The sequence below is a fragment of the Serinus canaria genome, chromosome 1A, assembly GCF_022539315.1.
Source record: "Serinus canaria isolate serCan28SL12 chromosome 1A, serCan2020, whole genome shotgun sequence".
Classification (NCBI taxonomy): Eukaryota; Metazoa; Chordata; class Aves; order Passeriformes; family Fringillidae; genus Serinus; species Serinus canaria.
In genome coordinates this window covers 65330049-65618406 of record NC_066314.1, presented here as the reverse complement: position 1 = coordinate 65618406, position 288358 = coordinate 65330049, and the positions used below count along the sequence as shown (strand labels likewise).

The 288358-nt window shown below is 42.1% G+C and overlaps 3 protein-coding genes across 9 annotated transcripts; 1 reads left to right on the top strand and 2 right to left on the bottom strand.

Annotated features, from left to right (window-relative positions):
- Positions 1-1496: 1496 nt before the first annotated feature.
- Positions 1497-39745, top strand: WASHC1 (WASH complex subunit 1). Of its 5 annotated transcripts, none has more exons than XM_030238383.2 (12): positions 1497-1554; positions 7219-7278; positions 12505-12658; positions 28488-28599; positions 29304-29450; positions 33938-34074; positions 34977-35112; positions 36171-36375; positions 36844-37008; positions 37201-37359; positions 37945-38013; positions 38574-39745. In XM_030238383.2, the coding sequence occupies exons 3-12, from the start codon at positions 12510-12512 to the stop codon at positions 38723-38725; spliced, it is 1431 nt and encodes a 476-aa protein (XP_030094243.2). In that variant the 5' UTR covers positions 1497-1554; positions 7219-7278; positions 12505-12509; the 3' UTR covers positions 38726-39745. The 5 variants fall into 5 exon arrangements, with proteins under 5 accessions (XP_030094243.2, XP_030094240.2, XP_030094242.2 ...); XM_030238384.2 differs by lacking the exon at positions 1497-1554 and adding an exon at positions 1561-1677; XM_030238380.2 differs by lacking the exon at positions 7219-7278 and having other exon boundaries at positions 1498-1554.
- DDX11 (DEAD/H-box helicase 11) lies at positions 39676-56242 on the bottom strand. Of its 2 annotated transcripts, none has more exons than XM_018919748.3 (26): positions 56068-56242; positions 55753-55977; positions 55211-55297; positions 53724-53881; positions 52585-52630; positions 51953-52060; positions 51341-51428; positions 50708-50910; positions 49982-50134; positions 49833-49879; positions 48981-49060; positions 47777-47821; positions 47585-47652; positions 47164-47202; positions 46583-46706; positions 45925-46062; positions 45342-45454; positions 44923-44995; positions 44464-44567; positions 43760-43909; positions 41815-41883; positions 41544-41644; positions 41050-41134; positions 40430-40505; positions 40142-40296; positions 39676-40017 (listed from the first exon to the last, which is right to left on the bottom strand). In XM_018919748.3, the coding sequence occupies exons 1-26, from the start codon at positions 56212-56214 to the stop codon at positions 39988-39990; spliced, it is 2712 nt and encodes a 903-aa protein (XP_018775293.1). In that variant the 5' UTR covers positions 56215-56242; the 3' UTR covers positions 39676-39987. The 2 variants fall into 2 exon arrangements, with proteins under 2 accessions (XP_018775293.1, XP_009093443.2); XM_009095195.4 differs by having other exon boundaries at positions 45925-46059.
- Positions 56243-121697: 65455 nt separating this feature from the next.
- PHF21B (PHD finger protein 21B) lies at positions 121698-263758 on the bottom strand. 2 transcript variants are annotated; one of them, XM_030238637.2, is made up of 14 exons: positions 263502-263758; positions 262987-263019; positions 262635-262700; positions 157725-157817; positions 146093-146443; positions 144216-144338; positions 139399-139450; positions 137508-137584; positions 134740-134794; positions 130227-130249; positions 128146-128304; positions 127386-127461; positions 126183-126286; positions 121698-123963 (listed from the first exon to the last, which is right to left on the bottom strand). In XM_030238637.2, exons 1-14 carry the CDS (start codon positions 263553-263555, stop codon positions 123739-123741), a joined length of 1491 nt encoding a protein of 496 aa, XP_030094497.1. In that variant the 5' UTR covers positions 263556-263758; the 3' UTR covers positions 121698-123738. The 2 variants fall into 2 exon arrangements, with proteins under 2 accessions (XP_030094497.1, XP_050826065.1); XM_050970108.1 differs by lacking the exon at positions 262987-263019.
- Between the last annotated feature and the right edge of the window lie 24600 nt (positions 263759-288358).

The window sequence follows — 288358 nt, the reverse complement described above, 5'->3', positions numbered from 1 at the left end:
AATAAAAATGGATAAGAATAGATTGGATTGTTGCTCCTTACATCCGCTTCCCCATTTTATTTCTGACAGGTCCCGACACCCACACACACGCTCCTTGCTCAGACTCAGATAGAGCTGATTTTTTATCTGCTTTGAGTTTTTGGCAGCATTTTCCATTCCTCGTGGAGAGTTTCAGTAGCTCCTATCCTGGTCCTTAGTGCTCAGGCCTTTTGCCCTTATGCTTTCCATACTTATGGGTCTTACCAGGCCCATCATTAAAACATCACTAAGGCAAGGATTGTACCTCCTGTAGGGTCTGAAACACAGAAGCTGCTGCTGGCTACCGATCTCCTTTGCAACTCCACTGGGTCCAACATCACTGCCCCCCTTCAGTCTGAGCTTCCCACTGCAGAGGAGGTGGAACCGAGCAAACAATCTGCAACAGGTAATTTATGTAATGAATTTACCCTTTTCCCTGAGCTAATATGCATGAGTGGGTGCTGATGTCTTCAAGAGCATTCCCTGTTTGAAGAGGCTTGCCTTATTTTTTCCCCTGTGCACCGCTTTTAATGCTACATATCAATCACGAGTGTTCCCTGGTGCATCCAAAAGCTGGTGTTTGCTATTCAAATGGCGTGAAGTTGCAACTGTTTACATAAGTTTGGAGAAATTGTTTCTGATCCTGAAGTGGAAAAGCATTCAAATACCTCTGTGATGTGCCTCACGCAGCCCTTTAAAGTGTGGGTTTAATGTTTACAGATGTGCTCTCACAATTCATTTTTCATGAGACCTTGGCTGCTGGAATGCATGCACAAAGGGAAGCGTGAAAGCAACACGGTAACAAACTAGTGCCACATTCTTGAAAATTCTGTATTTGTAAAATCAGTTTTTAAATTGCCCAACTCTAAACATGAGCAGTGGAGAGGAGTGTGAGACAGAGATGCCCCCTTTTGCTCGCCATACTCTATACCAGGTGACATGGAAGCAAAGCAGCCAGGCGTAGATGTCGGGCTGGACTATTAGAGGGTGTCCCAAGGAGGGCCAAGAGGACGGTGAAGGGTGTGGAGAGGAAGCCTGTGAGGAGCAGCTCAGGGCGCTTGGTCTGTTCAGCTGGAGGAGACCGAGGGGAGAGCTCACAGTGACGTTCAGCTTTCCTAGGAGGGGAGGAGGGGGCAGGCACTCATCTCTCCTCTGTGGTGACAGTGACAGGACACTAGGAAATGGCCGGGAGCTGCGCCAGGATAGGTGAAGGTTGAGTATCAGGAAAAGGTTTTTCCCACAGAGGGTGGCTGGGCACTGGAACGGCTCCCCAGGGCAGTGGGCACAGCACCAGCCTGGCAGAGCTCACGGAGCATTCGGACACGCTCTCGGGCACACGGTGCAATTGCGGGAAGGTCCCACACAGGGCCGGGAGCTGCACTGGGTGATCGCGGGTCGCTCCGGCCAAGGCCCTCCCGGCCTTCCCTCACTTCCTCCCGGACCGCGGCTCCGCACGGCCACACCGACCGGCCGGAAGTGACGCGCCCGTGAGGGCGGAAGCGGCGCGGGGCGTGGGGGCGCGGCCGCGGGCGGCAGGTGAGGAGCGCGCGCGGGGGCGGGGCCGAGCCCGGACCCCTCAGAGCCCCGGGAGGGCCGCGGGACCCGGGCGGGGCCGGGGAAAAGCTCCGGGAACGGCTTCGGAGAGCGGCTACAGCGCCGGTGGGTGCCCTCCCACCGGGCTCGAGCGGGGCCTCCGCGAAGGGCTGTGCTGGGGCTGCGGCCTGTCACGTCTGGGGGACGCAGGCGCTGCCCTGCGGGAGCCCCGGGAGCTCTTGGGCAGGAGAGCTTGGCAGCGCCTGATAGGGAGGGACAGCAGGGCTGGAAAATGGTTCTTTGCACTTCATGTCCTGGGTGCGTTAGGAAGAGCATTGCCTGCAGGTCGAGGGAGGTGATCCTGCCCCTCTGCTCGGTGTTGGTGAGGGAGTGCTGAGTCCAGTTCTGGACTCTCAGGCCGTGTGACACATGGAGCTCCAGCAGGGAGCGACAAAGCTGGTTAAGGGACTGGAGCATCTCTCTTGTGAGGGCAGGCTGAGGCAGCTGGGTCTGTTCAGCCTAGAAAAAAGATTTTCCAGACAGGTTGTGGAGTCTCCCTCACTGGATATTCAAGGACCATTTAGGTGCAATCCTGTGTCAGGTGCTCTAGGATGGTTGCTAGAGCAAGGGGTTGGACCAGATGACCCACGGAGGTCCCTTCCAGCCTGAGCCATTCTGTGTTTGTTACGTGGTGCTTCGGTGCTGAGCCATGGGTTGGGAGATCTGCCAGGCAGGCATGGAGCATGGAATTCTCAAGTTGGCAGTGACATAACAGGACTCCTGAGCTCCACAGTGTTTCAGGGAATGGTGAGGGCAATGCCTCTTTTCAGTGTAGGTCAGGTACCCTGTAGGGACAGATGGGAGATGCTGCAGCCTGAAGGGAGGAACAAAAAAAGAGAAGGAAGCGTCTGAGACAGAATGGGATTCTGTGTTGTTTTTATGTGATTTTTCCCTCAGAAAGTCAACTGATGGCTTGTGATAGGGTTTGGATGTTTTGTACTATTTGTAGTACAAATATTATTTGTGCTATTCCCAGGCCAGTACTTGTGCTGGTTGTAATGATTTGTCAAATAAAACCATGTTGTCAGTGTTTCACCAAAATTGCTAATGCAATTATTGGAATCATCTTTTTCTATGTTCAAAGTAAAGAATGAGTTGGCCAGCAATAAGGAGACCATAGGACTGCTAGACCTAGCTGTATACATGAAGAAAGGATGCTGATGGATTTCGGGAATGTTGTGAATTCACATCTAGTCGTGATGGTCATTGATAATATTTATTTAAGCAATCAACAGGAAATCCTGTGATAAGTTTCCCCCCTCCTTTTTATTTTGTTTGTTTGTTTGTGGGGGTTTTGGGTTAGGGTTAGGGTTTTGTTTTCTTTTCTTTTTTTGGTTATTAAATGTTATTCAGCTATTGAATGGTTGAATAGCACCTGGATTTTCCCAAAGACCTCTTTCCAAAGAGGAGGCTCTTGATCCCTTTGCAGAGCAGGCTAATTCTTGACTCAGTGCAAGTCACAGTGCGGCTTCCAACAAGCAGTGTGGGGTAGTGCTGGATGTGGTTGTGGCATTTCACAGGGAATGGTGAGTGCATCAATCACGTGGTTGAGGCAAATGTCAGCTGGCAGTTTGCTTGGAATGACCTCTTTATTTCATGGAGGTTGCATGGGGGGTGTTGCTGGCCATGTTGTGCAGACTGGGCTCACTTATCCTGGAGGCAGAAGTTAGAGCTGCCCCCGTTCCTTGGCAGCTCTCTGCAATACAGAGCCTTCCTGGAGCAGTGAAAGGAAGCAGAGCAAAGAGTGCTGCTCTTGCCAGAGGCAAGGCCTGGAAGCAAAGTGGCTTTGGCATGTCCTTGTAGAGACTTTTCTGCATGACAGTTTTCTGGGAACCAGAGGTGCTCCAGTCAACTTGCCCTTGCTTAGATTTTATTTTAGGAAGGTTGGCTGATAAGTTCTCCTGATATTTCATGATGGTTGTCTTGTCTGAATAGTAAAGCTAGGATGTAGAGGCTGTGTGATAGATCTCTGTATTCCTGGGATGCTTTGGATGGGGGGGAAACAGCCACACCTCCAGAGCCTGAGGCAGAAGGGTGCCTGAGGAATCCCTAGAGCAGCGCAGGCTGCTATTCTTAGCATCTGTCCTTCTTCTATCACTCCAGATATTTAAACTGAGTTTTAAATCTTCATTCCTTCAGATGCAAAGTGCTATTCTCTCGGCTCAGGGGTTCTTGTGCTAGAAAACTGAAAGCAGATAATTCCTGGGAACTACTCTGCAATCTGGCTTCTGGGAATACCAGGTGACTGTGGTCACATCAAGCTCAGCTTGGGGAGTGAAAGAGAAGGGTAGAAATTAAGGGCTGGGGAAAAATAGTATTGAGGTAATCCTGAAAGCAAGGCAGATTTTTTTTATAACTTTTTTTTAGATTAAAGGTAATGTGCAGACGAAGAAGAGGATTATGTCTGAAATTGTTGTTTCCCATGGCTGTGGTGTAAGAGATTGAAGGGAATCATTTTTATCACTCAGAAAAGCAATTTCTGTAGCTAATCAGCTCTGCTTAGACTCCCTCACAAGATAACCTTTCCCAGAAAACAGTTTATCCAGGTGTCATTTTTTTGACCCAGCTTTTCATCAGCTCCTGTCAATCAGGCCACTCTGTAGGGATATTCCTTTTAGCAAATGTGAACAGATTTGAAGACATTCCCTCTTTAGTGAGTTCTCCTCTTGTCATCTTCTAGAAATGCAAATTGCTTTTGCTTTTGAATGCATTAAACAGGAACTGATCTGGTCACTGGTTTGATTTAGTTGTTTCCTTAACTGTGTAAGGTTTTGTTGTAAAGCTGCACATGGAGCCTGGGGGCTGTAAAACCCCAGAACTCTGGAGCAGAGGAGAATGTGGAGGTGAAAACCAGGACACTGCAAGTTATGGTTTGTGGCAGTGGTTGGATATGCAGCTGAGGTCCCTCTGCAGGAGGGTGGAGCTGATTTTGCATCACAAAATTAGAGGACAAAACTAGCTGGATTTTTTTTTTCTTTTTTCTTTTTTTTTTCTTTTTTTTTTTCTTTTTTTTTTTCTTTTTTTTGGACATGGTGTGTTTCTGGAAGTGAATATTGCTGTCGTCTGATAGTGAGGATGAGAAGCTCCAGACATTCTGCAGGAGGCTCTACAGCAGCATTCTGGTTAGCCTGGTTTTGGAATCCCATTGTTTAAAATACCTTATTGCAGAGAAATGCCTCTCCAGAGGACTTTGCATAGCCAGTGGCTTCTGTGTACTTCAGGCATACAAAACCAAAGTGCCCCCATTTAGGACATCAAAGAAGGAGCTGTGGCTGGATTTTTGGGCTGGGATTCTCAACTTTAGTTATGGTGTTTGTAGAGTAGGTGTAGCTAAGCTGTTTGTTTAGGCTTCCTTTGTAATAACTAGTGATAGGAAGGGAAGGCAGGCAATTAGCAGAGCGTTTGTGGTCAGTTGTATATGCTGCCCTGGAATCAGATCAATCGTTCATTACAGCATCTGTCTGTCTCCATTACTGCTGAGAGCCAAAGGTGGCAGTTGCAGAGGGGATTATCTGATTAACTTTAGATATCAACATCTGTCTGTCAAAATGAGCTTTATGTATTCAGCTGGATGAAATAAATTTCAGGCTGTGCATAGAGGACAGGGCTTTCTCAGCAAGGTGATGCAGTGAGGGAGGCTGCCTGTGCTTCACAAACAGAGCTCTGTGTTGAGGGGAAAGATTGTCCTGAAGACAGTAGTGGCTTAGAGGGAGTCTTAGCTTGTGGAGCTGGCAGGATTGAAGTGCACCTCTAAATTCTTTTAAGTCTCTACTTTTCAGATTCTCTTTAAAAAAAGAAATAATGTAATAGCATTCTCTTTCTGGAGAGACAGTGTAATTTGTTGTATCTAATCCATCTTTAAATGGATGGATTTTAGGATAATTACCTGGATAAATTCAGGTATTTTGCCAAGGAGTTGCCACATGCTATTGTAAAGCTGGGCTCTGAGATCTCGAATTTTGGTTCTTTCTCGTAAGCTTAAGTGGAATATGCCAGTAGTGGCAACCTAACAGATCTAAGTGGCTCTGGGTAGTTTTTTTGGATAAGGGGGAGTCTCCAGATTTCACCTATAGCTGCTGCCACAGGTCTTTCTTTCAAAGCAAAGTGTCTGAGCCAGAGTGTTTTTAACAGGCTCTGACTTCTTGAGAAGGAGGTGCCTTAAATGCTGGGCTCGTGTTTTCAGAAGCAGATTTTTGACAGGCCAGTGCTTTTCTCCACGTAGTCCTGCTGACAGTCAGGTGCCTCAGTGCTCTGCTGCTTCTGCAGGGCCATGGTGAGATGTGAGGCTGTCTCCTTTTGAAAAGGGTTTGGCTTTTCAGATTGTCCCATATCAATGAGCAGTTGTGGGAGCAGGAGATGCCCTGTAGGATTTGTTTTCTACATGGAATTTTTGATGCTGGTGTTGTTCTGAGGTAATGCTGTATTGTAAGGATAGGCTCAAAGGCTGAGGTTGAGCAAGTATCCTCTAAAGCTGGAGGGGAGGAGCAGAAATGGCTTTTACAGCTGTGGGTAAAGTAACCTTGTGATGTAGATTGGGCTGTTGTGTGCTCCTGCTGTTGAGAGGGAAGGAGAATGATGGCTTCTCAAGTTTTTCACTTTTCCTGCACCTATTTCCAGTTTCTGTGTCTGGGGAACTCCAGCTCCTCTGTTTAATTCACTCCTTGATAGTGGGCAGGGTGGGACAGCTGGAATGGACAGAGTCATTTAGTTCCAGAAATAGCACTGGGAGGCAAAATCACAGCTGATGCCAAGCACTCCAAAGAGGAAGAAGCCCCTTTCTTGTCTAAAATAGCTACTAGAGGTCTTAAGACCAAAGCAGTAACATCTGCAAAGGAGATTGAGGGTGCTACTATGAGAGACATCTAGTAACATGAGCACCCTGGTGGAGTACAGCCTGCTACGGGGCCTAATTAGGGTCTTATTAATGCTTTCTTTCATCACTGCCTTCCAGCCTTCAGATGGTGATTAGACCTATTTATAGGGGCAGAGTTCCTTAATATACAGCACGGTGTACTTCTTGCCAATCAAATCAGTAGCATCTGCATCTTTGATTGCTGCTTAATAACATTGTAGAAGATTGTTAATTAAAAAATATAAATAGACCTTTCATCCTCTTAACTTACCAAAGTGCTTCTCTCCTGCTCCCACCTTGCTTCCCCAAAAAAAAGGGTAAAGTTGGATTAGCACAGGGACTGTGGTGAGTGAGTCTCTCATCTCACTGCTGGAAATGCATCCTGCTATCCTATCCAGGAGAGTTACCTCTTGTGTGCTCTGCTGCAGGACTAAATTTCATCACCTTCCATGAATGTAAGCACAGGGCAGAATGATTGTATGCTGCATGATAATAGACTTGTATGTAGGCTCCTGTGCTGCATTTGAGCAATTTCTAGCTTTTGTTTCAGTGTCTACATTTGTGTGTGTTTGTGCACACACTACCTGAACAGCATTCCATATGCAATGGTATATTTTGCTTTTCTAGCTTTTCAAGTCTCTTTTTAAATTACTGTTCTCTGTTTTTGCAGCTGGTAAAATCACAGGAGTGTGCTTTATCTGTGGAGGGCAAGGTGTTATGATTAACTTTTTATGTTGTTCTTATTTTTTCCTTAGAGGATTTAATTCTGATATTTTGATGGGACAGCCTCTAGGCCAGCCTCCAGAACAATCAAGGTATGACTTGAATATGCTAGCAGATTTGACCATGGGAAAATGTTTGTGCAGGTAAACATGGCAGAAAGTATTACATGTAAGAAATTATTCTCAGAGAGGAATTTGGGATGACTTCTCATGGTTAACCAAGTTATGGATGTGACTTTACTCTGTCGGAGGAAACAGCACTTTCTGATAAGCTATGCCCAGAGTATGTCTGCTCCATCTATTGAGTGTGTTTGATCTTAAACTGTAGTTCATTTGTGGTTTGGTCTGTTCCCACTTTGGAATCATACTGATGGTAGTGGAGTAGTGGGGTGTGGTGAGGGATATGCAGATGTGTTTTATTGCATATTGCTGATCCCTGTGTCCTCACAGGTGACTACAAGGCATTGATCTTTTATTGGGATCCTACAAAAGAGAGACGTAGGGTGACAGATAGCCTGATGCTTCTTTTTGAAGATATTACTGCCTGTGGGAATTAAAGGCCTCTAGTTCTTGCTGCCTTTCCAGTGCAGTGACAGAAGTAGCAACACAGTAATTGCTAAAGCAGCCATTGTAGCTTTGAAGTATACACACAGATTTTTTTCAAAGTATTTAATCCCTCTTCTCCCCTGAGCCTGCTCTTTTTAGCTTCTTGAAACATGTTAAGGAAGCAGGTATTGTTGATGGCTTGCCTTATTCTCCCTTTATTTTCACAGCAAAGTACTCATCTGGTAAGTGCTTGTATTCAGCTTTACACTCTGTCTGTGTTAAGGGCAGCCATGCTATTTAATATTGCCTTTGTTTATGTTTGTTCCTTTGAAAAACTAAAATATTTTAAAGTTACAGGGTTGATTTATTTTTAGATAATTGTCCCTGTAGTCAATTCTCCATAGAGCAGTATTTTCTAAAGAATTTAGGGAAGTGTGCTTCTTTTACAAACTCTGTTTGGTCTGTAACAAGTTCTTTTTGGCTTGCCTTAACATGAGAAGTTTTACTCTTATGGAGAGAGGTGAGGAAAGCAGGTGGAGTTTCTCTGCCTATCGAGAGCAGTGAGTGATATACTTTCTTTTCCAGGGGCAGAGCTCCACATGTCCCTCCAGTATTAGACTTGGCTGTGGTGAGTGAAGAGTAAGCCCAGTTGTTGGTTCCAAATGCCTGGAAACCCTGGAGTGCTCAGCCTGGTTTAGGTCTTCTGGAGAGGCAAGACAGTCTGGTGGAGACTGATTCTGTTTCCCACTCCTGCTGTTTCTCTCAGCTTTTGCCAGTGTGAGTGTTGGAACTGAGAGGGAGAGAGCAGCTTTGAGTGTTGTGGAGGAATAGCCACTAGCCCTGAGGAGCTTTGGGCCAGCTTGCCTGAGGTGAAAGGCGCAGACAGCTTAAGGCAGAAGTGCAAATCTAAGCAGTCAGGAGCTTTAGTCAGAAATTCCAAATCAGAACATAGCACTTGGAAGCAGGTGGTGCTGTGAGAAAACAACCTTCTTCACTTTGTTTTCACTTTAATAAGGTAAATGAGGTTATTATATAACACCAGCACATATTTGTCTTGATCATGAAAGCTGACATAGAAAAAATAATTGAATAAAAAATGGTTGGAGCCCCCAGATGCTGCAGCTCTTTTCCAAAGCCTCTTTGATCACAAAATTAAAAAAAAAAAAAAGAAAAAAAGAAAAGCTCTGCATTGCTGTTTCCTCTGCTTTGTGTGACCCACTGGTGGTCAGACCACTAATGATTAAATCTCTTGGATGATCTGACATCTGGCTTTGTGAGTCACACTTTCTTTGGGCACACGTGTCCATTTCTCACTGTAGCATCAGAGTATTTCATGTCAGCTGCCATAATTCCAGCATTGCTGTACTTCCTGCAGGAACACACCCCCTGTGAGATTCTGGAGTGATACTGGAACCAGTTTGTTGCTTTGTTGGAAGTCCCTTCTGTATGTGAGATATGAGCAGTTTATTTGAACCCTTCTTGTTTGTGTTACATAAAGGCTTGGCACCCAATGGATAGGGTAGAAGAGTTGACATATTTTAACACCCAGCACTCACTTTTTTATTTTTTATGTACTAATTCTGACAGTGGAGCATGGCAAGAAAATGTGCTGCTTCCTTCTCAGTGCACTGGAGTTTGAGATAAAGGAAGAGCCAGTCTTACTGAGTGATGTTCAGTCTTTGCTTTCCTTCCTGACTTCTTCTGGGAATATTTTGAATTTCCCTTTTAAAATATTCTTTATTCCTGCAGTGTCTCTCTGTTAAGTGAAGCAATTCTCCTTTTATTCTAACCATGTGTGGCCCTAACTCAAATTGTTTGTAAAACTGGCTTATTGCTCCAATTCATTTGGTCCTGGGAGGTAACAAATAGCAGCTGTAGCATGGGATTGTGCCCAAGTCTAGTCATTTAGTTGTTGCTGTTTTCCCTCCTCCTTGCTATACCTCTCCAACTTGTTCTCTTGCACAGAAACAATTGTCTCTTGTATCTGCCTCTGGCAGTAGTTTCCAGAGTCTGCCATATTTCTCCACTGTTTGTTTTAGGAAAGATGAGAATCTGAAGCTCCTTTGAGAGTCTTCATGGAGAACCCGTGAAGGTGATGTTGACCAGCAGACAAACTGTGACAGTGGGACCCAGGGATTTTCCTGCTTTGCCCAGTACTGGGTGCTCCTGTCTTTGCAAGGGAGCAGAGGGACCTGAAGGAGAGTCTGCAGCTTCTGAGTGTAGGGAAAGAAATGTTTTGGGAGTAGCTAGAGGAGCACTGCTCCCAAGTGGGAGCATCTGGCAGTCAGCAGCTGAACTGAGCTTGGTTTTAGGGAGGACACTAGGAGAATTAGGATTGGTGAGAGTCTGAGAGATCATATTAGGGCTGCATAATCTTATCTGGCCTCAAGAGGTGAAAATCTTGGCTTTCTTAGGATTACCTTTACACAGGAATGATTTTGATAATGAAACAAGTTTCAGAAGTTTCCTTCTTACCCCTGCTTCGCCCTTTGTTTCATGACTGGACAATTACAGCTGTTTATCTGGCTGTGGTAAATTGGGTCATTGAGCTGATTTGAGTTAAAAATAGGAATCCCAAACATCAGGAGCACTGATGCAATGGCAGGGTTTTGACCAGTGGCAGGGAGGATTATAAACTCCTTTTGCTGCTGGGGCCAGAGTAACTCATAACCATATCCTTGCTGTGTTATCTGGTCCCTTTACTCCATGGTGACAGTCAAATAGTAACTTTGAAAGGAAAAGTATTGAAGCTTGATTGTCAGCAGATCAAAAACTGCTGTCTCAAAATTAGCTGTACTCATCTCAGATTAACTTGTATGCTTTACAGCTCTAAATAATAATTTCCTGTCTGCAGAGCAGGCCCAGTCAAGAAGACTAATCAGTGTGCAAACATTGCTGCTAAAGAGTGCAGATACAGAGTCTTGCTGCCAGTGATGCATGAAATGAAACAGAGTAGGTCTAGGCTTCCTAGACTGGCAGCAGAGCCAGCCTTGTAATGGCTGGGCTTGATCTTGCAAATTTGTTAACTGTGGAAAGGCTTCTACATGCCCTTATATCTCATATGATTCATTACTAAACAGCCCCACAAAAAAACCCCAAAACAACTCGGCAAACTCCACATCCCAAAAGAATACCCTTAAATAACAGTCACATCACATTTACAGAAAGCTTTTCCTACCTTACTGTTGTATCATCTTGAAGGAAAAATTTGGAGAGGGTGGTGTTTCCTAAATATACAGGAATGGCTGCAGGGAATTCTAATCTGTTATCTCTTTGTTTTGTGAAGCAAGATAGGGAATTGAAAAAATGTGTGAAGACCCCTCTAATTTTCACATATTAAACTGTTTTTTTATGTTGTGACTGTCACTCTTCAGGCTCCTGATTTGTGAATTTCTCCTATATGGGCTGTGTTTCTATGTCATTCTCAGCCTGCTCTGCTATGGAGCCAGGAATGCAGGTTGCACACAGCACTTGTCTCTGAACTAGCTCCTGCAGGCTTCCAAGTACCACACAGGGAATGTGGTGCATCCTGAGATATCCTTGGCTGTTTCTGATACCTTGGTTTTTCATCCTCCTTTGTTTTGCTTCTCCTCAGCTTAATGAATATTTTCTTATACAGATGTACAGAGCTCTGTGTGGTGAACCCCTGTAATGAGCACCTGTATACTGTCAGGTTTTTACAGCCTGAATGAGAAGAGACACAGAGAAAACAAGTTTGGAGGGAGTTGTGTAGACCTAGCAGTAGAGTTTGGGTTAGAAAACTGTATGGATACTCTACTCTGTTCATTCTTTAGAATGTCCTTAATAGAAATGTATTTGTGAGTTTGCAATTTCTAATGTGCTCAGAGAAATGGATTTTTTCTCTTTATGCTCTTCCAAGTCCCAGGAGCTTTTTTGTTATTTTTGTGAATAAAGACATGGGAGGCCAACTTTTTGGGAATTGCTGAGGGAAAGGTGAGCAAAGCTCAGGATGGAAACATGGGTGGTGGGTGACCTTCTCCTGGCTGAGCTGTAGAGCAGTGGTACTGGCCCAGCTGCTTCCAAAAGTGTGCATACAGCTCTGGAGTGTGGCACACAACTGAAACATTTTGGTGACTGGTTAGGCTAGAGATGTGAAAGGATTCTAAAATAAGGAGACTTCTTTCAAGATAGTTACTAGTTACTAGGGAAAAATCCAGTCTAGAAGTAACAAAGAGCTCCTGGGAGTGTCAGAATGGAAGAACTCTCATTAAGCTACTTGAAATAAGGGGTGTGTGCCCATGCATGCCTTGTAATTTCATGGCTTCTGTTCTTGGAAGGCCCTGATGGTGTGTTTCTTGGAGCAGAAGTGTGAGATGAAATACTGCCTTTTGCTAATAGGGTTGGATGACCTGAAATATATCCACATGGAATATGAGGAAAGGGAGGAGGGGACAGGGTGATTTGTGATGAGTTTTATTGCTACTCTGAACTGACTTTGCTTCTAACTCTGGTCTTTGTTTTCAGCACAATACTGAGCAGAGATTTGTTTACTTTAGCATGCTAAAGTAAATTATGGCTTCCAAAAACTTTCAGATAAGCAAGAGAGTCTCAGCTCACTGTAGCTGCCTTGAATGTATTAAAAATCCAATATGTCAGCCTTACTTCTTGTGCCTTTTTCCTCAGCTTACCAATTCTGTTGCAAATGCTTTCCTAAAATAATTAGTGGAGCAGAAAGTAGAAGTCCCTGAATAACTGCTGTGATAAAATGGCAGTGTGTTTAATGTGTAATGACCTATTTGTTCTTTCCCTTAGGTACAATGGCCACAGTAGCTCAGAAGCACTTTTTGGAAGGGCAGACATACTCAGTGCCCCTGATCCAGCCAGACCTACGCAGGGAGGAGGCTGTGCAGCAGGTGGCAGATGCACTTCAGTATCTGCAGAAGGTGTCAGGTGATATCTTCAACAGGTAAAGTGCTCTCCTGGGGGTTGGGTGCTTAGCATTCAAAACAGAGTGCTGGAATTAGGTTGCAGCAGTGAAGGGGAAAGGGCATTCTGTTAGTAAGCAATGAAAGTTCAGAAAAGAGATGAAAAAGGACCAGATGCACTTCAATATGAGTTTATTAGATTTGAGTCTGTCAAAGTTAACCATAATGAAATGGCTGCAGTTAGCCAGAGATTGTTGGTTATTAATTTTATATTTATTTTTATTAATGACTAAAAATTCTTAATTTTTTTATTCCACAAATTGCATTACTGCTTCTGCTGCATTTATCCCTTATTCCTTCTTGCTCATGTTTTGAAGGGGAGGCATTGTAATTTAGAGTATCCTGAAGATGTGTCTTTTTGAATCATTGAACTTGAAGCGGTGAAGTAGAAAATGTCTCTGTTCTGAGCTCTGCAATGTACAAACTGTTCTCTTTTGGCTTCTGGTGTTTCACACTTCCCTTTTTGCGTGTTGGAAGGGCTGAGTGCCCTGAGTAAGACTGGGTTTCTTACCACAGTATCATAATCCATCAAAGTCTATCTCTTCAAGGATTTGGTCCAGACTTGGCACCTCTTGCATAGGATTGGATCTTTAAGACTGTCTAAATAGCAGATCAGAGAGATTCTCGTGTTTGCTTGCAAATGATGGTAGATAATGTGGTGCCTTTTTCTGTCCAGTGCCATCTTTGATATCTCAGTGCTCTGAGATGGTGTGGACTATCATTGGGAAGGAAACAGATCAGCATTTACCTTCTCATAGTCTAATCAGTAAAGCACATGCTTTGGTTTCAGCAGGTCCCATGACTGTCTAGTTTAATTTCTTATGATGTGAGCAGGATCATGATGTTCTGTCTTTCTTTGAGTTTTGGAAGGTTTTTTAAGGATAGATTGAAGTTCTGTGATTTCTGATAATGATATTTTGAAGGGTAGCCTCTGGAGAAAGAGCTGTCTCTAAGGCTGAGCTCAGGTTATTGAGGTTAAAAGGGTTTTCCACTGGAATAGTCTTTGTTTGGGCAAGGGCTGTGTGTGGGCTGGATTAGGCTGAACACAAGGTCTACTTCATTTGTGCTCTTCAAAGTAGAGGAATAGTTCATGATCTAAGGCTGGGAGAAGGCTTTCTAGAGCTGCCATAAGCATGTGGAAAGCACTTCTCAGACTTGGGCCTGGTTGACAGTGCTGTCCCTCTCTGTGGGGTAAATTAAGCTCTTGATAAATACAGGAGTTGCTCTTTCTCTGTCTCTATTTTTCCCTGGTTTTCCTCTCCAAATTGCTGTCTAACACAGTGCCCTGTAATTTCCCTAGGGAGATAAGCCTGCTGCTTTGTATGCAAGTCACTCCTGAGTACTGAGCAGTAACACTGAGCAGTGACTGTGATGCTGTTCTCTCACTCTTTGGTGCACTCATGACTTTTAATTACCAATTTTCTCCAACAACAGAGGAGGCTTCATTGGCTTCTTTGTTTGCTCTCCCTTTCCAGAGAGGTCTTGGCTCTCTGGTATAATTAAGAGCGATTTAGTAATTATGCAGGCATCTGATTGGAAGTTCTATGACCTTGGTTGTTCCATGTCAATCAAGGGGCAAAACTTTCAAGGTGAGAACTTTGCTACTTAGTGACCTTTTATCTTCCCTTTCCTGAGATAAGGCAGCTCTGTCTTCCATTTCCAGGGAGGAGCTGTCTTACCTGGAGAAGCTGGCTGTTTTGATCTGCAGAGCAGCAGCTTGCAGTGTTGATGGGGAGGAAACTTGTTCACTGTGGGAGACTTGGCTGAGTGTGTCCAACCCATTACTTCAGTACTACAGAGATGCAGATGTTCTGAGGTTGTTTTGTGGGAACAGGTGGATTGGTACAGTGCTTTTGAGAGTGGCAAGCCAATCTGTACTTTGTTGAAGGTGGAGTGAAAGTGTCTTCTACTATGAAAAAAGGAATATTCCCACAACCAGATCTTTGTTTCCATTTTAGCTAATCAAAGTTTCTGCTCAGAATTGTTGCTGACATGACAAATGAGTATGAAATCTTCAAATGAACATGTTGAGATGACCCAAGAAAGATACCTTTCCATTCTGGGAATTGGAAGAAAATAAAGGGAGCTTTCCTCCACTTCCCCCCTTTTTGGGCAGTTTGAGAAATAACCCATGTGACAAGTCTCTGCCAACTCTTCTTTCCAATCATTCTCAAAGAAGCTTACTGGCTGTCAACTATGGCAAGGTCCTTGGTGAATGAGACTGCAGAGTTCATTAGCTCATAGACAGTCAAGGGTTGTGTGGGTGCAAAACCACAGGTAAGCTATGGCTGAGACCTAGAGCATCCCCAGTGGGCCCAGCCTTGGAGAACAGGCCTGGACTGCAATTTGGAATCATTTAGAGCAGGATATATCAGCTCAGCATCCCTCTCCATCATATCCCTAACTCTCAGGAGCAGAAACCCACCTGACTTTTTTCACATGGGGAGCATCAAAGCTCTTGGTTGCTGGGCAGTAGAGATTGATGTCTTAGGCCAGTGCTGTCCATCAGTGCCTTCCTCTGAGGAAGTCCTGTCCTCTTGGGGCTGATATGGGTGGGAGATTGTGTTGGAATCATGTGCTTTAGAGTATTTTACAGGAATGTTGTTGGGATAAGTGCTTAAAATAAATGTTGAGTTTAGATTTCCTGATATTCCATCCTAGTTAGGTAGTCTTGTCCTTCCAGATTTCTCAGTTTCTGAGGAGTTTGTGTTGGCAGGAAATGCTAATAATTTCTAATATTGTCCATTTGCTATTCAAAGTGTTCACTTTTGAGTAATAGATGTGTGGAAAGTTGTTTTTGCAAGTTATCTCATGGAGTGTTACAGCAGTAGAAAGAAATCAAATGCTTGGGCTTGGAAGGTTGTTATCAAGGTCCAGGATTTTCCTCTAATCCAACCCCAAGTTCTCCTGTATTCAAAATTTCCCATCCTTATACTTCTTTTTTTTTTCAGTTTATGGAAAATTTTCTGGTTGTTATTTTTTAAAATCTTTATTCAGTGTCTTTTGCTTGTCTGGAATAATACTTTGCTAAACCAATGTATCCTGTTTCCTCCCCAGCTGAATTCAAACTAATTTCATATTACATATTTGAAAATGGCTTTAATATTAAGCAGAAGTTTAACTGAAAGCTGCACTCTGAAAAGCGTAGCTGGAAAACAGAAGCACTGTGGAAATGCTCTTTGGGGTGGGGAAGAAATCTGGTAAGGCTGTGATAAGGAAGGTAAGGAGTAGCTGGCTGGGCAGCAGAGCCTTCAGGGATGTTTATGACAGGAGCAGAGCTGAGATGTGAGTAGTTCTGAAATTGAAAATACCAACAAAATCTTAATCATGAGGTACATTTGTATGTTTTAAAGACCTCCTTGCTTTAAACTTACTACTTTGATTAGTCATGATCATCATTAATGAAACTGGGGACTAGTACATCAGTGTAAATGTGTTTAATTTAGGAGGTCTGTGGAATGGAAACTTGCCAAGAAGGCTCTTGCTGCAAGCTGCACTGTGCTCTTTGTTGTGCACTGGGGGTCTGGGATGCAGCTTGGAGCTTGGACACTGCATTGTGTGTGTTCCTCTGCTGGCTGCAAGGGTGGATCTTTCTCGGAAGAGAGCTGTCCCCTGGGATGGCTCACCATGCAGTGAGTTTTCACCAAGAGACACACTGTAGCACAGGGAATCAATTTTTCTCCAGTTAATTTGAGAGTGTTATGACTCTTGTTTAAAAACAAGGTGCCTCATGGTACTTTGAAGTTGTCCCAGAGGTCATCTGAAAGAGGATGCTAGGTCTAGTTTTGTTTCAGGTACCTCTCTTGAGAGGCTGTAGGAGCAGTTGTTTGCTGCCAGGAAGATAAAGCAGAAGCAGTGAGGTAAAGAGTGAATGGGGTCTCAGACATGAGGAAATGGAGAACGGCGACATTTTGCCTGCAGCTAGTTGTTATTCTTGTAGATATATGTCCAAGTAACGTGGATTTATTTTCCTTCTAAGTGTAGCACACACTTTGTAAGGCACCTTTCATTTGTTATGGCTGCCATGATCCTCTGGAAGATAACTTTGACAGCTTGTGAGGATGTACCTTCAGAAAGCTTCCTAGACTGTAGAAAGAAGACTTTAGGAGGTGACACAAGGGTGTGATCAGCATGCTTGGGAGGCTGGGAACACCTGGCGCTAGCAGGCATCCTACACCCCCATAAAGAGGCAAAGGGAGTGTGACTGTTCTGCAAGAGACCAGGTCACAACTCTTTCTGGATGCTGCTAAAATCCTTAAGCTTAAGTTCTTCTGGAATCTGACCTGTGCAAAATTACAGGAGAGATGTTCTCCTACTTCTGGAATTAGTCTCAAACCTGCTAAGCAAAAGGAGGCATACAACAATTTCAGACTTTAAGGAGCTCTTGTGAACATTCTTTCTACTCTTACAGCAGTAGTGGGATATCTTGTGGAAATATGAGACAGTTTGCTTTAAAACAGATGGCATGGGCTATAGGAAAGGCAAACAGTAAGGAGAAACTAAGGTGATTTCAGTACATACGCATTACTGATTTATTTTAGTTTGTGGGGTTTTTTTTAATGCTGACAGGGAAGTCGCTTGTCTGTACTCTGTTCCTTGTTGGGGAAAATTCAATATTGAGTAGCAGCCTTCAAGTTCTTGTGAGCTAATTTTGTCCAGCAGTAAATCTCTGTTAATTAAAAGGGTTTTGGCAAAGATCTTATGAACTTCTCCATGCAGAGGGTAATTCCTTTACCCCTCAGTCCCTGACTGCAAGTGGCTGTGGCTCTTACTCTCTGGAAACAGGCAAGGAGAGGCATGTCATAACAGCAGTGTGAGGCAGTGTGTGCCAAACAGCAGAAGTGTTCTCTTATTTCTTAGCCCATGGTTTTGGCAATATTGTTGGATTCTCCCACTCCCACTATTCTTGATACAGTAACATCTGCCATGTTATTCCTTTATTACACAAAGTGATAGCTCTACCTTCTCAACCAGCTTCAGACACTGGAGATTCACATATGTTGGAGTAATTTTCTGTTCCTATGGATGACTTTTGTGTACTCAGTCAGCCCTGGAGGAAGAGATTCAAACAAGTATTTTTTTTACAGGGATGACTTCCATTAGGGAAGGAGAAAACTGTCTGGAAAATAACACTGAGAGGCTTGAAATGTGTATTACAGGCTCATTCCTATGGGGGTGTGCACACTGAGGGGGGGAGAGTTGGGGGAGGAACAGCAGTGCCAAAGGTCTGTTCTTCACACATGACTGCTGCATTAGATTCCCTTTCCATGGTGCTTCTTTCTGTGTTGCTGTGGTGCTGTCAGGTTGTGCAGATGGGGAAGTTTCTAAGGGTTTAGGTGTAAATGCAATTGACAGCAGAGACAGAGCAGTGCTTTTGGAGACAGGAGACCTATTTGTAGGTGCTAATGAAGGAGTTTGTGATTTTCTTCCATCTAAATCTTCCAGAACCTAAATTACTCACCTGGGGTTTCTCTTTAATACATTATACCATCCAAATTCTTTAATTCAGGCTCCAGGAACTTTCATCCCCTCCTCTAAATCCACCAGACAAACATTTTATTGAAGGAATATACCATGCTGTGCCATTAATAATTTTTATCCCCTACTCTCCCTGGCACAGCATGGTGAATTGGATTCCTTTCTTAATTTATCCAAGAATATGATCCTTATTCCAGATTAATGTGCATTATAAAACCAGGTATTTGCATTTTAATTTACTTCTAGGACTCTTGTTTTAGATTGACCAGCAAAGCTGAATCTGAAAACATGCTTGATGGGCCTAAGAGGCATAACAAGACATTCCTTTTAGAAGAGGGGGTAAAGCTGTTGCATTTCTGCTCTGTGTGAGTGCAGTAGGAATAGCCTTCTGGTTGTCTGTGACATATATATGACATTCCAATATATACACACTCACACACATATAAATATATATATAACAGTCCAGTAGCTCAGTACCAAAAGGCAAGGAAGTTCATGGTCTCCACAGTGCAGTTCTCTCTGTTGTTTTGTCCCAGTGACTGGGTAGTTTTGTTTTGCTTCAACAATACTTTTGAGAGTGACATCCTGGATTTTGTTAATTCTGGAGTGAATTCAGACTCTGTGTGGTTTATTTTTTTTTATTATTTTGAGGAAAGGAGGGTGAAAAGCTCCCAGCTGGGCACCAGGCAGGGTTTTCTTTCATTTTTCTAGCACCCAGGCAATTAAGGGAATGAGGAACAAACAACCACACAGCCAAAACCATGCCCTTCATTACACTTCATGCTTACTTTTAGCTGGCATGAGGGGTTAGCTGCTCTCAAAGCATTTGTCATAAGAACATTTCATGTGTATGTCACAGGGATAGTGGTTAAGCTATTAAAGTGTATGAATTTACAGTTCTGGCAGTTTTGGGGTGGGGAAGGGGGTTTTGAAGGTACACTGTACAAATGTGTTCTGGTATTACTGTGAAGATAGTGTTTCCATTCTTAATGACTAATTGTGAGTTAGTGCCTGGGAAATGATTTTTAAAAAATTATCTCTAAAATGACAATGGGGGAAATGAAATCATGTGTCTAGACCAATTCTAAAGGTGTCTGATCACTGATGAGCCTCAGACTGTTTCATTGAAATGACAGAGCAGCTGTCAGTGCAAGCAGAGATATCTGCTTTTTTGATGCTCTTAGGAGCATCTCTGCCTGTGGCCCAAAGTTTTTGGTGGAAGAGTAACTAGCAATCCCTCAAGAAAGTAAGAAGGTGCTGTAATCACTCAGGAAAGTGTTAGATGGATAAGGTGTCATAAAGAGTTGTTCTGATTTGTTAAAGAAGCACACTCAAATTAGCTTGTTGAAGCGCATATCATAGAAGGTGACTTTTGAGATTTGAGTGTGACTGCAACTGATTGTAGGAAAATGAAAAAGTAACACTAAACAACCTCTGCTTCTGAAGAATAAATATTATTAAATAAAAAACTTCATTTGCAAAAAATAAGTGAAGAAATCTTTCCTTTAAAAGAAGGAGGCCTGTTTGGAAAGAAGTTCTGTTAAGTTCACTTGGAAAGAAAAGGGTGAGAAAGGGAAAAGCTAAGTTAGCAAGGAAGTTTTGTAATTGGCAAAGGGCTGGTAACTGTTTCTGAGAAACTCTAAATTATGTAGTTGTAACAAAATTTTGGGTGGATCTTGGGAATCCACACTAGTTCTCTCAGGATGCTGAAGAGGATCATTGCTGACCAGAAGCAGTGAGTGCAATGAAATAGAATTTTCACTGACATGTAAGCTGTTGAAAAGTACAGGCATCACTGCATGATCCCTGAGAATATGAGAAGCAGAAACATAGTGCTGAGTGCAAAACAAAATAATGGTCTGGGTACTCCAAGTCATACTTCAAAGGCCAGTTTGGTCATTTACCAATCTGATTACAACTTCAACAGGTCAGCACAGTGAGGGAAGACCACAGAGGCAGACCCTTATTATGTGATCAAAATCAGAAAGGAAGTAAGAGTTCTGAGAAGACATGAAGTGTAGTTGTCTTTAAACAGACATTTTGTGGTACCAAGTCCTTTTTCTGGGTTGGGCTTTCCTTTTCCAATTGTGCAGGACAGCAGTTTTTCTAGAGTAAGCACTAGCTTGTAAATGACAGCTTTTAGATATATTTTATTTAAAAGGAGACTGAAGGGTTCAACTTGTGACCTGCAAGTAAAATTTCATGTGATTGCCATCAGCTACTTGGAGGTGGAGAAAATTTCAAGTCAATGCAAAAACCTTTACTTGTAATCATGTATCCTAAACGTGAGTAAAGGCTACATTTTGGATCACAAGAAAGAACTGGTGGTGGTGTGAGAATTGTCAGTGTTTTGTGTCAGTTCTTGCTGGCTGTAGTTTATTCTGGTGAGCAACAGTGGGATGGATTTGGCAATGGCAGGACATTGAAAAGGGCAGATGAACTTGCACAGGTGGCCTTAAACTCAGTAAAATGGAAAATTAAGCAGCTACTGAAAAATATGTGGTAAGTCCTGTGAATTAATGCAAAATTGTTCAAGTTAGTGAATAATGGACTGAAAATCTGATCTGCTGAAACTGTACTGTGAATTTGCCTAGGTTTTCTTTGTTCCAGGGAACAAATGACTCCACTCTTGGTTTCACAAGCTACCAGGACTTAATTAACACTTGGAAATTGCTTGGAGATCTTTGGGTGAAAAGCTATGAAGTTCTGAGGATATTTGATTAAATGCAAAGAAAAGCAGTGCTTTTCTTGGAGAATGATGAGAATGTGAACTGCTATCACCAGGAATCATTTTCTGCTCTGGAGGCAGGCGTGTTTTGCTCAGCATTCATATTCTTGATGACAATGGCTTGTTTTGGTGAGATCAGCAGACTAAAAGCAGTGTTTGTGCTGTGTGCTGTCACAGTATGAAAAACCTCCATCCCAATAAAGGAGTGGGAGCTCAGCTTTCCTGATATTTTCAGCCTCACCTCAGGGCAAGACCTTTAGAGATGATCACTTCATTGTGTTTTGTTACACATGTGTAACTGAGTATTACTTACCTTGGTTAAGAAAACTGATTTAAAACCATTTGGAAGGTATGAGGGAAAGCTAGGAATAAATAGAAACTTCCTGACTGCCTGGCCAGGGAGGAGGAAGGCTCTGCAAATGTCATTCCTCCCACATGATCATGGCAACGTATCTTTGGTCAAGTGAGGCACAGCCTAAAAGGGCTGGGGTGGCTGCTTGTCAGTGCTCCTCTCCTGCTGTTGCTACCTTCAGGTAAAGCTCAGAAGAAACAGTATTTCTGGCTGGTGGCTTCTGAATTTCTATTGCAGCCCCACCTGAGAGAGGGCACAGATCAGACATTCCAGTCCAGCCTGGTCTGCCTCCTGTAACTATTGCTGGTAGAGAAACGAGCATAATGTCAAATAAGAGTGAACTGTGTAACAGAAATATTGTCTGTGTACAATCAGACATGGCACCCTCAATGATCCAGAGGAATCTCAGACACTCTTTTTAAAGACATTATCTCTCCCTACCCCAGATATAGTTCACAACAGCGTCCCCTGGGCATTTCTGCACTGCTAGTGTTTCCTGTGACTCTGTAGTGATACACATTTTCTTTTCAATGGGAACAGGGAGAAGATCTTTGGCTAGCCTGAGAATGGAGCTTTGATGGGGGAATGAGAAACCTAATCTTTGTGTACACACAGTTGATTAATTTAAGGTTACAAGGTGCCAAAACACCTTCTCAAGTGATCTGCCAAGTAAGATCTATTACTTCAAGGAACATGGAAACAAAATTTATTTTTGACAGCCTTGTAAAATTCTGTCCAAACAGGATTAGCCCTCCTTTGACAAGTAATTAAAAAAAAAGAAGAACAAAACTGAAAACACTTAAGGCTATTACTACAAAAGATTAAGCTTCAGTGAGTAAATACTTAATAAATTTTTTCAAGGATGAGTGGAAACTCTAAAGATAACAAACTATAATTCACTAGTTTTACTGGTTACAGTACTAGTATCAGTTACTACAACTCATCTCCTCAGAGGAAGGGCTGAAAGAGCTGGGGTTGTTCAGCCTGGAGAAGAGATGACTTGGAGAAGACCTCATTGCAGCCTGTCAGTACCTAAGGGGCTCATAAGAAAGATGAGGACAAACTTCTTAGCCTGTACTGGTTTTAAATTAAGAGAGTGGATTCAGACTGAATATAATGAAGACATGTTCTGTGATGAGGCTGGTGAAACACCAGAACAGGTTGCTCAGAGTATTCAAGGCTAGGTTGGCCAAGGCTCTGACCAGCTTGATCATCTGAAGATGTCCCTGCTCTCTGCAGGGGCTTGGACTAGATGGCCTTTAAGGATCGCTTCCAAGCCAAGCTATTCTATGATTCTGTGATTCTATACTGCCTGTCATCAGCTGCCTAATATCTCAAGACTCTTCCTGTGGCTGCTGCTTTGGGAAGCAATTCCACTGCCAGTGAAGGAACTCAAAGGTCACTTGAGGAAACTCCAGCAGTACTGGTAAAAAGCCATTTTCTCCATGGCTTCTTTTAGAAGTAATTGAGTTCCTTATGTCATTTTTCCCCAAAGGTTGTCGCTGTGATGGTAGGACCTGTGTTGTAGATGTGTATTAACACTGTTAATGGAGATTGACCAAAAGTAGCCTGTGTAGTTTAAAGATCTAATGGTGTACTTTATTTGCAAACACAGACTTTCTGTGTAGCATACACTGACTTCCTATTTAGTATCTATTTCTTCTAAAGAAACAAAAGCCCATCTGCTCTCAGACTAGTCAGTGGTATGAGACAAGTAAAAAGCTTGGAAGGTTAAAGAGGAACTTGTTTGTGACCTTTTTCTACAAAGAAAAAAAGAGAAGCTGCTTTTCTGGAGAGGAGAGCAAGCTGCAGGGGAAGAGGGAGAAAGGTGCTGTGAGGATAGGTCAAAATTCTAAGTTTCCAGTTTTTACATAAACTTAATTCACAGTAGTGGGAGTGCCTTCTGAAATGAGAGATTAAAAATCAAAATGAAATGGTTTTTGTGTGAGAACATGACCTGTGGAGAGTGATATATGCTGGATCCTGCTGAGGATAACCTGGCAACCTTGATCACTCTCAAATCTGCAAGACCATTCAGCTTCACAGGAACAGGGCAATATGCAAATGCTGAAACACCTGCAAATCAGGCTTGAGGAGCAATCAGAGTGAGATAAAGATTAATTAGTATAATACCCAAACCCTTAATGGAGGAAGGAACGTTGATTACACAGCCTCACTTGGGAGTTCTTTCTGTCAGAGATGGTGTATGATGACAGTTTCTGATTACACTTACTCAGATAAGAAGTAAGACTTCAAAAACTGCTTAAATATGGAGAGAGAAGAGCAGAAAGCAAACAAGTTGATCATTTGACGAGTGGTTGAATGTGCTTGGCTCTTCATAGGAGTATGTATTTTTCCTTTTTGCCTTTCAAACTTCTGAGGTGAATTGGCTTTGTGAGCTGATTTTGAATGCTTCCCTGGATCACTGTAAACCATAAGTGTCTTAGCAGACTTTCCTTCCCTCTCTCCATCTTGATCCTGAGATGTTGCCAGCTGCAGGGGCAGAAGCACTGAGTTGGAGTGGGGAGTGGGCTTCTCACAGTGTTCATTTTGATACTTTTTTTCCTTGTTACCCTGCTCCAGTACCAGCTGCTTGGAGCGTCTGAGAACAGAATTAAATACAACAACCATAAACTCAATCCCTTCTTATTTATGCCTCCTGCAGTAAGGGAAAAATTTAATAAAAGCATACATCATTTAGCCCCCCCCCAAAAAAAAAAAGGTAGCTTGACTTTTAGGCAAGAAGCCAAGGTTTTATAGAATAAATTTACTATATGTACCCTGAAGTTTAGAACAAAAATGCCAAGCATCCCCCTGCTATCTCTAAGGCTTGGAGCTTGGTCTGGGAGGTGATGAGAAGCCTGATTTTCTGTGATGTGTACAGTCCTCATTTAAGGAAAAAGTAATTTAATACTTCGTCTGCCTTATCCTCCTGTGCAACTTCATTTCTCATTCTGCTCTGTAATGTTCTTTCTCCTTGGTTGATCACTTACTTTTATACTTCAGACATGAAAATGAAGTTCTTTGGTATTCCAGAGAGGTTTGCTCCAGCCTCTGTTGCCTAACCTTTCTCGTTCACCTTGGTGTGCAGCTTGCCTATCCTCTCTCCCATTTCAGAAGTTTTGTCATCCCTGTCACTTCTGGGTGACATGGACGTTCAGCATAGAGAGCAAAGAGTCTTTGGCTGCTGTGATGCTTCCTTGCAGCTGAATTCTGTCCTTCTCAGGCACCAGTCTTGGAATCTGTCGGCCTATCTTTAAACCTCCTCTGATTTTAAACTTTTTTTCTGTTGCTGCCTGATTCTTAGCAGATATAGATGATAAAAATCACCAGTTTTTTGGTTGGCACTGTGAAGTGCAAGGACACTCCCATACTAATGTAGCATTATTGCCATTGCTGACAGAACCATCAGGCAGTATCCAGTGTCCTGGATGCCAGATTCCTAATGCCTCAAATCTTTTTCCTGTGGGAGTAAGGAAACAGTGAATTTTCCACCATGAATAGACACAGCCTCAGCAGAGGAAGTCTTTCAGTAGCCACCTGAATGTGAGATTTATCAGAGGAGTTATAACAGAGTAAGAGGAAATTATCTGCTCTGTGGTTGCAGATGGAACAAAGGATAGGGGGCCAGCAAGAGAGGCCCCCAAGAGGTTCCCAAGAATTGGGAGGAAGTATTCCTGGAACTTGCTGTGGGTGTTGGAGAAAATTGCCTGTAAAATGGAGAGTGGCTTAAACACAGCAGGATAAGGATTTTAGGACAAAGGAGAAACAAGGGCTAAGTTGGGGGTGAAGTGCAGAGGGCTTGAGGGCAAAAATATTTCAGAGGGACAAGAGAAAGTGAAAGCTTGAATCAAAGCAGCTGAAAGGTTGGCTTTAATATCTGCTTAGATCAAAAAATAAAAGTCTGTATGGATTAAGAGATAATCCACTAGATAGATTTAATCTGCCATGTGTATTGCTTCCCCAAAGAAAAACACTGGGAGGGGAAGGTTGATTTAGCTCAGTGCCCAGCATTTGAAGGTAGGTGATGTATTCTCCTTTTTTTCACAGACCCCCCCCCCACCCTTTCACTTGTCCTGAATGAAGCACATCCTGCTGAAAGGGAGGAGCTTTAGCCTCCTGCTCCTTTGCAACTCCAAAGTCATATTGAATTTAACTAAAGGTGTTTCTCAAGCAGAAAAGACTACTGAGAGCAAAATGACACAGCAATGACTAAGGAAATAGGCATGGGGTAGGTTCAGGTGCTCATGGTGATTTTGGCTGCCTGAGCAATTGGTTCTGAGAGGCAGTATTGGGCCATTTTATTAACACTTAATCCCTCTTGTCCTAATTGTTCTTGTCATCCCTTTAAGGGAAGTTAAGGTCTGAATGCTACCTTTCCTCCAGCACTGCCCCTGAAATCCTCAGCCATATCCCTCCATCCCTTCCTTCCTGTTCCCTTTCTCTACAAAAACTGGTTGAGTCCTTTGAGTAAGTTCAGTTTCCACAGCAGTAGAAATAGTTGATCAAACATGAGGAGGTTTTCTCCATTTTTTTTTTTTCTGGTAAGGTATATGGTGTATTATCTCTTCTAAGTAACACATACAGCTGTATCTTGAACTGTTCATGCTAACAGTCATGAACTTCTAGGAGCCTGTACACATGGAATTTGGATTGGTTGGATTGAGGGGGTTTAATTTTTATTTCAAAGTTATCTTCTTCAGCCACAAATAAATTAATCTGTAGACTGATATGTATGCCTTCTGTGTTGTGGGCTTGCCTCTGTACCACCTCAGGTGAAGGTTTTTTGTAGATCCTGTAAGGTCAGTGGGATTTGGCCTGTCAAATCCTTGAGCAGGAGATCACAGGAGAATGTACAGAGTGCCTCAGAGAGGATCCATCATAGTTTGAAACACCTGAGCTGGCACTGGACAAGTTAACTTCCCCAGCTTGTGCTGGGAACAGGTTGTCTGCCTGAGATGGTCTCATTTCACTGATGATATTTGGTGGGCAGTGGGGTTGGATGTCTCCCCTCTTTTTTCTTCCTTTTTCTTTGAGTGAGGGAAGGGAGGGGAAGAGGTTGGTACCTGGTGAAGCCCTGGGGATAATGTGGGCCAGGAAAGGGAGTGAGGGAGGTGTTTGCCTCACTGGACCCACTTACATTCATGAAGTGAAAAGGAGAAGAACTTACTGGTTTCCAGGCCTGAGCTTGCATAACTATTTGCTTAGCACTTCCTTCTGGGAGAAAAACATGTGCCTTGTCAGATTCTGAAAATTGTGTCTGGAAGTCAGCAGGGTACTGGCTAAAAGGCAATTGATACCTTGCTTTTATTTGGAGCTTCAGGAAAGCTTTGTGGAGTTCTTCTAGGAGAGAGGTCTACTTTCAGGTGAGAGAGAAAATTGCATCATTGATTTGAGGGAGAACAGCAAAGCAGAAATAAATGACTGGGTTTTTTCAGCTTTGAAGGAAGCAAAAATAGTCAGATGCCCCTAGAGAGCAGTACTGGAAATAGTGTCAATCAATACAATTATGAAACCTCTAGAAAAGAGGTGAACTGTGAGGTGGGAAAATCTGCTGGCGAGAGCAGTTAGGAAAGATTTAGGTCCTTCAGAGGCATCTCACACTTGAACAAAACAAAGGCAATGGGACAGCCCTGTGACACATGAAATTTGCTGCAGACAGGTGCTAGGAAATGCAGCCTGAAAGGAACAACAAAAACTACTCTGAGAACCTATCAAGTGTAAAAGTGATGTGAACTTACTCCACTGAGGCAGAGGGAGGGTGTGGGAAGGAAATCATGAACAGATTTGTACTCAGTGTTGGTACAAAATACAAGCTGTTAGACTGTGTTTAAAATAAAATGGGGTAATGGAGAATAATTCTGAGAGGGAGAATCTCATGAGGTTCAATTTTGCTCATCTCCCACTCCAAGCAGAATAAGGTAGAAACAGGCTGTGTGCTATCATGCCATATGCATAAGGAAGAATTTTTCATGCCTCCAGGAAGAGGAGAGCATGGCTATAAACAAACAGAAATACTTCAAGTTTAGAGAAAGTAAGGTGTTTTTTTTTTCAGAATGGTACAAGGAGAACAGACTGCTTGTTTTTGCTGTTTTTTCACTATCTGCATTGAGAGGGGGGGGTTATATTTCTATACTGTAATAGAGAATCTGCTGCCCAAAGTGAAAATACAGGAAAAGATGGATTTGGTTCAATTTGGAATTGGGAATCATGGATCACTGCTGATCTCAAATTCATTACTGAAGGGAATTAGAGCAGAAAAAGAGCATGAGAGCTCTCTCCTCAAAAACAAAGAGAGACTCTTGGTGAAATTTAAAGACAATACTTGAGATTGCTTTTTACAGGCACAGAATGATCCAGTGGAACTGGGGTGGAAGTTCAGAAGACGGTTCAGCTTTTGCCTTTGCAGCTGGGGAGAATCTGTTGGTTATGTATGGGGAAGGAGGCCTCTTTGAGAAGGTGACTCCATCATTAGCTGTGGCTGATGCCTGCTCCCAGCATCCCAAAGCAGTGTGATGCTGATCTAGTGGTATGGTTTATCTGCAGCTGGCAACTAAGCACCCCACAGCCCTTTGCTCACCTCACTCCCTGCAGGGTGGGGGAAGGAGAACTAAAAGGATAAAAGTGAGAAAATTAATGGGTTGAGACAAAACCAGTTAAATTATTGAAATATAATAATAGTAATGTAATGTAAAGAAAAATAACAAAAAAGAGAGAGAAATACAACACAAGAAAGACAAGTGATGCAAATAAAAACAACTGCTCACCACCAACTCGATGAAGCTTGTCCAGTCCCCGAGCATTGGACTCCAGCCAACTTTCTCCCTAGTTTATATGCTGAGCATGATGCCATATGGTGTGGAACATCCCTTGGGTCACTTGGGATCAGGTGTCCTGGCTGTGTCCCCTCCCAACTCCTTGTGATGGGGTGAGAGGGAGAAAAGGCCTTGACTCTGTCTAAGCTGAGCAATAATTAAATCATCCCTGTGTTATCAACTCTGTGTCTGTTGATAGTTTTCCATCTTTCTGTGCCTCAAACAGCCACAGAAACATCATGCTCTGAGTCATGGATTAATCCTACTTCATGTTGGAGTACCTAAAGCTCTCAATAGAATGGATACAAGCATGGCTCAACCATCACTGTTTTTCACTGTGAAACAACCTGCTCCTCTGAGATTCACATCCTTCTCTGAGGGGCTGTTTTGAAAAGAACCACTGATTGTTCAGCTCAAGAAGTGTTCTTGCCTCCTAGGATCTCTCAGCGGGTGGAGGCCAGCCGGGCACAGCTCCAGGCAATTGGGGAGAGAGTCACACTCGCCCAGGCCAAGATTGAGAAGATAAAGGGCAGCAAGAAAGCTATTAAGGTAGTGACTTCCTTGAAGGCTGCATGGCCTCTTTTCTTCCTTCTTTCTTTGCTCCTGACATAAGCTCTGGAGAAGAAAAGGTGCTCAGCTGCTACAGCTGCTGTCCACTCACCTCTCCATGCCTTACTGCTGAGCAGGATTGTGGTGATAATCCCATTCCTGACTTGGCCAATGGGTGAATTTTAGACCATGAGCCACAGAGCTCCAGGCTTTATGTAGCCTTTATAGGTTTCTGTCCCAGCTGCTTCCTGAGAAAGAGAAAAGACATGTGCTGAGCTAAGCCTAACTAACACCTTCACTTCAGGCTCATAGACACTTACTTGAATGAAAGCTGCTGTCAGAGAGATTCCCTTTAGTGCATCTTAATCCCGTTGAGCCATGTAAAACTGGTGAAAATCCTTCTTTCCCCATTCTTGCTCAATTTTATACAGTATTTCCAACTCCTTTCCTGCCAGTGGAAGCCTTTTTGCCAGAGACCTCCTAGTCCTTTTAGAGAAAGAGAAAAGCTCTGGCAATTCCAATTTCAGAAGTGGCAGCCCATGTATTTTGGGGTCTGTGCACATAGCCCTTAGGAGCCTGTTGACTCCAAGGCTGTCCATTCCCACTGGCAGCACAGATTGCATGTTTGCTCCTCTCCATGTGTTTCTGCATTGTAGGATTGCCTAGTTGTTGGGGTCTTTTAGTCCCTCCTTGTTTCTCCATAGGTATTTTCCAGTGCCAAGTATCCAGCCCCTGAACGGCTGCAGGAGTACCATTCAATTTTTGCTGGTGCAGAAGACCCAGCTAAACAGAAATGGCCAAGACATAAGATTCAGAGCAAGCACCAAATGCTGGATGAAAAAGCTCTGCAGGTAAGGAGGAGAACAGACCTTGGGAAGGACAAGCAAGGAGAACCTGAAGGCTGTTAATCTCTTCGAAGTGGGCCAGGGCTTTGGGACATAGGCTAGGAGTAGAACATATTTTCATTTGGCCTGTCAGTGGGGAGGGTGTGAGGTCAGACTGGGAAGGTTATGGAGGTGCCAGTTGGAGAGGGCCATGTCAGTACAAGGGTTTGTCTGGGTGGCTGTGAACTGCCAAGTCTCTGGAGCAGTTCCATTTCCTGAAATGCTGCTGTTTCCTGCAGCAGTGTTGGTGGGTGCTGCTGCCTGGGCTTAAGGCTTTGGCTGTGCATAGTGAGGCAGCTGGGATCAAGCTCATAATTGTTTCACAAATAGTTTCTGAAGGCTCTGATATAACTTCTGGTGAGAGGGGAAGGTAAGGAGGCTTGTGAGTGTGTCAGGAGAAAAAGGAGTCATTCATTAGAGCATTTTTCTGCCCCAGAAAATCATTGCACTTGGGCATTGTCCCTGGGTTGGAAGGACAGGAGGAAGAGCTGCCATGCTTAAAGTTTAAAAGTTGCTGTGTATGTGCTGTGTCAGGAGTAGCAGATGTGCTGTTCCTAGCAGGTTAAGGATCAGTTTGACAACTTCCCTGCTCTCCGCCCCTAAAGACATTTCCTTCCTCATCCTTGTGTGACTTGGCCAAAAATAAAGCTGCCACTGAATAATTTATCATGCTAAACTTCCCTAAGTGTTAATGGAGTTGAGACTTCACACAGAGAGGTAGTTATGAATATTTCAGCCAGGCCAAGGGAGCAGGATTGCTGGCCAAATGGAGAGCTGGCAAACTTGAGCAGGGTTCCTGCTTCCTTCCAGTCCTGGCAGCAGCACAGGCAGAGCTGCATGGGACGTGCTGGTGTCTGGCAGGGAGGCCAGTGAGTGCTGTCTGGCTGGTGGCCCCATTGCTCTGGACTGGAGGGGGGAGTAGAGGCAGGCAGGGAGCAGACCAGGAGATGGGCTCTCACCCTGAAGGGCTGGTGCTGAAGTACAGCCCCTTGCACAGGAAAAGGATTGAGAAGAACATCAGCTGTTAAAAAGTAGTATCCCACAAAGAGCAAATGGTGTGTCTGTTCCTCTGGCCTGCTGGCTCCAGTAGGCTCCATGTGCCATTCCCCACAGCCATGTGCCTGGGATGCCATCACTTCCAGTCCCAGTCAGTCTCTGTACCATTGCCATGTTCTGTCCTTTGTGACTAAAGCTGCCATCACCACAGAGGCTTTGTTTGAAGCCCTGGGGCATGTTTGTTGCTCCCTTCCTGTGACCCGTCTTTTGATCCTCTTTTGGGACTGTTGATCTTTCTCTGGCTTTGCTGAGTCTGCCTCATGCAGCAGTTGTCACTCTTACCAATCTCACACACACGAGCTCCTCTGTGGGGTGTGGGATGCTGCTGTCAGCTGGTGAAGGATGGAGGGGCTGATGTGCTGAATGGGGCTCAGCATGGCCAAGCTCTGACCACATTCCAGGGGGACAGGCCCTTCTCAGCCAGAGCTGAGCACGGAGCTGGATGTGCCTTGCAATAATGAAATGTGACAGGGAGAAGTCTAATGTTTGCATTTATGCTTTCCTCAATTATTCAGGGCTTTCAGCAGAGGCTCACTTCCTGTTTTCACTTCTGATGAGAGCCTCTTTGCGGTGAGCAGTCACAGTGGCCTTTGCTAAACTCCACTTGCACACCTGCACTCAACACCTCATCAGGAAAGCAAACTCTGCTTATGTCAGTCTGAGGGGAAGTGGTGGCAGCCTGTGCTCAGCCTTTAGGGTTTCTGTCTGGGGGGTAAGCAACTGAATTGGAAATGTGTGTGGTTCTGCAGTTGATTTTAAATGCTTCCCCCTTGGAATTTCTTCTTGCCCCCTCAACCCCAAGCAAGTGAAAACTCAGCTGTTGAGAGGAAGCTGTTTAGGTTGGTAAGGTAAGCACTGATGGGTAAGAGTGCCAGAAACACAGTGCTTGTGGCGAGCCTGGAAAGCCTGTTGCTTTGCACAGTGCAGTGGTAGCAGCAGGGCAGGGCCCAGCAGGGAGCTGGCTGCAGCCCTGTGGGATTTCCCAGGCACTGGGCACTGCCTTTGTGGTGGGAGCTGTGTCTGGGTGCTGCACATTCCACTCAGGAAACTGACAAACAGGGTGGGAGATGTGGTCTGCCTAGGCTTTGGAAGAAGTCCGAGCAAAAGTTACCATCAGTAACTTGGCATGTCCTTGTGGATTCTGCCTCTCCCAGAGCCCACCATAGGCATGTGGAGGCTAAGCCAGGCTTTTATCTCTTGCTCATCTTGGAATACTTTCCCAGCTGGCCTCAGCACTCCATTGGCGTGGGGGTATTGGGATTTCTGGTACATCACACCAATTCCATTTGTAATAGTGTATGTTTAATTAAACTAAAAAACCAGAGTGACTTTATATATTTCTAACTGTAGGTTCTTTGGAAGAAAAATGCCTGAAAATGCAGTGTCCTTGGGGGTGTGATCCTGCCAGGTGCCAGACCCCAGGTTGGGGTGTTTGAGTATTCAAGCAACCCCCAAGACTTCAGTATGTCAAAGTTGCCAAACTTTCGCTTAAGAACTTAATGTTCCTCTAAGAAAACTAATTCTTAAATGGCACCTTAACTTGTGGAATTCACAGTTGCAGGATATTTTTGACAGTGTGTGGAAGTTCCAAATTTCAGAGCATATCTAGGTACTTGAGTAAGACTAGCACTTTGATGGCATTTAAATTAAAAGGATTATATTTCACATTTCAGAATACTCATGCTTAGTGCTTTTATAAATTCCTTAGATGAGGTTTGTAAGTAAATGTAGGCAATGGTTGTTTTCTCACTAACCCTTAAAGTGATGCACAATCTTCCAGTGCTAACTGAAATATACAAAGAGAGAATTAAAAAAGCTATATAAATTACTTGAGGGCTTAGTGTGTCTGAACAGTTCTAGCAAAAAAAGTCAGTACTCCCTCATGCTTAAAAAATTAAACATTGGGAAATGAATATTAATGAACAAAAGAACTTTTATTTTTAAGTCTCTGCTTCTGCAATCTCAAAATAAGAATTTATATATTTTTGCCTATTTGCTTACATAAAAAAATAGAAGGTGTTAAACTTCAATGTATTTTTCACAGGTAGGAACCTTAATTAAATCAAAACGTTACAAGTCCTTTCTTATAGCATTTTATAGTCTCAGAGCATCATATAAACTCTTAGTGGATTAACTGAACTGTGACTAAGCCATTTCCTTGGATTTCTGGCTACCAGATTCAAGACTGAAATTTCAATCAGCAGGAACTGCTTGTGTCCCTGAGATGTGGTCTTAAAACTGAACCACCAGTGGTCTCCATTTCTCCCATACAAGTACAAGGAGGGAAAAGAGACTCAGAGAGTGGGGTGGTGCAGGGATGCTGGAAGTAGTGAGGCAGTAGGAAGCTGTGGACAGTATTTGGAGTGGTCATCCTCTGGTGGCAGAAGAAAACCGCAGGTGTGGCGAGTTACTTAGCCTGACAAAGTGCTCTGGTTTCTCCTTGTATAACACTTACTGCTGTTTTCCTTAGTTGTGAAGAAAGAATTGTGAAGGGGCTGAGGAGGGGTCTACAAAGGGGTCTGAGGTGGAGGTTTCTTCATCCCAAAGTGTCTCTGTTCAGGAACTGATGCCTTTCCTCCCTCTAGAGCAGAGTGCTGTGGATGCTGAGCTTCATCCCCCAGAGCATGTGGCAGCGGGCACTGTCAGCCAGCTGAAACACTGGTCTGATGTGGGATGGCAACTCCTGTGCTCTATAAAAGTCAGGCAGCTCAGATGTAATAAGTCCTTTTCGAAAGGGAGCTCTATATATTATGCATGAAGTTTTAGAACTGAGAGAGAGAAGATTTCAGTTCATTAGAGTTGAAAACTCCTGCAAATCCCTCAGGCTTTGCAAAACCATCTGGCACACGTTCCACCCTGTGCACTCCTTTCTGCCTGATCTCCTGCCTAGTGCAGGCACTCTGTTCTTTCCTAACCTCTTTTTCCTTTGCCTTCCTGCCTACCCCATCAGTGCAATCACAGCTCTTAAAGCATCAAGTGAAGGCAACAGAGGGGAGGTAACAGAGATGTGTGGGGAACTCTGCCTGCATGAAAATGTGTCATAATTGGAGACACTGTAACAAAAGCCTTTTAGGCTGTGGTGCTTGATCCCTGCCTCTGACTATAGAGCCAGAGTGGTGGTTTTACTCTGGTGGATACTTGCCAGAGTAACAGGGTTCAGTATGACCCATCCACGGCACCAAAAGCACTTGCTGCCACTCTGAACTGCCAACACTTGTCATGATTGTGGAGTTGCAATGTTGTCCACGTACTTCCTAGCTCAAAAGGAAATAGAGAGGGAGCAGCAGGGTTCCCAGACCATACAGTGCATCCAGCAGTGAGGGGTGTGGTGGCTAGTGAGAGCTGCCTCAGCAGCCATGGTTCTAGTGTCTTACCACCTTTTATCTGTCTTCTTGCAGGAAAAGCTCAAGTATTTCCCTGTGTGTGTGAGCACCAAAATTCACCAGGAGGATGATGCAGAAGAAGGCCTTGGCAGCCTTCCCAGGAACATCAGCTCCCTCAGCTCCCTGCTACTCTTCAATACCACCGAGAACCTGTGAGAGCTGGAGCAGTGCTGTGCTGCTCACCTGCCCCTGCTTGTCCTCAGAGGAGCTTTCCCTTCCTCAGGCATTTCAGTGACTGCTTGCTTTCCTGGGATGTTACCTATCAGGCTCTTGATAGGACAGAGTTTGATACCTCTGTGCTGGCTTCCAGCTGGGAACCTTCCCTGCTCTTTGCCTTGGGTGGAAGCAGTTTGTCCACTCCTGATCCTCTACTCACCTGATTCAACCCAATTTTGCACTTTCTTTTGCTTAGTTCTTCCTGCATCTAATTTCTTCCAGCCTTGAGATAATGCAGTCACTCCTGCCCTTCACTGCCCTGTGTGCCAGCTTAGGTACTGCTTCTTCTCCTGACAATTCCTCACAGCATTACTTTACTGCTTTTGCTGCTTCAATGACTCCACCACCTCCCTCACTGCAGTTTCCTTTCCCACTGGGCTCACATCATGGTTCTTCTTTCTGCTCTTATTGAAGAGCTACTTTAAGCTGATCTTGAGCTTTCAGCTGCTGGACCTTGTCTTTCTTCTTCTGAGCCATGGATCATTTCTCCTTTTTGTCTGTCTTCCTGGACCTTGAGTGATAAGTCACTGGTGTCCTACTGCAGACTGTAGGATGTTTTCAGGCCAGGTGGTGGAAAGGGGAGAGCTTGCTCATGGTGGCACTACAGTGGGGCTTTGCTTTCAAATTAGTCTGGAGGCTGCACTGGCAGGGTGGGGAGCTGCTTGCCTCCTGGTTGTGGAGGGGAAAGGCAGGAAAATGAAGCTAAAAGAAGGAACCTGGAAGGCCCAACATGTTCCATCTTTATGAGTGAAGTCAGGTCTCTGTCTCCAAGGCCCTCTTGTGTACACTGTTTCTTCTGGCCTTGGCTCTCACTAAAATACTTGTTGTCTGCTCTAAGGTACAAGAAGTATGTGTTCCTGGATCCCCTGGCTGGAGCAGTGACCAAGACCCATGTGGCTCTAGAAACAGAGACAGAAGAGAAGCTCTTTGATGCACCTCTCTCCATCACCAAAAGGGGACAGCTAGACCGACAGGTGAGATGCAGCCACTCACATTTCAGAGGGTTGTGCTCAGCTCTCTAAAAAGAAAGGACTTTGATAGGCTGGTGAACAGGTAGGACAATAGCCCCTTACAGGGCTGCAGAGTACTTCATTTATCAGAAGGACCTTGCCTGGTTTTGTGCTTGAGGTCCTGGTGTGAGCTTGATGAGTGAGACAAAACCCTCACACTTGGCAGGTGTTTCTCTCTGCTCAAGCCTTTGTTGAGTGGTGAAAGGAGAGTAATGGCATGGGATATCAACTCACCTTGCTGCTTGACCTTAGGGCTGTAGGGAAGTTTGGAGGATCTGTCACTTGATCAGCTCCCTTGTGCCAACTCCTGAGCCTTGAAGTCTGAGTGTGAGGTGCCCCTGCTAGAAGGTCCCTGGGGTGAAGTGTGATCCCCATCATTCCTGCTGGGAAGGGGTGCCTACTGGTGCAAACAGAAGGGCCAGCCAGACTGAGCAAAGGGCTGTGCTTGGTGTACACATGGGGTGGGCAGTGCACCAACCCAGTTGCCCCAACATGTGACTGGTACCTGACACCTTATAAGGACCATAACTGGGGTGTACCAGCTTTGCTGGAGTAGCATTTGGGACTGGGAAAAGGAGCCTGGGAATCATTTCCTTATCATGAACTCTTTATTCACAGTGCACCATCACTACTGTGTTGCCTGTGTGTTAAACACAAAAGCAAACCCCTGTAACTACTGGATTGTGCTTCTGCATTTTAATCTTTGAAATGGTTCAGACACTATCCTCTTCTGGAGGAGAAGGGACTGGTTTATTTAGGCTGCAGTAGTTAGGGCATGAACCCTTCAGAGTTCACTTGCTAGTGTGAAACTAAGAAGAGTCCAGCACTTCCTCCTCCTGCAGTCTACCTTTTCCAAGCCTGGTCTGCAGGAGGTATCTTCTAAGCACAGAGGTGTAGGGGTAGTTGATAAACCAAGGTACACTAGCCCAGCTCTGACTGCTGCCCAGATTGTTCCCTGCAGTGCCCCTGTTTGCAGGAAGCACGTGGTCACTGCCTTACCTTATTGGTTTGGGTTTCTTTAGGTCGCTGAAAATTACTTCTATGTGCCAGATCTGGGCCAGGTCCCTGAGATTGATGTGCCCTCCTACCTGCCAGACCTGCCTGGCATTGCTGCAGACCTCATGTACAGCGCTGACCTGGGCCCTGGCATTGCACCCTCTGCCCCCAGCAGTGCTATTCCAGAGCTGCCCACTTTCAACACTGAGTCGGTGGAGCCTTTGCAACCAGGTATTTTCAATCTCTGATCCTGGGACTCTATGAAAGAGCAGGGATTGCTAAAAAGTGGAGATGAGGCAGAAAGTCCCTTGGTAGAAATTTTCAGATGGATGATGGATGTGGCACCTCTGGCTTAGGCCTGAGGGAAAGCTGCAACCTGCTCAAGTTCCAGCCTGACTTTACCTCCCCTTTACCTCCCTCCCCCTCTCTTTGCATAGCTAGGGACGAGAGAGTACAGTGTGCAAGGACTGGGTGTGTGTCAGCCTGGTGGGATGCCCTTGTGCAAGTGGGATGCAGCTGGGGAGGGAGCGTAGGGGAATCTCAGACTCTTGCCTTGGCCTTGCCTGCTGTTAAGAGATAGTGCACAGGGCAGGAGTGCTCCACTGCAGGTGCTGAGGACTCTGATCTGTTGCTGCTGAGGTGTGTGAAGCTCTGAGCTGAAACTGGGACTCTTCAAATACAACTTCTTTCATATTTCAGATCTTCAAGATGCTAAGCTATTGCCACCTCCTCCCCCTCCACCTCCCCCACCGCCTCCTGTTATGCCAGCTCCGGTGCCTCCTCCACCGCCCTTGCCCCAGCCCACGGCACCCTTGGAACCAGCTCAGGCAGTCAACGAGGAGAGCAGCAGCACAGTGCCTGCAGGTAAGGGCTGGGCTCCTCCACAGCTGCAGCATCCTCCTTGCCTTCAGCCTGTGTCCTTGGGGGCCTTCCCAGCCTTCAACAGGGGAGGAGGTGCAGTCAAGGTATTGGAGTAGCCCCTGCCATGGGAGTTTGGCTGGGCCTGTAGCTGATGTGCTGACCCATGTCTGCTGCCTCTTCTTCCTGTCCCTGCAGCTTCAGTCCAAGGAGCCCCAAAGGAGGTGGTAAACCCCTCTACTGGGCGTGCCAGTCTCTTGGAGTCCATCCGCCAGGCCGGGGGCATTGGGAAGGCCAACCTTCGCAGTGTCAAGGAGAGGAAGCTGGAGAAAAAGAAGCAGAAGGAACAAGAACAAGGTGCTGAGACTCTTTGGCAGAACTTCTTTTCCTTGCCCAGGCTGGGGAGATGTTGGGTCTGGGGGCAGGCAGGCAAGTCAGGAGCACAGTGAACTCACAGAGCAGAAAGGAGTTGTCTTCTCAGAGTCTGATGGAGGTCTCAGGTGTTCACCACTCAGCCAGAGTGAACTTTCTACACCCCACTGGCCCAAAGGGCATCTCTCTCAGGCTTGTGTGGAAGTTTATATGTGATGCACAGGACCAGGCACACAAATGAAACCCTGAAGGACAGGGCTGATCCATTTTAAGCACCTTGGTTGAGGTAGTTGGGGAGGGGATTGATGGAGCTGCTTTGGCAGAATGAGACTGCAAATGCACAGCCCCTCAGTGAATTCCACTCTTGGCTTTCCCCAGGAGATGCCATTAACCCTGCTGTGACTAATGTTTTCCTGACCTGAAAATGGACTGTAGTGTTGGGGTGTCATACAAAATTAGAGGTTTGGAGTTTTTTCTTTAATCTGAAGGCAGTATTGCAGGGAAATGCTTTTGCCATAGTGCTTAGCTCAGACTAATCTCTCTTCACTGACTTCTTGTGCTCTGTTTCAGTGAGAGCTACAGGACAAGGTGGAGATTTGATGTCAGACCTCTTCAACAAGCTGGTGCTGAGGCGCAAAGGTACTGAACTGCAATGTGGGCTGCTCCTTTCCCCTAGCAAAGAGGGAGAGCACTCCCTGGTACCCAGGTTGTGTCAGCCACAGCCTTGGAAACAGGAACAGAAATTTTCCTGGGCAGTGTACCACAGTTCAGCTGGGAGTGTCTTTACAGAGAATGAGCAGAGGAATCTCCACCTCAAGTCCAGCTGGAGGCACTGGAGGGGTTTGTATGTTTCAGAGGATAGACCCTGAAAGCTGCCTGTGCAGAAGGGACAGCAGTGTCTTTTCTAATCCAGTGCTTGGGCAGCTGGGCCCAGTGCCTATAGGGGCACTTGAGATGCCATGGCAGGTTTCTGGGGCATTTAGATAGAAGGTCACACCTCAGTGCTGGGCAGACAACAGCAGGGACTTGCTCAGGGGAAGCTGTAGTTAAACCTTGGCAAAAGTCTATGGCAGCATTAAACATGTTGGCTGTTCTGCTTACCTGGGTGGTGAGAGCATGGCTTTCCCCCTCCCCTTTGCTGAATCTCTTCAGTCTCTAGTCCCCAGGTGTCACTCACTGGTGATTTCCTTCCCTCACAGGTATTTCAGGGAAAGGCCCAGGAGCCTCTGGGAACACGGATGCTCCTGGCAGTCCTGTCGGTGCCTTCGCTCGTATGTCGGACTCAATACCACCCCTCCCACCCCCACAGCAGCCCGTGGGTGAGGAGGATGAGGATGACTGGGAGTCATAGATGGGATCCATTGAGTATTAGTGTGAAACTATTGCTGTCTGAAAAATTTCCATGAAGTTGAAGATAGCGGGTCCTTACTGCCTTCACTTTGGTAAAAGTGGGAAGTGTCATAATTAAGAGTGTGTAAAGGGAAAGCCCAGCTGTCCAGCCTTACAGCCCACCAGCACAGGCTGAAGGGCACCAGCTGCTAGAAGCAGGTGCTCCCCTCCCTGAAGACAGAGCTTGTGCAGACCACAGGCTTTGGACCTACTTAAGGGGCAGTGACTCACAATGGAAGTTTCTCAGAGGCTGTTTCTTAGAGCTGTTTCTTTCCCTGTGGGGCTAATTAACACACAAGGAGTGGGTAACAGCTCTGTGCCATAAATACTTTCTTCCTTGTGAAGAGCCTGGAGAGGCAGCATCAAGCTGCTGAAACTGGAAAAGAAACAAACAGGGCTCCTGGGATGAGACTTGCTCAGGATGACAGAGGTAGCTGGGAAAAGCTGAGAGGATTATATGGCTGTCCCTGGTGTTATTGCTGGCCTCCAGCACTGACTCATAACCCTGGAAAGAACCCCAGAAAAGTTAAATTTAAGAGTAACTTTGAATTTAGAAACTTACGGGTTAAAAAGAGCAGAGCAATCCTGTGCTTAAATGTGATCAAAGGAGAAGTGCTGTATTGTGGCCATATCTTTATTGCCCTTGTAAGAATGAACTGCTTCAGTCTATTGGCTGCTTGAAGCAAGGTAGAAAGAGGGTGAGAAAAAAATGTTACCCACAGCTGCTCCATTACCACTCTGTGTTATTCCAATATGACATAAATTAGTAACCTGCTAGTTTGTAATTCCTGTGAAAAGCTCAATGATGGCATTGGTCAGTCAGGCCTCCTACATTTGGTGGTTGATGGGAAAAAACCATATGTGTTCAGTCAAAATAATTACTCCCCATACTTAAGTGTACTTAAATAATACTCGCCATACTTGAGTGTTTTTATTGAAATTATTTAATCAATTTAAATAAAACCTTAACAGCTGTAAAGAAGTAGGTGCCTGCTGCTACTCTCTTCACCTGCCTCAGACCTACAACCAGTTTCCTTCCTGACTGTGGTGCTGAAGACTGTCTCACCATCAGAGTACTCAGATAATGAACAGTAAATATCCACAAAGGAGGCAGAAGGCAGAGATTTTATGAAGTCCATGGTACAGAAAAGCAGCAACTTGTGTTACTTTACCTAGTCTTCAGAGGTGTAAGTCATAATGATACCATCTGTTCTCTGCTCCACATCACAAAGCATCCAACTTGCCTCGATGGAACTGGGAATACACAAAACCAGACAGTTTGTCCTCGGCCTTACTCTAAAGAGAAATCTCTGAAAAGGTCCAGATGAGGACAATGGGGACAGTGTTGGTAGCAGGACAAGATACAAGGAGTTCTGACCTTTCTTAACTCAGCAAATGCTGATCCAAAGGCAGGTTTCACCTGGGTTCTCTCCCTGATCCACTGGGGCAGTTTGTTAAAGATGGCAGGGCGTGCGTACCTGTGGTCCAGGAGCAGGATGCTTGCAAAGTCCTTCTGGTGGCGAATGGCTCTGCCTGTTCAGAGGATAAAAACAAAGAATGGCCCAGTCAATTGTTTGTTCTCAACATCTGTAATGCCCCCTTTTTCCTACCCTCCTCCTTCAGTGTATTTGGTATCCCCCAGCCTGTCCAAGGTAGGATGAATTACCTATCGACTGGTTTACTGCCTTCATGCACAGGTTTTCAATCAGCACTCTGCTCGGTGCCTGGCCACCAGCTCTGGGCTGGAAAGAAGAAATAAGCAAGTCTGAACAACTTGGGCAATCTTACTGACAAAATGAGGTAAATACTTTTACCCAGTAAGTAGCCAGGCAGACCCCAAGTGAAGAGTAAGGAGGAACAGAAGAAAGGCTGCAGTCAGAAAACAGTGTTGAGCATTCACAAAGAGCCAACCCAAGGTGCCCTTGAAGGCAGAAATCTTGTCCCCAGGAACAGCACCTCCAGTGAGCAATGAGAAAGGACAAATGATCCTGGCAAGCAGCTTCTACCACCCTGCCACCCCCTCTGGGTTGAAAAGTCCTTGCTCCCCTTGGAGCTCAGAGCTGCCAGCAAGTCCTGGTGCCATTTCCCTCCACCAAACTTCTCTGTGTTTAGGGCCACCTGTCCAGCAGCAGCCTGGAGAAGGCTGTGCTCTCACTACCACACTGTCTGGGAAATGAGGGCAAGCTCAAGGAAAATAACCTCTGAAGGCAGTTCTGGGGCTCATGAGCTGGGAACTTAGTACTATAAAGCAGAATTGAAAGAGACAGAAGTGTAAGTGGCTCTTACCATTGTTTTGTCAAGCCAAGTCATTTTTTCCTGGAGTTCTGGAGATTTAATATTGGGGTAAGGCATTCCCACCATAATCACACACCTGCAAGGAGCAACTGCATTATTCTTAATGTGTCATCCTAGGGCAGTTTGCCAATAGACTGATAAATTAGAGGTCACTGCACCCCTGAAAGACAGCCAGCCCTGCAAACCAAAGGCAGCAATAAAGCACAACAGTCTGACAAGCACGTGCTGAACAGAGCTGCAGAGGGATTCAGGGTGCCAGAACAAGGGATTATCTAGCACAGCAAGCCTAACTGCATTATTCACAGGAAGAGTGGCCTGGACAGGTGGATTTTACACCACCCAGCAGCCCTTCCTGTTGCTTTAAGCATCAGCTAAGTCACACATTCCCCAGGATTTTCTATCCATGCAAGTACTGATGTGCCCATTATGCTTGGAGTCACTACAGCACAAGCCAGAGCTGGCTTTCCAAGGAGCAGTCACCTTACCTTCCCAAGTCATCAGAGAAATTGATCCCTTCACTCATTTTGCCTCCAACTACAGAAAGCAGCAGGGCCCCCGTCATCTGTCCTCCTGTCTGGCTGCAGCGCTGCAGGAGAGGGACAGCAACTTAAACCAGAGCAGGGAACATTTCTGTGCTTCAGAAACACTCCCACACCTAGGCTAGAGCCCTCTTTCCTTGATAAAAGTGCTCTCCTTTGCAGCATTCCCATACCTGCTGGGCTGCCACACTCCCACCAGACTGCCTGCTCAGCTTACCTTTATGCATTTGGCATATTCCACTAGCACCTGATCCACCTGGTTGGCTTTCTTAGGCTCCTGAAAGATCTGTCAGGCACAGTTCATCAGTTCAGCAACACAGCAACAGGAAGCAAACAGTTTAAAGAAAGCAAATCATTTTACCCCCATGCCATTAAACATATAGAACTGAGGTCATGCAAGGGAAAATTTGCCTGAAAAACTAAACCAGTACCTTTCCTCCACCCTGAAAATGCACTACAGCTCTTTTCAGCTGGGCTCTGAAGGGAGCAGCAGCTGCTCCTGCCCCTCCAACATTGCCTTTCAGCTTTGGGAGACTTGTTCAATACTGCAAGAAATTACAAGTCATCCAAGAGCTGAGAGACAAAAAAGCAACGTGCACCTTTGCACCTATGAATCAAGACCCTCTGGAGTCTGGAGATTCTACAGCTGCAAGATCTTGGAGGATGGGGACAGGACCAATCAATTTGAATCATCAATTAATTCCAAGCAGGGGCTCCCCTTGCCCAGTGAATAAATTAGATTTTCATGCAAAGCATAAATAAAGTAGTATGTCTTTATGTTATTCTATCACACCTAATTAGTTACTGAAAACCTCTGCAGTTAATTAAGCTGTATTTTTATAGGTGCTGTACCTAGGCCTAAAACAAGTAGTTTTCCTAGTGAACATGAGGTCCAACATCTATCTTCTCTGTAAGAGTAAAGAACCTACAGAATGTGTTTTCCTTTGGTTAGCAAGAAGTAATATGAAATTTTACCAGTCAAAATCAGTCTTTCAGTAGAAGAATAACTGGCAATTATAAATAAAGCCAAAACTAACTTACTGAAAAGTAGCTATTCAAGCTTCTGATTTAAATTAACTTTCCCCATGTGATTTGTATAATCTCAGTGTGATCTCACCACAGAAACCTCAGGAAAGCCTTGAACCTTCCCCTGCAAAAATCTGATCTTGTGTGTGGGCAGCTGAAAGTCTCACTTGCTGCACTTACACCAAATTACCTTGGTAATGCATATCCAGTTTGCTGGAGACTGCAAAGGCAAAATAAGAACAATTTCCCCCAAAGCCTTGGAGGAACCAGGCAGAGCACTGGAACCCTGACAAGACACAGCTGAAAGGCACTCCAGAGTGGTAACTCTACAAAAACAGAGAAAATGAAGCACAGTGCTTCCACCCAAAAACCTACAGGCTGCCCCATGTGTCAGAATGCCAAGAATCACCAAAGCTATGAAATATCTGGGACTGTGGTAAGTTGTTTAGCTTTTGGAACACACAAGTCACAGCCAGGGTATTTGTAATTTTTCTTTCCCCTGGCACATGATCAAAGATCCCTGAACCACAACCTGAACTGCCTGACTTTCAATACCTAGCTTTCAAATACCTGAGAGAGTCATTGCAAAGACTTCATATTTGCTGTGATCTCCCTATTTAATGTTTCTCATGGCTCCTTCAACAGGAGTCACCACTGCTTGTCTTCCAGTTCTCATCTGTACTTCTGGCAGATAGGAAAATGCCATTTGTCTTATGAACTGCACTGTTGTCTCACTCTGCCTAGCCCTTGGCTGTGCTGGTGTGGGCTCAAGGGACACACAGATGAGCCTGGGAAAAACAAATTCCCTGTAGGAGCTCAACCTGAACAGCCCCTTCCAGCCACAAGAGAACAAGCCTGCTGGCTATGGATAGCAAAGACTGTCTGCCCCCATGGCCGCTACAGAGAGTGTGCACTTCAAGGATGTATAGCTGCAATCTATCTCATTTAGACTGCAGCTCGGTGCTCAGCCACTCAGGAAGTGTAATTTATTCATTCCTGGAGGGATTAGCTGGATAAACATCCATTCTGCTCTGCTGCACGGACCATGGGAACAACTCAGGTCCGTAATGCATATGGAATTGCTTGGGTTTTGACACCTCCATGGAAAGTCCCAACTGCCCTGGCTGCACAATCACCTTTTTCCTGGCTGCCAGGCGGGAGAGCAGCCCTGACTTCTCCCAGTGTCCATACACCTGCTTCTCGTATTCGTAGGAGGGGAAGAAGCACACCACACCTCCTGGGATCACATTGCACAGGTTGCAAAGGATTCGACCTGTCTCATCCATCTGCAAGAGAGATTAGAGCATATTGCAGCTGACAGGAGCCCCAGCTAATGCTGCTCCAATTCTCTGCTCAATCCCAGGATCACACCTTCCTTATAACATGCCTTAGGGGAGGAAAAAATGTAGGAAATATGCCAGGTCTGTGAGAACTCCCATGGGGAGCTGGGCATCACTAAAAGCTCTTCGCTGCTTGGCCTGCTTCCCTAGCCCAGGGTTTCTGTTATGGCTGTGGAGCCGTGGTCATTCAGGAAAGGAAGGCTTGCCTCAGTGGGTGGAAGCTGTCCCATTAGAACAGATATTGAGAGCTGGTTAGCACATCTGCCTGAGATTCAGTAGGGGCAGAGCAGAGCTAGTGTTGATCCTTGGGTGCCCACTGGCCCACCACAGGAAAGAAGAAGACGTGCCAAAACACCTGCAGCTGCTTCTGTGGTTTGGGATTTCCTCTGCCATGGCTTTTGCTCAGCTCCCCTCTTAAACACAGGGTGTACCCTGCTCTGAAATATAAGCATGTAAAGCAAAAAAGAGATCCCAAGGAAGGGAACAAAGGACAAACTGACCATCTGAGGCAGGTCTCTGGTCTGGTAAGTGAACTCCAACTGCTGGTTGGAAGGACCACTGCAGAGGATGATGGGTAAAATGTTTTCTGGAGGAATCACATGTCCTGGGGACAAAAACAAGTAGGGAGAGTCAACATCACTGCTGTTGGCACAAACCCCATGAGCTGAAGAACTTTAATTGCATCCTAGTGACAGAGGCAAACATTTGCCTGGCTAAGCCAAAATGCCTAAGTCACTCAGCTGCTCCAACTTCCTTCCCCTCAGCCCCATGGCACACTGCCTGCTAATACCAGTCAAGACCACAGGAGAAGCTTAGAGTGAAAGGGAACTCACACCCCTTTGCTGCCCTGATTTTTAGGAAAGATGCCACATTACTCTGAGTGCTGACAGAATAGTTTGCTAAAGGCAAACTGCAGCCCTTGCACTGCTGAGCCCTCCCTGCCAGCACTGCACACTCACCACAGGAGAACTCCATGATACGGGCAGGGTCCACACCAGCAGAGCACAGCAGCTGCTCTCGGAAATCAGCCACCTAAGATCCACAAAACAGAGACAAGTGAAGCACCAGTGTCCCAAAAACCTCTACACCAGCAGCAGCAGCACGGCTGGTGCAGGGCAGCCCACGCCCGGCGCAGCAGAAGAGCGGCAGCGCCCTCTGCCCGCACACAGCAGCGCCGACTTTCCGCACAGCCCCGTGGTGCGGTCCCGGCGGGATCCCTGGCCCTGCAGAGCGAGGTGGCATCACGAGCTCCTCCCACTGCTCCCCGTGCTCGTTCCAACCTACCACGGGATCAGCCTGGCTGCTCTCTTTCCACCCCGGCTTGCAGATAGCACCACCGACCTGCTGAGAGCCCAGCACAGCATCCTTATTCCCTCACCGGCTGCATGGTGCCTCCGGCAATGATGACAGCACGGCATTCTTCCACAACCTTGGCAAAGTGGACAGCTGGATTCAGCAAGAGGAATTTGAGGCTGCTCTGACCAACTGTGCCTGGGAAAAGGAGAGGAGAGTATTCAGGAGGGAGCTGTGACACATATTCAGGGATATGAGAGATTCTCCCTCCTGACCTGGGCACTCTGGCAGGTACCCACCTCTCAAAGTAAAGACTTGCTGTTCAACACAGACAGAGGCAGCAGCAGGTAATGCCAACCTGGAAGTCACCTTCTGCTTCCTAATCTCCCTGGAGCTGCACAACAGGTGCAGTAAATTGCAGAACAAAACTTGACATACAAAGTGGGAGCAGACCTCTGCAAACCCTGCCCCCGATGCCCTTGGTTAAAAATTCCCTTGGAGTCATAAGCATCCTCAGACAGACCAAGCGGGCCAGCCTACATCACAGATGGCACAAATGCAGGTTCCAGGTTCCCCAGAGATTCTTTTATCTCCTCCCTCAGTGCCAGTGAAGCACCCTGCTTGTGACTGACTCATGCCACCCCTCCCCAGCTCACCCTTTCCAGTACCTTGCCTGTTGAGAATGACTCTGCCATCCTGGTTTGCATTAGTGAGGGCTGAGAGAAATCCTTCAATCTGCATCAGTGGAGAGGCAGTTCGGAGCTGGTCGTGCTCAGCCTCCACGGGAGAGCTCTGGGGGGTACCTGCTGGCCCAAAAAAGAAAAGGAGAGGCAGGCAAGGCAACTTAGGCCACACTTCTAAAGAGAGGGGTTAAGCACAGAACATGCTCTACAGGAACACAATATCTGGCCAACATATACAGGCAGAGAATAAATACCCATTAAAGGGGAAAACCCAAATTCTGTCTCATTGCTAAATTTAAAAAAATAAAAGAAAAATCTGATTTTTGTGGATGGCACCACTAAGCAGAGCTACTTAGGGTCCAGTAGCCCAGGTCCCAGAGCCAGCAGGTCACAGAAGTGGAAAGCTTCAGTGCATGTGGTGTGAACATGGAATTACATCATTCAGCTTGAAAGGGACCTCACTGATCCAATGTACAATTGCCTAGGTCAGCTAGTGAGACCTGTAAAAAAACACCCATGCAGGACACCTTCTTCAGTCTCTCATTCTGCACATCTGCCTCCCCCCTTTCCTCATGCAGAGAGATGTGGGTTGCACATCCTCACTCTGTCCACAGATACACAAGGAGAGGAAGCCTGAACTTACCCTCCTTATCAGATCCCTGCTGAAGGGTCAGAAGAAAGTCCTGCAAACCAGCCACCTTCTGGTTCTCCTTGTTGGTCTTCACAGCTGAGGCAGGGCCCCCATATCGCTCCACAAACCCAAAAAGCTGCCAAACAAATGCCAGAAATACTAAGACTACCAATAGTAGGATTTAGAGAAGATAAAGGCAGGTTTGCTGCTCTGCCACAAAATAAATTCCTCAGTAGGTGTTCACAAACCAGCCTAATCAGCTCCCATTACTTTCCTACACCCACTGAATGAAAAGAAAAACAAGTTTCTGATGTCTGTTCTTTCACTGCAATGCAGCCTACCTGGCTGGCAAATTTGAGGGCAAGCAGCACAGAATTGGCACCCACTGGAATACCACGGTAAGCCACATTGTATTTTTTTTCTAGATAAACAAGAGTTAATCTGCCCATATAGTATTTTTTATAGGAACTAGTTTGCTTGCAGAACACGATGGAGAAGACAAGCTCCCACCCAGATGCTGCATCTTCCATCTCTAACTGCAAGTGTGGAACAGCATTGGAACACTGCTGATCATGACACCTCAGGGCAAGTACCTTCCTGCTGATAAGGCTCTTCTCACAGTAGCGCTGAACCTGTTGGAGGAAGACAGGAAAATGAACTGGCATCCAGCAGCCCTTCTCCATCCTGCTGTCCTTGATCCCTGTCCAGCAAAGCTGTCATTTGCTGTGCTTTTAGGGAGAGGTGCACAGCTCTTCATGGGCACCACCAGCCAGACCAAGAGTTAATTACAGTGTCATTCCAGAGTGGAAACACACACTGTTTAAAGTGCTGTGTTTGGAGGTTCAAGGGGGGGAGTTAGGTTACTGGAGTAGCAAAATTTCTGCATCCACAGCCATTACAGTGCAGCTTTGCCTTACAGACAGTTAGAAAGCATAGGGCTTTGGCTCTACTTCCAGCTCTCATACAATAATCTCAAACAAGTCACCACCATCTGTGCCCCAACATTTGCATTACCTTGAAGAGGTTGATATTGTCAATCTGGCTCTGAAATAGAAAGTCATTGATGGATTTTAGTACTGTCCCTGAAAGAAAAGAGAGAGAAAGGGAAAAGAAATTATTAGCTTCTGCTGGGCCTGCACCCCTTACTGCCCACACCCATGTCCCTGACTGATAGCTCCAAACCCCAGGAGTTCACTTCAGTCTTACCTGTTTGGGAAACTGCCTGACTTCCAGGATTCTGGTTCACATTACCTGTAAAGCATGAAACCAGTTCAAGGAAGGCTTGAATCTATCTCAAAATTAAGCAGGAAACTAAAGACTGAGCTTGATGTATACAGTGCACAAAAACCCCAAGAACTACACATCTGCAAAATGTAGCTATACAGACAAAACACCAGCTCCCACTCAGTTTTAATTTGCCCTAGAGTAGCCCTACACTGCAGAACAAGTGTGCTGCTGCATCCTAAGGAACACCACCTACATTCCTTCTGACAGGAAGCAGCAGGTAGGGTTGGGGATCAGAAATGCTCACACCCTGTGTAGTCATCATGCTGCAAAGACAAAGGGAAGGGACTGCAATGCATCCCTCACCCCTCCTCAGTGCAGCAGCAGGGAGCTGGGAAGCACAGAGGCTGGCAGGCAGCTGGGAGGAGGGGAAAAACTTAAGGACACCTACATGCCCAGAGCCCGACAGCCAGAACAGGGTTAATTGCTGCCACTCACTGCATTTTATGTCCTATTTTATGCATTTTATGTTTAACACCGACCTCAGGTCTCATTTTGCAGCCTCTGCCCCAAAGAGCTGCATTTCTCCTGGCATGGAGGAAGTTCTGTATGAACTTAGATCATGCCCTCCTCAAGACACACTAAGGTCTAGGAAACAGATCACTGGAGAAAAGGAGTGAGCTCTGCAAATTCCTGTGGACCTAAAATCAAAGCAAAATTTTTCCTCACAAAGGAAAGGCACCACTCAAGAAAGATTCACTCTGCAGATAAATGCTGACACACAGAGGCCTAGCTACCAGATGACCTGGAGATTTATTTCATGCAGTTCTTGTGTTACACTTTATAAATCTGTTACACATCTGCTGTATTCCTCACTTAGCATCTTACAACATCCCCACTTCAACTGGATCTCAAAACCACACAGAAAAAGGAACTGCCTCTACCAACTTACAATGTCATCTGCTGCTCCTAAGCTAGTGAAACAAAGAGAAGGGATCCAGCAGACATCAGTCAACTTCCCCATGTACAAACCAGCCTGCAAAATAAAACTACTGGCATCTGAACCTATACATAAGCAACACTTCCCTGCAGTCTCTGCAGAGGAGGAAGGGGGACAGTGTCCTGAGGAAGTACTAACTAGCTCAGAGTTTTTCAGTATCACTGGAGATACAAATGGTTTGCTTACCTCCCAGCATAGCCACAAACTGCTCCAGTAAATACAGGATCTGCTTAATGTACATCAAGTTCTTTGCCTTCAAACGTTTCCTATGAAAAATGAGACATGTTTAGGCCCCAAAACCTCTTTAGGGACTAACCAAAGCAAATGAACTACAGAAACAAGTATATGAACTCTTCTTCATTTTGGAGAGTCAGGAACTAAGATTTCTTCCAAGTTCCCTCTCCCTGTTTGTGACAGGGCACAGTCATCTGGATATCCTGCCCAAGGTCATCCCAAAGCATTTACCCATGCTCCCCCCACTGTTCCTACCACTGCACTTCTCCTTGCATATTAATTATAGTTGGTTTATTACAATGGAACTGATGCCTCAAGACCCTGTTGCAATAATGCTCCAAACATTCAGAGTTATTATCATTGAACACAACAATCAGCCACTGTAGGGATGGCAAGATGCAGAGCCAAAACCCACATACAGCTTCCCCCTCCTCAGAGCTTCCTGCTTCTATCATAATGCCAGTCAGCACAATGAAAGACTAAGGGAGAGACATGAAAGACTGAATCCTTTGAAACTGCATCACAAAATAGAAGTGATTAGAGGGAGATATTGGGAAAGGCAATGAGTGTATAAGGGGAAAACAGAATCCTCAGGGTATCCCCTTCTTGCTGCTTAATACCCCAGGAGTCTGAGTTAAACAGATTCTCGGCAGAGATAATGAAGCAAGCGTCTTTTTATCTGCAGAACTCTTAATGCAGTAACTTTCCACTTGAGAAAAACAAGCAAGACCCTGCAGCCATGGGGCAAGCCAAGGCATCCACAGACCTTGCCTCTGCTGAGCTGTTTTTCCCCAAGATCCTCACCTGTATCGCTCCATGTACTGCGACAGCTGGGAGTGGGCACAGCACAGCTGCACAAACAGAAAGCAGAAGCTGTTGTTATAAAGGAGAGAAGAAAGAGCACTGCTGGAAGCAGAGCTCCCTCTCCATTAGCAGGCCAGGCTGTGACTCACCTGAGAGCCGCTGACCTCGGCACTATGGATGCAGGTGATAGTGTCTATGAGGTTGTGGGCCTCGTCAATGATCACAACCTGGTCCTTCAGCTTGATCCCAGCAGCATTCCTGGTAGGCTCATGCAAAAGCATCTGATAGGGCAGCACCACCAGCTACAGAAGAGGCACACACTGCCCTGATTCCAGCTCTCATCCTTACAAACTTAAGGCATTCTACAACCACTCATTAACAGCCCGTATCAGAGGGCCATGCAGAATTCAGCCAAGTGACTTACTCTATTTATGGGAAAAGTAAGAACAAAACCAGGGGCACATGCTTGAGAGGGGCACTGGGATGTAAGTTGAAGAGAAATGATTATGGTACAATTACATATGGGCTCAGGTTACCTTCTAAATCTCCTTTGGAGCACTGAAAGCATGTCTTCAGAGAGAACCCAGAAAGGAAGAAGAGTGGTGTAAGAGCTAAGAGTACACCTGTGTATCAGTATTGCCTCACACTTGCTGAACTGCTCAAGTATTTCAAAATGCTGAGACATACAGCATCCTTATGAACTTCTGATGGGAATTCTCATTTTCCTTTGCTTTCTGAGCAAAACTAGAGCTGACAGAAACACAGCCTGGTTACAGACTCCCCCAGTCTAAGTAACAGTACTAGAGGGAGCAGGCCATCAGTTCATTCACTGTAGAGTGCCTGGCATTAATGCCACTAAAACTGTTACACCTTACCTGAGCAGCAGGGATTGCAAATCGACTCCCATAATATGGGCAGGCTTTGGTCTCCCTTCCCAAGGACACCAACTGCTCAATATCCTTCACTTCCACCAGAACTTCATCACGGAGAAACTGCATTTGCTCAAAGGAATAAAATGGGCACACGGTGCGACTCACACGTCTCTTCTTCCCCTCATTCTCCTCATTGCTCTTCTTTTCTAACAGCAGAAACCAAAAGAAAGCTATGAGCAAAACACACAGCAGCCTCGAATAACCACTTTACAGAACCTTGTGGGTTTCAAAGCAAACTTTGTCCTGTGTATTCCTGACCTATCACCTATTTTTAAACTATTCACACTACTCTTGCCAGTTAGATTTAACATGTGACATCTTCCAACATTTCTAGCATTGAGTTAACAAACACAAGTATCTTTCTGTGCAGAAGTCCTGAACAGCTTAAGACACTCAGAAAGTTTATTCTGATCTCAGCATAGCCTGGAGATCAAGAAAAGCACCAAGGATTCCTGTTCCTCCAACCTGTCATTTTCAAGCTTCTACCACTCTTGCTAGAACTGACTGGCAGTGCCCATTGTCTCCACACTCTCATGACACCTTTATTAGGAATTGCTTCCCCAGGAGCATTCTTACCATGTTTGTTCTTTTGCATCTCCATGCAGCGGTCATTGATGAGCTGGAGAGCGCCCAGGCGTCGCACCTCCTCATTCACACACAGGTTCTGGCACATGCAAAGAGAGGAAGAGGAAGGGAGTCAATTCACAGCTGAATGCCCCCATGAGCACCCCCTGCTGTAAAATGAAAGCTTTTCTTTAAAGCAATCTCAGGCCAGACTCCAAAAATGAAGTTTACCACTTAGACATAACTGCTACAAATATGCTCAAAACTCACAGAAACTTAGGAGAAAAAAATGGGAAAAAGAGGGCTCACTGCTATACAACAGCTTCTAAAAAAAATGCTGCCAGAAGTACTAGTTTACTAAGAGAAGCACCTTCTCAGTGACTCAGACATCTGTAATACTCCATATTAGAAAAGGTAAAACATATTCTTGTGTTCACATCAAAGGGTAAATGACCAAAACAGAGTTCACAGAAAAATGTACATCACACGAATCTGTGTTGGGACCCATGGCTGCCTTAGTTTTTCAACAGGAGACTCAGCCAGTCCCCAAGGTGACTTCTGTGGCACCAGATCCACACAGCTCCTGGCAATGTGTTCTGGGTCCCTGAGAACACCAGCACGTACCTGCCTGGATCCCAAGGAGACCAGACGTGTGTCTTTGCCAAAAGGACTTTTCTGCACCTCACGCACAAACTGGGACAGCTGGGAGTGAGTGCGGCTGCAGTAGTAGATCTGCAGTGAGGAAGAACAAAGGGAAGACAAGAAGATGGAAGCCAATCCCTACCTATGACCAATCCTATGAGGAAGCAGCCAAGCACTTCAGCAAAGTTCACCTTGCTCAAGCCTTCGAAAGCACAAGGCACATGTTTGAGTGTCACCTTACAACTGCTGAGACCAAAAGCCCCATCTTTGTTTTCTCCTCTGCATTTGCTTTTGTTGCCATTTAATTTTCCAATGTCTCTATAAAACAAGGACTCACCATGGGAGAGTAATAAAAAACTATTTATTGCTGTGTGCTTTTACAGCAGGCCACAGCAAAAACAAAGCAGTGCTAGCAGAGCAAGCTGCTTAGGCAGGCAGTGTAGTCCAGAAGGAGATGAGCACAGCAGAACTAGCTGTCTTTATCAACAAACCTGGCAAGTTTTGTAGCTCCTAAATCCTTCTGTACTGCCTGTTGAAAAGGTGCAAGGAAGCCATCATTCTGCTCACTCCTACACTATTCTATGAAGTGGCACTATTTAATTTCCTCATCTCACCTTAGTCACATGCTCCTCTTCCAAATCATCATCATCTTCTTCCAGCCTAAGAAAAGAGAAAGCTCAGTTTCCTTTCATCAGACACTGACAGTAAGAATCAAATGATGCTCCACCACAGGAGTGAGGTCTCAAGAGAGATGATTAAGTCATCTCAAAAAGAGCCTCAGAATTCATCTCAGGTGATAAAAGAAAATTTAACTTTTTAAGAACAGTGTAAGTGTGCATAATCAAGTCAAGTCTTTCTCTTTAAAGGAAAAATCTCTCCTGGGCTGTGCCTTTTTTCCAGGTTCAAGATTTTTTTTTTCTTTTGATTCAGGGGCCTCTAAGCCTTAGGCATTAGCTAATTAGTGCTATACTATTCTTTGGTGAGCTTATTTATTTATTTTTGTAAAGCTTTCCCATTAGAAGCAATTTACCACCCTTCAGATATTGCATAAAGAAGGGCTTCAGGAAAGCATTCAGCTGCCATAGAGCTCCTCAAAAGCAACAGTTCAATGTTTGATAGACTATTTACATATAAAAAAGTAGTGAAGTGTTCTTCAATTGTTAAGGCACAAGGATGTGTCTAGACACGAATTAGCAAATTGGTAATTTAAATGTGTTTGATTTTTTTGTGCTGAAGTATGGCTTCTGGATTTCTGCATAAAGCAAATGCACGAGAGAGAAAAGTGTGTTTGGGATTTTCATGCCAAAGCTCTGTCTTCAGAAATGTGAACATCTCTGCCCTTAGAGTATCACAAGGTGCCAGTGCTAATCTGCAGAACTGACAGCTGACTCTGGTGTCCTGAGTTCCATTCTGCTTTTCTAATGCAAGGGACTTGATCTTGAATCATTCACTCAGCATCCAGAGGCACTCTTTGGGAAGCTGGGCATGGATAAAGGCAGGACACTGCTACACATTCTAAGATGCATTTTCTAAGAAAGCACTTCAAGTCACTCAGATCAGTCTAACAAAAGTTTAAAAAAACCAAAACCAAACTAAAATCCTCCCCAAACAACCAATTAAATAAAACCCCAGAACAACCACCACTTTACACTGTCTGAAAAGGTGACAAACACTTTTTAATAAAATCTGCATGACTTCTTTAATCAGGGCAAGACAAAAATTAGACAGAAAATGTCTCAGTCGCTGTCCTTACCCAGATACCACTTTCTTTTCATCATCACTCTCATACTCAGCAAGAATCAGCTCCTCCTCATTGTGATCCAGCTGGTCTAGAGCACCCTCTCCAGGTCCCTGTGAAAGAGCCTCCTTGCTGAGCTGAAGAAGGCGCTTTGCCTCATCCTCTTCACATCTCTGGAAGGAAAACAAAGGCATTTCCCATATAGAAAGAGTGGCACAGGGGCTGCTTTATGGCATGAACAGGTCAGAAGACAGCACAGTCCCTCACAGAAGGCTGAAGCTGTTCAGCTCTACAGAAGGCAGCTGTTACCAACAACCAAAGACTTGCCCACACAGATGGTTATGAAGGGGAAACATAAAACACCTTCTTTGCAAAAGACCTGCTGAACTAACAGACCCTCAATGAAATGTTCATGTAATCCACAATTAGTTGTTTAAAGTGGCCCATAAAAGATGTCTGCCTGAGAGAAAATAGTGTGCAAATAAACCTGAACAAACAAACATGTAAGGACATAATCAAACACTGTGCACACTTAACTCAAAGCTAGAATCAGCTTAGCATCTGGTTTAGAACAAGATTTCTCTTGCTGTTTTTTCTCCAGTTGTATGACTGTTACTCTAACACAAGTCTACCTCTCTACAAAAATTCAGTTGAACTGCTGAAGAACAGTTTTCTGATTACCTTTTGTGTTATGACAAAGAAAAGTTCATTTTTTCCATCTCAAAACAGTATCTTCCAGTGTCAATGAGCATTTTATTACCATGGAATTATACAGAATATGCAGTTAGTAAGCACTACAGAAAAGATGAATCAGTTGCTTTTCTAAATCTCCATAATATTTCTCTCAGTTGCTTTCTTTATTTTCATTATGCTTCTCATTTCACATGCTCTTCATCCTCTTTGAAGAGACAAGTTCTTTACTATTTCTGTCATTTCCTTTTGACAGGAGCTGACCAAAATATTACACATAGAGCACACTAGAAATTAATAGCCTGGCAGCATAATAAATCTATTTGGGGACCTGAACTGAGTATTTCTGGGAAGTATAACTCATATAATCAAAATTCATCAAGAGCACTGAGGCCAGTTCATGCACCTAAATGAGAGGAAATATGTATCTGTGAACTTTAATACCATTTTTATTCTAGAAGTACAGACTGTTCACACATGTTCATAAAGCAGAGATCTTTCCAAAAAAAGCCTGAGTATTAAAGCTTTTAAAAGAAAAGCAGAAAGCCAGAAGGCAATCAGAACACACATCATTTCTGCCCACACACAAAAACTGTCACAGGAAATTATCAATGCACAAATTGTTTTTCACATCTGTACTTTTAAAAGAAAATTAAACGAATAATTTCAGATTACCATTTTCAGAAACCTCATACAAAGAGCTCCTCAAACAGGTGGGTTGGAAAAGTCAGTGTGAAGTCACACATAAGCAAATATGAACAATACTGAAGATAACTAAACCAGAAGGTTTTAATCTCTGTGGAGTAACTCACCTTCCTCTTTGCTGCATATTTTAACTGCACATTTTGCCGAATTTTTTCAAGACGATCTTCTCGCTTTTTCCTTCTGATCTGCTCTTCCTACAAAAATGGGAGAGTGTAGGCAGGATTAAGAGGATTTAGTCCTCAACCCTTGGTATCACTACTTATGCTCTCTGGCAAAGAAAAAATGAAAACAAAATTGCCGGCAGGGTTCCGTTCTCCCCGGAGTACTCGCCTAATGAGTGTTACTCTGCTCAAAGCAATACAGCTTCCTGTCTTGGGCAACCTGCAGACAAAGACACACCACCACCAAATTTGCCTGACGCGTTCTCCACCCACCATCCAGGATACAGGAACAGTTTGCTCAGAGAGGCGCTGGAGTTCCCTTCCCGGGAGATGCTAAAAGGCCTCCTGGACATTGGGTACCGCGCTCGAGGGACTCTGCTGGAGCAGCGAGGCTGTTCTAGGTGACCCCACGGGTCCCTTCCAGCCCCAGCCATGCTGTGACTATGTGACATCAGCCCTCCCGATCCTTTCCCCGTAATTTCACCCACCTTCAGCCTGTCCACTATGTCCCGCTCCTCCTTCTTCTGCACGAAGGCCGTGACCCAGTCCGGCTGCCCGGCCGTGTCCGCGCTCTCCGGCCGTGCCTGCTGCGGGCTCAGCGCCTCCTGCCCGCCGGCCCCAAGCGCCAGCAGCCGCGCCTCCTCCTGCCGCCGCTTCTCCTCCCAGTCCCGGAGCCACGCCAGGGCCCCGCAGATGAGGCTCAGTGATTTTCCCTGTCACGGAGAGCCGACAAGGTGAGGAGCGCTGCCGCCACCGCCGTGGCCCCGCTCGGCCGCAGCCGCGGCTCGGCCCCGCCGTCTCACCGTGCCCGTGGGGCTCTCGAAGATGCCAACCCGGCCGGCCTCCAGCGCGCCGTACAGCGCCTCCATGAACTGCTCCTGGATGCGGTACGGAGTGTAGGGGAACGGGAACCGGCCCGCCACGGGACCCGCCGCCGCCCCGCTCTCCATCCCGCCCCGCTTCGAAGCGGGCGCCGCGGCCGCGGCCGCCCCTTCCCGTGACGCGGCGGAAGAGCCGCCCCGCGCTGCTCCCACGCACAGAGCCCTATCCCGAACTGTCACCCTCCTTCCCCATTCCCTCTCATCACACAGGGACAGAGAATTAGATTACAGAGAGAAAAGGAAAAAAAAAAAAGGTTTTATTTAGGATGCGTGAAAAATGCGTATTTTATGATTGGCTTTTCGCAAATATTAAAATGAGCATTATGTGTGTTATGTTAGAAAGTTATGCTGTATTAATTCTCTTAAATAGTGTGGTAAATATAGTTTTAGTTTATAACATAATGTTAAAATAAAAACTATGCTATGTAAGATTTTTTTTTTTTAAAGAAAGGACTTGAGCAAGATAGCAGCCACAGGACACCTAAATCTTTCAGAGGAAAAGAATTTATTGCTCTCTTATCAGAAGAAACGAACTTCTTCCCACCTTGGTCAGCCCTGAAGACGCCGTTAGGACTAAGGGGAAGAAGCTGACAGTGACCAGACAGAATCCTGTCTTTGAATGGAATTTATGCATCATGTATGAGATCTATGAATATGCAATAGGCTGTTTTTAAGGCTTAATCCTCTGTTAACGTGGGTCATTTTTCAGGCTTATTTTGCCCAGAAAGAGGTACCCGAACTGTCCATAACTCTTTGTTTTTATTGTCTCATATTGCCCTAATCCAAATTGTACAAATTATTATTATTCTAATTATATTAATAATAATAAAATGGTTTTTTATAACCATTTTATTATTATTATTACACTTTTAAAATTTAAAAAACAAGTGATTGGCGTTTTTCACATATGGAAACACACAGTAATAAAACACTGCCATACAGAAGGGATTTATGTAATACTCAGTCCTTAAATGCTGAACTGTCTGTGTAAATACTCTGGAAACAACAGTGACCTAAAGAAGAGTGGCATAAAAAGAACAAAACGATTGCAATCAGTCTCTGGACCAGCAGTGAGAACTCATTGTGTACTGGTTCACACTAGGCCATCTGGGGGCAAAGCCTTTCTTTTTGGGTTAAATAATATAAGGCCACAATTTTGTCCATGTTTTGTTGATGTCCCACATTAGAAGGAGTTTCAAATCAGCAACAACAAATCTGGGAGAAGCTATAGACTGCCTTTCAACTGGAAGCACTTCTGCATCCAGGTTTCCTGGGAACAGCTATTCGGTTTTGTGATACCTAGGTATCATGAGGTAGGAATTCTTTGTCCCATGTAAGATTTGGAAAATAGAAAAGACAAACAGATTTAAGTTCAGCTCTAAAGCCTCACTCTGAAAAGATCTGGAAATGCCTTGTCAAGCACCTTGTAAACTTACTCCATTCATGAAAAATAAGGGAAGGTAATAGAAATAAGAGTTCTTAAGGCTATTACAACATCTAACAAGCCAAAGTTTTGAGTCAGAACCAACCTGGAACACTTTATTTTGATCTTCACCTTAGCTGTATTTTACAAGCCCAGTTCTCCCAGTTATTATTCTAGCATACATTCACAGTCCCCACTTACCCTGAAGCTGGTGCTCATTCTTCAAGCTCTTGGCACTCTTCCTAAACCCCCAGCACTTGACTCTTGGGTCTAACTCCCTGTTTCCAGATCTCCTGAAGTCTTTTGTGCCTCTGGGGTTAGGCACCCAGTCCTAACACCAGATATACCATGTCTCCAATCAGTCTCTTCCCACTGTGGTTCTCACCATGCATTCAGGTACCCACAAAAATTTCTTTATGTTCCTGCTCTGACCATCCACTCCACGCTTATGGCAGAAGTGAGAGGGTGGTGACGATTCTTCTACCCACCATTTATAAGGTTTCTTGGCTGTGTGGATTTTCAAATGCACTGTAAGTGTTGAGCTTTTCAGGAAGGTTTTCCCACACTCAACACACTTGTAGGGCTTGTCTCCTGTGTGGATCCTCAGGTGGGCACCAAGGGCTGTGCCAGACCATTTTCCCACACTCCTCACACTTGTAGGGTCCCTCACCACAGTGGATCCTCAGGTGCATGTTGAGAGCTGAGTTCCAGTGGGAGCTGTCCCCTCACTCCACACAGATGTAGGGCCACTCCTCATGTGCAGGCTCTGGTGCTTGGCCACACTGGAGAGGTCACTGCACCTCCGGCCACACTCAATGCGCTGGAAGGGGCTGGGCAGGAGGCACAGGTGACACACAGGCAAGGCCTTTCCCCCATGGATCTGGCAGGGAGTGGTGAGACCAAGCTCTGGCTGAAGCCCTTCCTGCACACAGGGCACTTGTAGGGCCTCTGTCCCCTCTGTGTTCACATGTGTGTCACCAGCGAGGAGCTGTGCCAGAAGGTCCTCCCACACTCTGGGCACTCGTAATGTTCCTCTCCAGGATGATCCTCTGATGATGAATGATGGCTGAGCTGTCCCAGAAATGCTTCCCACACCCCTGGCACTTGTGGGGCTTCTCTCTGGTGTGGACTCTCCGATGTATGATCAGGGAGGAGCAGTCCCTGAAGCTTTTCTCACACCATGGGCAATTAAAGGGTTTCTCACCCTTGTGGCTCCACTGGTGGATGATGAGATGTAAGCTGGCTGAAGCTCTCCCCGCATTTGTCGCACAGGTAGTTGCCATTGTTGAGGTAGTAACGACACAAAGCAGAGACCACAAGCAGTCTCAGATGGCAACTCTATGATTGAACATGGCGGGCCTTTCATACACTTTCTAATTGTTTATACTTCTTCTACCCTATTGGCCACAATAAATCAACATAACACCATTGGTGAAAAGTTACAGTGACTTCAGCTAACTTTCTAAAAATCCTTCATCCAGCTGCAAAGTTCTTATCTTTCTTCAATTCCTCACTTCTCTTGGTCTCCTTGGTTACAGCTTTGGAGAGAGCTCCTTATCAGCTTCTTCTTGCTTCTCAGCTTCTTCTCACTCCTTCAGCTAACAGGCCTGCTGTTAGCCCCTTCCACAGGGCTCTCTCTCTCTGTGTGGGTGCACTGGTGCCTGATCACATTAGACCTCTGGCTGAAGGTCTTCTCACACTTGCTGCACTGGTGGGGCTTCTCCCCTGTGTGGCTCTGCTGGTATCAGGTCTGAATTGCAGGTGAGACTTTCCACATTGGGAGAAGCTGAAGGGTTTCTCTGTCAGGTGGATCCTCTCATGCTGGCTCAGCTATGAGCTCCTGCTGAAGCTCTTCCCACACTCCAGACATTTGTAGGTTTTCTCCCCCACCTGCTGAATCCAAATGGAACTGTTCCCCCACATGGGCAGGTGTGACTCATCTTCAGCAAGGATAGCCTTGATGATTTGGGCTTTACCACTGTCCCTGCACTCCCAGACTTCCATCCCATAAGGAGGTACCATTCCCTGTCTCTTTGGAAAATGTCTCCCTTTCACTTCCTATTTCCAGCTCCTGCTTGTGGTCCTGTCTGTGACTGGCTTCCTGAAGGGGAACAGATGGAGTTCAGCTCTCATTGAACCTTCCTGATGAAGGCTGCCCTTCTGCATGTCACCCATGGTCCTGTCACCTGCTGGAGTGAACATAGGAACTAGCAATGAGTAACTCCCTGCTTCTCTGAGGGGGAAATCCAGACAGGGAGGCCACCAAGACCTGCTGCATGTCACCCACCGTGAGCTGACAGCACAGAAGACAGCCCTTTGGTATTTTCCCAGGGCACAGTAAGGACATGAAGGCTCAGATGAGTGGGAAGGGAATGGGAGGAGGCCACTGCAGCACAGACTGCAAAGGGGATCCTCTGTTTCAGCCCTAAAGGGCAAGACCTGTCACTTGCTTGCCTTCAAAGTTCCCATGTCTAGCAAGGTTAGAGAAACATCATGACTGCTTTCCTTAATAATTCCCACTGTATCTACTTCTCCTCCTGCTGCCTGTGAATCACTGCTCTTCAGCCAATATTCCCATGCTGATCATGGAAGAGATCAGCCTACAGCACAGAAACATCCACCCCTACCCAGCAGACTATTTATTTCCTTTCTTCATTCCAGTCATTGCCCTTTTCCTTAAAAAGAAAGCTCTGCAGCAATTTGTATCTAGATTTCATCTACAGAACAGATAGACAACTGAGTAAAATTATAAACTGTTTTATTAACCTTTAGACTGAAACTTTTGGAGGCTCCTGGTTTTTCATAGGTTATACTCATTTGGAGACACACACTGGAAATTCATGCTAGAGTGTGAGGTACAATGGACAGCACTGCTTACAAACTGAACATCATCCTGTCACATGGAACAGGGTGTGATGCAGCACACTAAACCCCTCAGTTTTGTTTCAGTTATCTGCAGATTTTGGAAGACACCTGTGGTATTTTCCACAAGGGTCCCAGGATGAGGGAAGAGACGAGAAAGTTGACTCTATGTTTCAGAAGGCTTGATTTATTATTATATGATAGATAATATATTAAAACTATACTAAAAGAATAGAGGAAAGGATTTCACTAGAAGGCTAAGCTAAGAATAGAAAAGGAATGAAAACAAAGTCTTGTCTCTCACCGAGACAGTCCGGACAGGTGAACTGTGATTGGCCCGTAATTGGAAACAGCCTGATGAGGCCAATCACAGATTCCCCCTGTTGCATTCCACAGCAGCAGATAAGAATTGTTTACAGTTTGTTCCTGAGGCCTCTCAGCTTCTCAGGAGGGAAAAAATCCTAAGGAAAGGATTTTTCATACAATATGTCGGTGACAGACACCACTACACTGGTTATACCAATCTCCAAAGTTCTCTTTACAAGACTTAGGGCTGAAAAACATTTACAGTACAAACAAAGGTACTCAAAAGCACCTCAAAGCAGCAAACTGACTCAAATATTGTCAAATATTGTCAGCACAAAAAGAAGAAAATGCCATGCTTTGGTTTATGTCTTTTAACATCATGAGTATATTCTTCACTGAAAAATACCCAAGATTGATTTCATTTCGGAGAGTCTTTTTGAAAGGGTATTAGATACCACAGGACTTTGCCATGTTCTGCCTACAGATCTTCCTGGAAGCAGAATCTGTTTACTGAGGGAACAGAAGGAACAGGGTGAGTGTGGAGTGTGCAGCATGATGCACCCCAAATTTTCAGCATTCAGCTCTTCCCTTCCCAGACATGCTCCATGCAATTTCTCACCTTGTGAGCAGTCTCTCTACTGGCTCAGTGTTGGGCTGCTTCTGGTCACAAACCTGCTTCTCTTCATTTATCCAAAAGGTTAAAGCCAAGCTGGGGACTACAGGTCCTGATCAGAGGAAGGAAAACAGACATAATAAATACCTGTCATGGTAGGAGTGCTGTAGGGTGAGATTGCAGGAGGATAAGTATTTAGGAGGTGAAACATAGGAAAATGATGCCCAGAAACATGAGTCAGGGTCACTGTCTGTCCTGCCATGTACACTGAGACACCACTGTTCAGGTCCAATAACCAGGGTCAGCTCAGGTAGCACACACAGGTCAACCAGATGTCCAGAGAGCTGCCTGACAGCTCACTGCCTTCTCACAGGTGTCTGGATGTTCATCCTGCTGCTCTTCCAGACCAAAAATGCCTCCTGATGAGTTTTGTGTAAGAAAACTATCGATTCCTCAAACCATTTTCTCTCCATCAACTCTCTCCCTAGTGTTTTCTGCCATGGTCTGGAGCCCTGTTTAGTGCTTTATGGATCCTGTCTTAATGGATCAGCCAAGCACACACAGATCTGGGCAAGAGACAAGATTTTGATCTGCTCACACATTATCAACAGCAGCAGCCCAAAGGCAGAATTTCCTGTCCTGTGCTCCAGAAAAATGGCCATTTGACTGCCTCTTCCCAGATGGATTTTACAGGGCTGGCAGTGAGCAGAAAGAAAGAGTCACACACACCTGTTCATGCACAAACACTGCCTGGGGGAGGGGGCAGCAAGGAGGAAGCAGGAGCAGCAGAGGATGGAGTGTTCAGAACACAGGTGTCTGTGACATCAGTGGCACAGCAGCAGAGGTGACAGCTCCAGCAGTGCAAGTGGGCCCCATCTGTCACAGGCACTGCTCCCAGTGCCATGACGGCCTTGTGGGCATATCTGGCTTTGTCTGGTGAGTAGGAAATGTCCCTCCTCCAAACCCTGCTGTGAGGAAGGGCAGCCAACCCAGCTGCTCTGCACTCTCCCCATCGCTCCTCAGCTTGGAGGCAAAATGAAGGGATGAAGAATCCTCCAATGCCTTAGGTGCAAGGATCCCAGGGCTTATAATTTTGTCAGTTTTCACCCCTGGTATTTTATTCATCAAAGAGGGCCACAGAGTGGCCTAAGAGCCAGATCTGGATGCAGTGGGCACAGGCTGGAGCAGAGGTGGAGACTGGAGATGCCGTGACAGGGAGAGATGGGTGCATTAAACCAGACACAAGGGCTAAGGCACAGGTCTGGAGTTAACCCACAAAGCTAAGAGGGAAGAGTTGTCCCAGTAAAGCAACAGGGGAAGCAGGAGAAAGAGGTATGAGAGAGGACCTTGGTTAAAGACCTATTTAGCCAGAGGAAGAGAGTTTACAGAGGCTAAAATTCTTGAAAGGAAACAGTCTACTTGCTCCAGCCCCAACAACAGAGCAATATTCTCAGTTTCAGCTATGACTTCCAAGACATTTCTCCCAGTTCAAGATTTGAATCTCCAGAGCTTTGGTGAAGGCCCCTCAGCCACATACTGTCACTCCTTTCAACATGGGCGAAGCAAATTTTCTACAGGTCTGGACCTTCCATCTCTAGCTTGTTAATGCGTTTTCCATGTGCTGGATCCTGCACCCAGAAAAGGCAACGGAGATGTGGATTCAGTCCTCCAGCTCTTCCAAACATGCCATGGATAGCATTTACCTTCTCCCTCTGACTCCCTGCACTCTATTTTCCACCAGTGCTCTTGGGCTGGGGCTGCATAGCTGGCCCTCGGGGCACAAAGGCACAGGAGCCAGGAACACCCCTCTCTGACCAGGAATACCACCAGTTCTTCCAGTTCCTGCGGATCACCGTCCAAGCCAGAACCGCCTGCCAGCTTCGCGAGCTGTATGGCTGCAAGAACTCACTCATCCAGAGGCTGGATGAGTATGAAAACCACGGAGTCATCCCTTCAGGTAAAGCCAACCATCATTCCCAAGGGCAAGCATTTGGACAGCAGTGCTGCATGGTCCTGATCACAAGGAGAGGAAACACTCAGGATCTGGGGAGGAGAAGGGGGGGAGAGAGGTGGGTAGCAATCCTGAAGTGAGGAGATGGCATGTGCTCATGGGCATCCTCTCTAACATTTCACTGGATCCACACGTGTCCCTAGGACCAGCCTCCTCTCACCCCTTGGCTCATGAAGATGACCAGGAAGCAGTGGAGTTTCTCAAAAGGTCCCCATATGACACAGGGGTTTTCATGGAGGGATGTCACTCCACAGGGAGGTTATTGCTAAGGGCGGTGCCAGCACTGGAGTCTGTCACTGGGTCTGTGTCTTTATTTGCCTCTTTCTAGGGCCTATATGCTCTGAACTGCCAGAAAATAATTTCTTCCACAACTTCTGCACCTTTTCTCTTTATCGCTGTATTATGAAACAGTATTTCCTTAAGGTGAGTTATTTACTGTTTCCTGAAGACTGTGGTGTGCTCTGGGCAATTAATAGGCAAAGGAGAGAGCCCTGAATATAAGTAGGGAGACAGAAAGCTAAAAGACAGGGAAGATAGAAGAGAGCCATGGGCAGCCCATCATCCAGGGGCACTCACACCAAGCTGATTAGCTAACACAGATGGCACCTGCAGCCACTTGCCAAAAAGGAGACTTTGCAAGAAAATGAATCTTTGAGGACCACCTCAGCCCTCCTCCCCAGCTCTCATTCCCAACCAAGTTGAGACAATCTAGGTTTCTCCAGAAGAAAGGGGAATTCATGTAGGCCAGAAGAAGAGAGCAAAGAGAGCCGTGAATCCCAAGAGGTTTATGGGGAGACTTGACAAGAAAAGGATATGAAGGTTTATTTTGCTTTCCTGGGCTCATCTTAGTAGGAAACAGGAAAGATGAGGTTGTGCAGTGAGAGCTAAACCCACAGAAGAGGGCTGTGCATAGGTGCCTGCTCCTAAGGCTCTCCAGAGGAATGTTTTCTCCTCCACAGAGGACGATGTGCCCAGGACACAGAGCGACGCAGCGCATCCAAGCAGGTGCCAGCAGCATCATGAGCAGTGATGCCACACCATCCAGCAGCTTTGGCTCCCTGCCAGTTCCCCCCACGCTTCCCACATCTCACTCCAGCCCTGAGACAGAGGCACCTGTGATCCCCACCCCCTTACCTGTGAGCCCAGAACCAGTTCCTTCCAGCCCAGAAGACACAGAGGTGACAGCCAGTGCCCAGCAGCACGGACACCTGCCCAAAAGTGACATCGAGGATCTCCTCCTGAGGATACTGGACAGCCAGGTGCAGACTTCACTGCAGACAATGAAGTTGTTGATGTCTGTTGGGAAGGTAGTGAAGGAGGAAGAGCTGCAGAGGGCTGCCACGACCCTGCTGCTGGCTCTGAACAACGTAAATGTGTCTTGGTCACCAACCAACTGATACAGCTCAACTGTGTGGTAAACACAGGGGAAAAGCCATCTCTTCCAAATGCATGGGGAAACAGAGCCATGGGAAATGCCATTGCTCAGGATGCAAAGAAAAAGATGGTATCCTCTTGGAAGTAAATGTATTGAAAAGATACCACTGTCTCCTGTAAAAATTGTTTGCTCACCATTAATGGTGTTTGTTGTGTCATTCAAGGAATGTCATGGGACAATGATGGCTTTTCTTCATTAAATGTAGGTGCTCCTGCTCAAAAGCATTAAGAGAAGAACATTCTTTGAAAATATGTATGTGAATATACATACACAGATACACAAGGGGTGCTCTACAAGTGCAGGAAGGCTTTATCCTGCAAGGGAACTGCTGGACCCATGCTCTCCTTGTACTGGGGTTTACACATGGCTGGCATCTACTTCTGAAATCTTGTTATGAAACACACAGGATAAATATTCCTATTAAGAGCCTTCTCTTGTCTCTCACAAAAAAAAAAAATCAGAGGATCTGATTCTTGGAACTTTGGCTGAAGTGCTGTTTCTTTTCTAAACACTGAACATGCCTGTAAGTAAAACTATGTGAAGCCATCTGGAGTCTGCACTTGCTGCCAAAAGCAGAGTGGGAACTCTCCAAGAACCAGCTCTGGTTGTCTGACTCTCCACTCAGAAGAAGATGGTATTACCTTAATCTAAGCTCCAGTGGTTTTCTGCTTTCAGGAGACCATCACTGAAGTGAGACTCCCGTATTCACTTTTCCTTCTGCAGGCTTTCTTGTTTTCTATTCCACCAAGGGCTCTGAGGAGAAAGGGGCCAAAGGCATCTCTCTCCATGATGCACCACACCAAGCAACATCCCTGTGGAGACAGTCTGGGATGCTGGTTTCCTTTACACTGCTAAGTGACACAAACAGCAGAGTGAAATACAGGCTCTGTGCCTATCCATTGAAGGAAGTCCTTAGAAAGACGATCTCGAAATCACAAGTCCTCCATTGTCCTGAGAACTGTAATCCTTCCCAATGCCGCAGGCAGGTCACACATGGGAAATGTGCAAGCCCTGGAACAGTCCCTAGCAGGTGGGATCCCTAACAGAGCGTACCCTGTCCCGGCCTCACTCTGGCACACCAGCTCGTTCTCTTCTCCCTGGAAGGTGTCCAAAGCTGCCGGATCGCTGCCTGGGGCACCACGGCTTGTGCCCCCATCCAGCTGCCTGCAATGACAGCTCCCCGGGCAGCAACAGCTTCCCCTGCTCCAGCAGCGGGAGCACTTCTGGCACCAGCCTTTGCTTGCCATCCCCACCCTCGGGGCTCGGCTGGCAGCCCACACGTTTGGGTGCCAGATTTGGCAGCCACGAGCAGACCGCCGGAGATTTCCCACTCGGATGGCTCCTGCACGGTGCCGCGTCCCTGGACCATCCTCCCGCCGGCGCTGCGGGCCGGGAGAGCCGCTCCCGCACAGCCCCGCCCGAGCTCTGTTCCTGCCCGGTGGCCGGAGCCCACCGAGCCCCGCGGAGCGCCCGCCCCGTTCCCTTGCACGCTCCCCCGGCGCTGCGGCGGCGTTCCCAGCCCGGCTTTTGCTCCGGGGAAGCCGCGTCCCCCGCGGGCTCACCGGGAGCAGGGCCGAGGAGCGCCGGGGCTGAGGGGCGCTGGGGCCTGAGGGGCCCTGGAACCGAGGAGCGATGGGGCCTGAGGGGCGATGGGGCCGAGGGGAGATGGGGCCTGAGGGGCCCTGGAGCCGAGGAGCGATGGGGCCTGAGGGGCGATTGGGCCAAGGAGCGATGGGGTCAAGGAGCGATGGGGCCTGAGGGGCCCTGGAGCCGAGGGGCTGTGGGGCCGAGGAGCGATGGGGCCGAGGGGAGATGGGGCCGAGGGGAGATGGGGCCGAGGAGCGATGGGGCCTGAGGAGCGATGGAGCCGAGGGTCGCTGCGCTCCTTGCTCCGGTACAGCAGCCTTCACCCGAGCGTGTCCGAGAGCGGCCCCGCCAGTGCGGACGGGGACGGGGACGGGGACGGGGACGGGGACGGGGACGGGGACGGGGACGGGGATGGGGATGGGCGGTGGCCTTGCCCCGGGCCCTGCGCGGAACCGCGCCGGGAGGCCGGGCCCGCTCGTCCCGTGTCTGCCACCGACCGCCTTCCCGCGTGGTCCGGCCAGCAGGCGGCTGTTTTGGGTGCCGGGGCTCTGCAGAGATGGGAGCATTGTCAGTCCCGAGTCCAGCTCATACTTGCACAGAACACCCAGCCGGGCTTCCAGCGGCCCTTTCCACCGATTCCCTGCGCTGGCTGGATTTTACGGAGCCTGCGGGCCCTGGCAGGGAGGGAAGCATCGCTGCTGAAGCCTATAGCACTTTGTATGAATTTAGTCCTTTTCTCATTGGTTGCACCCTACTTACACTTTAGTTTTGGCGTTTTTTTTTTTTTTTTCTTAAAGCAGATCCATGAAGCTGAAGGAGCTTTTACAGTGTCTCAAAAATATGGAAGTTGGATGCTTATTCTCCACAAATGGTTTGGACACTCAGTGGACGAAAAGGAGCAGTTCAGAGCGCTGGCATAACTTAAGTGGTGGATCCTGTATCTCCTTTGTAACTGCACAGGGAATCTCACAAGCCCACCACAATTCTGTGTTGTGCCTATTGCTCTTGCTTCATTGCAAAAAAAATTATTTTGCATGAATGACATTGAAATACCTTAAACTTTTGGCCTTATCTGTGTCCTGTGAAAATGCAGCTCTTAACAGAGCAGGATGCTGGCTGAGAGGAATGGGAGAAGATTGCTGGTGTCCTACACTTAGGACCCAGTCATATCTTGTCTCAGACTTGGTTGAAAATGGGCAACAGTGCTGACAGGGATAGACAAGGGATGAACTTAGCTGCAAACTTTGCATTAAATCTGTCTTACATGGCATAAAAAGTGAAACTGCTAAGATAACATTAGGTAAACAAAGATATATAAAATTTAAAAAATAGTAGCTGTACACAGTCTCAATTTTGTAATATATAAGAAATAAAGTACACAAGCAAAATAATTTAATTAAAAAGAACAGCTGGCCACAACAGTCAGATGGACTTAGTTCCTTCTTGACTGAAAGAGGAAGGAAGGTCAAGCATTGGGATGGGGCTGCCCAGGGAAGTGGTGGGCTCGCTGACTCTGGAGGTGTTCAAGAAACAACTCAACATGGCCCTCTGTGCTCTGATCTAGTGACAAAATGGTGTTTGGTCAAATGTTGAATTCAATTACCTTGGAGGTCTTTTCCCACCTTAATGATTCCATGCTTCTAAGTGAATGGGATGTCTTCAGTAGTTTGCAGCCTTTCACATCTAAAGGATGGAAGTGACGGAACTTCAGACTGCTTTCTGTGTGCCCTCATGGGTTTATCAGTCATTATTACATGTTTAGTATCCCCAAACCTGATGGCTTCAGTAACCCTTCACTCCATTTTTAACATTTTGGGTGCTGATGTTTCCTCCACCCCCCTTACTATAAAAATTCTTAGGGTTTCACTAGAAGCCTAGGTGCTGAAAACATCACCTGATGCTCAGAACAGGGAGCGTTTAACATTTTCTCCATTTGAATGTGGTATCTAAGTTGGTCAGAATCAACTTCCTAAAACAATTTGAAGCATTGGAAAGCAGGTATTCTTTATCTGTGCAGGACACACAGAAAGTATCTCTTTATTCTGTGTGTGTGGTGAGATTTTAGAACAAGGTATTTATCCACCATAATCACACATATTCATTAAAATGTGCTTCTTATCCAGTACATAAACATCACCTTTCTAGAACTAATTTGAATGCATCAACCTCCAACTGGAAGTTCTTTTATGGTCCTGCAGAGTCATAAAGAGGGGTCTCTGGTGGTTCTATTCACTGAATGGTTCAGTATTAATGACCTTTCCTTGAACTTTTTCTTTGGGCATGTGCTGCTGCTTCTGTGTTACAAGACTTGCAAAAAATACCATGGTCCTTTTAATCAGTTTCTCCACTGGTTCCAGCCATGTTGATCACCCTGTGCTCATACCTTTACATCCTTTTATCTTTTTTTGCTATATAGTCTTTAATTTCTATCCAGCTCTTCAAGAGAACTGAAAATTTCTATTCTCTATGTTATAATTAAGTGTTGTGCCTCATGCTGTGTGTGGGGAGCAATGCAAAGCATCCATGCACACCATGCTCAGGGGACAGAGAGCTTCCCTTTGTTGGGCTCTGGCTGCACAGATGCTCACTGTGCAGCTCTGTGCTGACACTGATTTCAGCTGTGGAGCAATGCCATGGTGTTTCTAACTTGGAGGATGATGCCTTGTGCCTACCACCCTGAGTGCCCTGGTGCTTGTCCATGTCAATTTGCCTGTGCAAAATAAAGATAAGTGTGTAGAGATAATGCAGCACTGTCCAGAAGGGACAGTGGTGTAGATACACTACACAGAGGGGGAGATATGAATGCTTGATTATCTTTTAGATTATCTCCTGTGATGAGCTACTCAGCTCTTCCTCTGGCCCTTAAATCTTTGGCTGCAAAGTACTGTGTGTTGGGGTTATCTTTCTGTAAGGCCATTTCTTCTGTACAGGCTTTTTTTAATTGATACAAGACGTGGTAAAAATGTTTTAGTGCCTTTTGACAATGACAGGAAAGGGGAAATTATTTTCTGACAGTATTACAGTGTATGTCAAGTAACAACCTCAAGGAACTTGCTGACAACTCATCACTTAGAGGATTTATGTTGGGGTTTTTTCTTGGTGTGAACTGGGAGGAAGGAGCAAATAAAATTCCTATCCAGAGAAGAAGAGCAGAGCACAAATTATAACTGGTCTAACATGGTACATGGGAGCTGTATTTCCTTTGGCCTTCCTACTGATAAGGCTCCAGTAGCTGTTGGTTGTCATTCTTCTGGTACAAATTACAGTCTTCTAGAACTGGATTGATGCAAAAGAGATTGTATTAAATCTGTTTTAATTATCCTGTTGATATTGTACTGTTTTCTTACATAGCCCATTAGTCAAAGCTGTTGGATGCTACAGCTGACTTGACTTCTAGAGGTGAGGCAAGTGACTTTTGCTTATGGAAATAAATTCATTTACCCTTGTGTCCAACTGTTTTCAGAATTTTGTTGGGCAATTTGTGCCCTTAGTAATCTCTCTGTCTCATGAAAGGAAATGGGTAAACCCTCTAAATTGAAAGAGATGTGGTAAAATATCTGTGCTGAATTTATGGGAAGCACAAAGATAAATATAAACTTTGCAATATATTTCACTGCAGTATTGGCACCTGACTACAGACAGGAAAGCTAAAAATGCAACAGCAAAAAAAAGTGAAGAAAATTAAGACAGAAAGACTCAGGGTCACACATTTATGAACTACATAGGTATTATTAGTTTAATTTAGATGGTTTCTTACCACTGGAGAGAATTTTCTATCTGTTCTTGTCTTGCAGCTAAATGGTGCTTCCTTCTCACTCCTGTGTGTTTTTTCCTCCTCCACAGCCACAGCACCAGTGACCTGGCATTCAGGAAATACCAGCTGAGCCTTTTTTAGCCCAGTGTATATAGCTGAATTCAGTACTCTTAATTTTTTTTCAGCTTTGTTTTACAAGGTTTACAGACATCAAAATGTTATGGCATATTTAAACACTGAGATCAGTTCAATTGCCCTTATCTTTTTGTTTAACACTGTGTAAATTCTGCTTTGTCAGGCTGGACTATGTGAATGCATGTGCATGAGAGGAAATTCAATGAGCTTCAGTGCTGAGAGCAGCAGATTATTTTCTGCTCTTCTCAAAGCAAGTAGGTGTGATTGCAGTTCACCCACGCACATGAAAAAAACCCCAGAGTACAGGCCCTTAATATGTGTCAGGCTCTGGGTTTCCAGATTGCTGCTTTGACACATAACATGGAGAGAAATGTGTGGTGTTTCTAAATTTTTATCTTGGATTTTTGTGTGACATTTCCAGCCACAGAGGTGGTCTCTGTCTGGGATTGGTTGCTAGCAGCTCACTTTGCATTCACTGAGTGGATCTTGCACAGAAGCATGTTTAATGAAGACAAATAAAAAATCTGTCTCAAAATGCCATAGCAAAATTTTGTGTCTTGAAACCATCCCAGCCCTCTCTCACAAGCTATGGAGTTCTTAGCAAGTCACATTTCATCTTAAGCAAGGAAAAAGAGATGCAGAGACATGCAGTCTGGTCTTTTTAAACCATTAATGAGAGACAAAATGTTAGCATAAATGAATGAGACAAACCCAGTATTTCACAAGGACCTATGAAGAATAGATACACTTCAGCCTTTCTGTTCATAGTTAAATTACTTGAAAGATGGGTGAACTCAATACAGGGGCTCTGTCTAATTATAATTGATGATGAGTTACTTAAATAGGCTTTAGGTCTGTTCTTCAACTTTCAGTGCTTTTCCCAAGGTGACTGATGGTAATTTACAGGGGTAGCAGCAGTTCCTTGAAAGCTGGAAGCACCACTGATTTTAACCTAAGTTTTCCAGCAGGGAATTGCCAGTCACTTCTCTGAAGGTTTCAGCTGCTGGGTGACAGCACATGCAGCACTGGCTCTTCCCTTTGAGATGGCAACATAGCCAATTTATCAATGCTCTCCTTTTGATAAAGCTCCTGGGCAGGAGCTGCTGTAGCACTATTTCTAGAAGTGGGGATTTTCAGACATCTCAGATATAATTATTTTCCCAAATAGAAATGTGTATATATTATACCTTAGGAAAAAAAATTGCTATCCTACAGAAACATGCAGGCATGCATACAGGATAAGGAATATTAATGACACACAGATGAGCCTTCCTTTAAGCCAAAAAGCTTTTTATAAGTTACTTGCCCATAACTGTATTGAATCGGAGATTTTTGGTAGGATGAGCTAGAAAATAGTACTTGACCTGTGCTCTCTGCAAGACCCTCTGGTAAAAGAACCTAACTCATTGCTGCCCCTGCCATGCTGCTTTATTTCTGCATGTTTCTTGGATTGTGCTTTCTTTGGCTCCTGTTTTCCTCCTCTTCTACATTTGTGAACATCCCAGCAGAGAAAAGCTTGAGTTCCTCCAATGCATATAAAGAAATAAAAGACTATAGCCCAGAGATTGAGTAATACCATCAAAAGAATATGTAGCTTTGGGACTTTTTGTAGTTTGTAGTTTTGTGACTTTCTGAAGAAAGTTTCTGCATAAGTACAGAGATTTTAAAAGAATTTCTAAGCACTATGCACCTTTCTTTTAATTCTTCCAGCTTTATTTCCCATGGCTTTTGGCTTTTTCATGGGCAGTGATTGTTCATAGTAATAACCCCTAAAAGAAAAGGCAGCATAAAGCTTCTGAAAGTGTAACAGATGCTTGTAATATCACTGCCCTCTCTACAGGGACTGCTGTAAACAGATTCCTTGCTATATTCAGCATGTTAACATCCAGGAGCAGAATGCTGTTTGTGGAATTTATAATGGAACCAGGGAGTCCAAAAATTGATCCACAGGGTCTTATATCTACAGGAGCTCCAAACTATATGTTATGCATCTGCCTTGACTTTTCTGGTTTTCAAACATAACTCTGTTTGCATTTACAGTCTATTTGGAATAATTTTCACTTGGTCCATCCTTATAAAGAGACTGTGGAGAAGAATGATTATCTGCCAAGCACTGATGTGTTTGGGAATATTCAGCACAAGCTTTCATGTGTTATTTAAATGAATTACTTATTTTGTCACCCTTGAAATATGCATCATCACTTTGGCAACCTCTGTGTGGTGGAAGGTGTGCAGTGCAATGAGATGCAGGAATGAACAAGAGGCAGGCAGCAGGGCATACATGAGGAATGAGAAAAATAAGTGATTTAGGAAAGCCTGGAGTAAAATCAGGAGGGGCAAAAAAAAAAAAAAAATCTCTCTCACATGGCTGTGGTGGGAAAATGGGGTTGGTTTCATTTTCTTCTGTCTTGGCAGATGTCTGGGACTGCTTGCAAAGGCTTAGAGGGAAAATGTGCATATAAAATGCAAAAGTTCATGAAAAAACATAAACTGATCATTTCCAGTGTTCAGTTCTTTTATGACATTATTTTGTCTTCTCTGACTCCCTGTTATTTTCCACTGATTTCTCAATCCTTACTATGAATAAAATGTACCAACCCCATACTCACACCACCCCTCTGCCAGGCTCTGTAACTGCAATTATTTTGCTGCCCCAAAAGCTCCTTCTTCCCCTCGAGCTCTTTGGTTACAAAAGATGATTTTCAGTCACAGAATCTCTATCCCTATATTCCTGCCATTCCTGTTCCCCACCTGCAGACATCAATCAGCACTTGCTGACTTACTTCCAGAACGTTGCCTCCAACACCCAGCTCTGCTCTAAGCCCCAACATTTTCTTTGCCCATGGCTCCTACCTGTTTGAGAAGGTACATTACAAATACTTTCCCTCAGCAATGGAATAGCATTTTTATGTTCTTGATCAAAAATATTATTATTTCAGTTAAAAAAAAGACCCTCAAACCTATCTTCTTGCATTTGGGTTTTACTTATTCTTTTTTTTTCCAGAGTGGTACCTTCAGAACATGATTAAATAGATGAAATGAAACACTTTTGAAAGGAATTTTTTGGTTAAAATGATCTTATTGAAAAGTAGGATATTCCTGTATTAATGTGCAATTCAGAATTAATGTTTTCAAGAATAACACAAAATACTAGTTTGCTTGTCAATGAATTATGATTGAAAAATGTAAATTTAAATAAGTTTAAAACTTTTGCTGTATTGTAACTTTGCAGAATTTCAACACCTGTGCGTATCTATTCAGCACCTCTTCTTTTCTTTTTATTTTTCTTTTTAAATTTTTTTTTACTTGCCTAGCTTAGGTCTGTGTATTCTCCTTTTGCTACATGTGACTCTTGAATATGGGTTCTTGAATATGTACAATACATAAATCATCAAATCATAGAATCACAAAATGGTTTGAATTTGAAGGTCTTTAGAGATCACTCAGTTCCACCCCCTGCCTGTCCTTGAACACTGCCAGGGATGGGGAAGCCACAGCTTCTCTGTGCAGGGTCTCACCCCCCTCACAGGGAAGAATTTCTTCCTGACAGCTAAGCTAAACTTGTTCACTTTTATTTTTATTTTCTTTAATCCTAAGTACTTCAATGGAAATCCTGGTCTTTGGTGAAAATGGCAGTACATGGACAGAACACCTTATTCCTATTTCTGTCAGCATCCCTCTTTATAGGCAGCTGTCCTGCAATCAGTATACAAATGCAGGTAAAGCAGTACCAATTTTTAGTGTTAGAAAGATGTTATATGTCATTTTCTTGGAATAAGTGATATATACAAAGAGCATCCAGCCCCATAAGCCTTTGAAGCTGGAACATCTACTGTGTACTTGCTCCTGTTGATATAAAGAGCAGTAGTGGTGGCACCATCCTCTATATTCCCTTGTTAATTGGCTGCTCATCTCATCCCCATGAGAAGTCCTAACTCATCATCATGAATTCTTTAACCACTCTGAACACATTAAATCAACCTGCAAATACCTGGGCTTCCTCCACTGGTTTTGTTTTCCTCCTACAGAACCACAGTATCCAGCATAGCTTTTTTTTGGTCCATTTTTCCTTTCCTGATGGATTCTAGATATTGTTCATACTTCAGATATTGTCCATGCTAGTTTAGCTGCTTATCAGGCACACTCTAAGGGTCTCCATTATCTCAGTTGCACAGTTACAAGATCACTAGGCTGCTGCTTTAACCAATTCATGTTATTTAGCTTTAAGCACATATATTTCCACTATTCTGCTGGTTTAGGAATGCTTCTTGTCTTCTGAATCTCCTCTTTTTTTTAAATAAAAAAACTAAAATATTTTTGGGCAGTACAGGTGGGATCCATATTTAACAACCTGTATGACAGCATCACTGGTTTTGTGATATATGATGCAAATACTGCATTATTTTTCACACACCAGAAAAACAGAATTGCTACACTACCTCAATTATTACCATGTCTGAAATCTTCTCCAAATTATATTTGCAGAAAGATGCTCCATGGCCAAAACATGTGAAAGGATAAAGGCATAATACTCATGTAGCACAAGTATATTTGGAAGATAGATTACCATCCCCTGCAGGATCATAAAATCTCAGTTTAGGGTCTTGTGTCACTATAGGATATGAAATAACACAATGTGTACACACTGCTGTTTTTAAGGTGGAAAAGGGAAGTTTATTTTTTGACTTCAACCTTTATAGATTTTTAAAAGTGACAGTGGATTGGAGGGTGAAAGTGCCACCTCTCCAATGACACTGGACAAACTGACAGTCCATCAAATTTCTTTTCTTCTATAAAAGAATGCAAACCAATAGGTTATTTACAGAAAGTGTGTGAGAAAGTTTGTTATAAGAATGTAAACATCAGAAGGCTTAGAAAAACTGTAAAAATCAGGGAGACACAAAGATAGATTACTATCCCCTTCAGGATCATAAAGTCCCTGTTTAGGGATTTGTCTTGTGCTTAGCATGACAAGGGTTGGTCTGTCCTGTTTGTGTTCCACAGCCATGGTCTGACTCTCCTCTATTTGGGGATGATGAAAACTCACCTGGAACAGAGATGTGTTTGAAAGCCCACGTGTCTGAGCTTTGGCCTTTTCTGTGATCTCTGTTACCAAGGTATGCTACTTAGAGATTTGGACAATTGACCTTTTAGAAATTTCTGACAACCTGTTTGCATTTTCTCAACAGCAACCTCTCAGATCTCTTTCTGAATGATGGTTTTGACCTCTGCAATTCATGATAGCACTAAAGTATTTACCTTTCTGTGCTTCAAAGTGTTCCTTTTCCAGATGAGACTGAGTAGGTAGGGAAACTAATACCACATGTGTAAGCATATTCAGCAGAAAATGCTAATAATGCCACAGTGCTGGATGATGATTTGTCTTTTTGGTTTGTCTTTGGTGAGGCCCTGAGGAATTTGCACAAATCCAGAGACAGGTAGGCATAAAAGAGTGATGAATGGCTCCCTTGGCTTGACAACTAAGCAGCAGACCCAGTTTGAGTCATGAACCAAAGGTATTAAAGTGACACTTAGACAACAGTAAGAGATGCCTTCATCAGCACTGACAATTACTGTGTTAATGAAGCATTTGCAGAGGAGTTTGCTGGACTTACTGGATCCACCTCAGGCCACCCCCAGGACCAGCTGAACTCTTCCCACCTCAATGAAGGCAGAGTTTTTTTGCTCTGTGATTTATCAACACATGCTGCTTGAAAGAAATAAAATTGTATTTGTACATTGTTTTTTAAAAATATTTTCACTCTTGATAAAAGTCTGATTGACATAGAATATGAGCCATTGAATTATCACACACTACATTTTGCTAAGAACAGTCTAAATATGCAAATTTATAGGAGGGGAAGCAATATTCTTACTCTTTCCCCATAACATCTTAGGAAGAGGAGAAGATTTCTAGTGTCACACCATGGTTTAATTGACTTAGACCACATCTTAGGCAAGCTCCCTGACCATTTAATTACCATATAAATAAAAATGTGTGTATCTTTCCTCATGTCAGTATCTTGCTTTTTTTGTTTGTAACAAAAATATGTTAATGGATAAGAGCAGCTTTTCATTTGAATAATGACTTAATGCTTCTGTGAATTTCAGATGGTGGAATAAGCCCTTCCTTTAAAAGTTTGCAATTTCCCTGGAGTTCACCAACTACCTCTACTCAATGGAGGAAAAAAAGGCAAATGGGAGACTTCAGACCTCAGCACCTGATGGGGTGCTGCTGTGGTTTACAAATCTGTTGAGGGAGATGAAACATTCAATCCTCTGCTGTCTTTTGTTCAGAAGACTGACATTGCTGGGAGAGAGGAAAAGGCCCAGGGGTGTTTGATTGGGTGTAGGTCAGGCTTGTTTTTCCTGCCTCTCCACGTGGAGATGGTCCTTGGCAGGTACTCACTTCAGGTGTACAAGATCACTGAGGAAAGAAGCACCCCTACTTTCTTTTGATGTGAGCATAAGAGAGGCAACAGATCTGAGTGAAAATGAATTCTGTGAAGGGCACTAGTGTTAATTGTTCAAGCTGGAAATTAGTTATGGGATTCAGTGCTAGCTGTGATGCCTCCTTCATTCTCTACTGAGGGCCATTCCTCCTACAGGATGTTTTGTTGTCTTCATTTTTCAGTGGTAGGAGGATGTAAAACCCATTTGCTAGATAGCCAGCAAATCCCAAAATATCTTGCTGCCCTATTTTCTGTTGCTTTCCCAAACTTTGCTCACTGGACATCAAAATGGCTTTGATCCAGCTAAAAAATCAGTAACACTCCAGTCAAAATGAGAAAAATTGTGGGCAACAGCATTAAACCAATCATGAGAGGTCTCTGATAGTCTGTGAAGATGTGGTTCAATGCCAGCCCCTAGGCTCTTCTCATGTTCCAAAGGGAAGCTCTCAGCCCAAACAGGCATTGTAGTTCAAATCACTTTCCTATTTTAGGATGAAATACAAAGGCAACACCATGCTCCCCACAGCTCATTTCTGAAATAATTTAGCCTTGAACACTGACTATTTAACAGCAGTTTTGAGCATGGCAGGGAAGGTGAGAAGGTGTTTGGGTCAGGAGTGTCTCAGTGCAGCATCCCAGTCTGTCCTCCTGCACTGAGGGGCACAGAAGGGCTCTGTCCGTGGTGCTTGTGAGACAGAGCTTGCAGTTCAAACTGCAGACAGTTTGGAATCAGCTGTCAAAAAATCAACTTCCACTAGGTGGAAGGCTCTTCTTTCTGTTTGCTCCTCATCTCTTCCTCCACGTCACAGAGACCACTGTGCTTTGATTGCACCCCCATGTCACTTGGAAAAGCACTTGCATTGCATCAACAATTCACTCTGCAAGGACCATCTTCTCTGGTTTTCTAAAGGTGTACTTAACACATCTGTCTGAAAAATCCAGACCATTAATTATTGGCTCCAAATGATACATATGTTGAAGCTGAAAGCAAGAAAAATATCAGGCTTTTCTCAATAATGATTTACTTCTCCTACATGAATTCTTCAAAGTATCTATGTACTTCTATCCCTTTCACAGTAGAACAACAATCTAATACCATTTGTCTTGCTAGAAAGGAAAATAATACATGTTGCATATGCAATTGCAATGGTGCTGATAGAAGAATGTGTAAATAGATATGCTTGTATTTGCTGCCATCAGCCTTTGTGCAAGAAAACATGCAATCCTGCAGTAGTTGTGCTGTATCAAAAGAACTTGTTTCATTAGAGTGGAAGGGTTTTCCTGTTAGTGGAATAAGGTTTAGCTTAACCATCTTTATCAAATCAAAAATAATTAAGTCAGGTAAGCATGAGACTGATGTAGAAATAAAAAAACACATTAAGAAAATCCAGTTTGAGTTCTCTTTATACACCTTCTGGGACATTGGTGTAAACTTGGACTCCTAATTAAATACATCATTTTGAAAAGCCAAACACATTATTCCATAATAGTGTACAGAGAAGTTTCAGAGAAACAGATAGAAGTCAACAGAAGCCATATGGAAAATGAATGAGATTGTTCTCACTTTGTTGCCCATTATCATCTTGTTCAAGTTCCATATGGTGACTGAGCTCTATTTACATAACTCTTATGTGTAGGCAACTATGTTATTGGAGCTGTTAACCAATTAATAAAAATCTACAGCCATATGTGCTGATTCTACTGTTTGCTGTTGTATCTTCATTGGAAACTGATCTGGGAAATTTTGTTCTCTGTTCTGTTCTGATACTAATAATGTCCTTTCTTTTTTTTTTTTTTTCCACACAATATTCATCCCCTAATTGCAAGAACCAATCATTTCATTACCCATCTATAATGACTCTAATAATTATTACCCCATATCCCACATCACACATCTTGCACAGGCATTGTGTTCATTGAGATGAACAGCAGGGTTGGCACTGAGGTCTTCCAGCAACCATCCTGTGGTCCTTGGAGTCATCTCTGCCCTGATCTGAATGAGACCAGGAGCTTCCTCTTCCAAATTTCTAGGGAATCTCCTTTTACAAACTGAGGTCACTGCCACAGTATGGGGTTCACATAAAGCCACCTCTAAACCAGCTGTTTACTCAGACATACAAATAGATGCAGAGGGGATGAGGTGCAAAGGGGAGAGTTTGATGCTGCCTGAAGATTGTAGAAGTGCATTGGTCCAGCAAAAAATCTGGACTTGCCTCCCCACACCTCCCATTTGTTCTGTTGCTCTGAGAAATCAAATGTCACTCTCCCCATGGTCTTCTCCATCTGAAAGTAGGCAGCCTGGAGTCTCATATCATTTGGGAGATAATTAAGGAAGTGGAAAAGTCCATGGAAAAAAATCTCTTTAAAGACCAAACTAATGCTAGAGAAAAAGCACTCTCTGGGTTCTGTATTTAGCCATGAACTTCACATCTACATTTTGTTTTGAGGTGGCAGTAGGCTGCAACTGAAGATGAGCAAAATGTTTTGAATCAATGAGATTTATTCTAAGTCCATTCACTGGACATATTCATGAGGAGGAAAGAAGAAGGAGCGTTCTTCAGTTGCTCTTTTTAAGTTGCAAAGTGTTAATACAATTAAAATGAAAGCATAAAGAAATGCATTTAAAATGGAAAACCAATGCAAGGCCAGAGCATTAAGGTTGCATACATAAAATCTCAAAGGTGTGATTGTAAGGGGATCTGGGAACCAGGCAATGTGTAGTTTTGCAGAAAAAACCTGTGAGGTAGACTTTGAAATCAAAACCACACCTTTGGCTTTTTGGGCCTGAGGGGTTATTCTAAAATAAACCACAGGCATGCTGGGCCTTCATTTCAGGTCAGACCTAGTGGACACAGTGGCACAGGAAACTGAAAAGTGTAGAGATTTTGTGTGGGACTTGTATGTAGTGAGAAAACGGACTGATCCAAACAGCTTCAGGCTCTTTATCTGACCTCATTAGTACACAAAGCTTTGGAACAAACGCTGAAGGAGAGCTAATTAAAGATGTGGAAATACATGAAAACCTAGTTAAAATGCAGCAGTACTTCCACAAAGATAGAATATACCAGACTAAGCCAGTATGATAAAGTCTGATAAATCATTCTCTTAGACAATGTAAATACAGAAGATGAAATCTATCTGGACTTCAATAAAAGATTTGAGAGGTTGCCATGCGAGAAAATATTAATTAGGATGGAGAGATGTGGATGAATGTAAGAAATGAAAAGTGAGGTCAATAGCATGTGCTGAAAGGAAGAGTCTTGGTGGAAGGTGGTTACTAATGTGGTTCCATAGGGACCAGTCTCAGAACTAATCTTGGTTAAAATTTTATTAGTGACCTTGGCAAAATATATGTGTGAGCTATTTTAAATTTGCTGGCAACATAAACTTAAGACCTGCTGTTACAACAGAAAAGGATTGGAATGCCTCATGGAAAGAACTGGATGAGTCTGCAGAAAGAGAAGCTACGTGCAATTTAAGAGAAGAAAAGCAAAGTGAGGTCTGTAATGCACGATTGTTACAGTGGGGGTTGTTTGTTGGAGACATACAAATGACACAAACTCTAGAAATCCACATGGCAGCAGTGGTTTAGTGTGGAGGTCTTGCCTATAGAGGGGTTTGAAACACCTTGGTTTAATCCACTGATTGGTCTGGCTTTAACTCCACCCAGTACAGGAATGTGCCCCCTGTTGATGGAATGACAAAATTCCCTTGTCTCCTCAAAAAGGAAAAAAGCCCAGAACTTTCTTTCCTCAATTAGCAAAGAAGACACCTCATAAGACTTGGGGGGGGCTTCACCTCAAACTTAAGGATAACCAATTGGACAGAAGCAAAAAGTCCCACCTAAGCAGTTTACTAGGAGAAGAACAAAGGAACTGATGGCCTTTGTGAGGGGTTTTACCAGGGGCAAGAACCTCCTGCACCTGGCTCAGGTTTTCTCTGTAAAGAGTTTAGTTATTTTAACTTTTATTAAAACTTTTCTGTTTCTAAGACTGCCACAGAAGCCATCCTGCTGATTTTATGCCTTCTAAGGGAGCTGAGCTATCTTGGGTGTGATATAGATCTCCAAGAGCTTGTGAGACCTGGCTCAAGGAAACCATAAATCAGCCCAGCTCTTTGACAAGTCAGTTATCTGCAGCTAGGATGGAGGGTGATTGGGTGAAGTCCCTGGTTAGGTTTGAATGAATCCTACCATTGTTCACCCAGGGACTGTTTATAGAGCCTGTTTATGGCTGGGTTTCTTATTTGTAGCTGAATTAATTGTCCAGCCACAGACCAGCTGTGACACAGGATAATGTGCATGCTGAGAATCCAGTGGATTGGACGTTCCATCTTGAAATGCTCCATGGGATCTTTTAACACATTGCTAAGAAGAACTAGGGAAGATTCAGAATATAAATTTAATGAGTCTGTTCCTAATTTTAAGAAGGCAGTGAATTATTATGAAAGAATGTATTACCTGCTGTATGAGAAATAGACAAGACTGAAGTGCTTTTGTTCACAGCTCTACATGTCTTTCCTATTACTGTTCAGTATTTAAATCTGTCACATGAGGCAGAAAAAAAGCACAAAATTATTATGTTTGCTGTATAGATAGCCTTTCATGTGTTTACACATACTAAATATATAGAATAATTAAAGCAAGGAGAAAAGTCAGGAGTTTAATGGGATTCTTTATCTCAATCTTACTCTGTTTTGGTCAATGTTACTAATGAAATTCTGTAATGTCAGGTGAATTTCCACTTTCAGAAGCTCTCCCAGGCTGTGAAAGCCACTTGCTTGTGAAATCCCACCTGCAGAGTGGCCTCCAGTTCTGGGCTCCCAGCAGAGGAAGGACATGGAGCTGCTGAGTCTGGAGGAGGCACCAAGCTGATCCAAGGGATGGAGCACCTCTCCCATGAGGAAAGACTGAGGGAATTAGGTTTGTTCAGCCTGGAGAAGTTTCAGGATGACCTAATTGTGACCTTCCAGTACCTGAGGGAGGCAACAAGAAAGAGAGAGAATATTTAGAAGGGCCTGGAGTAACGGGACAAGGGGAGAACATGTTCAACCTGACAGAGAGTAGGTTTGAGATTGACTAGGTTGAGATTGGATGTTAAAAGTTCTTCCCTGTGGGGGTGGAGAGGCCTGGCACAGGGTGCCCAGAGAAGCTGTGGCTGCCCCATCCCTGGAAGTGTTCAAGTGTTGGGCAGGGCTTGGAGCAACCTGGGATAGTGGAAGATGTCCCTGCCCATGGCAGGGGGTGGGATGAGTTGAGATTTAATGTCCTTCCCAGCCCAAGCAATTCTGGGATCCTGGGATTCTGTGGAATGTAAAATTGTTTTTGAACGTTTCTTTGGTTGTAATTTCAAAGCATCTATAAAAATCTAGTGGGGGGTGTGATTTGAAATATCAAGATTCTGAGGATGGGATGTACTGATGTGAACAGAGGGGGAAATTGAGTTGGACTGCATTATGTGAGGATTTGCTTTCAGGGTTCCAGTCAAGGCAGCTGTTGTTGCTGCTGCATTGTATGGCTGGTATTGAAGACACAAACTTGCTTGGGCCCTCCTGAGCTCCTTGACACCAGCAGAACAATCACTGAGTTATCTGAAACACTGACTGCCATGTCAGCTCAATGGCCCCTGTGCATTGAACTTGTAGTAAAACACTTGCATGCCTTACAGCATGACATTTAGTTATCATAACAGAACAAACCTTCCAGCTTGCAAATATTTAATCTGAATACTTGTGAGTTAATGGAGAAATAATTGGTTTGGGCAAGCCAACAGCTAGCTGGATCTTCAGTGCCAGGGTTGAGAAACAGTCTAGTGCAAATGAAGTAACAGAGGGATGACAGGTGTTGTTGTCAGCACTGAAGTTGATTTTGAATTGGGATTTGTGACCGAGCATGGGCCATATGATCACCATATAGAATGGCTTTGGAACTCTGGTGCTTTACAAAACTGTTTTGTTTTGTGCAGCTTGGAGGTGAAAGGGATGATGGTAAGCCTGGGTATCTTGGCAAGGATTAGAAACATTGACCTGTGTTGCATAAATATAAGAACAGGAATTTATTTTAAAAGCCCTCATTTATTCCACCCAGAGGAATCCCCAGTGAATAATTATGCAATTAAAAGAACCCTTTTTAACACAATACACCAACCCTTTGTCCAGTAACTTGTCAGAGGAATTTAATTAAAACCCACAATCTTAAAAATGTACTTTTCTGCAACTGAAAGTATGTAATCCCTTGAGATGGAAGCTAGTTAAACAGGAGTTCAGCCCAATGTAATTCTGCCACATTAGTGTGCACTGCAGCACTAATTTGGAGAGCAAGTTCCATAGATGACTGATCATTAGTGTTTATTATGATAACAATAGAGTAATTTTTGTTTAGTCAGTGACCAGTTATGCTGAATCCAAAAAATGGTAGTGTATTTATTGCAACTACTTATCCAGGTAATTTTGTCCTAATGATAGAGCAAGCTGACATAAGGCTTTCTGTCAACTGGTTATACATTAGGCACTTTTTTTTTACCTCATGTGCTTGTACTGTGCCAGATGAGCAAGTGTATGTGATAAGAAAACATCTCTACTGTTTCAGACAAAAAAAGTGTATTTCCAAAATCTCTTTACTAGTTATGACTAGAAATAGTCCCTTCACTTTAGGGCTTTCAGAACTGGGAATGGCTGATACATGCAGGTATTTATCTGCAGTAGGGAAACACTCTTTATTTCACTGTGACATGCTTAATTCTTTCTCTTGAATAGGTTTTTTGACTCCTTCCAGCAGAAAAGGCATGGCAGGGTTTAAAGGAAGAGATTATGCTGACATATTTTGTTGTCAGTGAAATTACAATGTGTCACAGGTTTTCCAGTAGAGAAAAACTGGTGATGGAGAGTTGAGGTTTAAGGTTTCCTTACCTGCTCCAGTTCTGCAGCTGTGACCACAAGCTCTAAAAAGGTGCAATGTACTCTGAGGTTGGATGTGGGGTATAGCTGTAGAAAAATGTTACATCAGGCGAGTGTCATCATGGCAACCTGCAAACTGACAGAGGGCAGAAGTGGATGGGATGTGAGGAAGAAATGAGGTCAGGTATTGGTGAGCAATTATGCGGCTCTTCCCTGCAGCCACGGGAGCAACGCAGTCCCGGCTAGCAGCTCCCCAAGCTTGGCTGGAGGAAGCCACAAGATTTGCCACCCCCAGGTTCCCTTAGAGGACCCCAGGTGGTGGTGCCGTCTGTGGCGTGGGTGGCACAGGCGAGGAGGAGACCACGAGGAGTCCAAGGCAAAGGAAAAAAGAGAGGACACTTGCGTGGCTGTGAAGGAGGCGTTTCCTTAATGGTTGCAGAGGCAAGTGACAAAAGAGACAGGCTCGGGGGGAGCTGATACAGGGAGTGGGCGTGAAAGGGGGAGACTCAAAGTAACCAATAAGGATAGGGTAGGGGAGGAACGAACAACATATTTGAACCAATAAAGATCATACATGGGAGGGGAAAAGCCCCAGGGGCAAATCATACAGCACAGTAAGGGTGACTGACATGGAAAAATCTGGAACAAAAGGGGGGGTGGTTACAGTGAGTGACAAGGGGAGTAGGTGGCACCACCGGGAGGGGAGAGGACTGATAAGGGCAGGGAGGGAGGGAGGAGGGAAGGATCACTGGGTTTGATGGGCAGGCAAGTGGCGGGAAAGGAAAGTAACAGACAACCTGGGACAAACCATCATGAGGGGAGAACATGGGGGGAACTAAGGACCAAACCATTTTCTTAACACAAAACAACTAACACAAATAATAATATGAAATCTTTAAAAACACGATGCCACACAATTCTTCTCTGTGAGGGTGGTGAGGCTCTTGCAAACAGAAGCTGTGGCTGCCCCATCCCTGCAGTGTCCAAGGCCAGGGCTTGGAGCAGCCTGCTCTAGTGGAGGGTGTCCCTGCCCATGGCAGGGAGTGGGATCAGATGATTTTTAAGATCCCTTCCAACCCACACCAGTCTGTGATTCCATGATCCTGGAACCAACACTGAAAAGACTCAGCTGCATGAACTTGTGCTTCCAAGTGCAGGACAGGATAAACCATCACTGAGTGAACACTGCTCACCTGTTTTCCAAGTTGAAATGGAATGGATGAGCCCAGTAGAAAATTGCTCTCAGAGAAACCAGCCCTGTTGGATCAGTGTAGAATTTGGTAGGCTGGAGTACAGATGCTCTTGTCAGGGACACAGTCTTCCTTCATTCTGATTTTCCAGGCTGTGTCTCAGTCCATTGAGGAATTAACATTTCAGTGTGCTCCTTCTCTGATCATTCTGTGAAAAGAGGTAACCTTTCAAAAACCTCTAAACTAATGTGATATAGAAAGAGTAATGTATTTGGATTGAATATGAATTCAATCCAAATTGACATCAGAATGCCAATTGACATATGAATTTAGTTTCTACGTTTCTCTCTTTCATTTTAACATAATGTTTTTTCATGTTGGCCCTAAAACCAGGAAAGTTCTTGTTTTATTTCTGGAGCAGAGGAGTAACACTACATAGCACAGTGTTATTTTGTATGGTGAACTGGCAGTTGTAACAATTATAAATTTTTTACTGTTTTTATTAATTCTGAAAGAACAGAGGTGTCAATGTAACAAGTAAGAACACAAACAGTGTTACATTTTATGCACACAATAAATGCTAAATGGTTGCAGGAATATTTTTAAATATTTTTCTCCCCTCAGCTGTGGCAACTCTTTTGTCTCTCTCAAGTACCTGCTTATTGTCTCCTAGCAACACGTGTGGGGGAAAATTCCCCGAGAGAAAGGGAAAGGAAGAATCAGAAACCTCAACAATTAAGCATGCAGTGAACTTTTCAAAGTAATAATCCTTTAATTTTAAACATCAACTTAGCAACCTGTGTGGCATCAGCATTCAAATTCTTTGTTTTGGGTTTTTTTTTTTTTGAGTTGTCACATTATTTCAGCAGAGAGGCCCAAAGAAGCAGAGCCCTGTGTGTGCTCTCCCTGTCAGTCTCAGCATCTATTTGCTGATTTTCACCAATTCGTTGCCAGCAAGGAATGGCAGGTCAGTAAAGAATATGAAAAGAAACTATGCCAAATAGCTGAAACCAACTCATAATGAGAATTTCAGACTTGGGGCTTGGTAGACATTGTGTAGGAAATACACTGAGGAAAAATACTGTTTGGGGCAGACAACCTAGGGGAAGACAAGGAGAATGTTTCCAAAACATTTTTCACAAGTACATTATGCACTCAGCTCATGTGTGGCTGTGTTTATAGATTCCATAGCAAATTTCCTGCAGTATTATAAATAATAAAAGGATCTCCTGAAAGCCCTTTGCCTGGTTTTGTATCTGATACCCCTTAGCAGATTCTGGCTTTACACAAAATTCTCGTCCTATCAAAATGTAAATTGCAAACTGATGTTACACTGGTGAGCTGTGTCAAGCTGTTTAAAAGTAACAAAGAATATCAGTGAAAGGCAAGAACATGGGGGGAAAAAATGAAGAGAAACCACAGTATTTACATTTGATGGAGAGCATATCTGACAGCTGAGTGAACAAAAAGAATTGGCATTAACAAGGCCTGTGCCTTGACAATGCTGGGGGAATCTCTTGCCTTTGGAGTCTCTGTGGATGGGAGTTCATTAGCAGGCAGCTCTGTGTGTGCCTGCCTTGTTTTTGCTGAAGTAATAATCCTGCAGGGATGTCAGTGAGTAAGAACCTTGCCTCAGGAGGAATACAGTCTCTGATAGTTTGTAAAATACTTCCAAATTTCTACTATTAATTAAAGGCTTCTGGTTTGGGTCTTTTTTTTGGACTTTCTTTTTTTTTTTTTTTTTTTTTTTTCCCTTCAGTTTCCTTTCTGGTAGGGTGGGGCTGGGGAAGGCACTGAATGACTTTACTAGGAGCAGTGATGTGGGACATGGAACACTTTAAGGAGATTGTGTTAAGTCTCAGGAACAGAGAATGCTGCAGTCAACAGGAAATCAGTTTCTGAAGGTGCTACACTGATTTTGCCTCCTAACTGGAAACTCCCAAATTGTTGCTCCAAGGGAGCAATAAGCTGAAAACCAGGCAGATGGCTTCTTCTGCACTTCCCTTATTCTTTGGTTCCATGTAAATAATTTCTAGCTTCCTAGCAACTTCTTGTGTTCAACATTTGTAAATGTTCTAAGCCTATCACAGTTGCTCTCTCTAGTACAGTAACTTGGCTGTTCAAAAGCCAGATGTTTTTCAGCTCAGGGGAAACCTGATTTCAGATTTTTAAATCTGCTCTCTCTAGACTGAGCCACTACTTCTAGCTATAGCATTAGCAATTCTGAAGGAGAAATTGTATTTTGTCCCATGCTGTATATTGAATATTGTATTTAATTTTTTTTCCTTCAAACAGGGGCTGAAGGAGATGGCTTTTTTCCTTCTTCTATAAATTTGTTGTGCATAGGTAAAGCCTTACAAAATAAGGGCCATGTTACCAGTGTAAAATCATGGCTCAGACCTGTCATTCTTTATCTTTGATAAACTTTTCTTCTGTTGGTAAAAGTGCATACCAGGGGAATGACTACAACCATGTGTGAGTGTTTTTTATTTACTTTCCAGAAGCTGGGAGGTGGCATGTTTGAGTGATGGCCATGAGGGCAGAAACTCTGCTCTAAGGAATGCTTGGTGGTGGGCCTGGTTTTGTCTTTCCTCCTGCCTGCTCCCAAGACTTTCTTCAAACTTTCCCACAGTAGAAAGATACAAATACTGCAGTCTGTGTAATAAGGATGGGCCCTGCTGGAAGAAGCACAGCTTTCTCTTTGGTTTTTTTTTCCAAGCTGCTGCAATTAAATTCCTTGAGACCTTCATTGCTCATGTCATCTGACAAGCATTCTAGTGTCAAAGATATAGCCTGAATTTTATGACTTATGATTGCATTCATGGTTTAAATTCAACACACTGGAAAGGCTTGCTGTAAATAGGTAATTCAGAAGGAAGGTAAGGCCCATTCCCTTGTAAGAGCTTTTGGAAATGGTTGGGATGAAGTCCATGAAGCTCAGATATATTGAAGGTTGGCTTTGTTTGTTCTGAAAGTACAAATTCACAGGTCCTTGAAAGCTTCTCAAAGTCCTTAATGTAAACATTTTTGTAGGGCTGCCCCAAGGATCATTTAGTCCCTCAAGAATCTGTTTGCAAGGTTTGCACAGACTTGTTCCTAAGGGGAAACGTCTGAGGTTGACTAAGAGAAATTAGCTGAAATAGGTAAATATTTTTATAATATTTCAAAATGCATCTGTGCAGTTAATCACAAAAAAAGTGATTTAATAGAGCATCTTCAGTAAATGAGAGGCTTCACCCACATCCTGTAATGTTTATTGGAGCAATCCAGTATTAGTTACAGCTTTTGTGGTGGTGTGTACCCTACCAAAGCCATCAGGGTGGAAGGTTTGTTTCATCCATGCACCTTTTGTGAGTTGCTGCCAGATGTTCCTTGTTCTGTTGGAGCATCACCATCATCCCATGTTGTGGCACAGGTGGGAGCCATTCTCCAAGCACACAAGTATGGAATGAGTACATGTCAGAACCCAGGAAATTCCTCTGGCTGCCCTGGATAACTGGAGACCCTGCCAGGGGGCTCAGAGACCTTGGCACAGAGCCCAAGACCCTGTGCCTTTGATCTTGACCCATGGAAAAACAATTACCAACCTTTATATGAAGAATCACAAGTCAAAGGAGTTTAAGTAGAATGAGAGTGAATTTATCACAGTTTTTTTGGGTTTTTAGAATGGGGGTTCAGGAGGCAAGATGGAAGAATGTCTTGCCTTTCTTCTTCTTGGCCTCCATCTTCTGCTGTGATGTTGGCACTTTTAGATTGGTTTAGAGTAGAAGCTCACTGTCTAACATAGGTGATGGGTATTGGAAAGTAATTGTAAATTTTGTACACGTAGTTTTTAGTATAAAAAGATAACACTGCCCTAGGGGCAGGCAGAGTGCCTCAACCAGACCTGCTGGACAGACCTTGGTGGGTCAGAGAAAGAATTTTATAGATAAGAAACAAGAAACAACCTTGAGAACAAGAACAGGAGAGCTCAGACTCCTTCAACAGCTGGGCTGGGAAAAGAGACTTTCTAACCCATTTTGGGGTCACTGTGGGCAGCAGAGATTCTGAGAGGTCCAGAGCACTGCAGGTACCTGCCAAAGGTGTTCATTGAGTGGGGCAATGTGACCCAAGGCATTTGGGGCTCACAGTTTGGAAAGATATGCATTACTGTTCTTCCCTTGAGTTTTTGGAGATGCCAGGCTGAAGCCCAGAGCAAGGATCTTCCAGAGCCTGCCCAGCCTGGCTCCATCTCAGCCTCCCTTTCCCTGTCCCTTCCCTGTGCTCTGCTTTCACCAATTCATGATTCCCAGGATCAGCTGGCTGACATTTGTACCTCTAGGGACTGATACAGAATCCATGGAAAGCAATTTTCACCCTCAAACGTGCCCAGCTCTGGCTCAGGCTCCTCACAGGGTCTCCTGGGCTGGATTAAACAGCACCAGTGGTGTGAGAAGGGACAGAGGGTCCTCTGCTGCAGCCCCTGGAGCAAAGAACTCCTCTGTCATTTGCAGGAGAAAAATAGAGCTGAGGTGTCCCTCAGCCTGAAACGTGGAATCTTCTTATTGATGTTAATTATGAAAAATCTTTTGAGCTCCACTCCTGTTGTTCAAACATGGAAAAAAAAAAGATAGTAAAATAATATAAAAAGAATTATCTCAGTAAGTTAGGGTTATCTAGCTTTTCAGCAGGTATGGTTATTATTGGCATTTCTGTAGACCATGAGAATAAGTGGAGTACCAATAGGTGTGCTTATTTACTTTGCTGTGGAACATCTCAAAGTCAGATTGGTTATTTCTTTTGTATTTTTGAACATAAACCCCACTTTTAATAACACAACTCCCACTTCACATCCCCACAGAGGAGCAGCTACTATTTCTTTTTCTCTTTTCTCTTTGAAACTTTCTTGCCTTAGGTGGATAGAGAGCCCAGACATAAAGAGGGAAAAAAAAGAGAAAAGCAAAACCCCTTATAAACCAAATAGTGCTTTACTTGTTCTGACCTTTAACAAGACTTAAATATTTTTGCAAAGAAAAAAATGTGGAATTTATCTACTGCATTATGTTTGTATTATTATTCTACCCAGCTCTTGGGAAAAAACCATTCAGTAAAGTGAAAGAATACTTTCCCAGTTAAGGTTAGTGTAGCTTTTTATATATGATAAGCTTTTAAATGGTAGAAAAATACACATTTTGGAGATAATAAGGGTTTAAACATTTTTGTGTATCTACCTGAAGAAAGCTCTAATGGTGTCTGTCTAAAGGCAGATTTTTTTGTTCCTGTAGGACTGCTGATTTATTTTCTGAGAAAGCTTTTATGTGAATTCAGACACAAGGAAATTTAAAAGTAGTACACGTGCTGCTGACTCCTTTGTGTTTTGAGGAAGCCCAGCCACTTGTGGCATTTTTCATCCTTGTGAAAAGTTTTATTGGTGCAAATCATGTTAAAAATGAGACAATAAAGCCTTCATATGGCTGTTTGCAGGATAGAAAGATACTGAGAAATCGTGAGTGGAAAGCATTCCAATATATTTAATACAAGTTTTTCTCTAACACTTACTAGCTGCTGGCACATAAATCTGTGTGAAATAATTGTTTATTTTCTCTGCCCTAGTGTGCCTTGTGTGCTGGTCAAGGAACAAGAAATATGCAGCTGGTGAGAAGAAAAATGTTCCAGTACTTTTTAACATGACAGTAATAATGTTATTGATCACAGAATAATGGAATACCAGGTTGGAAGGGGACATGAAGGATAACGTGGTCCAACCCTTCTCAGCAAAGGCACAGCTGACACAAAGTGGCCCAGAACCATTCCCAGCTGACTCTTCCAAGTGTTCCAACTGAGAGATAAAAGTGTTAATTCTGCCTTACTAAAACCTGCAGGATAAAAGGAGGGGGATGACACACAGCAGGTGGGACACCATAAAACATCAGTTTTTCTCTTCCCCTGTGTCTTCTCTTAGGCCACTAAGACCCTTGTGTATTAGCTATTATTAATTACCCCAGATTCTGTTGAAAACATGTTATTTCCAAGACTGCTAGGCCTGTTTTCTTCCACAGCTGAATGCTCCAGGAGCACCTAAGAGTTCCTTGGCTGGAGCTGAGCAGCACCACCACCTGCACAGGACTTTCTGAGCTTTGCCTCATCCCACCAGCTTTCTGCAGGTAACCTGTGATGGACAGTGATGTTTCACAGGATGTTCTGGGTGATAACAGGAGATGGAGGTAGCCCCAAATATCAGGAGATCCATGCCATTCTTTCAGATATCTGAGGTCCCATAAGTAGCTGAGTATTGTCTTTACTAACTGGTTTGTTTCCAGCTGATGGCAATTGGGAAGGAAGGTGATTACCTTCAGCTGCTGCCACATTCCCCCATGCCACTAGCTCAATCACAGAAATCTGCTGAGTAAATTGCTTTTAATATCCTGCATAGATTACTTTACACTTTATATAAGAACCTCTGTTATTTTGCTTCCAGGGGAATGAGCTTTTAGGGAGGAGAAGGAATAGGCAAGGAGTGAAATGAAAAAAGAATGTAAGACCTACTGGTGTTAAAGTTAAGTGAATGAGATGTGTATTAAATTGCCAGTTAACTCACCTGGAGTCTCTACTGGAAGAAGCAATTCATTGTGTTCTTGCTGTCTTGATTTTATTGACAAATTCTCATTGTAATTAAAAAAAAATTTACTATGTGGACCAATGAAAGAGAAATTATAGCAATTTAGTGCTGTGTGCTGTGGAGGCCTTCCCTGTTAGGGAAACTTCTAGGGTATTTCCCTGGAAGAATTTTCCAGAGGCTTTGAGAATGTCGTACTCCTCAGGGTGAGTGGGAAGGGGTTTCTCCCCTGGTGCCCTGCAGCATTTTGTTCATCTGCCCTTTCCTCATGGCTCCCTGCCCTTTGCCTGCCCTTGAGCTACTCCTGACCCTGTGCTTGTCCTTGTCCCTGGAATCCTTTGGTGTGACTGCAATAAAGCTCTCTGGAGCTCTGCACAGAGACCCTTTCTGTCCTTCTTGGCTGATCTATCTGTGGTGAGTGACTGGACTTGCCTGAGCAGCTTTCTCAGAAGATCTTTTGGGAAGGCAGCAGCTAACACCATCCATGTTACCACTCTCTTTCAGTGTCCATGTGTTCTCATGAATAGCTGTGTTTAATTTGCTATACTTGACCTAAATCACTCAGGAAGAGTGGGGTTTAGTTATTTTCATCTTAGTGGGTTTTCTGTTTGATAAAATTACCTGCATTATGTTTAGTACATTATGCTTGACATTTATATATGTACATACTTTTGGGGATTTTGTGTTAAAAGGAGTTGTAAATGTATAAATTAACAACATTCTTCCTTACAAACCTGCTGCAGCAGGACATGTTTCTGCCTTGTAGTTTGTCACTGCAAGGAGATCTGTTTGTTCAGAGTCCTGTCCTTATTAAGCATTTTAAACATATTTAAAATGTTTAAATATTGTAGTTTGTCACTGCAAGGAGATCTGTTTGTTCAGTCTTGTCCTTATTAAGCATTTTAAACCTATTTGGAGTTGTTGTACAGCCTCCATTGCTAAAATGTTTGAGTACTTTTCAAACACCACCATTGGAAAGGACAAAAATGCAAAAGTTGTTTCAGCTTCTCAGAAATGGAGAGGGATTAAAAAACAGGTAACTTAAGAAATTATTTTGAGAGTGTTTTGCTTCATTTTTTATGCTCTTCACAGCACATTTTCCTGTACCTGAGCCCACATCAAGCTCACTTGGAAAATCTGTCCTTAAAAAGAACTGAAGGCAAGTGTTGAATGGGAAGGCAGCAATATAGCTATCAAGTGATCTGGTTTTAGGTGATTAGATTCAGATGTTGAATTCTGAGAAAAAGCTGTAGGAAAAGAGTAGGCCCTGATTGCTAGGTGTTTTGTGATGAAGTCACTTAAAGGATTGATTTGGTAAAGCTTTTGTAATGTCACTGCAATTCTGTTACAGTCTTGGAACAGGTAATTGACTGTAGAAAAATACTGGTTATTATGTGCCTCCAAACCACTCTGTTATTTTTAAAAATACATGTTTTCTGGATGCAATGTAACAAGGAATTTACATGCTGTAAATAAACCACAAGGCACTCTGTAACAATATCTGTTTAGGTGTATTTTAACTTCAAACTCTTAAAAAAAAAAGTCTTGATTGACTGTCACTACTACTTTTTTCCATTGAAATGCCACTAATACTCAAATCAGGGATCAAAACAGCATTATATTAATTGCAGTGTCAATCCTTTTAGCAAGGTACTTGCAGGCTGAGATTCACAGTGTGCTGAGGGAATAAGAGAAATGAGACTGGGAGTGCAGGGTGAGAACTGAATTGCTTTTCCATGCAAAGGGAGAGAGTCAAAGTGTTCTTCATACCTGCAGATAGTCACAGCCCAGTAAATGGCAGGGGGAGCTCTCTGCTTCATTGAATGGAAATCATTCACATGCAATTAAGAGCAGTAGCTGGGGCTGTTGCAGAATAAGAAAGCATTGAGAATAACGTGAGGAATTTGAAATCTGACACAGCAAGAAATGCAGCCAGATTGCACTGCTCCATCACTGCTTTATCTGAGTCACTGAGCTGTGTAATAGGCCATCCTCTGTTCTCCATTGTAGAAGAAAGGGAGTGAAAGTCATCCCAAACTATACTGTAAATCTGATTATAAACATGCAGTATTATTTTAAGATGGAATGCATAGTGTAGTTCTTTAAATTAATTTTAAGGGATTTAAATTAAATTTTAGGGAAGTGATTCACAAACTCAGTCCTCACAATGCAAACAAGGGAAAGACAAATATATTGAAGAAGAGCAGTTTAATTAGGTGTAATGGATTTTTCAAGGATTTAGAAACTTTTAAATTGAGAGGGAAGCCCAAAATGTATTCTTTAGTGTTTGAAAATGCAAAATGACATCATTTGCTTGTCTAGAAGGAAGGACTTTACAAAGACTGAGAAAAGCTAAATGAAAGTTGTTTTTAGTTAAAATGTATCTCTTAAATATTTCTTGGCAAGCACAGTCCCATATTGTATTCATTTTTAAGTGATTCATGAGCACTGTAGTTTTTGTAACTGTTGTGAATATTCTTGGGGCTGCAGGGTAGAAACAGCTAATCTTGAGAAGCCATAATGAACCAGCCAAACATTTCCACTGCAGCAACTTGCAATCGAAAAAGCTCATTAAATAGAAAAGGGAAATTTAACTTCCAGACAGATCAGGGCAACTAAGGTGCATGTGAAATTTTTTAAAATGTATTTATAGCTAAAAATCATTCCAGAATATGCTGTTCTTGAAACAAAAAAGTAACTCTAGATCTTTATTTTAACTGGCAGTAAAATCAAGGACACAGAGAAGTGGTGGGAAAAGTGTGACAGAACAGGATGTCCAGTACCTGCTGATGTCTCAGGAATGGAGATGGATTTACTTTTGTTGTTGGTTTGTTTATTCCTGGTTTGCTTTAGGATGGGTATGGAAACCTTCTAGAAAAAAAACCCAAACCAAACAATTAAGAAAACCCAGAAAAATTAACAATTAACCCAGAAAAGTTCTTGATGGACATTGCAATACTCTGACAAAACCACCTTCTTTCTTAGCTGAGAGGTCCTTGGGAACAGCTCCAAGAAGATGCTTTTGGGACACCAGTGATTTTCAGCCTGTGCATGTTAATTCCCTCAGTAGGAATTAACAGCAGGGGTACTATTTGACATACAGCAAAACTTGCCTGCTAATTATTAAAAAGTGTAACTTTACAGGTACACATTGCAAATTCTTATTTTCCCTGGATCTTACTAAGTCTAAATGGTTTTTGGGGTTTTTTTGGTTTTGTTTTTTTTTTGTCTTGGAAAGTATGACACACTGGCAGTTGCAAAGTGAGTGATCCTGATACACTTAAGCATTCGTATCCAGCATAAATAATTCAAAGCCATGCCTGTCATCTTAGATGCATCCTCATCTTGACCTTCTGATCACCCTGTTTTCATCACAACTGGTTGTTTCTGTTTGTACTCCACCCCTGCCACTGTGTACCTGGATACTGGATCTGAGTGTAATTTAGTAACACTCTGCTCTCTGTCTTATAAATCAGCAACAAAGGTGTTTGCACATTGGGACTGACAAAATAATTGAAAATATGAGTGAACTCTGAAAAGATACACAAGGCAGAAAGCAGGAATCAGCTGAAGCTAGGGAAAAACCCTCTTTACTACTTAAAATGGTTTATTAGCCAACCATGCCTTTTCTTTTCAGGTTAACTGTAGTTTGGGTTTGACAAAAAAGTTTGGGTTACTAAGTGTGAAATGGCCCATGTACAATTTGGCTAAATTATACTTTCATCCAAGATTAGAACTTATTAATATTGTTAATTTACTAGAGTAGAGCAATTTAACATTTTTTCATTCCAGTTTTGACTAATCTTATCTTGGCAAATCATGCTGTTCAGTGTCAATATTAATCCAGTTCACAAAAATAAGGGAGAAAAATTCTCTAGACTTTGCTTTGCTGAATTATAGCCCAGACTCATTTGCAGATAATGTTGCAAATGAAGATAGCAGATGTAAAATAGATTTCATTATTCAGAGGCATGTATTTATTTTTCAGTGGTCTGTTGGCACATTTGGTACCTGCTAGCACGTGGCCTCAGTACTTTTACATGACAATGTATTTGCAAACAGCTGGACAAATGGCAGAGTTATTAGAATGAAGTATTTTAGCATACTTTCTTTTGGGAGTATTGAAGAAAATGTAAATACTTGAAATTTTTCAAGTTCCTGAAGATGATTGATCTTTTTTCCAGTCCCAAAAGAAACGAGCAAGAAGGTAATGTGTTAACTCAGGAGTATTTTCTCTGAAGTGCAAGATAACTGTAGGAAGATCACATTTCTGTCAGCTGGCAGAACCTGTTATGAAAATAATATACATTTAGGTGGCAGTAGTACCATTTTTAAGAAGCAGCAATTATTTCTAACTGCCCATGACTTTTTTACATATTGTGGGTTCTGTGGCACATCCTCTGTTACCAGAGGTGATTTGTTCCAGAGTTAAGTGCTCAGCTGTGCCTTAGGGAAGGTGTTGGAAGTTTGGGCTCTTTTGGGTAAGAGGCACTCTGGAGAGCTCTGGAATTGTGCAGAACTCCTCATGAGTCCCAAAATTCCTGTCGGCTGGATGCAGGGCAGTGACTGTTTGTTCCCTGTGCCACTAGAGGGAGGATGTGCACGTGGATTGGACAATCCAGGGATAAACCCATCCATGCCAGTTTCCCCCCAATTTTACACTGAAAGTGAGTTGCAGCAAAGTGCACTTTTTACCATCAGCACCTCCTATTTTTCGTGACACTTCATTTAGCTCCAGGCATTTTGTGTTGTGCAAAAATAAGACATTATTTCAGATCACAGGCACAAACATGTCCCTGACCTTTGTTTGAACACCTCAGCTCACATAGTTCTGTATTCTGGCTGAAACTCAGGACCTAACTAATGAGCTTCAAATCTGGAAGTTGGTTTTGTACAACTTGTAGAAAAGAAATAGTATTCCTGGTGTTTCCCAGAAGCTCTCCAGCCCTTTTCAAAAGGGGAAAGGCTGATGGCCCAGCACTTCAAGGCCATACATTATCAATGCTTTGAAAATTTTACCTGTGGCTTAAGTGCCCCATAGTTTATTTCTACATCCCCCATTATTTTGTCTTTTTGCAGAGTGGAATGCCTACATAATACAAACATGTTATTCTGTTGGCTAGGTAACATTTACTTGAAGATTAACAGTTCTTTCAGTGAATTTTCTAATGCTGTGTGAAACCTAGTGTCCAGTGCCTTTTAAAGCAATGTTTTTCATATCTGTGGAAATCACAAAACATTCAGATGGAAGTCAGTTGTTTTTATTCAAATCAGACTCTCAGCCATGCACTGTATGTGTTTGATCATATGAAATGAAATATATCTTAGGTCTCCTGCTGCTTCAATTACAGTCTAATTTTGAGTTGCATCAGCACTTGTGGTTTTGTAGATTTAGAAGAGAAACCTTTTATAAATGTTCCTCCCATGCTAATTTTTATACTACTTTGTGATTTTTTTTAATTTTTTTTTTTTTTAGCCACAGGTATGGGGAAAAGATCTCCTTCTTGAGTTATTTAGGTGACCTGGGGCACAATCTCAAATATGACCAGTTAAATATTCCTCAAGAAGCCATCTGGCAAATTTAATATACATTGCCCCACTTTTTTTCTGAGGTGGAGTTGCATCTTGATCACTGTATTCCAAGAAGAATCTATTTCTTCAGTGTAATTTACCTGTTTGTGCTGGGTTGGATTAATTCTGAAAGCTGCATTGCCATCAGAGATATACTGAGGTGCAGCAGGTTTTTAGTTTTTACAGATTTGGAAAAAAATCCATCTCTGTCATGGAGCATTTTCTTAATATGATTGCTACTTCTGTGTGAGTGTTAGCAAAACCAATCCATAGGTCACTGCTGCTTGTGAGTATCACACAATCTTCTGGGGAAAAACTGAAATCCTGACTTCTTTCCTTGCACATTGTGACAGATTGACTTCCTTTTATGAAGAGCATTCCCAACCAGCAAAGTGTTGATTGATTTTAGACTTTATGGATGGGTCTGTTTTTAGTAGGTCCATTATGTTTAGGTGGTGTGTGTTTGTGTGTGTTGGGGGAAGTATTTGAGAGTGGATGGGAGATGAAAAGAACTGCACAGGGCTGGGATAGTCAAGCACCAGTATCAGTGCCAATAAGTCTCTCTAACATGATGCTTTACATGGCAATGCTTTGATGTTCTGACAGAAAGTGATTTTATGTCACTGCTGAATGAAAGTACCTGGAAGCTTTGATTATGACTGTTACTGATGCCTGGTGGCTTTTTACACACCTTTTGTGTAAATATGGGATAACAGAAAATAACTTAGAGCTCTGAAGTTATAAATGGAATTGCATGGGTGCCAAAGAAAATGGAGTTGCAATTTAAGGAGCAAAAATGGTTGGATTTTGCTGTTAAATTATAATGTGATTCTCTTTTTTGGACACATTTATTGCTATGCTCCACTGGCTGAAGCAAAAAGACTCTTCTATGTCTTGCTTAAGTATTCCACCACAAATCCTACTTAAAAAATTCCTCCTGTTGAAATTCTGTAAGACAAGGTTCTGTAAGACCTGCAGCAGGTACACAATTGTCAGGACATCAACATCATGAGCAATACTTGTAGCTGTTCACATACACAGTCTGTCATCTGCAGTGCACAGAATATCACTGAAATCTTGATTTTTTTTTTTTAATTTGCAGACACGATGAAAATCTTTGGAGGAAACAGAAGGGAAAACTTCCACCTGTGGTTAAGGTTCCTCCACCATGGCCACCTCTGCCTACCCAGCAATCTGGAGGCAGCCTGCAATAGTAAGCCACAAGATTCCTAAAATATGAGATTTCTGTTGCTGGTGGATGCTGACAGTCTGAAAGTGTTTTGGAGATGTTTAGATGATGGTGGCCAAGCCAAAACATTGTCCTGGGCTATATGTTCAGCAAGCTCTGATAAAGCCTCACTGCTGCACCTGATTGTCTCTCTCATCAAGGAAGGGCACAGCTGAGCTCAAACACAGCACACAGAGTTGCCCTTGACTAGCTGTTGACATTGTCCTATCTGATTAGTTTTTAAATCTAAAATTAAATATCTTTTGTGAGAAGACAGGAAATGTTTTCTTTTTTTCTATCTGATGCCATGGATGGGGGAAAGGGGACAGAGAAAACATTCAAAATTGCCACAACAGGGCAGCTTTTGCTTGTTAAGTTGTTCTCATAAACATTTCAAAGAGAGAGGAAGATGATCAGCCAAGAATACCTGATGACACCAGTGTTGTGTGTGAGGGCCTGGCAGGGGTAGCTGCTGTCCAGGAATGAGTCACTGGGTGTGCAAGGTGCTGCTGGGATTGACCATGTGTCCTGCAGTGAGGAGCTCTACTGAGCACTGTAGGAATGCTCTGTTCTGCCCATCACTTCAGCAGAAAGAGTGAGAAAATATCATGTTTGAAATGGCCTGCAGCACTGCCCAAGTCCAGGGGCAGTTTGAGTTATCCATCACAAGGCACAGCAGCTCATCCCTCCATCCTGGACAGGAGAAGCAGGGATTGCTTGGCAGGATCCAAAACCAGAGGACAGAGGTGTCATTCCCCTGATCTTTGAGCTGCTCTGATTTGCATTAGCTGAAGAAATGTCCTGAGCATTTTATGTCATATCAGGTCCAGTAAAGTGAAATCTGTGTCCTACAGTGGGAAACGCTCTGGAAATGCAGAGCCCAGCTCACACAGTGCACAAACACAACAATCCTTTGCATGTGACTGTCAGGGAATAGCCTATGCTATTTTAAAATACCTTTTCTTTTGAAAGCCTTGTTTATTTTACTGTGAACACAACCTTTCCTTCAAGGGAAACTGGAATTCCATAGAAAATGGTAGAAGTGCAGAAACTGTACAACTGTACCTTTTTTTCCTAGAGAAAAAGAAAGTGATGTGCAGGGTTTATTATTACAAATTATAGCCTAGTTATTTGTTTTACCTCTCTGACAGATATACTAGTTCTCAACAGGAGCAAGTGCTGTAAATAATCAGTTTGCTATTTATACACTGAAACTGGAAACACATTTATGGCTAACAATAATAATTAGAGAACATTTAAAAAAAGCTGCTGGGTTGCTATTTGGTTCCTCTGGAGTGAGCAGCTGTAAGAAAGAAAATGCAATCAGTGCAACTTTAGAGAGGCTGAGAATGGGTTCCATGAGCCTAAATTGTCCATAATAAAGATCTAACAGCTTCCAAACACATTAAAGTCTTGATGATGCTCCCATTTAAGTGAGTTAGGCTTTTGACTAATTTTAATAAAAGCTGCTCTGAGTGTTTAGGGTTTAAATACCTGAAATAAAATCCTTTGACACACAAGGAGTGTGTTAGAACTCCCCTTTTAGAAAAGCTGAAATTAATGTGAGTTTTTTTCCCCTTACCTCGGTTTGCTGCAGGCTTTTCCTCACTGGCATCTGGACCATTGGCCTCAATAGTGACCTCATCTCCCAGCCCCTGTTCTTCTCCAGCCCCCTACAGGGAGATAGAATTTCACTGGGGATTTCATCTTCACTTGCTGTGCAAAGAGCCCCCAGAACTTCCTTCCTGGTGTGGTTTATTAGCAAAACTCAATTTATTAATGGGGCTGCACAGCCCCTGTGTGACTGTGCTGCTCTCAGAGGGCTGTGCCATCAGCTTGGCCCTGGTGGCAGAAGCTTCTCTCATGAGTGAGTTTTTTGCATGGAGTACTCCTAGCCTGTGGTTTGGCTCTCAGAGGTCTGTGAGAATGGGGAGCATGGAGGTGGGATTGGTCTTACAAGTCAGCTCAGAAATATTCCTTCTGGCCATTACCATGTCATTATGCTGCTGCAGAGAATCAGTGCTCCAGCAGGCCCAGCACTGTTTGGTACTGACATTAATGGTGCCTTGCCAAAATGGAAAAACAAAATGCTGGATAGCCTCATCTAAAGATTGTACTTGCAAGCAGCAGCAAATAATGATCATTTCTAATGTACAAAAGATCATACTTTGGAAATATCTGAATTAAAGAAATTCCCTGCTGCCAGTCTTTTCTTTCCTGCAAGTGTGGTGTGTACACTGCATGCTTTGTGGAATTTATTTGGTCAAATGTCTGAGATGGTCACATTGTGGACATGGTTTGGGAAATTTGGCTATATTTTTAAAGCAAAGTTTCTGTGTTTGTTTACAGTAAGGAAAATCCCCCTCTCCTAAACAGCTGATGTTGCATGTGGACACAGTAGTGTCCACAAAGGGATATTAACCTACACTGAATTTTGTACACTTTAGATTCTGATGTGGGTATTTTGTTGAAAAAGAACAGTCAGTGGATTGATTTTTAGCAAGGCTCACAGAAGAGCTTTGGGCATACGTCATCCAAACTTGACAGAGGAGTAGAGCTTTCCCAAATATTGCAAACTTTTAAAAATCATTGCTTGAGAGGATAGAAACTGTAGCAGGAATTCAGTTTTCTCTTGCCTTTGGTGTGCTGGTGCATCAGTTATTGTTTAGATGGTGGCTGGTTATGAACCACTCTTTTTATGAGTAAATATGAGACAGAGTGAGGGGAGGATATGAAAATACTCTGTAAGGGAAGTGAGGCTGTAGATGGTATGAGGAAATAATCTTGGATTACAAAGAAGCAGAAAGAGGTTGGACATGGGATGGAAATCCATAGCAAAGAACAACTTCATTAGTTCTGCAGCTTCCTTTTAAACAGCAGATTGGTCTAATACTTGAAAGAGTAGAGAGAGCTCTGGGAGGTGCATCCACATGTTTATTACAATCCCACAGCAACTTGCAGGGTTTGCTACAGCACATGGGGAAGTGATGGCTGAGCTGCAGTGGGGGAAGGTGGATAACATGACAGATACAGGTTTTAGTGCCTGGGGAGAGGCTGGATGGGGAAAGCAGGAAAGAGGAAGAGAAGGACTGGTTGGGCAATGAAAATGTGCCTGGGAGAGACTGTCCTGGTCAGTGACAGCACTGTGTCCCTGGAGTGATGAATGGATCAAAATATTTGATGGCTTAATAACCAAATAGCATGAAGTGAATTCCTGAGTCAGTTGATATCCTGAGAACTGGAGTGGTGATTGGGTGCTGGCATGAGAGGATGGAGAAGAATTATTATCAGATTATTGTATGATAAAAAAAGTCTGATATTGTCTTATTAAAAAAAAAAAAACAAATCCAAACCAAGCACTTAACAAGTTTTTGTTTTTTTTTTTTTTTCTCTTAGGATTAGTTAGGAAACAGCAAATCTGAGGAGTGTCTTGAAATATGCATCATAAACCCATATAATAGTGTTTGAATTAAGTAGAATCTCCAATAAAAATCCATGTATTGTAGATTTTGCTTCCATTATTCAAACAATGTGTGTCCTAATATGGGCTCATTTTAACTATTTCCACCAGGGATTGGTCTGAGTTTGAGTTTACTTAAACCCTAAGTCACAAATTACAAACTTGCACTGACTAGGTTTCACAACTGTGAAGACAAAAGGAGGCAGGCAAGAAAAGCATACACCTTCTCAGGTGCATTGCTAATTTTCAAGAGAAATCTTGGCTTCCATTAGGTCAGTGTGAGATAATATGTATTTAACTGAGGACAGACTAGATTGATATTTGCCCTCATTGCTAGGTTATAGTTTATCCCAGGGTAAATAGGAACATTAAATAATTGACCACTTTATTTTCCTGTATATTTCACACCTTAAATGAACCTTATTAATGATGGGTATGGGGGAAAAAAAGAGATATCCACTGCAAGGGGTGGAGCATCTGTAGGGATGCCTGTGTACAAACCAGCTGGCTCCTTGCCCCTGAAAATTGCTGATTAATTTCAAAATGCCTGCAGCAGGCAAGGCCAAGTGGGGCCAGGTCTGCTGTTCAAGGTGAAGAGTTCTGCAGTAGGTGAAGAGTTCCTAACAGACCTTTTTGAATTCCTCAGGGTGCAAATTCAGGATTCCCCTCAGACCCACAAAGGACTTTGGATGTGATGCTTCCAGAGTGGTGCTGATTATGAAAACTTTGCAGAGGTAGCTTGTATCAAATCCTAGGGTTGAATAGAGGGGAATGTAAATGGTTCACTACTAAGAATGTTGAACACAAGTGAGTGGCATTCCTGTAATTATAATTGTAAGAGGATAATTAGAGCTGGTGTATTATATCAGTGCATGTCCCACCTGCAGATGAAAGCCAGGAATTATTTTTGTATTTTAAATTGTTATGAAACAATCATCCTTCCATAAACCTAGTTTATCTTAATAAGCAAATACCTCTTCCTTACTAATCCCAGGAGGCAAGAGAGCTGTAATGAGGATGAGTGAGGCACTAATATTACTGCCTCTGGCATCTGTTATTTCCTAGAAATTGAGTGAGAATACAGCCTCTGAAATGCTCATTGAGTTTAACTTTGCCTGTGCATGTGAGGAAGGCTTTGCAGTCTGGTACCTTCTTGGGCCCATTGAAAGATTTTAAGGAAACAGAAAGTTTATGGCCATCATTATGTTGTGTTAGTGACCAATAACTAGTTACTCTTGCACTGATCTGACAGAAAACCTCTGTGTCTTGCTTTTGCTCTTTCTGGGTATTTTGTCTCATCACTGCTGCACCAATTTCTAACTCTTCCCCCTCAACAATTGCTGAGTCAGCTCAGATCCTCACAGATTTCTGAAGCAGCAACACCAAATGAGCAGTAGAGGGAAAAAAAAACAACTAGTCATGATGGTTATGGTTAAAAAAACTCCAGGGTTCATCTTTGTCACTGCAGAATTTCTCCCAGAGGAAATGCTTAGATGAAATGGAATGTTTTTCCATTCTGGGAGCAGTAATCATCCTTGGGTTTTCTCCAAACCTTTGGCTAAAATTTCATCTGTTCAGTGCAGTGTCAGTACAGCTTGGAAGGGATGGACTCTGCTGGGATAAGATTTCTTGTCCTACTTTCTGCATCTTCAAAATCAGTGGCATAGTAGTGCTGGCCACCCATCCCTAGTCCAGTTCAAGCACTTCTTAGCTGAACTATCAATTTTTTAACCCACCTCTCAATCCTTCTGTGCCCTCAGGAAGGAGGGTCCAGGGCTCTGGTAATGTTGTTATTTTCCAGCCAAGCCCAGGTTTACTCAGAGCTGTGATATTCCCTATCACAAAGAGATTTCCACAAACCAGAGTTCTGAAGAGAGATTCCTTGTCAGCTACAGCATTTTTTGTCATTCTCAGCCAGCTGATGCTTGAAAGCCAAGTACCTGTCATGCCCAGGCTGTCAAGCAGTGGGTGATAGACAAGCACTTTTTGCACTTGATTGTAGGTGTGCAGGTATCTGTTGTGCCTGCTGTCTGCTGTGATTTAAACTCTTTTATAAATCTGGAATATCTCAGTTGTGCTGTCTCCAGTGAGTGCTGACCTTGTGGGTTGCTGTCAGCCCTGGAAGGGTGACTGGCAGCATTCTCTGCACTCCAGACATGGCCATAAGCACAGTGAAAGCTTCAGTTTGTCTTCTGGAAGTGACAAAAATTCACTGCCATTGCCCTGTTCCATTTGATTTTGGCAGAGTTTTCAGCCTTGCAGAGTTAGCAGGAGGTGGGGTTTGGTTTGCACCCAAGGTGCAGTACTTCCACTCTCCCTTCCATTGCTACATTTTCACATCTGTGTCCTTGAAATCAGTTTGGAAACTCTGAGTTAGATCACAGAAGCTTCTGCAAAAATCCTGCTTCATCAGGGTTAGGATTTCCTGAATCAGAAATTAGCATTTCTTGAAAGATCAGTGGCCCTGTGGCATCCCTTCCATCCATTCTGTGCCACTCAGACTCTGCTTTCCTGTGCTGCCATTCAGCACCTGCAGTGCTGGCTCCAGCCTCAGGAAGCTCCCAGTCCCTGAAGTTCCCTCAACCTTTTCCACCTCACTGATTCCAGTCCCTCTGACTGATTGCTTGGGGTCACAGCCTTCCTCCTTGACATTTAAATTTTGTGCCTCAGTTCCAGACACCTCTACTTGCAGCTCCTCCCAGTGTGGAGGCACCTGCACAAAGGAGCCCAAACTCCCCTTCCTGGACCCAGTTTAATTTACTGACATTGACATTTATCTGACTCTAGAGCTTGACAGCTCTTTCTGACCAAGACTGCCCTCACTGGGTCTCAGTAGAAGCCCCTCAGTACTTTTACAGAGACTAAAGAATTTCCTTTTTGCAGAGACTCATCTACATCTGTTTGTAGTTTAGAAACAAGAACTATTAGAGCTCAAGCCTCAGACAGTATTTCAATAAACACAACAAGCTGAAGTTTCTTCATTTCTGTAATTTTCAGGTTGTTTTTTTAAGAATGGAACAAAATAGAGCCATTTCACCATTTTCATTCCAGAGTGAAAAATGTTTTTAATACTGAATTTTAAAATTCCTGATTTGGGTTTTTTAAACTAAAATGAGTTTTGAGTATCTGAAAAAAATCCTCATTTCATTAAGACTAAACCTCAGAGTTCATCTTCTGCACCAAACCAGAGAAGTGCTCCTAATTTCAGACAGAAGGGTGTGGGATGATCCTGAACCCATGGGATGCCTTAGGCCAAACAGGTTTACCTTGTAAAAAAAACACATTTCTATCTTGATATTAACCAGCAAACCAGAGGACATTTTTTTTCCATGCACAGCATCAAAACCATCTAGTTTCTAAATGCAAGGCTTGACTTGCACTAAAGAAGATTTTTTTTGTGTGTCTACTCTGCCCTGAGAAATGACATTGCTTCATTAACCATCCCCTCTCTTTCCAGAACAGCTCTAAGTGTTTCTAACCTGGTGTTGTTCCTTTGGCAGGGAACACCTGGTGCTTCACTCACAGCACCTTTTCTCCAAGAAGCCAAACCTGGCCTCAGGGTGCTCCTTCTCCTTCTCTGGTTAGTGTGTCTCCTTGTGTCCTCACAGTCTCTTCTGTGCCAAAGTCAGATGTAAAAGAGGCTGCACCTCATGGCCAACTGTTTTTGTAAAGCCATGCTACAAAGGATAAAACTGCACAACAAAATCTCTGTTTTGTTTGCAAACCCCCCAACATCTGGAGGTGAGGTTTCAGCTTTTGTGGGATTTTTATTTGATTGAGTACATTTATAAACTGCACTGTTCAGACCTGAGTGAAGATGTCAGATAGGTTGCAAAAAGCAGGGATGTAACTCAAGGCTATTTTAAACATTGATACACTGTCATTTGTAGCTGCTTTGATGCAAACTTTGAAATATATAGGTAGGATTATTATCATTAATGTGTTTCATGTTTTAGAGAGTATCCTCAAAGGTATAAACAACATTCTTATTCATGCTTTAAAAAATTTAAAAGCAAAGTAACCTACAGTGATTATGACTTCAATTTCCAACATTTGATAACCAAGCCATGCAAAACCAACCCACCAGGCATTACAAGTGAATTATTTGCAGAGATTCCAAGTGTAAGCTGAGACCACTCATTCCTACATGCAAAGGCCACAGACTGTGCAGTCCTAAACTGCAAGGACACTTTGGATATCCAAACACACTTTGGGTTCTGCTGCTGCTCAGATTTCAGTAGGGCTGGGCCCCTCTCCTCCTCTGCCCTCTGCTCTTGCTGTGCATTTCTTGCAGTGCAAATCACCTCTGTGGGCTGCAGACATCCCTCACTTGCTCTGGATTCATTGCACTGAATGCAAGGAGAAGGGAGGATGTGCAATCTCCTCCTCAAACTTCCACTGCTATCCTAGCTTTAAAAATCATAAATTCAAATTTGTCTTAAACAGGAATGTTAATGCCACTTTTAAGAGGAAACAGTGACAATTGAAATATGCTATGAACTAAGCAGTCCTTGTATTAGAAATAAATCAGTTCTGATTTTTAAAAAGTATCTTACTAGAACTAGGAAATCTGAAAGAAGATGTCTTGGTTTAGACATGTATTAGTGGGAAGGAAAACCACTTCCAAATCAGGATGGACACTTTGTAGGACTTGGCAGGACCCCAGTTGTAAGAAACATTTCCAAACTCAGTTTGGGACAGAAGGGATTCAGATGCTCCCTCTTTGCCATTTCTCTTCTGAAAGCAGACAAATTAACAAAGGTTTTTGATGCCAGCAACCCTCAAATCAAGGATGATTGAAAGAAAAAGAATGTAATTTTCCTGTCTGCCTTTCTTTGACAAGTTTCCAGCAAAGTGACAGCATGCATTGCTTTAATTTATCTTTACCAGTTTTGATTTTCTGTGTCTTTTTTGTGGGACAACTGATGGGGGCAAGTAGGAGGGGAGCTCAGCATTTTTAGCAACAGTAAATAAATGCAGAGTGTGACACAGTTGTGTCATGACACTGTGAAATTTTGTCTGCTCTGCTGAAAGCCATCTTATTTCAATGTGGAATGAAGTGCCTGCTTGTTGTCATTTATGATTAGTGACACAAATAATTACTCACTTGCATTCTCAATTGCAGTATCACTTTTTATTGAATGTAGATGACTTCTTCAGAAGTCAAAAGCTACATTTTTCTGTATAGCACTTAATATTTAGGAAAACATGTCCCTCTTTTTGATCTGAGGAGTTTAGTGCAGGGTGGTAAAAGCCCATTGATCTCTATATCTGTTTTTCTGGTGAAGGGCAGGAGGCAGTTTGTGTGAGTTACCACAGGCTCTGCAGTGGTGACAGAATCTGGTGCCATGCAGTGTCCATCAGAACTGGGGAGTCCAGGCTTATGTCCCTCATCCCCTCCCAGGGGCTCTGGCACTGCTGCTCCAGGGTGGATATTCTGTATGGACTCTGTTACTCACACTGTTCATGGCAAAACAGCTCATCTTGTACACACAGCCAAAAAAAAAAAAAGCCTTTTTACAGAGACAGCTGTAAGGGGTCATGCTGTAAACAGGATTTGATTGAAGAACATTGCTAACAAAAATTTAATAGACTGCTTCAAAATTGTTTCTTGGTAGGACAAAAATGAATGCCTTGAGCTGTAATGATCAGGATTGCCTTCAGTCAATTTTGTTTTCTCATCCTGTGACTCAGGTGGTTTTAGCATGCATTCTGTCTGCAATAAGGAAGACACAGTGAATAATTTTATTTTAGTCTGTGTAAGTTGTGTTGGCTCAATTATGGCAGTTCAAAGATCTGGGGTGTTTTTCCCCCAGTGTCTAAAAAGGCAGATTCATGGCTGGAGAAGGTGTTTCCAGGCTTATGAGGCTGTGTAGGTACCCATCACAGTGGAATATCCAAGGGGAGGTATCAGCTTCCTTCCTTCCTTCCTTCCTTCCTTCCTTCCTTCCTTCCTTCCTTCCTTCCTTCCTTCCTTCCTTCCTTCCTTCCTTCCTTCCTTCCTTCCTTCCTTCCTTCCTTCCTTCCTTCCTTCCTTCCTTCCTTCCTTCCTTCCTTCCTTCCTTCCTTCCTTCCTTCCTTCCTTCCTTCCTTCCTTCCTTCCTTCCTTCCTTCCTCCTTCCTTCTTTCCTTCCTTCCTTCGTTTCCTTCTTTCCTTCTTTCCTTCCTTCTTTCCTGTGCCTTTATGATCCTGTATCCCCTGTCATTGAATGAGTCCCATAACTTTGGGCTGGGAGATGTGGGGAGCCAAGAGGATTCTGCCAGTGGTCTGTGCTCAGGCACAGAGGCTCCCCTGCACTTGCTCTCTATCCTTCTCAGGAGTGAGAGGGAGAGAACTCATGCCTTGCTTTTAGCTAGATTTTTTTGTCAGCTGAGGCAAGAAGTTTTCCCCAGGACTCTGGTTTCTTCTTCTGGAGCTGTTCAGCTTAGCTCTGGTCAGGAACACCAGAACATCCCCATGGCCCAGTGAGGGAGGTTCAGGGATGCCACATCCCAGCTCTGGACCTCAGGAGAAGCTGAGCAGGACTCTAAACTCCACCAGCTTTCTCTGCAGCAGGAAGGTTTTAATATTATTAATTCTTTTCCCCATGCCTGGGTGCAGTCTGCTTGTTAAATAAACAGATTTTTTCACTCTTTTCCTCCCAAGAAATTTCTGTAACAGAGGTGGGGGAAGGTCAGGCCAAAACCTGCTTCTTCAGAGGAGATGCCCCTTTCAGGATGTTCTCTCCCAACTTTCCTCTGTCTCAAACTGAGACACTTCCCATCACTTGTTCTGAGACCCTTGTTGGGGTGATATGCTAATGCTGTTCATGTTGTGTAGCTTTCACCAAACATAGAGAGCACTAAGAGCAATTAATAAATTTACAAACTTCTACAGCAAAGTGTCCTTTTCAGTTCATGTTTATCCCTGCTCATCAGTGCACCCAGGCTCTTTGTTTGCCCCCATCAATTTCCCCATAATTGCTGTTGACTTGTATTTCTGTTTAACAGAGACTGAAGTTAGAACCATAGATTGATTTAAGATTTGCTCTAATTTCTTATTTATGGTCTGAGCATCTTATACTCACAGAAAGGAAAAAAAAAAAAGAAGATGTGACTCTTGCTGTTCATTTACTGTAGAAAAATATTTTCTTTTTCCCTAAGAACTGTACTGACCTACACTTAATTATGTGTCCTGTCTTTTGGCTGGGTTGCCCACAAATGTAAAAACACTGGGTGTATTTACTTTGGCAGTTGGCTTGTGGCCACCTGTGATCAAACAAATTGCTGTCTATTGATTCCATTTCACCTGGCCTGGTGAGTGAGCTCTGGAAGAAGCACAGATATTGCTGTGTCCCAGCTTTTTGCAGATGAAGACAAAAGCTGCTTTTTCCTCTCCAAAAACATAACCAGTAGGAGTTTAGTGTTCTGTGCCATTGCAGTGGCATTGAAGGGAGGCAGAGCCAGACAAGTCCAGCTGTTGTCTGTGCTACAAACAAATGTCTTTAATAAGACTCTTGAAAGCTTAGCCAATAAGTGTATAAACCTGTTAATAATTGATATTTATTACATTACTCCTTACAGCGAGAATCACATCAGATAAAACATTAATTATTAATCCAGTCCCTGAAAAGCAAATTGGAGGTGTTTGTGGATATCTGTTTTCTGAAAGAGTTGTTTGTGTAGAACACCTAGTCAGTGACAACCAGCACAAAATTCTGCAAATTCTTGGAAACAATTGCTGAGGACAGTGCCTGGATGATCTAGCAGTTCCCAGCTGCCACTTCCCAAACTGTGTTTTTAGACAGGCTGTACTATAAATCTAATGGAACAGTTTTACCACAGTGTTGTTATTTGCTGTAAATTTATTTAAGTGAAACAAAATCTGATGGAGAATAAAACCAGAGGTCAAATATATCATGCTTAGTTCCTTTAGTGACCACACATGTTAAGAAGCTTAGATATGGTAGTTTGAAATGTCAAACTCCTTCCATGGGAGTTTGACATTTCAAACTAAATGTCTAAATTTAGTTTAGACATTTAGTCTAAACTAAAATGACTAAAACTAAATGGGCTAAAATTTTAATATTCAATTCAACAGGCAAGGGCATGTATTCCCAGGAAGTACCTGGGAGCTGTGTTCAGCTGAACTCCAGCCAAACCTCTAAATCCAGTCAGTGGAGTGCTTTCAAGCAGAGCCTGGGGTCCTTGGCAAAAGTCCCTGAAACTTGTTTATGAAAATGTGCTTCAGTGGTCTGCTATCAGTTCTTTTAGTACAGGGACCTAAATTCATGTGAAAAATCCATGATGGGTTCATTAAGGAATTTTTTGTTATTTACTGATTTTTCATATATGAAATACTCCTGCAACCTGAGTGAATTTGCAAGAATGGTTGAGTATCCTTCATTAATGAATGACTCATTCTAGAACAAAGTAAAGATTCTTGATCATGCAAACACACCCACGTGTTCTTTAGTTGAAATACTCAAATGTTTCAGTCTGGCCACTTACCTGCATGAAAAAAAAAAAAAAAAAAAAAGTCTATCTTGTCTTCTTCACTCATATATAGAAACATGCAGTAGTGCCTCCAGGGCTGTGGGTAGTCTGCCAACCTTCTCAAATCTGCAATTTTATGTTTTGTCAGACCAGCACAAGCTAATACTGTAGATTACTCTGCTCCCAGTAAGAATTTCCAATTCAGACAACAAGTGAGTGAAGTTACATAATGTGCTGGCTGTGAGGAACAGCACAAACTGGAAAGAAGGAAAGGGAGAGCTCAATGAGAGTTTTACCAAACTCAAAAAGCAAGAAGTACCACAAGCCTCAAGAAAAGCAACAGTTCTTGGCCCCATCCTATTTTGTATAATCATTGAGATAAATAACTTACCTTGAAAACTGAGGTCCAATGAGATCCTTTTCCAATACTTTTCTTCTCTAGATGAAGTCAGATTTCAGTTAATCCACAATGTTAGACAGACATCTTTCAGAAGATTAATGATAAATAATCCAGAACTGCCTCAAGACTAGAATCAGATATTTCAAAATACCATGGATAGGCAGTGTTGAGTCCCAAAGGCTTCCAGAGACGTGGAAGGAGAAATGGTCTGCACCAAAATACCTTAAAACAGTTTCCTTTTAAAATTTGTTCCATAGTTGTTTAATTTTTAAATTATTTTTCAGGACTGCTAGCAGAGGGTCTCTTCAGGAGGTCAGACAGCACCCAGACTATCAAAGTTGTGCAGAAACTCTGCAGAAACTCTGCAAACTCTCATCACACCATTGCCAGCAGCAATGTGAGTGCTTAGTTCATCCTGGATTTTTTGGTGAAGCAGAAATGCAATTTCTTGCAATTAATTAATCAAAGCCATTTCTAACATAAAATAATAAGAGCACCAGTATAGAAACCTGAGAGATAGCAACAGGCACTTAATGCTTACTGAACAGCAAGTCATCTCTGGATGTCACACCAGAGCTGTAAAAGTATCTGTAACAGCTAGTGAGGTTTGAGTCAAAAAAGATATATTTTTTCACAAAAAAGTGTAAAAAAGTATTGAGTCCATGCACTCTACTGTAGTTACAGAGGACAGAGTCCCTGTGTCATCTTGCCTCTGCTTATGGCAGAGAAATTTAATTTTACCTAATAATTTATGAAATGTAGTGAAGTAATTTTGAAAGTCACTGACTGCATTGTGAAGTAATTTTATGAATTGCCTTTATGGGGAGAACCTCTTTTAGGAAAATTAATAAAACTCTATGCAAATGAAAAAGGCAAAAATAAATATCAGGAGTTACCAGCAGCAGAAGGCCAAGAGACTTTCTGTTCAAAATGTTGTGTGGAACAGCTTTCAAGGAGCAGTTTGAAGAAAAAGGAAAACATCATTGAACACCCACTTTGCTTCTTCTCCTTTTAGGCAAGTCTATTAATTTTGATTATTATCATGATATCCACATTCCTGTGAGGAATCCACTGAGGTAATTGGCATTCAGTAGCTCTTCTTGGGCTACAGTCATGTTGGCCATAGTTTAGCCAACAGTGTATTTCAGAAACAAGTGCATTTAATCCCCTTTTCTATCTAAATACTAGCAAAAGCAAGATTAAAGGATAAAGACATTGATATAACCAGCAGCTGCTATAATATCAAGATGTTCATTTACAGTTGCCCAGCTGAACTCTGAAGCTATTAAGGAAATCCTCGTGTCATTTACCATTATTTTAGCAACTGAAATCTCTCCTCAGTGTTATGGGTCGTGTAAGTGACTTTGTTCCAGTAATAGATACATCATCTTAATGCACTTCTTAAGAGCTGAGCACTTGATATGTTAATGAGGTGTGCAAAAGTAGCACACAGAATTTTCTGTAATTGGGCAACAGAATATAGCATTCTTTTTGAGAAGGCCTTATTATGTCAAGCACAGCATCAAGTGATGCTAGTGCTCACATCTGCAATTTTTGCTGATCCATAGGTTTTCTTCCTTAATGTCTCAGGGAATATTTGCATTTGGAAAGGTTAAGGGAACATGAAACATTCTCAGAGCTGGGAATTTCTGTTCATTGCAGATTGGTGTGCTGCACAAGCTTCCACAATTTACTAATCCCAGTTTTTACCTGCAGGCATCAGCCTTCTGCCTTACATAGAAAAGGCAATTTAATTCTTCCATGAGTTAAGTCTTGAGTAGTGCAAGAGGTACTTGAAGCAATTTCATGAAGTGGGATGAATTGTAATCACTAGATAGAGGTTTTAAACACTCCAAGTTTGATACAGGCTTGTGAAAGAAGAAAAAAAGTCCCTATTTTCTCCGCAGTCAACAAAATCCCTATTTTCTCCTTGCTTCCTTCTAGTCCAAGAGTGCTCCAGCAAGGCAGCACAACTTGTACAGAAGTAACAGACTTGAATTTCAAAAATAGGTCCAAGTTCTTTAACTTTGGATTAGTAGTGATTTTGCCAGTAATGAGCCCAGTGGTGAAAGATAAATAAATCAGCCAGCCCATCTCTGCCTTACAGTCCACCTAGCAGCTAGAGAAGGGTTTGTAGGGGCTTCTTGAGGCTGGAGTGGACCCATGAGGTCCCATGAGGTCCCATGGCAGAAATGGGCAACCAGGAGCAAGAGGGAAAACAAAGAGCTGTTTGCACAGGCTGGTCCCTGAATGATGCCTGTGGAGCTTGTCTGAGCTCCTCAGCTGGTTACAGGAGAGATGGGTGAGCACAAGGTCCCTGAATGATGCCCGTGGAGCTTGTCTGAGCTTCTCAGCTGGTTACAGGAGAGATGGGTGAGCACAAGGGCTTGTGTTGGACAGGCATTGCACTGGCACTGGATTTTGTTTATCAATGCACATGCAAACTTCAAGGGCTCAAAGAAGTCTCCTTGCAAAGAAGAGGACTTGCAAAGCACTCTGAGGTCTACAGGTACCCAGTTTTGAAGCCAAAAATAATTTAGTTGAAAGCTATAATTGTATTTTTCTGTGACAGTTTAAGGCTAAAGCAGCAGGAGAATCTGCAGAGGCTTACATTTTCCCTACCTGCTGCTGAGTTCTGTCCCTGCAATCATGCCTGATGTGGGGGTAGGATGGATGACTTGCCTGGAAGAACCATCGCAAAAACTTGCTGAATTCAAATTGTCAAACCTGGACCAACTAGAAAATGGACTAGGTTTGGGGCCCATGGGCTGTGCTTCAGATCTGCAACCAAAGGAGCAAATTTAAAACCAAATGCAAGCTGTAATAAACTGCTCTGAATTATTGTTTTGTCTCAACCACTTGTCCAATTGAAAAGTGGAATCACCTTCAGTAAAGCTTGGAGGTAGCTGGAGATGTTGGGAAGGATCAGATGACTCAGCCACACAGAGCAGATACAAGCAGTTGGCACATTCACAAAGTAGCTGACAGTGGGTGGTAGAAACTTAAATTTCACTCAGTTTGTGGGGGTGTTTTAATATCTAGTAATTTTCTTTTGAAAGTGTTTTGCAGAGTTCCTTTCAGCATTTTAACTGAGAAACCAAAGAGATGGTGATGTTGCTATATTTTGAAAATGTAGTAGTAATTGGCTGTTTCTACCCTCTGTATTTTGCAGTTTGAGTTCATTGGGTAGTGTCGTGCCTGCTTCACTCCTGTGATATTCATGAATCACAGAATTATCAAGGTTGGAAGAGGCCTTCAGGATCAAGTCCCACCATCAACCCAGCATCACCATAATCACCCCTAAACCATGTCCCAAGTGCCACCTTCAGACACCTCTGGGCCACTTTCAGAGATGGTGACTCCACTATCCCCCTGGGCAACTTATTCCAGACTCCAACCACTCTTCCAGTGAAAAATTCTTTTCTAACTGTCACAGCTTGAGGCCATTTCTTCCAGTCCTTTTTCTTGAGACATGGCAGAAGAGCCTGGCCTGCCCCTCCACCCTGGCTGCACCCTCCTGCCAGGGAGTTGTAGAGAGTGAGAAGGTCCCTCTGAGCCTCCTTTTCTCCAGACTGAGCCTCCCAAGCTCCCTCAACTGCTTCTGGTACTCCAGACCCTTCCCCAGCACCATTCTCTTCTCTGGACATGCTCCAGCTACTCAATGCCTAAATTCTTGGAATTTTCCTCCAAATTCTTGGAATTTGAATCAGTGGAGTTATAGTGGTGAGTGCATAATACAGAATATAGACTAGCTTTGAGTACCCCCAGTGTTTGGACTGCATTGCTTTTGCAGATTGAGTTGACAGAAATTTCAAATTTCTTTAGAAAGTGGTAAGAAAAACAACTTGGATAAGATACCAAGATATTTTTACACATTGGAAGTCTGTTATTAGTCCCAATGTGAATTATTAGCCAGCATAAAGGGAGAATTTTCAGTTTTCTTCCTAACTATGCTGTGAATATTGCTTGTGTTTGATGGACTCCAACAACCTACTGTTTAGGTTTAACTGTTGTTTAACTGTTTGCTAATGGCATGTGTTAAACAAGTTATCATCATATTTTCCTGTAGAGCAAAAGAAAATTAGCCAGTGTTAAAAAAGGTAAGTGGTGTTTTCCCTAATGCTCTGGGCTTCTGTACAGAGCAAATGAAACAGAGGGAATATTTAGATTTCAGTAAAAGTAATGGTCTCAGGAGGACCTTCTCCTCTGCAAACACAAACACCAACACCTTTTATCCTACAAGTTTTAGTGAGTTGAGGATTTGTGCTTCTGTCTTTCCTCTTGGCAGCTGGAAATTGCCAGCCTGTGTGAGGAGTGCAACAAAATCCAGTCACAGAGGGTGAAGAGAATTTGTTCTTGTCTCAGGAAATAACCAAATATTCAGGAGGCTGTGGAATGCTGGGTGTGCCAGGCCTTCCTTTGCCCAGTAGGTGTCATCTATAGCATTAGGCAGTGATTAAGAATTGAAAAATAGAGGCTTTAGAACAAGGTGGGTTAGGACCAACTTCTGATGGCACAGCTGCATGTTTTCTCCTGTTCCTCAAGTGTCGTAAGGACATGTGGCTTTTGAATATCTGTAAGTAATGACTCCCATTTAAATACAAAATCTGGCATGTTACACAGAGAATAATTAACAAGAATTCAGGATTTTTCAGCAAAATGAGATTGCCAAGGACAAAACTATCATAGTTTTGTACTGCAACTCACCAGCTTTACATCAGTGTGAGAACCCCCTAGCCCTCCTAGTTGTACTGAAACTCAAACATACTCATGACTTATGCTCAGCATTGCTCAGCAACTTCATTCTGTACATCAGCACCTTGTTTTGATAGGGGAGGAGTTTGGCCTCTGGGAATTAACACAAACACAGTATTCTACCACCCTCTGACTGTGGTCAAAACACAGATGTGTATGTTACACTGTCTGTAAAATCACAAAGGAGCACCTGGCATTAGAAAAGTTCCTTGGGATTAAATACAGGTAAGTCCTATAAAAGGGTTGTTTTCTATTTCCTCACATCCTTTTTTTAAAATCCAGCCAACACCAAATGGCATTTGGCCTGCAGGCTGTGTTGCACGATGGGAGTGGGAGTCCTGGACAGCTTTAACACCATAACAGACCAGAGCCCTGTGGGTTGAAATCCTGACTTCATGGAAGTCAGCTTTGCTCAAATGTCCCCAGAGGTAGGTAGGGGCTCCCACATAGATTTAGTTCTCCCACTCATCCTAGGTTGGGAGACAGCAGGAATTTGCCAGCTGCAGTTGTCAGAACACAATTGTCCCTGACCCCTTTGCTTTTACAAGGAAAAGGACAAGCTGCAAGTATCCCTTCAGCTGATTTCCCTGTCTGTGGACACTTGAGATGATAGTTAAAGCCAGACTCCCTCTTTCAGTATTGGTCACATGATAAACACCAGGTCTTCCTCTTAGTGCTGTGTAAACTACCATTTCCTAGCAATGAATAGCTCCTCTCATTTAGTGAATGAAGGACAAAATGGTGCTCTCTCATGCCAAGGTACCTTTTTTCTTTAAAGAACAGGTAACACCTGTTATCCCAGTCATTTCATGCTGCTTAAGAAAACCAGAAGCTCAGGTTCTGATGGTCATTAGCTCTGCTGGGGACAGAGTGATGGGGGCTCCTGCTCCCTTTGCCTTCCTGCCTCCCCAGCAGGCAGCCTGGGCAGAAACAGGAAGGACTCACCTTTACCCCAGCCTTTCCCTACAAGGCTGCTGACCTCAGAAAATGGACTCTCCCAAACTTAAGGCACCTGGGTGCAAATTCCCCGTGAAGAGACCCCAGCTCTGTCCCCGAGCCCTAGAAGAACTGGTGAAATCCTCCATCTGCGGCAGAACCCCCCAGTCTCTGTCCTCAGTGCCAGACTTAACTGTGGCATTAAATCAGCTCCCATGAATTATTCAGAAGGCTTTGGAGTGAAATTCATGTTAGAGAAATCTATGTTTCAAATTTCCCGACTCTAAGAGGAGTCCTGGAGGTGTCCCCTGCAGTTACTTTGATAACAGTTTCTCTTTACAAATGATAATTGCACGATTCAAGCTTTTGTACTGTGTGGCCTTGTGAACTCTTCTCTCATATCAAAGAACAATTTTCAGATCATTTCCATAGCAAAAAGAAAGTGATTGTGGAGATAATCTGTTGAAAACACACATGCAGGATTTCAGTTGAAAACAATAAAATGCAGTCACGAAATGAGAAATCAAGCGTTACCTAGTTGACGATATATAGAGAATAAATTGCCTAAGCATTTTATTTTCCTGAGCTGCTAGGAATTGAAAATTGGGCCCAAGATTAGTCTGATTATCAGGACACCTCTAGCAACAAGCACCAAGAGGGAAAGGGAATACTTTTCTACCCTGAAACTATGAAGAAACAGAAGAAGATTGAACAATGTCATTAACCAAGGGGGCCCTTTGCAGTTCTAACAAAAATCTTCCATACATGATCATCATCCGTGTTTAGATGATCTGTCTGGGTGTGCTGCAATGCTTGAGCAGCTTTCATCACATAATCTCTCAGAGCCTTTTAAACTTTAATATATTCATCACCCATGAGAAGACTAACAACAGAAAAGTTCCTGATATTTTATTTGCATGATCAATGTATACTTAGGTAGCAAGTTGAACTTCTCATGGGATTGATGGTACAATCACACATCCTCCCTTTTGTTTCCTGCCTAGTTTGTATTCCCAACTGTGGAAAATGGAGGTTTGCCAGCACTCTCTCTTTTAGAGAGGCCATGGAGGTGTTGGATCTTGGGGAAGAAGGTGAGGGAGAGTTACTGCCAGCATCTGGAATGTTTGATGTGAGAAACTCATGTTCAGCCAAACCTCTGCTGGTCTGTAGTGTTCCTATACATCCCCTGTTCATTTCTAAGAGGTTTTCAATTACAAAGAGAAGTCAGAAGCAAGCATGCCCTGGTTTGAGCAGGAACACTCCATCAAAGCCAAAGGTATGACTGAAATGTGTGTGAATCCTATATTCAACAGACATGGCTGGGGTGGGAAAGGTGTTGTGCCTTTCCTGGTGGAGGAATACTCATTTGCACAATCTGAAGAGCTGGAGTTTTGTCTTTATCCATGCACATCCTGTAAAGCCATTTCAGTGTATGGAATATTGCAAAGGATTCCAGTGTCCTCCAGCATCATCTGAAAGTGATGGAAGATTGCAGTGAGGTGCTACAAATGCTCTTTTTGGTCTGGCTTGAGAAAAATCTGCCTTGAGGGCTGGTGATTTGTACAGTGAATTGGGCTGGAGACTAGGAAGGGAACTCAAACAGAACCAGGAAAAATGCCCTTTTCCACAGTGGGTTGATCAGCATCTAAGAGCTGTCACCCAGAATTGTCACTCTGAGGGAAAAGTCTTTTGATTTGGTACATGAGTTCTCATGTTTCTTCCTAACTGGTGTCTTTAGTGCTAGGAAAGCTGTAGAAATTGTATACAATAGGACCACAGATCTATTATTCTGCCTGTTCCTCTCTAGAATAGTTGGCAAATGAAAAAAACCCTAAAAATTAGCAGATTGAATAATTATTTCTGCTAGAACATGACAACTCAACAAAAATTACAAGTGTTTTCATTAAAGGCTAGTTTTGTTGCAATTCTTCCAGAAATCATGGAGTCCTTCTAGAAAGCTGCCTGTGTCCCTCTGAGCTCTGGGAAACTCACAATTGATGTTTGGAGATGTAATGGAGGAAGGTAAGAAGAACAAAACACATAATCAGTGGCTCACCAGATATTTTTTTATGATGCAGTTTCAAACCACTAGAAAACTCTTAAGTTATGCTGGTGCACTTTAAACCATAACATAATATCTAAAAAATTTCATTTTTTGCAATTCACTGCTTTGTGAATTTATTTCTAATGTCACCCCTTCTTAATTCTCCTTGGAGTTTTAGTTAAGACAATATTTCCATGGCCAAGCAAAGCAGGAGGGGCCCCAAGATGCAGATGAAGACAGTTGGGAAGGTCTCGTGTGAGAGTGAAGGATGCATCATTTCTTTTTCAGCAGCTACAGCTTAAACCCCAACCCTGGGTTTTCAACAACATGGAGCACACTGGCAGCAGGACTCTCATGCTGGGGAAAAGTTGTAAAGATCTCCCAACTCCTTTGGTACCTTAGAGGTTGCCATGCTTGGCTGCAGAGGGAGGGAGGCTTGTAGCAGGCACTTGTCACTCCAGTGCTGGAGCTTTTACTCACCTGTGTGCAGGGACAGAAAGTCACTTCCTGAGCCTGTGTCTCTTGTCCTCCCTTCTGCCACTGCAGCAAAGCACCCCAGTTTGAAAAATGAGAGGGGAAGGAGAATGAACTATTTAAAGAGATATTGGACTCACTCATTAAACTATTATTTCAATCATGAATCTCATGTCACTCTGATTTTCAGGGCCTTGGCCATGGTTCTAGCTTGGGACCCTGTGCTTTGCTTGGATTTCCCTTCTGTCTCCCTGAGAGGGAGGCAAGCAAAGCATGCAGAGCTCCAGAGATCAAGGAGTGAGCCACAGCAGCCTCTCACTGGGCTGCCATCACAGCAGCACTCTTGCTTGGCAGGGTGACCACAAACACAGTGGGGACAGGGCCACACACCAGCAGTGAAGTGTCGCTGTTCCCATGTGGAACCAGCACAGCACCAGCCCTGGGATGATTGAGGTTTCCACCTCAGCAACTGGAAAAGTGTCAACTGCAACTGGACTGCCAGTCAGCTGTGTTTCTAGCATGAATATTGAGGGGGAAAGGGATTTATTGCAGCCTTTAAAGCCCAAAGATGAAATGCAAAAGTGAATTTAAATGTCTGTGGTAACTGTTCAATCAAAGGTTGGAGTGCAGTATTTCTGCTGCATTTAAACAGCAAAGAATCATCTGCACTTGGCAGCACAAATGCAAACAAGAACTTCAAAGGGCAGTGGTATCTTTTTGTTGTTGTTGTTTTTCCTTCTCCCTGGCTGGAATGTATTATAGCAAGCTTGTGTATGCTTTGTAGTATTTTTTCCTGTCATGAAAATTTAGTTTTTGTTTGCTTTTTTAAGGGAGGGGTAAAATCCCAACTCTTGCTTTAATGATCTTCACTACGGTGAACTTTAAAGTGGCTTACAGCAGGAGAGTGTGGTATTTTCTGTTTGCATCATCAGTCACTAGTGACTGATCTCAGAAGCCAGCTTTCAGTTTCTGAGCAAAATAGGCTGCAGTTGGATAAACCTGATTAAGGTGAGAAGAGTTTTATCTGATGTGCCTATTGCCACTCATTTCAGCACAATGACTTTCTTTCCAACTACAGATGACATGCAGAACACAGAACAAAAAGTATGTGTCATTTTATAATGCATTCTTCTTAAAGTTTAAGTGATCCTAATAGGCCATCAAGCTACTATAAAACAGCTTGGCATGTGGAATAAGCTCCTGATCAGGCTGCTGTAGTTTGTGTTGCTATCCTTACACAGAAGCGTGCCATGAGAGAAGTCGCTTGCTGGCCTGATGTTATTGTGAAATCATCTTGCAACATCTTGCAAAAATTGCTGCTCTGATTGTAAATGAAATACTAAAATTGGAGTGGTCTTTGCTTCCTGACTTCTGAGTGTTTAGGTCCTAGTGGCTTCTCCTCTAAATAGTATGAAACCTTGAGACATCTGAGATCCTGACACAAAAATTTCTCATTCTGGCACAGCTCTGTGTTACTCCCCAACAGAGAGAAGTGTTCCTTTTCCTCTCATTTCTGAGGGACAAGAGACAGTGAAGAGGAAGAAAAGGTGACATTACATTTGAAGAGGTGCAGGTACAAAACTGACAGCCCTGGAGAAAACACGCTTCATTCAAATGGCTATTTGCAGAGCAGATCCTCTTCAAGATAACTTATGGCATGAGAAAAAGTCCTGTGCACAGAAAACAGTCTGTCAGGGTAAAATAAAGAGCCCTGAAGCTGTGAAGTCTGCCATAGCTGTGAAAATAACTTTCACTTGGGAGGGGAGGCAGGGAGCCCTGCAGCTCCTGATTCTTTTCAGAGACAATGCCTGTACCACAGCAAGGAGCACAGAGGCCACCGTAACTCCTGCAAATCTCCACCAATTTAAAATACTATCAATTTAAAATACTATCAAAGATTAAAGGCTGCACTCTCTTTCAACTGCATTAATTATCAAGGCAGCATGCAGAGCTCTGTAAATGGCTCCTGTCTGTTAGCAGAGCACTGAGTTTAAAGGTTAGGGTGGTGGCAAACAGATGATGATGATGATGACAACATGTGATTTGTGGAGTTTTCTGGCATGGGGGGAGAGGTGTCTTCTCATACTGGAAGCAATGTTAGGAAAAATCTTCTTATACTTCTAATACTGGAAGCAATGTTAGGAAAAATCAGCCTGCCTTCAATGTAGCAGGGGCTGGGAGGGAGGAGAGGGCAGCTGAGCTGTGGGGAAAGCAGGAGCACAGTGCTGAGTTCTCTTGCCTATTGCAGCCTGAAATTAAATGGTAATACTGCCAGGAGGTGAAGACAAGGCAACACACTCCCAGACCAAAAAAGTACCCCTTTCCCTACCCCTGACAAGAAAACCCCAACCCTATTTCTGCTCTGCAGAAGCGCTAGCCAGTGTGGTAGGCTTTATGCAGCTGTGACAGTCTTATGCTTTAATTTGATTAATTTTATTGGGAAGAAGTTCCATGACCAGCCAGAAACCAGCCAAACCCTGTTAGGGCCCTCTCTCTCTGTTTCTTTACTAGTTATAAAGTGATTTATAAATTACTTTACAAAATAGGGTCACCACACATTTGAAGAGCACCTGAGAGTGCAGGTATGAAAGGGAAGCCCAGGGATCTGGTGGATTGGCAATTATTCCAAGTGGAGGGAAGCTAATCAAGGGATGGACAGGATGCCTCTGCCTGGGAGACACAGTGGCCTCAAGGAAGAGGCCACCTTCCTGACAGAAAGCAAGCAGAAAGTGTTGTACTCATTCTTGCAGGGCTTAAGTTTGAAAACAGAACACAGTGGTGGAGAAATTTCTTTCCCCCTCCCTCCCCAGGAGAGTCTGGCCAGGGAAGGGGTCCCTCAACAGGCCCTGGGCAGGCCAGGCTGTGACCCTGGGCAGCAGAGACCACCACAACAATGCCAGGAAATTCTCAGTCAAGTTTAATGCATCATAAAGAAGTAAAACTACATTGGCATATTTAAGACAAACACTTCTTTTTTTTTTTCTATGCACACTATCCACTGGACAGCCCCCTTTTCAAAATAACTACTTTTAACAGTTGAAGACAGTATTTCAGAAATTCTTCACATATTCAACCTTCTACACTTTTCCTTTATTTTTTATTTGTCTGAGAAGGAAAAAAAAATTATGAAACCTGAAAACATCTACATTGCAAGCCACTCAGAATGCATAATTGCATACATTAACCAATGTATAACAACTGTGTTTTACTTAGTTCACTCTATTCATCAATAAAAGAATATAAAAATCTTGTTCAATCGAGAGTTGTGTATTAAAATAGATTTGTATAGTACTGCACAGTTTCTCCCGGAGTTGTGAAAATGGTTGAAGGGACCATGTGCTTTCTGGGCAACAGAAAAAGCCAGTCCCTCATGTGTTTATTTTTTAAAATTAAAAACAAAAAAGGCTATTCGGCACCACGTGATATGCTGATGTGAGGGACTAACCTTGTGTCCTGCTCTGGTGGCTTTCCATAGGTACCTGTTGTGCTAATTGATGGAGAACTCACAGGGACAGAGACAATGGCACAGGGGAGTGGGAGCTGAGAAAAGCAGGGTGTCCATCAGCACCTGCCCAGGCAGCCGCAGCAGACAGGGGGGCTCTGGGGCCAGGCAGCACCTTGCAGAATCAGGAAGACCAGCTAGTAAACAGGCAGGTGCACTGGGATTCTCTCAGGCTAATGCTTAACACTTCCCAAATATGCTAAAATCCAACAAAATGTTAAAAAGGAATCAAGTTCCCAAAACAAAATCCTCCCAAACCTTTTTAATTTTCCATGCCCTGTCCCTCCCCCAGAAGTCTTGTGTCTGAGTCTCCAGTTTGAGAAACAACCCCTTGAGGCAGTTTTTTTTTCCCTGTACCATTTCAGCAGATATTTCTACAAAAAACCCCAACCAACCAACCAATCAACCAACCAAAAAAACCCCAAAACAACAAAAAACACCCCCACAACAAACCACAATAACAACAACAAAAAAACCCCAAACAAAACAAAACAACCAAAAAAATCATGTTGCATATCTTTAAAAATGCAGTACAAAAAGGTTATTTTTTTGGCATATTATCTGTACTGACAAGAAACAAAACCCAGAATATTTATTTGCTTTTTTTGTTTAAAAAACAATCCAAAATGAACAAAAAGACAGAAAACCACAAAATAATCACTTTAAAAAATGAAACCCAAACTGTCAAAGGTATCCACTGTTATGGTTGATGCTAAGCCTTGCACAAAAACTCCATGAGAAAAATACACTGATAGTAAAATAAGTAAAAAGGACCTGAAAAAGGAGTTTTACAGTCGTATTTTTTTAAATATTTTGGAACGCATATACAGATGCATTAGCATGAAAATACTTCAATATTTTACTAGAAATGCTAACTTCATACAGTTTCTTTATTTAAATATCTGCAATTCTCAAGTCTAATAATACAGAAAAAAAAGATCTTTTGTTTCCAAGGCTCTGTGAGTGTCTGTGATGCTGTCCTGGTCACAAAGACCCCATATCCAGGTCACCTGAATCAGTGGGGCCAAACTTGTTCCTCTGACATCTATGTCAAGTGCTAAGTAACTCAGTTTCTGGTTATCTCACTGATTCCCCCCCACACACATAGCTTTCAGCCCAACTACTTCTCTAATACCTCACCACCTCCTCTGCCCTTGGAACAGAAAGCCTGTCTGCCACCACAAAAGGCTATCCTGCTTCCTCTATCAGCCATGCTTCTCTGGCTCATCCTCAGTCATAAATACATTAAGGCCAACATAACAAAACAAAATGTCATAAGCACTGAAGGTCTTGGCAAATACAAAACTGCAGCATGACCCGCTCTGTGGAAATGTGCTGCCACAGTGACCTACAAACTGGGCTGCCTGGTCTGCAAGTCTCTAAGTGTATCAAAACTGAGATTGCTCCTTCTGTCCTTTGTTCCAGTTTCATCTCCCCTCTGCTGATGTGCATAAAGTTTCTCATCACCGTTCCTTGCGCAGCCGACTCCTGTCAGTTGTTGCCCTGTGATGGCTGCAGAGCTTTGTGCATGGCAGCAGAGGCAGCAGAGGGTTTGATCCAGGGGATTGATAGCAGGGAGGTGGTGGTGGTGGTCGTCATGGTAACCTGAATCATCTGCTCGTTTTGTATCAGTCTAATGAGGGTTTTGAGACGTTCCAGTGATGACTGAGTCCCTTTCTGCTGGGCCATCAGGCTGGTTTTTAGCTCTAAGCATTTCTGTCAAATAAAGAGAAGAGGAGAGAGAAGGAAAGACTGAGAATACATTCAAAGTGGTGTCAAACATCTCTCCAAACATCCTTTGGTGCCTTGGGTGCACATTCTGCTCAAATGAAGTATGTTCTCCTTTGGGGAAAGCAAAACCACAGCTTAACAAATGGAGCAATCAGCAGTGCTGCACACACTGCAGCAGCTGTCTGAGGGAACAATATCCTTCCCAGGCAAAATGCATTTGGAGGATGTTTCTGACTCTATCCTGTAGACAGCCTGGCAGGAACATCTCCTGCACTCCACAGAGATGCCTGGCACAGGAGTGCAAGAGCTGTGTTACTGAAAATACAGAAGGCACCACTCAGATCTCTCACTCTTACCAAAGGACCCTGATAAATGCTCACCAGGATGCATTTCATATGTGCCACACATTTCAGGGAACAGGCCCTGTGAAGACACATGAATCTCATTGAACATGATATCAATATTTTTCCAGCAGAAAACTTTGCTCCAAGACACAGCTGTTACACCAGAACACTCACAAGAATGCCTTCATCGCTCAGGGTGGCCAAATTTCTCCCTGTGATCTCTTGAAATAAAAACCTCCATGCAAATGGGCACGAGAGCAGGAGCTAAACAAAGGCATCCCAAATCCTCCATTTCTCCAAGAAAAGGTAGGAAGAACCAGTAATTCTCCTTTCCCTCCCCAACCATGGACTGCTGCATCCAGCACCCCGTTCTTCAGTGAGGGACAGACCCACACCCTGAGTCTGTCTGCAAGATGAAAGGGGACAGCAGCCTCTAAAACCTGAAACCTGATTTCTTTCTCCCAGTGGTGCACCCAGGATTCTGACCAGACCAATTACTTGTATGCAGATTGCTTCCCTTTGGCTATGGTCCAGACTGCCCAGGGGTGGGGATTCTCCAGTCCTGGGGAACTGGGAAATGCTCACTTGAAAATCAACCTGTTTGAAAAGCAACGGTGTGGAGCAGCTCAGAGGTCGGTTTGGAGAGATGAAATTTCAGGTGAAAGATAAATTATGTTCTGTTTTTACCATTGCAGCTGTGGGGTGTATGAGAGTGCTCTTTTAGATATAAATCTCTGTTAAAATGTCAGAATGAAATTGCTCTGTGAGAGACACCTTTAATTTATTTTCTTCTTTCAAGTGGATGCATTTCCAATAAATATAATCATTGACTGATATTACCATTTAAATAAGACAGTGTTGCCCACTGGAAGAACCTGATTCTGCTTAGGTAGAAATCTTACTGATTTTGACAGCCATGACACACACCTGATAGCTGACAGCTTTTCTTTTCCCAAATTTGTCAGCCCACTGCACTCTCCTACCTATCACATACACATGTGGTTCCATTAGTGCTACACACATGTACAGGGAATATATAGTGAAGTCTTTTAATAAGTTATTGCTTTTCCTTCCACTCTGTTTTACATGATAAATATTTTAACTGCCCCCTCTGGATAACTGCAATGGTAAAACAAGCAGTGACCAGTTACTCCTGCTGCTGCCACTTGGATTTTTCCAGGGTAAGGAAGTGTCAAATATTTATTGAGGCTGCCATGCAAACTAACAGCTACCTCTCAGGATGGAGGTAGCCCCAGATAGTTCCTTCAGCCATGAAGGGCAGGATTTAGGCTTTGACTTCAGCCCATTCAGCCAGAGACTGCTCCTCATAGCACAATATGTGTGGAAGACACCTCCAGACAACATTTAGCTTTGAAATCAGTTTGGAGAGACAAAATAGCCCGTGCCCAGTCATGGAGAGATAGTACAATATTCAGTAAAGATGGTTATTTCTACTTACTATCAGGAGGTTTGAGCTAATGGACAAGCAGCTACCACCAGAGGACACACTTGTGACCAAACTTTTCCCTTAGAGGATGGAAGTACCTTGAAGTCATTGGGTACCTCACAGCTATGGATGCAACTACAAGGAAGGCAGTCATGGCTATTCATGGAGTTTTGTTTGTGTGTGTTTTGCCACAGAAATTCAAGTGATTTCTCCTCCTCTGCCTGCCAGAGTGGCTTACTTTCGTGCATAAAGAAAATGCACACGTACTTCCTCAGAGAGAAACACATTCACACTTAAAAATCTATTGCTTGGGAGCTTGAATCATTTTCTAGCCACAAAATACAATTTTTTGGGGTTTAAATTCTTTATAAGCATCTCTTCAGGAGACTCTGTGTCCCCATCAGGTGTCCTACCTTCACTGCACTGTTGAGAAGTCGATCTTTTTCTTCTAACTGTCTATGCTCACTCTTCAGCTCACTGCTTCTCTTTAATAACTTTCTCTTCTCTTCTTCTTTGACTGTGGAACAATAAGATTAAGGATGCAGTGGTTAAGAAAAGGATGTACTGTGCACTTGAGGACAGAAAGCAGAAGCAGGTATTTTGCAGGGTGAGTTTAAGGTCTCATTAGCCTTTGTCAGCAGGTACAGCCAAAGAAATCTGGAGTTTCTGCTTGCAGGCATTTCTTTACTAAAAGGGTGGTCGGGCATTGGAAAGGTCTGCCTAGGGAGGTGGTGGAGTCCTTATCCCTGGAGGTGTCCATGGAACAACTGGACATGGCACTCAGTGCTCTGGGCTGGTTGACAAGGTGGGATCAGTTACAGGTTGGACTCAATGAACTTGGAGGTCTTTTCCAACCTAAATGGTTCTGGGATTCTGTGCATGTGTCTAGGTCAATGGTTAGCACACAGGAAGACAACCCAAAAGGTACAGTGCACCTTTAAGGTGAATTAAAATTAATCCTTAGACTTCATGTGATCCTGGAGGTCTCCAAGAAAGAGGTGAGTGGTATTTAGGAAGAGGCCAGCCCCTTGGAATGGCAATAGTTAGTGACCTTGGCAGAAAAGCCAAGGTCAATTATAAGTGTGTCAGACCCCCAAAAAGTCCTTACAAACATGATCTAATGCCCCAAACAGCCTGTTGTAAGAGTGCAACAGGGAATTTAAAAAGAGAAATGCTCAGTGCACAGCTGTCACACAGCATATGACTCAAGTGGCTGCCATACCACATAACACTGAGACAATGAGAAGCTGGTATTGCTCTGGTGTCAGGACACTAGTCTGGCATTGTGTACACACCCAATTACATGGCTCTGCTTATCCTCACAATGATTCTGCCTCAAAATCCTGTTTTCAGCACTGTTCCAGGGAAGGCACCACTTTGATGACAGCTTCCTCCAGGAGAGTGAAGCTCCTGAGAGATCACTCTCAACTTCCTTACAGAGCGAAGGCAGCAAAGGAGCAGACCAAGGGGAAGGGGACAGAAAAAGTCTGCCCTCCGTAGTCACTCATGGCCCTATGACCTACACCATCAGACCTGGCAGCATTGTAACACTACTTTGATATTTCAGCTAAGGACTCAAATAGTATTGCCTATCATGAACAGTGGCTAATCCCTACCTGTTTTATGAGTAACATAGGAGTGAACAATAGCCAGAGTTCCAGTCCATGGCACATTGTCATCTTTCTTTAAAACCTATAAGCCCAGGAAACAATAAATGGTTAGGATTCAAAAAAACTCCATGCATTCATGTTTGCTCCAGCCTTACAGTTTGGCAGGACCAGAACTTGGGTCCTTGTCTCAGAACATAAAAGTGATCTCAAGGCTAAGCACAAGGAACTCTATGGCACAGAATCTACACTTTAGCGTTTCAATAATTTTTTTCTTACTTGTGCAATCAGCATTATTCACAGAAACTAGACAGTTTAGCATATCTCACATAACTGTGATGAACAGTTGTGTGTAACAAATGTGGTTTAAAGAAAAGGAAGTTTTCTCCTCACACCTTTCAGATCCACTGGTGAACAGTGTCTTCTTCTGACACTGCCTCCCTCATCTCTAAGACTTACATTCTTTTGTCTGGCTACATGCTGGTGGTGTCACTGTAAACAAAGGAGCTGAAGGAACTGAAGAGACATCTTAAGAGGACAATTCTTAGCAATTAGAGGCAAGCCTACAGCACTCCCGGTATGTTCTAACTCTAGGATGGTGAAAAATACCAGAAATAAATATTGCAAACTGCACTAAAAGCCTTTCAGTACTTCTTTATCTAATGTAGTCCACGGAGCTATGACCACAGGTTAGATTCGTTTAGGGGTACACAAATCCAAAGTGTCTCCCATTTTCCCTTCTTGGTATACCATGCTCCATGTAGCTTACCTTCTGTTGGCACTTTGGGCAGACCCAGAGCCCTTTGGGGGCAGTTTTGAGGGGTGGGTCCAAGCAGTTGAGGTGATATGCTCTGGGACATGTGCCACAGGGCTGCAAGTTAACTCCACGCTTGCAAGCAGTGCAGTGTTCATCGTGATGGATCTCGTTCTGCAAGAGAAGGGTGCCCTGGGTAAAGTCAATCCATTGAGAACTTCTCTCTACACAGCATTCAAAGCCTCTACTGCAGCAGACAGGATCCTTCAAACACGAAATCTAATTGTCAAAAGGACCCTGACAGACACAGAAGACAGAAATAATAGATATATGATAGCAACAAATACAAACAACAAATGACCCAGAAGCAAGTTACATAAATTGAAACAGAAACATAAAACCCAACTAATCAAACACAGGAGAGAGATGACTAATATAGCCAGGTTGTAATATAGGAATTATTTCACTTTTTTTTTGGCCAGTGTGTTACTACAACACCTGTATCCTCATGCATGGCTCTGTCCTGGATCAGAGTTAATGTGAGGATCACTTGTCTGTCATGCCCAAGGCAAAGGGAAGAAAGCAAGAAAAGGGTTCTGGGGAAGAAGCACAGTCCATGTTTCATTTCCATTGCCTCAAAGGGCAGCTGGGGAAACAGGGGGCTGGAGCAGAGCCTCGGGTTATAAACCCTCTTTTGTGAACTCCTCTGGCCTCTTTCTCCCTGGCACTAATTGTTCTCTGCTCAGACTTGCTCTGACAGTATTTCTCCAACAAGACTGACTAGTGCTTTGTCTGAGGCTGTAGCCTCTGTCAGTGGCCGCAGGGCTGGGTGCCCCCGGCCCGGCCGAAGGTGGCCACACGAAGCGCCACTCCCGGATTCCCTCCGGAACCCTGGGCAGTGGTTACCATCTGCGGCGTGGGTGGCGCAGACGGGATCGTGGAGGTAAAGGAAGGAGGAGGGACACACGTATAGGATCTAAGGATCTTTTAAATTTCTCCGGTGGGACTAGGGACGGGAGACCAGGAGGAGGGCTCGGGGGCGCTGATAAAGGGCGTGGGTGTGATGGGAGGAGATGCAAAGCTAACCAATAACGAGGACCCAGGGAAGAGCGTGGGTTACAGCTAAGCCACTGAGTATCACACAGGGGAGGGGAGAAACCCCAAGGGCAAATCATACATCTAATAAGGAAATGACTGACACAGAGAGTTCTCGAGATAAGGGGGGTGGTTACCAAGACTGACAGGGGAGGGGGCAGCTCCAAAAGGGAGGAAATAGGGAGAAACCATTGTGAGGGAAGCACATGGGGGGAACCGAGGACCGAACCAATACTGAATTACAAAAGGAATAACCAATTCTAAAACCACACAGTGCCACATGAAGCACCACACAACATGAACTAAGACTCATCAACAAAGTTACAATGTCATGTAGTAGATTGCTATGCTAATCTGGTGGTAACATTAATTACTCTTTTTAGTAAAGGAGACGTTGATTCTGAAACTCCCATGCCTTGTGAATCATTACAAAAAATAAAAAAAATCCTACTGCTTTTCTAGAAGTAGAGGAAGGAAGAAGAAGAGGTAGGAAGTAGAGGTAGGAAGTAGAACAGTAATTTTATGCTTTTCAATTCCAAAAGTGTGCTTTCATTTTTTGGAATGGTAATTAAAAAGTTTCACTGCTGTTTTAGTCAGGTTTGTATCCTGAATTCTAAACCAGTGCTGTCAAAAAATCACTCCCCAAAACACTACTCATTATAAACTACCTGCTCAAAGAATCTTAATTTTTACCAAAATGTAAAGAGATTTAATCTTTATGAACTAGAATGGTTATTCATTTTTCTTATCAAATTTTCATTAAACTCATAAGTCTGGACTAGGAATTTCTCAGTAAGTGGAGTCAAACTCAAGCCTTGCATGTGAAAGCCCAACAATTCATCTCTTTAAAAATCTAGCTTAGGGACTCAAAGATTTAGTTATGTGGGAGAAGAGAATAGTGCAGTTAGGTACCTTGAGGTGACTACAATAATCAGAGGCAAGCACTGAATACACAGTGATGAGAAAGATACCTGCTAATACACAGACTTTGCCACACATACCTTCCAGAAGGAATCCTCATTTGCTAGCATGTAAAAGAAGGGCAGAAAACAGATAAGTGGAAAATACATTGCTGCAGCAGTTGCTAGTTCTCAGCTGTGGGAGTAATTTTAACCAAGATGTGGCATAGGAGAACAGGACGTTGCCAAAATTAATGCAGGCAGTAAAGAATGTAACAGCAAGCAGTGAAGTTAGCATTTGAGATTTAAAATTTGAGATTGCAGGAATCCCATGTCCAAAGGCCTGATGCTAAAAGGTCATTGTATCTGAAATTTTCAGAAATTTTCATGCAGAGCTCCTCTGCACATGCCAGTAGTCAAAAAGTCTTCCTGAAGGACCACAGCATGCTGGGTGTTGAAAAGCCTGGCCCTGAACCAGCAATGCACTTAATGTGGTATATGAAATGGGTGCCTCCAACTAATTGCTAAACACAGATTTAAATGTTGGGTTGATTCCTGGACAAAATGGTCAGCTCCTGTAGGAGTGAGCCTGAGGGTATCACCAAGTCCTTCTCATCAAACTACTCCCACCCAGAACACCAGGGACCTTTGGATGCACTGAGTCTGAACTGATTGTATTCACAACCTGATAGGAACAAGAACCAGTAGAGCTCACTGGAAAGCAGGCCAAGCCTTCCATAAAAAAAAAAATAGTGGAATTCAACACAAACAAAACAAAACAAAAAAAACCCATAAAAAATTAAGAGCCTTATGGAAACTGCACAGTGTGCTGCAATTTCTGCTGCTGATTTCATAGAATCACAGAATATCCTAAGCTGGAAGGTACCATCAGGATCATTGAGTCCAGCTCCTGGCCCTGCACAGACACCCCAACAATCCCACCCTGTGCCTGAGAACATTGTCCAAAGTCTCCTGGAGCTCTGGCAGCCTTGGGGCTGTGACCAGACCCTGGGGAACCTGTTCAGTGCCCCTTCACCCTCTGGGGGAAGAAACTTTTCCTGATATCCAGCCTAATATGGCCCTGGCACGGATCCAGCTATTTCCTTGGGTTCTTGCACGGGGCTGGAGCATGCTGTCCCAGTCAAAAACACTTCATGGACAGGGATTTCTTAGGATTAAAGTGGAGGCAACCAATCTGATATACCTCTCCTGTCCTCCTTCAGCTCCCTCTCTGATTAGAGTAGGAATATGGCTGTCCCACTGTGATCCCTCACATCAGACCCACCTGGAAGCCCCCTCCCTTCCTCACACCCTGATGTGTGCATACATGTGAAGATGCACACGTGAGCAGGCCTCACACTCATGGAGGAGGAGGAACATGGAGGAGAATATAGAAACAGCTTCACCTGACTTGGACCACAGGCTGTAAATCCCCATGTCCTTTGCTAACAGCACACAGTGCTGCCACTCCTGCAGAGTGCAGGAACAGGGCAAACACTGAGTAAATGCAGAAGCATCCTTCTGATGCTGGCAGTTTATGGCTTCCCTAATGCTGAGCTTGCATCTTCATTTCTATATTTAACAGCTTCTGATAGATTTTTTTCTTCCATAAATTTCTCTACTTTTCCCAAGAATTCTAGTGTACTTTGGCAATGAGGTCCCTAAATAATCACAGACTTATAAAATCTGTAGATGTTACTTCACATCCAAAAATACACACACAAAGGTCCACCACTATATGACACCATGATTACTCAGGGGATATAAATGTAATTCAGATAAACAGAGGCTTGATAATTGATGAATCTTTTGTACAAATGATACATGTCAGGGGATGTGACCTCATTTCAGAAAAGACATTTTCATTTAAATCAGTCCTGATCAATTAACATTTTGATCAAAATTTACAAGAATTGTCCTCTTGTATATCCAGAAATGACAGTTGCTTCCTGGACATCACGGGGATTTTTTTCTAGTTTGTTTGTCTTTTCAGCTCACTTTTGCTACAAAGTTTTAAACTTCTTAAAACATGTCCACTTCCCTCCTCTAGTTGCTGAAAAATTAAACTGAAGACAGTATGTTTAAAGGAGCACTTTGTAAGAGAAGGGCAGCCATCTCTGCACTGAAGCTGGAGAACTGCATCACTGCAGAGCCAAGCAATCTGGGACAGCACCTGCCTTCTGCTCAGTGCTTGCACAGCATCCAGCAAAACAGAGCTGGTGCCAAAAATATCCTTGCAGAGGTGGGGAATTCTGCTGTAAAGAAGTCCATCTCAACATTCTCAGAATATGCAGAACTCCAGCAGGTATTCTGGAAAAACCAAAGATACAGGACTCAAAGAGGAATTAATGATTAAGGAGAGAGGTTGCTGATTTCCAGGAAGCTCTGAGGCAGCTACAACAGTAGATGACTGTCACTTGCCTACTTCCTTGCAAATATAATGAGAAACATGTAATGAAAGGAAGGTCAGAGATATCAAAACCTAACTTAAACCCACCAAGGGGCTGGAGGCACAACTTGCTAACAATGCCATTCTGTTCTGATTTCTCACATGTGTTTACATGGGGAAAACAAGTGCTATGGTAAGACAAACAAATCGATTACAATTTTAATTTTGAACATAAAACTAAGCCAGGAATAATATTCTTTCCAGTGGGGCTCACCTGAGCCTGGCTTCCTGCTAAGAGGCACGTCATCATAGCTGCTTACTGTAATAACCTCTCCTGTCCTCTGAGACCAAATGCTTTACTTAGAGGTAAGTAAAGTAATGCATATGGTAAGTAGGCCAAGTGTCTGTATCTGGCATGTGAAATTTTGAAGGCAAAGAGAAGCACTGCTGCCTTTCAGTTGGTGCTCCTGTGGTGCAGGAAGTCAAAGCAGTGGCAGAAAGGTGAATCTCAAGCACTAAACATGACACTTGACAGTGAGATCAAGCAAACACTGAAAAACTGTCAAAACTTCATGTCTCAATTATAATTACCCTGCAAATGCTCCTAATACTGAAATAATATTTAACTTAGAAAAAGGTCTCTCTTCCCTTACCTCTGTGGCATCTCAGTAGAGAAAACATTACAAAGGCAAAACAAGAGCAAGGACAGAATCAAATTTCTTTACAGGCTTTGTCTCCTCTTCTGAAACACAAGTTTCTCACTTTCTTCCTTTAAATAGTACATGGGTCTTGTCTGAAGAATTAAACTACACTCAACATTCCCTGTGTTTCACCTTTCATTCCCAGCTCTTTGTCTTCTCTGTGTTGCACATTTTTTCCTGAAATGTGATTCTTCCCATGAGCTAATCATCAGCATCCCCAAGTGGCTCCTCTGAGTTGTTAATTCTCAAGGCATTTACTATTAAGTATCAGATATTAAGTTCTTATAAGTACAAGACTATAAGGCATCTTGAAGGTCATCAGGTCTACATTTATGACTCTACCTCTTGCAATCAGAAAAACTGGCTTTCAACCCTTGTTATTGAAGCAAAAGTTGTGGGAAATTTCTGGTGCTTGAGGATGGAGAACAGTTTCCTAAAGCTGGTGGAAAGACGTACATGAAAAGCCTAAAAGGGTAATTATTTTTTAATATATATATTTTTAAGTACTTGGGCTTGGCAACACTACTTTCTCCAATCAGTTCTCTCACTGCATGGTGCTTAAAGTGCCTGTCTTAGGCTGCAAGATGTGTCTGGGAGTGTGAATTCTATTTCCATCTCTTAGAGGTGGGGCAGTTATCTTCTGTTAATTGGGCCAGCCATTAAAACCAGGTGGGTTTTGTTATCTCTTCCACAACCAATCCCCCCTCCAAGAAATATCTGTTAATGAGCCATTGAGTCTCACTGCATAACTAATAAAAATTACATAATCCCATTATGAGATGCTCTGCCCAGGAGGAGGAACCAAGCATTCCTACCTGGCTATTATCTGAGATTTAGAACACCAGAGACAGCCTTGTCCCACTGGATTCCCAGAGGAGCAGCTTTCTTCTCCACTGGATTCCCAGAGGAAGACCAGGCCGATCTACACCACCACTGGACCTTCAGAGGAAAACTCCACCCTTCTACAGGATCCCTGCTCCAACAGAACCACAGCTGTCACTGCAGGAGGGCTGCAGCCACCATTTAATGGGACTGCTGCCACCACCCTGACCCACAGGTGTCACGGCTTATTCTGACTCTGTCAGTGTTGTTTTGTATTACTGCATTTCTATTTTATTTTTTCCCTTATAAAGAACTGTTATTCCTATTCCCATCTTTGCCTGAGAGCCCCTTAATTTCAATATTATAATATTTCAGAAGGAGGGGGTTTACATTCTCCATTTCAAGGGAGGCTCCTGCCTTCCTTAGCAGATGCCTGTCTTTTCAAACCAAAACAGTGCCAGAGATCAGATTTTCCACTGATTGCAGAGGTTTTGGATCCATCTCTACAAAACCATGACCTTTACCTTACCCTTACATTGTTTTTGCAGGAAAACAATCTATTTTCACTCCATATTAAAAAAGACAGGGACATTACACAAAGTAATGCCCTGTGGTATCCTAACAGTAACTCATATGAAATCCTACTAATAAATATTTAACAGGTCATTAGAAGAGTAGTATATTCATTTAAAAATATGCTTACCTCTTGTTGAAAGGAACAAGGGGTTATTCAAATAATTCGATGCCAGGCGTTTCCTCTACAAGGGAAAAGAAACCAACCCCCATGTCATTGCAGTGCTCTGGTTGTCTCCTACATTTCACATTATCAATCTCCATGGGCTTACCTCATACCTAACCAGCTCTCCAAAAGCTCCTTAGAGACCACTGACACAGTCAGACAAACAGTTGCATGATTTACCTTTCTAACAAGTTTTTCATAGAGCAGGTTATTGTGTATTAGATTTTATTAAGAAGAGAGAAATACAAATTGTATTACTATTGATGGGGTTGCAGGATACATTGCATGGATTGGTAAGGGCAGGACTACAGCAAAACTAACTCCAAGCCCAACAATGTCCATAAGGGAAAACTGTTGCTGTGAGATGACATTTTTATTTGCATATATAGAAATGGTGATGGAATTCTCACCTGCAGGAAAACCACTACTACCTTTGTGACACCTGCCTACAGTTCAGAGGAACATACTGCATTTGCAAGCAACAAGTGAGGGCCTAAGCAAAATATTTCCCTTTCAGAAGTGACTGTGCAGGACCTTGAGGAGCTGGCAGTGATTTCAGTCTGCTGAGATCACCAAACTTACAGAGAGCACTGCAAACCTGTTTGAGATGTTTAACTCATCTAACACAGCCCATGGCCTGCCTTGTCTGTAGGCACAAGCTGTGGTCCATAGCAAGCCAGGCTTCATTAACAGTCTGGATACCCCCAAATTGTTCCTCTGAGCCACCCAATACCTGTACAGCAGGACTGGAAACAGCACCATTTTCCTCCACTAGATGTTGTCAGATTCAGCTTGTAAGAAAATTAGAGGTGTTTTGCTACTAAATTTTTTATTCTGTGGTGAACAAACTATTCTCTTATAGACAGGTGCTTGCCAGTCTGTTAATGAACTTTGAATAGATGTTTCTTTCTTCAAAAAATAACCAGCCCAAAATTTAACCCTTTCCCATGAAAAAAAAAAGGCTACTGAGGGTATGAAAATAAAATGGTATCTCATTTTTTTTAAGACAAAGCTTTGAGAAGAAAAATCACACCATTCAAGTGAAGACATAAGACCATGATCATATTTTTGCCGTCAAAGTTAGCATCATCACTACAAATGCTGAACTCCTGCCATTTTTAGGGGTGTTAGCAAATAAAAGGCCTAATTTATATGCAATTTCAATTTAAATAATCATGAATTAAAGATCATTCAGTAGACTAAATTAAACTGCACCAAAATGCCTGAAATGCCACCAATACCTCAACTCCCTGATTAGCAAACCAGTCTGAGCAGCTAATTGATTAGACAAAAAACATCTGCCTCCATTTTACTCGAATGACATTCCCCATGGTCAGTACTTAATGACAGCTCCTAATGAGGACACAGCTGATCAGCCACAGGAGTCTTTCACAGACATTTCTTTCTCCATGCCATCCTTCCTTCAAGCATATGCTTTTGAGATGATGAGAAATATGAACTAGAGGTGCAGTAGACCTAGGTCATCTTCTCTTCCACCTCTCCAAGGTAGCAGAGTTTGTCACAAACACCAATCTGGCTACAGCCACAAAACTCTGCTGCAAATATTTTAAAAATCAGGACAAAAACAGCTAAAGAGCTACAGATTTAATGCTAGCAAGGCTAAAGTTCCTACTGTGGTAAGTACTGCACATATGGACATCAGTATTTGCACTGAAAAAAAATAGTTGAGGAATTCTGAAGAACTGAAGTGCCCAGAGTTGCTCTGGAGTATAAAAATCTCCAGTGATTTCAAAGAAAGATCAGCAGTTTGATCTTTCAAAGCAACTCAGCAGTTTGACTGCAGCAGTGTGTTTCTTCTTAGTCTCATCTGTTTGCTACCTGCCAATGAAGACAGAAATTTGAAATACTGGCATACCAGAAATTCTGCATCAGTTATGCCTAAATAAAGAACAATCACTTTCATGGTCCTAGAGAACTCAGAACACAGAGAAGCCTTGCTGAAATGGAGAGCTGGCTGCAACTGAGTTTCCTCCCAGTAGAAAGTTCAGACAGTAAACCCAAACTGTGCTGAAATTTTAAACATGAAATTTTAACTAGCTGAATAAATCCATATATGTTATTTTAGAAACAAACAAACAAAAAAAAACCAGAAAAAGCTAAGCCTACTTATATGCTGCTTTTACACCAAGTTTGCAATCCAATATTACACAGGACCAAATTTTGATACAACTATAAATTCAACCATGTAAGTGTAACAGAACACAGAGATTATCCAGAGCATTTTATTTTTAATAATGCATTATTATATTTATTATGCAGATTTCTATACCCTCTGCAGACCACACTGATTCTTAAACCAACACACCCCTTTTATGAATGTCAAAAATTTAAAAAAGGAAAGATTATTATTATTTATAATTTGGCACATAAGAAAAGAGAAATAGCAATGCACATTTGAACATAATGCAGCACTTCTGTTCTCCAGTTATGATTTAAAGGGACTGCCTTTGTAGGTAAAAGAGTAATTAGGTCCCACATTAATTTAGTTCTCTTGGACTTTACTAAAACTAGGATGAATTCTAGTTTGGAGCAAGTGCTGTTGTGTGGTGAAAACCTGCTGCTTCGCCACTGAGATATTTTCTTTCTTTTTTACATCAGGATCTCTTTACAAGTAGCTGTGGTTCTGCATTCATATATATTTTTGTAGTAAGAAACAGAACTTTTATTGCTATGAAATAGAATTGTGGTAAAAAAAGTGAATGATAAAGTACCTCTGTTTCCAAGAGTCCACTGTAGGCTGGATTTGCTGTGCTTCTTCTCTTTCTTTCCTGACGCTTGCTCTGGATTTCTGTAACCAGGGAAAGGAACATGAACTGTGAATTTCTCATTCATCAGGGAAAAATGTAGATATAACTTGTTAAGCAAGATGATCTTACCCTCACAGCCCCTTGAGCTTTGTGTTCTGTTTCAGTTTCTAAAGTATAATTGGGTTGCATCAGCATTGATATTTGCTGCAGTTCAAGGTTTGACATTAATAAGCTTTTTCTTGTGAGATTCACAGGCATTTTTTATTTTTTTCTTCCTTCAAGGTAGATTTCTGCTGCCCTACAAGAATTTTATTATGATCTCTTCAGACACATACTCAGCAAGCATCATCAGAGAGCCTTCAAAGTACTCTCCTTCATGGAGGTTGGAAAGAGCATAGTTGAAATGGCACAGCTGGATTCAGTTCTAACCAGGGTGTGATGATTTATCCACTCAGAACACAACTTCACAATCCTGAGCTTGCAAAATGTCATTATGAGTCATATGTGCATGTATGTCACTGCAAACACCAGCACACAGATGGGCTCTTTGGACTGCAGCCCATTTCTTCCTTCCACTAAACTTCCACAACTCCCTTCCATTAAACGGTGACACCTATTGGAGATGACACATGGTGAAGACTGTGTTTAGCAACCACTAGCCATGTGCACAACTCTGTAAACACAGAGAGATGGAGCAGATTACCCAGCCACAGAAATCTGTAGCTTTAATGCTACTTTGATCTGAGCCAGGATTCCATTTACATCACATGGAATTTCTTTCTCCAGCTCTTGACGTCAGTTCAGAATGCTGAGATTATTACAAGCATATCTTTCAGAGCCTATTATTTTGATTACAAACCCCAGACACACTTTAGCAAGGAGAGCCACAGCATCCATCCCATGACATGAAGTGTGTGCTCCATTCCAAAATACTTCCTGTATGAATATTGTAAGGTAAAGTTTAGACTTTGTGCTGAGGTAACAGAGGGTAGTCTAAATGCCCCCATGGTGGTGATACCTCTGCTCTGTCTTGCTCTGTTTCAGAAGAAGAGGAACTGGCAGGAGCATGTTCTTCAGCCCAGAGGCCCTGAAGCCCCCCCAGAAACTCAGGACACCATCTGATTATGCAGGAAATCTGGTGTCTTTCCTCATGATCTGAGCTGAAGAGGTCTATCTCAGAACACACTCAGCACCAGAAAATTGCCTATCAACCCAATCACTGATGGTCAGAGCCTTGGCAGGATTTTTGTTTCATTATTTCTTCCAGATCTTAACATCTTTTAAAGGACCATGATAACTGAGTGAGTCCAAATACCAGCCTGTGCAAAGGAGGCTGGTGGCTGGCTGCAGGCCAGCCCTCATGCCCCTTGAGCACTGCCATGGGGTGTAGAGGCAGAGCTAAGTAAGGTCACCCACTACTGTGAGACTGAAAGGCACAACTGTGCAAAGGTAACCTTTCATCTGATTTTTTTAATTTTCATTTTTTCAGTTTTCATGCCCGTCAGAGAACAAGAGAAGGAAAAACTGAGAGGGAATCTTGTTGATGTGTATAAATATCTGCAGGCAGGGATCAGAGCATGGACTGGGCTCTGCTTCATGGTGCCCAGCAACAGGACAAGAGGCAATGGGCAGAAAGTAATGCCCAGGAAGTTCATTCTGAACATGAGGAAGAACTTCTTTTCCAGAAGGGTACCAAAGCACTGAACAGATTGCCCAGAGAGGCTGTGGAATCTCCTTCTCTGGAGAGATTCGAAAGCCATCTGAACACAATCCTCAGTAATGTGCTCTGGCAGAGAAGCCAACAGAAAAGATTTCACTCAAAAACTGAACTGTAAATCAACATATGCCACCTTACCTTCCAAATGTTCTGTTGTAACCAGTCCTAGTGCTACCATGAAGGCAATTTTCTAAGGAAAAAATAAACGGGTTAGATTTTCTATTATAATGACCATGGTAAGAAAATAAATAAAATTAGCATTGACAGAATAAACCCAGTAAAAGTCTTTTAGAAATGTATCTTATTTGAATGCATAGTAATGTAAAGAACTTTAACTGAAGATTTGCTTGAGATATGCCTGGTTCTCCTTTATGATTATAAACTCAAGCAGTTCAAAGATGTCTGAAGTCAATGCTAAATGACTACTGATCTTACACAGCACGTGACCAATATTCAGTCAGTTCTATCAGTTCAATTTCACACTGCTAGCTAGATTGCTACTCAATTCTTTAGTGAAGTAATTTTGTATTATTTTTTACAATCTGGACACGACACACTTTTATGGGATTTGAGCAAGCTGTATGAAGTGAAACAAGTATAAACTGTACAACACTAAACAAGACATCAGAAGCATATTGAAAGTCTGCTCCCATTAAAAAAAACCAAAACAACCAACCAAACAAACAAAAAAATTCCCAGAAATTTCTCTTCCCAAGTTTTAAAAGTAACATCATGTGCATGGATTGTGAAGATATATACTGATCCAACATTTTTCCTCCATGGGGAGTGAACAGACATCTCCCACTGACACTGGTGAACTCATTTTGCAGTGCAGAATCTGATCTAAAATATTACTCACAACTCTTCTAAACTCTTCCTTGCAGAAAGGTTTTGCTGAAGTTTTTGATGAAAACTGAAACTACACTGTGTTGTTCCAAGCCCAAACTGAACTGAACTCCTTGGTTTTCTGTCACATTTGTGGTCATTGTGGGCTTTGGGTGCCCCCTCTTTCTGCTGTGCTGAACAATCCTGTTGGATTTTCATGAGATTCAGTTCCACAAGAGAGACAATCTGACTGTGAAACTCAAGCTCTTGGGCAATCCAAGCAAGCAAAGCCCACAGTCCAAGTCTGAGAAAGTGTACAAAGACCATAGGAAGATGCAATTATCATACCTCAAATAAAATGTTTAGATTTAGGTCCAACTAAAACACAGTGTTTAAGCAGTAGAAAGTAAAAAACATTGTTCCATTCAAAGAGTGTCAGGAGAACATGTTTCAACACTTCCAAGCCAAAATTACCCTAACCTTGTTTTGTGAAAAGCCTGATGATTTAACATTTCAGTTCAGTTCAGGATAAAATCAACTAGTAAGTCACCAGAACTACAATTTTCCTTTCCAGTTCTGACTTTCACTTAGTGAAATCGTGAAAGCAAAAACATCCTCATTTTGTAGATGAAAAGATCAAACTATTGTGTGGGTTCATCAAAAGCAGAGGGTTAGGAATGGACATCTCTACCACTCATGCATCTGTGAAAATACCTTTGTTAAACAGGAGAACTAACACCCATGTTAGTTCCTTTCCACAACCTCAAGAGATTCATACTCTCCAGGTAGATTAAATAATGGTAGTGTAGAATTTCCTCACTGGCAATTTAGATATATTCACTGTATTTCTGCCTTCCATATCTGTGGTAATTACACACACGTGTTCATTTGCAAGTCAGACCTTGATTTCAGTAATATTCACTCCTTACATGCCTGAAACACCAGCTAGGCACAGTGGGGGCCCCACACCTGAAGGAAAAGATGAATATTTGATCCACTGTGCAGATCTGAGAAGAAAATTATTCAGCTGAGTAGGATGACAAGCTTCACCTCAGCCCTGTCAAAAGTAACAGCAGCAGGATACTTCTCAGCACTGTGAGCAAAAGTAATAACAATTTTAGGAACAAATTTTTTTCCATTCCAGGAAGCTGGAATGGTTAATGTGTTTTCTCAATGGAGAGCAGAATTCTTGCATCACTCCAACATTAAACTGTAGGGAAAGCACACATTTTCTGATGCCTCAACTGAAATTTGTGTCCTGGAATGTCTGCTAAACAATTTCCTCTCTTCATGCTGAAATTGTTTGAATATGTATCCAACTAAATGCAACGTGCTTGCTTAAAATATGAAGAGCCATCACAAGTGGACTTGATAATTATCTCATGATTAAACACAGGAAGTGTTAGCTTTTATAGTTACTTGAAAGATGGTTCCTTTTAAAAAAATCCCAGTACAAGCTGTATTCTTTTGAACAAGCATATTATATGAACAGCCTATTTGTTTTTATGACTTTAGCTATTTCACGCCTCTGCAGCTGATTAAACTCAAAATCTGACTTCCACTGCAAAACTTTGGTTTCAAATATCACAGGGTCTATTGTTTGTCCTCTGTAGAGGAAGTTGCAAAGCCAAGACTTCATTTTCTCCAGATTTTCAATCCAGGCTTAATACTAGCACTTAGTTCACAATTGCCATGTGTCTCTCTTGGTTGGGCTCAGGAAAAATTAGAACACCAGTAACTAAATAACCAGCATTTATGGCAGTAATTTTTCTTTTTGATAAAAACATTTTAGAATGAAAATGTTGCCAGATAGTTTGCTAATATGACTTTTTCAATTATCAAAATGGTTTTGGCAGAATTCTGTTTCTCTCTGTGTTGAACTCAGGTCTCTACAAGAAAAAAAGAAAAGACTGCTCCCCACTCACCCCAAATAAACGAACAAAAAACACAAAAAACAGCATCCAGGGTATTTTCTCCCCAGAGGAGCAGCTCCCTTTGGGAATTAGCCCATTTCTTTACAGAAGTCATCCTGGGGGGAGAAGACCATCCACCATCACTGGATCCATCACCACTGTTCTCCATCCTCAGCTGCACCCTGCTGATGGGAACGAGTGGGTGGCCTCCTCCTCCTCCTGAGTCCATAATCAGCTTCAGAGCTCACCAGCAGGAGGTACACTCAGTAATTGCTTGTGGGAATCCTGGGTACTGCTGAGTCTGGCTATTTCGAGTTAGTTCATTTCAAATTGTCAGTGTGGTTTGTTAAATCCCAGTCTCTCCCACCTAAGTTCTGTACAGAGCCATACTGGAGTTCCTGCCTCAGTTTTCAGCTCTGAAGATAAATAAAAGTAAGAAGTGCCTTGAGTACCTATTTTCTTTTTAAAAATACCATGCTGTTTTTGCTTTAAATTTAATCATCTGCTTATAAGCTGTGAGTGCTTTCAGAAATACACAGTATGTCTTTTCATGAAGCAAAACAAAGATTTTCATAAAAGCATTTCATTTTGTAATTACATGTTCTATTTATGTCATTACATGTATTTATACTAATTATGATGTTCGTTCTAATTACACTAATTGCATAAATACATGATAATCAACTAAAGTTTACTTTCAAAGAACAAAAGAAATTAACTCTAGACCTACCTATTTATGGCTGTGCAACAAATCTATGAAAAGAACTGTCATAGTTTAGAGCACAGTGTCTGCACCCTACCCAGAAAATTAAGGTTTTTCAGACCTCCAGTAAACAGGGTAGGAACAGTGTCTGTGGTTAGTAAAATGTCTTTGAGATATTATAGTTTGCAATGTAATGAAAATGTTACATTTTTGAATCCCATCCCACAAGTGTGCCCAGTCCAATTGCCTCCTCCTGCATCTCTCTGGAAAGCTTTTATTCATTATTTTTCCATGGGAAAAAGTTACAGGCAAAGAAAAATTGATGGTTTTTCCTAGCATTCTGTTTCCAAGGAGGGCCTACTGGTCTTTCTGCCCATAAAGTGCTACAAAATAAAGAACTTTTTGGAAATACCTGCCTAAACAAAACAGGACTCTACAGTCCCATCATTCCATGGTAATGAAGATTCATATAAGGATCAGGTTTTGAACTTGGGAGGTTTCCCAAGCATAGTTTTGCAGAGCTTCTACATAGAGCTGTGATATTTTGGGCTGAAATATTTATCCTTAATACTTTTATAATCATATGAACCTCCTAAAACAGTGAAAAAACTGACCACATGCATGCCTCAAGTAACATAATTTATATTGTAATAATCCTCCTAAACATACAGCTCCAAGAATGCTTTTGTGCTACACATTTATTAGGCTTGTGAGGTTTAGGATTTCACAGAAGCTGAGCATTTTCCACAAAAGAAGTAGATTCAGTCTGTATAACTTCTTAAACTGCCCTAAAATCACACCTAATACAATGTGAATATATCCAGTCAAAACCCAAAATGTCTGTTAGAGAGACCCCATTACTACAAACAGCTGCAATTTATATTTCTAGTTTAAATCAAAATTATAATTCCCAAAAGAGATTCAGTCTCATTACCTGCTTTCTACTCTCTTATTCAATTTAAAGGATTTTAATGTATTTCAGACTAGAATCTGTGTACATATGGGAAGACATGTACACAGCAAATGCAGGAAACTATTAATACAATCTAAAAATTGTAAGATTCATTGCCAAGAAGATGTTAAAAGCTCAGCTTACAAAATAAGTGTTAATTCCACCTCATATGCAGCCTCTAAATCTGATGCTATATGATATCATATTTCTTTATGATAACACCAAAGAAAATATCTTAAGCTTGTATACACCTTTCACAAGAAATCCAGCTACAGCCATGGGGTGCCTAGATTATATGAGACCTTTAGGTATTATGAGACCTCCAAGTCTTACATTTTGTGACAGTGGAAGGTTTGAAAGGTGCAAACCAAACTTTTCAGGGAACTTGCTGGCAGGGAAAGTACCCTGACTGCAGAGATTGAGAGGAGACATGAACAGCTGGCAGAACCACAAGCACAAATAAAGTAATCTCATATGCACATAAAAGAATGTTTAGATTTGACCCCCATATCTTAACCACATTGTAGCTCATTTATTAAAAATTAAGGAAAAAAAAAATCACCTCTGGATTTTCCTCCTTTTTCTTTTTGGTAGCAGGCAGTCCCTGAGCTGACTCTTCAGGAGATTTCTTTGTCTCCAGTTTACTTTCTGTCTGGGTTTGGACTTGAGGTTGAATAATGATAACCTAAAAGACAATGTACAAACAAGAGAATTCACTATATGAAACTGGAATTTCCTGCCTGGAACCTTTGAGTCCTCTTTGAAGGGTTACTTGATACCCTACAAATAAGAAATGTAAGTCACAAGTCAAAAGCATAAAACAACAGAATACCTAGGTTAAGGTTCTAAATCCATACTTAAGTTTCTAAAAATTAATTCTTTTTGGTGCACTATAAGCTTGCTGCAGCCTAAGTCACTTAATCAGTGCCTCTGAAAATGAGGATAGTATCAATTTAGAGGACTTGTGAAGGTGGCTGAGAAGCCATGCTTTAGCACTTGTGTTAGTGATTTTAAGGTCTTTCCTTTGATTTATTTTGTGTACAAGTAGAAGAGATGGGATTACTAAGCTTTCAAACCCAGTTTGATCTCAGTCATACCAGTGTTTTTTCAGAGTAAGTACATAGGGATGGGAAAGAAGGTATTCCTCAGGCAACTGAGATTAGACTTCAGTCCTCAGCCTCCACATGTTATAAGCAGTGGATGTCCAGTTTTCCATAAACTAAATAAATGATATGGTTTTTAAATTAAATGTAGGTCTTGTTTAGGACCTACAGGAATTACAAGACAAATCTCATTCACACATCTATGGTAGTATATCTGGCTGCTTATATTTGAACTTCCACTTGAAGATTTAGATGCTGTAGGTCACATTATCTAGGAGCTATTCAATTGAGAGGAATGAATTTCTGCCCACAGAACTACACATATGACTTCATACCATACTTCTTTTATACCTATACCTTTGTACCAATAGGTATAAAGGTATAGGTACAAAAACTGTGGAAGCTTCAGAAGGACTTCCCAAGGACTATCACCTTCCAGATAAAGATCATTAGATTTGAACACAAGGCCTTTTCCATCTACTTCATTGCTAATTTTCAATATTGTTTAAGTGTTAGACACATTATCTCAACTCAGTCACTCTAGAAGATTCAAGAGCACAAAAAGGGATGGTTTTCTGAGCCAGCAGCCATTTTAAGTAAGAAAAAAATAATTTATGTCAAAGAAACGGGGCAGAAATGTCTGCTTTTATTTACCTCAAAAGCCATCCTACATCCTATATATATTTTTAGTGCTGTATGGGAACTTGTGCTGCTAACAGGACCAAAAGTAGCAGGATCCCAGTAGTAAATTACAGTGAATGTCTGCTTGGTACATTAGCAGCCTGTATGGAATCTGACTCTGGTATAAGAGTGGTGAAGTTCTTGCATTCCAATGAATGAAAAGCAGAACAAAGATGAAAGAAGTACTTCATAGCTTGATATTTTCTTTTTACGGTCAGTTCTGAAACCCTGAGCTCTCATTTCATTTGGTCTTCCCCTGAAAGGGCAGAAGGGAATCTCTGATTATTTTATGTACTCCCTGGGGTCAATCAACAAATCAAGTACCACTGTACCATTGAAGAGGGAGTCCATAAGAAATGTGAGCCTGTACAGAATCCGGGGATCTTATTAGAGAGGACTGGCTTAAGGAAAGAGAAGTTCATATTAACATAAGGTCCTGTTAACATCAGTCTACATAATGGTGTGTTTTTTCCCAGTAAAAAACAGGCTTGAACACAGATAAAAGTCTGCCAGCTTCTCTGTGTCCGTGCAAGAATTCTCCCGTTGCTTTCTGATTATTTTCTTTGAGAAGAGCGGCTGCCAGCACTGCACAGGCTGTGCACTCCAGGGCAGTACCTGCAGCCCAGCTCCTGCGTGTGCTGCCCGGGGAACTCACCTTGCTGTCGGCACTGATGAGGAGCGGCTGCACTTTGATGCTGTCGTTGACCACCGAGACAGCGGCGCTGGTGCTGATGGGAGCTGCATTGCTGGGGGACGTGGAGATGATGGCATAGGCCACACCAGCACCACTCAGAGGGGACGACAGGGCTGCAGGCTCGGTGACACTTTGGGACTGGCTGCCGTGTGTCTGTCCATGGCTGACGGTGTTGTTGGCGGTTGGGAGGGCAGGGCTGGGGTTTTTGATGCTCACTATGGTTGCCTTCTGGAAGGTGGGAGGCTGCTTGGAAGGTTGGTCTCTGCACGGGGAGATTGGGAGGCTGTCTGGAATCAGGGTCTTTGGCCTAACCTACAAACAGAGAGTCAGGTGTTATTAGTGAACAAACACTGCACACATATGTTCTCCCAGTAGAATCTCTAATTGCATTCACCACGGACCAGGAGCATCTAGAAAAACAGAATGGAGCAACTGCAAGTAGCCACCACTTACAGATATATTCCCAGCTCTTCTCAATTGGTCATTTCGAAGTTCTTAACTCACTGCAATGCCAGACAGTAAGTGAGAAGAAAGTAAAATCCTTATTTTGATTAGCACACATCCATACAAATGCTAGTCAGGTCACATCCAGTTCTCAGTAAGGATGTGTAAGCCAAAGCCTTTGCAAAGAATGGAAAACCCAGGTGCAGAAATTTCCTGTTCTGAAGGACACAACACTTTAGCTAAGAATCAAGGAGAAGGAGCTGAATCTTTTAGGGAGTTGTGAGAAAGCATTTACAGGGACAGTAAAGTATATGCTTTTATACTGGTGGATTGGTCAATGAACATCCTCATATGTTTAAGACATGCTATGTCAAATGGAGAGATAAGTCACACAATCATTTAACTCACAAAAAAATAAATAAAATGAAGAGAGGGATACAAGAAACCCACAACCACCAAACATCATATTTTGCTGCAGTAATTAAAGAGCTTACTTGCAGCTGTGGGTGGATGCAGGAGGAACTTCCATGAATGGAAGAGGACACTTTGCCCTGCTTTGCAACAGATGGGGCTGTACCCAGAGCCATGAATGATAGCACCAATCAACTGTTTTCAGCTAATGTGATGTGTTTCCAGTGGTGTAATTAACATTAGCCAGTCAACATGGCTCTGCCTTAACAACATGTTAAGTACAGTTCCAGGACTGAAAATAAATAATTTAAAATGCTTCACATGGAGTTAACTTCACTCCCAGCTTATTCATTAACACAGCTGATAAAACAGTCAGTTCCTTCTGTGCTTATTTAGTCCTGTCACTTCTTGCACCTTCCATACTGTGAAACAATATGACAAGTTCTAACAGACAAACAAGGGAAACAGCTGCCTGTGTCACTACTGGAGTCTACAGGAGCCCTTCAAATGATGCCAACTTCAATCTTCAGCCTAAGTAAGCAATTTTTTAGAAATGCAGGGATTTACTGGTATGCAGAAAACCATCTCTCAAGGCTGGCCATCATCCCCTATTGTGTCAAGAAGGAACCATACCCTTTTGTCCCCACAGCAAATATTAAGGGCAGAAACACATACATTGCCAGCTCTCTGTGTCTCAGTAATTTGTCCCTTAAATATCAATAAGACCCCTGTGGACACCCACAAGCCTACTGGGGAAAGGCATCACAACAACAAATGCCCTGCAGAGATGCATCTTAGGCTCGGGGTATTTCTCTCATCTCAGGGTGAGAAAAGAAGCCTCCCCCATGGTGCTCAGAAGCACTGTGTTAATTTGTCCCAGTTCTGTCCTCCCCATTGGCCCGTTGGCCTTTCCTACCCCTTTTACCCTAATATGTTCACGTTCTGGTAAGTTCTCCCTTCCCTGCTTTCCCATTGGTTTGTGTAACCCACCTATCCACCCTGGCATTCCCTATCCCTGTGTTCTCCCCCTGAGCCCTCAGTTCATTGGATCCCTGATGATCTTCTCCATCCCCTTTTCCCTGTTATTTATACCCTGGACCCTCCCTTGCCTTTGGCCCCGGACCTCTTCAGGATTGCCTGAAATAAAGCACGTTGGAACTGCATGCCTGGAGCCTCCTGTGTCTTCACGCTGAGGTGCTCTGTGTGCATGTGTGTGTCTGTCTGTCTGTCTGTCTGTGTGCTGGTGCTCTGGTGGCTCCTACCCATTGGCACAAGACACTCTCAGGGAAGGTTGTGTCCACCACCACCACAGACCACAACAGAGCCCTGCACCCATGAGCAGTGCAGAACTAGTGTCAGAGGCACAGTCCTGCTTGGGACAGTCCTGCTTGGGACAGCCACACTGCCAGCAGTCATGGTAGATGGAAAGGTAAAGAGGAGGTTTGCCCAAGGTCCTGCAGATTCCTGCAGAGCCAGGAAGCCACTGTGTTCAGCTTACAGCTTCGGGGTGACACTGGAATGCCACAGAGACCTGCTGTGAAAACTACACAGAACTCCAACAAACCACAGTCAAAATACCCTGACAGTAACTGAAGGGCTCTTGCCTCATTTTCTTTATGCAGTCACTTTGTGTAACGATTATCTGAATGGCTTAGTTAAGATACCAGACAAATACCTTGGTCAAGTAGTTTTAGGGAGGATTCTGTGCTTAGCTTCATTTCCGTGATTAGTTAATGGTCTTATTTTCAAAAGTACTGCACAAAACATTGGTTTAAACCCATCAGTTCAGGAGTTTCTCCAGCCAAAAATCCTGGTAGATCCTGGTAGACTGTCATGCAGTCTACCAGGATCTACTGTATCTGTCACTTTTAACTGAAGTTCTATATTTAATCAAAAGTCTAATCAAAACTAAATGCCTACATATATTCCAGCTCTATAATTATCTTTTCTGCTGCATGATGTAATACCTCAGTGAATCCTACACACACCCATAATATATATCTTGCAAGTTATGGATGAACACATATTACTTCACTGCACAGATAATGAAACAAACTTAATTTTCAAAAATACTAAATTCTTTATAAATTGCTGCATACTGAAATTATCTTATAGGATGTATCAAACTGGTACATCACAGAGCATATGCTGGGCACTTTCTGCCACCATGTGATACAGAAGAGGGATAGCTGTTTTCACGGACTAAGACTCTGAAAACTCCCTGCCAAGTTTACCTAACCTTGGGAGACCTTATTTATTTGCAATTATAGAACAATAAAAAGGGTTGACTACAGAAACAAAAGTTTCAGGTACTCCTGAGTTAAAGTTACAATAATTTAAAGTGAAAATAAGATTTATTTCAAGGACCTGCAAGTGTGAATCCAAAACAGAAAGTAAATGTAGAAGCCCCTTGTGCTCCAACACCTACAAATGTTCCCCTCAGAATATAAACACTGTTTAATAATAATAAATAAATAAATTAATTAATTAATTTAATAAACAGCTACATTAAATACCTTTGGCAGAGTGTCACCTAAAATCCCAAAGTGCTACAGTTATTTGTGGAGATAAACGGTATCAGCTAGGAAGAGAAAAAATAATAAGGAAAAATGTAGCATAAATTCCTTTCCCTCATGGCAAAACTGTAGCTTAAATTTGGGAGATGAAAGGAGGACAGTGACACTAGCAAAAGTTTGGAAGCTGGCAATCACTGAAGAAGGGTAGAATAAAACTAGGGCAGGACAGGGAGTGCACACACACAGTACCAATAAGTAATTTTCTACTGAAAGTAGCACAGGCTGGATGACACCAGTCCCTGTAACAGGAGTTACAGAAGTAAAAGGCACCAAAATTGAGCAAAAGAGAAGAAAAGAGAAAGAAAAAGAGAAAGCATGTATGTTTCCAAAAGAACACTTAAACTCTTGGCAAGTGCTGCAAGTAACAATTCTCCTGTAGGCTCAACCCTTCTTTCCCCAAGTATTTTTCATCTAACTTCTGACAGCTGTCAAAACAGAATGTGATACCAGCAGGGCTCAAAATGCAGAAGAGAGAGCTACTTCTTGAATATAATGATTTCCTAAACCCATGTTGTTTTTGAGTTTCCTCAATACCCACACCAACAGAAACATTTCATTTCCTGTGGCAATGTTCAGACTGGTGCTTCTCAGATAGCTGCAGGTGAGCACATTTTTCACGGAGATTTCTCATTCTGAGCACTCACTAGGTGGCGGCTGTTTGCTTTTCACACACGGAAATGAGAGAGCACCCAATCCTGTGAGATGTACAGAGCGCTCTTTTGTTCAACAACTTCTAATTTAATATATTTTAAAGAGTTTCAGATGAGGAAAGAATCAGCTCCTGTGACTAAGATGACTTCTTGTATATCCCATATTATTAAGCTCCATCCAGATGTCCCAATACGAAGCTCAAAGTATTCTATTTCACCAAAATGCCATTCAAGCTCTGAAAAGCACAGATTGCTGAATACTGCAGAGGTGAATGAATTGCTGAGTGGTGGAGGTGGGAGAGCCTGATGTGTGTCACCACTGACACAGGAAAACGTTATCACGGGAAATCTATTTCCTGGGGAATTTCTTCCCATTGAGCTGCTGATGGGAGCTAGGGACCAAGGGGGAAGTCAGGATTTTTGAGAGTTTTCCCTCGGGTGGGCTGGGAGAAGGGGCTGGGCACAGTTTCTGGCCCTCTCTCAGATGTTTTCAGAAGAGGACGATCAGAGCCGCTGCACTTGGGGAAGGGAATTTCACTGCTGCTGCCAGAGCTGCTGCTTCTGCCATGGGGTGAGGCTCTGCTGGGGAGAACAGCCACTGAACCAGGACCTTATTAACACCCACCTCATTAAAAGAGAGACCTACCCCCTTATTAACATGCACCTCACTAAAAGAGAGACTTATCCCTGTCTGCTCAGGTGCCCTGAGCTCAGCTCTCCCTGCCCTGCTGGGAGCCCCTAGCCCCCCTCCTGCCAGCCCATCTTGCTGTTTCCAGAGTCCTGCAGGGGTACTGGGAACTGGCAGCCCCAGGGTTTGTGGATCAAAGCCTCTCCTCCATCCCTGCCCATCTCAGCCCAGCCGCCATGGCGGTGTGCTCCCCCAGCCCGCACCACAGCGCCCCCTGCAGGTGTGGGGGAATCACCGCACCTGCCCTGCCCGCTGTGAGCCAGCAGCGCCCCTGCTGGCTGTGCCTGGAACTGCACCAAGGGGGAAAGCACCGCGGCCCAAAGGCTGGGACTGGCTTCGTGTTCAGTTTGTTGTCAATGCCAAAGTTGCTGATGTTTGTTTGTTTGTTTTATTATACATACTAGTCAAGAATTGTTATTCCTATTCCCATATCTTTGCCTGAGAGCCCCTTGATTTCATGATTCTGAATGCGGAGGGAGGGGGTTTCCATTCTCCATTCCAAGCAAGGCTTTTTCTGCCTTCCCTAGCAGACACCTGTCTTGTAAACCAAGACTATCTCAACAGGTGAGCCACTCACTGTTGTAGTAAAGAAAAATAAGGTAAGAAAGAAAACCTGTTGCAAAAGAAGTGATCAAGATCTAACCTATATAGGTATGGGGGAAAAGGAGAAGGGAGAAAAGTCACGCAGTTCCTTCAATCTCTGTGGGCAATCCTATGTAGTCCTAAAGGAGAGGATTTAATTAGAACAGTTACATCTGTGAAGATCTGCAGGTGATATGAGAATTGATAAGGGCATTTCTGGTAAATGTGTTCTCCCTCAGGCCTAGGAAAGAAGGGAAGTTAATGCAGTGTACTTCAATTACAAACCCAAAAGGGATCACTGTGATCCTCCAGTTCACAGGCTGGCCATATAATTTCTCCCAGAAACTGAAGACTGATTTTAAAAGAAAATACTAAAGACATTTTAATGATGAGCTCCAGTAAATTGCTAATTATTTTTTTTATGCTTATGACTGGCATTTTATAGCAAGGTTGAATTTGCCTGACTTCAGCTTCCAGTCCCTGGATCTTGTTATAGCTTTGTCAGCAACACTGAAGAGCCCTCCCCTTTCCCTGCATCAGATATCAGCTGGATCATGCTCAGCATCCATCAGCCCTTCATACTAGCAGGGCCCATCTGTATGAAAGTAAGTTTTTCAGCTCAACACAATATCACATTGCCTTTGAGATAAAGACCATTATTCACACTTTATTTTCACTTCATCCTTGTACTCAGAGATTGAAAACAAAAACTCAAAATGGATTTGGCACAATTCATATGTCACAGAGGCAAAGTGCTGGGAGCAGCAGCCAGAGCTTTCATTCTTGAAAACTTTAGAGGATTACACAGAAAACATTAGCAATGGCTGATAAAATGACTGCAATATGGGGTAATCATATCCTTCACCAGAATGAACAGATGCACACTGACTTCAATAAAGCTGTGTCTATTTATGCCAGCTGAGGACTGACTCCCTCCCTCTTCTTTTTTGATCAGTAAAAATAAGGCAAAAAAAAAAAATTGCCTTAAATTTACAGCAATGACTCTTCCTAAAATCCAGGTTGCCCCACTCACTCAAATACAAGTATTTGAAGCTTGGTTCATTTTTAGTTCCTTTCCCAATAAACTCTTATTAACTTCAGCCTGGTCTAGGACCACTGTCAAAATAAACATAGTTTATTTTCTTCCCAGAGGGAAGATTTCTTTCTTTTCTTCCTTCCCCTTGATGGGGCTACATAAAAAAGAAGTTTCTCTTCATTGTAGAAAGCCCAGGCAGGAATGACCCAGAATATGTGAATCCCATGTTCACATACAACTTAGGACTCTCTTTAGCATATCCCTGGAATATTAGCCTGTGAATGTACAGAAGGACATAGTGAAATGCAGGGCAGAACCCAAGGAGCAGCTCCAGCCCACATTTTCAGTCCTGCTACTCTGGATGGAGCAGACCAGGGAAGAAACCTTAATCTGATCAAAACCAATAGCAAAATTGAGCAGAACTTCAGCAAGGGTAGAACTGCAACAAGCCCCTGGAAACAAAACCTGGTCTCTCAGTTTACACTCAACACAACCCAGGAGTCACTCAGCAGTATTCTCACATGTGTTCAAATGGCACACACTCGATCAGGCATCTCCCAGGTGCTGTGTACCTGCCATGATTTGGTATTTCAGTTGTTAGTCATGGACAGCTAACCTAAGTGTAAAGGTGACATGCAGCTAATAGAACTCCTGGGCAGTTTTCTTAAGAAGACAAAACAATCTAATTTAGTTTTCTTCTCCTTCATCTTTGCTTGATACTACAGAAATGGATGTTTTGCTGAGAAGGATGTTTAAGGGGGAATCTGCCAGCTCTGCTGTTTGTGGATGCCGGCATAAGGCAGTCAGGTGGGAGCTCTTTTTTAAAAATGTAATCGATGTTTTGAACACTGGGTTGGTTTTACATGGCTTGGTTTTTTTGTGAGGAGGGAAGAAGCCAGCAACAGAAGTGATTTTTCTGTGGGAAGCTGCTAGAACATCCCTGTATGCCTGAGAGAACCAATAGCAAGCTGGCTCTGAAAACAGACATGCTGCTAAGCCAAGTGATGTAGTTAGTGATGCCTCTGTGATGACACATTTAAGAAAGAAAAAGCGTGTACAATTCCTCTTTTTTCTTTTGAGGTGTAGGGAGGCGGCCACCAGAGGGGCCATCCTGGCACTGGAAGAGGCAGAACACTTTGCCATAGACCAAGCTCTTTCTTCTGTAGAACACAGTGGCATCCCAAAACTTATTTACATCTCTCTAGGAGTTTTTTTCCTTTCAAGAAATGTTCCAGAAGCCCTACTACTAAGAAAGCCAGGAGCAGTACCCAGGTTTGGTACACAAGTGAAGAGAAGCAGCAACTACCAGTAGAAATGTGCTCATGAGAACTATGACATGAAATTTAAAAATGGGACTGTGTTTTTAACATTTGGGAACATGTGGAGACTTTGGCTGGTCTCACATGGTACCCAGTAAAGAATAAACACACACCAAGATTACAGAACTTGTGCCAAGGCAGCCCAGTGGCCACATTCAGACCCTACTGAATTACACACGTTAAAGTGTCAGGCTTTGAAAAGACAGGTGTCTGCTAAGGAAGGCAGGAGCCTCTCCTGAAATGGAAAATGTAAAACCCTCCCTCTTAATTGTTATAATTTTAAAATTAGGGGGGCTCTCAGGCAAAGAAATTGGAGTAGGAATAGCAGTTCTTTCTAAGTGAAGAAAATTTAAAAAATAAACAATACAGTAATACAAAACAACACTGACAGAGTCAGAATATGACCTGACACTGTTGGTCAGGGTGTTGGTAGAAGTCCAATTGAAATGGTGGCTGCAGCCCTCCTGCAGTGACAGCTGTGGTTCTGTTGGAGCAGGGATCCTGTAGAAGGGTGGAGTTTTCCTCTGAAGGTCCAGTGGTGGTGTAGATGAGCCTGGTCTTCCTTGGAATCCAGTGGGAAAGGCTGTTCCTCTGGGAATCCAGTGGAAAAGGCTGCTGTGATCTTCCAAATCTCAGATTATATCCAGTTAGGGAATGCTTGGCTCCTCCCTCTGGGCAGAGCTTCTCCCGATGGGATGACGTAATTTAGTCAGTCCTGCAGTGGGACTCAATGGCCCATGAAGAGAAGATATCTCCCAGGAAGGAGGATGGGTTGTGGAAGATATAAAGAAAACTGCCCAATTAACAGAAGATAATTGCCCTATCTGATAGGAATAGAATACACACACCCATTTCCACCCTAAGACAAAGTCCCTGCAGAAGATAAAAACTAAGCAGTATCTGACAGCAGAAGCTTGGAAGAGTTGACTGAAACATACATATTTCACCTAAGGCCTGTGAGTACGTATTTGTTTTCACCACTAAACAAACATTGGAGGGATCACCTGTGTGATCCCTCCAATACAGACGCTGCTCTGCTCTAAGCAGCAGTGTCATGAGCAAAGCCATCCCAAACTGTGCCAGCACTGGAAAGATAGGTCAGGGAGAGAGCATTGTAATCTGATTTAACTGCCATTCAAAATGTCACAGTTTCTCCATTAATTTGAATGAGGATTGGACTAGGCCCAAATTACTGACAATAAAACAGGGTATTTATTTTAATATTTTTACCTTTTCATATTTATTTTATTTTTTCACCATTTCATTAAAATCTTCCTGTTGAAGAACAGAAAATCACATTTCACATGTACTTCCAGGTGGCTACAGTGCAACTTAGATTTGTCTGTAAACCAGTTCAAAATAAACAGAACATTTGTTCTGCAGCTGGATATTGGAACTCAACCTGACAGAATGCCACCCCCTCCTTAGAGCAGATGGTGCCATAAGGAAGAGGAATAGCTCCAGAGTACCACAGTGCTTAAGTAGAGGACCTCTAGGATTTTCTTCTTAGAGTGCAGTGGAGAGTCTGCAGTTTCAAAGCACTATCAGCTGGAGACCCCAAAGACCAAAGTAAGAAGAGAAAGGCTATCTGGAATTAGCTTCTCAAACATCACAGCTCACTTATTTGATGAAAGCAAAAATACCTTCATATTAGGAAAAAAAAAACAAACAGCAAAAAAATCCCAAATGAAAAAAAAAACCACAAATGTCTGCCAAAGAAGCTTGTTTTGGCAAATAATGAATGCCTAAAATATTGTTTGTATTGTGCAAAGAATTTGTAAGTAATGTTTGTTTGCTTACCACTTAATTAGAAGTGATGGGATTTTGCTGGCATTTGTGAATGTGCAAATTTTGAAACTTCATTCCCCAGATGGAAAAGCTTCCAGGGGGTCATTTCATAAACCCATTTAAATGAACAAAACAAATGACAAGTATCTGTACTAATGTGGAAAATGAGGGAGCTGTATGCATTATTTTATGTAACTCTTGTTAAATGCCTCGTTTTCCTTGTGTGGTGTGTTTTTGTTTGCACAGGGGTAAATCAAAAGAGGCTGTCAAGATGAGGAGCACAAAAGTGTTAAATATATCAAACTGCTTTAGACATGATGAGGACTCAAAATGGACCAGTCCCCTCTTTCTGTCAAGCCAGCATGGTAATATTTATGCCTACCTGTAAATCTAAAGGGAATCTGAATCCCAAAGAAATAATGACACTGACCAAAAGGAGAAATGCCAGGGAGCAATTGGTGTGCTGCCAGGAATGCAGATACTGATTTGGATTTTTCCCAGTTATTTACATGCACCTGAGACAAAAGAGTAATCTTTCCACCTTAGAGGAAAGGCACTCCCAGATGATGATTCACATATCAGTAGGCTCCTAAAATGGCAGGAATCCCAAAAAGGCTCCATCCAGGCCTTCCACTCCTCCACATACCTGCAGAGAAGCAGCACAAGCAACCCAAAAGATTAGGTGAGTGTAATTGTACCTGCCACTGCACTTGCACCAGCTACACCTGGACTCACCTGCCTGAGTAAATGGACACAGCTGCTGGAGCACAGAAGGTGCTCTGGTTTTATTGACATAACTAGACTTGTCACAACTAGACTTGGCAGAGATGGAGATTGAGGAAGGTTCCATCCCTTCCAGAACAAGATTGAGCCATAGATAACATCTGAGTCTGGACACTGCCTTCATTCCCTGTGAAATACTCCGAATTCTTGGTAGAGGAGTGATGAATATGATTCTGCTGCCCCAGTAATTTGCTGTTACATGGGCAAACAAAGTAAAGGTTTTAGCAGGTGCCAAACCCAGCTGGACTCAACTTGTTGTTATGCTTAGGAGATGGGGATTAGGTCCTGTTACAGGTCTTTCAGCTGCTCTTGAACCTCATATATTTTCAGGAGCAATCTGCTCATCTTTGACACCCCAAAATGGCAGAAATCAAAATGTTATTAAGTTGTAAGAACAACTGAAAAGCAAAGTCTTGAACTTGATAAGAAAACTATAACCCCACTTTATGTTCACAACTCTGCCTTCCATAAAATGTAATTTAAAGAGAGAATTTAAGAACTTTGTATTGGAAATACTTCTTCCTCCACGTAAATTTAGCTCACAGATCTTCTACTAGATTCTGCCACTTAAAAAAGAAAAAAATAAAGGAACAATAGGAAGATTATATATTATCAACTTCAGCACTTTTCTAGTTTTCATATATGAAAAATAGAGCTCTAAGGGCCACAGTGGGAGAAATATATTTATACTTAATAATCGTTAATGTGAACAGCAAACCATAGAATTGCAGCAAAACACCTGTTGAAAATGACACCCAAATTTTTTGAGAAAGAGGATTGAAATGGGGAATAAAGTGCATAGCTATAGAAACAGTGATTGGTGCTCAGAAAAGGAGACAGTTTGAAACATTTTAAAAAACAGTGAGTGCAACTCTCCTTTCACTCTTACTCAGAGAATCTTTCCTTAGTCTGGCACCTGGGTTAGCTGGGCCAAAACTTTGTATTGGGATAGACAAGCCAAAAAAAGTCAGTGAAACAGAACATGGGGTTAAATCTTGAATAGGAAGTTTAACACTTCCATCAGTTCTTTGAATTACAGAATTGTAGATTTTCACTTTGATTTGTGATTCAACTTTAAAGCATAAATTTACATTCCACCATATTTATTTTGCTCTTCTACAATGAATCTACATTACATTTTATAGCTTTTCATAGTGCTATTAGTACACTCCCAGAAGAATTATTTTTTCAATGAACTGAAGAAAAACACAACTCTGCAAAATCAGTGTGCTGATGCACCCAGGCCTGGGCACTAGACAGAAGCAGAGAATATGCACAAAATCACACAACCCCCTCTTTGAAAGTGTATTTTGTACCTGAGGTAGCACTGCTGGTCCTTGTCCTGCCAACCTCTGCAAGGAGCTGACCTGAGGAACCTTAATGGGCACTGCAGTGATAGTTCCCAAAGTCTGTTGGAAGAAAAACATTTGAACACAGCTTAAAACAATTGTAAAGCTTTCCCAGACAGAATCTCTCTGAGCCAGCAGATCCCTTCCAGCTCTTTTTGTTTTCCCAGCTGCCCTGGCTGAAGGCTCTCTAGGCACCAGACTGTTTTCAAAAAAAGATCTGAAATGCACCACAGTTATGTGTATTGGTACAATTATGCATTTCATGGTAGCCAGGGTCACAAAGAGATATTTGCTGTGCCTCAGGAAATAGTAAATACTGAATTATTAAAATGGAAAGCTGCCTATAAATCTACTACAGCACACTGCCACACAACATTCAGCTGACACCCATTTGGGCCAACACAGCATTTATTACTATCCATGCTCATTTTTGTTACTCACCCTTGTCTTAGTTGTATACCAAATTTATTCAAAGCTTATTTAAGATAGGATGGAATAAGCAGATAGCTTATAAATTTATGATTGGGCCATATATGTAAAGAAGACAGCTAACTTTTCCCATTCAATGCCTTTCAACCCTGATTTCAATTCATAGAATCATGGAATGGCTTGGATTGGAAGGGACCTTAAAGATCACCCAATTTCACCCCCCAGCATGGGCAGGGGCACCTTCCACCAGACAAGGGTGCTCCAAGCCCCATCCAATATGGCCTTGGACATTTCCAGGGATGGGGAAGCCACAGTTTCTAACCAAAAGTTCATACTTTGGTTAACTGGCCAATATTCTTAAGGCAAGGTTTTGTAACTTTCATCTAGCATTTTGTTATCATGGTTGGGATGACACAGAAATATAAGCAAGCATATGACTGTCATTGTAACAGCAAGAGACACTTAGTCACCAAACAGAAAATCTTACCAGGCTGTTAGAAATAGCTAATATGGAGAAAAATATAGATTCAACTGAATTTCTCTAAATTTAACTCTGCTCTAAACCAAGAGTTTGGATCAAAGCCAGCAAGATAAAATATGCTATTATTACCCCAATCTGGTAATGAAATTTGTCAGTAGAAAAGAAACTATAACATAATCAGCTCAAGGAGAGTGAAACTGTGTCATATCTGAGGATATGTTCTCCTCAGACCTCACCCACAGAGTAGCAAAACAGTCTATTTCATTCTGTCTCCAGTGTTTGATAAGAAATAACAAGTGTATTCAGGCAGAATATTCTTAATAAACTTCTCCTACAGCGTTTATATTTTTACCACTGCTACTCCTGTCAGAGACATTTGGGGGTGTGATGTTGCATATTCAGCAAAGATTAACATTTCAAGAAGATTTGCCTGATTAAAACAACAAGGAGAGCTGAACAGTTATAAACAGGCAAGACAATTTTTCTTGAGTACTCGTGGATTACCAGTGCCCTGGATTATCCATGGAAAAATATACCCCATTAAAATTCTGTCTCAAGCCAAGAGAAGAGGGAAAGGAGGCAGAGAGAGCAGCATTTCCATCCATGGATGATAAAACAAGGAAGTTACACCTTCCTTTAGAAATTAAGGATCTGGCAGCAGGGTGAGGAACAGAAGGGGGTATTTCTGCCACAGTTTTCTTATAGGGTGATACATGGACTAAAAACAAGGGGAAGGATCTAACTGAACAATTTCATTGCCCTGTCTACCCTATCACAGCCTCACACATCAGCAGGAATAACATGATGAACTCCTACAGTCTGGGGAAAAGGAGAAATTGAGCTGCCACCTGCTGCCATGGGCATTTATTAGACTTATCACAACTTCCTGCTTAGTATTGGCACAAACTGTAATCAATTCAGCCCAGATTCAGATTTTTTAGGGTAAATACCAAAGTGAACTTTCCAACTCATGCTACAGAAAGCTTATCACACGTAGGATCTATATTTCCCTACTGTCCCAAGTGAGATTTCTTTCACCACACAGTGAAGTCCAAGGTCTACTTGGAAGTACCAGGGGCATCTGGACAACAAAATCCATGGTGGCTGGCATGGTGGTGTTCAGTCCAAGGCTGGACTTGATGATCTTGGATGTCTTTTCCAACCTTAGTGCTTCTGTGATGACATTAAAATACAAAGAATGTAATTGGAAACTGACTATAAAGAGTTAAATTACTGAGATGTTAAGTAAGATAGAGTTATCAATTGTTAAGATGCACAAAAACCTCCATGTCTGAGCAAAAAAACTCTTCTCTTGTATTACTTCAAACATCTCCAGGGAATAAAAAACCAAGCAAGCATCTAGAACAGAATGACTGTCTGTCCTATGAGGAAGGAGGTCATGTCAGCCCCTGGGTGCACCACTGGGCCAATTATGGTTCAGGTTTCAAAACAGTGAATGATTGAGACAAAAGAAATGAGAGAACAAACAAGAAATGCCACAAAACAACTCTGCACTGTTTCCTCAGCTTCACTTGAAGGCAAAGTCAGGAGGAATCATCTGTGGGCAGCAGAGAAATGAACTACTGTCAGTTCTGTCACCTGCACTTTCAAAAATTTAATCAGATTTATTTTCCTAAAGTAGCAGTTCTGCAGCAAACAAAAAAATAGAAAACCAAATAACAGCACTCTTAAGTTATGTAATTTACAGTGACAAAGATGCAGCCTTCTGTTTACAAATGATTTTATAGTAAGGATCTGTTATTCAATATTCAAGGAAACAATCTCAGTATAGAAATCATATGGCCAAGGAAAAAAAATCAGATCTTCAATTTCATATTAATATTAGCACTACAGTATGTTCAGACAGATATGTAAGAATCTATTTTATTTTTCACGATTTACATTGTTTTGTTACTATTTCCCAGCTTGAGCAATAAATGGCTCCAGCTATTCAAGAATTCAATGACCTCTGTAATTTTCCTGTAACACATTTCATCTCTTATGTCTGGGTACTTCACCTAGGTCAGTATTATTGTCTCCCTTTTAGTGATTAAAAAAGTCTAGATTTAGAGGTAAAATGATAACGGTCAGGGCTAGACTGTTGTGCAGGTGGAAATTCCAGTGCCTAATCCATGTGACTGACTAACTTCATCTCATCCATGCATGGAGAACTCCAACCAAATGGGCAAATTTTTAGGCAGACCAGGATGTCTCCATGACAATGGGTGAAAGAAGTAAAGTATGAAATAGGAAATCCCAGTTGTGCTCTCTGCAATGAAGGAGGTGCAGGTGCCAGAATGGGTGGTTGGGCAGTTTGTCTCTGAATACAATTTACACTGCTTTGTTCATATTCAAGCTGTACATAAACATTGGAAAATAAAACCACTTGCCCGGGAAATAAAAAAATATTTTTTGGGGGCCAAGGGCATCATCTTTATCTGATGCCCTTGGCCCCAAAATGAGAACTGGACAAATTTCCCATGGCTCAAGCTATGACATGTCCTGCTCACACTCCCCTTCATACACCAGCTCAAGATGGGCCCTCAGGTCAAGCCCATGGGCTTCAGGAGGTAACTAATCAAGATACCTCCCCAACAAAGAGAAAAATAAGCTTTTGTTCCTCCTCTTAGCAGAGCCACCTGTTTTCATGCCCTGTCTGTCCAGGCCATGGTGATCCTGATGGAGCAAAGACTTGACACTCACTAATTCCACAACATCTCTTTTATCCATAGGGACCTTTTTCTTTTCTCCTTCTTCTTTTCCAGTTTATCCAAAGAGCAAGGTTGTGCACATTCTTATAAACTCCTAATTAACAAGCTGAAAAGACATTTTTCTGGCAATGCTTGACCTTTAAGCATTTTGTATGGATTTATTGATACAAGCAGAAACAATAATTTAAAAGACTATTTTATGAGTGCAGAATAGCAGCACTTTTGTAAAGATAAATGAAGTTCTTATTTCTACATTTACAGCTCTAAGCATTTTAATGAAAAAGGTCCATAAAAGTCAAAGATATTTCTGAATCTCTCCTTTGTCCAAAGCTACTTGGGCTTTTCTGGTGACCCCCTGAAACATCTATAATGTGAAGGGATGAGGGAAAGTGATGAGTCAAATTTCAGTTCGCCTCAGGTTTGATTGTATGCACTTAAACCAGACTTACTACTTTATACAGTTGGATTTTTTTCAAATAAGAATAAGTACATCACCCTGTATTTCCTACTGTCTAATTCACTAAGCTTTACATCCAGAAGCATTTTGGCAGTTCATGATCTTTTACTAACTCTTACCTCAACCTCCAGCCCTGGACTGGGACAGAAAGCTCAACCACTTCATCCCTCAGTGCAGGAGTTACTGGATAATGAACACATGTGACTGGGACACAAGACATTTCCCAACTCCTGTCTCCAGCCACCTCCACAGGCAGAGAGGGATCTGGCATGTCAGGGACTTGGTTTGATTCAGCAATCCACAGATTCTCTCAGACAGGAATGCAGCAGGCCCGCTGCGGAGGGGACCTGCAATCCCTGTTGGGTAAATGTCATCCAGCACGTTCCAAAGGGTCACATTCAAATTGCAAAAAAGAAGTGAAGGGATCCAAATGAAATCATCCTTTTCACTGGCCAGTTTATTCACTAAGATAATAGTAATAACTTAAAATAGGAAAACCAGCTCAAGTCCCCTAACAAGAGGACACAATTGCATTAAAAGACCAAAAAAAAAAAAAAACAAACAAAAAAAGGCAGTTCCTCCCATTCAACCAAAAAAAAAAATAAATTAAGATATATTGCCAAGTGCAGTTATAAAAGAAGATCAGTTATCACTGTCATTTCTATTAATGCCTTGCACTGTAACTACAGGAGTAACCAACAGGAGTTGGATTCAATGATCCTTGTGGGTCCCTTTCAACTCAGAATATTCTGTGAACCTCCCAAGATTCTCCTGCAATAAATCAACACCATCCCAGGATAAAGGCTCTCAAAGACAACTGAGGTATAGAAGTGTGAGGAGAGTAGCAAGAAGACATAAAAAGTGAAACAAAGAAGTATGGCATGGGCAGAGAATAAGAATTCAAAGGATGAAGTCTAGAGACGGTCAGAGGATAAAAGGATGATTCAGTGGAAACAAAGATGAGACCTAAATGATCAGTGATCAGACTAAGGGACATACATTCAGTTTCCAGCTATTATGTTATGACTTACTTAGTCAATGCCTGAGCTTTCAAATCTAGGACTATTTGTGATTTAAGCAAGCTTCTGCCTTTCAGTCCTGAATACACACACACATATATATAAGTATCTAGATATTGTATCTCTGTTGAAAAATATTTGCATTTTACTCAGTTTGGGTAGATAGATTTGTCAAACTATTGCTATGTTCGCTTTGAATTATAAATTGCCTTCCCCCTTCCTTTAGATGTAGTAACAAATGCTTAAGGACTTATTGCTACAACTCATTATCTGTACAAACTCATTGCAGAGCTTGTGTCCATGAGCAGTTTAAGATTACATCACAGATGTAAAGCTGTTAGGGAACATAACTGTTCTCCCACTCCAGAATTACACCAGGATAAGTAAAATCACTCCAGTCGATCACTGAAGAGAATCAGACTCAACCAGTAACAGAAGGTTAAAGACACATTCAGTTCTACAGCACGTTACCAAAATAAGAGTTTAACTCAGGAACATATGGGTTTGTTGTATCTCAGCTGAACAGTTCAATTATTTGAGCTCAACTGACACTACATTGCTGGATTATTTGCAAATTATTTTATACTGACATTAATACTGCAGCAGAAAAACTGTGTTCCTGCAATGAATTATGGAAATACTCATCTTCTTCTTTTTAAAGAACATATGCATCTTTTTAAGATCTAGGTCTTCTTCGTGTTGAACCTAAGCTATGAAAAAAAATCTTTTTGTCTCTTATGTGTTCAATATTGGCAACAACAGTTTTACAGAATGGATTTTTAATGTGCTAGTGACAGGGGAACAGATTGCTATGGCAACAGCAAAGACGAAAATTCTTAACCTGAATGGATCATTGCTGAAGTAATTGCAGGGGTTTTTTACCCATTCTTCATCCATTTTACAACTTGAATGCTGCATTCAACCTTAAGCTTGCTTTAAATAAATGCCAAGCACTATGGGCAGCCTCCAAGTGGATTTGACCTAAAACTTGCCTAAACTTGACCTTTCCGCACAACTCCTGGATAACTGCTGTCCTCTAGCTCACCAGAACATCTGAATGCTATCATGTTTCCAGAGTCCACCAATAAAAGCAACAGACCTTTGGACATAACTTTGATGCTCCTCTAAGACATGTTCAGATGCATATTTTTTCTTTCCTTCTAGACTCAACTTGCATAAAAATCCGTGGAAATCATTTTTCATTTTCCAAAATCTGGTGAAATCACTGTGCATGGTTTTACCCATAAACTGGTGGAATAAGGTATCAGTTTCACATTTCATTGTACTCTAAAGAGGCTGTTATTTCAGACATATATTTTGTATGAACAGTAATTTAATTGGAATTTCATAGAAATGTAAAGGTTTACAGGCTTTAAAAGAGTTTGTTCTCCCCAGTTCCTCTCCCTTTACTCAGAATTCATTAATCATGCTTGCATATGCAATTTGTGATTGGTATGAAGTAGAAAACTGGAAATTCATGTCCTGTTGCTCTTTCAAAATATCAATATTTTTGAAATTATCCTTTCTTTGGGCACCAAAAATACTATTTAAAACACCTCTCCTTATAGCAAATTAACAATGACTTGGACTTTTGTCCTGGAACAGATCTCTCTGCATGGGGGTAGCCACAAGCAGTAGGAGGCAAAGTACCACCTTAAATTCCACACCTGCTTTGAAAACCAAATTCTTAGTTGTTGCTGAGGTTTTTGTACTCATCCCTTTCATCACCACTCATTTGCAAGGAAGCCCAAGGTGGTATCACATCTCATGCACGTATCAGAAGAGAATACGCAGAGATGAAACAAGCAATGTTCTGCTTTTCCTGTGTCTCTCAGGCTTTTCAGAGCACCACCCAATTTATCTCTGCTTTTACTCTGGGATTTTCAAACTACTATCCCTACTTCTTGCCACTTGCACATTGCCATCTGGGTGCACTGAAAAATACAAACCCTGGTATGTATTCTGGCAAAGGGAAAACACAATGAATACAGCCCACATTTTCCCCTGTTTCAGAAATCCCATTGATTACTTACACAAGGAGACATCTATTTTAGAATAGACACATGCCTATTCCTGAACACAATTTGCACCATAGTATTTACTGGTCAGTAGATTTTTTTTTCTAATGCACCATTTTTAAATAAAAAGATTTATAAATTATTTCCAAATATATTATAAGAATAATTTTATATATAGTATTACTTATTATAAATTATTTTTATTAGGATTTTTTCCATGGGCATTAGATCACACTCCAAATTTCTGAATTGAAATAAAATAAAAAAGAAAAAAAGAAAATTTGGATGAGCTAAATGAATTAGCATGCACATACCTGTTCTGTGATTTGTAGCCTTATTCAGAAACCATATTTAACTAATTAAGTCTCCACCTCCTGCACAAATGAGCATAATGCCAATGAGTTGAAGCAAGACTCAGCAGCTGTGATCACACCTATAGTCTCTTGCTCAGATGATTCATAAAAGGTTTTCTGTTTAACTACTCAGCTGTTCCAGGTTGATCTGGTTTTTAATGACTAATGTTTTCAAATTACTTAGTCTGCATTCACAGTTTGCAGAAATATTCCCAGGTAAAGAGAAAATGTATGAACGTGTCACACAAAGCAGTTTCACACCTCTCCCTCAAGTGAGCTCAGGCAGGAGTGAAAATCTTCAACAGACCCAGCAGCTACTAAAGCGCCACTGACCTACCACAGCTGCAGGATATGAAGATTACAGTAGGAAAAGGGAAGGCAAGGGGATTAAAAATAAAGGAGGAAATGACCATCATCCCTTAGTGATTTAGGAATCCTCACCTATCAGAATGGCCCATGCAGCCTACTAGCAGCTGCTGGAAAATTAGAATTCCATATGATTTCACCTTAGCACCCACTGGACTCAGAGCTGCTTTTGTACTCTTTGCTCCGGGTGTTAGGTGTTCTTTTGTCACTCACAAGAACTGGAAAACATGAGGGATGTGACAGCCTGAGGCAACAACGTTGCTTGCTTCCGGACAGTAACTTTTGTCAGGCCTGAGCTAAACAAAACCAATTTGCTAGGCAGAAGAAAGTTGAATTTGCTTCAGAAAGTATCCAACAAGGAACAGAATAAAGACAAGGGGAAAACCAATGTTTCTTAGCTAAGGTGGCAGAGAAAAGCAGGGGAAGAAGACAGAATCCACAAAGAAAATGGAATGACAATTCCAACCCTTTATGACAAAAGAAGCTATTATATCAGTTCAGCCACAATAACTGGATGTTGGTACCAAAAGTTACTTCCTTGAGAACAGAACTTGGGGAAAGTACAATAAAATTTTGCCTGAATTCTATCTAGAGTGTGTATAAATATGACTGATTTTAAAATCATGCAGTTAATATAATTTGTCAAGAAAAAAAAAAGGATAAAAAATTAACTCAGCAAATGTTAACTTGGGATGTGCAGTACATCACATAAGCATGCATTTTACACTTTTTAGGGAGATTGCTTGGCAATATTAAGCTACTTATCCCTCAAAAAAACCCAATGGAAAATATTGCTTCAGTACAATATGGTAGAATTACCATTGCTATTGAATTCCTAACTTTGGTATTCCATAGTTCTAGGACTGTAGCTGTGAAAAATCATTGCAGATCCTGCTATGTAGGTGTTGTTTTCTAGTGAAAGAAAATAGCCATATTTAGTTTTGGAGGGTGGTAAACTCCAGAGTATTCACTTACAAATGAAATTGGTTCTTTGATGATCCAAATAAAAAGGTTGTTCTTCTATGTTCAGGTAGTCAAATGATTTGGTAAATTTATGCTTATATAAATAAATTCATAAATATAGACAGATATATTTACATATGTGTATATATGTGACTACACAAGCATAGCTTTCAGAACACAGTATATTACCCATAATACCTTTCCAGAGTTATAATATACCAAAGTGAGCACCAGTGCTTCCCTTCAATGATAGAGCCAGGAAATTTTACAACTAGTAGGCAGAAAATCTCCTTTCCTTCATGAGATGCTGCATTGATGTGTTTTGCTGCACTCCTGATTCCACGTGTTTGTACTTTGCTCTGAAAGAGGAGACCTGCTTCATTCCCACTGAGTTTCATCTCCCTGAACCCTGTTCTGGAGACCAACCTGTGGTTAACCAGTTTCATTCAAAACATACTCCATGAAAGCTGTGCTTTCCTTTCCTTCTCCTTCCCATCTCTTCCTTCAACCAGTTTCTTGGCAGTCCAACTACCTACTCCAGAGTAGGAAGATTTCAGATCCTACACTCACACATGGCACTGTGAATCATTTAACTATCAGAACACACTTGAGAGAAAGACTCTTCTTCCAAGCTTTTCTGCTAAATTAGCCAGTGACAGAAGAAAGGATCTGGTTTTGTGGCCCAGTGGCTTAGAGAACACTTGGGGGAAAAAGAGAACCAACAATTCCAGTCAATGCTCTGGTCACCTTGTTGCTCACCCTTGTTAACATGACAGCAGTTCTTACAATGCCCCAGTTCAAGCATTTTTTTTGGAATACAACTGATAGAAATAGAAGCATCCTCAGATTTCACCTGGGCCCAGGCCTGAATGCTACTGAGCAGAGATTGAGGATCTCTGAGCTCCAGGCAGCCAGATGCACTTCAGCACTGCAGTTCTTCCAAAGATCTAGTCTAAATTTCTTTTGCTAGAAATAAAAGAGAGAGAAAATATGTTGTGTTTTGAGCTTGCCTACTGTGCAAATCAGATGGTACAACAATAAAGTCTTCATGGAGGCAGAGCCATGGACATTTATGAGTCTTAGCCCAATGAAAGGCTGAGTGTGTCTCCATAGGGATACCATTGAAAAGACCAGGACTTCAACCATGTCATTCCCAGAGTTAAAACAGAGGATTTTTTTTTTTTTTAATAGGACAATCATGGAATCATAGAATGGCTTGGATTGGAAGGGACCTTATTGATCATCCCATTCCACCCCCTGCTATTGGCAGGGACACCTTCCACCAGACCATATTGTTCCAAGCCCCATCCAACCTGGCCTTGGACACTTCTGGGGATGGGGCAGCCACAGCTTCCCTGGGAAACATGAGCCAGTGCCTCACCACCCTGACAGGGAAGAATTTTTTCCCTATATCTCATCCAACTCTGCCTTCTATCAGTTTGAAGCCATTGTCTCTTGTCTATATGACCTTGTAAAAGGTTTCTCTCCATCTTTCTTATTTCTTAAAAAGATATCCTAAATCTAAAATAATTGCCAGGAAGATACAAATGGAACCCTTACAGCATGAAAAGGCTAATAATTTTTTAGACTGAGTGGCTCTTACTCAAAACAGGGTTATTTATACCATGCCATTGGTAAGCTGAATGCTGATAAGGGAAGCTACTCAATTATCTTCTGCATGCAGATACCAAAGTTCTGTACACTCTACACCCTCATACTGCAAATTGAAAAAATGTAAAAATTAGGATAAACATGTCAAAAAGCTGTTGGTTTTTTCTTTTTATTAAACATCCCCTTTAAAAGAAAATATAATAGTAATAATAACAACAACAAAAAACACTAATAGCTTGCCAAGCCTATTGTACTGTCATTAGGAAAATAGTGAAAGACATGCAAGTGATGTATCTTGTAGATTAATTCTTCTGGTACAAAAAAAGCCTCTCTAGACCTGACTTCAGTGGAGATGTTCCAAACTCACACATTTAACAATGCTAATAAAATTTGCTGAGAAATTCTATGTTACTAAGACTTATAAACTTAAACTTACTGAAGTGTAAACACATCATGATATAAATTAATTCTGGTTTTATGTAATAACTTCTAAATTCAAAACCAATTTCTGGATTCAGGCTAGAAGAATGAGAGATAGAGCTCATATTCCTCAAGACTTGACAATTCTGAGCCATCATAGTGATGGTTCAAAGCCACTTACTCTGGCTTTGAAACCCACTTGAAACCACAAATACAGCAGAAGACTGAAACTTTTTATCTTCTCATACTTATTAGGGAGGTTGGGCTGCTCTTTTCTAGCAATAATAACAAATGCAATATCTAATTTCCCACATTACAGGAAAGATTGAAAATTACATGTCGACAGAATATAGAGGATTGGCTTGTATTTTGAAAAGTCGAGTGTGAGGGAAAATGAATATAGTAATGCTTCACCCTAAAAAACCCATGAAAACAGCAAATTGTGTTGTGGGGTTTCATTAGGGCAAATGCTAACTAATTACCATATGCAATCTTCTAAAATCATAGTATCCCTGTAGCATGTCTGTCAAATTTCTACAGTATTCTTAATACTACTAGTCTACAATATCCTTCTTTAAAAAAAATCTTAGTGTACTAAGATACAATTCAAAGAAAAAATAATATTACATTAAATTAAACCATGCTGACTTGTGGGTTTATTTTACACCCAGAAGGATAGTAAATATTTAAGGTAGAACCCTTACATCATCATTACCAGTTCAGCAAACTACAGGAAGCACAATATTGCTTTAATTCTATCAAAGCTGTCATTCACATTCTGGTACTACCTATTCAGTCACTGCTATTGCAGTGATCCTGCAAATAAAAATGAACACTTCTCCAACCCAGCCAGTCTCATTGTTTCATTCAGTGAGGGATGCAAACCATCAAATTGTTTGTAATATCCTACATGTGCAAATTTGATGACATAAGTCACTGAACTGGGGTTGTAATAAAATAAAACAAGAAAAAGAGGCTAAACAAATGTCTGTAATAAAGATCTCATGGAGAAAACCCCCCAAACAAACAGTCATACCCATTAACAAAATGCCTTGCACAAAAGCAGTGGGGATGGTCTTGCCTTAACTTGTCAAATCTCCAAGGACAATATTAGGCAAAGAATTAGAACAGTCAAAAAGATTAAGACCCCAGCACAGAAAAGCAGGTAAATATGAACAGATACATAGATATAACTAATCTTGTTGAAGACATGTGAATTATATACATGTTAACTCAGGGTTATGCTCAAATAGAGGATAAATTTGAAATTGTTTTCTGAAATTACTGATATTGAAGCCTGATTGTAAGATCAACAAAAAGAATTTTGGTTTGTCTTACCTTGCCTGGTGCCTGCCTTATTTTAAAAGGGTCTATATTTCAGTTTTCATAATGACAAAAATCCAATTCCAATGCAAGTCTTTCTACTCAAGAGGGCAAAAACACAACTCAAGACCACAGCGTACTGTCTGCACAAGAATTATCTGCACAGAAGAAACATCAAGCCCAAGAGTGATTTAAAAGCAGTCAAAGAAGAAACAGGCTCATGATAAGTAAAAGTAACTAGTCTTTTCCCACCCATACACACATATATGAGTATCAAAACCACACGCTATAGCATTTAACAGGCATCCGCCAACACTCTGTCCTTGTCACTGATGGAAACTGAAATATATCTCTCTTGCCATTCAGCTATTCTCTAAATTTAGAGATGAACAAATTTGGTTAAATTTGGATCAGGCACTTTCTGACTCACATTATCTTCCAAGCTGGCAGTTCTGCACATGTCACACAAAAAGACCATTTAACTTAGTGCACAATCTCACTTCTGAAGAGGCACTGCCCACAGTCAAAGCAAAGGATGTGCAAATACCCCATTAAAAGGCAGGAAACCCATGCAAGCCACTCTTATATGAACAGCAAAATAGTGCCTCTGGGTAGAAATATGCATTCAAATAACCAAATCCTTTAACTAGTGCAAACAGAACTCCATCACTTTGAGCACAACTCTCTAGATTCCTATTTAGGGAGGGTCTGTCCTTCTCTATAGGAATATCTCCACACACAGATTACTTTCTTCTCTCTCTCACACACATAAGCACTTTTAATTGCTTATTGTGTAGCAATTTAACTTGAATTTTAATGAAATGGCTGTGATGTGAGGAAAAGAGAACAACTAAACCCTAGCATCAATAAGTACTAATAAATATTAATATAACATAAACACTACTTATATTGCAATGTGAAACAAGTTTATTATCCACAGATGAAATAAAATTGCTGCCTTTATTACTGTCAGGAATTACTTCTAAGATACTTCTATTTACTACTTGAGTATCCGTCAGTACTCTGTGTTTACAGCATCTACTCTCTCTCCCATCTCTCTCACCAACCCCTCTACATTTATACATAAAATAGTTGAAGATCAGTATTTCCTGATACATTTTTCCAATTAATTTCAGTAGACACAAATGCACATTGTGAGATTAGTAGCAGACTAATCTCACAGTCAAATCCTGATACAGTTAGAACACCAATAGGAGATCTTATCATGCCTGTATTTGCAATATGAACATTGAAAGAGGATAAATACAGAGTTTGCAGTCTGGTATCAAACAGATTCCTGCAAATTATTCACCTATGCCGCAAACTCTGAAGATAATGAGAAACTCCCACTTTAAACAGTAAATGGAACTAAGATGTTTAGCAATATTCCAAAGCCTTTCATTTCCTAAAGTGGTGTCTTTTATTAAAGTAACAGCACATGTAGAATAAGTAGACCTGTTTATGCATCCCATAATTTAGAAAAATACCTAGGAGATGATTTCTCCAACCCCAAAGCTAATCATCTTTCACTATTACAAAATGCACTTCAAGTTTGAATCACACAGCCCTCAAATTTTCTATCCATCCCCTCACGTTCCTGTTCCTCCATTTTAAATTGAACTAACTTGAAAATTCTGACATTTTCAGGAATGCTTGACTGATAATTTCTGTGAAGCACAGACAGCCTCCAATTACAATGAAATAGCTACAGTGTATTATCATTTTTAGAGCGTTCTTTGAATTTCTGAAGTGAATCAAAGCTCTCCATGGGAGCTACTCTGATTAACGTCAAACAAATCACGTGCTAACAACTATCAGCATTAGAATAATTTTGTTTATATGGATAATATGTAAAGATATATGAAAATATCACAGAAACTTCCATAAGGGGACTGCCTATATATTCACAGAATCACAGAATTCCAGAAATGCTTGGGTTGGAAAAGACCTTTAAAGCTCACCCTATCCTACCCCCTGCCATGGGCAGGGACACCTTCCACAAGACCAGGCTGCTCCCAGCCCCATCCAGCCTGGCCTTGGACACTTCCAGGGATACTGCAGCCACAGCTCCTCTGGGCAACCTGAGCCAGTGCCTCACCCACCCTTACAGGGAAAAATTTCTTCCCAATATCTCATCTAACCCTGCCCTCTCTCATTTTGAAGCCATTCTCTCCTTGTCCTGTCACTCCAGACCCCTCTCCAAACTCTGTCTTCACCTTCCTTGTTAAGTCTTTCAGACAATTAAGTCCCTGCAAAGCTTCTCTTCTCTTCTCAAAGCAAGGGATGTGCAAACACCCCATTAAAAGGTGGGTTTCATCACAGCAGAGCTGCTCCATCCCTCTGATCATCTTGGTGCATCCTTTGGACTTGCTCCAGCAGCTCCATGTCCTTCCTGTGCTAGGACCCCAGGGCTAGAGGCAGCTCTGCAGGTGGGCTCTCACCTGAGCAAGGCACAGGAGCAGAAAACCCTCCTCCCCTGCTGCCCATGCTTTTTTTACATTTTTATCTTCCTAAATTTTAAGACTTTATTTTATAGGCAGTTAAAATTTCTCCCAAGAAAAGGCATAAAATTGGACCAAGTGCATTTCCCTCTATTTCCCTCCATTTAACCTGGTCTCCTCTGTTTGGTTCCCTATAGACAGGTCAATGAAGAACTTCTGTTTATAAGGAAATACAAATGTGCTGACAGCTCCATCATTCTTCTGCAGGGCCAGGAACCACTGACAAAACTAAAGTAGTTTTCAGTTAATCTCCTGCTTGTGTTGCTCAGTAGAGACCCTTCTCAGACACTCACAGGAAAAAAATCCATTCCATAAATACTTAGTCAGCATGTCCATTCCTACCCCACTGCACATGGACCTGCTAGATAGGATGTTCAGTGACACAAATGCTACAGACAACAACCATGGTCTGGTCTCCAGAAATTGGGACTCACAATTATTCCCTTCTGGAGGCCAAAGGGCCAGTGACTAAAGTCATCCCTCAACTTTGGAGGAGTTACAATAAATAATGCACCCCAAGGTTAGGGTGAGAAAAGCCTCTTTCCCACAAGCCTCTGCATTCATATGTCAATTCCCTGTGAGTTCTGTTGTCCCATTGGCCCTTTGGTCCTGCATCCTGTTCAGCCCCTATTTTCATTTTGTATGTGTCCTGGACTGTTCTCCCTTCCCTGAATTCACAATGGCCCTGTTTTGTCACATTGCTCTTCCCAGTCAGTCCCCAAAGGGTCTCCCTGTTTTTAACCACACCTTGCACCATTTTGCCCTTCTCCCATTGGACCCTGATTCTCTGAACTGCCCCCTCTTATCCCATATATAACCCTGGACCCTCAGCCCATCTGGGTTCTTGTCTCTGGACTGTGTTCAAGGTTGTGTCCTGTTCTTTAATAAGTCATCATTTGGATCCCCAAACAAGAACCCATCCCAACATCATTCCTCATTGACCCAATTGCAGTGCAATGCTACATTCCCTGGTCATTCATTTTCTTCCAGCAGGGTGTTTGTTTTGCCAGTTCCTACAGAAACAAATTTGGAAAAGTTGCTCTTAGATTTTTACAACAAAGTATCTGACAGTCAGTGTCAGTCCACTTTCACTTACCCTTTCCTGATGAATATTCTGCTGCCTTCACTGGAAATTTTTGGCTGTGTAAGGAATACCATATAGGCCCTGATGAGGTTTTATTCAGTGCCTGAATTTAGTATTTTCAGTCTTTATTCAGTCTTTAGGTGTCTGAACCCTAACGTAGACCAAGTGGGAATGCAGATGGAGCAGAAAAGAAATCCACATTCTTTAGATGCATTGACACATATGGGATATTTAAAAGGAAGCCATTTATCATCAGGAAGCATAAGTGCTTATTGTGAATCTGACATTTAAATATACCATCAACAGCAACCAGCATTGAGAAATGGTTTAATTAACCTGAAAGGATGTAATTTTATGCTATTTAGCAAGAAATATAAATTTTAAAGTGCTTTTATGTTGTATATATCAGAGTAGTAAGGCCAAATCCTGCTGTTAGATACCCATATTTAAATATGTAGTAAATTAATGAACCTCCCTTAATAAACCTGCAACTAAGAGGATGCAGATACAAGCAGAATCTGTCACACACACTCTATAACCCAGTCCTTAAAATCATCATGTTCTTTACAACATTCTAATGGTAGAGTTAAAACTTGAGCCCCAATGGCAAGAACTGATCACTGGATGGTGACTGGAGTGGTAAATCCTCAGAGCTCCTACTCTCTGAGTGTTTTTCTTTATTATTATTCTGTCCTGGGGTGACTTTATGATGCTTGTATCCCCATTCATCTGTTTAGCCCAGAAATAAGTTTTGCACCTTTAAGACAGCTTCTGGGAGAAAAGTGGGGAGAGAAGTGTGGAGTTTGTTTTCAGGAACTGCATTCACTCCTCCACATTCAGCTCCTGGACTGTGTTGTCTGCAGCACAGACAGATGGTGGGAGAGAGCTCTCCTTTGCTTTTAGTTAGTTTTTAGCTAGCTGAGGCAGAGAAGTTCCCTGGACTGTGGTTTTTCTTTTTCTTGGACCTGTCTAACCCTGCTCTGGACAGAACCCCCAGCAGAGCACCGGCAGCTCCACCTGTGGGCACCGGGCCGGGGCTGGGCTGGGGCATTTCCAGCCCTGGAGGGACTGATCAGAGACTGGGTGAGCTGAGCTACAGCCCACCACGGGACTTTCTGAGCTTGTTTTCACTTTGGAGCAGCAAGAGTTTTTATGGTTTAATATTGTTCAATTTTCGTGCTGGTGAATGCTTTGCCTGTTAAATAAACAGTTTTTTCCACTTTTCTCCAAGGAAATCTTTTCCCAAACCACTTGGGCAAGGGGATCCTTGAATCTACTTTCTAGAGGAACCCCTTTGGAGGTTTTCTCCCAAATTTGCCCTAAATCAGGACATATTCTTAATTTGGCGAGGTCATCTCTCCCCTTCTACATTTTCACATATCTCCTGAAGGTACACTCTAATAGGATCATACTTCAGAATTCCTCTGTTTACAACAGCTCAGGTATATGAAACTGTGCCCATGATGGCATGGTCAGTACTCACCTGTTCAAGATCTCCACATCACTGCCTTTCTGTGGAGTTTTCTCCTCTGCTGTTATTTTGAACAGAACACTGTTAACAGGCCAGGTTGCTCTCATAGACCAGCAAAAGCAGAAAGCTCAGAGCCCTAATAGGGCCCCAGCAGGAAACCCAGCCTTTGTTTCACATTTGAGGAAACCATAAAAAACCAGAACAATTTATGGAAAGTCAAGAGGAACTGTTACCCACACAGGGCAATCATTCCTCTGTTCCTCCAGGACAGACATCCAGAAACCAACACAGTGACCGACAAAACAAAGCTCAAGTAAGCCCTCAAAAAATCTCTTCAATGTCATGAAATTCATCAGCCATCACTAACCAACACAGAACTGAAGGAAAATACAACTGAACACCAGTTGCAACACACAGTAAGAGCAGGAGCCATGGACTCCAGAAACACAATGATTTTGGCAATCACAGACAGCCTGGCACATCTCTGATGCCAGCAAGATGCTGGTGCTCTGGTGATGGCCAACATGACCAAGGCTCTCATAATCCATAGAAAAATGTCTTTATTTTCCCCCTCCTTTAGATCTGTGGAGCCTCTGGATATTTCTTTTGTCCTTATTTGTGCTCACTAGTTATCATTTCCACCTGCATTTCAGCACATGGATGAGGAAGAAATATGAAGCAGATGTGCAAATTGTTATAGCAAAGGCTAAAGGGGGCTGTGGCAGGATCCAAGGACTTGTTGGGCACTTCTCATTCCCAAGGATGCCATGTGCAGCATGGACATGTCTGAGGCATTCTCAAAATTACCAAAAGGGCCTGAAGAGTGGCTGCCAATACAGGGATCCTGCCTAAGGCAGCCCTTGTGAGCTTCCTATGGAGAAGCACAAAGGGATCATCATAAGTGGATCCTTTATTTCTCAGTTTTCCCACAGTAAAGCATGGAATAATAATGCCTTAGTCATACTAACTCCATATTGTGAGGATAAATTAACTAGTGCCATGTTTTCAGGCACTGTCGTAACATGTATTCTAGAAAAAAAAAAGCTATATATAGCCACATAACCAATACAGGTAAATAACTCTATAAATAAAACCTTTAAGTACTGCTGCAATACAAATAATAAATAAAAGCCAAAGAAGACTTATGCACAGGCAGATTTACAGTTATGGAGGAAGTACTTTTAGAAAGAGCATAGTGAAGCATATAAAGTAGGATGGTGAAGAGAAAGGTAATAAATCATTCTACAAATACATTATTCTGGAAAATGGCCATTATAGGTAAAAGTATGTTCCTAAAGTTCTGGGATGCATTTTTTCCTGGTAAATTGAATATACAGATAACTTACAGGTATAAATGAGTGTCCTCCTACATGTATAAAAGCCACATTTCCTGAAAAAATAAATGGATACCTGTGTTGTCTGCTCAGTCTAAACAGGGACACAAGTAGTTCTGTGAGCTGTGGAGTTAATGAAGTATTGGTGGACAACAGTTTATTATCTTGCCAAGTATTTATAGCACTATCAATCCTCATACTGTGTTTTGCTTTGAAAGAAGTCCTCTGTATAGAAAGCCCTGGGACACAAGAGCACACATGCATGGGGAAGCTGCCAAATTTCCTCCAGCTGACCCAGGAAATACCTGTGTGGGAAGGGAAGTTCAGAGAGGGGCAGGAGGCAGGTTTGATGCTGTTTGTGGAGTCATGGTGGACAGGGAGCCAGGGCCTTGCTGAGGTATTTTGTAAGAGTTGCACAGAGTAACAGGAGACAGAGACCCCAGTGGGTTCCAGACACACAGTGTGTGTGTGTGTCCTGGTGCTGGCATGTCCCCCCAGCACTTTTGTCTTTCACTGCAGATCTTGAAAGGCAGACAAAGGGTCTGGCAGTGGTGTTCCCCCTCTCTGCTTGTGCTCCCAATACTGCCTGATCCAACTGTCTTTCCAAGAGCCAAAATGCTTTCTGATTTCCCCAAACTAGACCCTGGGATAACTGCTGGGCCACAGTTTTGCTAGTTAGAAGAGAATGAGGAGGCAGCAGAGGGGCATTTTCTTTAGAAAGTACATTGTTCCAGCACAGCAGATGGGACTTTGTCCTTCAGCAAAGCAATTTCAAATCTTGCTTTCAGTCAGGAAATGGTGGTGAGGATAGGAAAGGGTAAATACCACATAAACATAATTGCAATAGAAATAAAATTTGAGAGGCTTGGATCAAAATCTCTTTATACCAAAGTATGTTGTAGGTACAGGCATACCATTGACTACCCAGTAGCTCCAGGGCATTCTCTCTACAACAGCACTAGCAATTCTCTGAAGGCAAAGCACACCTATCATGCATACATCATATGCCAGCAAAATTCTGCTTTAGCCAACATAGCTTGCTCCAGATCATCCAAATGAAGCTCTAAGCTTCATTTCTTGAAGTGGGAGCAAGAGCTCCACTCATGATGTCTCTGTCTGTACACTCACATCAGTGTAGCTCTGTCAGTCACGTCCTCACACATGGGATTGGCACTGAAAGGCTGCCAGGGCCCACCACTGATTCCTGCAGCTCACCATTTCCAATGCTTAATATCTCAATCCTTTTTAATCTCACAATATATCCTGCTTCTAATAAACCATGTGATATGTATCTAAACAATCCTTTAGCATCTCTTATGTGTTTATTTACTTAGATATTTTCCCCCATGCAGATATGTCTTCCATTAAGTCAACAACATTTCGAAATCACTTTAAAAATTGGCTGGGTAAACAACAGCCTAAAATGAAAGTGATGACTTGCTGCTACCCTAATGAAATTTTTGTATTAATCTTACATTTAATCCTATCTGTATTTGAATGTTCTGTATTTAGATAGTGTTTGATGCCCTATTTTTTTTCTGCTGAGTTTCATTCAGCATTTCATTCTTCTTGCTAGATACCACATGGCATGACCATACACACATCCTGATCCTTTAAATACTTTCAAGCACTGTTCAGACACTTGTAACATTACATTTCATGCCCTTGCCCTTTCCCTCGCTTTGCAGATGCAGAAGAAGAGGCTACACTACACCAGTAATCTCAGTTACAAGTGTCAGCTTCCCATCTTAGCCCAGTTTGCAGAGATCTGTTATCTTTCATCTTGTAGACTACATACATTCCTGTTGAAAAAAAAAACCCAAACAACTTTACTGAGCAGTAACAACACTACAAAAGAACCCAAAAAGAAGAAATAGTAAATGCTTATTAATAAATGTCAGCAATGAAATTTCCATCCAACCCTACAGTGCTTGTAGCTAAGGTGTTACTACATTGATTCATGATAGCACTCCAGGAATAATCAATACTGAGCATGAAGCAAGAATAGATTTTTTTTAAAATTATTATTTTCCCAGAAAAAAAAGTTTTGCAAAAAAAAAGTTTAAATTGGGTAGTGATAATTAATATGCAATCTGGCACTAAGCTTGATGACAGTTTAGGACCAATGGTCAGCTTGCATTTTTTATTTTTGTAATTCAATATTTCTTTTTGTTTTGATCCATGCTTGCTGACTATTCTCAAAAAGATAAAACTATGACAGTCCTCTTGTTTAGAAACTTGCCATTCCCCAGCATCTTCCTTCATAAATTACAAATATAATCAGAGATTACTAAATCACAAAACTACAGTTGTTGAAAACTTGCTGTGTGAAGACATCTCTAAATAAAGACACTAGAGCTTTTTCTCTAGCAAAACCAAGGCAAACCCCAAATGCTGATCAGCATCCCCATGCCATTCCAACAACAGCAAGCCTCTGCTTGAGATGAAGCTGGTCCTTGGAAGGAAAAGTTGCAATGCCAGGACAAACACTGTTTCAGGTTTGAGAGCACCAGTGCTTGGCTCCAGCAGTTTGCAATACACCATTGAGCCCAGCTTGCCTGGGGCTGTGGTAGGTGGGACTGGCACCCATTTGCCCTTCTGAAAGGATAAATGGGAAGGAGCATGGAATATTCAGCACACACCTGGTTAGAAAGTCTTCCTGCAACAACATTTGAAGAAGTGAAAAGTTTGCAGGCAAATGTTCTAACTCACATTGCTCTCCAGCACCTGGGACTGTTGCTTCACTATTTGGTCTAAATACATTAAATTATATTTCAAGTTTCTTCCCCCACTGCTTTGATTATTTCCTACCAATGGCTTCTGACAGTGACAGTAAAAGAAAGTTCTTCACAAAATGATAGACTGTTGTAATTTTGACACTTTTATCTTTCCTATTATTATCGTTTATATAGTTGTTTTCCAGGATTCTAAGAAATATCTGCTAGGATACAATCAAGTATATTTTCAGTAAAGCATAAACAATACCTTCTAAAAAGGAAAATACCCAGCATGAGATACAAAATGGATATTCAAAGGCCAATTCCCCAGACAGATACTTCAGTGTAACAGCTAAACAGAACACTGTTTCTCCAGAAAACCTGACAGGACAATTTGGTTTCCAACAGAACACTGTTTCTCCAGACACCTGACAGGACAATTTGGTTTCCAAAGTGGTTGGATGTGCTTTCCATTTGTTAGTGGATGCAGTAGGTGATGGTCATGCCCCATATGTTTAGGAAGAGGCTTTCTTGGTATTAAAAAGCCTTATGTATTCCAACACAACCTTGACTTACAGAACTTCTCAGGTGCAGTTTGCCTGTTACCTTTATCCATACCAGATTCTCCTCTCCTGATTATTAGAGATTCAAATCCTGAGCCTGTGAAGGGGAATAAAAAAAATAACCCCCAGAATAACACAGCCCCTAAGTGCAAAAAGCAGAAAAGAAATCCACATCTTCCACGTGAGCAATTACACACTACACCCTCTTCTACAAAGTTTTAGAATGGCTTTGTCAGTTTCTTCACATTTCAGCTTCATCAGCATCACCTCCCTCTCCTGACACACAGCATGACTAGAGTCAAATCTTCTCTTGTTAATGGACTGCACAAAACACGGTGTGCAGCAAACAAACAGCACCCCTTTCCCTTCTGATCTCCTTTCACTAAGTCCATTTATTTAATATTTTCATTGCCATGAACATAAACATTAAATACGTATGTGCACCTGGTCCTGGATGCAGCAGCCTGCCAGCTCCCCTGTGCCTGAGCCAGGGCAGGCTCCAGCGCCGTGCTGCGGGGACTCCAAACGCCAGCACAGCCGGGAGCTCCTCAAGCATTTCTCTAGGTAAACCGCCCCGCAAGCATTTCTCTGCCGGGGCTTTGTGAGGTTAAAGAACTGCTTCTGAATCAGAGACGTGGGGACAGAAGGTCGGGCAATGAGGACGAGCATCGTGAGCTTCCCAGCTGCCCATCGCTCAGCACCCGAGCACGAAACCTGTTGCTATAGGACACGAAATAACACGACGTGCGCACGCAGCTCTTTCAAGGTAAAAAGAGCACTTATAATTTCTGATTTTAACATTTGTAGATTTCTAAAAGTGGCAGTGCCACCCCTCCAATGACACCGGACCAACCAATAGTCTATAAATTTTTTCCTCTTCCATAAAAGAATACAAAATAATAAGTTATTTACAGAAAGTGCGTGAAAAAGTTCATTACAAGAATATAAACATCAGAAAGCTTAGAAAAATTTTAAAAAACAGGGTGATACAAGCCCTTCCCTTGCCGGCCGGCGGGGCGAGCGGGACAGAGGGACAGATCTCTCCTTGCTCCTGCACCCGGGAGCACTGGGACAGAAGGACAGATCTCTCCTTGCTCCTGCACCCGGGAGCACTGGGACAGAAGGACAGATCTCTCCTTGTTCCCGCACCCCGGGCGCACTGGGACAGAGGGACAGATCTCTCCTTGCTCCTGCACCCCGGGCGCACTGGGACAGAAGGACAGATCTCTCCTTGCTCCTGCACCCGGGAGCACTGGGACAGAAGGACAGATCTCTCCTTGTTCCCGCACCCCGGGCGCACTGGGACAGAAGGACAGATCTCTCCTTGCTCCTGCACCCCGGGCGCACTGGGATGAGGGATAAGTCTCCCCGCTGTGCCCGGCCGGCACCTCCCCCAGCCCGGAGCACCCTCACACCCACTGGGGTCCCGTCCGCGGCACAGCCCGCGGCGCCTCCCCGCTCCCGCCGGGCCCCCATCCCTCCCTGCCTCCTTCCCTTCAGACCCCCACCCTTCCCTCCGTCCGTCCCTCCCGGCTCCCGGCTCCTGCCCGGCCGTACCTGGGTGCTGCAGCCGAGCTCCGGCGGCCGGAGGGCCCCCACAGCCTTGGCCGTGGCCTGCAGGCTGAGGGGCCGGGAGCCCTGCGGGGACTCCGCGCCCGTCCCGCCGTGCAGGCCCGCCGTGACCATCGCGATGGGCGCCCGGGCCGGCAGCGCGGGGACGGGCAGGCTGTGCCCGCGGACGGGCAGGCTGTGCCCTGGGATTGGCAGGCTGTGCCCGGGATGGGCAGGTTGTGCCCGGGGATGGGCAGGCTGTGCCCGGGATGGGCAGGTTGTGCCCGGGGATGGGCAGGCTATGCCCGGGATGGGCAGGCTGTGCCCGGTGCTGCCGCGGCCGGAGCCTGGAGGAGCGCCGGGACAGCGCCGGGCTCGGCGCTGCCGCCTCTGCCCACCGGCAGAGGGGGAGAGAGAAGCGGCATCGTCACCGCAGGGCTGCAGACGCACACGGTCCCCCGGCCCCCAGGCAGCACGGATTTGGGGTTATTTCCTTTCCTTTTGGTAGGGTTTACAGTTTTCTTCCGGGCAGGGGAAGGGCTGGGTTCCCCCGCTTTGCCGGGGAACTCGCGGGCTTTTGCTCGGTTCCGCTCTGGGCTTCCAAAGTTGGGGTTTTGGATTCGATTTTTTTTCCCTTTGGGTTTTGCCTCTAGTTAATATCTTAGTAAATGATCGTGATATATGGGTAATTCTGCAGCTTCAATTATTAATAAATTACTTAAAGAACGGTATTTTCAACTCTTTTTTCCGTTGCTCTGTATATCCATTCTACACGCCCACCGCACCCCAGTGCTTGGTGACTTCCTGTGTTCTTCCACCGTGACTGACTTTTAAGTCAGTTTGCTGCTTTCTCTTTAAAGTTTTCTTTTTCTCACAAAATTCCACTATTTTTCCAGTGGTGGGAATTATAATAATTATGATTATTACCATTATCATCATCATCCAAGCTAACTTTTCTCCATAGCACCATTTTAACTCACAGTTTTGTGTTTTTCTTAAGAGTTGTTCTTTTATATTGCTATTCCATCTTCTGTAATGGTAATATTTTGATTATGAGCTTGCTATAGGATCTCTGACAAGATTTGTATTTGAGATTTCTGTAGGTACTGTGAAGATGCATATGGTAAATAATAGTGTGTGTATAAAATGTTCATTTTGAAAAGGAAAAAAACCCAACTTTTATAAAGTTATTGCACTGTGAGTAATCTTGGGAGCTTATATAACTAATGCCTTTTAGTCAAGCTGGGTGTATGTGGAAAAAATATGCCAGTTCAAGCCTCTTTTGAGACCTTTAGTTATTAAACGTGTTGTCAGCTGGAGCTGACATCAAAGGCACTTAATCCTGCAAACAGTTCTGCCCACGTTTAACTTTATACACTGACCATAACTTTGGACTCCAATGCAATTACATGTTATGTGCAGCCTTTGGGAAACTGCTGGTCTGCTCTTACAGCCCATAAGAGTTTTGTTGTCAACTTTGCTTGTTTAAAATATGATGTGTGTGTAGAAGTGTGTGTGTGTGTGTGTGTGTGTGTGTGTGTGTGTGTAAAGTTACAGACATGCTTAGTTCTTTCCAGAATCAAGGCTGATAACCTTACTACTGGCATAAAGTAGAAGCCTTGTAGCACAAAACTTTAGTTATTTCTAGGAAAATATATCCTGTCTTACTTTTAAACCCATCATACACTTTAGTCTGGGAAGGCTTAGTGGAAATATATGTGTGCTCTGGGAACTATAGTTTTTGTGTTTATATGAAATCACAAACATATCCTTTACCAGAGGTACTGGCTTCAGATTTTAATATACAGAAATTACTTCTTTTTGGTCAAAGGTTGGACTCAGTGATCTTTGACATCTTTTCCAACCTTATTAAATCTGTGGTTGTGTGATTCTGATGTCAGCATTACTCTAGTAATCATGAATTTGTAAAAATTGTTTTGAGCTTTCTTCATTTTTGTCTTTACCTTTCATTCTCCATTATCCTGACAATCATCCCAAGGAAGCATAGGCAATGCTCCCCTTGTTTTCTATGCTGTTGTGTGTCAGAAGTTTTGAAGAGAAAAGATCTTTCTCTTCAAAACAGAAATATACCTCTCTGACAGTTTAAGAGTGCTCAAGTGAAAGACAAGAAGGTCAGGTATGTGTTTTCTGTAGGGGGGAAAAGTTGCTTATGAAAAAATTCTGTAAAACCCTATTTCTGTGGTTTGTTGTAGCACAGTTTTCCACTGGTGTTCCTTGCACTGATCCCATGCTCCATGGCATGCTGCTGCAGATGCCAAAGAGAATTGGGACAGCCTGTGGGAGGGCTGACCATCTCCTCTCCTGCTCTACAGGATATTTCCTTGCAAAGCACCTTACTCCTGCAGTGACGTAAAGCTCTCCCACTAAGAGTTCAGCCCTGTGGTTGCATTTTTGCTTCATGCCCTATGAAAAATGCAAGCTCACAGACTGTCTGAAAATGCTGTACTTGGTTACAGTGCTAGAAATCTATTGCATACCTGGAGTTATTCCAGGAGGGAAATCCTATCTCTGCTGCAGACAACCAGAGGTTTGCTGCTGACATCAGCAGCACTGGGGGGGGATTCACTTTTGTGACCCTAGGAGCATTTGCTATTCCTGATAGATCACTGTACTGATGAAGTGTCTTTTAAAGTTTGTCCTCAGACATGAACGTGTGGGTTACTGAATGAAAAACTTCATACAGAAACACTCAGTATTACTCTGATTTCATATTTTCACTTAAATTTCTAATAAGTAATATTCTAGTGGTGTTAGTACAGCTTTACTTTGTTCTCAGACAGTTCAGCAACAGAAAACACCTAAGCAAATTAAACTTCTTGACTCCAAAAGACAGACAATCCTTGCTAGCTCAGTGGAAAGAACAAGCAAATAAAGTAGAAGTAGATTATGGCTTTCTTGACTAACTTCAATGGCACCTGACTGCTTTTTGTCTTGTTTCAAAGGAGCAAATTAGCAGAGAAGTACAAAAGCAGAAATTCTGTAAACACACCAAAAACTTTCACTACTCAAACTACCATCCATCCCTTACTCACTTTTCTCCCTACAAGCATTAACAGTGAGTCAGTTTTGAGTCTTTGCATGTGATGCATGTTAACATTTTTCCTGACAACCTCACAATTCTGTCTATTCATGTGTATGCAACCAAAAGAGCCAAGGAAATAAAGATTACTGCTTGTTTCAGTCTAAGTTGTGATAAATATCAAATGCTTGTAAAACTGGAAAAAATTCATTTGACTGTAGGTTTTGTAGCTTTTCTAAGTAAATACAGGGAAAACATTATGTCCTTGGGATAGGCTTGCAAAGACCAATTGGCCCACGTCTGTGATCTCCTGAGGGTACAATGTTATACTAAGTTTATTTAAATAACTGAAAATTTTAGAAAACTAAATATGGAAGTATATACAAAGGATCAGGTGCTCAAAATTAGTTTCCAAAATAGACGTACAGAAAAACTGTCCATTTAGGGAAAAGTAGTAACAGCATCTCTTCTGTGCATCTCTTATTAATTTTTCTAAAATGTACATATCAAAACTTTAAAAATAGCCCCTTTAATCAAACTGTGTTAATTAAGAGATGAGCTATTTTCATCTCTTCGTGGTTTTTCCTTTGTAACAGCCATTTTTACATTATAACCCTGAGAAGATATTGGTAAAGGAGTGTTGACAAGAAACAAAGATTATGATATGAGAGATTAAAATAATCCTCAACAAAACCTACATCTGCTGTATTCTATTTCTGCCAGATTAATTAAAAGAATAATCTTAGTTTTTAAAGAGAAAGAAAATTTGCATTTTGAGAATCAGTCAGCATAACATATTATCAGACACTTTTGGAATTATGAACAATAAAATACTAAGCAAGCTTTGGACACTGCAGCAGAAAACATGTGCTGATACAATGGAAGTGCCAAAAGAGAGGAAAAGAAAAATAATTTTTGCTTTAAATGCTGGAAAGCAGGTCCCTGCTTCTCATCCACAGCATAATAGCACACACAATACACCAATTTTGAAACAGCATCTTTTCAATAGCAACATGACTTTCATTTTCACTGCAGGATGCCACAGGCAGTCCAGAGTTTGAAATATGTATGCTGGTCACATGCAAACATGCCACAATGTGCTGGAAATCTGCCACTTGTTTATGATTTCTCATCTTGTACGTGGCAGGATCTCAACTATTTAAAGCAGAGTTAATGTTTTTTTCCATATGTATCAAAATAACTCTGGCCTTCCTATTTATAGTGCATGTAAGCCTTCTCCCCTTCCCCTCCCTTCTAGCTAGGTCTGTGTAGTAAAGGTTTGCAAGTAAGAAGGCAGCTGTCCAACAGTTTTAGCCTCAAATTTGATTACTCAAATGCTACTTCTGCTATCACAAACCACAAATCATTCTGTTTAGTGAATGAAGCAATGGAAAGAGCAAAGGGAGAAACTATTGCAGGTGGCTGTTCTGCTGTGACCCACACACTGAGCAATGGGGCACATGTATGTGCACACACGGGCTCCAGCCAGGCTCCATGTACACAGCACTGCTCCTGGTGCATGGCTTTGTCTCCTTCATTGTCACTCTGCTGCACTTTACATCATGTCTTCAAACCCTTCCTGATCTGATGTCAACATTACTTCACACATGCATCTCAAATAAGAACATGGTCATGCTCCACAAGGGAGGAATTCTCAGCTCCTGGCTGCTCTCTGCCATAGCAGTGATTTAAAACAGACACACACCCTTCAGCAAACCTTCATGTTTTCCTAGTAAAATATGAGATCTGTTTAAAAGGGACCTAAAATTCACTGTCCATCACATTTATATTTTAACACCTACACACTGTAGATAGAACCCTCAGTCCATTAATCTTTCCAGAATGATGCTCTGACAAAGCAGTCTGGTTGTGAAAAGCTGCAACTGTTTACAGAGCAATATCTTTTCTTTTTTTCCTTAGTGGCCCCATGGCTACGAGAAAACATTTGGCATAACCCTGAGAGTTTATTTAGCTTGCAGAACACTGGGAATCCACTTCCAAACCGAAATGATGTCTTTGTCAATAATATAACATTCTACACTAATGCCTACCTAATAATATTGAATGCCATGCATGCAAACCAGTTGAACAGACTTCTCCAGCAATGAGAGCCATGGCCTCTTTTCCTTTACCCAATAGTCACAATAAAATTCTCATAAACAACAGAATATTTAATATTCAGAAAGTGAAAACACACTAACTCACTGTAAACACAGTCACCAGCTATGGCACTTTAGTACATTGTCTAAGGATTTTGGTTCAAACCTACGAATTTCCATTAATTTCTCCGATATTTCCAGAGGAGTTTGGTCAGTGCTTATCGGGGCAAAAGGCTTCATAGTCTGTATTTTATCCCTGAAATCCCAAAAAGAATAGTTCCTTTTGCATGCATGCCTTGGGCACCAGGTTATCTGTGCCCAAAGAAGACATTGAAACAGATTCTCATTCAAACAAAAATGAAGACTGTCACATGGGAAGATTTTATGTGCTGTTTCCAAAAATGCAGTACTTCATGTAAAGGTGTTCAAGACGTGCATCCGAGAAGGAGGAGGAGGAGGAAGAGGAGGAAGAGGGGGAAGAGGAGGTGGAGGAGAAGGTTTTGAAAGAAGGTTGGGGTAGTTCCTCCTGCCAGTTGCTCGGTAAATGACCTGTCAGTTTGATGCAAACGCTCTCCCTGCGATGCCCCAGCTTGGGCGGGGGCAGGGGTGGAGAGAAAGGAGGGGAGGGGGAAGAAATTTCTCGACAGAGATATTTTTAATGACCCCCAGGGAGAGGTCACCGTGGCGCAGGCTGACGTGAGGTACCCGGGGGCAGGCAGCCTTCCTCCTCCTCCTCCTCCTCCCCCTCCTCCCTTCTTCCTCCCCGGAACGCTCCTCCCGTCCCCCATCCTTTCCTAAAGGAAGCCCCCAAAAGCACAATTAATAAACAAGGAGGCAGCGACTGCCTGGCTAGGTACAATTGGAGTGCTAGCTTTTGTAAGAAGAATTAAAGAATTAAAAAAATAGCAGAAGAAAATCTGGGACTCGATGGAAACAGACTTTCCGGGGTCGGACTGTCAGCCAAAGGAAGATGAGTGTTAAACACGGGCACAGGAAGGTTTATGTGTGCTGAAGTACAATCTCAGCATTAGTTGGTCGAGCTTTTTTTTACAGCTTCTTTTGTCTGTTGGTTTAATCTCCTTTCTTTTTCTTTTTCTTTTTCTTTTTCTTTTTCTTTTTCTTTTTCTTTTTTTTTCTTTTTCTTTTTTTCTTTTTCATTTTCTTGACAACTTCCTGCCTGCCTGCCATTAGAAGAATGTATTTCTTTGTCTTTGTCACATCTTAGTTAATTAGCCACCACTGCAGCAGGCTCAAGGACTTAAATTCAAAGTGAAACTCATTCTAATCAAAACTGCAGCAAACTGGGGGTTTTGTTTGACTTTAACCCGAGAGTCAGTTATTGTATCACTGATGTGCATATTGCATTACCAGCTGAGTGTTTTCAGCATCCCTCTATCAGTGTGAAATATTTAATCGGCACGAGGATCCAATCAGCACAGCAGAGGGGAAGCTAGTGCGTGCATTAATTTACTTCAACTGAAAAGCAGTAAAGCAGGTCAGAAACATATAACCTCCTCCCTTTCCCCCTCCTCCTTCCCCTCCCAAACACATACACAGCACATCAGAAGAGTTTTGTCGGGGGGAAGGGGGGAGGGATTGAAAGCCACCCTTTATGAATCCAGATAGGACAGTCAGACAATAAATTAGTCACTCCTGCCAAAGAATGACAAACACTGCCTGAAATAGAAGAGGGGAACAATGCACAACACCACCACCACCCCCCAGACATGCCCCCCAAAATCCCTTCTCCAATTAATTACATTGTGTAATTGTTTGGTTTTTAATCTTTGACTCTTTTAAAGCTGAATGATTACCCCTTCTGTGTATGACATTGATCAGAAGGAAAGCACATGCCAGGAAATATTGAAACAGTCTCTCTATTAAGGTGCAAAACAGCTTTTGATTTTCTAACCTGCCACATTCTCCAGGAAAGGCTTCCATTAATATTATTGGTATTAAAAATCTGGTTTAGAAGCATTCACAAGCTCTTCTGCACATCAGCAATTTTATACACAGCAGCACACAACAGCCAAACTTTTCCCACTTCTAATTCTACCCTTGTATTTTTCTTCAAAGACAGCCAAGTTCCTTGTCTCCTTGGTATCATAATGAGAATACCAACATGCCATTTTCTTTCACAAGGGATCACATACAACCTGAATGTTACATGAACAAATTTGTTCAATCCTCCAAGCAAAACCATAGTGCAGAAATGTGACGACAGATGATGATTAAAGTTGCATCAAAAACACCCCACCCCAGCTTGTCTGTGTGAATGACCAAGCTCTCATTGTGGCTGCTTTCCAGGGCAGGGCAGCAGTAAAGAATTAATTAAAAGATTTATGTAAAAAGAGAATTTTCCAAGCTGGTAAATACTCCAACAATGGTAACCGTGGGCTTAGAAATACATATATTCAGTCAAGTGCAATTAGCCTTTAATTTCTGAACCCATTAAACATCTTGCTGACTGCAAAAACCAATGCATTTTAAATGGTATTGCTAACTGGCAATCCACTCATCAAAGCTTGGAATTAGCTGCTTAGTGACGTGCAAAGAGCACTTTTTAACTAACACAGAGTGGGGAGGAAGAGGATGCTATTAAATGAGAAAAGTCAGACTGATATCATGGAACATTCTGGTAGTGCCTGTGCATCTTGAAGGAGAGGAGGAGGGGGAACAAGGGTTGGGTTTTTTTAATAACCTCACAAATAATCCCTCATCCTTTCTCTCTCTCAAACCATGCCAATGATCAAGGAAATGAGAACAAGGCGCTTGATTCACAGCTGACTCTTTCTTCTTGTTACATCAGATCAAGAAGGAGCAGTGTAACAGGGAGGGGGGAGCTGATTTCTGCCTAGGAAACAAATCTACAAGCTGGCATTTTGTCTCCTACTCCTATTAATTAGACCAGTTTTCTGTCAGAAACAGAGCTTTGAAAACTTGCAACGGAGTTACATGTGTGCCCACTCACACACATGCTGCATACATGCATCCAGAAAATAAATATTATGTGTGTGGGATAAACTCCTCCCAAAAAAATCTTCAAGGCAAGAGTAGTTGGTTTTCCATTTTATTTGATAGATGGATCTCTATGCTTTTCCTTAATCCCAAGTGTAAAATGTACAATAAGCTGCTAATAGTAAGATAGAGCCTGTGCTGAAGCCCCCAACACTGTCAGATTTTAGACAGGAGCACTGTGTTCTGCAGCAGGTCTGCAAGGCTCTGACATGCTTCTTTTAAACCTAAACTCACCACAGAGGAAAACTTTGGCTAGATCTCACTACAAATAAAGCAGAAAGCACACAGGCATCCTCTTGGCAGGTCAGAGGAGAGCTCCCTGCTATGTAACACAGCTATGTTCTCCCATAGCCCCAAAGCCAGAGTCCTACTTTCCATTAGCAGCTCAAAATTTACACTTTTGCTGTTGCCAGCTTCAGTTTCTCATGATTTGCCTCATCCCATGCATTCAAGAAGACTGCATTCATATGGCTTATTTGTTGGTGAAAAACTAAACCAACTCTCTACAAACAAACACACAAAACCACCCCGGGTGTAAACCATATAAACACTAATAAGCTTCTAATTGAAGTTTTAAGAAAACAAAGGCAGATTAATTAAAGGTCAGGAACATATGGAGACTAAGTGCTCTAGAACAAGCTGAATGGTTCCATTGTGTGAAAGTCATTCATTACAGCTATCAGATGCAGGGCAGACATTTGCATTTCTAGAGAGGCATCTTGTCATTTTTAGATAAATCATGGGACCCAGGCCCTTTCTAAATGGCAATCTAGCTCACATTTCTGATAATTTGCCTCCCTTTGTTTCAGTTCTCTACCTCTTTTCTTCTCCTCTCCATGCATGTCATTTAAGTTTGTATTCTATGTGTCTAGAACTCACGGTCTTCCTATCTTTGCTTTAAAAGGCACTTCTTCCTATGACCAAGCACTGCAAAATGAGATGAAACTGCATGCAATCAGAAAAGCTAACAATAAATTAGAGTAATTTATTGTACCCAGTTTCAAAGTTACTGCCTCCTAATTCATATTCCCTGTGCCCCATTCCTCCCACCAGTCCAAATCCAACCCCCACCCCAACCTGATAATTATTTGTTTGATTTCTCCCTCCTTTAACCCAGCTTAAAATCAAATTTGGAAATGCACATCTTCTTTGGAGTGGCAGGAAGTACCAGCAGTACAATAAACCAAGCTAAATCCCTTTTTTCCCCATTTTTTTCCTAGATAACACAAAATCCTCCTGAAATGAACAAATGTAACTGAGAACAGATACAGACTTCCCAGGGGATCAAACCATCAGTTCCTTAGGACACACAGAAAGAAGATAGAAGTTAAATGGTTGCATTTTCCCTAAAGGAAGACAGATCTTCAGTAGTGAAGTATTCCTGTCAGAAATTCTGGATAAGTTGCAAAGGAAAGAAAAAAATCCCTGCCTTCTCTCCAGACCTGGTGTAGACATTTCTGCAGCAATTCTGCATACACACATTTCATCCCAACAGCATGAGCTTTTAGAATGGCTCTGAGGTGATTAGTACAGGTATGTTTGCATGGTACACATGAAACTGCTTTGAGCAACCTTTCAATCTCCCATCACTCCCAGGTACAGTTTTGGTGAAAAAAAAACAAAGCAGGAGGGGAAATAAAGAGCCCAGCTGAGTGCTTCCATCCAGGGACCTCCTCATTCCAAATCCAGGCTCGTGTGCCCACATGGATTGCCAATAGACACAAGGGCAGAAGCAGCCAGAGGAACAGTCACCCCGTGCTCCTGAGCCCAGGGGGATCCCACCCTTTTTGGCAAGGGAATGTCAGTGTATGAAGGAAGCTGATTTTATCATGGAACCTGAAGAATGTGCTTCATTCAGAGGACAAAGATGAACTTTATGAACAGGTTTGTTGCAAAAGCCATCAGATGTTAGCAGACTTTACTAATGAAAAACTCTATGGCTTGGTAGCACAGAGAGCAGGGACCTTCTAGCTCAGCCTCTGAGTCTTCTTCTGGCTAAGCACACCAGGACTGAGGTGGAAACAGAGCTGATTTCAAGATCTAGATAAATCCCCTTGCCTTAGTTTTCCAACTTGATAGCATGTTTTCCTCTTTGAGGTGTTGTGCAAATGAGCTTGTTAGCATCCATTAAATACTGTTTATTTATATTTTAAAGACAAGTTAAATCATATGATTTATCTTTACCACACAGGATTATGACTGTCAAATCAAAGGTAGTGAACTATCACCCTGTTTATCTGAAATATTTTCTTATGCCCTCCAAAGGAAACTTGATGGAGATGAAGATGAGATTTCACAAGTCCAAGCATTTTCCTGTCTGCATGTGGTCTTGGCCACAAAAAGAACTGTGCAGATGGCAGAAACTTAATTTCATGTATTTTCCTTTCCACATGTTACATAAAAAGCAACAGACCAAAAAATGTAGCAAAACCCATGACCAGAGATGGGAAACACACAACAGGTTATTGCACCTCTAAAAAAAGGTGCTTCAGGTCTGAAGAAGAAAGGTGTTCAAAGAAACTAGAAGGGATGGCAGAAGAGACATACAGAGACAAATTTCTCTCAAAAGCTGTTCTGCTGTCAATGGAGTGAAAATAGCTGAAGTAGAAAACCTCTGAAATATTCTCCTCCTGCATCATAAAATAACTGTTTATTACAAATTAGAGAACAGTTGTGCAGGTGTTTGCAGAAGTAAAGGATGCAGAGGGATGAGTTGACAATGGACTTCCATCTCAGGACCTTCTACTTTCTCATACAATATACAGAAGATGACAATCTCAGTGGTTCTCTCTGTTCCTCCTCAGGATGTCTGAGCATCTGTACATCATCCAAAGAAATCCCTATGATCCAGTGGAACTCCTCCAGAGGTAGGAACTCTGAGAATACATGTGGAAGGAAGCTGGAGGAGCTAAAACTGAAGTCACAGAAACACTCACATGATGTACCAAGTCAAAGCTGGAAACTGAACCTCCACATCACAAGCACAAAGCTTTAGTTATTGAGAGAGCACCTTCACTCCTCATTTCATTTTTCCCTCAGTTGCACCACTTCATTTGCCATGTGGAGTATCACAAAACATAACTGGGAATGATCACATTGCTCTCCTTATGCAGCCTGAGGGCTGACTGTGCAGGCAAGCTGGCTGCTACAGCGCCCAGGCAGCAACAGCACTGCTGGGGCTTTCTGCCTTTCAGGCAGGGAGGGTTCAAAGAGGGAGGTTATCAAATAATGTCCTACCAAAAATATAAGGTAATGTCCCAAACCTGGCTGAATAAATACTGCCTGATCAAATATCACCTCCTACAGAAGAGGGAAAAACTGAAAATTGGGACCTCCAAGCCCTCTGACTTTGCTCAGACCACTATTCAATACATTTCTTTTTTTTTTTTTTTTTTTTTTTACTGAGGGCATATAATGGCCTAGTTCCTCTAGGGACATGGGTGGTTTAGAAAGATTAAAAAAAATTAACTTCCTCTCCCTAGTCCTTTCCCCCATGACAAAGAATTCTGTGTGAGTACACACATGTGAAAAATCAAAAGCCAACTTTGGCAGTTTGAGAATCCCAAGGAATACCACTTGACTAGATACGGATAATTGATCAGTGAAGGATAATTGATAAGAGGAGGATGCAGACTGTAATTGATAAGGATAATAAGATAAATAATTGGTAATAATAAGATAATAATAATTGATAAGAGGATTACAGCATGTAATATTTTTCTGTTAATGAGACTTCCAAGAATGCATGAAAAAACTATTTAGAATGACTGAACTGTACAAATACATTAGCAGATCTATAAAATACTGTGTAAATTTAAGAAACAAGGGAATTATATGGTTTCACACTAACTTAATGGAAATGCAAATGAGACAATGCTTAAAGAGAAAGAAAGGTATACAGCAGTGTTGGGAAAGAATATTAAAGAGATAAAAGAGCTGCTAATGAGGGGCTGGGTAGATCCTTGAAACTAAGACAGTGCACAGCCATTATTGTGGAGACCAAAGAGAGAGTAACAAGGAATAAATAACAGAGATTGTGCCAATGACAGCAAATAAAATGGAATGCAGAAAAGAAAATGAGATAGGACAGACTGGGCTCACTTCAAAACAGCAACAGGAGAGGAGCACAATGGCTAAGGAGAAGGTAATGGCATACCACATTGCCACAAGATCACATCACACATCAAGCTGGAGGTGCTTCTTTAAAGCATCTACAAAATGGAAATTATCTGCAAAATTTAGTCCCTAGTCTTCAGTTGTGTCTCAGCTAATTTCTAAACTACTGCCATGGGCAGTAATAGGAGAAAGAAATACATTTGTGTGTTGAGTTTTTTGCCATTGTAGTGATGAGCACTTGGACACTTTAGCCATGAGAACTCTACAGGGAGCTGCAGAGTGGCACTGATCTGTGTGTATACTCAGAAAGGATTCAAGGACACAAAAAAAAGTGAGAAATGATCAAGAGAAGCTTCAGCAAACTTTCCCCCTAACTTTTTTACATTTCAGAATCAGAAGAAACATTTCCATAGAGTGCAAAACATCACAAGCAATCAAACACCAACCTCCATCAGCCAACCAGACCCTTTGCCTGGAACATTTATCCCAGACAACAGCTTTTCTTCTGATAAAAGTCATTTGGCAAAGATGCTGAGTACAAATAATGACAAAGTGGTCAGAAAGAACTGATGCTCTAGCTTTCCAGTTTTGTAGTGCACCAATTTTTTTTTCATTCCCATTTGAGTTAACTTTTTCTTCTGCAAGAGTGGAACACCTTCAGAGCACAAGGCAGGGATTAAGTGGCAGGTTTGTGCAGCAGCCCCCAACGATTTGAGTTCAAATACAGGACAAGGCATAAGTAGGACTGAAAAAGAAAGTCCTTGTTCAAGTTCCAAAATCATCTGTTGTGTAACTCCCAATCTGGAATAAGATTGGGCTGCAATTGTGTGAACTGTAATGACACAATTTAGAAAAAGAATGGGACAAATAAGAGGCAATATCAAGTTTGCTTATTCCAGTGGATTCCAGCTGAGCAGGAGGTGTTAACAACACTCAGTGTGGAAACAGGAGCTCTCTACACACTTTCTCTGGAGATACCATGACTGCAGCCAGCCCCAGAGCATCTCACTCCTGCATTTTATTTCTTTTCATAAAGGATTGAAGCCTTTAAAAGTAATTGTGGAAAGATAAAGTTTAGTAACGATGGCCTCCACCAGGAGGTGAGGGAAACAGGTCATGTTTTACAGAACATGGTGTGGCAATATGAATTGCCAGTTCTTCCAAGGGAAACCATCTCCTAGTCCCTTAGTCCTCCTCCTGTGAATACACCGAGTAATGTGACTTGTCCAGCATTCAGAGAGCTGTGCAATAATACATTTATTAATTCAAGCTAACCTGTCAAAGGAAACAAACCCCTAGCTTTTCATACAGATGGATTTCCCACTTCAGATCCCACCCTTGCTGCAAAAACAACTGTGCCTAAGAGGCAGAAGGAAGCCCTGGGGAGGAAGAGGGAAAGAGGAGGGGAAATTGCCATTACAGGAGAGTTCTGGCATGGTGTTGGGTCAGCAGTGGGCACAGGCCTGGCAATTGCACCATGAATTGTGAGGAAAGTGAGAAATAGAAAAGAAGGGATTAAAGAATAAAGGAAGGAACATGTGCAAGAACCTATGAGGACATTGCACTTTGGCCAAAGGAAACAAGTGTAGAGCCTCTGTGCCTTTCACTGCCAGGCCAAGAAGTTTAGAACAGTAATTCCAGTAGTGATCAACACTCACTTTTTCCAGTTGTGTGTGGAAACGTGTCCATTTCCAGCAGACTGCTGCCAATGATAATATGCAGACTCAGCAGAAGCTAAAGGCTGCATGGACACAATGAATAAATTACCCTCTCAACCCTCAGAAGATTATAGGTCTCTGTCAAGTAATTTAGATCTAAAATCTGACCTGTCTTAAAGCATTTATAGCTTGTCAGGGAATTTGTTCTGTATATTCAACAGTCATTTCAAGGAAAATAAATCCCTTTATTATAAAAAGTATTATATTTTTATACTTAATAATTCTAATAAAAATTTCTTCCTACAAAAATCCTTCATTAAAAGAGCTCATGCACTAAAAGTTCACATCTCAGCTAAACAGACACTAACATCCCCACACAGGCACATCCACCTAGCAGACACTACTCCCAGTCTTTTGCTGACATGATGAATAAGAAATAAATCACAGGAATAGGAGTTATCAAAAAAAAAGCAACTCAATAGAAATTATTAAAAAAATAAATCAGTCAAATGCAGAAGGATAGATGAGGCAAGGGAGAAAGAGGACATTGAGAGAAAGGCATTTGAAATTTCATGTTTCTTGACAGCATTCTTTCCAAAAACCAGAATCAGGCTGGGCTGGAATGCAGTGCTCTGGTAAAGGCAGATGCATTCAGTTTTCTTAACTACAGCACCAGAGATGCTTTCTTAATGTGAAGGTGGACAAAACAGCAAGAGACAAAGACTGCTGAATTCAGCAGGATCTGAGTCTGTAAATGGGACAGGCAATCTGTAAATGGAAACTTTTCCAAGCTGGAACAAAAGTAAAGCTCCTAAGTATTTTAGCAGTGAGCATGACTGAACCTCCTGCTGCTCATGGATCATCCATTAACATCCATCAATGCTATCAGTACCATCCATTACCATCATTGCATTCCAGGGCTCATTAGCATTTCCACTCCACAACATGATAGAAGTTTGTTAGCTGATTGGTTATCTGGGGATGGTGTGGATGAACAGAAGATTTGTTGAAACACAGCACAAATGTTCTCAGCTGAGAGATTGGATGTATTGTTTTTTGATGGGCTCTAAGACATGTGACCAATTTCCTAAGAGAGTTTTCTGGTTACCATCCAGTCTGTGAGTATAACAGGACTTGCAGTGCCACAATGCCTGACCTGCAGAAAACAGAGCAAGTCCAGACTGGAGTGACTGGAATATGGAGGGGGAGGAAATACAGGGTTTTGATATTGACACATGTGGCTACAGAGCAGGCAGTGCAGTCCCTGTGCTATTCTCTATGTCCTCTATGTCTGAGGAGAACAAAACTCAACCCAACTGTTTTAGACTGGCACATGGACATGTCCAGATGAGCCTTGCTCCTGGCATAAAGGGGAGTGATCAAATTTTGATAATTCTAGACCAGAAAATTAAACAGTGAAACGTTTAGTGATGCAAGTGCACTGTTCTTTATCTTGAAATGTGTTTGTATAAAATTGCAGTCTCAGTGGGCAGTTATCCCAGTTTTAGGACAGCTGGATAAGAGTAGTGAGTGAGCTGCAGGAATTATATTCCTAAACCACAAAATGGGCTCACCTTGGCTTAGCCCAAGCCTTTATGCCTTAGACCTTGAACATCTCCTGATGCTCAGACAGAATTTCTGAATAGCTGCTGTTAACATTTGGCTTCTAGCATGTTAAGAATGTTAAGCCTGAATGACACAAGCAGGAAAATTTGTGTATTGATCTCAGGAACAGACCATTTAATTATAGACATCACCCTCCAGTTGTTCAGGACCCAGACAGACACAGTCAGGATGATCATAACTTGCCATTTGACAAAATATCCTGCCCTCCCTAAAGAGGATGTGCTGTCACCATGCACCTGCAGCAACCACCTTCCCCCTAGGGAGAGCCTGCTGAGTGGCCAGCACTCCCCAAGGCAGGCACACACTGCCTCACCTTCCCCCCTGCCAAGACTGCCAGTCAGCTGCTCCTGCTTTTAAATTAAAACCAGCTCCTAATATTTGCCCTCCTTGGTACACTGGCAACATGCACAGTCTTTTTGGCACAGCCTTCCACAGAAATTCTCCTGCCTTGGAAAGTTCTGGCTTTCCTTGAGAGACTGCAATGAAATATAAGAGCAGTTTTGGCTGGGAAGGAGGCTGATGCTGCTAAGATTGCTCATGCTGAGCAATGAAGTTTGGATGTGATATTATCAACAAGGATTTTTACAGCTATGCAGGAGACAAAGCAAAATGACCTGGACAAACTCATTGTCCTGGCAGAGAGCACAAGAACAAGCAAAAGTTGACTCATGGCAGTAGAAACCAGCCCTCATATCATCATTACTAAACTATAATTAGACATCTTCATTTTTTAAAATCACTTCTTTTTAAGGGCTGGCAAAAGGAATGAAAAGTTCCTACAATTTCATACAGAAGTACTTTTTAATTGACTTTTAAACCATTTTCATGTTGAAGTAAAAAAAAAAAAAAGTTCTCAAAATGCCTGGCTTTTTTCAACTGGCCAATAACTGAAAGGACAGGAGCTGATAATATCACTAATTGATAGGACAGCACAGGAAAAAAAAAGGTGATTTTTTTTTAGCACAATCACTCTACATTGTGTAATATTAAAATATCAAGAGGCATGTGTCAGCTCAGCCACAAGCAACCATGAAAAATACATTGTTTATGAAAAAGACAAGCCCTTCAAGGGCATTTACAAACTTTCCACAGCATCAGCAGGAAAAGGGATGCATTTAACCACCATGCCTGGCTTCCAACAACAGAATGCTACAAGAGCATTTGTATTTTCCTTGGTCTTTTGCTATGCTTCTTCACACATGGGCAAGAACAAATGAGGGCTGCACTTCTTCACTTGAGCACCTTGAGGAATTGCTGTCCCTGAAAAAGTCACATTTACCTTGGAGGCTGGCCCAAGCATTCCAAACCTGGTTCCATTTTTCTGTGGACAGGCTCCTCTGAAAAATCATTTGCAATGACTGCTGGAGGAAGCCTGTCAGATCTGCAGGGCAGTTCCAGCAGTGCCCCAAGATGTGAATTAAGTTCCAGCCCAAAGCTGCTTAGCCAGGCATGCACAGTAATTCAGGTCTACCAGAAAATCTGTGCAGGGACACCCCAAAATTCCATTGGACAGCCACTGGTTTCCATCTCACAGGCTGTCACATCCTGCTGGCTATCACAGAATGGCCAGGACATGACTGCCTGCAGAGCTAAATGTTTTAAGGCAACTTTAGGATTATGTGACTACCAGATCACATTGCACCATTAAAAAAACCTAATTCAGGAATACCTGAAGTATTGAGCATGAGCATGAAGTTTATAATTTCTTCCTGGAAGCCACTCTGAAACTAAAGTGAAACCTCAATTTAAGTATCTCAAGTAATAGCACCTACTATTTTACTAAGTTCATGGCTTTCAATCTTGAAAATCCTCATCTCATTTCCACCTTTAGCTTCCAGACACATCTTTTTCCCAGCTACACAGAATAGCTGCCTGCTAACTCAGATGTTCCTTTCCTGAAAGACATAGACAATGATTCTGGTTTCCTCAATGCCCACAGCAGGCACTAAGTTTGGGGTGGAATATAAGCCAAGTTTTTTGACTGGAATTGCTCAGGAGTTTCATCTGCAGCTGTAACCAGGCTTGCAAGGGCTTCTGACATGGTCAGAATTTTTGATGGGTGCCTCTCTGTTCTGGGATCTTTGTATTTTAATCAGATTTAGGGAGCCAAAGCAGGCTGAGTGTGCAGCAGCATGTGTCATTCCCATGCAATGCAGTTGCAGTCCAGTCTTTCACCCTGCCAGCTCCCAGCCATCTGCACTCTGGCACTATCTCACTTTAAGTCCCCAAATACCCCCAGCCCAACAAAGAACAAATACCAGCTTCTCTGAAGCTACAGCAGAGAGAAAAAGGCAGCCAAAAAATGCATAAGGCCAACTTCAAAGTTGTTGAATTTGGTGCTTGGGCTTTGAAAAAACCTGTCATTTGGGAGGAAGGGTGGGAGGTTGCTTTCCCCCCTCCTTTTCATTAAAGAGCTTTTCAGAACTTGGGAGAGCTACAGCTCTCATTATGCATTCCTCCTTCTGGAAATAAATACTTGTGTTGAGTTGTCACATTAGTCAGCAGATAAATGACAAAACCAAATTACAGCCTGGCTTAGAGCCATGTACTGTGTGTGGATCTGCTCCTTCAGAGGTGGTTGAGTCTCAGAGGGTGGAGTCTTTTCCAGGAGCAGAAGTCCTACAATGAGAGACTTTCCAAAGAAGCAGCAGAGAATCATGACTGTGTTTCATTCCTTTCCCCTCAAGGAGATATTGCACACACTCCCCATATGGCTCAGTGCTGCAGAGGGAAATCCTACTCCTGCAAGGCTTCTTCCAGCTTCTGAAGTCAAAAACAAGCTAAACAGTCCCACAGCTCACCTCAGCCTTTAAATGAGCTGGGGCTCTCCAGAGGGATGGAAGACAAAAATTTATTTGTCTTTTCAAGGTCCATAGAATTTGTCCTCTCTTTCTCTCTCATTGTACACATTTCAATCAGTTTTGGTGTCAGTTATGATGCCCAAATCATTTTTCAAAAAAATAACAAGATTTAAAAAACATGCCCACAGTCCAATGCTCACTGTGAACAACTAGTTTTCCAACCTGAGAGAACATCCTGGATTATTACCTGACTGATCCTCTGCAGAAAAGATGAGCCCTACTGCATTCCTGCTCCCAGGCATGTGTGAAAATATGGGCCAGGGGAGGTATTCAACAAATAATAAAAATTCTGCCCTAACCTGGATAAATAAATGATTGTTTTTGAAAACCTAAGGCAGAGGAGACTAAGTTGCAAAATCAGATTTTCTGATTGATGAGGATATTTCAATGAGTAAATGGAGTTAGTTCCATTGTTCCTGGAGCAGCTGGAAGATCTTGTTCCTGTGAATCCTTCCCACTGCTTTGCTACCCTAACTCTGGAGCTGTACTGGAAACCACAGTGGGGGACTACAACTGTGTCATTCCTCACCAGAGAGGGATGAGAAAGAAACTCAGAGCCTGCCTTCCATGCATTTCTCTAACCTAAAGATACCTTTACATTGGCCTTGTCTCTAACTGAAGGATATTTTTACACACCACAGTGTAACAGCTACACATCACTTTCAGTGGCACAGTACCAGTGATGTCATTGTTCAAATATTTCTGAACAGGTCACTGAATGCAAATGAACAAAATTTAAAATCCAATCAAACCCAAAAAACTTTTTACCATTTACATTCAGAATATTGACAAAAGTAATTGTATTCAAATGCTGTATCCCCAAATAATCACAGAAACAACTTAAAAATATGGGACTTTATAAAAGCAATAAATTGTGAGGGTTTTTCTCCTTTAATAATTTTGTAGGACATTATTTAAAACTTCCAGAAATAATCACTAGAAGTTAAATTATTTGTACAAATTAAAGTGGAGAATTTATGCAATCACATGATTCCTACAGCTAGGGCTGTAAAAATAAAGTCAAGCATTGTATGACACACAATATCCCTGCTAGGGCTGGCCTCCATTTATATGCTATAAACCCAAACTGGGCAATGAAAATAAGTTTTCCAGCACCATTTTACGTTATGCTGCTGTTCAAAGCTCACATTTCACATTTCCTTACTCATTCTTGGTGAGTCACAAGCTTTCCAAGCTTTTAACATTAAGGTATCAAACCAGGCCAGAACTTCAATCACCGTAAGCAGAGACAAGGCATCAACGTTCCTCTAAATCATTGTCAGGACCCAGGACATTCCTCTGGCTGCCCTGGCTGGTTTGAGACCCTGGCAGGGGGCTCAGACACCTTGGCACAGATTCAAAAACACCTGTGCCTTGAATTTTAGCCCATGGAAAAAAATTACCAACTTTGTGTGAAGATCTACAAGCCACAAGAGTTTGAGTAGAATGATAGTTAATTTGTCACAAGGTGAAAAAGTAGAATTCAGGGGATTTAAGAAGCAAGATGGAGGAATCTGGGCGTGTTCTGTCTTTCTTCTTCTTGTCCTCCGTCTTCTCCTGAGATAGTGACACTTTTTGGATTGATTTAGAGACAGACTGTCTAAAATAGGTGATAGGTATTGGAAAATTATTGTAAATAAAGTACATATAGTTCATGGTATAAAAAGCCAACACCACCCCAAGGGCAGTCACTGTGCCACAACCCAACCTGCTGGAGAGATCTCAGCAGGTCAGAGAAGGAATGTAATAAATAAGAAAATTTTAAAAACCTTGAAAAGCAGAACTGATGAATATCGACTTCTTCTTTGGGGCAGGGCTGGGAAAAAAGAGACTTTCTAATACCTCAAAAATCATCTCAACCACAGAAACCCCAGAAATCATCATTACCACTCCCATGTTTGAAGATCTCTGTACAAGGGCTGAGGACTCGGTATAAATGTGAATATTCAGGTGAACTGAGCACACTGAAGCCAATCTTGCCCCTCCTAAGGTTCAATTCTCACAGACCACTCCTGATTTCAGAGACTCTTGGCAGTGTTTGTCAGCCTGTGCCAAGGACACCGTGTTCTGGATTCACATGGCTGGCATTTCACATGCCCTAAGTGCTTTTGTGACTAGGCCCAAGTTTTCTTACAGTGCCTAATACAAGCAATTAGTGTTAGTGATGTTATAAAATACTTATTTTATGTGATCCAAAAGACCCCTCAGTTGAAATCACCTCTTTGCTATGAGACACCTACACAGCACTGCTCCAGCAGCTCAGAGTAACACAGAGTTATTTACTTGAGGGGGTTTTGCTTGTTTGCAAAAACTGCAACAATAAAAGAAAGCATAGGCAGCAATGACCTTTTCTTTACAGAGATATAATACTGCCAGATTTTATGCTTTACAGGATTTTGCCAACTGCAGCACAGCTCAGAAATAATACCCAACAGTTTTTAAAATTCCTCTCCAAGAAAACAGTAACATCCACATCTAACATCCATAACAGTGAACTTGGAAACACCAGGGAGAAAAGTATCTGGTTTGTTCCTGTATTTAATATTTTATTTTACTGGGTATTTTATTTTATTTTATTTTATTTTATTTTATTTTATTTTATTTTATTTTATTTTATTTTATTTTATTTTATTTTATTTTATTTTTATTTTTATTTTATTTTTATTTATAACCCACTGCCAACACGAACACACATTTAATAAGTGCCCTTGATGGCAGAATGTAGCTCTTGCTGTCTTAATGATTGGTCTGTAATGAAATATTTGAAAGCACTGGGCTGCCTCACAATACACTTTGCACATAAATGCAAATCAAAAAGAAATATGAGCACTGTCTTTCAGACAGCTTCAGGTCACTGTACAGTCTCCTGTATTTTGTTTTGTTTGGTTTTTTTCATAGCAGTTAATGATGGCTGCTTACAGCAGACTGGTAATGATTTTCAAGCTCTTTCTTTTCTCCTCACTATATCCCTGGAGTGTTGGCTAGAAGTTAAATACTCTCAAACTCTCATGTGGCTTTAGGCAATATTGTCACCAACAGCCATGAAGAGACAAGTTGGCAGCATCTGCTGTGCCCATCTGATGCAGTCACATCAAACATCAGTACATACCTGTGAGGTAAAATGACTTCCAGAAAGAGAAAGAATAGAAATTCATGGAAAAGTGTGAAAAAGTTTGCATCATGTTTCTCATAACATCTCTCCTGGATACAAAAGACTTTCCTAGACTGGTAAGCACTTCAGTAATCTGAGACAACTTAAATTTGCATCCTTATGTACTCACACAGGATGCAACAAGATGTAACAGACACCAGTAATGGAATCAAGGAGGTAACTGCACACACAATATGTATGAGGCCATACAAATTTTGAATACTTAGTTGTATGAATGTGTATACATAAAAGTAAATGCTAAAATGAACCACTTGACTGATGTGCACTGTACTAGGGATTGCTTTTTTTATTTTTTCAAGTACTTTTTTTCCTACTATATTACAAGCAATTTGTACAATGGAGCCTGACATGTTAATTATCATTTCAGTAATTAGTAATTCAGTAATAACTGTGTCAGTTTCTCAGCTAATGTCTCCTCAGTTTGTTTTTGGCCAATTTTCTGGTATTAATTTCTTACTCAAACACTTTAAATAGCATTCATATGAAAGGAAACTGAAAGCAAAAGAACCCTTGGTCTTCAAATAAAAACTTTTTTCCCCCCTAGTTTATTCTTCTAGAAATACAATGTTTGGATCTGTGGAATAAACCAGTGAGACTCATGAAGGAAAAGTTCATATTTCTATCTATGTCTCCACTAGAAGATCACAAAATTAACAGAGTATAAACAAACTCTTGGCTTTTCTCTTTGCCAAGGTGCCCAACTTTAAAGAGCCCCATGTATGTGTTATTTCTGATTCAGATCTTAGACAGTGTTTTGAAACCAGACTGCACATTTGTATCATAAGAATATTCCAATTCAGGAAAACAACTGGCACAAAAATGGGAAATGCAGTATGTCATTACACTTCCCAGTCTTCCTTTGGATACTACTGCTGTGTATCTAACTAAAGGGATTGATTTTAAAGAATGATGGAGTGTCCCTTTGCTCTTTTAAATCTCTCCTTGGCCATACATTCATGTAAATGTAGCAAGAAAGGGTCAGGAAAAGGGACAAAGCAGACTCCAAATGTCATGCCAAGAAAAATACCAAGTTCATGTGCAGCAGTTTTGGAAAAGCAGCTGCAGTGTCAGGGCAGTCCCACACAAGCCCTTTGCCTTCCTCCTTCAGCATCCACCCATTATTTTAGGCTTTACTCCATGAAAAGACACAAGCTCATTTAAAAGTCAACACTGAACTTTTGTTGAGCCATGAATTCAGCTACATAGCCAGTTTCAAAAGCTTTCACAGAAGTTACATTAGCAGCAGGAGTTGTGCATGAAGCCAGCTCCTGCCCAAGTGGGACCAAATATCCTCTTTTCCTCCTAGTCTGTATTTTTAGAAAGAACAACATGTTTTACTGAAAACGTGTAGTAAGCTGAAAATCAGCTTCATATTCATAGCTAACCAAGAAAAAAAAATATATTACAATGTGAAATGTAGTTAAAGATTACTTTTTCACTTTCAGTTCTCCTGAAAGTAACACTTTGGTTTTCCCTCTGCTAGAATGAATTCATTGGGCATTTTCTCCAGGGAGACATAGAGCTGCTATGGCTGAGTCTTCTAGTCTTTTAAAATACTACACAGAAATGTCATTGAGGAACTTCCCTAAAGCTTTATGAGAAAAAAAATAAATTAAAAATCACAAACAGAGAATGCAGTAATTGATACACTGATTAAAAGATTCCTTGTGGGTTTTTTTTTTTTTTAAGCTCTAGGCTTGAATCTGTTTCTTCCACTCTGGAGACCAAGATTTCCTGTGTGCATTACACACAGGAACAATAAACACACAATGTTTATTGCTTCAGAAACATGCATCTAGTGAGACAGTGTGTTTTGCAAATGATGCAATATAAAGACCTCACTTTGCAGCCTTATTTAGACAAAAATTAATGTAACTTCTAATTTTTTCATCTCATGCAGAATGTCACTCTGCTTCTGTGCTCCAGGGCCCAGATTATGCTCACACTTAAATCTCACTATCTGATCTCCCATGGGAGAAACCTGCACTAGAGCTGGAAATTGTTTCACAATTTGAGTGTGCTGTGTTTCTCTAATGATACTATCAGAGACTATTTTAACACACTCATTTTATGCCTTTTAGCATCACTTTGACACCAAGTAATCAAAAAAGTACATGAGATGGGGACAATATTAAATTAGTGGCAACTGATCCAGACCAAAGAATGAAAAAAACCCCTCCTGACTTTGGATCACAATTCACTCATGTATGCAAAGTAACAAGAGATTGATTATTTTTTTGGCCTCTTGGCACATTTACAGTTAAATTGCTTCATTTGTAACAGAAGCAATATTTCTAATTATGTAAATTATAGTATTAAAAATATAATGATCTACAATGGAAGTTAAACAAGAATATAACCCAGAATTCTGGATCTATTCCAGTAGAGTTTTCAGCTCAAAATAAATTCTTAATGCAAATAAAGAAATAGAAGCACAACAATGTTGGACCTTGGGTAGTGATCTCACTCCAGCTCAGTGGCAGGCTCAAATCCATTCCTGTACATCCAGACATTCCCAACAGGTGTCCTGATACTTTTTGATGCTCATTAAAGTAAATCCACCACCTTTTTCACCTCTGCTCCTGAACAGGTGTCCCTAATTTCCTATGTTCTAGAAAGCTGCTTTTTGAGGTGATCCTGTGCAGAACTCTTTTTTAATTGCTGTAACTCAAGAAGCCCTTGATTGGGAAATGCTAAATTGTTCAGAATCATTTGGTGTGCATGATGATGCAGGAGGTGGCTGTGGAGAACTCTGAGCTCTGTCAGGGGATTGCTGTGTCACAAAGCACCTTGGTGCACACAAAACCTGACAGTTCAGACTTTTGTATGCATCTTCCACCCTGCAGGCAAGAAATACATCTTGATGCTTCCACCCAAAGTGGTTTGGCTGTGGGTGATGTATGGCCAAGGACTGGGAAATCAGCTTAGCTGCAGTGTCTGCAGAGGATATTGGGGCAGGGGCTGCCTACAGTCTTCCCAGAAAGCAAACAAGCAGTGTAAAAGCTGGAGTTCAGAAAATCAGCCTGAGAAGCACGTGTAGCATGAGCAAATTGTGGAGCAAGGCCATGCTGCCAGAACCAGAGAAACTGCAGATAAAAAAAGCCATCAGAGAGCAAATCCACACCAAGGCACAGGGATCCCTTACTTGCTAAGTAACATCCAAGAGCAGGAGAACTGAACCAGGGTGGAAAAAAAATTGCAAGTTTTCATAACTTTGCCAAAACCCGTATATTTCTAAAGCTAGTTAAAAGAGAAATGCTTTTGTGATCCTTACAAAATTGATGTTTACTGCTTTTACAATGACAAATTCCCTAAGAGAGAAATAGTGAACAAGGTGCTCAATGCCCACAAGTCTCCTGGAGACAGGGATAGGAAATATATGCACTCATTACTGAAGAAAATTCAGCATACTTATGTAATGATAATGGAATTTACCAATCTGCTGGGAAAAATTGGGTACTCATTTGTAAAACTCTCCTCTGCCCAGCCCAGTGCTTTTTCAATCCTGCAGCATTTTGAGCATGGATTACAAGGATGGGCTGATTGTGGAAATGCACCCCATAAAGCCAGAGTTGGTAAGTTCTGTGTCCTTTACAACTGTGGAGGAGAACAGTTACACCCTGGATTTAGTGTCACACCTACATCTGGCTCACTGATGCCTCACACTCTGTGTCCATATTGCTAGAATTCAAAATGAAGATCCATCCAAGGCACTGATCCCAGATAGCCTGATGGGGAAACACTTGGCTTGACAGAATTATTTTCACAACCTATAGAATAATCTGAGTACTTAAATTCTGCTTGTGAGCTCCTAACTAACATCACTCACTGCAGAATTTCTAATTACAAGTATTACCATTTCTAATCTCTTGAAGCTCTGCCTGCTGTGTCTGCATCTGAGTCATCACATTAAAAGCCCTCTGTCTTTTCACTGCATTCTTCTCAGGCCTTCAAATGTTAATAAACTAGAATAACAAAACTGGAGGATAACAGAAGCTCTGAGTAGGGTGGTAATATATTTCAAGTTAAATGTAAGGCTTTCTAGCAGTGGGGGACACTTGAGAACTAATTTGGGGTTTACATAGGCAGCTCTCTGAAAATACTGAGATTTTTTGATCATGCAACAAAGGACCTGAGCTGAAGGATAGAAAGAGAGAGAGAAAGAGAGAGAAGAGAGAAGAGAGAGAAAGAGAGAGAAAGAGAGAGAAGAGAGAAAGAGAAGTAAAGAGTAGAGAAAGAGAGAAAGAGAGGAAAGAGAGAAAGAGAGAGAAAGAGAGGAAAGAGAGAGAAAGAGAGAGAACGAGAGGAAAAAGTCGAAGAAATGAGAGAAACGACGACTAAAGAAGAGAAAGAAATAAAGAAAGAAGCAAAGACGAATTAAAGAAAGAAAGAAATAAAGAAAGAAGTAAAGAAATAAAGAAAAGAAATAACAGAAGAAAGAAAGACGAAAGAAATAAAGAACGAAAGAAAGACGAATAACTAGAAAGAAAGACGAAGAAAAAGAAACTGAAAGAAATAAAGAAAGAAAGAAAGAAAGAAAGAAAGAACAGAAGTGGAGATTACCAACAAATTGGATTAAACATAGAGACTGGAGTGCCACTGCAATAAATAAGACACACTCGCTATCCTTGAGCTCCCTGCTCTTTGCCAGCTTTTGGAGTGGTCCACAAACCACTCAAGAGACACTCACACCAGCTTTTAGGTGCTCCCAAACCCAAGAGACAATGGAACAGAAAGCACAAAGTGCTTTTGGAATTTTGACAGTAAAGCCTTAAGGTATGAAACTGCACTAAGGGAAATGCAATATAATTCTGGTGCAAATCAATAGAGTCTAACTGCAGGCAGAATTTTAATATTATTACACAGTTAATCCATGGCTAAATTTGTTTAGTGAATTGTTAATGTTCTTTCTAAAACAAACAGGCCAAGTAATTTTGCTCCTTTTTTACCTTGGCATGCTCTTTTCATTACATCTCCACATCCCTCTGAAAAAAGACACACCATGACTTGTTTTTAAATCTATAAAGCTAAAAACCCCTACAGTAGGGAAGAGGAACAGCAGAAAATTATACTTCACTTGAGTAAAATACAGCCTGCCAAGAGGAAAAATATTTTAATTTGTCAATGCTGGGCTGTGGATTTGGAGTGCCAAAATTATTAAGGTCAGAATGCTGCAGTGAGTGGCAGGTGTAGCATCTATTGAGTGCACACTCCTGCATCTCACTGTACACAGCACAAGGCTGTTCTGACACGCTTTAATTGGCATCTCTGTAACTAAAGCAAGCTTTAGGTATTCTTTGAGTTGACCTTGGATTTCTTGGTTTTATTGGCCTTGTTTTCTAAAAGCAACATTGTGACTTCAAGATTACTTTTACATGCTTTCAAATTTAAATCACTTTTCTATTCCCATCTGTAAAGAAAAAACAGAGGGAGAAAATTCACACTTCAGAATTCTTGATAAAAACAGTGAATATATCAAAATGAAAATTCAATTACAATAATGATGATGATGATGATGATGATGATAATAATAATAGTGTTGTTTACTGGTGTCTTTTCTCTCCCTAATCCCATCTCTTTCCCCTGCCTGTAAGATCTAACATTGTCACAGTGTATAATATAACATAGTCCAGCTCATGCAAACAAAAGGAGCACAAAGAACACAAAGAAAGAATACACAGAAGTTTTGAATCATTATTCACAAATAACACTAACAAATCATCTTCCAAATGAGCTTGATTTCCACTGACACTTTGCTTACCTATTATGCCAGGTGGATTTTTGGGTTTTGGTTCTCCAGTTATACAAGGGAGTCACATGGACCCTGCTGCTCAACATTTACACTGCATTCTCTTCCCCTGACTCATTCCTCTTCCTTTTCTCTTTTCCCACTCCTTGTCACTCTTTGTTCTGCCTGTGCCAGGGGCCCAGGCACACAAAACCCAGTGGGACATGCCTGGAGGCAATAAGGATGGCAGTAAAGCAGCAGGGCTCTGTGCAGAAAAGTCTGTTGCCAAGTCTGTTGCTTACCCAGGTGCCACTTGGATTGGCTCAGAGAATTCCTATCTCATCCTTAAGAGATCTCACTGAAGATTGAGCCACGTGGCTCTCAGGAAGCTCCCAAAACTCACCTGCAGCACCTTTGGACTGAAAACTGATGGAATTTGCTGTGATAAAGAAAAGGGCTTTAAACTGCATTGTAACAGTCTTTTAATAGGGTTTGAAGGCCTCTTTGATTGTTTACAGAGGGGTGTAAAGCAGCCCTTTGTATAAAATAAACATCTTTTCCAAGTGCCCAATTTTAACCAACAATGCCTGCATTAACCACCACATGCTCTTAAAACCTTAATTCAAAGCAACAGAGCTTTTCCTGTTTGTGCAGTCCTCAAATTTTCCCATGCAACTGTGAATATCAGGACTGTAAACTTGAGCATAGCAATAATATGACTTCCAATAATTTGACTTTCTGAGCCTTTTATTGCCTCTCCCAGAGCCCTCAGGTCATGCTGAAAGCCATTGATCCAGTTACATTCTTTTCCATGGAGAAGTGGAAGGACTGGTCACCATAAAGCACCAGTAATAAACAGAGTCCTAATGATGCCCATTCCTTCCTGGAATCCCAAAGAATTCCTGAACCACTAAAGAATTATATCACACCTCCTCCTTTACAAAGTACCCAGCTATTAATATGATTGTTACTTATTAGATGACACAGAGAACTAGTTTTGGGAATATCAACAGAGACAAAACATGTAGCCACACTTGCGTTTTCCAGCCAAGTAGAAAAAGTTGGTGTCAGAGGCAGGAACCGAGTCAAGATTGCTGAGAAGTTAGTTTATATGAAATACACTCTAGAAAATGGATCTGGAAAAGCCATATCCAGTGGAAAACGTTATTGAATTAAGGATACTTCTGCAAGATTGTTTCACTCATAGACTCTGATTTGGTTTGAGTGAAGTGAATGGCTGGAGCTGTGTCAGGGGAGGTTCAGGCTGGATTTCAGGAAAGGTTCTTTCCCCCCAGGGTGCTTGGGCACTGAAAAGGCTCCCCAGGGAATAGTCACAGCCCCAGGGCTGCCAGAGCCCCAGGAGCATTTGGACAAAGTTCTCAGACACAGGGTAGGTTTGTTGGGGTGTCCTAGGCTGGGCCAGGAACTGGACTCAATGATTTGGATGGGTCATTTCCAGCTCAGGATATTCTGTGATTCTATAATTTTAATAAATCTCAGGTGGGATAAGTTCTGCCAATGTATCTTAACTAAGGCAAAGGATCAGAAGAAGTAAACTGAAACTCACTCCAACTCCTTTTCTAGACACTTCACAGTTATTTACATATTGTCCTGAAAGCATCTTTAAATATCTGTTCTTTCCCTACCTAAAGTCAGAAAGGCTAATGAGTGAAAGCTGATTTTTCAACTGTTATGCCAAATCAGAAATTATTTTGGACTCTAGTTGGAGATACAGGTGTGTGAATTACAACAGTCCTGTTCTTGTTCACATGCATAACAACACAGCTCCTATTGACATCACTGGAAAAACAAATGAGCTTGGAAAATGAGTGTTTTATTCAGCCAAAATAAGATCATGTAAATCTACTGCCCATAATAGCTGTAAGCAAAGCAGCAACAGTGGAGGATCTTTTACTTCAGATGTTCAAAATGAAAACTGAAATAATACCTGCACAGCCATTTGGAAAAGTAAGATATTTTGCATTATTTTAAAGGTGTTTTTCCTATTTGCTCCTTGCTGCATAAAAAGTGTAGCTATATAGTCCTGTCTTTGAGAGACTCCATGGCTACACTCACTCCTTCATGCTTGATTCCCACTGTCAGACTTTCAAAACTTAGCCATATTAATATCTACTAATTAAATTGGAATATTTACTAAAACCTGAGCTAGCAGCTGTAAAACCTGTGTGCTGAGGAGAGGGAGGAGAGGCTTGTTGGCAGTTGGCATTTTATTATGAGGCATTCAAAAAGCCTGACAGATAATGCACTTTCCTAAGACACTGTGAACTACATGCCTTCAGAAGAAATTGTAATAGCTAGTGAGGTTTGGGTTTGCTTGTAGATTATATTTTCTGCTTTCCAGGGAGATGGATGCAGCATTTGATATATTCTCTTTGTGCCATATGAATTCAGATGGTGGCTGACAGGGTAGTTTTAGAAGGAAGATTTATCTCAAAGTATGTTTCCATGTTTACACACTCAGCATCATTTTTCACATCCACCTTTAACCATTATTCCTCCTTGGCAGTAGAAGTCGGGTTCTTAATTATATGAAATTTTTCATTGTAATGAAAGGAAACATAAAGATCCTTGTGAACACACTCACATTTATAACTTATTTACAATGCATTTTCAGAGTTCCAATAATTCATGGTGCTAACAGTGGAAGACTCCACACACTAGCTGTAGTATTAATCCTTTGAAAATTTATTAGCCAAACTAGGAATTTTATTAGTCAGCTTTTCATGTTAGATATGCTCTGCTGGGATTTCACTATATCAATGCTGACTTCATGTTCTGACAATTTTTCTAACTAGCCTAAGATATTATTGTATTAGATGATGATTTACTCATTCTATTAAGCCTTGACATTAAATGCATTTAATGTTAAATTAGTTCTTTCTTAAAAAGACTTTCCTCCTGACAGAGAAAGAGCTGTGTTCCAATAAAGAGACAAAAGATCTGAAGGAGAATATATCTATTAATTGTCCACCCTTTTAATGAAAAGAACACTTTACTTTTTTAATATGATGACAAGCTGCTTTTGAGGTAAAACTCGTAACAGAGTCTATGGATCTGTAAGTTTTTCCTGCCAAAGAGCATAATGTTGCATGAAAGTCCAAGTGCCTCTTTTGGGTTTTGTTTCTATTGTAAAAAGGATCAGTTGTGCTGTTAGCAAGGCCATAAGAAGTTAGAAGTCAAATTCTTAACACCCTGGGCAAGCCCATCAGGTCCATATTTGCACTGGACTTGGTTTGTTTTCAAGTATCACAACAAATCAAGGCCCTAACCCGCAGAAAGTGGGGCAGAGCTCAGCTGGGGTATCAGTGATGGGCAGGATTCTGTGCACATTCTCACAGACAAGGCTTCAGCAAACATGGATTGAATGAAAACACCATTTCCAATCACACCACTCTTTTTTAAATGAAAAACTCCTCATTGCCATTGAGAACTTGCCTAGGTCTGAATTCAGATTCATATATGTTGGTCATACTGTTGCAGCCAGGTCCACTGGTGCTATGACTGAAAACATAATGAAAATTAATTTCTGTAATGAAATCAGTAAAAAATCCCAGTTACTTGTAAACTGTTTTCCTAAGAGACAGAAATAAGTGTCTACTTCAATTGCATTTATTGCATCACTTTCATGAGGAAAGTATTGCTGGCTTCTTGTTTCAGACTATTGGTATGTGGATTAACATTTCTTCTTATCAAATAAAATAGGGGTCAGTAACTTTTTAATCTTAAAAAAACAGAGAATGCTATGAAGTGTCTGGCAAGGTATTCATCTTCCTATGAAATTAAGGTTTGGAAAGGAGGCTTTCATATCCTGTTGTGTAACTTCTACTTTTGAGTGATGGTTACCCAACAATGGATATCTGACCCTGCTCTTCATTGGTTGATCATGTAAAACATTGCTGCCAGACTGCTTGTATAATGAGATTTTATTTGAACTCTGAATTTCTGAAGACCTAAGGACTCACTTCCTCTTCAGCATATTTTGGCATGACCACCCCAAATTCAAGCACAAGAAACACAGATCCTTGTAGTTATCCTTTGTATCCTCAGATGGGATAGACCCACCTGCAGCCATGACAAAGGAAGGGTATAAGATCTGATTTCTACAGTCAGGCTACCAGAGAACAGAATCACATTATCAGCATTTAAGGATAATTAGAGCAGCCCCTTGCTACTGAATAAATCAGCACAACTCCAGTGTACACTAATTTACAGCTGTCAGTGCCCTGTTTATTCTCTTTTGGTCAATTATGTCACAGAAACTTCTCACCTACAATTCCTGCCTCTGATTCTGGTTTACCCTCACAACCATGAACATTTGATGATGCATGCTGGCCAGATCAACAGACGCTTCCAGCAATTTATGATGAATGTTAATCTGGTCTACACACAGAAATGACACCTATTTAACTAAATTAGTTTCTAATTCAATTTAGTTAAATTGGAACAGCTTCCAAGCAAGAACACATGGATTGGTCTAAGAATAGCTAATATCATGTTAGCTTCATTCACTTGAAAGAATGTCTGCACAACAGGATTGCAATGAGTTTATTAAATTGATTTAGAAGCCAATTTATTTCAACCAGTACTGTTTGTGTGTAGGCCAGGCTACAGAGGCAAGTGCAAACTGCAAAATGCAACATTAATTGTCAGCATTACTGCTCCCAGAAAGTAAAGGAGTAATTAGTTTGAATAAAGTTTTCATTTGTCAATGAACAGCACACATGCAACAATGAAGCTAACAAACAGTGTTTTGTTTACATTACAGTTTTCCCCAGGCAGCTGTTATGCCATTAGTGATGAAATGTCATTGTTGCATTACAGTCTTAGTGTGAAAATGTTAAAATGTAAATATATTTAAACATCTTGGGGATATTGTGATTATTGCTAAATTTTACTTCTATTGCAACATGGATGGAAATGCCTTCACTTTCCATTTCCAGCCTTTTTTGCCCCCTTTCTTTCATTTTAGGCTTTTAGGTGCCTAAAGAATTTAATGCTTACTTTTGTCAATGGGCATGCTAAGAAATTAGTCCTTTATTTTCAATATAAAAGCTACAGATCGGTAAATTCTGTGGTGATAAAAGATTCAGATTACTCCCTTTCCATCCTAATCATCCACAACCAGCTAAAGGCATCTGAGTAGAGGCTGAAGATGTGTGTAAACTGGATGATATCCAAAAGTTTCCAGTGCTAATTCCCAGGCAAAAGGCAGAACTCAAGATCCCAACATCAATTCAATCTCCTTATTACGAGTGACCTGAGTTTGAAGAGAGGGAAAATGCTTTTGGATCTGGAGGATATCAGAAAACAGCCAGATTAGAAAGCTCTTTTCTTCTCCTTTCTTTTGGTCACTGGGATGTAATCATGATGTCATCTATGAGTAAGAAGACATTTCTGTCAAACACTGCTCTACTCTCCCCAGGCCTTCAAATGATTTCTTACCAGGAAATTGGAAGTGATTGCTGAAAAACCAATTTTGTACCTTTTTCTCCATCATATACAGGAAGTCACTGAACAGTGATGATCTGAGGCCACTGAGATGTAAATGTCACTTGAACAGCCTGGACAGATGGGTGTTTTGATGGGGAGATCAGAGCATGGCTCTGTGTCCTGGGGAGGGAGGCACACAGGAGCTGGGAGCACACACAGTGTCTCTGGGTTCAGAGAGACAAGTGGCTCTTGTTCCTTGCTCAAGGTTCTCACCTCTCCTCTGGGAGCATTTTTGACTGCCATATCCAGAAAATGCAAGGCTTTCTCTACAAGCTCTAGGACAGCCTTAGAGATGAACAGCTCTTCCCATCAGCCACAACATTCCCTCTTTTCCTTTCCACCAGCCTCTCTTCTTCCTCCTCTCAGGCACTGCATCTTTCCCAAGATTCCTTCCAGTGCAAGACAGGTCCCAAGGCTGTTCCCTTCATCCCCCTTCACCTCCCATCTTCTAATCCCAGGAGCTGCAGAGTTTGTGGCTGCCATGTATCTCAAATACTTAACATACTCTGCAGTCTTGCTGCTTTTCAAGAATCTGAATAATTACTTAAAGTTTACAAAGCATGTTGAGGAAGGAAAAACCCTCTAATATCAATGGGAAGTACCATGGTTATTTACTTCTCTGGCTTCTGGCTTTCCTCTCTTTGTCCTGATAGACAGAAATTGGTGACCACCTGAATTCTGATCTATGAACAAAAAACTGCATTTGGCCTGTGGAATTCAGCAGAATGGGGCACACACACTCAGTGTACTGTCACACTGGGGAGGCTCATATTTAATTTCTGTCATCATAGTCTCATGTGGTGGCCAAGACTATTTCCAGATAGGCATAACATTTCAGTGACATGAATTTAACAACAAAACACTGCTGCTGGATTTGCTAGTATTGTTTTCACACCTGACTGAGGACAAGAATTAATTTCATGCTCTTTAGGGGCTGGTGGAGGAGGGCACCTACATCCCCACCAGCACACAAAAGCAAGTCTTGGTCCAAACAGCCTTCAAAGCAATCTGAAAGTCTTAGGGAGGAGTCAGGGAGGTTCAACACAGATATACTATCACCAAGAACAAGGAAGACACATAATTATGTGAAAAACAAAGGAAGAACTTTTAAGAGGACTTAGTGAAACTCTCACTTTTCAGTGAACACCTTGTCCTAGGAAAAGCAGGTGAAGGGATTGAAATGATTCCTACCCAAAAATGCAGAGTCCTCATCAGAAAAAGACAATGTAGTTTATTTATGCTCCTTAATCCTAGTTCCCTTGAAGAACAGCCTGCACCCATATGTGAAACACCAAAGCAACAGAAACTTCTCCATGATTGCTGTGATGACTTTAACTCACTTGGAAATTACACTAAGTTTACATTTCTTTTCACAGCATTAAGTACACAGAATATATAATTCACTTCAACTAAGAAATTATTATTCTTTCTCTGAATTATTCTTTCTTTAAATTTCAGTCTTACTCCAAGACTTTCCAAACACAGGATTAATGAGAGATATTACTCCTTGCAAAAGAAACAGTTGCTTTGAGGCTATAAATGAGAATTTCCTTAAACCAACTTGGCTTTGAGCTTCCATCAAGACTCCAGACTTCCCCCAGGTAGTCTGGCAAAGTTTCCTGATAGCTGCTGAATGAGTGGGAAAATGTCAACTTTCAAAAAAAAAAAAAAAAAAAAAAAAAAAGAAAACAAGAACAATGGATCCCAAATACACAGCAGGCTGCAACACAGGTGCCAGCATTAGCAATAGGTGAATGAACTGCTGTTTTCACAAGTCAAGGTATTGCCTGCTACAGTTCTACTGCACGTGTGAGATGTGATCAGCAGGCAGGGCTGCCCTTGCTGAGCTCAGTTATAAGAAGACCCTGGTGGATACACAAATGAGTTTGGTATTACTGCACATGCAATGCACACTCAGCCTGCTTAGAGCCCTGTTGGAGCCATAAATCACTCCCCTGGCACTATACTTAGACCAGGGCTGCTAAAATATGCACAAACAATCCTTGACTGCATCTAAGATGTTTCACAATTTAAGTTGAGCAAGAGTTTCAGTCTGTAGTACTCCAGAAAATTTCTGAATCAGCTGGAAAACCATGTTCCAAGTGTATCTTTAAAGAACCCAGTTAAAACTCCTGCTGCAGGAGAGTTGACATTTTGCACCATTAAACACATTAGTCCTTTAAGAAGTTCCAGGCAACATAGATGAAATTCAGAGTTCTCTCTGCATGAGGGCAAGGAGGATGCAGGCATTTAGGGGACTTTTCTGTTTGATCATGAGCACAGTGCAGCTCCTAAATGACAAGTGCTTGTGGATTTGTTGTGTAGAGTTGCATCTGTCCTTGGTAATTGGGAGCAGAAGTCCATCTGCCAGAATGTGCTTGGTGAATTCAGAAGCTGAATTGCTTTAACAGTAGATCTTTTCATTCCCAGGCATCACTAAGTCTCAGAATGGCTGCTTTTGAAATTGCTTTACAGTGTTTCATAGGTATTACCTGCTCTAGACAAAAAAGGCATATTCTAGATTACCACAGGTATGATTAGCATATTATTTTTGTAGCCACTCAATTTTCAAGCTACCATTTTCTCTACAGAAGCTGGATTATCATGTTGAAAAAAAAATCTAAGTTGTGGCATTGTGTCAAACTCAAAAGTCCAACATGCAGAAGATTCACTTAGAGCTGCTAAATACAGGGCAAGGGGACAGTCTGATCCATCTTTTCATAGATGCATGAATTAATTATTTACCTGTTACACCTGTAAACCTTCTGTCTTTCTATTTTATTCCTGCAGTTGTCACTAAGTTCCATTTAAATTGGAGCTGTCATTTCCTAATGCCTCCCTTTGCAAACATAATTAATTTACTTAGCAAACTATCTACTGGGGCTTTTCAAACATTTTTTCTCTCTAGGCTTATTAAACATTTGCCAGGAGCAACTTTACAGAAAGCACATCACATGGATGACAGTTATTTGAAGATCTCAGATTCACATTCCTTATTCCATAACCCACCTGGGTGAGCAAAGCCAAGGAAAGCAGAAGCACAGACTTCATTTGGCACCTTTGCTCACAGGCTGGGATGGGATTCCCACACTGGACACTTCAGTGCACTCAGTGGAACATCAAAATTTATAGCATGGTCCCTCCATGTTGAACATATTAAACTGACCCAAGGAGATAATGTTCAATATTTCACAGTTTTAACTAGCAGCACATCACAGAATCATACAATCACAGAACTGTCTGTGTTGGAAAACACCTCCAAGGCCACCGAGTGGTGACAGGTCCCCACCTTGTCACCCAGAGCACTGAGTGCCATGTCCAGGCATTCCTTGGAAACCTCCAAGGATGGGGACTCCACCACCTCCCTGGGCAGCCCTGCCAATGCCTGACCACCCTTTTGAAGATGAAATTCCTCCTGATGTCCAAACTGAACCTCCCCTGGCACAGTCTGAGGCCATTTCCTCTCATTGTGTCCCTTGTCCCTTGTCTGCTGTGAGCAGAGCCTGACCCCCACCTGGCTGGGCTCCCCTGGCAGGGAGTTATGCAGAGGCAGAAGGTCCCCCCTGAGCCTCTTTCACTCCAGGCTGAGCCCCCACAGCTCCCTCAGCTGCTCCTGGTGCTCCAGACCCTTCCCAGCTCCATCCCCTCCTCTGGACACTCGCCACCTCCTGCACACAGGATTTGCAGTGTGGCTTCACCAGTGCCCAGCAGAGGTGAATAAACACTGCTTGCCACTTCTTCCACCACCTAGAGTGTAAGTTTGCATCTAAAGAGGATTTGGAGGGCCTGAATTTGAGGTCCTTAACGTTGTCTAAACCAGGCACAATTCTGCTGAAGTTGCTGCCAGGGTGGTACGTGAAGGACTGTCCCTAGAGTATGGGGCCACAGTTACAAAGTACATCCCAAAGCCATCCTGAAGGCCAGACTTGGAGCCACTGGGAAAGCAGTAAGAGAGAAAAAACAAAAATTTCTGCTAGGAGGTGAAAGTTTCAATGGGGCAAAGTAGGAAGCAAAAAGGCAGAAGAGAAGACACTGTGTGTATATCTGAGCTGCCAAACACACTATCCCAGGGAATCCAACAGGGCCTGTTACTTCCTAAGCTAAGCTTGAGAAGACAATATGGGAGCTCCACCTGGCCTCTGGGCACAGCTGCCCTGTGGCAGAGCACAGGCTCCTGAAAAAGCACAGATTCCCTTTGTAGCTCATACAAATATTTCTGTTGGAAAGAGTTGGGTTGGATGTCATGTAGACAGACTACTGAGGAACCCAAATCCTGCCATATTACCAGGGAGCAAGCCTGCAACAACAGCTGCTCCCAACAGCTTTGTTATAAATTTTTGAAGTCCTGACACAGAAACTCGAGATGAAGTCAACTCCCTTATTCTGTCAAGTGCATATTTTTCTCATTATTCAACACTTAACAGGGATGACAAGATTAAATAGTCACTCATCTTCTGTGCCATTATACCTCCTGCATGATTGCTTCAAATTAAGTCTAACAGTCAATGAAATAGTCAATATTTAATTTACTCATTGCAGGTGGTGATCTAGCTCCAGTTAGATATCATTTAGTAACAGAAATATTGGTATTTATCAGTTTTTATGACTCTTCAGAAGATAAGGGGTTCCTTCATTGGGCAAAATGTCCATGCAGCTTTAAGTCATATGTCACTCTCAGAGGGTGGATTTTGAACACCAGGGGCTACTTCCTTTTCCTTTTTCCCTGCTTCCCTGGGTTCTAACTATCAGTGATGAAGCACAAGATGACTGTGAGCTTCCAGAGAACGAGTAAGGTAATTGAGACACCTCTATTCTTCTAGGATCACCCACTGCCTAGCTGGTGGTGCAGAACATTTGGATTCAGGAGAACCTGATATGCCAGTGACAGTCCAGGGCAATGAGAGTTAGTTCTCACTCCTTTGACCTGGCTGGCTTATTACATAAAAGGCATTACACAGGTGGGGGGGTCACCCATAAACATTTTTGGTGACATTCATTCCTGCCTTTTTTGCCACACAAGAGTTCACCAGCTGAAGACAGATAATTTTTGCCCTGATTCTAGAGGAGAAAACAAGCAGCAATGTTATTGCTCATTTTTGATCATGCTACAATCTTTTTCTTTTTGTTATCACTGTTTGAGGTGAACAAAAACATGCACTTCAACTCCCTGATGAGAGAGACTTTGCATTGAAACACCTTCCTCCTGAAAAATGGGGTTTCTCCACATACCAGCAGTTACTGAAATACAGGAGACCTCATTACTGTCCTGCTATGGACAGCTCAGCTTTCACCTAAAGCAATTAGAAAGAAAAGGCACCACCAGGCTGAGAATACAACTATATCTCATCCCCTTTCACGCTGAGATGGAACTGGGGGCCAAGTCTGCCTTAATCACCACACAGCTCAGAGGAATATTTGCTTGTGTATAGACTGGCATTGAAGTGACTCTCTGGGAGGTGACTGAGGAAATATTTGCAGGAGAGGGGGAGGCAAGTGAGCACCAACTGAAAGATGGAACATAGCATCAGCAGGTGAGCACAAAGACTTTGGCCTTTCTACCCATGAAAAGCTACAGAAGCTCATCTGTGCTGTGGGACCACAGTAGGGTTTTGCACCCTACTTTGTAGGGGTGTGTCTCTGGATGGCTTCTTCAACTCCTTACTCTGCTGGGAATTTCTGCCTGCAGAAAAATGCAGCAGAGTTGTTCCTCCACAGCCCTGCTTAGGGTTCCTCCTGGGCTCTGCACATCCCTCCCTCCTGGCTCCCCACTGACTGCAGCCACAGCTTCCAAACACAGATGTGAGCACACAAAAAATTGTCCCCTCTACCCACCTGCACAGGCAGAAACAGCTCAGCCCCAAGGCAACAGTACATCATGTGAAATTACACAGTGGATACAGAAAGTTTTATGAAATGCACTTTTGTTTCCCACCAGTAGTTTAGTGACAAATCTGCTTTGGGATTAATTTGGGTAACAATCTGCTTTGTTAATCATGTGTTTGCATATGCTTGTTTGGAAATCCATGTGTTGTGTATGTCATTGCAGAGCACACAGTTATCATACTTTGCTATCTGTTCATGTGTAAAGATGTGGTTGAAAAACAGGCACACTCAACAAAAATATCTCTGAAACTTTGTCTCCATTTTCCATCACAATCCCTTCAATCCGTAGGTCCTGTCATAGGCATTTGTGCCAAACAAAAAACTTTTCTGGTCTTCATTTAGAAATTTCTCTCTTCAAATTTTTGAACCAGACCAAAAGTACTTCTAATCTTTATTAAATTGACATAGTGGAATAACAAGCTTGATACTACAAAGATTTTAAGCTTCACAACACCAGAGAATTCTGATAGTTTTCATGGTGCATTGAATTTCCAAGGTCTAAACACAAAAGGGGGGGAGACAGTACTGCAGAATAAGGGAGAGATTTCATAGCCATATGTTTATCCTCATAAAGCTGAACAGTCAATTAATGAGTTGAGTAATTTCATATTTGTAGCTATTTGAAAATAAGATTGTGCCCATAGCAGAGGAACCTTCTTTCTGCTAAGAGAGCAGTTTTTATTTACCTGCACTTTGAATGTGATTCCCTATAAATCCTGGGTCTGTTGTTTACATTTATGTGTGTGTTAATGACTCCATGTGGAAACCCCAGCTCTAACAATGGAGAGCCAGATTGGATCTTTGCCCCAAGCACTGTGGATACTCCTCAGCATCCCTGCTGGAAGAGAATGAAATCTCAGCCTCCCTTTTGCTGCTGATCTATGGCAGCAGTAAATCACACTGCACCAGCCCCGCTCCCGAGCACCTCGGGTGACCAGGAAAACCAGGAAAACTCCTCCATCCATCTGACCATGGCCATGGGAAGAGGCAGAAGGAGGTGCACCACACCTGCATGGCTGCAGAGAAGTGCTACTCCAGGGATCTGTAGGTCAAGTGATGATTTAGCAAGGGTTTGCTCTACATTCTCCTGTGTGCATTTCCAACCACACCTGGTGCTGCCCATAGATTGTCTGTATGTTGATATTCACTGCACCTCTGGATGTTCTGTCACCTCAAACTGCTCCAAGATGCACCCATGCTTTGCAAATAGTTGGAAAATCCCTCAACAAGTCCATGGACATTGCACAGAAGTGTAGGAGATTTGAAAACAGTTGGGCAAAAGTGTGCTTTGAGGATGGTGAGCTGTAATGTGTCAGCTCTTCCAAGCTTCCAGCAACAGATAACAAGAAAAATCCCACTGTGAAGAGAGCACAGGTGTCCAAGCAGGAGCAGTGTGCCTTTGGCTGGGAAAGGCAAGAGGGAAAGCAGCAGCAGTCACCCCCTCCCCTGGTGAGAGCTCCCAAGCTCTGTGAGGGTCAATCCTACACAGGCTTTACTTCCCTTGCCTTCAGTTCCCTCCCCCTGCTCTGCCACCCACCCTCACCACCACAAAAATGTGGAGCTCATGGGAAGAGGTCAAAGAGCACAAGAAATGACTCCTGAGCATTTTCCAGGGCTCCTCAGCCTGCAAACCTACAGGCCAAGCATTCAGAAACCCCTCACTAAGGGTCTAAGGCAGATTTTTAAAAAGGTTTCACAAGTGGGCACTGAGATGCTTAGAAAATCCAACTATTCAGCAGTGTGAGCTTTGAGTATTGAGTGCTTTGGAAAATCTGGCTGTAAACCCACAGCCTACTCCTTTTGTTTCAGTAATTGGCTATGGGGTTTAATTTCTTCATCTCACTTTCTCCCCTCAAGTGTAATGAAGGCAGCTGATACAGGTTTGTGTTTCTGATATGCTACCTGTGGTGATTCACACTTAGAAATATTCCAAGTTATCCCTGGCCTCCAATATAAATAGGCCTCCAAAATGATTTCAAGTCCAAGTAGGCAAATGATTACTTGAATTTTAAATAAAGGCATTGCTAAGAACTAGTACAGAGATGTTAGAGAAAGACCTCCTCCAGCTCAGGAAGTCCCTGAGTCACAAATTGTGGGAGGTTGAGTGGAGTTTCAACTCCCTCCTCCAATGCCTTTTCCCTGTACCTCTTATGGGCCACTCCACTCTCAAATTCTCATGAATAGTTTTGTGTTTAAGAAATCCGAACCAGTAGGAAGTGAGGATTGAAAATATTAATCCTTAATATGTTTCAAGTTACCATGGCCAGAATAAAAACTACCAACTTGGCAGGGACATGATGAACCCTGACAAAGTTCCCACCTGACTGGCACCAGAAAGAATGCCCAACTTTGACTTTCTAATATTTCGTAGCATTTCCAGAGCCAGAACCACTGCAGACACTACAAAGAGTACTCTGGAAATTACATCTAAAAAGGAGTTTATTTCTCCAAACATCACAGGCAAAAATAGCAAGCTGGGTGTAATGAATTGCTATGGCAATTTGAAAATAAAAAGCTTCCCTTCATGTCTTCTCACTAACTTCCACTTCAGGGAAGCCTTCAGAGTAGACAGATGACTCTAAAATATTTCAGGGATTTTAGAAACTTTTCTTTCCTTTCAAAAGAACCTAACCCCTTACACTGCTTTCAAAGGAATTAGCACATGGCCTGTGAAGGCACAAGCTGGTATGAAGACAGAGACCCAGTTTTGAAAGATGCTTGTCCTCTCTTTGATTTCATTGAGAGTTAAAAGCCTAAAAACCTCAGATTACAGTCTTGCAGTGCTATATAAAAAGCAACACTGGCAGCTCCAAACATTCAGAAATGCAAGACCAAGCTTCTTCCCACACACACAGGAACAGAAATGAGCTTGAAAACTTTAAGATGTGAGCAAAATACTTACAGGATGGCTTCTGTAAAGGAATTGAGTTTTTCAGCTTCTCTCTGTCACCAGAAAAGCTAAAAACTTCTCTTTGTTTAAAATGAATTTTAATGTTTGCTGACAAAAGCTGAGCCTTCATCTGAAAAGTATTCACCACTGTAAGATCTGTGATAAAACCATGATGGCTACAGCAGTAAAATCCTCAGAGTCCCAGCACTTTAAATAAGGGCTTATTCTGGGTATGACACTTGGGTTAAATCACAAGCAGTGAAATATTTGTTTTATCTCATTCTAATCCCTGTTTGTCAACAGAGAATCACAGAATCATCAAGGTTGGAAAGGACCTTTAAGACTTTCCAGTCCCTGGATCCAGTCTCCACTCATAAATCACTAAACCATATCAACCAAAACATGGTGGGACAACTTGGAGGACCTCCCCAAGCAACTCTTGGAATTGCAACAGGATATGTGAGTCCACATCAGCACAGGACAGAACACTTGCTGGACATACAGCCATGTCCAAAGAAAATGTGATTTTTCCACTTATTTCACTTCAATAACTAAGAGACCTTACAATGAAAAAAAAAATTAAAAAGCAAAATAAAAAACCTCCAGACAGTCTTGTTGATGTCTGTAAACTATAGAAGGAAAAACCATGTGGCAAATATCTGAAAATGAAAGGCAGTGCTTTGGGTGTGCACAACAAGAACCCCAGCAGCACCACTGCCCAATACTCCAGCAGCTGATCTGGAGGTCATGCTGCCCCTTTGCAGCAGGGCAGCTCTGCCTGAGAAAGGGGGGAGGGTGTGGGGAGGGTGAGGGGAGTCATGGGGGAACCACCCCCATGAGAAACACCAGCCAAAATTTCCCCAAATGAATTTGGGGTGATCAATGAACCATGGCAGAATATCTTCTGTTCCTAGTCCTGCCAAAAACTCAGATTAGAGATGCTTACTTCTGGAACTGACTCTGAAAGTCCAGAGAGAAGCAAAGGCTGATTCCATTCTCACCAACACCAACCTCTCACTCATGCCCTTACATCTCATCAGAGTACCCAGTAATTCTGCAACTCGTGCCAATATGAGACAGGATAGGAATTCCACAGGAGTGTCTCCAAAAGCAAACCAATAAATTCAGTAGAAAGAATAACTAAACTCAATATGATTAACCAGCACATTAAATTCTAATGATCAAATAGCTTGGACCAATATTTACCAGCACCTGCTGTTGAGTTTATCAGAATACAGAACTCTTTGTGCATGGAGGAGATAGTCTGTTATCACACTGCAGCCTGTCTTTCACACCACATGCACCACTTACTACACAACTGAAGCACAGCTTCCCAATTTCATTCAACTGGTCTGCCACAAAAAATCAATTTAAAAACTGCATTATTGTAACTTGTGGATATGGATCCCTTGTCACTTCATATAAGCACTATTTCTTCACATTTAAGGTACATTTAGGTGCTTTCCTTTTCTTCCCCCCACTCCCACCCCCCAGCCTTCTCGTTCCTGTATTATTTCAATCTGACTAAAGTTTTCCTATCTGCTTCTCAATACTTCTGTCATCCTTCTGGCATTCTGAGACAGGTTGTACATTTTTAAAACCTGTTCAGTCACTGGAGAGGCACATCCTTGCTTTATGTGAAGGGAAGAATGGCTTCAGGTACCATGGAGGGGGTTTAAAGACATTTTGTTGCTTTCCCTGATTCTCCATTACTCAGCAATATAGCATGAATGCTAAATAGAAACTTCGAAAACTGGCTTTCTAAGGTCATCAGTTCCAGACAGATAATTTCACACCATCAGAAGGTGAGACATGAGCCTCCTTGAGCATCCTCTCCAGTGAGCAGGTGTTTATACCTTGCTGGTTCCCTTGATGGTTGTACCATCTTGTTACCTCCTCTGCTCCCCTGTCACCTACTCATCTACCCAGTCCTTTTTTGTAAGGGCTAAAGCTCAACTCTATGCTAAAGCCGTTGTCAAAACTCTGCCAGCCTTTCTCTTCCAAACTCTCTCTTTTTCCAAATCTGAAAATTCTATTGCAGCTGATTTAAAAACAGACCTCTCAGAGCTGAAAACATGGGAAGCTTTATCAATCCTGTAATATTTCCACCAAATATTAACTTGTTTCATATTTTGAAAAATGCACTCAGCAAGGCAGAGTCTGTGCCTTTTTCAGTTTCCAGCCAGGACAGTGACCTGAAGGCTGCCTGAACTTGCACCACAGCCTGAAAGACAGAGAGAAGCAGAGTGTCAAAGTGACACTTTATTATGACATTTTTGTCATAATTCCTTAGCTTGATAGAAAATCAGCCAGTCTTGAAGCAGCATCTCAGAATCCTCTGACATCATTCTGTGCTCTCAGAGAACCACAGTGCTGGGTGGAGAATAATAAATAAGAAAGATGCTCTGATAAGGGATGTCCTAGTAGGCAAGTTGCACAGGCTGGAGAGTTTGTGTGAGGGGCAAGACTTGATGCCAGATGGGACTTAGTCCCTATTATGATGCTGTTGGCATTTCTACAGGATGTGTATGAAACTAAAAGTAATGGAGTAACACAGATATTTCTTTGTAATATAAGATTACATTTGCAAAACAAATACTTTTAACTGAAAGCTGTGTGGTTATGGGGAATGCCTCATTCATCCTAATACACTGTCTAAGATAACAAGACTAATAAGAAATCAATTTTAAGTCAATAATACCCACTCTTCCTACCATTTGCTTCTATTTCACTCAGTTTCAAGCACTGACAAATTAATTTCTAGTCACTGGCATGCTGTCATAATGCTGCTGGACAGTGGAACACAGCACTAAAGCCATGCAAAGACATGACAATTCTGGTAGTTTGTGACATTTCAGTTCCAAAAGATCATGATCTAAAAGAAGCCAAACAAAGTCTTGACTCTAAACATTTGATCACTTTGAAATAATTTGAGCAATACCTACCTATTTCTCACTCATGCCCATTTTTGAGGACTTATACAGCTCAATAAGGAATTCTGAGATTGCTGTCCCTAATTTTCTCCCCTAGCATTTGGCTTGCATGGGTTAAATTACTGTTGTCAACAGGGCCATTCCTAATTTAATAAAATTGAAATCAGAACCATACATTCTGTTATGGTCCTAAGAAAGCTGTGCTTAAGCAGTGAAGAGGTCACATAGGGTGTGTGGCAAACTGCAAAAAAAGACAAAGCCAACTCCTAATTGTTAAAGGTCATGAAATCATGCTGGTATGTATTTATAATTGCTGATGCCACTGAAGAGCTCCTGAAGATTTGCACTGACGTTTGACAGGTGGCTTTGAAGTTTTGAAAGTCCAGAAGTTATTCAGTTATTACAGTTATTCACAAGAGAGCAGCTGGACTTTTATTTGCCCAAGCACCACAGCCAACACACCAACAGCTTTACCACATTTGTAACATGGACAAGTCACAACTTCCAAGCTGCCAGTGTGACTACCTGGGTGCCTTAACCAAAACATCTACTGAGTGGAGCAGCACACCTCAGTTTTGAGAGGCAGAAAATGCAGAAAACAGTAACTACTGTGACACACTGTTCAAGGAAACCCCTTCCTTCTCACATCTTTGATCTCTCAGAAATATGAATTATTGGATTCAGCACTTGGGATCCTTCTTTTAAAATGCCAATAAACAGAATGATGCAGTCAAAGCCATATGTGAATTCTTGCTGAAGATTAGGAGAATGCCTTCTCCAAGAATCAGATAATGACCACACAAGGTGCACACAAGGCTGCAGGAAGAATCCAAGAGCCCTGGTTCCCACCTTATACTCTACTGTTCAAACAGCATTTTCCATAAGCAATTGAGAACTGAAGATTTAAAGCATTCCAGCTGCAGCTCTACAAGCACAAATCCTGGTTAGAATGGAAAGTAAAATCAGTTAACAGCAAAACATTGCACAATTGAAACTCACAGCCAAGTCCTCACCTCTCAGCCTCATGGGTTGTACTTCCCTGACATTTAAGAGGTTACTTTCATATGGGATGACTTAGGGGAAATAATATTCTGGTGAACAGAATTTGTAAAGTCAAGGTTATTGATCCCAAAACAGTCTCAAGCAAATCAAATGGGCTTCTAAGTGATCATCAGCTCCTGGAATACTACAGCTCACAATGCCTGCAAGATTCCTTACAGTTCACAAAAACTCCTGCAGCAGCTGACCATCATGATCAAGTGCCAAGGTCTCCAGTACATCTGCTCAAGTCCTTCTACCACCAGCCTGCTTGGAACAAGCTGCACAACCAGCAGTGGTAATTATTAGTGATACACAGTTGTCTTACTCCACACAATTTACCAAGTGTCTTTTGTTGAAAAAAAAATACTCTCTTTTTTGAACTTCATTTGCTCATTTGCATTTAATTTTCATATTTAATTACCACCAGTAGGTGAGATTAATTATTTTCTTAAAAGCCAAGAAAAAAAGACATTGTAGTACTTTTAAAAAGAAACTATCAGCTCTAAAAGACACTATTTGAGCATAAATATTGTTTTTTGCAAAGTAAGAACTGCTTTGATCTCCTTGCTGCAGTTAATGGATACATGTCTGAGCAGGAAGGGGTGGGGGAGAGGGTGGAATCAAAGCCAAAAGACAAACAACCTGAAATTCTAACAGAGGCCTCAGAAAACCATTTCTTCTTCCATATCCCATACTTATTCTTTCCACACTGGTCCTGAAAACAAAACCCCAATTTTCAAGGCAAAGAACACCTGGAGGGGGGGGAGGACTTCAGAGGCAAACTATTTATCTTCTTGAAGTCCCCTTTCACAGCATTAAACCACTGTGGAATATTAAGTAAGCCATACAAAACCTCCTCCAAATCTACTCCCCTCATCAAACCACTACAAAAGCCAACCATTGGTATATTCCACTCATCTTTATGAATGTACACAAAAAGGCTGAGTCTTGATACAAAGTTTAGTGAGATTTTCCCCATGTAAAAATTGCAGGGCTGGGGGCTCAGTTATGACTGAAAATGCAGTTTGGAAGTTAAGAACATGCAGGTTCGAGCTCCTGGAAGGAACTTGCCCCAGTAATCAGACTAAAGAACTGCCAGGGCAGACAGATTGCTCTGCCAGTGAATCCATTTAGCAGTTCTACCATAGTCTGTCTCACCACTGAGACAGTTCAGAAAAGGAAATCTCAGTTTTAATAATCCTAATGCTCTGGGCAGTTAAGAGGATGCATAAAAACATTCCTCTTTAAAAAACAGTTAGAGATTTTTTCAATTTGGCTATTAATAAAAGGAGAGGAGAGTATTAGATGGGAATGGAGCAAGCCTGTGAGGATGTGGTTGGGAAGTTGGCATCTTCCAGGCACCAAGTCAGTGGATGGGCCATGACCACTGGGATGCTGCAGCACTGGCCTGATTTACTCTGGCTTCTGCTTCAAGTGGTCGTCAGAGCAAGTTCAGGCATGGTACATCATTATTATTTCATCAATTAAATGCACTATGCTCAGCTGGCAGCCAATGAAGTCAGCTGTCACAGATGCATCCAAATCCAGGTCAGAGGGGGTCTTTGTTCTTTAAAAAAAAAAAAAAAAAGCCACTGTGGAATGAGATGTTCCATACTAATCAAAACAGAAATGGTGGAAACCCCAAAACCTTAATATCTAGCAGAAGTTGACCAAGGGAGTAAAAATAGCTTGTTTTTGTCTCTCTTGTTATTTACTAGAAACACTTTATCATCTTGGATTCAAGGAGACTTCCATTAGGCAAAAATTCAATACTCAGCATCACTTGAGCAAAATGCCCTTGTTGCAAAAAGCTCTGAAAAAAATACCAGGCATTTGAGGAATTTTTTTCTTCTCCAGATCTTATTGTTTTGCTTTGAATACAGGAGACAAAGGAACAATACTGCCCAGTGTCTGGAATGGCCTCTAAACCTCCAAAGCCACAGCTCCCAGCAGCTTTGCTCAGCTTTGCTCTCCCAGGGTGCTGATGGAGATGCAGTGACCTCAGCAAAGACAAATCACATTCCGAAGAAAGAGAACAGCCACCCACAAAATTCCTTTACAAGCCATGTCATCACAACTGAAGAGTGACTCAGACTTTGCTTATGCTTTTAAAACACACCTTCCCTTTGCTCCCTAAACTGTTTGTAAACAACCTTGATCTTACAGATGTGTTGAGTGATCAATACTGCCAGCTGTTGAAATCACAGAGACTTTTTAAAGGATTTTTGTGGATTTTGTATTTCAGTTCTGTTAGCTCATACCATGATGCTCTCATTTGTTCCAAGCCATTATATGCATGGCTTTACACAACATTGATTGTAGGGGTGAGTGACAGATATGTTTTCTTTTCAGTGGTTATCAGCTGACAAATAACAACCATTAATTTTGGCTGTCTAACACAAAAGGATTTAGCCCCATTTTTTTTTTTTTCAGAAATTTATATTGGGAAGCAGTTCAAAAAAGAAAAGGATGTATCCCTTCTGGAATGACAGCCAATGAACTCAGATGGCATGCAGGAGGTGGAAAGCACAGCCAGCAACACTGAACTCAAACCCCAACCCACACAGCTGACAGGGCTCCATTTCATCATGAGAAGCAGCTCAATCTTCCCTGCAGAAGCAGAAAGGCCAGAGCCTCTGCTCAGCATTCCTGAGGAGCTTCCAGACTACTTTTTTCCCAAGTAGTAAGGTAATTGATACTGAAAATGACAACAATCAATAACGGTTGCAAAACTACTTACAAGCCATTCTCCATTCATACTGACCTGTCAGGATTATTAATAAATGCATAAGTGCTCTGGCCTGGCTCCCTTTCAATCAATAGATTCCCAGCCACAACATGTTCTTCATCCTTTATGTCTCTTCTTCTGTATAAGAGATGGAATTGACTACCTACAGAAAAAGTGTGCCCACAAAAACTTGTGATACACTAGGCATCTCCCATGTTTAGAGGGAAAGTGGAGCATGCTGTAACAACCTGGGTGGAAGCTTTTCCTATGCAAGGATCCCAAAGCATTTGCACACTACCACCTAAAGCAGAGCTCCACTACCCTCAGCAGCAGACAGGGGCACAGTGCCCTCAGCCATTCCTTGGGTGGCCCCTCCAGGCCTTTCCCATCTCTGTATCCTCCTTTGAGCATTCTCCATCTTTTTTATATTCTGGTGCCCAGAACTGCCCAGTGTACTCAAGGTAAGGCCACAGGAGCAAGGCCTTCACTCTGTCCTGAAGGAAGGGAAATGAGAGACACATCTGTTGAGACCCTTCTCTAAGAAAGAGACATGACAGCTGTGAACCTCTGCAATCAATAGAACTGGCTTCCCTGAGCTTTGGATCTTGCCCATCCACTGCAGTATCCCTTTTCAACTACAACTAATTATTCAGGAAAGGTGTTAAAGCATTGTGCTCAGGAAAAATTTGCTTTAAAACATGCTCTTTCCACTAAGTTTATCCAGCTAGAGCTTGCAGCACACACGGACTGCAAACTGCCCAGTGGAGAGACAGGATGATAAAAAGTCACACAGCACAACTGCCAGTCATAGTTTTCAGTCCAAGCTACTACTCCTTAAAAAAAGACTCCAGAATGCTCAAGTGTAGCAGGCTGACTGTTGGCCAAACATCACTGCACTCACAAAAATCATCTACTCATCCTCTTCTGCTCTAATTGAGCAGAGAAGGTATAAAGATCAATTAAAAATTGAGCTCATGGGGTGAGATAAGGACATTTTAAGGGCAACAACAGGCCCAAAACTTTATAAAGAAAATTTTATTAAAATAATTAAAAGAAGAATGATAAGAACTAAAATAAACCTTACACCACCTTTCCTCCCCCCAGCTCCTCTCTTTCCCACCAACAGTGTAAAGAGACAAATCCTGGGACTTGAGTCAGTCTACCACTTCTAAAAATAAGTCTTTCTTCAGTTCACTTGGGCCGAGGAGTCTCTCCTGCCATACCACAGGAACAGTTTCTTGTGGCTTTAATTTCATGGCTAAACAGTCTGCCCAGCACCTGCCTGCACGTGGAATCCCTCCCATGCTCTGGAAATCTTCCCACGACTACCATTCATGGCCATTTTGGATTATGGGGTACAATTCCTCTTGCTGTTGGTGCTGTGATCCCTGCTGGGCCCTGGGGCTGCTCCTGGTGCTGATCCCAGCCTGGGGCTGCTGCCTCCAAGGCAGGAAAAAGGAACTTCCTGTGGCTTTTCCTTCTTAAATATGATTCACAGAGGTGTGTCCAGCCTTTCTAATTAGCTTAGCTACTGGTTTCTCTGGGTCTGGATTGAAGGCACTTGAGACAGTATTTCATGTTTGGACTCAAGTGTTTGTTATCTCTTATCAGTAAAACAGTCTCACAACTGTGAGTTCAGCAGCAAGGCACAAAATGGCCAACAATCTCTTGTCACAAGGTCTTTTAAACTATCCAGTTAAGAACTGACACCTGGATTATTTTCCCTTTTAACCCAATAACTGATCCCACAGAGCCCCCAATGCAGACTTTTCTGCCCAATTACAAAATGTCACCCAAACCCATGGAGAAGAAGGAAGAAGAAGCATGAAGAAGAAACCCAGGATGACACCCTGTGCCCTCCATCTTGCTTCCATCCACAACATACTGAAAATCCCAAAACCTAAATTTCTCACCAAGTGACACACCTACACTACTCTCTATAATTTTTCACACTTTTGTGGATTCCAGTCTGTCTTGAAGTCTAGGAAACTTTCTCATGAATGAGGGTCAAAGTCAGTGCTCCCCTGGGGGTCAGGGCAGCCCAGAGCAGACAGAGAAATATTCCCTGTGTCCAGGGTTTCCACATTAGCAGTGTGCCCATCCTCAGAGCCAACCTGCTGCTGGTCTTGCCAGGCACAGAGGAAGTTGCTAGTACTCCTCACAGAAAAATCACTTCTATGGCTGATGTTTTCCCTCTTCACCAAAAATCAATTATTGCAAAACCAGAATATCAAGGCTTTACTGAGGTTCAGTACTGGTGTTTCACAACTGCAAATAACACATTCACTTTTCTTATTTTAAAATTAATTTTATTATTCATAAAAAATTTGTCTAGAAGTCAGTTCCTTCTAAAAGTATGTCACTGTATTATTTCAGATCATAATAACCCTGCATGTTGATTTTTATTATAAATTAAGACAACTTAGACTGTAAGATCTTGGGACTGGACACATACTTTTTTCATCTGTATTTCTGTAAAAAGCAGGAGAAAGAATCTTGAGCTGTGACTGACATCCATAGGAATTGTCACAATTCCTAGGAAGTTACAGAAAGGAAATGGTGATTTTGTGTTCCCATTGCCACTGCCAATGCTATCACAGCAGTTGCAGGTGGTACAACCTCACTTGTGCATTCTAGCATGGTGTGTGACAGAAAATCAGGTCACCTTTAGTTCGTCCTGAACTGACAGACAAACACAAATATAAAATAAGAAAGGACAAAAGCCCTCCTGTGTTTTGAAACAAACTAGGTCAATAAAAACTAGTGCTGCAAACAGGAAACCAGAAATCCCAACTGGATGGCTACTAAGGCCAGGCATTGCTTGAATAGAGTTAAATGTGGCTAAATATTGCAATTCCATATTAAGACATGCTTGATACACTGCCAAACTTTAATATTTTAATTCTATTTCTGTATATGCATAATAGCTATTTCTGGGATAATTACAATCACCCTGTAATGCTTTAGTGATTTTGAAACAAGGACAATATTATAACATAAATGAACTTGAAGTGGAAAATACTAACATAATTAATATGCATAAACACACTGAATTTTGTGACATTTAATAGACACCCTCAACCTTTAGCATTAGTTAGATAGCCATACACATGCACCCAAGATGGTAAAGGATAAGACAAGTATCTTGTCAGTGCCTCATTTGATTTGTGTCTAGAAAATGAAATATCTACTGGCTCAGAGTTTAACTGGCTCCATGGTTTTCAAATTTCACAACAAACTATGCAAATGATAGTCTCAAATCAGAATACTCTGTCTTTTGCCAAATTATTCAAACTCCTCATATATTCTTTTTTAACATAAATGAATTGCCTAGTGCACATTATTTTTTTTCAAAAGTAAACAAAACTTAAAGTCAATTTAAAAAAGAGCTTTTCCAAACTATTAAAATAAGCACACATACAATATATGGAAATTGAAATATTGCACATTAAACACAGATCTGGAATAAAAATGCATACTATATGTTCAACAAAATGGCTTCAAGGAAGCAAATTTTTCTCCTGAGTGAGGATATTCTGGTGACTACATTTAGTTAGTTAGGGATTCTGTGGGTTTCCTGGGCAAATAATGGGCTCCAATCCCAGTTATTTCTCATGAAAAGAAGACAAAGTCCTAAGATGGCATTAAAGGCACATTATCTGCCAATACAGCCTGCTCCAAATGTGATTATTACTTGCAGAACATCAGCTTTAACAAGAAATCCATTTGAAATCACTAGATTTGTTTCATTAGTGTTTGTTCTGGGCTAAGTCCTATCATTCCTGCATCCCTCTTGTCCTTAATTGCATCAGAAAGGCAGCTGTGGGAGAGGAGACCTGGGTGTTACAATCCCTGACAAAGAGCTTGGGGGATCCATGGGGTTCCATTAATGCATGGGAAGAGCTTTTCTGAAGATGGGTCAAATTAAAGACTAATTCAAAAGTGCCTGTTACTTACCAGAGAAGTCTCTTGGCTATAAAATGCACTTTAAAAACAAAAAATTCAAGAGCATTCATTTACCAGTCTTCCATATACTTATATGAACACACATTTTTAGTATTTTTGTAGTTATTTACACATTTTCAGGCATATATTTAATTTTGTTCCCCAAGGAGCTCTCTCTACATGTTCTGTTGCCCAGCACTGCAGTCAGTCTCCCTTATGCACACCAGACAGGAATGGGGCATGACTGCAAAAGCTGGGGCTGCTAAAACCCAATGCTTCTGCAGATCATCCTCACACCATGCTGCTGGCAGGACATGAAGACAATAACACAGCTATTACAATATTTCAGCTACTGGAACATATTTTGGTTCATCTCTTTCCAAAATCCAAAGGGCCAGTAGACATCATCATGGGCTGAATGTTTCCCAGGTAAAGCACAGACCAAGTTTTTGCAGTGCACACTAAGGAAGACCTGAGAAGAGGAAGGAGCATTCAGGTGTTGACAGATGGCTGTAGCAGTAACTGCATAAAGACAACCCTGCACTAACAAGGCATTCAGAGTTCTGACAAAGAACCTAGAGCACCAGGAGAACTCTGACTAGACCGTGCCACTTTGGGAAGTGGAGGATTTTTGGCTCAGGTTTACTGAGTGACACCCATGGGTGCAATGACACCCAAGCACTAACCTTGCCAGCAAATTTGAGGAGCTGGCCTCTGCTCACTTGACAGCAGAAATATCCTGGGTCTTACTGACACAACTGAATTCCTAAAATAAAAGCCAGCCTGCATGGTTACATCTTGGAAAAAGACACAGGGTTTGGGATGGTTGCTGTTACTCTTCTCCTAAATTTTCACTTTAGGCCAAAACAAAAGGACAAAACACAAAATGCTGCCATGACATGACAGGACAGTGTGGCTCTTACTTGCTAACCTTTGCAGCTGGTACCAGTCAAAGAAGTAGAGTAGGAGCTGAGAGTCTCTTTGCTGTCTATTGAGAGGATTATCCTACATCAGGACTGGATTATTTTAATGAAACAAGATTCACATAGAAAAAGGTGCCTAACAACTACACTCCTCCTCATGTCTCAGTACTGTCTTAGAGCAGATGAAACTCTGAGAGAAGCTTAGAGGGTTTCACACAGGATCCTTGAGCACTTTGTACACATTGCATCCAGCAAAGGGAAAGATGGATTCTGTGGGAAAGCTGCAGGAATGCAGGCGCCAGTGCTCCACTCCACACTGACACCAGGGTTACTGTCACTTTAACAAGCTTCTACTACAGTGCTATTATCATTCAAAGCTCCTTATCATGCCAAGTGCAAATATTATGACTAGCTGAACATCTAGAGTAATCACTGCTGTAACTGTGTACGTGTACTTGTGTTTAATATTGAGGGCTGTTGCTGTCACCAGGCTATGAAAACCAAACTGGCATTAACATCAGTGCTGGGGATTTGCATACAGCTGACAGGAGCAGAGCCTGGCACACTGCTGGGTGTGCACAAGGCAGCACTGCCAAGGGAATCTGATCACCATCTAGTGTCTGACCACACTAGCCAGGACAGAGGGCTCCTCAGCAGCTGCCACTTTGCCAATGGAGCAAAGAGGGGCACAGCAAACAGGCACTGTGCAAAACACTGCTGCCTCTGCAAAGCCACAAATTGTCTTGTGGCTGCCCCACTCTACAGAATGGGGCAGCCTCAAGCTGAGGCTACAACATGTCTGGGGCTCTTTCAGGTGGGAAGCAAGGAAGTTTTGAGGATGGGCCCCTATCAGATGGCACCTACAACTAACACTGCCTGGGAAGATCTGAGACAGTACACAGCCAGCAGCCACATGCTCCCAGGTGAAGTGCAGGTTTGTGTCTTCTTAGAAATGTCTACCAATTGGACTTTGGTAGATTTTCATAGCATGAAAACTTCCAAGCTGTACTTAGCTGTTGTATTGCACTAAATAGTTATTTAGTTGTTTGCACTGGGTGTTTGTTCACATGATTTGCATCCTATCACCACATGGTCTTCTCCTTTTTCCCACTACTAAGTGTCAGCATTGGTCTCTTCCTGGTTATCCTTCCCTTTGCCTGGCACACTGCTGGGTGTGCACAAGGCAGCACTGCCAAGGGAATCTGATCACCATTTAGTGTCTGACCACACTAGCCAGGACAGAGGGCTCCTCAGCAGCTGCCACTTTGCCAATGGAGCAATGTCCGGGGCCCTTTAGGTGGGAAGCAAAGAAGTTTTGAGGATGGGCCCCTATCAGATGGCACCTACAACTAACACTGCCTGGGAAGATGTGAGACAGCACACAGCCAGCAGCCACATGCTCCAAGGTGAAGTGCAGGTTTGTGTCTTCTTAGAAATGTCTACCAATTGGACTTTGGTAGATTTTCATAGCATGAAAACTTCCAAGCTGTACTTAGTCACAGCAGACTGACACTGGTTCACCCTTGTGAGGATACTCTGGACTCAAGGCAAGGGGTGCTGTGCTTGCTTCTGACACAAAGCCTCATCTTCCAGAGTGGCCAAGGGTTCCCTCTGATATGAGCAGGGGAAAGTGCTGGGCATTCCTGAAAAACTCTCCATTGATTTCTCATTGCCTCAATGTTTAAAATATTAACATCCTACTGCCTGGGAGACTGCACAGTTCAGACAAGGTGGGAAAGGAGAAGAGGTACAGCAACTGCAGTGACCCCCAACTATTTCCGTAACAAAAGCAGTGCAAAAAAACCTGTCCTAAACATGCAGAGGTCCTGTTGTTACTGTTCAAATGGTGAGGCATTGCAGAGGCTTGTGTCAAATTGATGGCAGAGTTAAATGCACCAACTTACATCAGAGGCAAACCCACTGTCATTAACTAGGCTCTGCTCCCAAATGTGGATTTCTGCAGTTCCAGTTTCTTACAGAACAAATGAAGCAGAATGTTCTGTTAACTAATATTCAGTAGGATCACAAAAAACTATTTAAGGGGCACATGATCACTTGGGGAACGCCTTCCATTACTGACAGCAGTGTGTTACTACAGCTACATGGATTTTCAGGAACTTGCTCTTAAGGAGGGAAAGGGTACACAGTGAAAGAGCTGGACTGGAACAGGGAGGAAGGAGCATGTGCACCCTGGTTGTCTGTAACAGAACATGGGCTCTGCCACAGAAACACTTGTTTTTGCTGGATTGCTTCAATGTTGCTTTTCACTGGCACTAAATTAATCAATTTGAATGGACAAAGTCAAGAGCCCTCATCAGCAGCACTAATTAATTTTTTTTTCAGATATTATAAATCCTAAATCAGATTTTTCAAATTGCTACTTGGATCACTTGTGCTGGCACCAAACAATCTGAATTATTCATAACAATGGTGCTAATCAAATTCTGAAAACCCTGGTGACCCCCTGCTCTTGCCTGATAACTGGGAAGCAGTACTAGAGAGGGCAGGAGGTTGCAAGATTAAAGCTAAAGAGGTTCAGAAGGAAATTGAAGCCAGTGATGCTTTATGTGGCTACATTGTGCTAAGAAAGTAAGCCAGCAGATAGGCTCTTCTACAAAAGGAGAAGAAAGTTTTGAGTGCACAACATCCAGAAAGGAATTGCTCAGGTGTAAAATATAAAAACACAGTAATATTTTGCTAACATTTTAATATAGACAAATCTTTGGGGTATGTAGTTGGATATTCACAGTGCTAAACCACAGCTGTGTTATTTCCAGTGACTTTGGGCACATAATTCTGAGTACAGGAGTAACAAGTTCTAAAAACCAATTACCATTGTTATATTCCCTATCCATGAAGAGTAGCAAATGTCTACTCCAAGAGGCAAGGTCAGGCACTTGAAGTGATTTTTTCATTTGCAAATGAACAGACAAAGCTGCACTGACCATTTCTTTTAATTTCCTAATACAGCTGCACACAGCCACCATAACATACCTGGCTGCACCCCGTTCTGTCATTTGGTCTGTCACATCACACTGGGTGACCTAGCAAAGGACACTGGGTATCAAACAATACTAGAAAGTGCAAAAGAAAACTGTCACTTTTAAATACAGGCAACATTCCATTGCATCTAGAAGGACACTTTAAATCAGAATTTCCTAACAATGACAGTAATTGAAATTCAACAGGGCAAGTATTATATAGTAAACACCACTAAGCATGTTTTATATAAAGATTAGATCTAACAAGACACTTGTCATATATTGCACAACCACCACATGATTTTTCAAAACAGACTTATTGAGGGTGGCCAGCTATATAAGAGACAGTGTGACCTGCAATATTGTAGTTACAAAAACATTATCAGCTTCAAAAAACAGTGAAATTACTGTATCTATTATGGGTACAAATGGTGACTAACTGTGATAACTAAACTACAGCAGCAAAGGGAAAAGTGTTCCTTTTTTAAGTGAGCTTTGTTGTATATTTGACAGCTGCTTTTGTCTAGATGGGTTGAGAGTTTTGCTTTTGATTAGCTGTCACAGGCAACAACTATCTGGGGTAGTTATGCTCATATCCATTTACTTCCTCTTGGCAAAAGAGTTAGAAGCATCAGTGGGGATGTACAATAAAGTTTTTATATTTTAGGATTACATATTTTAAAATAACTCAGTTGGGGGTCTCTATTTTAATGATGTGCTGTAAATCAGTTTAAAGACAAAAATTTGCAGGGATGCTAAAGCTCTGTTGTGCTCATGATGAAATTCCATACATCTGTAGAGATTACATACCAATGCACACATATGTCTATACAAAGAACAAATTTAACTGCAAATTTAACTTCAGACTTTGGTTGTTAAGATAACCATCCTGAGTGCTAGAGGTACTGTCATTTGGCCAAGTAACTAATAAAAGATGTAGCTGTAAAGTTGGGCTCTGAGCTCATTTGGTTTCTCCAGGCTTTCTGATACCTTTCTGCAAGAAGTACAGCAGGCCCTTAATGCAACATTCTGATCATTGCAAGAAACCAAGTAATGGTTTCTAAAAACACAGCTTTTAATAGCTTGGTATAAAGTTGTCCTAATTTAATTTTTAGGCATGTCTCTAATTTTTTATTTCATTAATGGAAACTCATGGTCTTAGGTTTCATAGCTTTCAAAGAAACAGTTGCCAGCGTTGATTGCTATAAATGTACACTGTCAGCATGACACCATTATCACCCTTTTCTTAAATTAATATTAGGGAGTTTACTCCATCTCTAGCATATATTCCAAGACAATCAGTTTAATGGCCTATGCAGGTGACCTGCCAAAAATCAAGACAAATTGAGCATGAAAGCTAGAAGGTTACCTTATGTCTCTTCTAAAGCCTTTTTTAAAGTTACATTTAATTCTGAAAATTCAATTTTTCCATATTCAAAGCTCTATGATTAATTTCACTTGCTCTTTTTCTCCTTCACTTAAATTTCCTGTTTCAGCTGACCAATGAATTTGCCACCTTCTATATAATTCCAGTCAGCAGAGGAGGTTTTTTATGGACTCTTGTCATGACATTGTAGTTTATATACAAATGCTCCAAGGAAGCCATGCATTCACAGATGGCTTTCCACTCATTATGACAACCAGCTCACTTTAGAAGCTTGTAAGCTTATAAAAAGTATTAAGCTGTAAGTAAAAAGTGTAAGCTATAGAAAAGTATTCCATTTGCACTGGGAACATGCAGACCTCATATACTATTTAAAGAGATATTGTGCACTTCCTTTTTGCTATGGCTGCAAAACCACATGGGCATAATTATTTCAGTGAAATGTCTTCTGCTGATCAGGTAGATACCACAAAGACAGTGTAACTGCTCAGAATAAGGCCCAGATCCATAAACATATCTATGAGCTTTTGATTTCAAGGGGTTATTAAGTGCAAAAAGTCTCTGTGAGCCTGCATACCAGTGACAAGATCTCTTCCCACTCCAGCCACAAACATCGTGACTTTTGTCACACCACTTCAGCCCCATACTTTTCCTCACCCATGTGTGAACAGAAGAAAAGGGGACAAGCCTTATCTACAATAAGGGCTTTGGGAGTTTGGTATTAATTTGTGCTTATTAATTGCTTGGAGAGCTGAGGAAGAGAGGGAAATGCAAAAGCAAAGCCTTTTTGTTAAAGGAAGTTGGATGACAAGAAGTGGGACAAGTTCTGTAATCCTGAAGGAGGACTCCCAGCTGGGAAAGGGTGTTCAGAGGGAGGCAGCACCCATGGGAGGCAGAGCCATGGTGAAGTTGCCATCAGGCTTATAAGTACTCAGTCTCCTCCATTCCTGCCTTCTGCACAGTCCTCCGCTCTCTCTTTCTTATGTATTCCTCAAATTTATTTCATCTGACATTCTTGCCCCAACCTCTGTGATGGTTTTCTTGTCCTCTGCTCACTGCAGGCTCTGGGCTCTGTGCTGACACATGCTGAGCTCCCCTGGGAAATCCCACACAGCCAGAAAAGCCAGCAAGCACCAACTCAAGGATGCCGAGAGTTTTGCAGAAGGGCAGAATCCCAGCATCAGAGAAAAAAAACTCACAACCAAACATCTCCTAACATTTCTTCACGAGTTAGGTTAGCTGATCCTTCCCTACTTGCCATACAGTTTACCCTGATTTTGCACTGCAGGCTAACTACAAGCCCTAACTGCACAATATACAAGTAACACAGTGATTCCCAGGACATCACAATACAGGAAAACCCTTCAGTGCTCAGTATTATCATAGCAGAGACTAAGGATTGGTGATCTGCCAAAAGAAACATCCAGAAATACAGCCTTATTGGCAAAGGACATAATCACTTCATCTCTAAAATGATAAGACAGACTCTACATTTTACCTTTTCTATTTAAAGTTTGCCTCATAAGTTCATCCAGCTGGAAATATACACATATTTCTAGAAGAGTTGATGGCTATGAATTGTCCACTCATGTTGTATTAGCATCCAAGACCTTTCTTCCAGAACTAGCTGTCTGGCAATCTCCAGATGTTTTCCATGGGCAATCCCAAATGTTTAACCTCTGGCATTTTCTGCCATACTAACAAGTAACTGTGTCACACATTTAAATGATTCCTTTTTCTTCGACCTATCATGTCTGCCTAGTGATAGAAACACTTCATAGTCTGTGAACTATTTTAAAGCAACAAGCAAAACACATGCACAGCAACATAAAATGTTTGTTTTGGAGAAAGATGGAAAACATTTGCCTTGCACAAATTCATATTTCTAGCTTATCAGTCCCCAAATAGCACAAATGTAGTGCATAGGTCTATATGCACTTTATTCTGGATGACTGATAATGGGATTATTGCTCATACACCAAAACCAGGACAATTCAAAATTGTATCCATTTATTCCTAAGGAACAGAATGATTGTCAGAGCCTAATGTGTTTATCAACATGAGGCTGAGCCAGTGAGGTTAGCTAGATACAGCTCCTGGAGAATATGATTGTGTCAAACGATCCAGTCAGTGTTCTAGAGAGTGACTGTCCAAAAAAGGGACACCCAACCTGAGAAGGGATTCTCTTTGAAGCAGCACCTGCAATTCATAGGGATGTTTCAGGACCTTGTGATTATCAGAGCAGTGAATCTGAGGTGGGTTATAGACCATGAACTGTAGCTCCAGAATGCTTTTTCTCCTTCTTGTTTACTCCTCAGTCAGACACAGCAATTAGGTTTCCATGATTCCCTGCCACAGGTGGACTTGAGTGAGCCAGTAGAAGAGGCTGTTTCTGCCCTGTGGGATCCACTTCACCCAAAGGGTTTATTCTCCCTAATCTGGTCCCAAAGATCCTCTTTGCTACAAATCCTGACACTAGTAGTCCCTACTGTGTGTTACAGAGACTGAGGGCTAAGCAGGCAGGGAAGCCAGATTCCTCTGTCTAGTGAAGACATCTGATCCAAAGTCTTCTCCAGTCACAGGAGCAGCTCTCATGGTATTTCATGAAGGCTTGGATCAGACTTGAAGGACAGGGCTGATGGGCAGCATCAAGGATGATGGGCTGGCTGTGACCATTTCCATGGAGAGCAAGAGGCCTTCTCTAGGACTGTCAAGCATCAATATGAGCGCATGCATCACTCTTTCCCAGTTTAAACTTCACTTTTAAGAGAGTATTTGAATTTGCCAAGCCACAAATTGCAGTAGCCACAGTGGAGACTTCATCAGCAAACAATGACAAGACTGAGATATCATGAGAAGGGAAGAAAAGAACCACCACAAGGGTAAAGCATGTTCCTCTTTAGTGCACCACAGAAACACATCTGTCAAACAGCACTGCAGACTGAAATAATCAGAGCAACTAATTAGCACTAATCGTAATATAGTTTCTGTCTTGCTGCTAATACATTTAGACTTGCTAATCAAATCAAACTATTCCAACTTGCTGTGCTGCTTCCAAATAAATATTTCATCAAGGATAAAAAATGAAGCTTTGTTCTTTTTTTTTTTTTTTTGGTGGAGTTTTTTGTGTGTTTGTGGAGGGGGAATTTTGTTTTTGTTGTTGTTGTTTTATGGCTGTTTGGAGAGGCCAGTGGCCTTTTTTTCCTTTATTTCACACTGCAACAAAACTGCCATCAGGAAGACTATTTAGCACTCTAAATGTTTTCATTTAGCACACTCACATCCCTCCCAGAAGAAGTGTAGAAGAGCAGCACCTTTACAGGATGCCCATGTGGGTAAACTGATAAACTAGACATAAAAGCCCTGGATTGAGTTTCCAGCTCTGCTGCAAACTTCCCAGCACAACCTTGGCTACCCTGCTAAACACCTCTGAGCCTCAGCTGCCACTCTGTGGAAGTGGAACTATAATCTATCTTTTTCTAAACTGAAAGCTCTTCAGACAGAAGTTCTCCCCCCACTTCTGTGCTTGGGTTAACACCAAGAGACTCCTAAAACATTTCTGGAAGCTCCTTTAATAGAAAATAATTGGCATGTGGTTTCCAAATCTGTAATTACATTTGCAAATATATGATTTTCCTTTACACATAAAAAAGAGAAAGTAATGAAACTTCTTCCTTTAAAAATTGGACCATTCTATACATTTTTAATAAGTTCCCTTCTACCGGAGACTTTCACATGTGCCAGATGTCTGGGTGTTTTGGAAAGGAGTTTCACACAGGTGAACAGGCAGTTCCAGATGCTGTTGGTCTGAAGTGAACCTGACTATTCCACCCACAATCCTGCACAACACAGAGGAAAATTTGCTATAGGCACACACTGAACACTGACATAAAGTTGAAGTTTATTCACAAAATTACCAATATAGGCCTTGGAAATCTTCAAGATTCCTGAAAGACCAGACTCTAAGACCCTTCATTGTTTTTGAGGACTTTCTCCCATCCTAAACCCAACCACTTCCACGTATGCAGCCAACATGGGAGGGAAAACCAACAGCCAGTACTTTGTCTTGTGTCACAACAGAAATAAGTCCTCAAAATGCTGTGAATCAGTCCTGCTCCAAAACCTTAGCCACTATTTTTACAAATTCAAATCCAGAAAAGACCACAGTTAATGTAAGAATGGAACAGGATTTCAATATTTAGCAGTGCCTAAAAAACAATAACCAAATTAATTTGCAGCTACCATTAGTTGCCAACTGAGCACAAACATCTGACATTCCAAACAAAAAAGAAAGAAAACAACTAAATATTTTATACCAAAGAGGGCCTCAGATTTTAATTAATTTTTAGACTTTGAACTTTGCAAACAGCTACTTGTAACAGAGCTTACAAAGGCCATTTAAAATTGTGGTGTTGATCTAGAAATCAATGTACTTTCACAAAAGGCAACTCATTAGCAGTAAACATTCATAACTGCCAGGTTTTCCACATACAAGAAGCAGCATCTGGAGGCTACTGAAGCAAGCAGTAATCACAGAGATTTAAAACTGAGACAAGATGATCAAAATTAGCTCAATATAATAATAAAAAAAAATTAAAAATCTGACCTTCTTAAGAAGACTTCAGTATGCCCGGAAATCCCAGCCTGACCTATTCTCCCCTAAACTAATTTTAAGAAGTTGTTTTGGGATGTGAAATCTCTGAGGAAGCCTGAGTGTGCTCAAGAGGCACTGGCACTGAACAGAGCAGAAACTGATGCTAAGCTGCAGCCCAGTTCCACAGGGCTTCTGTAGGCACTTCCTGAGAGGTGCTCCACATCCCAGCTCTGCAGTCCACACGAGGATGAGGATGTGCTCATCCTCCTGATGCTCCACATGGACAAGAGCAATCCTGGGGCAGTGGACAGATCTATCCTGCACTCTGTAGGGCCAGACTAAGCATCCATTTGGAGATGCATTTAAGGTCTTTCCAAAGTGTCCCATTAGCTGAGTGTACAGCTCCACACTGCAACTGTACTCAGCTGCTGGTTCCAGCTAGGACACAGAAAATTTCTTGTGCTACCAGAATATGCTTAGGAAGGAACTGAAGCTCAAAGAGGCACTTGGGTGTGTGGTCAGTGCCACACACCCAAGCACCAGTGCCAGAACTACTGAGGTACAGACAAAACTTCACAGGACTTTGTTTGGTCTTTGTTTTTCATAGACCAAATAAAGTCTATGAAATAAGCCACAACAACAATATTACACTTGAGCAAATCACATAACTTCCAGAATATTAATATTTTTTTACATAGATTCTATATCTTAACACCACCTAAGTATGTAGAGTTGAGTTTCAAAAAGTTTATTAGGGAACCCTTTCAACTATGTAAATCAGAGGCAAATAAAAAACAAAACCCAAACTTTATCTGGTGGACACTCATGCATTCAAACAAGAATGAGTGTCACAGAATCACAGAATTTCTAGGTTGGAAGGGACCTTTAAGATCATTGAGTCCAACCCCAAGGTTGTGAGAAACACCTGGAGTTATTCTGGCTTTGAGTGGGAACCAACGCTGTGGATGAGAGTTCACAGATGAGCAGGTACAAGAGACTGTGTGGGAAGGAACAAGAGCTAACCAACTAAAAGCAGTTCCACATTACAGCACTCTGCCAACTTCTGCAGAGTTACTGCTGTCATACATCAGAACCAGTTTATATTTTAAAGCTCTTTGCCTCAAAAATTCATAAGAGACCAAGACACAGAACTAAACTCAACATGTCCTTAAAAAGGCATTACCAGGGCCTGGATAGTCATTGAAAAGAAAAAAAAGAAAATCAAAGCAACTGTGTGCAATAAACCACACAGTTCTGTGAATTTTACTAAGCAATGTCAGAAAACAAGAAATGACTGAATGTGGCACTTGGTGCCATGCTGGTGTTGACAAGTCATAAATTGGACACGAGAACCTTGGAGCTGTTTTCCAAGCTTAGTAATTCTGTGATTCTAGGATTTTATGATTATCAGCAATAGTATGTCATATGCTGAAACAATTATGGTAGGGGACATAGTTTCAACTTGTTCTTCCCCTGTACTAATTATTTTTTAACAAATAATTTTTAACATTGTAGTAGTTCTTTACATTTTCAGAAGGCTGGGGAAATATTGACCAGTTAGTCCACAATCTCAAACTGCTCTACTGAGGCACCCTTTCATTAAACTGATAAAAACCTTCACCAGTTCCACCTGCATGAGAGAAAACTTTGGATCCTGTAACCAAAGGAGGCTAGGCAGAGCCTGCTGGTCCTGCAGAATCCCACAAACACAGCTTTTAAAATACACTCCTACATCTTCCAGCATTAGGAATGTTAAGATGAAGTATCTTTAAATCCTGAATCCCCAAAGCTAGCAGACTCTGGCACTGCACTTGATACCCTGTGCTCATCACATCTTTTCTGGGAACTGAGAGGGGAGAATGGGAAAGTTAGAGGGATAAGTCTGGGATCTCAGGCTTGAACTGACAGACACAGAGGAGACAAAGTTTTTCATCAAAATTATTGAGGGAAGGTGCCATCTTTTTCAGTTATCATCAAGACCCATTTTTGGCAGGCTGACTTTCAGTGTATGTTGTGCCAAGATTACTTCACAATTGCTTTCTTTTTACTTTTCCCCTCCCATTTTCTGCACCATCCAAACTCAGAGAAGGACATAAAGATAGACAGACAGACAGACTGACTGACAGATAGAGAGATTCATAAATAGATAAGTTGGACTTTACTGCTGTCCCTTACTGGCAGAAAGAAGAAATAAGAATTAAAATTCTGCACGTTGCTGCTTTTCTTTACTACAGTGTTAAACACTCTGCCCAAGATTTTTAATAGCAGCTTCACAAGCTCACTCATTCACTTTCCAGCACGCATCTGTACAAACCATGCCATCTTCTGGTGCTTCCTGGCAGCTAAAAAAGAAATACCAGTGTTGGAACTTAAACTGTCACCTCTATCTCCATACAGAGAGTCCCCTCCTGTATCTGAGTGGAGCACTGTACTCTGAGAAAATGTTTCATGGCTCTTCATGGCTCTTTCACGTACCACAATCCCAATGAAAAATGAAGTGCCAGAAATTGTATGATTTACTGTGAAATACCAATTCTCTCCTACAAACTGAGCAATCTGTGCCTTGAAAGTCTCTATATTCAACTTATTATGGAAACACTCCTATGACTGATACCGTAAGAACTAGAACAGAAAATAATTTTGAAATCCGTTTCTTAATGTAACAAAAGAATCTGTCCATCAAGAAGTTTATGACAGCTGGAACCAACTCCCCACATAGCATAAAATACAGATTGGATTACAGGTTGAGCTACTCATTCAGTCCTTTATCTTTTTTTTTCTGTATCCTGCATAAATATTTCCAAAAATTATGGCCCACAAACAAGTAGCTGCTTTGTTTTTTTTCTCCTGCCATGGCTTCTCAACATCTTTGCATGTCACAGATTCACCTGGATAATAAAAGACTGGTTGTTTGCTTTGACTTTCCCTATTGGAAAGTTGTTCCAGAACCTCATTCTTCTTGTCTTTTTCAGACTAACACAATGTCCAGCTTTCATTTCTACTGTGGTTGCAGTAAGACATAAATTGGTACATTCTACAGACCTCTGTAGAATGTACCTTTACACACCTTGTACCTCACAAGTTTTAAAGAAATGTTTGTTACTCCACAAGAACCCCACTACACACTAATCCCTCAGCATCCACAGTTCTCCATTAATTCTGTGATGTGTTTCTATGCAGACTCTTTACTGTGAAGAAAGAGTGTCATGCCATTGAAAAACATGCTGACAGCAGGAAATCAGGACTGTGTGTCAGGCAAGGATTGTGTAAGACAGCTATACCTGCATTTGGCATAGGAGGAATTGCTGGGTAAAAACCAGTATCTTCTCACAGAATCACAGAATGGGTTTGTGTTGGAAGGGACCTCAAAGATCACCTTGTCCCACCCTCTCCCATAGGAAGGACACCTTCCACTATCCCAGGCTGCTCCAAGCCCTGTCCAAACTGGCCCACAGCACTTCCAGAGATGGGGCAGCTACAGCTTCTCTGGGCAACCTGTGCCAGGACCTCACCACCCTCAAAGGGAAGATTTTCTTCCTAACATCTAATCTCAACCTACTCCCTCTCTTTTCCTTGTCCTGTTACACCAGGCCCTTGTAGTCTCTCTCAATCTTTCTTGCAGGTTCCCTTCAGCTGGAAGGCCACAACTGGGTAACCCCACAGCTTCTGTTCTCCAGGCTGAGCAATCCCAATTCTCTCAGCCTTTCCTCACAGCAGAGTTGCTCCAGCCCTCTGATCATCTTGGCACCTCCTTTGGACTTGCTCCAGCAGCTCCATGCCCTTCCTGTGCTGGGCCCCAGGGCTGGGGCAGTTCTGCAGGTGGGGTCTCACCTGAGCAGGTGGGGTCTGCAGGTGGGGTCTCACCTGAGTTTGTGCTGTGGGCAGAGGGGCAGCACCTCTGCAGGTGGGGTCTCACCTGAGTTCGTGCTGTGAGCAGAGGGGCAGATCCCCTTCCCCTGCTGCCCACAGCACAAACCCTGCACCATTAGGTCACAACCCAACCCAGCCTGGTGAGAAGAAGCACCATTGGCATTTTGACCCCCTGTCCAGCTGCTACACAGCTCCTCATAGCACTGAAGGTCAGCAGTGGTAAAGCTCTGGATGAAAGAATGCTACTGGCTTTTTAAAGAGAATGTTGGAAGACCACTCACTTGTTTCCTTGTTTTGTAACAGCCAATATTATTTAACATTTAAAGATGGCACTACTCTGCTCTCTTTCAATTATATTTGCTGACTTTTCTACAGTGAGCAAAACATTCAGAGTGAACTAAGAAAGTTTCAACTGTGTTTATGAACCTCATTGAGTTTTCTGGGTCTTGTGTCATGGACAACACTACAAACATTAGGAATCTGAAAGGAGAGGCAATAATTCCTGCTGAAAAAGGGAAGTGGTGGCATTTTCTTAAGAAATAAAAGGAGTTCCAAAGTGCCTCTCTAATGTTCTGTTCAAGCAAGACATCAAAATCAATGGGCATGAAGTTCTATTAACACAGATAAATAAAGTGCAGACTGCAACCCAAAATACTATAATGCTGTGGAAGAGGCTCCAGCCTTGAGGGACCCTGTTCCCAGCCATTATGGGATATTAGTTTTACATCCAAAATAAGAAAATAAAAGCTTTAAGTGGGATTCCAGAATTCCATAAGACCTGAAATGGCCCAGATCTTAGGGATATAAAACATTTCCAGCTCTCAGAATAACATGGGAAAAGATAATAGGGGTTGATTCTTTATCCCCATTATGCAGAATAGACAGGAATGCACTTGATATACTCATGGCCACAAGCAGGGAAACTGCCTTCCTCCCTCTCCTCTGTTCAGGAGATATCATTATACCTGAGATATCATATGCCTGGCATGTCATTATAGAGACAGAAAGGCCAGAAATGAGTAGTGCTGTTTTAAGTGTCAGAGGAACCCACCAGCAAGGAACCCATATTGGGTAAATCCACAATAAACACTGCTTCCAGGTCAGGAGCTCATTTCTGAAGCAGATCACCCTGTGATCTGATTAAAGTAGATTTTGTACTTTGCTTCACAGTGCAAAGTGATTCAGGAATGGACCAAGTGGATTCTGTTGGGGTTAAACCCAACAGCAGAGCACACTTCTGGAGCACACAGGAACAGCCATTCAGTTCTTGGGATCAGCCTAGGGATGAGCCCTTGGGATGCGTACAGTGTCCTCAGCACCCACAGCTCTGCTCTCCAGTGCTCCACTGCACAGTGACATCACCACCACCTTCCTATGAACCCCAAAAGAGCAAAGAAAGCATCTCTTTGTATCTCAGTCTAAAAAGCCTTCAGGACAAAAGAGCCAAGGCCACACAGCAAAGACAGAAGCCAGAGGGGAGCCTGGGAGCCTGTACAACTACCAGTGACTGGCAGGAGTTCAGTTTTCACTGTACAACTACTTGTCCTACTCAGAAAGCATTACAAACACCCACATTAGAAACTGATCTTCTTAGTCCTAAGGAAGTGACAGCATTAGATGCCACCACCTCTCAGCACTTTGCATTTTCCTCCTTCCCCAGCTAAGGTGGGTGTACCTACCTAAACAAACAGAGAGAGAGGTTCCCTCATGCATTTTGCTAGATCAGCTTTTTGTTACACCTCCTGGAACACAAGTGAGAGAAGCAAAGTGACTGATCCATTCTGGGAATTAAAAGTTATTTCAATGTTGAAATTATTGAGCTTGAAATTACCATTCTGAGGTGGGACATTGTCACTCTAAACAGAGGGTTATTCAAACATTTTAACATGGACAACTGAATACAGAAATGCAGAAATGACACCCCAGTAGAGGAAAATCAATCACACCTCCAGTTACAGCTGGTAATTAAAAATAGATGTAGTATATTAGCCTTGAGATATAAAAATGCACAGCATTTTGACAACTACTGATTTGATATTACTGATTGACATTTTGATATTACTGATTTGAATCACATTAAAACTCAGCTTCCTGCACGTTTCCTGGGTACACATTCAGCAAAAGCCTGTTCTATGAAAGACTGTCTCAACTTCAAGCAAATAAACAAAGAGTGAAAAATGTGCACAGGAGTCTTCATCTTAATATCCCTTCTAGTATCAAATTCGCAGAAGAGAATTCCTGCCTATCATCATTAGCTAATTAATCTTAAAATGTTCTCTTCCATTTCTCCTGGGAAACAAGGTAATGTGGGAAAAGGAAACTGCTCAGACCTCTTCCAGTTGTGGGTATCCATAAAGTCACAGTGTGCCTGCCAGCAGTTCCTCCACAGAAGCTCCACAGCCTCTGCTTTGCCAGGAATTGGGAAAGAAAATCATCTTCCCATCTCAAACTTTGACCTATGCCTCTCTGTTTCTCATCAGAATACTGGGACCTCCCTGCTGTGTTCACAAAGAACCTGCAAATTCAATTTTAATCCCTTTGCTCTAGATATCACCTCAAATTCATTTTCTCAAGCTCTTTGTGTGTTTTGATCTCTGTACACATTGTACACCTCTTCTACCAGGAGGAGGGGATTTTTCTCTTTAAAATATGAAGGGTGTTTGTGCCAACAGCCTCAAGATTGGCAGAATCTGGCCTTTGAAACATAAATCCCTGTGTCTACTTTGTCTTCTAAGCCATTTCCACTAAAAACATTTGGGATGCTTTTAGACAACAGTCAGTTCCCTCAGAACAACACTGGACAGCATGTAAAGCAACCAAATTATTTTTGTTTAAGGCTGATCCACTGCACATTCAGCACAGCAAATCAAATTCACACAGAAGTCCAGCATCCACTAATTCCAATTTCAAGATTTTTTTAAGTTGAAAATAGTGTAATTACTTGGGAGGATCCCTAACCAGAGAAGGCAAAATTCCTTCAGTGAATAATAACTCAACAGACTACAGGAGTGCTGAATTCAGTCATGTCAAGAAACTGCATTTTAATAAATGCCAGATTCTGTACATGCCAAGTGTGCTGAGAACACTGCATTTTGAAAACTTCATGTATTTATATGATAGGCTGGAACAGGCCAGCTGATGAATACATAAGATCAAAAGATCTTTGTCAAGGAACAGTGAATCATTAAGTAAATATGTAGCAATTTTCAGCATTATTATTCAGACTTTGTTCTGGAATAATATTTTTAAAGCTACTTTTTGACACCAAAATCTAAAGGTTTAGACACAGCCTTTAGAGAAAATCTATCAGCAAACCAGTGGCTGATGCTAACCTAAACTGAAGCCAACTTAATGAAAGAACAAGAACCTGGGAGATCCAGACAAATGTTGTATCAGTGATTGGCCAATTTTGTAGTTTTGGAATGGCAAGGTCCACCTGGCCCAGTTTTTTGAGAAGTATAAACAGGCACAGCTCAACTGAACCCAAGGAAACTACACAAACTTAACACTAAGATCTCAGACATTTTCCTTTTTCTTTTTTTCTTCCAAACAGTGAAGCAGAATAGAAGACTATCAGAAATTGTAATTACAGACAGGGCTGATGCATGCCACTTTGCCTAGCTAACACAGTAGAACTAATAGGGGCTGCACAGTAGGAAGATCTTTGGAAAATACATTAGTCCAGCTTTCAGGACATTGGATCATCTTACAAAATCTATCATTATCATTTGAATGCACTCAGTTTAATAGGAGGCAATTGCAAACAGCAACCAGGGACTGAACTGCAAAATAACCCAACACCTCAACTTTGAGAGAACTGTAGAAACACAGCATGGCTTAGGTTGGAAAGAACATCTTGGTCATTACTATATGCTATTTTTCTATAAAATAGGGTAGCAAGTTCATAGCAGTGGGTGAAATGGACCACCTCAGGCAGCCCAAGCCAGGAAAATGCCAGCTTACTTGCTCTGTATTTGTAACAGTAGGCAAAGTCACTCAAAGATGAGTTTTGGGGGAAGTTTATTTTTCCACTGTGTATGGAAAACTGTCAGCTACTACTGCCTTCACTGTTTGCATTACCTTATGGTCTGAATCCTGGAGGAGAATCTCATTAAGCCAAACCCTAAATACACACAGGATAAAGACAGACCCAGACCCAAAAACACTTCAGCATATTTAGGAGAATTACTTAATTAAGAAAGTGCAAGAGGAAAAAAAGATAAAACAATCAACTTTGGCCAAAGTTTTTCAACCAAAAGGCCTGAAATCCAGAGCTTACCTCCAGATATAGTCTCATAAATAAAAATAATCTGTCTAAAGATGTCAGAAATAGGAATTCATACTGAAGGCCTCATAAACTCTCTGACTTAAAGATACACAAATGCAAACAGCCTCCCAGCCAAGGATACAGACAGAGGCTCAGACTCTATTCTTAAAACAGGTCTTTTACATTTACTCCACCTATCTCAGGCTCAGTGCAGGCCTAGATCTCAACCCAAATTCCACTAGTTTTATAGATTGACACCTGAGTGTCCACACCACTGCTAGGAGCTGCTGAGTCCCCTCTTTAATCACTAATCCTCTCTGTGTTTATGTTTGCACATACACATGGCAAACATAAAGGGAGAAGGCACAACTCCCAAATGACAAAAAAAATCAGCAGAATGCTGCACTCCTGAGCTGAGCTTGGCATACAGAAATCATAGGCTTCTCACAATCCTCAGTTATATTATTCATGCAGAAGGCACTCAGCATTCTATTGTTCCTGCTCTCATTGTTTATAAATGAGTCTTTGCTTCATCTGGGGATGGAAGTTCCTTTAAGCTTCCTTTACTAAAAGTACTTCTGTAATGAGATACAGGGCTAGCACTCAGAGGGTTAAAGAAGTTTCTGGAAATGTGCTTCTGGAGAAAAAACAGGGGTTTTTTCTTTATTGAAGGAAAAATGAAACACTGGATCTTGCTGATTTATATTAGTCAATCTGACACACAGGTTCCTATTCCTTCCTAAATGTTTCATAAAATAATTAAGTTCTTCATTTTGTTCTCTCTTACTGCAACATTTCTGAAGGGAATTTCTTCGTATGTTAAGACTCTTGTTTTTATACCTCACTTAATTATTCCCAGCTCTATCACATTAAAATATTAACCTAAGACACGGTCTTTTAATGCTGTGCCTGGCATAAATACTATTTCTCATGACAGGACATGAATTGTTCCAGTAATGGCAGGTCCCTTTTGTTAGGGATCTACAGCTACAAAAAAAGATACAAGCCTTTCTCCAGCAATATTGCAAATTTCATGATTTAGCTTGTTTGACAGTTTGGACTACCATCATTAATCCTGGTAATTGTGCAAGATTGTAGTGCATTCCCCCAGATTAGAGTTTTCTCAATCCAAAGGAAGTTAATTAACAGTGGGCTGGATTGTGAAGGAAAAAGTAAGTTAATCAGTTGGCAACTGAATCACTTTTGGCTGAGGACATCCTTCTGTTTTAAAAGTTGTATCACCACGGTTTAAAGGGGAGTGGGACTGCATCCTTTACCTCTCCATCCTTTACCTCTGTTACTGCTTTTAAAATTCAAAGGACTTCTTTATGCTGCTGCTAAGGCTGAGATATTGCAGATCCAAAAGGGACAAGAGGCAGGCTGACACCTGACATACTGAAACCAGAAAACTGGAGAGATCCATCCATCCATCCATCCATATTTTGGAGTGAAAGGAAACTGGGTTTTTTGAGCTAAGGACTCAAGAAATATAACAGTTTGCCAGTTAATGGAAATGAATTTATATTTCAGTAATGTTAAGCAGAGAAATAATTCCATCTCTTTCAAAGCTTTCTCCTGTCTACTTGCAAATATCAATGGATTTTATGAAACGGATAGGTTTTGTCTTTTTAGTATCAACCCCTAATATATTAGCTCTTAACTGAATTTTAATGAAGCCATCCCCAAGAGCAGCATCTTTAAGCCAACAATCTCCATCTTCTGTGGGTTCTCCTAACACTCTGGACTGCCTTCATCTGCCCTCTCCCCTCCTCACCTGCTTTGCTCCCTCTGGTAATATTCGGATTTTTATCACACCAGTGCAAACTTTGGGTAACTCCAGTGAACTCCAGGGAAATATATTTCTGGACTTACACCTGCCTAGCCAGAAAATGTAAATTGAGCTGAATAGTATTTAGTTTGCTCATTAAAGGCATTTTCCCCCTTTAATTTATAAGAAAAAAATAATGAAGTCTAGATTGTATTGCTCATACTCATCTTCAATAACACCACATTCCTCCAAAGACCCCACTGAAAAAAGCTACCCACTTTTTCACTCAAAACATATGAGGAGAACTTGGTCTGCAATTAGTAGAGGAGAGAACAAAAAGTATTTCTTTCAACACAGATCAGCCCTGTAGGTCATTTGAAGGAGGGACAGTAGTGCAGAATTTCAATTGGTTTTTGAAACAGCAGCTTTAAAAAAATATATTTGCAGTTTAAGTGCCAGTTTTTGTCTAAGAAGACAAAAAAAAGATTGCAAATACTTCTGTCACTCCTATATTCCAATTGGTTTTGGAGGGGTGAAAGATGAGAAATTAAAACAATTCCATCCAACATGGGGAGTAAATAACCTCCAAATCTGGAAACTCATTGGTGTGTGCAACCAAGGACAAGTGCTGAATGCAACACATCCGTGGAAAAAAAGTGCACTGGAAAAAGCTGGGCTTGTTTTCCATTTAAATCCATGCCTATTCAAAACAGTCATATCTGAATTTCTAAGAGCACGCAAAATCAGTATGCATTTACCATAATAAATGCCTTTTTCATCAACTAACAAAACAGAACAGATACAAATGAACCAATCAGGGATTTCCAGTGAGCTATCAGTGTTAGAAAAGCTACTCTGCAGATTCCAGTTGAGTCACCACAGAGGAGAAAAAAAAAGGGGGGAAAGGGGGGAAATAAATTACTGTGTGCAACTCCATCTGCAAACTGCTTCTCCCGCACTGGTATGTAATAAAACGTGTTGCTAAGATACAAGCTGCTAAAGAAGTTCATTAAAGGACACTTTAAACAAAGCTGCCAGACTCTTTTCCCTTTAAAGACTGCTTATTTGGTTCTGTCCCTTGTGTTTATAATTAGATCCTCTATATGAGAGATTGTGTTCCATTCAAGCCCACTCAGCAAAGAATGTTAATAAAATAATGTAAATAAGGCACTGGTTTAGGTTGTACATATTTATGGGCTGCAGAGCTGTTGATAGAAATGCATCTGGACTCCACCTGTATTTTTAAATGCAAAATAAATGCTTTTCCAAGTAGTTTCTCCCTAAGCAGGAGAGCAGAAACATTAGCTTCTCACCCAGCACTCTGACCTAAACTTTCAGAAAATATTTTCAAGCAAAGAAAACTAGTTTCTTTCCTAAAGTTTGGACTTTCTGAGATGCCTCTCATATAGGCTTTTATATGCAAGCCTTTGTTATCTACACTGAAATAAAGGACAAAATTGTTTATGTCTTTCCCCTGGCAATCCTTCTCTTTTTCCATCTGTACACAAATTCCTAGGCGTGTGCTAATGATTTACAGAATTTCCTTGATCTAATATACTCACAAGTAAGTGTGTTTTGTAATATTTTATTGCCAGGAAAGATATGCTATCAATTAGGTCTTTATCTGACTTTATGTAAAATACTTTTAGTCCTCACAGTAACACTTGGATGATAGGTGTACTTAGGCTTTTGTTTTGGTTGAAGGGAAGAGAATGGGCAAGATGTACTTTGCTTTCAGTCTTCGTGGTGAAATGACACTAAAGAAATAATTTCAGCATTTATCTGTTTGGCACTTAATAACACACAAGATGCATAAATCCCAGATGAGAGTTAGTATCAGTGATTATATAGGAGATGTTACTTGTCACTTTATAACCTGCAGCTCACACTACATTCCGTACTGCAGTCCCCAGTACGTATATATTTTTAATTACATTTTCAGGCTCATTTACATGCGCATATTGGCTTTCTGCCTGAATGATATCAAAGAGAAAGACCTTATGCTCACACCCAACCACACACACCCACACTCACAGAGACACAGAAGCAAATTTATACACAGAGACACTCTGTACATTTCTGAGAATGGAAGCTTCTCTCTTCGTCATTCTTAGAAAAGCTTTGACTCACCAATAAATCTTTAGGCAATCTTGGCTGATTTGAAGCACTTTAGAAAAACAGATCATTATAGAAAATGTAGGTTAATCTCTGCTGCATGTCAAAAGTATCAATGATTCTCACTTGACTCAATTATTTGAAATGTAATATACAATTTCACTTTCTGTAACCTTATAAGATTTGTCATCAATAGCTGAGTTGCACAGAAAGGCAATTCTACTCTTTCTCCCCAGATAATACCTAAGCTACATCACAAAGTACCAACAGGATCAAGCTAAATTAATGTGGAAACAAAAATAACTTATATGCAATATAGACTTAACTTCTGTTTCAAGGCCAATTATCTGCTTCTCTCCATTAAACACAAGCAATCAGACCAACCTTCAGGTGAACACACTGCTCTGGCCAGAGCCTCAATACCCAGGCTCTTAAAACAGAATTGCAGCTTTGAAAATAAGATTGCCTCTCAAAAGCCTAAATTAACACCACCCATCATATCTACAGAGCTCTCAAGTACTTATTGTTTTGATTTTACTGCAGCTGCACTTATGGTCGATACTCTGGTTTACTTTAATTTAGTCAAAGGATTGTTTTACAGTTTAAACTTGGACATACATTTAAGTTCTCCATGGGTTAAAAAAAGAAGATACATGCTCCTATTTCCTAGTTCTCTGTCTATTAAGCAGAAGGGTCTGCCTGTACATGTGCAAAAAGCCCTGTGGTACATATTAGATTTCAATAGAGGCTTACTATTGGCAGTTGCAGGTTGGAGCAGGAACTAAGCCACATCAGCAATTTCATATGACACTCTGGAAATTGCTACTGCATAACAATAAGCAGCTGATTCAAAAAAGAGAGTGGTGGGGGAGAAAACATTTTTCATGAAGTACATTTTAACTCAAGAACAATTCCAAATAAATAAGTACCACCTTAAGTTTAAAAAAAAAAAAAAATTATAACAAATATATGTATATACAAACCTGTAAAAGGAGTGTGTGATGAGGATTGGATAGACCAAATATGAGTCTATTACACTGAAATAACTGTCTACTTTAATGGCAGAATGACAGATTTGCATTTCAATTCGTCCAATTCTGGTTCTTTTTGGCTCTTCTTTGTGCTTATCTTAAACTTGCAGCCTATTTTCATACTTCCCTTACTCCAACTCCACTGCATGTACCAGTTGCCCTCCTTGACAGTATGGCCACACATAGACCATTTAACATGGCCTTGTCTTATTGATTTGCAAATTTCTATCCTTTAACTCTATTGCTTAAAAATGTTGTTGATGCTTCAGATTTTGTTTTGGGGGAGGAGGGGACGGGGAGGCATCATTTTATAATCAAGTACAAAAATACTGCATATAATATCCTTGATCACAAAGAGAAAGGCTTAGAAGGAAAAGTTAAAAGTAACTTTGTATGAACATGTCTTTATATGCCTTCATGCTTTCAACTTGAAAATCAAATCTGCAATGAGATAAAAAGGGATTTTCTCTACTTGAACATAGAAGAAGTGTTTAGACTGGTGCAGTATCCCATTGGAAATATTATTAAAAGCCACCATTCAAAACTCTTCTTTAGCATCATGCCATGGAAAGAAGACATTCTCCTTTTCTTCCACAGATACCAGGAGGTCTTGAGACAAGATGAACTGGTTTAAACACCTGCCATGACCCCCTGCTCTGGATGAGCCACACACACAGCATGAACCAGAGGAGATTTGGTTCCCTCAAATCACAGCTCCTGACAAAGACTCCTGTAGAAGCACCACTTAACAGCTACCCAAGTGTCTGCTCAAAAATTAAAACAAATTCTAACTCCAAGATGCAGAGTTCCTACATAGAACTAAAGTTACTTTGAAAGAGTCTTTCCACTAAAGTATTGTGCACATCTGAACAAATACCTGTTTGCTGCAATATAAATTAGATATTTTAGTGTGTAACAGGTAGCAAGTGTCTTTAGTGTAAAACCAGAAATGAAATAAGAAGGTATTGTTGGCATAATTCCTTTTTCTAAATAGACAAAGGCATTGTAGGGAAAAAATTGCTAAATCACAGGGATAATCATCATAGCCAGCTCCTCTAATGAGGCATCATGGGATTACTGGAGTTATTATAAGAGTCATCTTATTGAAGAAATTCAAAGTTAATTGAAATCAATTGTACTGTTCTGACAGCAGGTGTTTTAAGTGGGTAAAATATCAAAGTGAACTCTTTAAAATGGTTAGAATGAATGTAACATTCTCTTTTCAACAGTTAGCCCTGCCAGTGATACACTGTACAAGCAGAGAAAAGTGTACAGTCAAAGAAAAATGCTGGAATGAAATAGCAATTCCCATGCCAGTCCAGCAGCTACCAAACAAAATGGGGTTCTAACCCCTCTAGTAGAAATTTTTGTTACAGATGTGTGAATTCCATGAATCTTTTTAAGGGCAACCTAATGGCAGGCTGAAAGCCATATTGCCATTCCTCCATGAAAATGTCCTTTATTACCCTTTTTCTCCAATATGACATGGGAATCTCAGTATGCTGTTACTGAAAGCACAAACAGAATGCTAGGATTGTCATTATGCAAACTATATTCCTAAGTTTCTCCTCCAAGAAGCTGAAGGTAAATCCTTCCCTAGTTTCTTCCCTCTTTCTATAGATAGCAAAACAAGCAATACATTTTGCCACCTGATTTTGCAAATAAAATTAAAAAAAAAAAAACCAAAACTGGAGCTTTGTGGGAACTGGAGCTCTCTGAATTACAATCCAGAATCTTTACTCTGATCCAGTAAGTCATTTTATTCTGCAATTGTTCAGGATTTCCAACAAAGTCAGCAGGACCTCATTATACAGAAGAATGGCAAAGTCATACTTAATACCTGTTGTCTCTGTGTTTACAGACTCAGTGCAGTGATAGGAAAGTTTAATACTCCACCTGGGAGCCCATCACCCTGCCTCCTGACATCCAGAGGCAGACATGGATGCAGTTCTTGCCACAGCAATAGGGAGGGCAGTGCATACCTTGGGTCAGAGTTTGACATAAGGTTCAATTCAATCTGGAAATGCCTTTCAGATTTTACCTGAGTTTTTACTGAACCTTATAACCCTTATTTTACCTTAATCATTTTGACAAACCCTTATTTTACCTTAATCATTTTGAAAGAACCCTGCCATATGAAATACTGAGCTCTGGCAATATCAATAACTTACTCTTTACCTCGTGTAAACAATGCTGCTATTTGTGGGTGCAGCCCAGCATGAACTTCAACAAACCCAAAATCCACTTCCTCCTCTCCCCCAAAATAGAGACAATATCAGCACAATGAGACATCTGTACCTAAACCATCTCCAACAACTTACACAAGAACTGTACTTCAATTTCAAGAAGTAGAACCTTTTCCACAAACAGGTTTTGCTGGTGATCACCACAGGCAAAGTACAGTCTGTGACTTCATTTCAAGTATACTACCCAAAAAACCCAAACCAGCAATAACACAGGGAAAGTCTGCCTGAAACTGATGCTGCTTTTCTGCATAGATAGTAAAATATGGTAAAGAAATGAGGCAGCACACAAGTGAATGGCATAATGTCTTTTAGGAAGGCATATTTTTATTTTTAATTCAGCACCCTTTCCTGTGCTACAGGACAGGGTATCTGAATTCAGAGTTCATCATGGTCAAAAATATAGTGACCCACACATGTTTATTGTTAAAGACCTGGCTTGCCAACTAACACTTATGTCAGTAAGGAGGAGCAAGAAAAAAGGAACTTCCAATGGAGGTTAAAGATTTGTTTATTTTTTTTATCCTGATCTATTAATTAATAAGAGACAACTTTCTAGAATTAAAAAACCCTTAACAACTCTTTAAGGACATAAAGAGCAAGAAACACATGCAGCAGAGCACCTCTGGTGTGCTATTAAGGACAAAGCTGGCTCTTATGATGGCTCTTTTATTTACATATAAATGCTTGTTGCTTGACAATTTAGACAAAAATGTTACTGCTGCTCTGCAGGTGCTGTAGACTGAAGGTGTAAAACCACTGGACTAACTAATGGAGTCTTCGCACATCATATCTGGCTAAAGAAGAGGCAACCCATTCTCAAATGTGATGATAATCAATCAAAACTACATCATCTGAGGGATGTACTTGTGACAAAGTCTAAGCTGTCTTTCTGAGTTGGATGCCAAATCAAGAAATGATTGAAGCTATTGCCTTCCAGTAATGAAATTGATGGATCTAGAGCATTTATTTGAAGACACCGAAAAATACCAAAACTATGCTCAATTCTATATTTCTCTAACCCACCAACATAAAGGAAACATCATGACTAACCAGGGATCCTTGAATGGGATATACAACTTTAAATCCAGCTGTACATAAAAGTCCACTTTGTAAATTTCTCTCAAAAGTTGAGTTTGTCATTCTGTTCTTTCTTCTCTTCATTTGTAACTTTCAAGCAAAGTACACATTGCCACAAATGCTACTGTAGCCATCTACATGAAAAGTGATGAATGGGGGCACTGAGAGATAACATTCACTCCTGCTATGTTCCTAACAGGTGTAGATGAGGGTTTTTGTTTGTTTTACTGTTTCATCATTAACATGTGCAGTTAAATTGAAAGGCAATTTTAGGGTCTTTTGTATTCGGTGTACACAAAATCAAAGGTATACATTATTGAATTATGAATTAGCTGTGCCTAAACAAATCTTGGGGGGGATAAAGGAGGAAGGAGTGTAAATACATATGTAAAAATAACCTCCCTACTTGAACTGCTATTTAAATTTACACTGGTGTTTCCATGAAAGTGAGGGCATGAAACCACCAAACAGCTCCACCCTTAGCCCATCTGTGGTCTCAGGGGTCCTCACTGCTCCTTCTCTATACCCTCAAGGACATAGAGCTAATTTACAAGCCACTACATAAGGAGCAGCTACTAATTATAGCAAGTCTGTAAAGTTACTCTATGGGTTTGTGACCTGGTCACAAGCTAAGATCTCCAAACTCATTTCACTTGTGACCTGAGAAAGATTTCACTGCAGACCTCTGGAGGTGGCAGCCTGGGGCACGAGGACACCACACCACCAGCCAGGCTCTTAAATATGAACTCTTGTTGCACAGGATGTTGAAAACAGTAAAAGAAATCTAGAGTTTTGCCTAAAAACAGGATGCTTCCTGCTAGGCCAAATATGCTGTTTAAAGAATTTATGTATTTTATGTATAATTACTTCATGGTCTATAGATTTATTTACAGGATTATGAGAATGGCAAGTCATAAATATACAAGAATTTTTTACAAGTTAGTTTGGATTATACATAAATATGCTGTGCAAGCTTAGCAAAAACCATTTTCCCCAAGCTGAATCAGAATGTTCAAGCTGAATTTTCAAATGTGTCTCTCTGCCTTATCTAAATTCCAACATGACATATAATAAATAGCTTCTCATTTACCACGATCATAAAAATTTAAACAGCCTTGAAACAGTTGCTGCAATATAGGGGGAAATCATCAAATCTATGTTACAAATATCCACTTAGAACAGTAAAACTATTTTGATATTTAAGAAACAACACATAAAGATGTATTGTTGCAGGAAAGCTTTTACCTTATTAAAAAAAACCCACAACAAGGTTCTACCCAATATAGTAGTATTAGAGTCAACAATTTGCTGTTTCACACTGCAAAACAAGGACTAACAGCCCTTACATATCATGTAGTGTCAGATTTGCTTTTAAAAAGAAACTATCTGATTTGATTCTATACAGTGATTAAACATCTTTGTGCTCTGCTGAGTAGGGTATTCTCTCCCCTCCCCCCTCCAAAAATGGCATCAAAGCAATCAAAATGGTAATGTTCAGCATGAATGGGGCCCCATCCCCCACCGGCAAACTCCGCAGACTTTTCTCCATGTTAGGAGGAACCAACACCCCTTCCTCACAAAATGGAAGCTTCCACTACCAAACTGAGAGTGCTGACCAATTCTCATTACAATAAACTGGGAGAAAAAGGGTGGCGTGCATCCATGGCCCGCAGGCACGCTGCACACAGCCACTTTGCAACTTTAAGCACAACTCCGGCAAAACAAAACAAAACACACGCTCAAAAAAAAAAAAAAAAAAAAAAAAAAAGAAAAAAGAAAGAAAGAAAAGAAAGCCAAACAAATTAAAACAAAACAAAACAAGCAAAAAAGAGGGACGGGGGAAAGCGGGGGAGCAGCACACGTGTCGGCTTTCCCCGTCCCCTCGCCGGGAGGGTCGGAGGGAGGGAGGGAGGGAGGGAAGAGAAGGGAGGAAGGGAAGGGGCGGCTTCGGGCCGCGGGCGCTGTCCCCGGCCGCGGTGCTGAAGGCAGAGGCCGCGCTCAGGCCGCACGGAGCGGGGAGCCGAGCAGCCCGGGGGCCACCCGGAAACTTCAGCGCCGGGATGGAGAGCGGGGAGCTCGGGCCGGCAGATCTCCCGCTGGTTTCCCAAGTGCCTTTCCCGCGCTGGAAGTGCCGGGAGAGAGGCCGGGGAGCCGGGCGGGCGAGCGGCGCTGTCCGCGGTGCTGAGCCCCGCTGAGCCCCCGCCGCCCCCCGGCGATGAACTTTCCTTCCGGGCCCTCTCGGCCCAGGGGTCACCGGCACAAAAACAGCCACGAGAAACTTTGGGAAGGGCGGGGGGAGCGGGAAGGGGAGGCGGTAGGGAGGAAGGTTTCTGGTTTGTTTTGTTTCTCTCCCCCGTTTTTGGTGGGTTTTTTTCCTCCCCCTCTCCCTGGCTGCTGAAGCAGGTTAATCTGGTTTTATTCGTATTTTTGGAAGGGGTAGAAAAAAGTGAAAGTGCCTAAGTGAACTCGAATCAAAAGGCAACACGTCAGATCAGACCAAGGGAAGAGAAAGGCAAGTGGGGAGGGGAAATTAAAAAAAAAAAAAAAAAACGAAGAAAAGAAATAAAGTGATCAATAAAAATCAGTTTTGTAATTAAAACCAGAAATGGCTCCGAACGGGGCTCCAGCCTCCTCCTTCCCAACTCTTGCTCTGCACATTACACAGAAGTGCACAAAGTAGCCCAAGACAGGAGAATTTTCCATATTCCTAAAACATGTCGACCAACTCAAAATGGACGCCTCTTTTTTTTTCTTACGTTTTAACTACTGCTTATCTTTTTACTACTAGTACTGAAATAATTCTTTCCCCCAGCAAGACATCAGAGAACCCGACCTCATTATCAAAACATGCATTTTCTGACTCTATGCAAAAGAAAATGGATGTTATATCCCCTGCCGCCAGTATTTTTCAGCTAACGCAGACACTTTTCAGATGTTTAGATAGTGCATCATAAAAACAAGAAGAAAAACCAAGCACAACTGAATCGATCTGTTCCTTACTTGTTTCTCATTAAGAGCTGCTAGTCTTGATTGCCTTTCATGGATTTGTTTCTTAAGATCCCCGTTCTGCAAAAACGGCAACAAGACGCATATTAAAGGCAAAGTGCAAACTAACCCCGTGATGAATAAACTTGCGAGCTAGAAATTGTTCAAAGGCAAAACCATTCCACCGAAGCCGTACAGAAGCATGCACACACAAAACACCCTCCTTAGCAAGAAAGCTCAGTGCAGACTACAAAATGAGATCTCTTACTGATAAAGTTTCTCATCCTGCTGTCCCAGCACAACTGCGCTTATTACGGCAGGGATAAAATACTGAAGAAGAGAAAAAAAAAAAAGGATCTGCATTTACCTGTGGATCTTGCTTCATCTGTGCAACTAGTTTCTATTAAAAAAAAAATCGCCCCGCAAAAAAGGAGGAATTAGAAACTGTTTCAAGTTTAATGGATTTTTTTAAATGTATGTATGTGTGTGGACGGGGGAGGGAGGGGGGTAAGGAACAAAGAGGCAAGTAAACACTGCGAGTCAGTTTCAAGCAAAGCTCATAAATATTCAAGTCTCGTCCTAATCTCTCCAACACACACACACACGCACACACACGCACTCTCTCACACTCACACGACTGCAGCGTTGACTCCGCATCTCCACGACACACACACACACACAAAACTCAGCCAAACAAGCCGCAAAAGTACTTTGGGGAAGTGCTCGCCATTGCGGCGGGGAGCCGGGGGTCCCCGCCGCGCCCCCCGCGCCCCCTCCCCGGGCCGCTGCGGCACCGAGGCTCGCACCGAACATGCAACACCGGTGCTGCGAGCCCGAGCGAGGCACAGCACGGCCGGCTGCCTCAGCATTTCATTCTTTTACCTGCTGACATTGGATTTCCACTTTTAACGCCTCCTGCAAGCTGTGTAGCTCCATCCCTGCAACTTGCCAGGCACTTTCCTGCCACTTTCAGATCCGAGTGAAGTGTTTTTTTGTTTGTTTGTTTGGTTTGGTTTTTTGTTTGGTTTTGTTTGGCCTTTTTTTTTCCCCTGCCTTTCTTTTTTCTTTCTTTTTTTTTTTTTTTGGCTTTTTTTTTGTTTTTTTCTCTCTTGCCTTTTGCAACAGACCCGCCAGCCAGCCACCCCTCCCTCCGCGGGAAAATGGAAGAAAATAATTTTTTAAAGTAACTAAAAAGAAAAAAAAAAAAAAAAAAAAAAAGAAACCCGGGAAAAATAAAGTAAAATAAAAAATTAAAAAGAAAAGGAGTGGCGGCACCAAGAACAACAATACTGGAGGAAAAGCGGCAGGACAGCCGGCAGACACAAGTACTCGGCGTGCACGGCAAGTTCTTCGCCTCTTTGCTGGGGACACGGACTCATTACTCACTTTCCGCCGATCTGGGGGGGCCCCTCCCCGCGCGCCCCCGCCTGCGCGCCCCCCCCGCTCGCCCCCGGCCGCCCCCGCCCCGCCCCGCGCTCTCCCCGCCGGCCCCCGGGGGCCCCCGCGGGCCGCTCCGGCGGGGCCGGGCCCGGAGCCACGGCCGGCCAGGGACTATATTTCCTGGGAGAGCGCGCGCGCCAGGATCCGCCGCGCGGGGGGGGGCAGAAAGTTGTGAAACGGCCTTGGCGCGCGCGCGCGGGTGCCCGGATGGAGCGGGGGGGGGGGGGGGGGGGGGGGGTCCTCGCGGCCCGGCGCGTGCGCAGAACGGCTGCTGCGCCGCCGGGGCCGCCACAACAAAGTGGGGAGGGAGGGGCGGGGCCAGGGAGAGAGAGCGGCGTGGGGTCAGTAGCCAGGGATAGGAGATAGGGCAGGGATAGGAGAGATGGGGAGAGGAATAGGGAGAAGGAGAGAGAGAGAGGGCAGAGGACAGAGACAAGGGTAGGGATAGCTGAGAGGGATAGGAGACAGGGCCAGAGATAGGGATAGAGACAAGAATAGGGACAGGGGATACAGAGAGGGATGGGGGACACGGATAGAGACAAGAATAGGGATAGGGGACAGGGATAGAGACAAGAATAGGGACAGGGGATACGGAGATGGATAGAGGACAGGGATAGAGACAAGAATAGGGACAGGGGATACGAGATGGATAGAGGACAGGGATAGAGACAGGAATAGGGACAGGGGATACGGAGATGGATAGAGGACAGGGATAGAGACAAGAATAGGGACAGGAGATACGGAGATGGATAGGGGATAGGGATAGGGATGCGGACAGGGGTAGGGACAGGGACAAATACAGGGATCGGGATTGAAATAAGGACAGGTACAGAAATAAGCATAGGGATAGGGACAGGCAGGGGCTGGTACAGACATAATGATAGGAATAGGGGAAGGGAAAGGGACAGGGGAAAAGGACAGAGGAAAGGACGAGAGCACGGACAGGGAATTGAGCTTCCTTTCCATTCCCTTTCCTACCCACCCCGAGCGTGTCCACTGCGGCCTGCCCCGGCGTGAGGGAGGGACGCTCCCTCCCAGCATGGCGAGAGAGCTCATTCCCAGTTCCCCCCCTCCTTCTCCTCCCACTCCACTTGGCCCATGTTCCTCTTCTCCAGCCTGGATGTGCTTCCCCGTCGCTGCTCACACGGGGGCCAGGCGGGACAGCCGCCCTTCGCTCCGTGCCGCCAGTGTCTCCCCCACGCCGTGAGGGGCCGTGCTCTCCCAGGGAACCCTGCAGCCGCCCGGGCTGGGCCATGCCCAGGATCCCGGGTGGTGTCACCTGCTTCAGGCACAGATCCAGGCGCTGGAGAGTCGCAGAGTCGGTCTGGGAGGGCCACAGGGCAGCGCACCCATTTTAGGCGGTTCCTCACCCACTCCACCAGGACAAGCTGCTGCACCTCACTGCTGGTGTCCTCGTAGCCCAAAGTGGGGTGTCAGACCTGAGACACATTAAAAAGCAAAGTCTAAGTAGGGGAGGTAAAGTCTTCTGGCAGATGAGTTACTAAGGGAGAGCACAAACGGGGTTGTAGTAGCTCAAGGGGGAAGGGATGGGAGTGTGGGACATTTGGACATAGGACCTGCTCAAATGAACCTGCACTGAGGGATCGCGATGCAGATCCTCTGACTCTATTTAGTTAATAAATAACAGCAGCGACACTTTAAACTGGTTGACTCAAGAAGAGTTGACTCAAGTAGGTGCTCCAGTTCAGCCAAGTCAAGTCATGGTTGCTGACTTGACTTGCTGCACTAGTGAAGGATCCAAGTGCCACCAGGTCACCCTGCACCACAGATGTGCTCCAGATCAGGTGTGGACAGAAACACACCACCTTGATGTCACTTCCATGGATATGTGACAAGGCTCCAGGTCCTATGGACAGACCCCACCTGATGCAGCATCAAGCCAGCTGCCAACTTTTTAAAAATAGGTTCAAACCAGCAGCATGAATGTACATTTAAGTCAGTGTTTTACCATGCAGCTGCAGTATTTTCCATGCAGTAATGGGAGCTGTGCTGTTAGATTTACTGCTGTCTTGATGCATGGCCGGAGTAGGACTGGAAGGCAAAAACAATGCTCAGAATAATTTTATTGATGACAGTCAAAATTTAGGGCACATTTTAGTAAGCACCTTTTAGCCAATGGAGTGCTTGGGACCAGAATTTGGGTGTATACATACTCCACTCCTGCACTGATTGAACACTGATATTTTATTCAACCTGCACTGAAACACAAAGCTGAAACTCAGCCTAAATCATTAGTCAGTATTTAAAACACCACTGTGCTGCTGTTGTGCTTGGATGCCAATTTTAATAACTAAACTATTAAACTATTTAAAGACACCAATATATAGCAAAACCAACTTACATGAACTATAATTAAAACTGGTTTGAGATTTAATGTGTTGTGAGTCCAAAACAATGTACCCAATTCCCAATAAACTTCTCAAACATATTCTGTTCAAGCATAGCACAACTCCTTACACTAAAATAATTTGAAGATTCGTGGTGAAATATTCTTAGAGGGCCAAAATTAGGAGTAAAGTCTAAACAGAAATTTTCTATTAACCTAACAATGAAATAAATTATTTTGGAAGAGCTTTACTTTAAAATCTAAATTCTACTCACACTTGTAAAGACAAATCAGTGAATCCTGCAGATACTGATAAGTATGAAAATCTTTCAATATTGAAGCAATATTACCTCTCATGTGTTCTGTACAAAGGTATTTTTTAGTGTTATACACAACAAAAGCAGGGCTTTGCCAAGTAATTTTGTAAATTGTGAAGGTTACCTTTGTAGCCTCTGGTTATAGCAGAGCAAATCTTCTGTGAGTTCAGCCATCAACTGAAGCTGATTAAACTAGTAAACTATGATTTCTTTACCTGTTAGTGTTAATAATGTTAATTCATTAACATTATGCTGGTTGATTTATTTTAATGCATATTCCATTGGTAGAGCAAAGAGCCTTTTTCTTACCATTATAAAAATAATGCTGACCACAACAAAACCAGTGATTCCTGTAAGCCCGACTTCCTGCAAAGATGTGTATGGGTTCATGAAATAGACAATTTGACTTTAACTGGCAAGGAGTGAAGATTATTGTGTCATCTTCCCCACAGCACTGTGATGTCAACAGGAAAAGTTTAGAAGTTTGTTTAACCTGCCTACCATTCAAAAATCAGTTTATACATCTTCAATTCTGCTATGCGGAGCCACAAATTTTAATATATATATAAATTATCAGTTATAAATTATAAATTATAACCCATAATGAAGTGCATTGCTTTTCATTTATTGATGCTGCTAATATTGTTTTCTAGTGAAGTTGTGTAAAATACATTACTCTGACAAATACATTTATGCAATAACATTATGCAATCACCTAGGAAAATGTTAACAGCTTTGTGCAATTTACTTGAGGATTATGATGGCAAAAATCATCCTGCTTGCAAGAGCTCAGGAGACTTCCATCTATTCCTCTGCATAAAGAACAGCTACAGTTTAGCTGGGAAATGCAAAGTGAATTGGGGGGGTGAGTGGGATGGCTGGCAGTGTTGCAGGTGGGTTTGCTTAAGCATAGAAATTTATGGTCAGTGCTAAACACAAAAAGATAATTTTGAATGAAATGTCATATGTCATGTGATTAAACACATTTTTCATCATCTCCTGAAAAGATTATTCCTGCTCTTAGAACTTGTGGGACTCCAGAGGTCCTCCAGAAGGAACTGCATCCCTTCTTTCTCCCAGAGTGGTGGAGAGACACCATTCAGAGCCTCCAAAGGGACTTTTACAAACAGCACTACTCTGCAGTGCTGGAGAAAAGATGCGTGTTCTACAGCAAAATACAAACATAGCTTTTTTGTTGCCAGAAGGTATTTTAGTTTCTGTTTGACACTGTTTGGATGAGAACAATGAGGACAATTGTCACTTTCATATTTTCTGGGAAAATCCCTTTGCCCAGGATTCTTCTCCTGGGAAGCTGAGAAGCCTCAGAGAAAAAAAGGAAAACAATAATTATCTGTTTTGCTTCTCCTGTGTTTTGCTGCTTTGGAATGTGTTTGGAGATTGTTTACCAACTGCTGGTTGGTGATTGTTGCACTGGTTTCATGTGAATTGTTTTCACTCATTTGCCAATCAGTGCCAAGCTATGTCAGGACTCTGGAAAGAGTCACGAGTTTTCATTATTATCTTTTTAACATATCCTTTCTTTATTCTTTAGTATAGTTTATTTTAGTATTCTTTAATATAATACAGTATCATAAAATAATAAATTAGCCTTCTAAGAACATGGAGTCAGATTCATCATTCCTTCCTGCCACGGGGCACCCCACAAATACAATAGCCAGTTTTACAAGCACTCATGAAAAGTTTAATGCATGTGTATTACTTTTACAGTCCTTGGTAATAAAGTTACTTATATGTGCAAACATTTCTAAATCAGAACCTGCCAAAAGTTATTGCAGAAATGTATTGATAGATTGACCTGTCTGATGAGATCACCTTAAAAGGCACAGTACAGTGTCAATGGAAGACCAATAAATAACATTTGTAACAACATTTCCTGCAGAGACTCAGGACCAACAGTTGTATCAAGAACACAAAACACACAAAACTTTTTTCTTCCCATGCATCTAATTACAGATAGCCAGGAATCCAACATCTGGGAGTCAAATCTCGCATTTCAAGTCCCCACAAGAGCTGCTGATGTTCCTCCCTTATGAGATATTATAACTGATTCAAAACAAGACTTGCAAATTTACAGAGACAGCAAGGCACTAAATTATTTTTATTACAGTTAACTTGCAAATTCACATTCCCACATACCATTGTGCTATATTCTCACTTTCCTACAGAAAGTGCCACAAAGACATGAAGGAATTAAGAACTGAAAGGCAATGAATGAATTAATGACATTGCACATTCCATGGACTTCAAATCCTCTTCCCAAACTGGCAAAGAAAAGGGTCTGAAAAGGGTGAGATCATGAGGAGCTGAAAAAGAAGGAAATATTGGCTTGATACAGGTTGCCCTGGGAAAGTCCTTGAAGTGACTAGCAATGTAGCCCAGCCACTGTCATAAAAGCCACTGTCGACCTCTCTGCAAGAGCAGGGGCTCTTTCTACAGGTGGAAGCCAGTGCTAATGAAACTTCAGAACCACCAAGGTAACATGAAATCTAGGGCAGAGCTTGAAGCCCCACTGAGGGGCTTAAGGCTATCCAATCTGTCCAAGATGTGTAGTTTGCCCTGCATTTTCTGGATACCTCCATCCTGCAATATATTTCTTCCCCTTTTAGGATCATCTTTCTGCTGTAACTGAGAAGATGCTTTAGAGAACAGGAATTATTTTATAGAAGTAACGTTTTCCTCTTCTCACAAGATTTATGTGGAGACTAGAGACAATGGTTAGTCATCTTGGTGAAACTGAGAGATGTAGCCAGCTCTTGTCTCTGGTAGAAAAACCTTTGGGAGAGGCAAAATGAGTCAGGAAATTAACTAATTCCCCATGATTATCAGAGGGAAGGGATATGAAAAACAGTGAAATGCTCTACTCTAGCCATACTCTAAGGTATGCAGGAGGCTGAAACATTTGTCTAAAGATCTGATCCTGTGGATTGTTTTCTAAGTCTTTGACATCTTCACTGTCTCATTACCACAAGTGTCCACATTCCCACAATTCCTTCACCAGAACTGTGAATCAGTTATTCTTCTCAGGTTTATTAGGCAGGTTTTGCATGCAGTTGCAAGAGGCATTGTGTTCTTTCCCCTCCTTTACTGGAGTAAAATCAGGGTCCCAGAAGGAGAATTTATTCTCCTTGGGTCATTTCTACATTGTGTACTTGAAAGCTGATACTACACCAGCTATTAATGACAGAACACTAGGCAAAAACAAGAACAGACTGCATTGCAATTCTTTTGGAAATTCATGGGAAAAGAGAGCTTATCCTTTCAACCATGAAAAAAATCTCTGCTGAATTTTGGCAATCCCCTCTTAACTGGAATTATTTAAACTATTATTTCTTAAGTGCAACTATCTTTCAAATGTAAACAAACTTAAAATAAGTTTAAGATACTGCTAGGCTTTAAAGAAGTGTCAAGGTTTTTCTGAACATGTTTATCTTCTTTCTTTACTTCTTCCACATCCACCAAAATGATTCACACATACTGGCTTCACAGAAATATTCTTAGTCTCAGTCAGGACAAACACAAGATGCTTCCTAACCTGAAGACTCCAGAGAGATTTAAACACACTATCCTGGCCTTCTTTATTGGAAAAGGATTACACTGAAAACTGTAGAAGCTGCAGTACCAATCTAACAGGAGCCAGGATGCTGTCCTAGGATATTGTCATTATGTAAAAGCAGGTACAGATTTTAAAGTGCAATCAAAAGACTCACTTCAGCCTGTCTCAAAAACTTACTTCTGCAAATCTGGCATTTATAACAGAACATCTTGAGGCTTTTCTGCAGTCTTCATCCTATCATTATTAAAGGCAAATTTCCTTGTCTATGTTCTAGCAAAGAATTCAGGATTTGACTCACCTGACTTTTCTGTCATTCTACATTCACTTACATTATCTGCAGCCCAATTCTGGAACACAGATTTCCCCAACACTGAAGGCTGAGAGCCTTAGGACTAAATTTGTAAAGATATTTATCCCTCTGACTGGATCCCCAACAACTCTGGAGATCTGACTTTTCCTCCAAAGCATCAATTTCTTTGATTTTAGGAGGTATTAGGTGCCTATGTAGGCTTACATTCTGGCTTTTCTCTTGAGGTAGGAGCTCTTCTTCTTGTGCTCTCAAGTCCATTGTTTGCAATTAAATGTTTTCCTTTCCATAGTCTGCTCTGAGCATTTTTCTAATTATAATCATCTCCCTTGTTCTCTCATTGTGTTATAAGAATTTTCCTGGTCTGCCTTTCATCCTGTTCTTTAATCTCTCTATCTCCCTTGATTTCCCACCTATCTCATTTTAGCCTTCTGTCTGAATCACAGAATCAGACACCTCAAGCAGACTCTGAATCTTAAGACGGACAAAATTCTATTCTATGTATTAACAACTCTTACTGACTTCAGTGGAGAATGCCTGATTCCATCTGCTGAAAATATCTGGCCCTTTAAATGTAAAATGCTACCAGCATTTTTGTGCATTTGACAAACTTCCAGTGGGTTATGTGCCAGTGTAAACTGTCAGCTGGGCTTTTGCTTTCATTCTAGACCTTGAAAAATGCCTCTCTGTGTTGTCATACCCACAGGTAAAAGAACTGAAAAATGCAGACATATCAATGCAAGGGAAAAAAAAATCTGTTCATATCAAACTTTTTTGTCACATTTGCATGCCAAGCAGCACTGCCCCCATGCTGGTTTTTTTTTTAAAACAGCTGCATCAGTAAGTATAATGTAGAACTGAAGGTAAAAGAGCAATACATTCCATTCTAGTCAAGAGTGAATGTGAAGGATTGACTGAAGTTCTTTTACTCATCCCTCCATACCCAAACACTAGGCACATACACCTTATTTGGGGGCAAAGAAGTAAAGTCACCTCCATTCCCTACACAGTTTATTTTTATTCTAAATACCAAACTTAGGTTTTGTGTGCTGCTGCTCACATATCACCTATTCCACAGTGTCTGGTAAAGTGAATGAGCTGCTTTTTGGAAGCATGATGCACTACAGGAGATTTTTGTGTACATTTTCCCTGGGAAGAGTTAAAAGAGTTTTCTTCTGAGTCAATTCTTTTAGTTCTGAAGGAACATTTTGAATCTCTTTAAACACACTTTTAAATCCAAGTAAATGACATACAAAGTATAGTCCTATTGAAAACCCGAATTCTAGTATGGTCCCCATATGATAGAGCAGCCTGTATGGGAAGGGAGCTAAACTCCACATAGTCTTTATTTGGGGATATTTGGGGAAAGCTGCTCAAGAAAATGTTTCTTCTGGAAAAGGCTCCTACTGTTTCTGCACAGTCAGTGCAGAAAGAACTCCAGCACCTTACTCCAAGCAGGAGCTGTGCCTGGGTTGAAGCAAGTCCTGAGAGTGTAACCCAGCCCTGATTCACATTCACGATGTCACTACAGGGCAATCACCACCTGTGAGATCTAAATCAATGCAGTGTGATTCCTAAAGCTCTCATGCTGGGCTAACATCACTAATTTTGAAGTGAGGAGTAAAATTCAAATGAAATATAATAATGTTGAACACTTCTGAAAAGCCTTCTAATGACCTTGATGCTCAAGGAATATTGTTAAATTTGATCAGTAAATTCTGGATGTTTCTCTTCTCAAATTGGAAAGGGTACTAACATTTTTTTTTCCTGGAGAATCAAGTTCATTTGAGATCTACTAAGTTACACATACGAAAACAAAGAGTAAACAAGTTCACTGTCCTTCCTTCCTTCTTTCCTTCCCTGTAAATAAAGTAAATTATTGTAAACAAAGTATAAAAAGATAACACTGCCCTGAGAGCAGTCAGTGTGCTTCAACCCAACCTGCTGGACAGACCTCAGCGGGTCAGAAAGACAATGTAATAAATAAGAGCAAATAAACAACCTTGAGAACAAGAGCCAAAGAATCCCATCTTCTTCTTCGATCTCGGGGCTGGGAAAAAGAGATTTTCTAACACTTCAGAGTCATCTCGACAGCAGAGACCTCAACAGTAAAGGAGCCACATGAAGACACCGAGGTCAGTGAAGAAGAAGTCAAGTCCCAGATGGGAGGGATGAGGAGATTCCTTGATCTTGGGGCTGAAATCCTTTAGTAGAGCTGTGAAGAAAAGACTCTGTTTCCCTGTAACACATGAAAGCCGTGGGGAGATGCAGGGTTCAATTTGGTATCAAGCAAAGGACTCCATGCCAAAGTAAGCAGATGTTAAAGTAGCTGTGATCCTATGAGAAGTTTGAACAGAGAAGGAGAAAAGAGTGCCCGAAGAAGAAGACTTCTGTTCCCAGAGATGAAGATGATTTTAGAGATAGATAATGAGAACTTTTGCCTTTGAGCAGCTCATCTTTAAAACAGTGCCCCGTAAGCTGACGTGGCCCATAAACACAGCTATGGGAAAATCTTGTGGAAATATGGGAAAATCTTGTGGAAAATGAGAGAGACTTCACAACTGCAGATTTCCCCAGGTGGCTGCTATTCATGAGAGAGCCACAAGAGAACTGTTTTCTCTTGTGAAATCTCCGTAACATTAACAAGAGGGACTTCTCTCCCTAAGTGAACTGAAGAAGGACTATTCTAGTGGTAAACTGACTGAAATTTTAGGTTTTGTTTCTTTGCATTGTCAGTGGGAAAGAAAAGGTTGAAAGGTTGTGGGGGGAGGAGAAGTGTTGTGAAGGTTTTGTTCTTGCTTCTTACTCTTTCTTTTAGTTACTGTTAATAAATTTTTCTTTATACCCCTTCAAGTTTTGAGCCTGCTTAGCCTTTCTCCTAATCCTGTCTCACAGCAGGAAGTGATTGCACTGGTGATTAGCCAGCACTGAACCCACCAAGCTCTTTGGTATGTTGGCTGGGAAATCTAGAAGTTGGTGAAATCTCTAATTGGCAAATGAAAACAACTACACAAAATTGGTGTTTCTGCCTGAAACACCTTGGCTTCATCACAATTGACTCACATTTTTCTCTTACACAAAGTTCATGCACATCTGTTCCCAAGGTTTTGTTCCCCCATGTGGAATTTAACCCAAACCTATTTTTGCTCCAAAGGAAAATATCAAATTCATTTCTGTGGCAGAAAGCAACAGGGCTTTATAGTGCAATGAACAGACAGTGACCCAGCAGGGAGCAAGAGGAACATTACAATGAAGCCTTCACCTCTCTTTGGCTCTATGCAAAAGTTCCCAGCAGTACTGAGACATATTTTCACAGGACAGTTAAATTTTTGCTGAATGGGATGAGAAGATGAAGCAGCCCATTTCACTGTATTCAGCAGGCTCCTGCACACAGACGTCCTGCTTAACATTTCTGCTGAACAAAGCCCTAGGGTAGAAAATATATTGAACTCCCATAGTGGAGTCCCAGTAATGGCTTTTTGAAACTATATCAATTTGTATAATTTGCAGAGCACAGATATTTAATATGGTTTTAATTACTGAAGCCTCCTAGATATTGTATTTCTTTTCTCTCTTCATCCCCATCCTCTTTTTCAATTTTGTTGTTGCTGCTGTTGTCCTTCACTTCCAGCCTCACTGTCTTGCAAAGCTGATCCAGTCCCCAGAATCCTTTTATCACTCTGCTTTGAAGAGGAGAATTGAATTTCTTTTGTACATTGAGGTGAATTTGTACATAACACTCGTTCAACAAATTTTGCTCCAAGGATCACTCTGGGAATATATTCAGATCAATACCATTCCTGTTGATATCACTGGAAAGCAACATTGCAGAGCATCACAGAGCGAGGCTGTGGGAATATCATCTTCAAAATAGGGGATCTGAGAAAGTCAAATGAGAAGTGTTGAGCAACAGGATATTGTTCATGCAGTCCATGCACTCGTTCTCTGGAGCAGGGCAGGGTACACTAATTATCTCCTGCTATTGCAGCAGCATACACACAGGCTCCGCAGTATGACAACTGTGCTAGGAGCTGTACAGGCTGAGGTTAAAAAAATGAAATATGAAATGAAATGAAATGAAATGAAATGAAATGAAATGAAATGAAATGAAATGAAATGAAGTGAAGTGAAATGAAATACTTAGGATAGAAAGTCTCCATGTTATACACAATTAATGGTTGTCTTACTTAAACATGTAATCATGGGAAACAGCTCCAAAGAATATTACAAAGTACATTCTGCATTTTCAGAGGTTTTTTCTCCTCTTTAAATAAACATAGTGAGTTTCTGTAAATAGTCCTCTCTGCCTTAAGCATAAGTGCAATAAAAGATGTGCAAAGACAAAACACAACAGGCCATCAGAAAACAATGTATTAAACCCTTGCATGAGTGAGGCTTTCTCTCCTGACCACAAACATTCTAGTAAGGCATTAAAGTGTTCTCACTTTGCTTGTGAACTCTCTTCCAAAAGATGGTAAAACAAAAGGCTTCTGAGTGCTTTCCAAAAGCTGCCAGGGCTGTCAAAATAAAGGAGGAAGATGGACACTGGGTCTACTAACACTGTGCTCATGCTCCTTGCCCAGGTGAACACAGAAACTTTTCAGGTGTGGTGGTGTCTCCCACAGGACATCCTGTGCCGCAGCCATGGCCACACTGCCTCGGTCAGAGCAGGCAGATTTAGTGACACACAGCCCAAAAATGGTTGCTAATCTCCAAGCTGCAGCTCATGCAAGTTAGCCAAAAAGGTCACTGATGTCCTGATACTTCCTGTTTTCCACAATAAATTCCCAGTCTAAATGCTTTCCCTGTTTATTTCTGGGCTAAACATCAGCCTCTCTGTCCTTGCCCCAGTTAAATTCTAGGTGAGTTGTGTAAGGATGCCAAGCAATACATCCTACTATATTCTGTGATGCCTGTTTTACTCTCTGTAATGGTATTTCATACTGTAAAACAGATGCCTCTGTAGAAACCTTTTTTACACATTGGCCCATTCTTGCAAGACTAGCATTTGACTTGCTTTTCAAATGCCCTTTCCTAAGGACTTAAATCCCCTTCTTGTCCTTTCATCTATAGGGAAAAACTCGCAAACATATCCCAGGCAGAGAACAAAACCAGAATCCAAGGGCAAACAAGAGGAAGCCCAAATTTGCTTTGAGAACAGCCCATGATTGTTTAATTCAGTCTCATGACTAGCCAGGAACAGGCTGACTCATGATGTTTGAGTGCCCTGGCTCAGCAATCCTGAGTTTGCTGTTGGAACGTCTGTGTCCTCTGCTCCTCATGCTTCTTCATCTCACCCTTGACTGATTTGCATTGCTGGAGAAATACATGACTACAAAAGTTAAAGGCAGAAATTAATTAAAAATAACTTGCACCTAAATAACATGACTTGGAAAGGTGTCTCCTGTACTGCCTAGCTTCTATTCCTACAGGTTTTCCTCCTAATTCCCAGTTGCAAATATATACTGTAAAAACATATCACAAAAATAAATGTGATCTTATTAAAAGGGCTGGTCCAGCAACTTTCTGTCCTGACTTTCCCTCAGTGATGAGTCCCTTTAGGATCACTTTGCAGCAACCAAGTTAAACAAGCTAACAAGTTTTACTGAGATCCAAGTTTTTCCTTCCTTGATTCTACAGGACTGGAAGTGAGCCCATGCATCTTTTCCTTCTATTTCTTAATTTTTGTCAATCTGTTATGATGTCAGTGATACAATGCTTTGGGTTAACATTTTCTTCTTTACTTTTTTATGTTAGGCTCTGAAACACACTGACTTTGCTGAAAGCATTCCACACTCCTTTGCTCAAATGCCATAGGGAATTACAAAATGTATACAATATTATACAATACAATATTTTTGTATCTACCTGATGTAAAACATTCTCAGTTATTGGTTCAATGTTATATCTAAAACACTAACATGAATCCAGCAGTAATCATCAGCAGAATAGCAGCCAGAAATCTCACTTCAGGTCTGGCCATCTGTTTTACAGAATGAAATCCCATCAGTTTTGAAACAGGACTCTGCAGCCAACAAGAAAGATGGAAAAACACTATGTATCAGGGCCTGGAGTGACAGGACAAGTAAAAATGGCTTAATACTGAGACAAAGTAGGATTAGTTTACATTTTCCCTGTGAGGCCAGTGAGTCCCTGGCACAGGTTGCCCAGAGAAGCTGTGGCTGTCCCATCCCTGGAAGCATCCAAGGCCAGTTGGACAGGGCTTGGAGCAACCTGGGATAGTGGAAGGTGTCTCAGCCCATGGCAGGGGATGGGATAAGAAGAGCTTTAAGGTTCCTTCTGACCCAAACCATTTGAGGATTCTGTGATGATTCTATATAATGACAAAAAATATTAATAAAATGCTTGCAGAACTAGAGAGAAATTCAATAAGGACAGGATAAGAAGAGCACTGTTTTCACTAGACACATGTTTTAGGGAAAAAAAATTCTATTTGAGCCCAGCCTTCAACATCATAGAAATATATTCTCACTGATCTTAGGAGGAACTCAGTGAGCACAAATACTGAATGGTTGTCTTGGCAGGCTGCAGATAGCACAAAAATGATATGTGGCAAAGGTGTTACAGGAGGCCACAAAAGAAACTGTTTAAACCAAGTTCATTAATTCTTGCAATATAGAAGCTTGCAGTGGAGAAACTCAACTTCTACTTGGTTCTTCACTCAGCTTTGGGAAATCAAAGTATTATAAATTTGAATCCATTCAGTTCAACAAATGATTTAGAAAATGGGTCCTCCTTCCTGCTTATACATAATCCGAAGGCAAAAAAATCTGCCTATCTTTAGAACCACAGAATTGTTTGGGTTGGAAGGGACCTTTCAAGATCATCTAATCCAAAACCCCTGCTGTGGGCAGGAAGATCTTCAACATCTAGCAAATGTTGAAAAAATATCCTTTATCTGGCTCTAACCCATAGTTCTGATCCCAGACCTGAAGAAGCCCCTGAGGCTGTCAAAAAGCAAGGGGTATATTTAATGCCAGCATCCAGATGGATTAAAAAATGGAGTATAAAGGGCCACCATCCCAGCAAACATTCTGACAGAGCTCTGTTTAGATGACCAGACTCTGACTGATATGACAGCTCAGCCTCAGAAATCTGAGCAAACTCATGGCACACATACAAAACACACCAGAGCTTGGAATTCAAAAAGGAAACAGAAAGATCAGAAATTTCTTCACTGAAACAGGCAGAAAGGTGAGGATTAAACCTGCTACCATCTCTCCACCACTCAATGGAAGATACCAGGAGATGTCTGGCAAACGAAGGAGGTAGCAAAATGTTGTTGGTAGTAAATGGGCACTTGTTCTTAGGAACAAAATGGATGTGGGAAAAAAAATGTGACTCCAAGAGGCCCATCTGAGTCTTACTGCCTCCTTACCAGCTCCTTCTTATGACTGGGACTTGAAGTCACAAATTTGGCTCAAAACTGTTATACAATGCGTAATATAAATATAACAACCATCTAAGCCCTACTTAGTTGATACAAAACTATCACCTTGATATAATTTTTTATGTCAGTGAAAACAACACTGATTGCTAACAGATTTTAGCAATTTTCAGAAAGACTGAAGCCCAGACTTCTGAAATTAAAGTGATAGTATAATGGAGTGGAAGAGCTTGGACTCTTATCTTTGTTACAATTCAGACAGGAACAGAAGACAATTAATGCAAAACTTACAGATTTAAAACTACTCTCTCCAGAATGGTTGTACTAACAACAGCACAGGTGAAATTTTTTTTAATATAAACATGTAAAGATTTTTTAAATTAAACAATCATGACAAAGGATCCAACGGACACCAAGGACAAACATTGTGTTGAAGTCTGCAGTGGAACAATAATAATTCACTCTGCCAAATCAGCCAGAGAAGTTAATGCAATTTACAATTTAAAATAAAATCCAATCCTATATATTGACATTATATTTGTTTCGTATCTCACAGACAATTGTGTATATTGACATGATATTAGCCTTAGAAGGTTTTAGCCTTTATATTTTTCAGATTCTCTATTGCTTTAGTGTGTAGTTCTGAGCTTCATGTGAAGTGTTAGTAAGCTCCCTTCACAGAGTAGGGAGACAAAACAATTTCTTCTCTAGCTGGGGACCAAGGACAAATGATCAAATCTCAGGCCCAAGAGCATAAACAACAGCAGAATGAAGAGAGAAAAACAAGAAGGATGGGACTTCATAACCTAAAGCTGTAATTGGACAATTAACTCCAATATGCTAATGGACCAGAACTTAGAAAAGTGAGAGACCTTGTGATGAGTCCTGCATTTTGTGACCATTTTGGTTCACCTTGGGTGTAGCCCTGGCTGGGCTCTTGTACTGCCCAAGGTGTATCCATTAAGGCCTTTTAATAAACATCTACTTTATTCTTTAACTCTGGCCTCTGTTCTAGGTCAGCCTTCACAAGTCATCAATATCACACAGACGGTCGCTACACAGTGGATATGCAGTATTTATAAAGCTATTTATGTCTACATGCATACAGAAATACCTAGGCACTCACATATATACCCAAACCCACATGTTTGAGTGCAAGCTCTGCTCCTCAGCTTGCTTTAGTCATTCAAATGTGGTTTCCAAACACGTGCACACAGGCAGCACTCAGTGTGAGCAGAACCATCTCTCTGAGGAGCAGGGGCTTGGCACACTGCTCCCAAAGTTCATTATAATCATCTCTTCCAAGCTCTTGAAAAGAAACTCTGTTGCTAGGATTCTTTAGAAACCTGAGACTGATAACTCTTAATTTAAACAAACATTGCTTTGCTGAAATCAAAAGAATAACTAAGAGAACAGTGTTTATAGGGAGACCACTTACAACCAGCAATTCTAATTCTAAAAGCCCTGATAAGGCTTCAGCTTCCCTGTTAGCATTAATCATTTTACACCAATGATATCAATTAAACAAACTTCTTTATCCCTAGCATAAAAACATAGGGACTAAAAATAAATCTGTTACAGAATATGCATTTTGTTTATACATATTTATACAGACCTCAGATCTGCATATATGCAGTACCAGAAGGATAAAGCCATCTGATGCAGAAGATCAGCAAAGCAATCTGTAGCCTCTACAGCGGCCAGAAAAGAAATATTTGTAGGGTGGCAAACAACATTATGCAAGGCATGCATGTGCTTTAGTCTGTGATGGAGAAACAATTGTGTAAGTTGTGTATCCAGAGAGACTGGCAGCCATCAGTTCTGCACACAAAAAAATCTCACCTCCATTAAGATTTCAAAGCTCAGGGCTACACCCTTCCTCCTTCAAGATTTAACAGACTTCTTGCAGCCTCGCACCTCTTGTCTTCTCAAAGCACATGATGTGTCAGCAAAGTGATATGGCTTTTTCATCTCACTGAGGAGGGATGAAATGGGGGAGGAAAAAGGGTAGAAAAGCCTTTCTCCCACGCTTTCCCAGCTCAGCTTGCTGGGAGATGCAGTCAAACCACAACTGCCATGGAACAAAAGGAGCACAGGAGCTACAGGAAGGGGCCACAGTAGTGAGACCCTCCCTGGGTAACCTGTTCAGAGCAACTGGCCAAGGGCACCTTCCAAGGGCACCATGGCAAAGGGTGTGGCTGGGGAGGAAATGAGGATCCCACAGGAGATCTCCCTCCTGCAACCTCCCTTGGCCTCATTGTTCTTGGGCATTGGCCAACTAGGTGGAAAAAGCCTTGTCTGCACCTTCTGTGGGATGAATTGGGACAGGGAGCAGACATGTCACCCCACTCTGTGCATTAGGGCTTGGATAATGGGAATTGTGGCTCCTGGGCCTTGGGTTCCCAAGATGGAAAACTTCTGCCTTGCTTTGTGTTTGTATATGAGGTCGTGAAATGGGAGCAGGAAAAATCATTCCTTGGATTTGATATTGTTCAACACAACATTCTTCTCAACATCTAACACATTCATTTTAATATTTCTACATGAAAAATTAAGGGGTGTCCTTTCTCCAGTGGTGTTGGCATTTTTAACCTACACCCCGATGCACAATTACCTCCTTCACCTCTACTGCCACTCCTTAGCTCTTTATTTCTGTATTTGTATTCTAACTAGGGGGGCGGGGGGAAGTGAAATGGGTTATTCCTTTTAGCCTCCCGGGCAAGCAACTGTGGGAACAGAAAATGCAAATTCTTGGAAATCCTCTAGGCGTTTTTGCTCTTCTTTTGTTTTTCTTTGAAGTAAATCAGGTGCTCAGCCTCGTGCTTCTAGTAGGAGAGGGGAAGTGGCTCTTGACCACACAAAGGCTTTTGCTAAAGTTCTCCAGTTTTCCTGGTGATTCTTTCCAAGCTACAGCAGCACAAGGCATTAGCCTGGATCTCCTTTCGCTTTCTCCTTTGCCTGGGGAATTACTTTAAGTTTCAGCTCCCTCCCGCAACCGCTAACCTTGGATCCACAGCTTTAGATGACGACTCTCCTTCCCTCCAGTACATCAGCTGTTACTTCTCATTTCACGGCTCATTTGTGAAACTTTTGAGCTCTTTTTCTCTTTACATATTCAACCTGTTTCCTTCCCCACGTGCTTCTGACTTTCCTCAAGACCTCCTCTTTTATCACAATAAAGCCGCTGGGCGTGTGTATTTTAGCAGGGTGAGAGTAGGAGGAAGAGGAGGATGCCAGAGGGGGATGCCAGGGAAGCATCCAGAGGGAGTGATGCTCCAGCTTCTCTCCTTGCCATGCTGCGAGACGGGGGAGCAGGACGGGGCTTCGTCCTACACCCGAGGCCGGCAAATTGCGACCAAGTTCAGCCCCCTATACGCGCCGGCAACTCAGCCCTGGGGTCGCTCAGGAATAATGCGGCTCAAAGAAAGAGGATAACAGCAAGCTCCACCTCCTCGAGGTCCGCAGGAATCTCGTCCAGCACTCGCTCTCCATCTCTGCGGCTCCGCCGAGGCCAGCGCATCCTGCACGGCCGCGCTCGGCTGGGGCTCCGCGCCTGGGTTTGAGGGCGTTGCTGGGGCTTTTTTTTTGTTTGATTGTTTGTTTTTGGGTTTGGTTTTTAATTTTTTTAAAAATTTTTGTAGCCGAAGCAGCAGCAGGCAGAGGCTACGTGAAAGGACTGATCAGCAGGCGCTCCTCGCCATCGCATCAGTTGGGGGAAGGGAGCCACATCCGGCTGGTTTAATGACTGGCTGGGGAACACTGGCTTTGACTGGAGAAAGAATCTGTTCGGAGGGCAGAGAGAAAGAAAGGGGAAGGGTTAAGGAAGGAGCATCTGCCGCGCTGAACGGGCGGCCCTGGAGAAGCGGCTGTGCCCTGTGCCCCCTGAGCAGGAGCGAACACGCATCTCCCGCAGCTCAGCTCCTCGGTCACTGCCGGGCTCCCACCGCCGCTCCGGGGTGTCCTGCTCGGAGGAGCTGTGAGGAATCCCACCGACTTTGTGCCCCAAAGCTCCCGAGAGCATCCAGAGAGCTGTCCTGTGTGTGGGACTACCAGCTGCCCCTGTTCCAGGACTGCCCGGTTTTTACGGGAATTACAAACGTAGTAAAAGTGAGATTAGGATTAGGAGTGCTCAGTTTCACCACACTGTAAAAACCACTGCTGGCGTTTGAAATGCATTCTTAGACACTTTCCTGCTGTTAACCTGCCTGCAGGGCAACAACTGAAGAAATCGGAGAAGAGTTTAGAGTGAGGCGTATGAGGTGCGGCTGAGGAAGCTGGGGGGGCTCAGCCTGGAGAAAAGGAGGCTCAGGGGGAACTTTTCTCTCTCTCCAACTCCCTGACACGAGGGTGCAGCCAGGTGGGGGTCAGGCTCTGCTCCCCGGGCAAAAAGAAATGGCACCTCAAGTTTTGCCAGGGAGAGCCCCCTCCACCACAAAGATAGTGCTGGAACTTCCATGCTCTGCTTTTTCTTCTGCTTCCCTTCACATCCCCTACTCCACACCACCACCCTCTCTGTAGCAGTGGCACTCACAGTTACGTGTCTGGCCAAGTCAGAAACTGATCACTACCCCCTCTGAAAAATGCTTTTTAAACCAGATTTTCTCCTCTCCCACATTCCCATGCCTTTGAAGTGCTTAACATTAACACTAGCCATGGAAAGGTGGTCATCTGGGCAGCCACCAACTATAGTAAGAAATTACCTGTTTCATTGAGGATGATATTTCCCATTAAGATTAAAAGAATTTTGATCTCTTTTTTATTGGTTCCTGTTATCCAGATGTGTAAAGTTGCACATTTCCACATGCCAAGGTGCTACTGAGTGTAATGTGTATTAGCAACCTACAGTACCTCATTGTACCTTATTCTAATTCTGTAGCACCCTCAAGATACAGCTGTACTTTCATGATAAAAATAAAAAACTCTGAACAGTGTTCAGTACAAACATCTACAGCATTCCAAAGGGTGACAGCAAGTGCAACCTCTCAGCTGAAATAAGTGATATGAAAAACAGACTTCTCATTATTATAACTTAGAGTTGAGAGAAAATGTATATTGAATCCATTTGTCAAATGAGTTCAATAAAGAGTCTCTCATATTTTTTTAAAGGGGCAAACCCCAATATTTTACCTAGTAGACCAGCCCCCTGCATGCTCTGGAAATAAGTGTGTATATGATAGATCTAGAAATAGATCACTGCCATGGTAATGGATGCCAGAATAACTAGTTACCCCCTCTGCCTCTCTGCCTTCCTCTTGACCCCCCACTTCCTGACCCCATCCAGGATTACCCTGCTTGCAGAACTGCATCCTAAAGGGTGACATACTGGCAGTAAGCCTCGACTGCCAAAATTAACTGGGTCTGAGCTGTCTGTGCAGAGAGAAATCAGACTGGCACAGCAGCCAAGGCACTCAGAGCTGCTCTGCTGGATGAGCACTTGGTGGCAGCAGAATTGCTGGAGCCCGGGTCAGGCTGACCAGCCCAGCCTCTCACTGCTAATAGGGCAGGACAAGGAACATGTGCTGTGGAAACAGGGGTGAGGGAACAATGGAACAGAGCATTCCATTTCCTCCAGCAGTCCTAAAAAAACATCTTCCCTATACCAAGACAAACTTCAATGTGTAATCTTTGCATTTTCTTTAAAAAATTATCCAACTCCTACTTCTCTCTCTCCCTCTTTTAAGGACATCAGTATTTTTCAGTCATAAAAGAGTCTTTGTAATGTATTCATTTTGTGAGTCCTTTTGTTACCTCCATATAATTCTCCTAGACAATTATTACCAAATCCATTGTTACACAATCCAGTTAAAGTAGTTCTGTGCCTCTGTCTCTTTCTCTGCTATGAAATGAAATGTTTGAATGAAGAACTACATTCCTCAAGAAAATGAGCTCTCCAAAAGAAAGGTAATGGAAAGTATATATTAATTAACAATGCTAAATTGTGGGCTGGTATTTATATCACATTGACTGACTAGGAATGGAGAAAAAAAAAGAGTTTATTTTCTCTGGCACAGGCTATTTTATTAACATAAAATAAAAATAGAAAAAAAATCAAACTAGGAATATACAACCCCTTTCTCTTAGTCATTTTCTCTGCAGAAATGAATGAGTGAGCATTTTCTGACCATTGATTACTCCCCAGAGAATGCTGCATCACTGACCCCCAACAAGTGAGAAATTCTCAAATCCTCTCCTCAGAAGATCATAATCTCCTACCAAGGACATTTTACTCTGGTTTCTGCATCACTGGAACAGGCAGGAGAATTACAAAAGTTTTCCTGTATGTCAGTTTGAGACAACACTGTCTGCTGTAGTTAGACTGCCAGGGACAGAAGGCATCTGGTCCCTCCACCTTTGGGCTCCACACCAAAGAGGGGCCCAAGACAGGCCAGGGAGCCCTGCAGTACAGCCAGGTGGAAGCAGAAACCTTTCCAAAATATATCAGATACACCTACCATTTTCACTCCACATTTGTCCAGTGCCACAGAAAGTCAGGTGTTTCCCAACTGGCAAAGACCTCTTTTCTGTGAGAGGACCGGTCCCTTCAAGGAGCATGCAAAGGGCATTTCAGGCTCTGACCCAAAAAAGGCAGTCAATGCAACCAAAGTGTGACCAGGCATTGGCCTGACAGCCTTGTGCACAGTGCAGAGCATGTTTTCACACTGTTCCACCAGCACAGCCGTGCTGCTTGTGTTGCCTCCAGCCAGAGAGTAGCTGCATCACAGTGGGATTTCAAAGGTGCCTGTCCCAAACCCACCACCACTGGATGAATTTGGCTGGAGGTCTGGCACCAAGTCCAAAGGACAATGGAGAAGGCATACACTTATGACCATTTCCCCCTTCTCCTCCAGTTGGATTTTGTGAAAGCAGTGAGATACACATCCCAGCACAGCAGCAGCAAAACCTGGAGAAAAATGACATCTTTATGCTTTGGGGGCGATGCCTTAAGTTTTAGCCTTCATATTGTCCAGATTCTTTACTGCATTAGTATATAACTCTGAACCTTATATAAAGTGTTAGCCTGCTCTCTTCCCAGGGTAGTCAGACAATACAATCCTTTCCCAGCCTGAGAACCAAGGACACTGTTACAGCTTTAGGGTCAAGAAGTGTAAACAATGGCACATTGAGGAGAGCAGTCTGGGAGGATGGGACTTCATAACCTGAAGCTGCAATTGGACAATTGACCCCAATGTGGAAATGGCCCAAAACTTCTAAAAGTGTAAAAACCCACTGTCCACCTTGGGTGTAGCCTCAGCTGGGCTCTGGTACTGCCCAGGGTGTATTCTTTGAAGGCCTTTTCAATAAATACCTACTTTATTCAGTTAATACTGCCTAACCTCTGTTCTAGGTAGCCTCTCAAGGCATCAGGGGTGGCAGAAGGGAGCTGCCCTCCAACAGAGAGGTAACACCACATCAGTGGCTGCACTACCATCTAGCCCATGGGCATGCTCCAGATTAAGCTGGAATGGTATTCATGATCCAGACCTGTCACCACATTTCTCTTCACAGAGAAAAGCAAGGCACAATTCTTCCCAAGCATATTTCTAGGTTTCACATTCTCTGAATCTCAGAAAAAGAAAAAACGATTCTTTTCTCATTTACTGCTCCTGTGTTGTTCACAAATGGAATGCATTGTGGAAGACTGTTTACCTGAAGGGAATTGTTAATTGGATTCTGGTGTGAGTGTTTTGATTCACTGACAATTGAATCCATGTGTGTGTGTCAGGACTGCCAGCTGACACTCAGGAGATGTTGAGTGCAGTTGAGTGCTTGGCAGATTCAGTTTAGATGTAATGTAATATAGTGTAATATAATGTAATATAGTATAGAATAATATAGTATAATAAAGTAATTATTTAGCCTTCTGATAAGAAGGAGTTCTCCTCATAATTTCTCCCTGCCACAGGGGTCATCCTGTTCCCATACAGACCTGCAGTTTTCATCCTTCACTTGAAACTCCCACAGAGTAAGAACAGCCTGAAAGGGGGTTGTGGCAGATCATGCAGTAAAGCAAGCCTCTTGCCTATACACCTAAATCCACTCAATAACAGGCTGCATTGCCACTGGAAAGTATTTAGAGGTCTCTAATTGGAAAATGTTGAAAATGCATTGATTTAGACTGATCAAGCAATTGCTCAGCTTCTACAGAAAAACAAAAGCCACAGAAGTGTTGTGGAAGTAGAGTGACACACTTGCAAGCAAAAATATTGGTCAGGACAAAGTGAAATGAGCAATTTCTAGAGCCTCTGTCAGGTCAGAAAATAAGGGCCTATTTTAACTAGTGTCTTAAAGCACCAGGCTGTGTTGATGCTCCTTTCTGTTTAGTCATAGCAGCTCCTCACTTTCTGGACATTTATAATGAGAGCCATGAGGCTAATTTGATCACTCAAAAAGTACAATGGTCCCAGCAGTACCATCACACTCTTTGCACAGGCAAGTCTGTCATTCTAGGGCTGCTGTAGGAGGCATTCACCCTCCAAGCTCCAGAAGAAATCCAAGTTGTTAACCCCTTTCAGAAGGCACCAGGGTGAGAATGAACACAGGGTGGTAAAAGCAGCGTTATCTATTTGTAAAGGTAACAACTGCAGTTTCTGCCATCAGATTTCATGCACGAGCATCTGTTCCAGGGCTGTGCCATCTAATACCTGGCAGCTCCATGGCTGCACAAGGATGCACACATGAGAGGAGCAGGAAATTAAGAGGAGGAACTGTACTCCCAGCTGAGATGCTGTGCTGCCCTGCTGAGGAAACAGTGAGAGATTTTTTCCACTGCCCAAGTGGCATCACATCCATACTGCCATGACAGGCACAAGGACAGTGCAATCCTGCTGTTAACACAGGGCCCCAGAGGAAAGCCATCCCAGGAGACAGCACTTGTAGAGACTCCTTCAGCAAAGTCATCCCTCGGCACCCCACATTCAGCAGCAGAGATGGAAAATGTCCTGTCTGTTCCTGAACACCTGCAGGATTGGGACAACCCAGCCACTGACTCACATCCAGCCTTTTTGCTTTTTAAAAACCATAAACAACTAATCACACTTTTCCAAAATTGGCATTTTTTAAAAATATCCAAGACAGATGCTTTGTCTGTTCTGCAGCAGTGTCACCCAGCTTATGTAAGCGGGCAGAAATGGCAGAATCAGAAATTTCCAAAAAAAGGCCCTTTGGGGCCAATGTCACTCAGACATTTCCTTGTTTCCTCACATTTTATGTGGATTTGTTACATTTTCTGGTTTAATTTGGAGGAATTGCACGAAGAGGTGTGAGCTATCTTACAGTGCCATGCTCAAGTCTTTGGTTTGAAAGGGCCAAAGTGACCATCTGTGAAATCTTGAGGGACCAGGAAAAGCAGATTCACCTCACAATTAAGTGTCCCTTTCTGCATGAGAAATAATAATACCTCTCAAAGCAGCCAGCTAAGGCTTAATGAACACTCACAAGCCAGAATAAACTTAATAAGCCTGAACTGATGAAGACAAAGATAATCACAAAAAAGAAAGTTCTGCTTCTGTGGTGAGATGAACCCGGGTGTGATCAGCACCGCACCAGCAGGGACACCTCTCCCCAAAGCATCCCATGGGCTGGAGGAGAATCTCACAGCTCTGGGGAGCTAAAAGCTCCTCAAAAGGGCTGAAAACAGATTGTACTTAACCAACTCACACTTAATGAGAACCAGAGCTTATCTGAGTTCACAGTTCAGGTTATAAAACTTCATGCTTCTAACAAAAGTATTCCTCAGAATAATGCCTGGGGCCCTGCCCCTTGACAGTCCTCAGGTGCACACTCCAGAGAAAATAATTTGAGGATATAAGGGGAAAAGGAAAAAGAGAAAATCTCTTGATAATGTTATATTTTTTAAGTGTTTCCTTATTTTAAACTGATCTGGTTCCCAAACAGGGAAGGATTAAAATGAAAGAACAAATCAATAGTCCCTCAAAAATAACAGTGTGATAAGATCTCCCTGACTCACTTTTCTGTTTGTATTGCCAGAGCCCTTCAGCTCCATTACTTTGTCTTATCCTCTGGCAAGGTGAGGGAAGAAATAACCATGTCTTGGAGAGAGATCTTCCTCCTCACTAATGCAGGCACGGCTCTGGTGTGAAAGTTTTAAAATCTTGGACATGGGAGAGGCAATTTCAAAGCAGTAACCAGTAGTTATTACATCTTTTTTTTTTCTGCCTTGAATTTTCTCTGAATGTTGCCCACATATTGGGATATGTTCTCAACAGTTGCTAACAGCAAGATGGTTCCTCAAAACAAGAAGTGTTGACATGCAGAGTAACTGCAGCAATGCAAATAATTTAGTCTTGTCCTATATAAACTCTTCCATGACAAATAAATTTTTATAT

Coding starts and splice junctions, on each gene's coding strand:
- WASHC1 (XM_009095108.4), top strand. CDS start 12,480: ATGACCTATTTGTTCTTTCCCTTAGGTACAATGGCCACAGTAGCTCAG. Junction 35,113..36,170: donor GGGGACAGCTAGACCGACAG/GTGAGATGCAGC, acceptor GGGTTTCTTTAG/GTCGCTGAAAATTACTTCTA. Junction 38,014..38,573: donor GCTGGTGCTGAGGCGCAAAG/GTACTGAACTGC, acceptor CTTCCCTCACAG/GTATTTCAGGGAAAGGCCCA.
- DDX11 (XM_018919748.3), bottom strand. CDS start 56,214: ATGGAGAGCGGGGCGGCGGCGGGTCCCGTGGCGGGCCGGTTCCCGTTC. Junction 52,061..52,584: donor AAGAGGAGCATGTGACTAAG/GTGAGATGAGGA, acceptor TCCTCACTGCAG/ATCTACTACTGCAGCCGCAC. Junction 46,063..46,582: donor GCAGGGATCTGATAAGGAGG/GTAAGTTCAGGC, acceptor TTTTTGGGCCAG/CAGGTACCCCCCAGAGCTCT.
- PHF21B (XM_030238637.2), bottom strand. CDS start 263,555: ATGGAGCTACACAGCTTGCAGGAGGCGTTAAAAGTGGAAATCCAATGT. Junction 144,339..146,092: donor TCATCAGTGCCGACAGCAAG/GTGAGTTCCCCG, acceptor ATTGTCTTTTAG/GTTATCATTATTCAACCTCA. Junction 139,451..144,215: donor AAAAGGAGGAAAATCCAGAG/GTGATTTTTTTT, acceptor TTTTTTCCTTAG/AAAATTGCCTTCATGGTAGC.